Below are 288,358 nucleotides of genomic sequence, written 5' to 3'. Positions count from 1 at the left end.
CTGACTGATACATCATTTTCTACCTTCAAGCAATCATAGGAACATATGCTTTTGTCAGAACATTTTATCTAATTTCTTTCAATTGTAATAATAGATTTTGAGTTCCTGCTTAGTGACAATAGTCAGTCTTTGTTCTTACACAGGATGCTGATTGTTGTAAAAATTTGAAGTACTAAATCTGTGCATGCTAATTTACAAGAACATCAATAGAACAAGGGGTAATGGTTTTAAAAGAAAGGAGGGTAGATTTAGATTAGACATTATGAAGAAGTTCTTTACTATAAGGGTGATGAGACACTGAAAAAGGTTGCCCAGAGAAGCTGTGGGTGCCCCATCCCTGGAGGTGTTCAAGGCCAGGCTGGATGGGGCTTTGGGCAACCTGGTCTAGTGAAAGGTGTCCCTGCCCGTGGCAGGGGGGTGGAATTAGATGATCTTTAAGGTCCTTTCCTATCCAAACCATTCTGTGATTCTATGATCTTGGTAGTATCTGAAACCCACTACAAGCTGGAAATATAGTCTGGAAAATTGAAACTAAGCCCAGATTTTTTACTCCATCTTCTGAAAGATAAAACTGGGAGGGCATTGTACAGAGCAGTTGAGGCCAGTAATTAATTTTATGGAGTTCCTGCTTTTTGCAGAATCTCAGGTGTTGAAAAAAAAAAACAAACCATAATAAAACTATGTAGCCCTAGGAACTGCTTTCATTTAGAGCCTGCTTTATAACAATTCATGTGAAGATAAGGAACAAATTGAAGAGATAGCAGCCAAACACTACACTGTGACCTCACATACAAGAGGCTGTCTGATAAGGCACAACCTTTTCCCAGCTGCCCACAGACTGATCCGCAAACCAGGATACTGAACGGCACTGCCAACATTTCACACCTCACCTCAAATGTGCCCATACAGAAGTACTAACAAGTCTGTGTTAATCTCATGTTCTCCTTTACAGCCTGTGTCCATTCCACACTTTGGGGCTGGCCAAGGAATGAATCCTTCTGTTGAATCTATGAGTGGTTTAATTTATGAGCTTTATGGGCTTTGCTTTCTCACAGGTTGGCCAACATTTCTGACTAGATTGAATAAAGACCCTAAAATTTCTTAAGAGGCAGAGTAAAATGTCTAGTCTTTGCCTTAGTAATTTGATTTTGACTGCGAATTGTTCTGGAAGTTCAGCAATGTACCAATTGAATAATTCAATTTCAAAGGCTTTCACAAATAATACTACTAGCAATTTCTACCTATTGATATGGCAGAGGTGAGAGACAATCACACACTGATAGACATGGAAGCTGCTCTCCCTTTTGAATAAATATAAAGAAGAATTAAACCTTTCCTTGGAGTCTGAATAGTGAAATAATAAGAGCCACTCAAGACACAAGCAATGGGGATAAATGTTTTTTGAGAGTGCAAATTAAGAGGCCTGAGAACAGGGAAAAAACAATACTCAGAAGGGAAAAGAAAGACATTGTCCAAAAAATATTAATGACAAGAAAACCACAAAGATACTGAATAGGCTGATGTTTGAAAAGACCGCTGGGCTTGGCTCTATAAGCAAAGACATTGCCAAACATGCCTGAGGCTGCCAAACTTTTTGTGCCAAAGAAATTCTTGGCTATCATTGATTTCTTCTCTAATGGAAATAATCAAAGGTGAAAAGGGGCAGCAGCAGTCTCTAAGCTTGAAAATCACTACATAAGCCAATCTAATAGACAATTGTTCTGAGAAGCAAGAATGGTTTTACAACACCAAACTCATAGCACCTGTTGCTTCACTTCCCTCAACAAACCTGTGAGACATTGCAAAGGACAAGATCTTAGCCCTGGCACTGAATATGGTACCTCTTGAGCAACCATGCCTGCAAAGCCAGGAAGCAATGTCTAGAGTCCTGCCAGAGCTACACCATACAGCTTCTTAAGAACTGGACAAATGCTGGTAGGGTCTCCTTACCTCAGCACTCTGCAGCTGTGTTAGCTGAAGACCGGTTTTGTGATACCATCACTCATAGGAACCTGAGAGGCAAGCAAGCAAGAAGCTCCACCTCACAGGTCCTGCATCAGAAGCCACAGGAAAGCATGAAGGAAAATCCTGGATATGAACTGAGTCCTGAAGTGAATGAAAACTGCTTTGAATCCCACTTTCTAATCAAGTCAATTTGCTTTCACCTTATTTCTCAAAAAAGAACAAACTCCTGCTGTCTTGCATAAAACTAATGTTTCAGAGAGAATCATCTTCTCAAAAGGACGGCTATTGACATATCCAAGACAGAGTACCACATGAGGAAATGGCAGTCACTGTCTGTATCAAAACTGTGGAAATAATAATGAGCGGAGAGCATCATTAGCAGGTAAATGAGACTAAAGAGCTGGAGTAGTCTCTGACTCCTAGAAGGGAACTGAAGTGAAGCCACCATCCCAAAAGGGACTTAATGTAGATGTCAGCTTTCTTAAGAAGAACATCCAGCTCTCTGTCCCTTGGTCCAAATGTAGTAAAATAATGGTATTGAAGTAGAAGATTCTGTCCTGGCTTTTGAGGAGAGAAGGGGGAAGAAAGACTACAGACAAATTTATGTCATGTTGTTTTAAATGCTCTGGAAGATCAAAGAGGAGGAGAACAGACACTAAAAAGGAGTTGCCCAGCTGAAGAAAGATTTTGCTTTTCTGATTCTTAACGCTTAACCAGAAAATGAAGATATTCTAAACTTGAATATGAGCTCCCAGGCTATGAACAAAGAAAGGTTTGATTATGTGGTATTTAAACTAGACAAAAAACTGCCTTCCTTCCTGTTAATTTATATTAGATTGTATATCTTTCCCCATATACATTAATCTAATAGCTATTAATTAAAAAGCCTCTCAGAACTGATCACAATTTTTTTTCAGGGCTGATCTTTGCATAAATTATTTTTGCAGTTCAGGTAAAACCATTGCAAAAGTGGAATTTTTCTGGAAACTGAAACTGTTGGACTGATATGCTGTTTTTTGACAGCCAAAATCTCTTTTCCTAGTGCAGAGTACTTCTTTATTGTATTTTATTTTTAATGTTCAGTTCAATCTATAGGAGTTCTTTCCGATCTAAGAAACTGTAGGTATTGAAAAAGCAGGAATGTGTATTTTCCTTTTAAAATCTCATGAATCAAAGAAAGTGAGAGACAATGAGATCTAGAGTTCTAAAACAGAATTAATCAAGGCACACAACTTCTCTGAACTACTTCCCTTGTTTAAAAATTGGTCCTAAACATAAACTATTCCTGATGGTCTTGATTCTTATATACCAACCCACATATAAGATAGTATAATTTAATCACTTGACAATATAAGAAACAATGATCAGAGCTCTGTCTGTGTTGAAGTGACTGTTGCAGACCAGTTGTTCTTGGGATAAAGGCTTTCCACCACTCACGTGTGAGGGCAGCCATTAGGATCATAGGTTATGAATGGTTTCACTTCATTTCACCAAAAGACCATTGTCTTGCACTTAGTTGGATCCATTCTTTTAAATTCAGTTATTTCACTGGAATATTTTTTAGTTTTATTTCATATTTGTGGACCTTATTTGAAGAATATATGCTACTAAAATTTCTTAATTTTTCTTAAAAAAAGTATATATTTAAAGTAAAATTGAATTATTTTCATAACAAACTATACATTATAACCTGTTGTTTAGAGTTAATAAGAGATCTATACAGCTGCTGTTGGTGTGGAAGTCCTATGGTTGCCTATGGATTTACGGTACATGAGAAAACTGATGACAATTAGTAATGCCAAAATGAATTTCCAAGCTGTCAAAAAATTATGTTCTTTGTGCAGTCACACAGAGCAGATATACAGGTATTGTCAAACCGAAACCTAAACTATGCCACATAATAAGAAAAACATTGATTTTAATTTCTGATGTACAAGTATGTCCGATACAAATCTATACATATACTGTTGTACTACAAAGAAAGTAAAGTGGCTGTCTTGGAAGATGATTCTTTCTTGTTTGAAAGCCTATTCTTTCCATTCAGTTATCTTTTCTTACAGCTGTGCAAACAAAGTTTTGGGAACATGTGGTATGACTTTCAAAAATAAATACCATTCCATGACTAACCCTAAACAGAAAGCATGTTCACTTGGTAATATAATAGAAAGAGCACTGCTAATCTAACACTCTGCTTCCTGAGGCAGCCAGCCCAGAGTCGAGGTAGCTCACCGAAAAACCTATGTAATTAGCAGACACTTACAGAACAACAAATTAGACTTTGTGGAAAGTCTTTTGTTGATAGCAGTGTCTAAACATTTAAGAGGAATTGAGTTGGAAGATTTACGGGCTCAGTAACCAAATTTTCAATCAGTTCTTATGTATCCAGAGCTCAAATGGACAAAAAGATCACTTTCCACTGAAAATGGGACTCTTGCCCAAAACCTGTGGCAGAAATCCCACATTTCTGTGAGACCTGGATTAGCCCCAGCTTCACTTTAGAAAACAAACACTGGGCTAATGTCTTTTTAGTTACAATTCTGTGAATCAAGAGTAATCCACTGAAATGCAAGTGCTGGCTCCTGGTTCTCACTGCTGCAGAGAACACCAGAGCCCAAGAGTCCATGTACATTCCTCAGTTGCAAGTACAACGAAAAACAGCTGACTGTAAATCAGTGCAGAAATGTTGCTAATTAGACTTAATTAGACTTTTTTTTTTTAATGAAGCTAAACAATTTCAGTTTATCCACCACCATCTGAAATGGCTGTTGATAAGAATTATTTTGGCTTTTATCTATCAATAGGCACTATATAGACAAAGAAATAATTTTTCGTTTTAGAATGTTTTTAGAATTACAGCTAACTATAATTTTCAATGAGATTTGGTATACTTTTTCTCCATGTACTGGTTGTAGACATGTCAAATAGCAAGCTAGCTTTGTCAGAATATAAAGTAATGGAATAAACTGCCTAAGCCAGAATACTTCAGAGTGATAATCTTTCCATGCATTATTTTCAGGTTGGAATATGGGCTTGAATCCTTCTCTTTCTTCCACTTACCACCTTCCACCTTTTAATAATCTATTAAATGACTTAACTATACTAAAATTATGCAACATGTGATTCTTCCTATTTTTTTTTCAGTTAGGAGCTTTTTATTTTAATTGTATAGGGAGTCAGGTAGGAAACTGCAGAAATGTTGGCTGTTAAATGAGCCTATTTTATGCTGGACTCCAACTATGTCACATTGTCATATACTGAAACACCCATATGCACATACTTTATTTCCTTCATTTTTAACAATTTTGCAAATGTTATTATTCCTGCTGCCCAAACTGCAAATTCTTCCAGTCTCTAGGGTTAAGAAAAATAACTACCTCAATCCCATTAAGTACATAACACATAAAGGATCACCTGGGTCACTGAGTGAAGTGGCAACACCTTAAAGGCAACTCTAGTTTTTAGTTGTGTTCATAAATTCTGAGAGAAATTCTTCTCTACTTGGAATAATCTGTTTAAGGCTAAAAAAGTGATCAAGAGGAATGGGATTTTTTTTCTTTCCTTTTTTTTTTTTTCCCCTTGCAGTGAATGAAATCCAGGTGGCAGAGAATGAGATCCACTAATTCTAAAAACGCAAAGGGCATATGGACAGATTTGCAGAAGGTGTTGGGCATGTAAAGTTACAGATAAATTCCTGCTGAGATATTTACTCAAGAGTGTCCAAGCACACTGACAGTTTTATGCCTAATTATATCAAATACATACAAGACACAGCATGTGGCTCTCAGTGACCAGAATCAATACATCAATTTCATTAACTAATCCTTCAATTTCATTAACTACAGTTAATATTTCCCTTGCTTAACTAATTTAAATGCAAAATGTTTTACAAATGTACTTTCTTCTTATGTATACAGCATATCTAATATAACTAATAAACATGTTTAAATGTTGTTTTGCTCCATGGTTTATTAACTCTACTTACCAACAAAATGTATCTTAATACAAATTCTGAGTAAACAGTAATTATCTATTAGATAAGAAAGAAATCATTTAACAGCAAATTAAAAATCAAAATGTGCATTGAGGTATATACCTGCTGAAACGAGCATGCGTCTTTGGAATTAAATAAAGGATATAGGGGCCTCAAACAGGATTTGGGAGTAACCAAAACAGTCAGGACCAGAACTATGAACCGCAGCTGCAGGCTAAGAGGAGCCTTCCTACGTGACTGTAATGCACTGCAGGCATTTCCCCGCTGGGTCACCAGGGACCGGACTGGGTGTAGCCCCGGTTGTGCCCTCTCAGTTCACAACATTGTTATTAAGCAGAATGCAACTGTTTTTACTGTCTGAGCTACTCTACTGATCCACAAAACCAAACCAAAACAAAAAACACCAAACCTCTTTCTCTTAGGAAGATTTTTAAATATAAATTGAAAACATGATTAAAAACTGTACACAGCTTACCTACTTATTACAACCTAAAAGTCTAAACTAAAGTAAATTAAGTCACTCAGTTTAATCATTCTGTTTTGGCTAATACTACACGACATGGCAAAATCCAGTTTTCAGTTTTTCAAAAAAATAAAAATAAGTAGAAATTTAAAGCTTAATATGTCAAGTTAGAAGATTAACAGCTCCAAACTCAAACTCACAAACACTGAAGGTGTTCAAGACTTGTTCAAGACTGTCATCAGTGATGCCTATATTAAGGAAGACACAGGAAGGAACTAGATCCTGGTCTTCCCAGTTCAAACATGTTTCTTCCTACGTAAAAGATAAAAGGTGCACCATACCACTTGATCCATGATAGGAGATGGATTTTAAAATTTAAATTTTAAAGCACAGGAAATATTTTTTTGTTATAAAACCCAAGTTGCTACACTTTCTTCTTCAGGACCATATCTCACTTTTTATACCAGATGGGGTTGCAGTGAGGGCGAGTCCAGGTTTGGTCAAGGATGAGGAATTGTCTGTTTAGAGATTTGTTTTTGTATAAGTTGGGTGGGATATAGAGACTGCAGGAAGACGGAAAGGCAGAAGGATTATCAGACTGTCAGAGCACGCAGCCTTGGAGAAATGGCCTATGTCCCAGCTTCAGCATCTGGTATACATGATGCTGAGCAAGCTGCTTGAGCAATGTTTTGCCTCGCTTTCCCCAGCAGAATTATTGAGCTAACTGGCCAGGGTGCTACAACCAGCAAGCTCAGCACTGTTGCAGCAGAGCTGAGCATTTGTCACTAAGTCAGTTGCAGAAGTACGGAGCAAGAATACTTGGAATAACGAGACTTGGAAATGAAATTTCATAAAAATCACCACAAAGCACTTGTGATTGGTCAGCATTTAGCAACTTCGTATGAAAGTTTGTCAGCCATAAACACAGAATGGTGACGCTACTAGGTTGTATAGAAGTGCTTGAAAATGATTTATTTTCATGTGGACCTGCATGGATGTGTCACAGGGAGGCTTGCTGGTGGCATGTGGGTCTTAGTCTAGTGCCCCGTTGCAGATCTCATTCATGTGAATGCTTCACATTCCTCACTTCTTATCACTTAAGCACCCTGCATTCCTATCACCAATCTGGATTGTTGAAACTCCAGCCCTCCCTAAATGGGAAGTTAGGCAACCTGACACTCACATCTCTTTGGATACAATGCTCAGATACACTAAAAGCATCCTAGAAACACAGAGGAAGAGACGAATAAAAATACACTTGCTGTGCAAGGCTTGGATAATCTGAGTTAAACAAGGCTTGGAGCCATGCTCTTAATGAGAAAGATAAAAAGAAATCTTCACTTACTACCAGTTTACTGAATGAGGCAGGGGACTTAAGAAGACTAAAAGAACAGCATGATTGTGTAATTAAAAAGTGTAACATGCATGCAAACAAATGGCAGGAAAATTGAAGTTGCCTCGGCAACGTTAATTCTGACATTGCCCAACTTATAAGTGCTCGACTTTGCAACCTTAATGTTAACATTTTTTAGACATAATATATAATTAGCCACAGCCAATTAGGGATGCTATGGATCCTGTTGGTAACCCATAATATTTACATTTAAATTTGGAGAAAGATTACTGCTGGCTATACTGTATTATTTAATTATACAGTCAGTTTAGAAATGAAATTATATCTGAAGCATTTGAGAGATTCCCTTGAGCAGAAGTGATGGAACAATTATCACTGCAATTTGGCATGAGGAAACTGCTGTAAGCCTAGAATTTCACCTAATCAGACAATTTGATTAGTGGTCCTTGTGTAGGAGCACTCTGCAGTGCTGATGAGTAATTTCAAAAGTGTACTGTAAGAAAAGTAATCATAATAACTATGCACACTTTCCCTTAGCAAGTTGTGTATCAAATTTATTAAGTTTTAAAAATCAGTTCAGAATAATGTAATTAGTGTAAATTCAGTACCATGATGGAAAAACAAAACAGTAGATTTTAGCTTATGGCAGTCACTATCAATACGAAGCTCTGGATTCTGCTGACAATTCAGTTCATGATACTCAACAACTACAGCTAGGCGATGTCTGACAGCTATGTGCTAAACAGCTGTGACTTTGAAGATACAGAGGTTTCTAAATTAATTCCTGAGAAAAGAGGCGTTAACGGGAAGGATGCCTGATGGTGGCATTGTAACATTATCAGCCCTTGTTGGGACTACTGATCTGTGACCTGTCTTGTGAGCCTGATTTGTGATTTGTCCTGTCTATCTACCGTAAGAAGGAAACTCACTGCTTGCCTGTGGTAATTCAGCTACAGATCTTAGTGCTAGCTCCTGTTTTTTTTTTTTTTTTTTGGAGGGGGGGGGGTGTCTTTGACACAGCCCAGGCCCCCATTTCTCAACTTTATTTTACAATGGAGTCTTTGGCCAGCAGCTTGCAGTCTGTCCATGTTCTTGCCTTGTCTTGCCTTTTGACTATAAGGCTGTCCACTAGTTTTGTACAAGATCAGTGTTTTTTAAGAAACACAATGTTTGTGAAGTCAAAGAATAACAAGAACAGAAAAGAACACTAGACTGTACTTATAGATCATCTTAAAGGTCTACTTAGCCCAGTTTCCAGTCCCCAAGAGGGGCCAGTGATACTCTGGGTCAAAACAGTCATTCCATGTCCCAAAGTGTAAGATGAGGGCATTGACTTAGTCAAACTCCCAAAGTACATGATCAGAGAGAAGCAATACCTTTTTGTTTTAAATGATCTCATGGCTTTTTAATTCATGTATTTCTCTCTATGTCTTTTGAACCTGCAACTATTTCTTACACTTCTTGGCAGTTTGAAGAGTGAGGACCCATAAGTTTTGATTCCCCTCCGCTCTATGAGGTGCCTCAGTAGAAATCTGAGATGTATTACCTGTTGCTACACACTCTGAGGCAGACACCATAGATACCTGAGAAAAAAGATCAACAGTGCTTCCTAGGGGATAGCAAGCACATTTTGAGTGAGTGCTTGATGTGCAATGATGTTAATCATATATTAGGTATCTACTTATTATTTTACCTTAAGATTTATGCTGATTTATAAGCAACACATATAGTAGGATAACTCCCTGGGTAATGTCATAATTCAGATTTCAATGTGGGCACCTAAAATCATTGCGAATGTTTCAGAGCTAACAGTGGAGGCAGCTTTAGGCCCACCAAAGTAAACACATGATAGTCTGGTGTAAAGTGCCCTTTGTAGTTTTTCTTTAATACTTGTTGCACCTTCCCATAATATTGGCCATCATAGAGTGATTAAATTCAATCTTAGAACACATCAGGAAAGAAGGCAAGTGCATTTAAAAGTGCAAGCCTCCTTTTGATTTGCAGGTAGGATAAAAACATGGAAAATACGTATTTTGGTAGCTTATCTCAGGAGGAAGCAAAAAGAAGTAAGGACTACACACTAAATATGCTGATGAAAAATAAGTGGCTTTGAATCTTGGGTACTATTCAGTTATAACAAAACCAAGCAGCAAGAATAAAAAGAAGTAAAAAGCCAAACAGAAATTCTTTTGTTTTCCTACACTTTCATCTACACCACAGTGTAATCCCACAAAAAAAGGGAAGGAAAAAGGGAAGGAAAAAGGGAAGGAAAAAGGGAAGGAAAAAGGGAAGGGAAGGGAAGGGAAGGGAAGGGAAGGGAAGGGAAGGGAAGGGAAGGGAAGGGAAGGGAAGGGAAGGGAAGGGAAGGGAAGGGAAGGGAAGGGAAGGGAAGGGAAGGGAAGGGAAGGGAAGGGAAGGGAAGGGAAGGGAAGGGAAGGGAAGGGAAGGGAAGGGAAGGGAAGGGAAGGGAAGGGAAGGGAAGGGAAGGGAAGGGAAGGGAAGGGAAGGGAAGGGAAGGGAAGGGAAGGGAAGGGAAGGGAAGGGAAGGGAAGGGAAGGGAAGGGAAGGGAAGGGAAGGGAAGGGAAGGGAAGGGAAGGGAAGGGAAGGGAAGGGAAGGGAAGGGAAGGGAAGGGAAGGGAAGGGAAGGGAAGGGAAGGGAAGGGAAGGGAAGGGAAGGGAAGGGAAGGGAAGGGAAGGGAAGGGAAGGGAAGGGAAGGGAAGGGAAGGGAAGGGAAGGGAAGGGAAGGGAAGGGAAGGGAAGGGAAGGGAAGGGAAGGGAAGGGAAGGGAAGGGAAGGGAAGGGAAGGGAAGGGAAGGGAAGGGAAGGGAAGGGAAGGGAAGGGAAGGGAAGGGAAGGGAAGGGAAGGGAAGGGAAGGGAAGGGAAGGGAAGGGAAGGGAAGGGAAGGGAAGGGAAGGGAAGGGAAGGGAAGGGAAGGGAAGGGAAGGGAAGGGAAGGGAAGGGAAGGGAAGGGAAGGGAAGGGAAGGGAAGGGAAGGGAAGGGAAGGGAAGGGAAGGGAAGGGAAGGGAAGGGAAGGGAAGGGAAGGGAAGGGAAGGGAAGGGAAGGGAAGGGAAGGGAAGGGAAGGGAAGGGAAGGGAAGGGAAGGGAAGGGAAGGGAAGGGAAGGGAAGGGAAGGGAAGGGAAGGGAAGGGAAGGGAAGGGAAGGGAAGGGAAGGGAAGGGAAGGGAAGGGAAGGGAAGGGAAGGGAAGGGAAGGGAAGGGAAGGGAAGGGAAGGGAAGGGAAGGAAAGGAAAGGAAAGGAAAGGAAAGGAAAGGAAAGGAAAGGAAAGGAAAGGAAAGGAAAGGAAAGGAAAGGAAAGGAAAGGAAAGGAAAGGAAAGGAAAGGAAAGGAAAGGAAAGGAAAGGAAAGGAAAGGAAAGGAAAGGAAAGGAAAGGGTGTGGGGGGGAACACAGGGGGAACCCTTTGGAATGCATGGAAAGGCAATTTACTTTGGTGTCTAAAGAGTCCTGCTAAACTGTTTTATTATGGTATGAATATATCAGATGGCAGTAACCTAGGTAAAAGCCATAGGGATTGCTCTTTTTGTATAGCATTACAGATTTTTATGAACTTACAACCAGTACTGAGAGATCCAGCCATACTTTTCTTAGCAAACTAATTTCTACTGAGACTTTAATTATTTAGAACCATGAAAGAGGATGAAAGAAAAAAAATCATTTTTCAGGTGAGGAACATAAAGCAGCCTCTACGGTTACCTTTCATTTAAGCTTAGGTAAGACTGCTTACACACCTTATTGTAACAGTAGGCCAAAAGTGAGCACGCTGGGCAGTTAAGAGGCTAGTCATAATCCCTTGATAGTGACCATGCTAAATTTTGTTTTATTTTTAAGAAGAGATCACAGTGACTTTACTGCATGGTCTACTTTTTGTGTGGAAGGGGAATAAAAATGACCTTTTGAAATGTATGGATCCAGCTCATAGGCTGTAAGGCAAGAAGGTAGCAGTGAGGCCATCTGATCCCTGTAACACAAACCAGAGCAGTTCACCTCCCATCTCTTGTGTCAACTCCAGCTTCTGGCTGAAGGAGAACAAACTTCTCCATTCCAAATATTTTTAGTGAATTGTAAACTGGTAGAAAGATATCAAGAAGGAGATCTCTAGAAACTGACAGCAAATTAGGATCCAGTAAATTAACACAAAAAAAAATCTTCTATTTACACTTTATTCTAGGCACATAATTCACAAAAAAAAAAAAAGTTCTAGAACATAAAATCACGGGGTGACTCTCCTCTCTCTCTTTGCTGCAGGCTGGCACTTTGCCTGTGCAGGCTGGACACTGAGGGCACCTCATACCACTTCTGACCTATGTCTGACGGACATTTGTCTTTGGTGTTCATGTGGAGTTGAGCTTGGCACTCCAAAGGCCAAGAGAGAATCACTGACACTAAGGTGCCAGAATAGAAAGATGTGAAGAACAGTGAAGGAGATGACAAGGAACTGAAGGACTCCTCCTGAAAAGAAAGAGGATTTCTCTGGAGTTTATTTCTGCATGCAAGATGTTCCTCGGGAAAATCCTGATGAGTAGAAGGGTCACTGGGTTTGTTCCGTGAACCATACCCAGTGACAGACATGGCAATGCCTTGATGGACACCTTCAGTCTTGTCTTAGAGTACAGGATAAACATCTATCCCCAAAACATTTAATTAAACTCCCCTCCATTCAGAGGAAAGGAACAAAAAGAAAGAACAGGATACACCAACCACAACTGTAATATGGAGTACTGTTGTTTAGACAGATATTTATACTTCCATCATGAATAGCTTTGGAAAAACTGGAAGAAAAAAAAAAAGCAACAAAAAAAGCAACACCAAAAACCCACTGAAATAAAAACCAACACTCTGAATAGTAGTATACAGTCTCTGGGGGCTGAGACTGCAGCTTTTACACACTTAAATAACTTTATGGATGTTGACAGTTTCACTTAACTCAAAAGTGTTGTTCTCTTGTTTGTGTAACAGGCTTGTCGTATGTCCCTACACAGGCTGGTGCACAGGGATGAACAGCAGCCTGCTGCTCCAGAAGCTTATGCTGTTGTGTGAGCAAACTGCAGGGAAACCTGTAAAAAATCAGGATTCCTACCATGGGCTGAGTAAAGGAAATTTTGACAATGTAATACCTACCAGTAGCACTACACGACTTGGGTCCAAACATCATCAATTGTTACTGGTTATGTGTGTTTTCTTTGCCCAAGACATTTCAGATGAGCAGTTAGTGAAATATAATTTAACTCAGCTCTGTTAAACCAAAATTTTGGTTTATATACCAGACATTTGTACAGGTTTAAACAGGTATATTTAAAATATACGTATTGTAAGAGGTACAAAGGATAAAAACAAGAAGTGGTGTAAGCTGTTGTAAGCAGGTAAGACTTCACTGTCTAGACCACGTGTGCCGAGGATCTGGCCTAACAAACAAGTATTTCTGAACACTGACTTTCTGAAGGACTGTGACTAGCAGGGATAGTATAACTAACCCTCTGGTCAACAGTATGATGTTATTTTTTCACCTGCTCCAGAGCTGAAGTACATTATTCCACAACTGCATGTGCATTTCTGTCAGTCTCAGACTGCCTTCTATAGCCTGAAGACTTTTTCTTCATTTCTTAAAATAATGTGAGTTTTTTTTTTTTTTTTTTTTTTTAATTCCAGAGCAACCAAACCAAACCAGCTGTCCTTAGGCAGGAAGCTTATAAGAACAAATAAGCCACTTTTGCTTTTGCCATGCAACAGACTTGCCAAGATCAACCCCAAGAATACTGTCAAATGACCGTCCAACTACATGGAAAACTAGTGTACCTTGCCTTCAGCGTGTTTTACAGGAGGGTGACCCATGCACAGGAGTTGTCCCAAGCTACAAACACAGCCTTTTTAGCAGCAGAGAAGATCCCATGGTGTTTGTCACCAATGCCAAGCCTCCAGGCAGCTGTGGGACTTTCTCATTGGGAAGTGAAATGATTAACCAAATGGTAATTGCAAATGGCTGTTTGGTTAGACTTAAGTGCCTGTGTATCAATGAATTGCCTAACAAGGAATTTGAAGTATATTTATAAAATCATATCCCTTGCTCTCAAATTTACATGTCTCAGAAGAGATATATTTGAATTTCTGTAACGAGTTTCTCAGTGTTTGCTTTGAAGTATTTCTTATACTCAGCTGTTATACACTGTATATACAGGAGAGTCCCCAAAAGATACTTTTAGTTAATTTGACCATGAAAATATTACATTTAAAGGCTGAACCTATGAGAATTTTTGAGCATTGCATGTGTAGTTGCACAGGCTCACATCTGTAAGCATTCCCAGTATTGGACATGGACTTTAGAAAGACACTGCATACTTTGGTTTTCCTAACCAGAAAATAAAAAAGATATATATATAAAAAAAGAAAATACAGAAAAATAAAGAAAATAAAAAGATATAAAATAAAAAAAAAATAAAAAGAGTAAACTTACCAGTTGAGGGACTCCTCAGATTATTTTTGTAACCAACTGCATCATGCTTAATAACCAACTTCCACTTAAAACCTTCTGTGAAGGAGAGGTCTAAAGGAGAACTTGCTTTTGTTGCAAACACCAATAAAATAAGCTTACTAAAACACCTGGAGTTCCATTTGGCTGAACAGCATTGCCATTGAAGCTTCCTCTCTTGTAAATTTTTTTAGCAGTAATGAATATATTAAAAACAAAGAAAAAATACCAACAACCAAAATGTAAAATTAAGCATTGACTCATTTATTCTTCAGGTCATATTGATTTCTTCACTTTTTTTTTTTTTTTTTAAATACACCACTTGTTTTAGTTTTACCAAATATTAAAGGAGTTTTTGCTGGGCTCTTTGTCTTAAGCACAGCCATCAGTTTATAGATTAAGCTGTCCTTTTGTGCAAATTCCTACTTGTCTTTTATAGGCAGTAGAATAATTAAATGAATTTAATTATTTTCCCTAGAATGGGTCAGTAGGTACTGAAATGATGAAAGATTTAATAAAGATATTTCCTTCATTAGGGACTAGTTCTGCATTCCCTGCTAAGAACAGCATTTACAAAAATAATGCTATTCCCACTGTAGTCAATGGGACAGCTCACAAGGGTAAACTGTGCATTGTTTGACCTGATCCTTGCTCATTAATGTCTATAAAAACTCCATTAGACAACATAAGAAAAATAACATATAGAGAGATCAAATAATTTTAGTAATATTACATGCAAACTAATAAAACTCTCTGGCAACACTAGAGCCCTCTGGATCATCACCTCAGTCTTGTTTTCTTAAATGTTATTATCTCTAACTGCAGTGCTAAGCCTACAGCAGTGGATTATCTTTTTTTTTTTTTTGGTAAATAATTAATGGTATAAACATAGGATTTTCTCTGCTGGATAAATTACCTACAGACACATTGTGATTTTTACTATATATTAAAAATATGCTTGAAAATGCCACAGATGAATTATTTCAATTCACTACACACAAAGGTACATTACCTTAGCCCCATGCTGTAGTTTATTTTCCTGATGAACTGACTTGGAAAAATCTTTATGCCATTGCTCATTAGTTCCTTACCAGATAAGTAGGTGAATAGTTGTATTGGTGGGTTTTACCCTTAGGAATACCCAGTTCTTCTTCTTTCCCTTTTACTTTTTTTTTTTTTTCTCTTCAGTCTATACCTTGGTCTCAGTGGATGTTTTGCCTTTACTTCCATCTCTTTACTCAGAACTACCTCCTCCCATCTCTTCAGCACTCCTTATTTTACTGCACTCTTCAGCCAAGACCCTGGTCTGTGCTCCAGGATTCTTTCCATTGATATAAATTCTGGTATTTGGTGTTTATCTGAGGCTCCCTCTATTGACAGCAACCCACCCCAGCTTCTCTGTAGTCAGGACGTGGCTCTTCTACTCCTCCACTGTGCCAGACCACAGAAGTGTGTCCTTTTACTCCTAGAACCAGTTCCTAGCATCCTTAGCAGGGCTGCTACACTGACAACATTTTATAATTATCTCTTGTACCTTCCACTGTGATTTATAATTCATATGAAAGGTTCTCAGTTAAACATCCTGCCCACAGAGGAAGGAAAGAACCCTCAGCGTTGCACCCACTGAAGTCATTAATCTCATCCGCTTCCCCTGATCAAAATTCATACTCTCTAGCCCCACCACAGCATAGGAGACTGAGTGAGTAATAACACAAGCGCTCCTTATTCCCCCTCTTTCTATTTCTCCTATTCCTCACCCAGAGAAGATTGATCTTCCTGCAGTTTCCCAAGCAGTAGCACCTGGGGTCATGGGTCATATGTCTCTGCTGCAGCAGTAGGACAAAACCCAAGGGCTCCCCGTAGCCACCGAATGTCTAATGCCTTCGCAAAAGATCCACCCAAGCTACAAGCCTACAGGATGGGAACACTCCGAACACTTCAGGTGTCAGACATTAAACCTGCTGCAGCAGCTGCCCCCAGCTTGAACAGAAAAGAGGTGGCTGCTTTCTGCAGAAGTGCACTGGCACAGTGCTTGTTTCTGATGGCTTTACTATACGCAGACTCCTATGCAAATATTTAATGTCCCATGATAAATCATATCTAAAAAATGCCGAAGAACCTGACTAACTAGATTAATGGGGTCAGGGGAAATACATCAACAACAGAAAAAAAAAAAGTGAGGGAAGCTATAAAAGAAAAGCAAAAATTGGTGTCTGTTACTACAAAACTTTGATTTTCAGCCATGTCTAAAGAATATTGATGATTAGTGGTTTAGCTGGAAGTTATTTAATGTAAACACCAAAGTGAACGGTTCAGTCTTATTTAGTCTTTACATGATACTTTGAAACTAAGCTGCAGTTTCTACCACATGAGGCATAAAATCAATTAAAGAAGAATGTTTATGCTCCAGCAGACTTGTAACTGCACTGCTTAAAGTTCAGTCGGTTTGTGTTTTAAAATATTTTTGTTAATTTTCCAGTCTGAATCTGGTATTAATTAAAGAAGTTTAAATGTGGTCTCCTTCCAAAACCATATGATCTTCTTGTTTCTTCCTGCTCACAGCGTCCATGCTGGTCTGAATCTTACCCTTTTTCAAACATAACATACATATTTTATTAATATGGCTATTTTCATTGACAAAAATAACAAGGCTCTGCCTATTTGTATTCAGTAATATTATGACCTTCACAAGATCAATCACCGCACAGGAAATGGGCCATCTGTATTGATAAGGCTTGGAACTGAAAGGCTTGTGAAGAGGAAGCTGCTCTGACAGGTTTGCAGGCTATGAATGGGAGAAAGGGATCATTCTCCCATTTGATTGTATCATGCAGTTAAAGAATATGTACCAGGTTGCCTGATGCTAACAAAAACATAAGTTTTTTGTTTTTTTTTTAATCTCATCCCCTCATGAAGCCCTCAGATAGATGTGGGATGCCTGAGTAAAGTGTTTTTTGAAGGGTAGAGAAGACAAAGGATTATACATTCAGAGGTTTGCTTTCTTAGATTTATTATCAAACGAAATTCATTGTTTGATGGCAATTAGCATGACTGCCAGTTTTCATTTCTCACAGAAGATCATGGCAATAAGACACTAAAGGGTACTGTGTACTTGTCTCCAGGTTTGTATTGCCACCATGCTGCCAATAATACACCCAGTGAATTAGAAGGCCAAAAAGCCATGAACACTTAAGACGGCACTGTCGGGTAGTTTAGAGGGAAATACTTCTTTTGGTAGCCAATCCAATTTATGCTGGCTTGACTTGTTTATGGCTTTACAGCCTAAGGCTTCCATTTCAACTTTCAGATTAATCAAACCTGAATTCTAACACAAAATGTTAACAGTGTCCTTATGGGCTTGCATCTCAGCTGGTTCAGCAGATGAACACATGCTCTGTCCAGTGGGAAAACTGCTCTACCTACATTCACAGTGAGGCCTGAATTTGAATCAAAAGTCCAATAAAAAGTTACAAGTGATATTAGGCCCATGATTTTTGTTGTTGTTGTTATTTGTTTGCTTTTAGATTAAAAATATAAATCAAATATTAGTTAAATAGCATATCTGTTCCATAGGGAAATACTTCACACATTGTTATGTAGGAGAATGCCAGGGATGAGCACTAAAAGCAATAACAACAGCCCAGTAGAAGAATACATGATTTTTTCTATTCATTAGGATACAGGGCTCAGCACTTGTGCATGACTTCTGTCCCACATTTGTTTTCTGAGTATAAGAACTATAAACAACCCAAAACCACAGCACCATTCTTCCATGTCTCTCCACCTTGACATTCATGTCCTGTTAATTGTATTATCTTTTTACATACCTGCAAGGGCTCTACATGCTTCAAGGTCTCAAGCTTTTCTTTTTCAAAGTTCTTCTCATGTAGGAAGAGGATAGGCATAGGGTATTCAGTTGTCTTGCCTTGTACCTAACTTAAAAAAATAAGCAACCCTTTTCCCTGACCTTCCCTAGTTAATCCCAAGTCTAATGCTTTTTTAAAAATTTGACTTCTTTAGTTGGGTACAAGAATATGCCATCTCAAACTAAAAACAAACAAACAGAAAAAAATATTTCTTTTCAAGGGATGAACTGGACGGCATTACAAAGACTATTTAATTTACTACATGTAATTTTTATCATGCAAAATCATCTTTTTTTTTTTTTCTTCTTCTCTACCATGACAGAGAGCTTTAATATCAGTTCCCCTTGGTGTTCACCACACGTCTAGTGGCAAAGCAGACCTTAATTCCACAGCATGCAACCCAGGGTTTCTTAGGAAATGACAGGTACCAAGAAATACTAAGATGAAGTGATTTAAATGATAACAACTGCATTGAAATCTGGGGTGCAAAATTTGATGTACTGCATAAGTTGCAAATCATATGATATTAGTACATTTTTTTTGTGAATTTTTGAGTACATTACTTCCAATAACCGTAACACTATGGAATTGCTGGTCAAGAGTCCTGCACTATGTAACACAAGCCTTACATATCAATTAAATAAGTTTTAATGATTTTTTACTTTGAAAAGAATTCATGATCTGCTGTGTAAATAAAGGTGAAACTTTGCTTTTGATCTAGCTTGTGGCATCCATGCCATGGCAGGGGGGTTGGAACTGCATGATCTTTAAGGTCTCTTCCAACCCAAACTGTTCTATGATTCTATGAAAACTTTATGGAATTGCCTGTGATATATATTTTAATGTCTTAATAAATAGAAAGAGATAAAAAACAAACAAATAAATAAAAAGCACCATCAAACCTTACAAACCCTACTACTTTTAAAGTTGTGCAAATAGCACTAGTTGGTTCAGTGGCAGATAACAAATCTGTCCTACAGACTACAGACTTATCTGTAAGCTGCACTCATATGTTCAGCAGAAATCTGAAATACAGGATCTCACAAAAATACTCTCAATGTACAGGAAGTTTCTAATGGGCAACTGGCAAAGCTGTTATGGTAGAAAAACTTGAAAAAGAGCAATATCTGGCGAGTTTGTGAATTTTATCTGACCCCTAATTTCCTGTTTCTTGAAATATTCTGATCTCCTCCAGAGTTTATGAATTATAAATAGCTACAAAGCAGTAATTATATTGTGGTTAAATATTTACGTGGTTTTTTTTAGGAGTTTTGTAGAAAAATCATTACATCAAAATTTAAAAGTGAGTGGTTCCCACAGTGTATGGCTCAAATACAGCCATACTCTGTGACCCAGCTGTGCTCCAGTGTAGCTGGGCTTCAGCAAAGTGAAGTGGGTGGAAAGTCAGAAAATAAAATGACTGAAGTATGAAGAGAGGATGAAATGTATGTAAACCATTAGGGCAACAGAAAGATGAGGTAGGACAGGGAGGCGTGAAAAGTAATTTAAATTTTGACCAGTATTACAGGCTAGCATTTCCTTGATTTCTACGTGGTGTAGTGTAATGATGTGTCAGTTCACGATGAAGATCCTCTTACTGCCTCAATAGCAAGTGACAGCAAATGGTAGACCGAGTGTTGATGTGCCTACCCCTATGGAGATGATGTTCCTACTTATTCATGTTCTTCATCTCCTAGATGCACAAGTACAAGATGTTCTGCTTTGCAGCAGTACAAACCAAACCAAAACAAAAGACTGAAATCAAACTTGTGCATACGGAGTTGCCTGCCATCACATTTCTACCTTCTTCTGTGTTGTAAACAGAGCACTGAATTGGGGAGCAGAAATTCCTGATTTTCAGCTCATGAGACATATCCAACCCACAGTCTTCTTTAGGATGGTGGAAGACTGAAAGTGCCCTGGTAACTTTTAGTTTGATTATAAAACAGAGACGAAAAAGAGAAGAAAACCAGGTATGAAAGAGTGGACTGGGGCAGTCCTTCTTGATACGTTAGGTAGATTAAAAGGGGAGGTATTTTCCCTTCAGAAACAGAAATATCATTTCAAAAAATCCGCTTACATGCTACAAATTATCAGATCTACCCCCACGCCAATTTTTGATTTCCCACTGTGCGAGGATTGCAATTAATAAGTTGGAGGACAATGCCACATTTTTCAGTTGAGTAATCCAACTATTCAGACTTTCTGTTGCCTTTCGGACACTTCAATATATAATTGACCATTTTTCAGAATCATGACGGAAAATATTGGACTTATTTGTAGAACACTGTCAGTGCATTCATTTTGGAGTATATATCAATAATGTTTGCAGGGTGGAAATGAGATGCAGGTCAAGTTAATGAAGCTATTGAATAGGAAAAATTAGAAGCTCTAACAGGCAAAATAATAAAATACAGTATATGCCATGAGGAACCAAGCAGGGAACAGAAGAGTGAGCAAAAGTAATGAGGTGAAGAATAGCTGTGCCTGCTCTTCACCATCTGTGTTACAACATCAGCCCCTAGGACAGGGTTCCCATTGTACAGCAGGCTGCACGAAACTGGAAGAAAAGCTGGAGAAGAATGCCTCCTCACAGATGATCTGAGGCTGTAATTCCACAAATACTGCTGCTTGGATAAGCCACTACTGTTGTACATTTTCACTGGAGTTGGTAAAAAAAAATGTGTGCTGGAAAACAGCATGAAATACTTTACAGAAAGAAGAGCTGGAATCCTCATCAACACATCATCTAGGCTGTGTGACAAGGAAAAGGTTAACATGAACATCCATTTCTTGGCCAGCTATACAACGTGTCTTGGTTACTGCAGCAGTTTCAAAAGGCAGGAAAAGATACTGTACATGCGAGGTTAAGGAACAGCTACAAGTTATATATGAGAAAAAAAAAAGAGGCAGAAAAGTGTGAGCAAGATGTTAACGTATCCCAATAAACAGAAAAGCATTTTGTGCACCATGGTTAGTCAGAGCAAATGCCCCTGGATATTGTCCTCAGAAGTCAGTTTTTCTGGAAAGCACACTCAGATACTCTGTAAATCCCCAAACACAAGCAAACTAATTTAGATGTAGTATGAGGTTTGGCACCAGGGAAAGAAAAACTTTACAGTTTATGGAACTGTCTGACAGTTTCTAGGCAGAAAATAATGGGTTTGGAGAATTTTAATTCTGCGGCAACCACAGCTCAATGTGCTTCCCACCATCTCTGCCCGGTAACAAGATAACTCAGAAACAAATTGGTGTCACTAATGTAACACTCTCCTTGAAAACAGTCTGAATCCAAAATAAAAAGTTTAAGTGCCAGAAAAAAAAAAAAAAAAAAAAAGGTTTTCAACTTCTCAAGAAAGCCTAATTCTGGGACAAAACTTACTTCCTTATACAAAAGTCTGCCTGGACAATCGTTTTCAAAGCTATGTGTGGCAGGCAGCGTGGTTATGGTGCTCTGCAGTAGATTTGGACTCTTGAGTCCAGTTCTTCATCTGGACTCCTGCCTAAGTCTGCTTCTGGCACGAGTGGTTTGCTGGAGAACCAAACCCAGCTGTGTGCCAGCACAAGCCAGAGCACTCCCTTTGTGTGCCATGACTACAAACTTGGATATGCCATGGTAATGCTTTCCTGATGAGCTGTGCACGCTTTGGGCTGATCTCGAGTAGAACTGGAAAGAGCTCAGAAGTCCTGCTTACTTACTAAAGCAGGGATGACCTTCTTGGTAAAAATGCGGATGCAAGTGTTACCATAAAACTGGAGGCAAATGAGCGATCGACAAGCTTCTCAGACTAATAAACTATCTCTCCTCTAATTATACCTGATGTAAAAACCTCGAGACTGTTACTCATAGATTTTACAAGGCAGAATAACAAATGAGCTGTGCACTGAAATTCCTTTGCATAGCAACTTACGAAATCATCGATTTTTATTTAATTTTACCACATTTTATGTTTTCCAAAGTGCTGCATCCTGCAAGCAGGACATGCAGCTCATGACTTGCTAGCTGTAGGAGCTGAACTAACCCCAAATTTGAGTCATGAGTAGGAAACAATTTAATTGTTCTCTGGGGTGAAGAATAGAAAGGAAAAGGCATGTGTTGATTAATTCATTGCAGCACTGATCCACCCTTTCTTTAATTAGGGGTGTGGAGTCAAACAATTCCTCTGCCTCACTTCATATGGAAAACTGAATTTATCTTTGGACTGTTACTATAAAGCCATGGATACTCCCACAGCATCTGAAACAAAGGCTATTGATGCCGGAGAAAAGCCATTCCCTGGTTTCCACAGGCACTGGGTGAGGTTCAACCTTTGTACACTTTTGGACTAAACTAACTGAATAACTGAGGCAAGCTGTGCTGGCCATGGCTGAGGATCACTATTTGAAGGCAGCACGAGTACCAGAGAGTTCATGTCACCAGAACTTTTGACATGCAGAAATTCAGCCCCCCTATTCAAAACTTACCAAAATTCTGCACTTTTTGAACCATAATGAGCAGGAGCCCTTTCCATCCGATAACATTCATATATACAAACCTGTATTCTACATGCTTTTCTAACTGACATTTGCCTGCATTCCTTGTTTGTTAGACCTAACAAGCAGAAATAAAAGACTTCTTGGGTCTTGCAGCTGAAAACAGCTTTTGAACTGAAGTGAATCAGGGTGCCTTTACTGGAATGAATAGACCCTTCAGTTTGAACCAGCCGAGCACCAGCCCCTTCGGGGCTGTTTTTCTGGAAATACTTTACCAGAATTCATTCCCCCAGCAAATACAACAGTAATTGTCCCGGACTGCTTCTGTCGGGACAAGACCAACAGACACTGCCTTTGCACGGAAAACCCTCTGGTCTTTTTACGGTCTGCATCTCTGGCAGACACAACACACACTTTTTCCAGTGAAATGACCTTCTTTCTGCGCTCTGCCAGTTTTCTCCCTTCATTATCTTTTATTTCCCGTCATTTCCCCCTCCTCCCTCTCTCGGCTCTCCAGCTAAGCCTGGCGGTGCGGGGTCGGCGAGCTGCTGGCCCTTGAGGCTGACGCCAACGACGGGATCAGGCTGGGAGGATGCTCGGAGCACGGGGGGAGCAGCACAAGAGCATTCCTCCCGTTTTCCAAAGATGCCAGGCACCCAGGCTCGGGGGGAGGCTGCTCTCATCTCTCGCTGCCACTCCTCGGGTGCCCGGCTCCGGCAGCCTTCCCCCTGCCCCCCGGTGCCCTTCCCTCCCCAGGCAGGGAAACAGCAGGGCTGCCGGGTGCCGGTGCTGCCAGAGGGGAGGACCTCGGCCACCCTCCCGGTGGGACCAACGCCACCCGCCCGGACAGACCGCTCGGGTCTTGGGTCCGGGACCAGCAGCCGAAGCAGAAGGTGAGCTTTGGGACAAGGCAGCCCGGGGACAAGCCACCCCCACAGACCCTCGCAGCAGCACTGAACTTTCCCCCTCCGTGCCGGCGTCTCCCCGGTACTCACCGGTCTCCCCATCCTCTTCTTCCTCTTCCTCCTCCTCCTCCTCCTCCTCCAGATCCAGCAGCACGTCCGCGTTCGCCGCCTGCATCTCGCCCCTGGTGCCCTCTGCCCCCGGCCCCGAGCTCCCCCGGCCCCTGCCCGTGCCCCGGGCGCCGAGCGCGGAGCCCAGGCGGAGCCCGACCGGCGGCGGCGGCGGCCCCGGGCTGCGGGGCGGGGAGGGGCGGGGGGGGGGGGAGGGGGCGGCCCCGGCACCTTCCCGGCAGCCGCCCCGGGGCCGGCGGCGTCCCGGGGCTGCCCCCCCTCGACCCCCGCAGCCCCCTCCCCAAGTGTCCTTTACAGAACAGGGGGCGACCCCCGCGGGGTGGAGGCGGAGGGAGCTGGAAACCTCACCTACCTCGCCAGCAGCATCCCGAGCCACTGCAAGGGGAACGTGGGAAGAGCATGGTGTTAATCGATGTGTTTTTTGACAACCCCTCCCCCTCCCTATTCTTTTTTTGCGTTTGGCTATATCAGACAATTCATGTTCATCAAAGTGTCATAAGCGGGTCAAACGTCATCTTAAAACTAATTAGGAAACGGTTTTATTTTATTATTTCTTTCTTTTTCCTAACAGGATCCAGAGCAAAGGTTTGCCCCAGCTGCCTCTGCTTCCACCCCTATGTTTACTCTTCGAAAATTGTGCCAGGAGTTTAACCCCCTGGGTCTTAAAGGATGTCAGAGTATGCACTCGGTCTTTGAAGAAGTCAGCGTTGCTCGATTCTTCATAAAACGTGAAGCATGCAATAAATAAATAAATAATAATAATCCACATGTTGGCAGGGTTATTCGGAAAAAGTTGCAGAAGTTGGAGAAGGAAAGCTCAAGGACTGAACTAGACAAAATGACAATCTTTCGAGCTTTACAGATGTATTCAGCCCACTTGGCTGTTTTGCAGGTGAGCCGTTGTCCTCATCGCCATCTCAGTCTGCAGGTAGGAAATAGGAGAATTTTGCAATACAGGGCATGCAGAACCGTCACTGTGCAGAAATGCCTCAGGGGCAGAAGTGCTCGCAAAGAGAGGATTTGAAGTGCTCAGCAATATCCCAGCCTGCTCACATGTCCTGGTTCCGGGGGAGAGCAGAGATTTGCTGAAACTGGAAGGCGTCTGGAGGAGTGCCCAGAAGTGAGCAGTGGGAAGAATTGGAAACAATAAAATTGAAGGGGCAAATGTTAGCTGAGAAAGACTGGGAAAATGGATTGAAGGAACAGGAAAGTCTGGCTTAGGAAAAGGAGAAACAAGCAAGATAATCTTCTTAGTCTGCATTAAGTAACCTACAAGCAATCTGTTTGCAATCTCTACTGCTGACACCAAAAAAAAAAAAAAAACCAAACACAAACACCACAGTACCCAGGATGTTTAAAGTGTGCAAACAAGGAGGTGGACCAAAGCCATTTGTCAGATAAACTTGCCTCTCGTCATCAACTGTTGGCAAGTGGCTGTGAGTCAGAGTCACAGCAGGGCCTGGCATTGCAATGAATCTAAGTGCAAGGACCTTTTGACAAAAATGAATGAGAAATTTAACTTAAGTTTTGGAGCAGCTCTGCTTAGTAAAGGCCCTACCGCACCGATCCCTTGAAAAGAGAAGTTGTCTGTAAGGACATCCGTGAATTCTGCAGAACTGTGAATACCTCTCTCAAGCTTCTCAATGCAAGCACCAGTGTCAGCAAACCTGCACTGTCAGCACCACCTGGCCCTGCCTGTTTTTCTCACTGTCTGACAGATAAAAAAAGCATCACGGACATGGACCGGGGCAAGAGGGCAGTCCTAGGAACGGGTGATGCTGCATAGTAAGACACAAGTTTTCTTGTATCCCAGGTTTGAAATACGGCATGGCACAGCAAGTCTGCTTCTGAAAATCTTCAACATGTGCCTCACACATCATCACAACCACTTGTCAAAGCAATTAAAAGGCAAAGTGCTTAAAAATGTGCAGGGTAGAGGAGCATTTCAAAAACAGGCTGCACACAAGATTATTTTTTTAACTGGATCCTACTAAAAACACAAGTAGAGGAGCTACCCTCTCAGTCCTACTCTCACTGCAAAGCATCCCCCAGCAATTACAGAACATAAAGATTTTGCAGGTTTCATTCAGCTCTCAAAACCCGAACTCTGGGTTTCAGAGATGACTTTAAGGCAGAGTATTGCAGTTACTTGACAAGAAAAAGGGAGTACTGTGTCTAAAATTCCCATAAAACTTTATGAAAAAGCATAGCTATTTTTTTTTTCAAATTTTATAACTGATGCAAATATTTCCATGTGTACTTGTGTACTTTTGGCAAAGTACCAATGCTTCAGAAGCTTGGTTTTGATACTCCTGAAAAATAGAGATAAAAAAAAAAAAAGCAAATGAAGAGAAAAACGCAACAGCACCACCCTGCTGCCATCTCTTTGTCAAATGTATAATAGCAGAAGATCTGCTCAGAGAGATGCAGTTATGCAATTTTTAGCTAAAAAAAAAAAAAAAAGTATATTTTTTCAAAAGTTAGCCGAAATGAAAAATTTAGGGTAAAAATTTTTTTCCAGTTCAAGCATGGCTGTTTTCAATTTTATTGAAAAAGAAATAGGAAAACAATAAAAACATTTGAACATTCCTGGTAGTGAGAAACAGCGCAGGAGCCCATGGAGCCAGTGGAAAAATCGCCTCCATGAGCAGGGGTTTCGTGGCAACCAGCAAAACAGAGGTCAGGAAGGGACTTCAAGAGATTGTTTAGTCCGGTGGTGACAACACTTTGGCACAGGCACCAGGTCTATAACTGACATAGATTTGGGCTGGCACCGGGGCCTCTGAGTCACAGTGACAATAAGTTTGGCGCTAAGCACCAGAAATATCCTGTCAGTCACTGGGTTAGTCTGGCCGCCAGCACTGCATCAGGTTTGGATGTATACGAGCAGTCAGTGACAAATACTTGCTGGTCATGTAAGGATCCTGTAATGCCCCAAGGTGAGCTCTTTGCAGGGTATTCTGTCAATAGCCACACAAAATCATTTTCCTGCAGTTGAAGCTTTTTTCTCGTCCTTCTCCGAGCATCCATTGAGAACAGCTGGTTGTTGTCCTCTTAATAACATATTCCAAATGGAAAACTATCACCTTAATTCCCCAGAGCTTTTCTCATCCAGAATACAAAACCCATTTCTTTAAGCCTTTCAACATATATCACTGTATGTGCCTTCCTCTTGGTAAGAAATTAGTGTACAAGTCCCATGTGAGACTCTATGAAAGGAAAAGGTGACATTACTTTACAAAATCTGTAAACATATTGGTTTTACCCACTCACAGTCATTTTCTCAATGATTTCCCTCACTTACACTCCCACTCCTACACACTCACAGGAGCCAAGATGTATGTGTTTAGGTCGTCTGTCCACAGCCACTTATGTGCAACACAGGACAAGGTGGCTGTGGAGTCTCCCACCTTGGAGTCCTTCAAAAGCCACCTGGATGTGGTCCTGGGCAGCCTGCTCTGGGTGTCCCTGCTTGGGCAGAGGCTGGGGCAGGTGGCCTTCAGAGGTCCAGTCTCAACCATTCTGTAGAGGGATGCCAGGTGTCAAGCACTCATCACATCTCTTGGGCAATGACAAACTGATTTTTGGACAGGTCTCTCATAATTCACAAGAGCTAAAGATTAGTATGGCATGATTCTTTTGGATCAGAGTTTTGAGAGTTTTGGTTATTTCCACCTTTAGCTAAGTCTGCCTTCAGGCCATAGCCTGTATACAAAATTCCTCAATTTTACTGCTGTGGACTATGTCCTTCTTTATGAACTTATATATATATATATATACATATATATATTTCCTTACTATCTTAATATTCCTATTACAAGCCTGTATCTTTGTATATCTTTCTTCATCACCTGACCCTTTCCCCAAAGATACACTGCCCAGCAGCAATTGCAGAATTCAACGTAAGAACTCATCCAAAAAAAATGAATACAATTTTTGTATCATTTTGAATGTGATGCTCCTTCTAATATGTCCCAGAGTAACAACTGCTTTTTTTTTGCAGCAGTATCACCTTGTCAACTCATATTTATATTGCACTCTGCCATAAATCTTAGATTAATTTCTGCAGTTCTGTTGTCAGGCTATTTTCCATTTTGTATTTCTGTATTTGATTTGCTCCTGAGAGGGCATTTGTTGCCCTTACTTTTGTTATATTTCCTCCTTTGATCAACTCCTTCTCATTTGTCAAGGTAATATTGAATTCAAATGTCTTTCACCATGCTCGTGAACTGCTGAGGGACAAAATGCATGCTGCTTAAACCACAGTCATTGCAGAATAAAGACCAGGAGCAGCAAAAAAGCATATGGTCAGCAGATTTGCAGGTCTGGTAGGTCAAGTGTACTTAAAAAAACGTGGAGAGAAAGAGTTTTGTGGGAAAGCTCTCAATCATCGAAAGATACTGTATTAAGGCCACTATAACAACTCATATCAGTACAGACAAAATTTAGGAAGAATAGCAGTGGACAAGTATCATTGCATAAGGTACTCTTTAAGGGTATGAAGATCAAAGTGGTCCATCATTGTGGGATTCATTGCAGAACAGAGAACATGGTGGTCTTCCTATTTTGCATTCTTAGGTAGACTGAAAGAAGTAATTATCCCAGAGACCAAACCAAAGTTTATTATTTCATAAGACATTACACTTCTTTAATAACTGCTGGGATATCGTACCCTATAGTGGGTGAATTTTAAAACATTACAGAAACAGTTCGAAACTCAGTAAAAGAAAAGAGGGTGTTTGAAATACAATATTAGATAGCCTGCAAAGCTCCTGTTCTAATGCAGAAATAAATTCAGAGAGAAAAGATACAGAAATAATAAAAAAAATAAAATGTTCATTCACCACAAGAAATTCCCATAGGTGCACCAAGCTTTTCATAAATTTTGCTGCATTAGAAGTCAGTAAAAGAAGGTGTAGAAGAATGTACTTTCAGTTCCCCAAACCACGAGTGTTTCCTGGTCCTGTTAAGTTAGTGCTTGCAATCTGCTCAAGTCTAGAGAGAGAAAAAAAAAAAAAAAAAAAAAGCACTGTGAAGAGTTTTGAGTTCTTTTTGTTTCATCAAGTACTTTTCTTTATTTCAGTATGATTCACAGATAAGGAGAACAATGAAACATTAGGGGAAATTGAAATTACTCAGACCTTGTACAGCTGCAGTATTTTTCTTTCATTTTGGTCGTGTTTCCAATTGTACGTAATCCTGCCAGACTTCTTAATTCTCGCTCTTGCATGCAACCTCCAGTCTGAGATGACAACTTCAGTCTCTCTTGCCCTCTATTGAAGTGAATTGGTAATAACAATTGCCAATAAAATGTGAGTTACAATATGTAAAGGAGGGTATGAATAATTGATCTCAGACTACTGGCGTGTGTAATTACTTTATGTAGAAGTCTCATAAGTGCTGCCAAATCTTCTGCTGGCTCCTACTTATGTGTTCGTTTTACCTTCTTTCAGTATCTGCCCATAGTATAGGATATACACATGGCTATTTTATGGCAAACTTTCAGCCTGATATTTTTAACATGTTTAATACAGAGCTTTTAATTCCTAGGGAAGGTCTGTACTTGGCCTGTGTATATCTTAGAATAATAGACTCAGAGTTCAAGCAGTTTTATTTTTCTAATGTAAATGCCTCAATTCAAATAGTTTAGAATATGTAAAATTCAGGGAGTTAATGGGGTTATTTCATCAGGTGAATTATGAACAATTGCATACAGTCATTTCATTTGTAGTGTACCATAATAGTTTTATGATGTTTTAATTACACTTACAAAAAGCATTTTAGTCCCCTATCTGTCTGGGTATCCTGAATTTACAGGAAATGGCTCTAGCAAATCTTACTCATTCCCCAAGAGAGAGCACGTTCTCAGTTATCCAGTGCAAGCCTTCACTACACCAGAAAAATTCCTATAGGTAGGTGTTGTGGAGGGCAAAGTCACCTGCTCTGGCTCATTAGTTCACGTACAGTATGTTACTGACACAACAACTCTTTTTAAAGCTGGTGTGAGTCCCTCTGCACGGTGCTGCCCTTCACATGGGTGGACTGCTTAGAATGAGCTGAGGCATCTGGGCATCATGCTTGACTGATGGAGGAGGTATGCCCCACGCTTGTGAGACTATAAACAGATACTGTACTTTTGTCCAGATTTGATAGGTGTTAAGGTCAGGAGGAGTTATGACACAGCCAGACTAACTAATACAGGCTGCATCCGCTCTGCTCATCATCACCATCTCCCCTCACTGCGGTGGCTGGTGCATCCACACTGCAGCTGTTGTTCATTTTTGCTGCACTTCCAAGGGCGCAGCAAGCAAGTGCTCCCTACGTGTGCTTTCAGAAGGGCTCTGTGCTTTTTGGTTAAGCAAAGTGCTTTCAGTGGCTGCTACTGCGCATCTCCCCTACTACTTGCAGGCACAGATTTTCCATTACAAGTTGAAGAGAGGGGAAGAAAGAATAATTCTGAAATCAACCCTGCGGTTAGATAAGTGAAGAGTTAATTCCAGAAATACTTCACGGTACTTTTAAGGACAATTTGGTTCTACACTGTGACTGTGAAACGATCTTAAAATAACTTGTCAATAACTGTAGCCTGCAGGGATAGAATAGGACCTTCTGGCTTTAATGAAAAAACTAGCAATCAAGCTTCGTAACTCTTTACTTATAGCTGAAAGCACGAATATAAACACAGAAGTAAACACTTAGCTACTGTTTGATTCATGTTTGTGGTTTTGATACTCAGCAGTTCCTCACAACAGGTGCAGCAGGTGGTCTTTTGTAGAGGGATGCTTCAAACTCCTTCGGCTCTTTTCCAACAGAAGACAAATAATTTCTTTCTGCTATTTCCAGATCTGATTTTTTTTTTTTTGGTGTCTGTATGGGTAGTTCTCCTGCTGAGGTAGGTCTTTATTTATTTGCAATGGTCTCTAATCTAATCTGCAGCAACATCCCTGTTGCTGGATTGTTCTGCTGTAGTTGTGTACATCAGTAGAGTCCACAATCCGTGATGTGAGAGCTTGCTGTGACAGCTGGGCTTTAATGCTTGCACAAGAGCTGGAGGAGCATATGTCTATACACGCATATGAACTCTCCTTCCTCTGTTCTGTGGAAAGAAATGGTCTTGTCACCAGTCCTTCCTCCTTCTTCACTCTCTTGTGACACGTTGCACTTCACTGCATTTCATCTTTATTCCTGAAGGGATTTTGATAGGCAGATAAGGAGACTCCTTATCCTCCTTAAAGAGGTGGAAGGAGGGGGACTGCTTCATGCTGGTTTGGAGCCCCAGGAGGGAATACTGATGTGCTCTGCAAAGTCTCTGTATTGCACTTGAAAGAGAAATTGATACTTTTTCATGTATCAAAATGTAAGGTAGATAAACATTCTTATTTACTACTATAAAGCATTTCAAGTATATATATTTGTATATATATACACACTGTGAGAGACTTCCCTAACTTCAAGGTATGAGTCAGTTTTAAGCAGCTTCTTTTTTTCTTTCCCTGTGTCATTTTGATCTTTTGTTTGTATAAAAAAAAAAAGTAGCTTATGTGAACCTTAAGAAGCTGGTTGGATAAGACTGATGTCCCAGAACCCCAGAATGGCTGGGGCTGGCAGGCCCTCAGGAGCCCACCTACTCCAGCTCCTGCCCAAGCAGGGACACCCAGAGCAGGCTGCCCAGGGCCACGTCCAGGTTTCTGAAGATCTCCAAGGAGGAGACCTCACAGCCTCTCTGGGCAGCCTGTGTCAGGCCGAACAGCCCCAGCTCTCCCAAAGTCTCCTCACAGGAGAAGTGCTCCACTCCTTTCATCACCTTGGTGGCCCTTCACTGGTGTCTCTCCAGTATGTCCACATCTCTCTCAGACTGGAGGCTCCAGAACTGGAGGTGCAGCCTCACCAGCAGAGGGGAAGGATCACCTCCCTACACCTGATGGAGATAGCAGCCCATGGACCTCATGCAGCCCAGGACACCCTCAGCCTTAGCAGCAAGGGCACACTGCTGGCTCATGTTCATATTATTTACCAGACAGATATAGGAGAGGAAACATATCAGGCTTACTAGTTTCTCAAGGAAGCTAGGACCACAGACTTACTTAACCTTCCTTTTTCCTTGTGTTTGACACCTACTATGATTTTAAAGCGAGGAGTTTGGTGTGTTTGTTTCTACAGCTTGTCACTTCAGGCTCCTCGTACAGGCTGCTGTACAGCCAGGAACCTCAATGCTTTTTGGTGCTTAGGATCTGATTTTGTTACAGTTTCCTCCTTTGGCCACTTGCCAGAAAATCACCTAGGAAACCCAAGTACCAGTTACCATGGTCACTTAGAAGAGCATATGTTTCCTCCCATTGCATTGTGTATCAGTAGGAGGAAATCCACAAGCTTTTTACCTGAGTAAGTTCAGTAGGATTTGACTCAGAGAGCTGAATCCTGACCTTATTTCCTCTATGAAATCCCCGGTGAAATCGGTGGAGCTCCAGAGTGTAAACAAGGGCAGGATATAGCTTTACATTAATATGCCCACAACTGAATTGTGAAATGACGGCTTACAAACGTCTTGCCTTTGACATACTACCAACCTGCAGAAACTCAGGAGTGAGCTAAACAAGAATAATGTGAAATCGTGTTCTCCCACAAACTCAGGTAAAATTTCATGAATAAGAAGGCATTCACCTGATGTTTGAGGAGAAAAGCACACCAGACCACAAAAACAGCAGTAGCTGGTCAAACAAAAGGAGTGATTGTGCCGGTATCCTGTATTTAGAAATGGCTCAGGGATCATTGTGGGAAAAGAATAAGAAATAGCACAAGCATTTTTCCTGACTGCCAGGTGCCTGAAATCAGCTAGTCAGGTTCAAGCACTGTGGGATCAAAGGCTAATAATCCAGACGGGGAACTTGGTGACTTCCTCTGAGAAAAAATAGAAACGTTTCTTAGAGTGGTGTGTGAAGCCCTGAAGTTCCTCCTCTTTGTCACCACACACACTGCAGCAGAAGCATCCTCACATCAGGTATTGTATTTGGGCCAGAAGAAATATAGCAAATCCATAAAACTTTTCTGTAGCCTGACCTTTTCCCTTCCATCTCAAAGCTAGTTTCCTTCTGAAAGGTGCTATAACCACCTTGCAGAAACAAGGTGCCTAACCATATTGTCCAGGATACTGATGAACCAGTGGATCACAGAATCACAGAATCATCTAGGTTGGAAGAGACGTCCAAGATCATCTAGTCCAATGATCACAAAACGATCAAGGCCATATTGTGATCCTGCAGAGTACTAGAAAGCCTATTTCACACTTTTCAGCAATTTTCCAGATCTGCAATTTGAAGCCATTGCGATTGCTTGGTGAACAGTAACTATGCTCATTGCAATTGGAAACAAATGCCTCAGAGTAAGAAATCTTCCTCCTCATTTACATTTACATTGACCATCCTCAGAAGTGGATCTGATGCACCAAATCAGTACAACTCCTGCTTCTTCATTTTTACTTCTCTTAACCTTCCACTCTGAAGCAAAATTATTAAACAGTAAATCCAAAGTCAAATACCACAAGAATATTTTTAGTTAAATTTGATGTTTCAGTACTGGGATGTGAGTGGAGACACATCACTGCCAATGCACAGAAGGCTGTGAACAGATTTAAGCTTATTTTGCCCAAGCTATGAGCTGACTAGATGCCAGTCAGTCAGTCCAGGAACTATATAAACATGGTAGCATGCCTGATGTACTGCTATTACTGTCTAAGCCAATGTGCCCTTGCAACCCAAAATATCCCTGCATATTATTTTCCACTTTTTACTGTAGTATGCAGAAATTAAATTGTACAATTGCTGCAGCCCTTTCAAAAGCAGTTTAGATCATTGCATTCAGGTGATAGAATTCAGGTTGTTTGGGGCATGCTTCGTCCACACTGGATAGCCCATTAAATCATGCTAACTCTCACAGTAACACATCTGTGGAAACTGCTGTTCAATGATCAGTCGGTTCCCCATTATGTGATATCCCTACAAGACACCCGGGATGCTTTTACTGTGTTTGTACTGCCATCAGCAACTTTCTTTCTCCTGAAAGCAGATGATGGTGTTCAGCAACTGTAGCTCAAGTGAAGTGCTCACCTCTGCATTGATCAATTTTGTGCATACCCTGCAGAGCAACAGCCTTTTATTGTTAACTAGCAAGAGGAAAAATCAACTTTGCTTACATTAACTTGCAGTTCACTTCAGAAATATCTATCTACACCTTTATGACCTACTTTTTTGGAATTTCACCAGCATACTTTAGTATCGCATAAATTATGAAGTTAATTTCCTAAACTGGTACAGTAAATTCTGTGAAAATACTGCAGCATTGCCTTCACCTTAGTAGGAATGTGGTGCCATGAGGATTGGCTGTGCCTCCAGACCCACCAAGAGTTTGTGTTACTCTTAGTGATCTTTTTTTTGGTGAGTGATATACTCCAAATTTCTGTACTTGCACTGTTTCAGCAGAGACTGATATGGGGCCTGGCTGACTAACCTTTACTTACTTCTTTGCTGGAAGATTACCTTCTTTCTAATTATCCATCCCTAAACTGCAAACATCTGTTTCTCTTAACCTCCTTCCCCCTTAACTGGACTAGACTAATATTAATTCTGTTAAAGTAAATTTCTGGTAAATTTCTTTTTAATACTCCACTATTTTCTGGTGCAGTTATTTAGCCAGGGGAAACTTGGCTTGGCTGTAGGAATGTAGCATGTTAAACTATTTGTCACTCTTTGTAAAATGACTCTGAAAATAATTAAACAACATTAAATGGCTGTGATATTAATTAAGAAGAATTTAGGAGATTCCAAAATGTTGGCTGGCTGCACTTCTTTAGTGGGTTTACCCAGTGAGAATGTACTTTAGTTTACGCCCCATAAAACAGCATCACATGTTACTTTTTCCCCATAAATCTTATCCAATCCACATAATAACTAGTGCTCAGGAATTGAGCCTCATCTAGCTACAAGATAACATTACAGCCCTGTAATGGGAAGCTGTATCAATAAGTGATCCTGGCAGAGTCACTTCAAAGAAGCAGTGTCAGAGCTGAGCCCATGAGAAAATAGGTTAAAACCAGTCCTGAACACCAAAATGTACATGCATGACAGTTTGGCTGCAGCAAAGCACTGAGCAGTTTATTATCTGAGTGGGTCACCCATTCTGTCTAGTGAATGAAGCAAAGGTCCCTTGGAAAAAATAGCATTTTGTAATGTAACTGCAATTTGGGTCATATTGTAGGTTGCAAAGGACTTTTCCAACTTGTAGATCCCTAATCTTACAAATCCCAAGTTTTTTTTTTTTTTTTTTTATGTTTTCAACACCACTCTTTTTGTGTGTGTCATACAAACTGGTTTAGATTATCCATACAGCATTTGCATCATTTACAACAGAGAGGGAAACTTCTATGAAATAATTTCCCTAATTGTTTCCGTGAGTGATAGACCTCGGCCACTGAAATGCCACAGAATATGTTGTAGCTACTTTTATTCTCAGCCACTGAAAATTGATGTCTCGCTCCACACTGGATTCAGTTGCATCTGCATGATGAGTTTTGTGTTTCCAAATGCGACTGGTGATTCTTGAGGAGCCTTATTCATCAATGCACACATATTGCAGCTATCTGTGGATGCAGCACAGTTAACTTCCTTTGCACTTGCCAGTGCATATTTATGCTGTGATTTAGCAGATTCGTACAAATTTCAGAGCTGACAATGGTTGGTAATAGTTCTTAACACGAAGTCAAGCACTGGAGAAGAAAAGCACAGCATTTTAGCCAGGCATGAGGACAGAGGGCTGTCTTGGCAGTGATCTGCCCTTTCAGTTTGCAGCAAGAATCTTCTTCTGAACCTCTACACCTTCTTCAGTTCACCTCAGCACACATAAAATTCATTTTGATTTGGTTTGTTTGGGCTTGGCTTAATTTCATTAACTGGGAGAAGATTTAAGTAAATCTGTTTGTTTTGTACCATTTGTGTTGTAGCAGCTTCTTTTCACTTGGGAACAGACCTACCTGTGCCCACCGGCCAAGCATCTCAGATCCAGGCCAAGCCAGGCTCCAGCATCCTACTCTTCCAGGTGCAGTGAGGTGCCATCCCACTTCCAAACATGCCCCTCTGCTTAGGGCCCTCCACACATTTTTGTTGCTTGTGGCCTTTGACATACACCTCTCCCAGTCCCACAAAGGGCCCTTTGGGGTTGTTTCTGGGGATGATCCTCCTGGTGTGGCCTTCTAGGGATGAAGGAGCAGTGGTGCTCTGTGATATGCTCTGTGATATCAGTGTGCTGCCACACTGACACATTAGACAGAACCACTCTTTAAAATCACAACCAGGCACGTCAAGTTGTGAGCTGAGACTGATGTGCTGATGGGTAGGTCAGTGGTGGAAGGAGCCACGTGTAAGACAAGAGCCTCCTGTGGTGACAAAGTGAACCAACTGAGGTGCTGAGCCACCTCCAGCTACAAGCCCTGAATTCCCAGGCAGGCCGTAACTTCTGCCTTTCAGTAACATGATGTTGTATTTTGGTCAGGTTTTATATTTCCTTCTGTAGAAGAAGAACATTTCTGACTCTATAGTCTGAACTTTCAACTTTGACAATCAGTTCATACAAGAAGTTTTCTCTAGGAACCTTAGACCTTTGTAAAGATCAAATCTCTAAGTCAAAATTTCATTTTGAAAGATGGGTTCAGTGAGGGTTAGGTTGCATTAGCCTAGAGCTTGGACAAAATATCCTTGCAGCTGTAGTTATAACAGCTGTTTTTCATTTGAGACAAAATGTAAGAAACAGTAAAGCTCCTTCATGGAATTAGATAGCTGAAACAAAATCGGCTATTGCCAAGAACAAAGAAATATACACCATTGCAAGGATCCCAGATAAAAGAGAAGGTTTTCTTTGGGCTGATTATAAATGCAGAGGTCTGGGCAGTTTGGTGGAGCTAAGCAGGAAGAGAAGCAGCAAAACTACCACAGGTGTGGTGGTTCCACCCTGCTGGGCAGCTGAGCTCCACCACAACCACTCTCTCACTCCCCCTCCTGAAAGGAATAGGGGGAGAAAATACAATAAAAAAGGGTTCAAAGGCTGAGATGTGTACAGGGAAGTTGCTCACCAATTACTGTCATGGGCAAAACAGACTCAATGCAGGGAGATTAAAGTAATTTGTTGCCTATTACTAACAGACTTGGGCAGTGAGAAACTAAAAACAAACTAAAACCACCTTTCCCCCATCTACTCTCTTCTCCCTCCTCCCCTGAGCCATGCAGGGGAACAGGGAATAGGGGCTGCAGTCAGTCCCTGAATCTTCATCTCCACCGCTCCTTCAGCTCCTTCACGGTCACTCTCTGCCCCTGCTCCGTGCGGGGTCCCTCCCACGGGATGCCATCCTGCCCGAACTGCAGCTCTTCAAGAACTGCTCCCACACGGCTCCGTACCACGGGGTCCATCCCCCAGGAGCAAACTGCTCCAGCACGGGTCCCCCACGGGCGGCAGCTCCCCCCAGACCCCCTGCTCCTGCGTGGGCTCCTCTCCACGGGCTGCAGCTCCGGCCCGGGGCCTGCTCCTGCGGGGGCTCTCCATGGGCCGCAGCCTCCTCCAGGCCACATCCACCTGCTCCACCGGGGGCTCCTCCACGGGCTGCAGCGTGGAGATCTGCTCCGTGTGGGACCCATGGGCTGCAGGGGGACAGCCTGCTCCACCAGGGGCCTCTCCACAGGCCGCAGGGGAACTGCTGCTGTGTGCCTGGAGCACCTCCTGCCCTCCTGCTGCACTGACCTGGGGCTGCAGGGCTGCTTCTCTCACATTTTCTCACTCCTCTCTCCCAGGTGCTGTTGTGCAGCAGTTTTTGTTTGTTTGTTTTTTCTCCATTTCTCCAATCTGCTCTCCCAGAGGCCCAACCAGTGTCGCTCACTGGCTCGGCTCTGGCCAGCAGCACGTCCCTTTTGGAGCCATCTGGAGCTGGCTCTGATCTGACATGGGACAGCTGCTGGGCTCTGCTCACAGAGGCCACCTCTGCAGACACCTCAGTACCAAAACCTTGCCGTGTAAACCCCATATGGCAGCTAAGAGAAACATCAGAAAAGCAAGGAGAAAACCAGACCAAGCACAAGACACATGGCCTTGTAAAAAAAGTCTGTAGCTAAATATCTTTCTGTGAGATCTCTGGTGAAAGAATTTTGAAATTGAGAAGAAAGTGCTTGCCTTTATTTCTTGACTTCTATTTTAGTCCTTGTGTTTTAATAGTCAGAAGAAAGATGCAGTCAGAAAAAAGATGACTTCAACATTAATTTTTCTTCTTGAAGGAAACTTCCATTAAGACCCCAAACACTGAACAGCCGTTTGTATCCAAAAAGGAGAAGCCACTTCAGCAGAAGTTTGCTGTAATTCAAGTGGGTTTGGTGTGGGAAGTGGGCTGAGGCAGTCAGGGTCCTGTCAGGCAGAGGGGAACTCAAACTGTAATCATTGAAATAATTGTAAACATACTGTATCACATACTGTAGCATGGAGCACATAGTATGAATAGGAGAGTAACAAGAATAGCAGATAAATATCATTATAACCTATGCTTGTTTCATACCTCAACTAGAGGTATGACTTAACCTCTCCTTCCCTTCTTTTGCACTGAGTTAGGAGATGTCGAGCGAGCAGTAGCAGCATTTCTCCACAGACCAGAAGGTGCTTAGCCAGCAGGAGCAGAGTGTTTGGGGTAGGTGCTTCCACCTCAGTGAGCCTGGAGGAACCTCCCTTGAACCCTTACTGGGAAGAGCAATGCTGTTTCCAGACTAGCTTTGTCTTATTTATTTATTTATTTGTCTGGTCCTAGAAGGAGCTGTGTTGGGACATGGAAACACAGTGGAAGACCAGTCAGTAGGTCTAACTCAGTCTGAATACTAGACTCTCTTTCTTAGACTGCTGGAGTTCTTTCCTGAACAGCATCTTGGGCTTCCCTGAGGAAAGCCTCTTCCTGCATAATCTGCAAAGCATCCTCATGGCTTCCCCAGATGAGAAAAATCTTCCTTTCCTGTGAGGTCAAAGAGCCAGCATCTGTGGAGCAGCCTTTTGACTGAACTAGTCAAAGTTTAAAGAGACTCCACACACCATGATGTAAAAGAAAGGCAACGGTAGTTGCAGCAGAAGGCCCTCAGGGGGTTGTGCAGACAAAATGAGTCACCAGGGGAAAATTGTATATTAAAGTGAAAGAAGGTAGGAAGCTTACGCCTGGAAGCACAGACTAGCAGCTCCTGTGAAGTTTGTTTGTGCATTCGTTAGCCTGATCCTTGTGGGACTAGTTAGTTCTTTAGTGAATTTCCATTTCCTAGAGCTCTTTGAAACATTCTGTAGTTACATTCATGCCTGGAAATTCAGGATAGGTTTAGTATTTAAAATGTGTTTGTCATTTTTGAAGTACAGAATATAGGAAGAAGGTGCTGAGACCAACAGGTACAGATAGAAAACAAAGCAAAATGATAAATTCCTAAACATATACTTTCATTAAGAATGAATTACCAGATGGTTCTTGTTGCTCTAGTTATGGCCAGTGGTACAATGCACTCAGAAATTCAACAGAGAGCTGCTATTTCTTGTGAATAGAAAGATAATAGCTTAGTACAGGAAAAAAAATCTCAGAATAAATACCATCTTTGCAAAAGAAAAAATTTCTTTCCATTAGCTGCTAATGAAACTAGAAGATGGGTGATAGCTGTAAAGAAAACACATAGTACTCCTTGAAATTTGGCTGTTCTTATTTACATTTTGGAATACTTATGGCCATACAGATGTTACGGGCTTTGAATATCTGGGCATTCAGAAATTGTGTCTTCCTGACTCAGGAGAGCTCACCATCATGCAAGCCAAACTGCTGGGATCTTTTGCGAAGGCTGCAGGAAGGCAGAACTATGCACACAGGCAAACAATGTCTTTTAGCTGCTTTGGGGAGCTCGGGACCCTTCAGTTGTGACAGCCAGCACATATGAACAATATGCAATTTTCTCAATTTCCTGCTGCCACATCAGTCCCCTTCAAAGATGGTCTCGGTGTTCACTCAAGGAGACAATTGTCTACTTGATATTGTGGATATTTGGGTGTTCTAAGGGGTCTGAATGATTCATATCGCTAATTAGAGCTATAAAGGACCCTTTTCCCCAGTCATACCTAGGCTGGCTTTTCATGGAAACATAGGTAATTTATTAATGAGTATTCATTAAGATCTATAAAATGATAGGTGTTGCAGTGGTATAAAAAATGGTATATGTGAAAATAGCACTTGGTATATGTAAGCTGATTCACCCCTGTAATGTCACTCACTATTGTCTGAAGCAAGCTGTTATTTAGAAGTCTAAGCAGATGTTATTTTACTCTCGGGGGAAAGGATGCCATTATGCATTTCAGCTGGAGGGAAAGACCATTATGCTTCAGAACTCTTTTCCAATTCCACAGAGATTAATAATTCCTGATGATTATTTAATTGATCTTGATCTAAGGATTAGAAGGCACTGACAGGCTGAGAAACATTCTCAAGATCAAAGGACAAGTCATTGACAGACCAAGGAACTGCAATGGAAAGAATCCAGACTCTCAGATTGGTAAAGATTATGTTTTATCTGAGGAGCCTATCTGTAAGAATTGATTTTTATGGAGAAAGTAGTTGAATAGTCCAGCACTGAATATTTAGATTCTCTAAAAACAAACAAACAAACATACAAACAGACCCTAACCACACCTCTTCATTAGCTTTGGATAAGTCTTTTCATATGTGTGCATATAAAATTTTCCACAAATAACATTAAGTAAATTATCAGAGACTAATGTGAGGGTAGTATGTCTCTGTAGTACCAGCATTTTTTATACAGGGAAATATTTGCTATTTTCTTAGGGAAATACCTTCAGTTGTTTTATACTGAAGTAGCTCCTGTGTTTCCAGTTATGTTAGGAAAGTTACACCTGCTCAGTATGTACACACATATCTGTAATTTAGAAATAAACTTAAATTGCTATCAAAGGTAACTGAAAAGCCCATCCTAATACAAATAGAGTCTATTTTACTAATAAGATTAATAATATCAAATTGTCATAATCACATTGCAAGAAATGAGTACGTAGTTATTTCATCTGGGCACTTCTGGGTTTCCCAATTCTCTTTTGAAAGAGCCACGGCTAGTACAGCATGATTTTCCCCGCTGTATTTAGCAATACGTAGCTGTCATGCGAGTTCAATTAAACACGCACTCACTCATGCGTGCCCCGTGTAGGCACTAATAGCCACTTAACTAAAGTCACTTTTCGCCATAATTTATAGGCAGCCCTGGGGTAGCTCATTAGCTCGCTCTCACTGCTGTTTGTACACCCACCAGCCTCGCCGGAGACCTGGGGGCTGGCTGCAGCCCCCTTGGCAGCAGGGCTCGGGCCGCTGCAGAGAAGCACGGAGAGGAGCGCTCAGCCTGCTGGTGGCAGCATGGCCTCAGCTACAGAGCACCGCCGGCTCTGCACGGCTGCACTCACCTGCCCCAGAAACCCTCTCAGACCTGCAAAAAAATAATAATTAAAAAAAAAAAAAAAAAAAAGTGGTTGCTATACTGACTGGCTGGCGTTTGGAAATGCTAGTGGACACAGCAGGTTAGGTGATGATTCTCTAGGAAAATAAAAATACGCATGGAATTACTATTTTAAAACTCTGGGGGGGTTTTGGCAATTAAAAAGCAGCAGAAATTTGTTGGCATTTTGATGGAAATTTGACCACATGCAGTGGAAGGAGGAAAGCATTTAGTATGATTTATAACCTCATGTACGCACTCTGTATTTGAATATACTGATATATTTCCCCTTTATGTAAAGTTCCTTTATTAAACAGGATTTAACTCATAACTTACACTGAAGAATGCTCTGATATTTTTCCCCTGTAAAGGACAAACAGACAAGAAAGCACACAAGTGCTGGTCAGATTTTGGCTCCCAATCACTTATTCCAGTGCCCAGTACATCATTTTTCAAAGGAAAGAAAAGCCTTCAAATTGCACAAATGAGCTTGCAGTACAGAAAATTTAGGCTTGCCAAGCCAGCTAGTGGGGTACAACATCGAGCAATAGTGTTATTCAACTCAGGAATATCTGAGAAACAGATTTCTGGAAAATCGTTCCATGAAATAGGAGGTTTTGGTCACAGGCAGTCCTTAGTTGACATCTCTGTACTGGAAGCAGATTTGCAACAAGGAGAAGCTGTCCAGTTGCTGTTTACCGTACTGGGTTTACTACATGGCATGAAGTATCATGAGTTTCTATCCATTCCTCCTGCAGATCACGTACCATATTGAAACTAAAAATAGGCAAAATTTAGCAAAGAGAAAATAAAGAGTGCTTTCCTGAACATTCTGGATAACCTCAAACTTCTTTTCTTGAGATTTATCCTCTTTCCAACCTCAGCCCACCAAATCCTTCCCACCAAAGAGGAAATGGTATTACTTCCTTTTTTTTTTTTTTTTTAAATATATATATATATATTTCCAGCAGCTCTCCTCAGCAAGAGACCTCAGGTGCAGACAGAAAAGCGTCTGCTTCCACCAGCCGTGTGTCAGGGTAGGTGGGTTTTGCAGAGCCAGAGGGAACCTTGAACATGGAGAGTCACCACGTTAATGTCATGAAATGAACTCTTGCTGGAACTTTCTGTTAGCAAGGGACTATGCAAAAACATTTTGGGGGTTTTGTTCATATGTTTGCTTTCAAATACAAAAACTGAGTTTTGACCATGAATCCAGTGTCCTGGATAACATTCTTTGTATAGCCTTTGCAAAGCACCTAAGTAGAAGCAGTTACCTTAATTAACAGAAGAAATAGGGCAGATGTGGGCATATATGGTGCTTTGGAAAAAATCTCCCAAAGTTCTGGGTGCTGAAGTAAAGTAACTGTATTCAAAGTGTTTGCTTTTATATTTCACAGCCTTCCTCCTCTGCTCTCAGCCACACGAAGATCTCTGTTTTCACTGTGGCAGCCTGGTACTTAATCTGACTCACTAGACTGCAAATCCATTTGTAAATAAAAGGAATTCAGACAGCGTGCAAGCATTATGCAGGAGTATCTCAGATGTTTGGTTTTAACTACAAGGGAAATTATGTCTCAAGGGCTATAAAAAAGAAGGAAGTTAGCGGTGCTCACATGTCCTGATGTTATCTCTCAGAATCCAAGCAAGGCTCCCTTCCAGCACAGTACAAAACAGGTTATACGCTGACATGGTTTTGCTTACAGTGTAGAAGAGATCATTCTGCACTTAATTAGATGGAAAAATATTTATTGTTCCATATTTTGCACCTTTACAGTAGGAATAGAAGATACGTTGTGCTGATCGTTCCAGTGTAAAGTTTTTACTTTAGGTCTGTGGCTGGAATTTTATTCTTCACTTTCTCATTGAATTTGCTTTAATTCTGTCTAAACAAGTAACTGTTGGTTGCCCCTACTCTTGGCAGCTTCTGTAGGCAGAGCTCTCGCTAACACTGTTGTACTGAAAAATGTACCATTTTGGAGAAAACACACTCTTCCTGTAACAAATCCAGCTGTTAGAAGAAAGGAATGACATTGGTGACTTAATCAATTACACTGTAACCTTCAACAGATGCAAGCCTTTAGGGGTCACGCTTACTTGTATCTCTGACTATTTTGAGTTGCGTTTCAAGTAAGCTGTGTCAGCCTTACAGGGCCCACTCTTCTCCAACCAGCAGATGCAGACCAGGATTTCAGTGGCAGTTGGGTGACGAGGCTGGCCGCAACCCCAAATGGTTGTTTGCCAGCTGACTTGTCTGTTGGCATTAGTGCACCGCCTTGTGCAAAGGCTATTACTGGAAATGCATTTGCTGAGCTCTGTCATTGCAAAAGAATGTAACAGGATAATGGGTTATCGCCGTATTTTGCTTCTCTCATCTTTTCAGGTAGAGGATTGTACTATATTTGCTGTCAGACTATTGTAAAATGGCATATGTTATTAATCTAAGTGTATTAATATGAGGACCTGCATTAGACACTACATCATTCCCGAGGAAGGCTTCCAACAAAGCTAGAATTCTGTGTGCTTCTGGCTTTTGCATCCATTTTCTGTTCCCTACCTCACCAGAACTGAGATATATCGCCTCGAATAAGATCTGTTCTGGCCCTGTGAGCAGAGTTACAGTGCTTCTTTGACTGCTAGGAGTGAGAAAAAGTTCAGTTAAAAGATGAGTGATGCATGAAATAATACATTCTTGGAATTAATATTTACAATGTAAAGACAAGAGACTTCAAGATCTTAAATATACAGTAATGCATGTTCTCTAAAGCATGCTACTATTGCTCAGTTTGCAACTGAGCATCTCTCTCATTTATTTGAATCAGTGTAAACCCAGGTAAACTATGTTTTTTGGATTTACAGGAAAGGAAGATAGAGCAACATCTAGCTAGGAGACTTTTATTAATAATAGTAGCAGTAGAAATGTTAAAATATATTTCAGAAGTTATACAGGTCCTGAGAGAGAAAAAGCATTATAAAAGTGTATCCCTTGCCTACAAATGGGATGTTCTGCTTCCATTCCACAAGACACTATGTGTGTGTTTATACTCCTGCTCTTCAGAGCCCAGCACAATACAACAGATTTTCAAGATGACTAGTTCTTATTCAAAACTTGCATAGACGAATATGCCAAGCCCTTATATCTATGTAGAAAGATATAGGCTGGAATGAAACTTAGTATAACCTTCAGATTTCTGTATTTTGCAAGGTTATTTTTTTTTCCAAGTATGTTGTATGTTTTACACACACACACACACACACACACACACACACACATGCAGAGAGAGTTCTTATTCCTTATGGGGAGTTTTTATTCCTCACAGAGATGTTGGGAGATGGACAAAACAATCACCAGAGCCACCTCTTTTTGAGTTCATGATTTCTGTATTTTTAGCACAAGTGTCCTGCATGCTAGAGTGATGTACAGTTGAGTATGATCCACTTGAGTATGGATTGCACTTTCTTGATGAGTTAGAGAACCTCAGACACATGGTTTTCTCTGGAAAACACCAACGTCTTTTATTTATGTCTTTTATTCAATGTCTTTTAAATGAACAGCACGAAGTCACATACCATGCTAGCCTGAGGAGCCTCATGATTAAATTAAACTGCATGGTACGAAACATCAATCAGAGATGAAATTGGCTGATCACAGCTCTAACCATCATATTCCAAAGACCACAAAGCCTGAAGATGTTATCTCTTTCTATAACTACTACACCATCTGCACTAGACATCATGAGACATGCAGTCTGATCCAGACTGTCAAAAATGAGAGCACGTGTTCCCAATCAATCAGTGCATCTCAAAGCTGTTACCTGAAATCACATCTGAAAAGTGATCTAGAAAACTTCAGTGATGAGCAGGAAGATCTCTAGGCCTAACTGGTGGAAAAAAAAAAAAAAAACAAACAGAAAAGCCTAACCCTTACTTACCCTTACTTACCTCTTTCTATAGGGCATCCATATTTTGTGCATTTTCTCATATACCACTTGTTCAAGAACTGAGAGAGCAGGTTTCAAGTCTTCCTCTTAGTTTTTGTTAAATAAATTAATGATTCAATGCACACAATGTTTCCCTGACGATTTCACCCAGTGGTCAAAGTAATTTGTGACTTCATAACATTTTATGTATACAGTAATTATTTTGATTTTCATTAAGCTCGATTCATGGTTGGATTGTTTCATTGTAGCTCATTTTCCTAAAGTTAAAATAGTTTCCTTCAGATTTTAATTAATTTTGAATTGCTGGCTTCATAATTTTCAATAAAAAGATTCAAATGCTGCAGAGGTGTTGCTTTCTTTCATGGCTGCAACATATGTGCACCAACTGTGGATGATAGGAAGTAACCTCAGATGATAAACTTGAAAGTCACCGTTCTTGTGTTCTGATGGTTGCTGGGCACTTTGTTCACATTGCAGTGGGAAAAAGGTGCCTACTGTCCTGGCTCTCTGAGTGCTGCCCTTGTTGGCAGATGAAGGAGGTTGGCTTTTTAATTGCCTGAGTCAACTAATTAAAATTAAAAAATGGAACAGAGTCCTAATTCAGGGAATCTGTTCTGAAAATGTTACTTTTATTTCACTCAGTAACAATAAAATTCAAGTTCCTAAGTCATGCAGACATTACCCCAAATTTTATTCCTGCACTTGAACTGCATTTCTGTCCAGCATGGTGGACTAGCAGAGCCTTTCCTTAGCTATAGCTTTGGTGGAAGTGTTCTTGAGGCAACTCACCAGTGGTGCTGGTACTAGAAAGTGCAGCATCACCAAAGTCTGGAAAATTTAATTAGAATACCTGAGTTCAATGAGCTTTCCTCCTCTATTCATGAATACTGAGCTCAAAGATTTAAAACACAAAGGACCAGATTAAAAAAAAATAAGATTAATGGTTGATATTTAAAATACTATTATGTTTTATGATGTTTTAATGATTAACGATTAAATGAAACATTGAATCACTAACTTTCAAAAATAGAGAATGAGCACAGAATACTTCTGTCAGAGGCAGCAAATAGCAATGTCAAGAACATTAACCCTCTTTGGGTGCTCTGGCAATTACCTTGTTTCACCCTCTTACTCTAGCAGTCATGAGATGTCTGTGAACCAATCTGTCTCTTGGCTTTTCATGGCCTCCTCCTCCATGGCACAACCAAGTTTGTCGTCCAGGCATGAGAGACCCAGAAATGTGGACAGTTTCACCCCTTGTCCTTAGAAACACAGCTGCTGTGGTGCAACGCCAGTTTTTGTGTTAGACAGAAAAGTCCCCACCTCAGTCCCCTTGGGAAACAGCCACTGTTTTGTGCCGTTTCTGTTGCCACCTCGGGACATTGGGCCAGCCCCGCTCAGCACCTCTCACCACCTCCCTGGTCACCTCAGGGAAAGCTCAGCAGTGTGTGTGTGTTTCTTCATGAAATCCCTGTGAGAAGAAAAATGCCCCCAGAAGAGGACCCAGGTTCTCCATCAACCCTTATCCTCAGAAGGAAAAAAAAAAAATTCGGTGTTTTAGACAACCTGTTTGAAGTTGCCATGCAGCAGAAATGCAGACAATGCTGCTCAATTATTTTCACTTGCTCACCAGCAGAAGAGACCAACCTGCCCCTCCAGAGTCCTTGGGCAGGTTGGGGCCCCACTTCCTTCCCATCACCTGCAAGCAGCAGGAGCACATGCTGACAAATATGCTGACACTTTGGGAATTTGCATCTGCTTTGCAGTCAAAAGACTTTTTATTTTTATTTTTGTCAAATTAAATATTACTGCCCAATGAAAAACATTTTTTTTTCCAGAAATGCCTTTTTGCCACTTTCAGAAAGCTCACCAAATCACTGTTTATATCTACATTTTACTTCTTCTAACAAGACAAAGCGGAGACAGTAATAAAACATCCTTATCTACAAATAAATTTTAATATAGGGCTATTCAGATATAGTGCTAAGCAGTTCTGGGCTTACAAATGCATGACTATGAAAATAAGTTGAATAAATATTAAATAAACCTCTGAACGGCTTATCCCTGGTGTTCCTAAACATCTCTATTTATCCTTTTGCTTTCATTAGAGCTTTCATTAGAGCATGTTACTTAATTGTTTCATATTAAATGAATGCTAGAGTCAAGAAGGTTCAGGCCCCACATAATTTAGCATGAGTTATCTATTAGCTTCATTAATCAGATTAAAACCTCATTTGCACAAATAAGCATTTCAGGGCCACTAGAAGTGAAAAATCTCACTCACTTTCCAATAAAATGTTGTCAAGAACTGATCTGCCAGTACTGGAATCTCAGCCAGTGAATGCATGAGCTGTGTGCTTCTCATATGCAAATATTCTCTTACTTGATCTGATAGATCAGAGACGTTTCTACAAGTAGGTTTTTCAAGGCCCAAGATTAACGAGAAATCCTGATGAATATTATTGGCTAGATATGATGTTTAACACGCATTAATATAATTAATCATTTAGGGCATGTAGGCAAATTGTGGTGATTACAATACAAGGGTGCATTGCAAAGTTATTTCATACATGGGGGATTTTCAAAGTCTCGCATGATGACATTGATATAGTGCTACTACTGTGTTATCATCTTTGTATATTATTTAAGTGTAACAAATACTTCATTCATGGCCTGCCCTAAACTTTGCATTTGGTGACATTCTTGCTGCTGTGTTAATATCAGGTCTATTAAGCTGGACCTCATGGTCCATTACCCTTTCTTTAGGCCTGACCCCATGAAGTTTAAGGGTCTTGAGCACAGTGTGAAAAAGCAAAGGGTTTCACTCTCACCCAAGGAGCTCATTAGGACTTTATAGAAACACAAAAAATACTCACACAGTACCAACATTTGCACTGAGGGATACTCACCAGACAAACAGCCTGGTGTCAGGAGGTGCTCATTGTTCTCTTTTTCCAGGCCTGCACACCAATTTAGCAGGCTAACTAAAGGGATCGCTCATTTGTAATCCAGCATTTCAGTCTTTGTAGGAAAGATTCATTTGCCAGCATCTTTTAACTTTGCATCCTTGGAATTCCAGTTTCCCTCAGGACAGTATATTTGAGACAAACTGAAACCCACTGGGTAGGATCACACTTACCAAGTGCTATAGCAGCATTAGGAGGCTGTCGTTGTTTGCTGTTTCAGGGCAAGCAAACAGTCATTCACAGGACATTTTTAAAAGGCCGCTCCACAAATCCCTTATTGACCAAGGGCCAGGTTCTGCTCTGTTTACCTGCCTTCATTATGCTCCTTTTCTCCTGGATTTGGGTTGAGTTACTAAAACAGTAAGGCACTAAAAGATGCATAAGGTTGTCAGAGTCTGACCCTAAATGGGGTAAAAATAAAGAACTGCTCTCTGGCCACTAACAAAATAAGTTTGCTCTTCTTGGGCCGAAGTCTGTCTGTCTGTCTACCTGTCTCTACTAAGTGTCAGCGTCTTTGGTAAAGGTCCCATGTACCATTATGGGATGATAACACAGTTCACCACAAGTTTGGGTTCAGTATAATACATCTCTCTGAATAAGACACTGGATTGCTAAGGTTTTTGCAGTATTCAGGATAACTCTGAGCATAACGATGTAGGTAGTGCCTTAACCATGTTTTGAAATGATTTTTCTTGTGTATTCTTTGAAAGCTGGTGCTCATTGCCTTGGGCAGCGGCAGGCAGCTTGCTGGGTGGCAACCTTTAGTATCATTCTCGGAATTTCCACATTTTCTTTAAAGATAGTTATAACAGATTGGCAAACCAAAGGGATCCACATTAGATCAAACCCTAAGGGCTTTTTTTTTTTTTTTTTTTTTTTTTTTTTTAGGGGAAACAAGAAAGTTGTGTAGATAATTTAGTCTGGCAAAGTTTCCTTTTAATATTTCGCAGTAAGGCATCTTTCCATCAGGAGAACCTATTTAGATTCCTGGTGATTTCCCACATTCATGGTGCAAGGTTTTGATCTAAAAAAGGGCAACTGACATTAAGGTAACTACACCTTCATTGTTGGTCAGGTGTGGGAAGCTGAAGTAAGGAAATTATTGTTTGTACAGGGCTAGCATCTAGGCGTGGTATTCCTCCTACACCCTTACGTTGACATACATTATGCTATGAAATCAGTGGAGAAACATGTGATAAGTATTTGTTATTCTGTTTTAATATATCTGCAGCATAGAAGCAGCCCTGCATTACACCCATGTATCTTCACTGTGAGCAAAACTAGTTTTGTTAGTCAGTGTGGAGTTTTCCTGCTCTAAAAAAAACAGTATGTGAGTTAATTTGGCCTGATCAGTGGATGCAATGTAAAATAAATACAAACAAAATAGCATGCTAAGGATATATCATATCCCTTCAGGTCTGTCAAAATGTGTTTGGGTCACCAGCATAATTCAGGAATGCTGTACATTTACTGATATATATGTTCATAGTTAATTCTTGGTTGGTGAACCCTGCCTGGCAAACCAGGTGTGACTTATTCATAGTTATTTTATAACATAGAAAAACCTGCTTGAGAGTAATTGTAAACCAAACTCATGGGATTCTCTAGCCGCAGTTTAGTTACTTTTTAGCTACTATGCCGTCTCTATGCAATCGCCTCCTCTCACAGATGACAGCTCTCAGGATTCCCTAGCTCCAACCCCCAAATTTTTCATCTCAGTTTACATTTGCTAAGCCAAAAGAGCTTCTATAATTTTGAACGGAATTACAGGGGGAAGAAAATTACAGGCCAAAAGAAAAATTATGGGCCTTATTCAAAGGCAATTAAAAGAGTGAAGGGAGATGCTGAGAAGGGTACACTTAGGTGAGGTGACAGAAAAGAGAAGAAACCACCAGTCCTCTGAGTCACACTCAATACAAAGAGGAATTTTTGAAGATGACAGCCACCTATGGATTCACTGTACCTTAGCCAAGCAGAAGGGCCAGGGAACAAAATGCAGATCAGTTAACAGCAATTGCAACACAACCCCAAACAGCAGTGTGTCCAAAATGGCTGATGTGAAGACTCATGTTGTCATTGGAGCACAGAGTTTATGCTGCACAGATTTACACAGCAGATTAATATGGTATTGCTGATATTTGGATTAGAGAAGATGCAGTGCACGTACACAATCTATTTTGGCATCTCTGTGCTTGGGATGCGGAGAAAGAGAGTATGGGGGGGAGCAGCACTTTAAGCAAGCGCTGTCATTTCTGCAGTGAATGTCAGGTTGTGGAGTAGGATTTTGGCCTTTAGCCTTGAAATATATTTAATCAGAGACATGGTCAAACCACTGTAAACAGGAAGGCTCCTCAAGCTACCACATCAATAACCTCAGATTTTCATTTTGTTCTCTCAGAAGTGGTGCAAACAAACTAATGCAGAAACTGTTCTTTCAGCTGCCATTGCTTTTTAATTACAGTACAGAGAAAAAGTTAAGTCAGCAGTTAATTGAACTGAGTCCACTAAAAGTCATTGCTCTTTAGCAGCAAAATTATATGGCTTGAAGGCTTGTTAGATAAAACATAGTATAAAAATACCAGTAGGTCATTGATGATTTTAATGTTTCCTGTATGGATTTATTGGCATTCTTGAAGACGCAGAGGCTGGGCATTAATCTATCAACATTTTTCAGAATAATAGTTTTATATTAGATGAAAACATAACTTGGAATAAGATACATCTTTACCTTGGGTTCTGGTGTATCCTCCAGAATTTCACTCCCAGATATTCAGTCCTTGGTGAGACAAAAGAAGCTGCAACAAATTTGCCAATAATGGTTTTCAAGTCATACAGCACAGGACTTTTACTGCTGTGTTTCCAGGGTCCATGCTCTATCTGAGAGCACTGCTGAACTTCAAAGTTTTCTTCAGACTTACCTGAAATACAAATGAAGGTTTCTAAATGTTAGCACTCTATAGTCACAAAGTACCCAGGGATAAATAAAACTTATACCAATTTTTATATCTACATATACAGCTCTTTCACAATGGAACGTGTATAGCTGATCTCTAGACTTTCCAATTATATTACCACTAGTAATATAAACATTAGATAATATATTAAGTATAATAGTGCAACAGTAATCAGGACAACTAGAACAGACACAAAATAAATTTGGGCTTTCCAGTGTTATGTCTATAAAAATAAACCATATGTACAGAACCAACAAAAGATCATATGTGAAAACAAACAAAATTCCATACAGTGGTAGAAAACATTCAGTAATCAAAGACATGAGATGGGCATTGAAAGCATGATGATGTAAAAGTAGTAGGCCTTCTAAAGTGGTATCAAATGGCAAAAAAAATCATAAAGGTGGGTTTAACTAAAACCAAAGAAAAGGATGATTGCATCAGATCTGAAAAGAAAGAGAGATTTATTGTGTGAGCTGCAAGAGGTTGGGCAGGGGCTCTAACAAGGGCAGATGATGCTAAGATATTAAGAATGTCTCTTCAAGTAGAGTTATGAAAGTATGCTGAAATATGGGCATGGTTTTGATATTTAGGAAAAAACAAAAAACAAAAACAAAGAGGTGACTGGACTTTGAATCAAAACAGAAAATTGCTTTTGTAAGTTAGACACAATAGTAAGAAAAACTCCACATTGTCAGCAGTGGATGAGCTATTGCCTGTAATTGTCAAAGAGAAGATCCTGTTGTGGTGATCATCAGTATTATATTTCAAGTAGTTCGAGAGAATAAAAAATGGCCCTCCAACTGAGGTTGACATGAGGACAGGCAGAAAATCACATATCCATAAACCCTGCAAGTAATCTATTTCATGATCAGCTCTGACCTTTTGAAAATTGCATTCCCAACAAGAATAATAACTTGGAATATTATCATTTTCTACAAAGTGAAATTTCAGGTGAGTGTTGCCTCTGAAACCTGCAGATGATTTTACTGAAGTGTTCCATTTTGATGAGAGTGATTACATTATACATTTATAGCAGATTTTAGCATCAAAACTGAGTGTCTGTAGTAACAAAACATAAGTTTTCAGTTTTGTTAAGGAACTCATAGATAAAAATTATCTTAGCATTTTAAAATGAGTATTTTCCAACCAAAACATTTTGTCAAGAAGTGTTTGACTCACTGTACTGTCTTTAACAATGAAAAGTCAATCATTCTTACATGGTACCATTGAGATGTTTTTTGTTCTTTTGCAGAGGAAAAAAAAATAAAACAACAACAAAAAAACACATTTAAATCATGTGAGCATGTATGGAAGAAAGAATAGACAAAGTAATTGTATACGGGGGTAGGTGCTATGCAGACACCTGGCTAGATTACAATCTACCTTAATTAAGTAATGGATCACATCCTTTTGACTTCTATTTCAATGAGCTGAAAACAGGGGTTAAATAGGGGTTAGTGGGCACGGTGATGTGCTTATAGATGGGCAAAGCAGAAACAGAGTTTGTATGCACAGGACAGACTGACAAACAGTGACAGGTTAAGTAACACACAGTAAACATGCCCTGGCAGTTCTCTTTGTAGCATCAAGATATCTCCTAAATACTTTCTCCCTGTTGGCTCTGAGTCTCAGTTAACTAATTTCTTCCCTAATATGCGCTACCCAGGTATGAATTGCTACATTAAAAAACAGCAACAACAACAAAACCCAACCTACCAATAAAACAAAACAAACAAACAAACAAAAAGCAAACCAAACCGAACCAACCAACCAAAAAAAAACCCAAACCCCCAAAACACAAAACCGCCCACAAACCAACCCACACACACACTAATTCTTTCAGTAATTATTTGGAAAGATAACTGAGAAACGTATGAACAGGCACACACTTGACATCATGGAAATATAAAGGGAAAATTGTGTTTAACTAATGTGATTAACTTCTTCATGGGAAAGACAATGAAAACTGACAGGTGTGAAGTACGAAACATATTAAGTTGACTACAAAGAGGCTTTTTGACTGAGCATCACATAAAAGATTGATATGTAACATCATCAAATGTGGTATTGATGGTGACATTTTACACAGGGGAAAAATGGTTCCTTAAATGAAATAAGAGAGCAGTATTAAGTAGATATAAATTGAGGAAAGTCGTAAGAATTGTAACTAGGTACAGATTTTGTTCCAGTAATATATAAACACTCTTATAAAAGATATGTATTTGTGCAAAGCAGAGAAAAAATGAAAAGGCTGGATTTACTGAAGAGAAAGAAAAGAAATGGTTGAAAATCTTGGAAAAGAGAGATATTTTAAAGTAATGAATCTTACATTGCATTTATTGTCAAATCTTATTCTCCCATTTCTGTGAAAATAATCAGAAAAGTTTTTAAGAGTAATAGCAGAAACTCAAATACATTGCTTGATACTTGTGAAAATTTGGAAAATAAATAGCTTCTTTGTTTGCTGTTTGCTTGGAGAGCAAAATGTAAATGAGTACCTACAGCTTTGTATGCTAATTTGGCATCACATTAAAAGCAGACAATTGAAGAATGCAAAAGACATTGAGGGCAGGTAATAATAAAATATATCTCACATCTGAGGAGCTTCTAATCTGCAGAAAAAACAATTCTTTTCAAGCCAAACTGTAAGGTATTAAAAGAAGAAAACCAGGATTTCTTACATACAATCCTATATTTTTGCCACAGCACAGTTTTCTGCACACAGCTTTGTACCCCATGTTCCTATGAATCTCATTGGTTTTGAAATATTTAAGGCATAACAGTGATTTCTAGTGAAACTTTAAAAGGAACAACACGTGCTTGAAATGAAGTTCCACATCGGGAAAAAGTCACCAATACAAAAAGACAATGAAACTATTCTGATTTCAAAAGAAATATTCCTAAAATAGATGATGATCTTTTAATTAATTATGACTTATGAATTTTCTAAGTCAAATGCCCAAATTGGATAAGATCCAAAGCAAAGACTAGGTAGAATTTTCATTTTTAGATTTGACTTTAAAAAACATGTGTATAACTATGTGGTTAGGATGAAAAATACTGATGCTGGTTCATTAACTACAAAAAAGTTAATTTCCAAAGACACTGAGTACCTCCATGCTGACTACACTCATTCTAGCTATGATTAGTTTTCTAACAGAAATCCTCTGAAATTTTAATCATATGCTTTCAACTAGATCCTTATCAGACACAACCTTTGAAGTATGGACACAGGCCCCATTGTCTACAGATATGACCTACCAGACTTCTTGCCAGCTTTGGAAAATTACAAAACCTGTATCTTCAAGAGCTAAATGCCCTTAACTCTCTGAGTTGTCCCACAGCCCTTGCCCACAGTCATCCCCCATGGCAAAAGTTGCATCCCCGTGCCCCCATGTTGTGTTCTTCTTTGGGAGCCACACGTAGGTTTTGGCTTTGCCTGCATGTCTGGCAGGGCCTGCTTTGTTTGGCAGAATCTAAGTGTGTACAATGGATGGAGAACCTTAAGATTAGATACAATTGCTAGGGCCTCTCTGAGACAAAATACATTCAGTGGCTAAAATGATACACATTTTGATGCTTTAGCCAAGAATATGGTTAGGTAACCTTGGGCCAGCTAGCACAAAACGTAGAAGAGATCCCACAGGAGGATATGAGGACTAACCCATGGGTCACACCTCCTATTCTTCACTGGGCTCAGTTTAAGTGCCATGGATTGTGTTACCTTAAATCAAAAAAAAAAAAAATATTTTGGTGTAGCAAAGAATATCTGCAAAAATAAGTTCCCAAAATCTTTACCCAAAAGGTACTTAAATACAGAAGGACTTGAGGTTTTGTGGATTCCAGTCTTACCCCCAAAGTTAGGGCTGTAGAGGTTCTCCAGGAAGATCTAGAAATAGCCTTTCTTCACCACACTCTCCCAGCTCAGGTAATTCTCTCCCAAGGTTCAATATACATTGCAAAGCCTATTACATGAAATATTCCCAATCATGTTATTAAAAATGGTTTTGATTTTGCACCATAGTTTACATAGACGTGTTGTTAGGACCTTTGTTCCTGAATCATAGAATAGGCTCATTGGATATCTCAGGCTGGGAAGGACCTCACGAGGTCTCTAGTCCAACCTCCAGCTCAGAGCAGGGCCACCCCTGAGCTCAGTCCAGGTTGCTCAGAGCTTCATCCATTTGGGTCTTCAACACCTTCAAGGATGGAGACTGCACAGCCTCTCTTGGCAGCCTCTTCCACTGCCTGTCTCTTCATGGGCAAAAAGTTTTTCCTTATATGCAGTCTGAACCTCTCATTTCAAGCTATAGCCACTGTCTCTTGTTCTCGCACCATGCTGTGTGATGAAGAGCCTAACTCTTGCTAACCTCTACATAGGTGCTGGGGCTGCTTTTGGGTCCCTGACAAAGCTGCCTCTTCTCCAGGCTGACCAAGCCCAGTCCTTCAGCTTCTCCTCACAGGACAAGTGCTCAGCCCCCAGCCAGCCTAGCGCTCTGCTGGGCTCACTCCAGTATATCAACCTTTTGTGCACTGGTGTGCCCCAAACTGGATGCAGTATCTAGTGCTGAGAAATGATGAATAACTCCTTTCCTTGGCACAAAGGCTGTGTTCCTGCTAATACAGCCCAGCAGGCCCCACCGGGAGCTGAGGCCTGTTGGCGGTGCCCCCGGCCTGGGCTGCTGCAGGGGTCTCCCCTGGGACAGCGCCAGGCACTTGTCCTCGCTGAATATCATGATCTTTCTTTGGTTCTTGCAGTTCCCCAGCTTGTCCTTTTGGCCTTTTCTGGAGGATGGGCACAACATTTGCTTTTCTCTAGTTGTTAGGGACCTCCAAGTCTATAGGACCTTTCAAAGACCATAGATAATAGAGTCATGTTTTATACATGAGAATGCAGTTAAAGACAGTTTGCTCCTATTTGCTATAGGAAAACAAAAATGTTTTGACAATATTGGAGAGGTGTCACTTTGTTCAGAGACTCCAAACACAACAGGTGAAATTGTGGCTCCCTGGAAGCCTATGGCAAAGCTCCCGTTGTGTGCAGAGGGAAATGTAATGGCATTTGTAGTTCAGGTAGGACTGGAGGTTTCCTTACCCTGAAGTGTCTTAGCAAAATAATGAAGCTATATTTGTCAGAGTAATCAAAAGCAACTTTTTTTTTTTTTGAGATGTCCCTGTGTCTTCTCTAAGCACAATTCAAAAACCCCTTGACATTAATGGAAAGGCTACGATTTTTAGTGCACATTAGATCAGATATTTAATATGCAAATTTCTGTAATTAATTAACTGTGTCAATTGAGGGAAAAATCAATAATCTGCAGGGAACTTCTAGTTGCTATTCTAAGTTAGGGGGCTAGTACTGCTGTAACTGTGCTTTTTTCTCTGCTATTTTGCATTAATTTAACTGCAAGAACAGATGAATTTTTCAGAAGAGATTAACTTTAAATCGATGCAACTGGTCATTTTTTCTAATTAATCTTAACAAACTATGCAGATTTTACTGCTGCAGGAATGCTTGTGCTAAGCATATTTATTTTACTTTGCTTAAATCCGAGTTATTTTATCTGAAATTGTCTTCCTACCTGACAGTCAAAGAAACTGTGGGTTCCTGTAGGGATTAAGTCAGGAAGCAGTTTTTAACAACAACAAATTGAAACGTTTACACAAGGAAGTGTTGCTTTTATAAGTGATGGGAAACTTCAAATTTGATTACAAGCAACCTTTGGCTTCCTATCTGTTCAACAATAGGCCATGTTGTTAAGGGCAATTTCCATGCACAGCATGTGGGTCCCATTTTTTCATCCTTAGACATGGTTGTTTACTGTTCAGAACTGTTTATGCATTTTAATCAGGCTTATTCAGCAGCCCTTAATAAATCACTACTAACTGAATGTACCAAAACAAGAACTATTACACAGGATTTGTTCCCCCTATGCAGCATTTGCTGCCCTCAGGTTCCACTGGATATAAAAATAAAGCGTAAATGGGTAATTGAGTCAAAAGAATAAGTATTAGACATATGATTTTAGTGCCTTTTGCCGAGCCGTTGCCTGCAGCAACTTCCGTTAGCTACAGGAGCCTGCCTTTAAATTCAGCCCAGGCCAGAATGACTTAACAATTGGAACCTGCCTTCAGCTCATGGCACTGAAAGTCTTTTTGATGGGATGAAGCTGACAGCCCAGTTCCTGCCTGGCAGACGTTCACATGAGACAAGACTGAATTCATATAGATAAGTGCTTGAACATTCAGGTATCTGAGGCTCTGGAAACAACGGAGGAGAGGAGCAGTGTTGGTGAGAAGTTGGTATATACAAGTAAATGTGTCTTTGCTGTTATCTGTATCAGTAACAACCATAAACATTTTTTTCCTATAGTCTGGTGAATAAAAAAATTCCAGAGGAATTTTAATAAACGTTAATGGTTTTCTGTGAGAGCTCTACTTCATTAAAAAATAAAAAAAATAAAAAAATCCAGAAATAAAGCTACTTAATTTTAAATAAAGGAGTATTTAATCTTGAAAGATTTTTCCAATACCACTTTTACTGATTTTTACTGGATTACTCTTCATGTAAAAAACAGGGGAACGTTGTAGATCTATAGATCATGTGCAGGAAAGATGAGATGTGCATGGCATGGTGCCCTGTGCACGTCAAAGAGTTATGTCTGGGAAAAACAAAGTAAAACACAACAACAAAAAGAGTTCATAATGCATAGAGCAGCATTTCCTAGAAACCACTACTGAAATGCAAAATATCTTTCTGGAAATTATTTAGCAAGATCCTTGCCTCACTCTGTCAATTTGCCCCATGGAAGAAAAGGGGAGAAAATAGGATATATTGGAGCTGTATTATCTTTGCCTGCAGAAATGCTGTTTTCCTTTGGGTCAGTGTGCTTGGTCAGGCTGCCCGGTCCCTACGTTGCTCGCAGCAATAAAAGCTCTGTGCAGGCGTCGGCTGCTCTGCAAGACTCCCCCCTTACTCTCCTGCTGGACCATAACCCTTGCATGCAGCTTCGCAGTCCTTTTCTTCTCTCCCCACCCCCCGAATTGTTTGTGAAGCATTTATGCCTGTTTCCCAAGAAGCAGGATATTTGGGGGATTGCTTCAATCTGCTATTGTTTACCTGGATAATGAAAGGTTCCTTTGTGAAGAGAAAAATTGCCACAACACAGCAAAACTCTCATAGCTAAACAGTGAGATTTCCTTCAGAAATTATAAGGCCCAGTTCTCCAAAAGCCCAACTAATATGAACAGTCATCTTGACTTTAGTGGTGCTCAGCTACCATGATCAGTGTGGCACGCAACCTTTCAGCTAGCTGGGTCAGGTAGGCTCGAACCTTTCAAGAATCTGGTGCTGAAATACTGCTATTTTCTTCAGTGACACCTTGGTTAGACTTCCACAAAAGATAGTCCCTGAATTGTGCCGGCAAACTGCTCAATTACTAATATCAAACTGGCAATTGCACCATTCTTCTTTTGAAAATGGATTGCAGTCATTCCACTTGCAGAAAGAGGAAAGATGGATAAATGAATAGCTACACTCAACAACGAATGCTATTGTATTTAATTGTTTATTACTAAGCAAAATGTGGGCAAACCTCCGTTTCTTGTACACCATTTGCAACGCGTGTCCAGCTCAGAGTGTATTGTTCTCTTTGCTCTCAGTTTAGGTATCTTTTCTCTTTTGTTATGCTGGTAACAAGCTTGCTTCTTTCACTGAAATAAAATAAAATAAAATAAATCTCCGTGATGTTATGATGGTGTGTGGTAAACAGAAACTTCCACAGGGAACCAGTCCAGTAGTTGTTATGCAACGGTACCTGAGTGGGCCATTTGCTTGACTAATGGACCACATAATTGTATTGTAAATGTCGGGTTGAGACCTAGCTCTCTGTCAGGATTTTACTTCTTTCACAACTGCAGAAGCTATTTGTGTTTTTCTTCACCTTGAAATTTCATTATGCTACCTAACACTTCAGTTAGGAAGTGCCAGAGTCATCCAAGCCAGCCATTTGGGACCTAACCAAATTGTGAACCTTCACCTCGGAGGTTAAAATGCCTCTGAGTGCACTAACCAATGTCCATGAGCTCCTCTTCACTACGTTACAAAATTAATTAAATAAATAAATAAATAATGTCAACGAAACTCAGTGGGTAAATGTTACACATTAATTCTCTGCCGTTTTGGGGGTAACAATTATTTCTAAAGTTTAAGTAACAAAGTTTTAAAAAAACCACAACACCAAAACATTGCATTTGTTCTTTTCAAAGTAAGAATGAAGAGGATGCAGACCTCTTATGCTATCTTACATTAAGAAACATCTTAATATGATGGTATCTGACTTCTCTTTTAATGGCATTATCTGTCTGCATCTTGTTGTAGAGCCCTTTTAAGCACAGTAGAGAATCAAGTACATCAGTTAAAATACAGGAAGAGAAAACTGTCCATCTGTCCCAGTTACTTTGAAACACTCACCTGTGCTGGAGCAGTGGAGCAGCACACTGTACCCTTCTCTGACCTGAAGATGTTCAAGCATTGGAAACTGGAGCAGCAGTAAAATAGGAAACTGGGGGAACATGGACCATCAGAGAGAATGGGCAGAGGAAGTCTCTTGGCAAGAGTTAAATAAAATGGTGACTTTCTTACCTTCTTTAAACTACTTAAACCCATAAATTTTTAGAAGGACATTTAATAATTTTGTCTTTTGCTAACAATACAGGCTGAAACTATGATCTGTGAGAGGACAACAGAAGTAGCTGGTACTTTTGAGCACTGTGTGGATTTCAGCTGGTTAAACCAATACTGAAAAACATTCCCTAAAACAATTATGCAAGTCTCTAACAGCACCACTTTCCCAAGATGACAAAGGTGCACAATAGAAGCTGTGTGAAATACCCAAGACATTCAGAAAACACCTTGCTCTGCTTTTCATATCATCAGATTTGTGAGGTATCAACACTGCTGTGTGGATAGTAAATCACACCAAGGTATAGAAGATGACGCTGGACAGACTATTGGATAAGCTCTGTATTTCACATCAGCAGAGTTGTAAATTTGATTTATTCTTAGCAACATAAGTCATCTTCCAAAAACCCACTGTAAGTTTCGTATACTGTCTCCTGAATCCTTTGTATCAGACTGGGAGCAGGAGATCCTGCTAATGTTTAATTAAACATGAATCACAATTTCTGTTATGTAAGCTCTCTTTCACATCCTCCACTTTACTCCTGTTATGTCACAGAGGGAAAAAAATATATATATATACAAACCATGAAAATGAAATTTCCAAGTAAAATCCTTTAGGACTGAAGTTTTCCAAGTGTGGTTTCTGCAAGGAGAAGCAAGGTTTCAAAAAGTTTCAGCCACGTCCATGGAGCTAGCTCTTAGCATGTGTTAAAATCGTGCATGGAAGTCCGGGTGCATGCTGCAGTACGAATTTGTGCACATCTGCAACATAACTTGACAGCAATCAGTTCCTTTTCACACTTCAGCATTTCACTTCTGTGTATTTTTTTGCAGCTTGCTGCGATCTAATGCCAAGGCAGATTTGACGGAAATGACTTCAGTCATTTGAAACTGAGCTCTCGAAGCTTTTTATGGAACTGGATTGCAAGAATGCTAATTCCATCTGTGTTTGTTAAGGACAACGGTGATTCCTAAGCACAGCAGAGTTTCCTGGTGAACAGTTAAGTTCAGCTGGGAGTGCTGTGAAATGCTTTAGCTAAATCTAGACTTCTCAAAAGCCTGACTAACCTGGCAAAGTTTATATTGCTTTCAGGATATCAGGACTTAAAAAAAAAAATAAATCAACAAAAACCAGCAGGAGGTAGGAAGAGAAGTAAGCGTCAAGGAGAACTGCTTTCTTGGAAATGAAAATGGCAACACAGGGTGCCCCGAATCTTCTAATGTTGTGGGCTGGGTGCCAGTTTTGCTCCTCCCTCAAAAGGCAGCCGTCTCTTGCAAGCTTTGGGAGGCTTGCAAGTGGCTTGTGTGGGCAGCTAGAGCGGAAGCCTGTATCAAACACGAGCCCACCCAGGATCTCTTCTAGGCTGCCCCTCACTGCTGCACTCAGAGCCAGACAGCAGTGTGGTTTTTCTACTGTTTTCTGTCTCCCAGTGCAAATATTCTAAGACAGATGGAAAAAATAGTGACCTCTGACAGGACCAGAGCGTGCAAATAAAATTTTCCTCCACACCCTGCCCTTTTCTGGGAAGAGATGCCAAAGGTTACCCTGGGCTGCATGTGGGAGAGCTCATCGCAAAGCAGTGCAGGTAACACTCATCCAGCAAAAGTCTGCACAGTACAAGTCACTGCAAAATTTTTAGGTCTAAGATGTGCTTAAGAAGTCAACTTATACCAGGTTAATGCTTCACATTGTGCAGACACTATATTTTGTGCCTGAACTTCATCCTAAATTTGATGGTACAAAAAGCAACAGGTGTAAGCCAGAACAGTTTAGTTTGCTTAGAAATAAACTCAAGGTCAAAACTTAAATCCCTCCTGCGGAGCAGGACCTTTGCCCCTAGTTTGCTGAGTACCTGCACTACATCTGCCACTGCTCTTCTGTGGTTTCTCTAGGCTGGAGCTACCCAGAGTGATTTGCACCCAGGTTGGCATAACATGGCAGTGAGTGGCTTTCCTAGGTCAGGACACTCAGCCTCCCCATATACCATTGTCACTAAAATGTCAAGGGAGTGATTTTTGAGTAGGGAGGGGAAATTCAGAGCATGAACTGGCTGAAAGCCTATAGCAGCTCCGCATGGATGGCACTGCCTAGCCTGTGCTTGGGAAGTTTGGTATTACTTTGCAGAATGCAAATAACAAATTTTTATTTATTTATTTATCTGGGGGTAACATTGTATTAAAGAGCGCATAACAGCACAACCTTTGCACAGTTGTCTACCATGCTCAGGCTAGACAAAACAATACAAGACACCTACTTCAAAGGGTACAGAAAATGCATCTCACTTGGAATAATAATGTAATTAGAAACACACTTTGTTATTTAGAAACACATTATGTTATTCAAAGCACATTATGATGCCTAAGCCCAGGGCTTTTAGCGAGAATGTCAGGATCAGTCCCAAGAAGCAAGTGTATATGCTGGTAGGATTCATGCATTATTCTTCTGGCTTGAATATGCCACTCCAAAGCTTAGGAGCAGGAAAGTAGAGAGGGTATGGCGTTATTTTTGCTGGAAAAGCAAAGTTGGAAATCATCAATAACTGATTTAAAATAGATGTCTCTAAAGTGTCACACACAGAATCCAGTAAAATTACGACTGCATAGAGTTGCCTTTAGCACGGCGAAGCAAAGAGAGCATTAGAAAAGACCTGTATGAAATGACCTCATCTCTGTCTCCTGCAAGCGTGCGTCTGTTTCTGTACCAAGATCCCTGTTCTTGGCTGTATGGAATAAAGTGGCAGCCATACAGTATCTCAGGCTGCCCAAGAGGAACGTTGTTTGTAAGTGTGGAGGCAGACGACTCACACCACGTGAGGTCTTCACGCCTAGAAGCGGCAGGTGTGCTAGAGCTTCTGTGTATCTGAACTGAATCGAATGTAAAGAGCATTTCAATGACTTATTTCACTTCTTAAATCAGTTTTTGATATTTTAACTATGCTGACTGGAGATGCCTTATAGTCAGAAAGAGCACAGTGTGAAATTGCCCCAGTCTAGGTAGGACTTTTTCCCTGTTTGCATGTTTCTTTTGAATTACAAGGCTTTTCAGCTGCTGCTGTCACAGGGTCCTGGAAAGTACATCTTCTGAGATACCTATGCTACTGGTTTCCAACACAGCCTATGCAGTAAAATAAAAGAGCAACCCCATGATCCTTTGAGTACCTTGGAGTAACTTACTGGCATGTGGACCTAAGCCTTGGCAGCTTAAGCCTTCAGCAGCTGTCTCAGCCAAGAAGGTTTTTCTTGTTAAAAATGGCTTGTAGGAAAATTAAATGTATGTAAATCTTGCAAATATTGTAGATGTTGATTGAATCTGGTAAAGTGTAAAATAAGTAAATGAATAAAGAATTGTTTCTTGTTTGGATTTTGTAGTTGACTGCTGCAGCTTATTGACTAGCCATATATTTGGCAGTTTTAGAAGTAAAAAAGTAAGACAAATGTGAACAAGCTAGTAAGAAACTACTGGAAAATTTCAAAAGAAGCACACGACAGCATCCAGTTAAGCAATGAGAAGGTTTACAAGAAAAGAATGAACTAAAGGCAGGTCTCAATTTAACACGAATTGCTACTGGGAAGAAGCTGCAAAGTAAAAATCCCCCAGTCCAAGAATGGAAATGCCATTTGAGAAAAGACAGAGCTGATGTAGAAAAGGAATCATGAGGGAGACTTTGATTTGGTTGCACAGATTTAGTACTTGATATGTTAAATAAACTGTCTGCCTTGGCAGTAAGACTGTACCCTGGGCTGCCAGTGGGGAAGCCTAATGGAGTGCAGTGCATTTCATGTATGTTCATATACCCTTCTTTAAGCTCTGCAACCTAAGAAGTGTATCGTAATGTTTTCCAAACACCCAAAAGCAAACGAGGCTACCCAGTTAAGGCAAACTTTTTTTCTCTTTAAATCTGGATAAGTCTAAAGTAAATTAATAGATTGCCAAAATTCAAATAGTCTAAATAGCTTCCAAGTTTGCAGAACCAAATGAAAAGAAATGGGAATACCATCTCTACTTGCTGTATGTATCCAGGTAACACAGATGCAATGACTTTCAGCTCCCTGGCTCAGGATCTCTTTGTCACACATTTCCAGGCTGCATTCACTAGGGAAAATGATCTGGGTTTAGGGATGCCACTTGTCTTTGCACTCAAATTATTTTGTTCTCCAGATCTGAATGAGGAATGTCTCTTTCCTTGGACTGTTCTCTCCAGCTTTAGACAGGTAACAGGTCTTGGGCCTGACTGTATCTGGTTATCACATGCCCGGAGGATAAACTGAATTTCCTAGCTGCTGCTCAGCAAGGCTACAGAACTGTGTCCCAGGGACAAAGTGCTCAGAGGCTGCCCTGGTATAACGAGTTCATTTGGCCAGTTGTACACTACCATCCTTACTCAAGCTCTCTCAGCTGGTTTTAGCTCTCCCCTGGGAATCTTTTGAAAAACAATCTTTTCTTACCGTCTTGTTTAAAACCTATGTGAGTTCCCTGATCCCATTCACTGCCATGACTGTGGAGCCAGAATTCGAGTGAGAGGTCACTGACAGATGAAGATGGGAGAGACGGAAACTTCTTAAACTCATTGCAATGGGTTGTGATGTGTTGAACCCTGGAACTACAGGCAAAACCTGACATGAATTGTTAACCCATTGTGTGGTAATTGGTCACTCCCTTCCATGAAGCACAGCAGTTGCCAAAATGCTACATATGTTGGGCTTATATTTCACAGAAACGTGAGACTTGCTAATCATACTTTACTGAACCACACAGCTGAAATTAACAAAACAGCACAACAGTAGCCACTTTGGCATGAGAAAGGGCTTTGGAAGAAATCAAACCCCAAGGCTGTCTTCAACAACCATTTTTGGCTTGGTGAATACCTTTTATTCGTGCAGCACAGCTGGATGGACTAACTGCACTTTCCCGAGTATTGAATTATGGTTTTTAGTGTCTCAGGCCCTTGGGAATTCTGTGTGAATTCAGTCAGTGAAAGGAAAGACACAAGAAATCCTTAAGTGTGAATAAATTTATGAGGGGTAAATTAGAGAGGCAGCTACTTGCAATGCTCAAAAGCAGGTGCTCTCCTGGGAGAGTTTTCATCTTTCCCTTAGAAACAAAGTAAATATAGCTTCCTGCATCTTAATATTACAATGATACATATTAGCTTCTGATACACTCTTGGCTCCCTGGGCTACATTCTGTCCTTTTCTATGGCAAGAGACAACTCCAGTCACAAAATGCAAACAGGTAAAATACTTGAATTAATATCTTGAGTTAACAAAAATGAAGACCTTCAGATGATCTGCAAATACAAGTGCTTATACATTGGGAAATCCCTTGAGCTGAGAACATTTACAGAATGGGAGTACGTGAGGGGGAAACTATTAGAGTTTTTTCATCGTCATTTTGTTCTTATTCTTCCTCACACTTACAGCCACTTCTGAAGACAGAAGTTTGGACTGAAAGAGTCCCCACTGTGAAGCAACCTTACCTTCTTTGGTTCATGTGCACCACAGATGCACCTTGGTGCCAGTGGAGAAAGTGCCCAAACTCTGGCAGGACCAAGCTACCCAAGGATGCAAAGGAAAGCTTGGGCTGAGTGCTTAATTCACATCTACCAAGATATTACCTAATACCACAGTAGTTGAACCATCTACCTGCTGTCTCAAGACACTGATGATTCCACTTCTCCAGCTGTTTGTAGCTATAACTACTCATTACAACGTCCAAGGCCACAACTGGGGATTATCCCTACAGTAATAAGGGACACACCTGCTCCAGAGGATTTTGCAGGGAATACTCTTGAGAAGAGACTGGTCAACACCTGTCTGAAATAAAAAGATTTCTCTGCAGAACAAGGAGACACTTCCAGGTGCTTGGGAAGAACATCCAGTTTTAGCTTTCTGTGTATTTTAACTGGAAAATGATACATATCTGCTGTGTTATATGGTTTTTAAGAAAATAAATAAAAAGAATATACCCAAGTAGAAACATAGCCACCACTGCCAAGGAATGTTTATGCCTACAGAAAGCATCACCCCACATCTTAGCGAAAACATGATTAACAGCACCACGCTGATCTTAATCAGATTTATTGAGACAAATGTTAAAAATCCAGTGGGGGCTGGGAGGGGGCGGTTAAAAAAAAAGGCAAGTAAAAATGCCCAGAGGGAGTGAGCTAATGACTATCTTCCTATTACCTCATGAGATCATTAGGTCGGCGTGACCTCGCCGGTCAGCACCACGGCCACCTTCCCCCGCCTGAGGCCGGGGCCCCGCTCCCCTTCCCTCCTCTCAGCACAGGTGTAGCCCGCCCGGCCGTGAGGCGCGGACCCGCCGCCATGTCGGGAGCCCGGGGGCGCCCCTGAAGGGCGCCCCCGGGCTCCCGACATGGCGGCGGGCGGGTAGCAGGGGGCAGCCACCGCTCCGCTCCCCGCCCAGCCCCCGTCCCCGGGGGGCTGCGGGGCGAGGCGGCATTGTTGGCCGCGTCCATCACTCACTCCCCAGCCCGGCTGACATAATGAATGCGCTTGGACACACCTTCCAGCCCGGCGGAGAGGCGCGGCGTGCCTCCAGCCGGCGCTCCGCTCCCCTCAGCCCTCCCGGCCCCCACAGCCCGCAGCCCCGTCCCGGCCCGGTGAGGGGCCGCGGCGGCCGGGCTGGGCTGGGCTGGGGCGGGCAGCCCTCGCTATGCTGCCCAGCGCCCTGTACTGGGACCTGGTGGGCTCCTCGGCTCTCCTCAACCTGCCGGCGGCGCCGGGCTTCGGCAACCTGGGCAAAAGTTTCCTCATCGAGAACTTGCTGCGGGCCGGGGCGCCGCAGAGCCCTGCCCAGCTCCGTCCCCTCCCTGCCAGCCCCGTCCCCCTCAAGCTGTGCCCCGCGGCGGAACAAATCAGCCCCTCGGGGGGTCCCTTCCCGACACGGTGGGCTTTTCAAGTGCTTAACCCCTCGGCGGCGGACGGCGGCCGCCTGCCAGCGCGGGCTCCGGCGGCGGACAGAGGCGGCGTCTTCCCGCCGGCGGCCACAGGTGAGCGCCGGCCCCTGCCCGCGGGCCCCCGGGGAGGCGGCGGGGAGAGCCCCGGGGGCGGCTCCGCGTCCAGAAACCTCACGGGGGGAAGCGGGGAGCGCTGCCCGGAGCCCGGCGGAGGCTCTCGCCTCGCCTCGGGGCTGCCTCCGCCGACGGCGGCTTTACACTTGGCGGGCCTGCGCACCTGCGGGCGTAGTAAGCGAGGCAGGGCGTTGGGCTGCTGAGGAGTGCTTTTAATTGCTGCTAATCACGGTTCTTGCAGGTCTGGTAGCTTCTTGGGAGGCTGAGGCGATTCAGGAGCCTCCCCGCGAGCAGACGCGGTCTTAGAGGCTGCAGGGGCAGGAGAGCCGGAGCTCTCCTCAGCGCGGGTGTCCCCGGAACGGGGAAACAGGGGAAGGGGTGCGAGGTTTTCCTCGAAAACGGGAAATTAAATCAAGAGAAGCAGGCAATTTTCTGTAAGTTTTGACAAGACCAGGAGGGACAATATGCACCCTGCCCTCCCAAAAATAACCAAACCTCAAAAAACCCCAACCAGTCAACCCGCCCCCCCAAACCAAAAAAAAAAATACCTCAATATCTCAGAAAAATACCTTTACAGCTACATAAACGACCTATAATTAGCGATTCGATTCGGTGTAAAAATAAAAGTCAGTGCTTTTTATTAGGTGATGAATCTACATGAAGAATTTGCCACTTCTGCAGGTTTTGCCCATTCTCTGGCAACCCGCTCTGCCCACGGCTTGGCGTGTGGGGACTGTGCTTCTCCACCAGACAGGCCTCCTGTGAGCTGAGTTAGTCGCTTTGAAACATTTTCTACAAAACAAGTTTTATTTCCTAACGTGCTACATATATTTTGTTTGAATAAAAACAGTGTTTTGAAGCATTTTTAGGAATGAGCATTTCTGTCAGTCACAGAACTATCTGAAGTTGAATTAAAAGTTAATTCATAAAATTCAACATTAGACTCACCATGTGTATTTTGCCTTTCTGTTATCATATATCAGCCTTCTGTGGTGTTTTCAGAATTTTCTTGTATGATCATTCAATTTTAAAGGTACTTAAAATGAAAATAAGGCAAACAGGAGCATAGTTATTGAACTAAGGCTTTAAGATGTGAAACCAAAAGGCTCGTTTTAGAACCAGAATTATTAACACTTTTTTTTTTTTTCCAAGTGTAATTTTACTTTAATTAAATCCTACAAGCTGTTCTGCAAAATCCAAAGCATTTTTTCTGGGGGCTATTTGTCATAATGTACTTTAAGGTAAGGCAGGAGAGAGTCAAATCAACGTACATTAGCATTTCTAAATGTTCCAGACCCCAGTGATGTAAGCATATCTTAAGCATTTCAGTTATTTAAGTACGTGATTATATTAGCCAAGTGTAGACCAGGTCAGGATCCAGGATAAATTTAGTCTTTCTGGAATTAGGTGCATATATATATATATTTTAAAGTTCTAGAGAAAATACTGCTTTTCTATGCACAAAGCACACATAAAAGGGGATACAGCATATTTCCCAGCACTCATCACTACAGGTAAACTTTTTCTAAGTATTATAGAAGTTACCAAATGCAGAGTTTTTCAAATGCTTTCTTCCAGAATTAGTTTTCTTTGATCAGTCTACAGTGGTACACATGAACTTAGCAAAACATTGCAAGGTCAGGTCTTCCTAGTGATTTGGGGTCCAATCCTACCTTTCTTGTGATCCCACAACTCCCAGGGAGTTCAAAGGGAACTCTGGGCTAAAGCACCAGGCCCTAACGTTTGGGCAGTGAGAAATGCTAGGTTTCCTCATGCATTATGCACTCAGGAAAAAGTCTCCTGCTAGTGTAGAAGATGCACAACAAAGATGAATCGTTTCTAGCAGGAATATATAGATGCTGATCTGACTTACCGGTCTTAAAGTGATGAGTGCTCTTAGGATTCTGAACTCTCATAAGTACAAGTTAGATCAAAACTGTCCTGCTGAGCCAGATTTTGTGGTTTCTAAGGAGTCTCTTCTCTCCAGCATAGGCATACTCCAGGGGAACTGTTCACACGCTGGACGCTGGCATTTCTGAGTAAGGCTTGCATGGTCAGGCTGTAGTTTCCTGCTTATGCTATGATAGGACAAACGACTTTATCAGAGTTTATTTATTTATTTTATTTTATTTATTTTTAACTAAGGAATTTGTACTAGGCAAGGTTTTCAAATTGATGCTTTTTTGCGAGTATGCACTGATATTTGTAGGTTTTTTGGAGGAATAAATGCATTCCTGTTTAGACTCCCTAAACTACGTAATTTTTTGGAAAATCATGGTCTGAGTCTTTAGTAAGACTGCTGAACATAATAAAGTAAATTTGTTTTTAATCTTTCTGAACTAGCAAGTCTTTACATATTGTGTAGGGACTAAAAATGCTCCAACAAACTAGCTGTGCATAATACAAGGTTTTTAGAAGAAAAAAAAATCTGCAGAAAAGGGTACTGAAAACTATCAAAATTAGCAGGATAAGTAATCCGTATTGCTCATGTGCTCCAAAGTTCTGGTGAGGCCACAAAAGCCTTCAGAAACCAAAGCATCTGAAATCACAACAGGGACCGAACTGAATAAACGGAGCCGTTTCATATTTCCAAAACCGACACGTACCCACAGCACCTATCAAGGAAAGACATGAACAAAGCGCTCCATTTTAGAATACCTTTTAACACTCTGTAAAAATGCTAAAGAATGAAAATCCGGTATTTTTTCTGTCAGTTGGAAAACTCTCGTCCATGTCTGCAGCAGAGATGGGCTGGGGTGGGACTCGATCTGTGATGTCTGGTCATGGCAGCCTTTCCCTTTGTAGCTCTTTAGCCCCAGAGTTTTATCAGCAATTTTCCACACACATTATTTACAGGTTTAAGCTGTTTTAGTTTTATCATCCAAGTGTATATCTGGTTATGTAGTTTGAGTTCTCCTCCAAAATTATCCTAAAGGAAAAATTGAACAAATACACACAAAGTATTACACCATAAGATACATCATCTAAAGAGTGAAAGAACTCTTGAAAAGAAGTATCTTTATGCTCTCTGTAAATATTAAAATCACTTTCCAGCATTGTAATGATACTTACAGATGAAATGTAATCAAATTATGGGTTTTTAAAATTTATAGTATTTTGACTTAAGAGTACAACCACATGAACAAGCATCCAGAATTTAGGAAGCAAAAGCAGAAGGAAGTGGTGTTAGACGTAAAACTTGCGTATCTTCTGCAATGGTGTGTTGGTTTATACCATCTTCGGATTCCTGCAGGCTTTCTTGCACCTTGCTCTCAAGCCCCAGCGTTGGTGCTGGAAGGCTGAACTGGGCCCACCAGCTTCAGCAGATGTGTTAAGCACTACGTTTCTGTCCAACTGAACTGAATTTCTCCTAACCCATGTGCTGTGGGCCTGCTTCTTCCCTTTCAGGATCTTTTTCTTTGATAAAATAGAGGTGAAATCGTGTCTCTGCTTTGTGCTTCTGCCTTCTGCACTGCGGATTTGCAGCCATGACTATATAAACCAAACCAGAATCTGGTTCTGCTTTTTAAGCACTGGACACCTGGAGCGTGTTCTTTCTGGGTAGAAACATTTAAAAATCTCACTGTTGTAAAGCAGCACTTCCCAGTGAAACGTGTTACAGCTATGCAGTTTATACTTACTCTGACCGTGAAAGGGTGAGGGAAGCCTAAGATAAAGCTTCTGAGCAAACTAATGGACTCTAGGTAGGGAAGAGGTCTTCAATTTCTGCTTGCTGATCTTGGATTTAGTCCTTCTCCTTGTGCTCCAATGCTGTCATTACCATCTGAATAAATTAAAAGACTTGGCAGTTTTCTTCAGCATTTTCTGACATAGGAGAATTATCTGGAGGGTGATGAGATGCAGCCTGTTGTAGCACAGACTTTAAAGAGGTCCATTCCACATCTTCCCTCGTGACTCGGTTTCCCCAAGTACTGGTTGGCACCAGGTCAGAGTGGCCTCAGTGAGAAGTACCCAGTTACGTTGCTACCTGAAATTATTTTCTGAAAATCTTTGTTTTTCTCAAGTAATTTGCCTTGGAGGGAAAACAGTAATTGTTTTACGTCCTGAATTTTCTCACTAGTATGTACATGGCAAGAATCCGTCTTTCTGCTTTAATGTTGGTGTTTTGATAGATTAACAGAGAAAAGAAACTGAAAAGCACAATGAAACAAATAAAACAAACATAACAGTGAGATACTTCCATTGCAAAACTTGCTGAAAAATTAATCTTACAGGATTTTTTCCTAAAGCATCAGAACACCAAATAGAATATGGTACTTTACATATAACACAAAAGAAAGGAATTGGAGCAAATATAAACATAAACCGGACTTAGAGTAATAAAGATCCATTCTGTGATATGGATACGGCTTCTGTTTCTCTAACTTTTGAGTACTTTTTTTGAGTACATTTTAATGCCTTTAGCATCGCAACGTGCTGGTGAGATAGGAGAGACCTCTGCTGCTTAGAGGAGGAGCTGGAGCAAAAGGAAACAGCTTGCCTAAGGTAAAACAGAAAACTGAGAGCATTGCAGGGAAGTAAAACCAAGTCTTCCTCTGCTGGCTGACTCTTTAGACCAGCGTCGTTTTTTTCCCACAGTGTGATGACAGTAATTGTTCCCTGGAATGCTTGTTTTAACCAACATACTTTACTTCCAGCTTTTAGTAGAATCTCTAGTGTTTCTTTATGACAACCAGGAGATTTTTTTCCTTTATGTTGGATGTCCCCAGTGAAAAAATGCTTATTAATTACTGATTTAAAGCCAACCGGCTGTCAGACTGTGTCCCTGAGCAGCACATAATGCTCCAACTTTCACTAAAAGTAAAGGCAGAGCTCTGCTCCTTCTAAGTTTGCACTAGCTGTGGGGACTTGCCATCTTCACTTAGTCAACAAGTTGTTGACTAACAGGTCTCAAGATTTCTGTTTTGTTTGGGGCTCCTTTGGGGTGGAGAGATCTATTTGGCATGTTCTTTTATGTCCTGACTGCCAGGAGCATTGAGATTCCTTCATTGTTTTAACAATCAAGTCTCCAACAGGATTGGAGATTGGAGACAGAGAAGTTTCTGTAAGTATCAGAAATCATAAACTGATTTCCCCCAGTGTAGCATCTTTTCCTGCTTTCAGGCAGGCAGTATCAGCACTGGGCAGTGCCATCTCCGCTGGTGGCACAGGGTGCGCTGCCTCTGAGAAAGGAAGAGGCTCCAGAATTTGGTCCTTAGTGAGGTTTAAGCACTGCCAGAAGATCTCAGAGCAGCACTAGGGAGAACAATGTTGGAGGTCTGTAGAAAAGCAATTTGCTGAGGGGAAACTGTGGAATTAATCATGCCTACAGTTAGCAAATTTCTTTCTGTAAAATGCACTTTATGCTGCAGAATGAGGTCTTCTGAAATCTCGTAGCATATTCATGTTTATATAAAACAGATGGAAGTGATAAGGATTAATCTTATCAGGCAAGTTCTCTGCGTGAGTGCAGATTTCAGGCTTCATTGTGCTGTGCTATTTTGCATTCCTAAGTTCCCCATCATTTTGGAAGGCAAATTCCCTGCCTCCGTTGCCCAGCAAAGGTCTTCCACAGAAACTCTTGTTTAATTCAGCTCTGCAAACCAATCCCTACTCTTAATTTTTCTAAGCAATACTTCTGTGGTCAATCATAACCCATAAAAGAATTCAGAATGTAATCTTTTCAAAATGAAAGCAAGTTCAGGTACATAAAGCAATAGGAGGCTGTTTCAAATATCAGATCCATAAACCCAGATCCTTATAAAGTTAGGCACGTAAATATTTTCAGTAACCTAGGCTGTGTTTCTTTGAGGTAAGTCATCATGTTGGAGAAGAAGTGGCCTTCGCTTTGTGCTGAAAAGCTCACAAAAATTTCCTGTGAGAGGCTGCCTTTTTCTGAAGTTACAGCCCATAATTCTGTTGAGGTACTGTGTATGTCTGTTGATGAGTTTATCTCATCTGCATGGATATTGGACAATTTGGTGGTGTTTGCTGAAGGCCCTGCTGCTGGAATCTTGTGACTGTATGAATATCTTGGATTTCAACTTAAAGAAGTATTTCCTTGTACAAATGTAGAAGGACTAAAAAGCTTATGTGTTAAAAAAAAATGCAGAATTCACCACTTGTTATTTTTTCATTCTATCAACATCTGGCCAATCTGGAGACTTTTGGCTGCTTGGAACTGGCAGTAATGCGGCAAGTAAAGACTGGCTCAGGTAGGAATTTTTAGGTACTCAGGGCATACTAGTGAAAGAAATGGTGCATTTTGGCCAATGGTAAGATTTGGAAGTAGGGCTGCAACAAAAAAAAAACAGTGAACTGCCCTATTACAGCGTGTGACCCTAATTTCACCTTGTTTGAGGAAATTATTTCTGAAATATTTTGAAAATCAAAGAAAATAACTATAGTGCCTTTATGGCTGAAATTTATCATTTTTTCCTGCCTCTTTATGGCTACGCAGAGAATTTGTATTCTTTTGACGTTACCCATGAAGGATAGTGAGAATGCCACCTTACTTCAGCTGCTTAAAAAAATAGGTGTCTTGTCTAATCTAGTTGTCTAAATACCTTGTCTAATCCACAGTCAATACAGAGACACCTCCAGAGGATGACACAACTTGCCTTCTTAGGTAGCTATTTTAAGGTGATGAGTCATTATATAGAGCTGATTATCTCTTCTGATTGACTATTCAGGAGACTATTCCAGAGACAAGGAGCTTAGACAGCACGCCAAACTTTTCGACAGAGAAGTGACAGTAATGCCCTTAAAATATTTAACTGAGAGTGAGAAAAGATTTTTTTACAAGAACTGGTATGCAAAATGTGCTGGGGACATGCTAGCACATGGGTTTCTTGAAGCGGAAGGCCAGAGCAGGAGACAAAGCTGGTAAACCCACAGCTTTCCAGATCCCCATCCTTCTTCTCAATAGGTACAAGGTATGGTGGAGGTGGAAGCAGCCTTTCTTGCTGACACCAGGAGAGCCATGTAGTCTTTGGCAAGCGGTGTGGGGTTTGGATGTTGCTTTGGGTTGTCCCAGTGGTGAAGTGTACACCAGAGTCTGACCATGCATTGTCGCCAGCCTGAGGCACCCTAGTTTCCTCAGGCAGAGAAACAAACCAAGCATACATGCACAGCAAGGCGTGCCCTGATGAAAGGACATGCAGATGGTGCCTCTGAAAACCAACAGTGATTCATGTGATCTGAGCTAATCTTCGGTGGGACTCTGACATCCACAACGTTGCTGTAGATGTAAGGAAAAGATAATCATGCTGTTAGCATATTTGAAGCCCTTTTAGATGACATAGCTTTTCTGGAGTAACTATTCTGGTCATTTTTGAAAGCCCCATTGAGACCCATTAAAAAATGCAACCCTGCTTCTCACATCGGCTGCTTGTGCAGGATTTCAAAATATGTTTTTGGAACTACAAAACCATTTCTGTGAATGTTTGCTGGGGTTTTAAAACTGATCTGCGTATGTCACTCTGGTGTGCCCTTTGGGCTGGACCAGGGCATTCATGCTGTTGTTTTACAGGAATGAATGCAAACAAATAGACAGTGATGCTAGGAGAGCAGGAAAGCCAGCTCTGAGGGATGCTGTACCACAAGTTCTTGCAGTCAGTTTTGCCACGTCCTTGTGGTGGTGACCGCCTTTGGTGGGAGATGGCAGCAGCTGTTGCTTCCTTCTCGTGGCCAGGGGCTCCCCACCAGCTGGGAAATGCTTGGGGCTGCACAACTGCTGCTGAAGCACCACACTGAACACAGTAACTGCAGGAGTCTGAGCCGTGGTTCACCCAGAGGCCCGTGGCTTGTGGTTCAGGAGCAGAAATGGTGCCGTGTGGCTCAGCTGGACCACCAGCCTGGTGCAGCCGCTGCTAGATCAGTTGCGGGGAGCTCTTCAAGACATGCAGCTTTCCTGCAGCTGTGCAAGAGCCTAAGTCATTGCCAAGAATGGATGGATGTGGGAAATTGCAGTTGACTTGTACCCACTTCATCCAGGTTTCTCAGATGAAATGAGATTATTTTAACGATATTTTTTATTTTCCTGCCTGGGCATCAATGGGGAGAGCAGTTCACGAGGGCTTAGCAATACCTGGAGAATGTAAGGGCTGTGTTCACACAGCTTGAACTCTGTCTTTATTCCTGTGCTTGCTGTTGCATGTTAGCTGGCTCTCTGAGTAACTCTTTGGAGGTGTTTTTGCTCTTGTCACAAGACTATACAACATTTTAATCAGTTAGCTATAAAAAACACTACAACAACCAACATGTGCAGTGAAGGAGGCCTGTGTAGGTAATACCTGAAGTTTACCGTAGGTTTGCTTTTCCTCAATAACCATTTGTCATCTGCCTCTTGGCTAATGGCCTACGCTATTTCCCAAGTCATTTCACAATGGTAGGATTAGGAAAAGCAAACAATGTCTTTAATAATATGCTATTTTAATAGCATAATTTTAATAATATGCTATTTTAAAATTACATATCCATTTCAACTGGATTGGACTTGGGAACCTTCCTGTCAAAATGCTGAGTAGTTAGAAGGAAAATCTGCCATTATTGCCCATTATTGGCACGGCTTTTGGATGGCAAAGTTTTTGAATTTAGAATATCTTCAGAGTGGGCAGTATGTTTTAAAATGTCAGTGTCTGAACTAATTTCTGAGTTTTAGCACTGGATGATCTCGAATTCCATTTGCATGTTCAGTATCATTTGATTGTCTGTTGGGAAAAGGCTTTGAATTCAGAAAGCTGAAAGTAAATGAACATTATTACCAAAATTTTGCATGCAGCAACAGTGTTAAAAGAACTTCTCTTGTGTGAAAATATAAAAAGAAATTACTGATTTCATTTTAGGTGTTTCATCCTTTTTAATTTATGATCCAATAAATTTTCTTTTTAAGCGTATAGTACAATTTTTGGAGTGCCAAAAGGCACTTATACCATACTCTGATGTTTCATTTTCATGCATCTGTGAAGCTAAACCTGTAAAGTCTCACTCTTGTGAAATGCTTAGTTCCGTACTGTGTCCGTTTTTATGAAATGAGAATGCCAAGCAGCAGAAGAATTAGGTATCTTGGATGTGAATTATTAGGATTTAGCCCATGTTTAGTCCACGTAGCTTGAAGTGAAAGCTACTTTTTTGTTACTGTACACTTCATTCTGACCAATAAATACAGAACTAATATTCTGACATTTCCCAATTTTGAGGCTCGTGTGAACAGCAAAAAATGTTTGCTTTAGATTGCTCAAACAACAAATAGTGGTAGAGTGGCCATGATATATGTGACCAGAAGATGGAAACGTAGGCAATACTCTCCCTATGTGTTAGGGTGAAGCATTAACATTTTTCTCTACACAGGGCTCCCACGGTAGAGTCGAGTATCCCTGTGTTGTGCCAGATTCTTTAGTGATGCAACTCTGCGTAACTCCTACACTTTGCTTTGAGTGCAGCTGCCTCAGTAGACATGATCTGAAGATACAGGTTGATAGACCCGACCTACAATTCACTTGTGCATCAGTGTAGTTGGAGCATATTAAAGAGGTTTAGAAACTAGACATACACATTGGGTTGTATGGTTTAGAGAGACATAATGCTATTGGTAATTCCATAGGATCCAGAATAAACCTATCTTGAGAAACAGTCTCAGGAACCACTTCGTTCAGAGATACCTTCATATAAGGTATCTGCATCTTATTACTTAAACAAACGTTCTCCCTTGGAGGGATATGTGCCATGCATGCAGAAAAAAACAGTTGAGTGAATTAAGCAAAATGGCCAGGAACGACAGAAGGATGATTTCTTTTGACTGCAGCAGATCTTTTCTTGGAGATCTCTCCTGTTTGCATCACTGTGCTGTGCTAGTGCACTAAATCATTGCCAGCAATATTCATGGAAGTGTGTGGCTAGTTTGAGGTTTTCTTAAGCAAAATGTACATTTTAAGTTTTGACACTGATCCATTTCTTGGCCTTTGTGCTTGTAGCTTATTTGTCGAGAAATTTAGTAAATGGAGAAAACCTATCCTTTCCTATTTCTCTATCTTTATGTGCAGGACTATGCTACCTATCTGAAGCAATAGCTTATTCAGTTCTGGTTTATCCAGATATCTTGTGGCTGTATCACACATCATGATGAATGCCAGATTACCAAAAAAGAGCACGGAACTGGAGAGAATTAAGAAACCATAAAAGGGAAAATCAGGGACAGGCCAACATAACAAAAATCATATTACATGAATAAAATGCTCAAGCTGTGATTAAGGTGAATAGGGCATTATAGCAGTCAAGGAATATTTGATACATGTGGAAGGGACGCGAAGAAACTTAGTGTGGTACCTTTTGTGTGGTAAGTTGTATTTTTAGAAGTGAAATTTTAGAAAGAATTTTACCTTACTGTAAGGGAAGCTTGATAATGGCACATAGAATGTGGCTGCCAAGAAAGGGAGGAAAAGCCCTTCCCTTGGGAGTTTCCAAACTGTAGTAGATAAAACATTAGCAGCAGATAAAAATTGTTGTAAAGAACAAGCTCTTGTGTTCAGGAGGATGGCTGAGATTATCTGGTAGGTCTTTTCTTTCTCCATCTCTGTGCTTCTTCAGTTACAGTCAAATCCTTTCCAACTTCTGTACTGCTCCAGCTGCATTGAAGCCCCTTGGATACATAAGACAGATAAAATTTAGCTGCACTTTCTTGGCTCTTTAATGCTCCTTAGGACACAGTGCCATATTTGCTGGTCTCATGTGAAAGAGAAGCTTTAGAATACTAATGCCTGGCATAAATCATTCCTTTTTGTAAATGTTTTGCAAGCATGCACCTCAGATATAGGCAATTAGTTCCTCTTGGAGTATATTTATATTTCATTAGAAACAGCAAAGTGTTGATGATAAGCTGCAGTAATAAAACACCTGTCAAATTAAAGAAATTTTCACCTACCTTGTATGAATTCAGATAAAAAGAGGTACATATTTTCAAAATGTTCAGATTAAGGCTTCTACAGCAATATTTTATTGCTTTGGAAGACAGCAGATCTGAACATCAGAAAACTTACTAAGATGCCCTAGTATGTATTCAGGAATCTCATTTTGTGTCATATTTCTTTTTAATTTCAGTTGGAAAAAAAATTTAAAAATGAACTCTGCTTATATACATTTATTTATATTTCTTCCTGATTATTGATTTCTTATTTTTTTATCTAGGTATGCAATTACTCTTGTAATTAATCTGATTAATTATGGATACTTAGACAAACTACAGTGCAGAGTGTAGAGCTGTTTATTTTCAGCCTAAACCAAGAGAGGAAAGTGACATAGATGCTGATCACGTACAATTCTAGCAAGCATGATGTATCTATTTTCAAAACAACAAAAAAAAATCCACGTTTCATAGTTGACTAATATGAGAGAAATTAAAAAATAATTAAGATGAATGAAAAACCCCATGAGCCTTATAGAAAAAAATGTAAGGAATTATTTGATAATGAAGAATTTTTGAAGATTTGTGATAACTTTTTAAACATAAAGAGACTTCTGATGTATTTGTTCAAAAAATCTATAGAAATGTTACCAAATATTACCTAATTTTATGGGACCATTTAGCAATTTTTATTGTATTAAGCAGCGCCTCCTTTAGCAAGCGGTTTATTTAAACTTAGAGCACTTTCCCAGCAAGATTGAGTTCAACATCAGGATAGCAGAATCAGGTCCTGTAGTCTGTGCCTGGATTGTGTCATTGCATTTTAAATATTTTATTCATAAAGGTTCCTCAGTTATGGAAGTCATTAGTGGTTTGAGTACTAATAACAGCACTTGAGTACAAGCAGAACAGTCAGGATTCATTTTTAGATTTTTTTTTTTTAAGGTATTATGCCTACTAGAGTTATTTGAAGTAACTTTCTCAGATGTATTATACTAATTAATTCGACAATGCATTATTTAAACAACATGTTCAATCCTAATATTTAGAAGAAAAATAATTATAGCAATTACAGAAGTAAATCTCACATCTTCAGAGTTTCATTCTTATAATAAATAAATTGTTTTCCATATTATATTTAAATGATACATATAAACTAGTCTTCTTAAAATTAAAGAGCAATTACTTGGCTTATCATTGTTTGCGTTAGAAATATCACCATCTAGAAAAAAAGGAAAAAGAGCTTGTGGGGCAGGACTTTACACACTGACTTTTTGGAGGACTGTTGTTATGAATTTCACCTAAGCTCAATGGATAATCAATTAGATCTATGCTTTCTCTGCAGCTCTTTCCAAACACTTTTTTCTCCGAGCCCCGCCATTCTACTCAGCATGCTGCGGTGGGTCCTGTCAGCACCCTGCATCCCCCACTGCTTTTCCAAGTAAGTTTTTATGCTTCATCAGTAATGCTTGAGTTATTCTGTAAACCAAAGCAGCAGGATTTAATGTGTTCTGGAAAACTAATTGGTGATGCAATGGCAGCAGCTAATTCCTTAGTAAAATCACAGCAATCCTATTCAGAAGGTTTCCAAAGATTTATCAAACTTAAGTACACTGAGCAATTGTGAGAGATTTCTAATGGCATTGAGACACCCAGACAGCGCTAACCTAGGAAATCTCCTTGTTTTCAGTTTGGTAGAAAAGATTCTTTAAAAATCAGTAACTCTTTTAAAAATCTGTGTCAACAAACGTTTGCAAATAAGAAAAGAAAAAAGCTGAAAGATCATAAAATGGATGCTGCATTTTAATGTCTGTTAGGGATAAATTATGATTCCGGAAGCCCTAGCATTATTTATATAAAACAATCATTCTTGTTGTAGCATTCAAATGCATGCACGTTTAATTTTTTTTTCTTTTTTGAATTATAATGTAAAAATGTGAAGACACATTTTGAAGAGAATTTTGGACAGTATGCACTTTACACCCAGGATTAAGACCTGGAATGCATTTCCATTTAATCCAAATCTAAATTTAACCTTGACTGTGAAGTTTGCACGCCATGGTGTAAGAATATATATTCTGATTGTACATGTTTATGGCTCAGGAACACAAACAGAAGAGGCATTTCCTCGTCCTTCAAAATGGAGAAAAAGCACAAATCCTTTGTCAAATCCAAATGGAAATTAGAGTTCATGAGTGCTCTAGCATATACTTTTTTATCACAGTTGCATTCAAACCCTTCCTGGCTATGTGCATGTGTTTTATGAACGTTTCAGAAGGGCAGTTGCTAAGTTGAATGATTCTTGACAAGTGAGGCAGCAAATGCTGGCAGTTTAATGAGCTGCAAGTTTCTGAGCACCTCTTTAGGGGGCCGACACTTTCCCACAGAGCGTTTTACATGGCCCCGGCTCTCCCACAATGGCTGACAGCACCATGACCAATCACCACTTTCACTTTACTCATCCACACGCGACCTCACCACAATTTTTCACTGTGCAGATGAACTTTAGGAACCATTTCACATTGAAAAGGCCTGGGCAAGGGTCAGTTGCCCTTTTGTATGGCCATAAAGCAATACTCTATGTGCCAGTCTTTTCTCCTGTCTCACATTCCAAGAGATTTTCTGGACACCATTTAAAGCACTTGACTGAAAAATAAAGCAGTGAATGAAACTGACTTTTATAGACTCATTCTAGCTCATCTTCCCATATAACCCTGTCTACCTGAAAAGGGATTTAGTGGATGAGCTGAGTGTATACAGGGACTTGCTGAATACATAGGCCCATTATCAACTGTGGGGATTGTTTATTAACCAGGAGTGATACACTACTATTTTGGAAGTGACCTATTAATTGTCCATTTAACTAGAATGTATTGAGTTCAAATGAAAAAATGGAAACCATGACTAAAGCTTTTACTTGCTCCTTCAAGGTGGTCTCTGCCATGAAGGCAAATGAAGATTGTTCCACAGATTAAGGGGACATTTATCACTATATATTCGGACACAAAGGAAAGCCTTAAAAAAACACACACACACACAAAACAAAAACAAAAATCAAACCAGCAACATAGGAAATGGTAACAGATTTGCATTTATGTCAAAAGAGCACTAAACCTTTTGATGCATGTTCAGTGCAACAGGTTGCAAACTGACTTGCTTCGTTCTGATAGAATTGTTGTAATGAATGAACAACTGCCTATCCCCACATACTAAAAAATCTTTCAACCCACCAACTGAAGTGTAATTTTTGAGTGCAGAGTCAGAATGCATTTTGGAATATGAGGCATTCTTAAAAAAATCATCTAGGCTAGTCAATTGAGGATGAGTATTCATTATCCCAAACACGAGTGGGGATCATCATTTTTGACCCAATGATGACCCAGAGGTTGTTTTCTGCTGCTTATGAGTGTTCTGCTCATGATTAAATTTTGTTCAGTTGGGCTTTTAAAATCAGTCACATACTGTGCCTTAGTCTTCACGGAATCTACTGAATCACTCTTCACTATTACATTAGCCTAATGCAGGTGTTAAGCTGTACCCTACATACTGCCTCTATAGGAATTAATTGGTGCCTCAGTGCTCTGGCAGGAGGTTGTTTCTTTGCTGATTGACTGTTAACAACCAGCCAGGCAAGACAAATTTTAAGGGGTCACATAATCTGGCATCCTGTGTCCCTGGCTGACAACTCCATTGTGGAACTCCGCCTGGGAGTCACGGACCAGCCCTGTTAAGCTTCTTCCCTCACTGGTATCTCTCATTCCGTGGTAAGGATGAGAGAAAGTAGCAGCTCCTCCACCATCAGACTGTAGCTTCCAGTAGACTCGGGAATTGCTGACGATTCATCAGAAACTACTGGGAGGCTCTGGAAAAAGGTACCTGAATTCTGCAAACTCCAGCAAGAAGGACAGAAAACACGACTGAGGAAGAAGGGCTTGTGTTTGCCCCCAGCTTCGTGAGCAGGATCAGATCTTGGTGGGGGGGCACATGGGGGCTATGCACTCCTCAGGGAAATATGAACCCAGCTTGCCCTTTACACAAACCTCCATCGTGACATTTTGACGTTTGTGCTGTAGATAGTTTATTTTGGTTTGCAGGGAGTCTGACTGTGTCACTGTGTGATAAATATCAGGACAGTAATCAGTAGGTTATGATTTTTGTATCAGGTCCCAAATATCATTTTGAAAATTGAAATACATTTGTATCCATTTAAACTTCTTTATACTGTAACATTTTAAATCAAAATAATTACTTTTTGCCACAGGCTATTATAGGGAACAAATATAAAGATGGGTTTTTAAGATGTAGAAAAATTCAAGCAAGGCATGTCTAGTAGAAAATACTAAGTGCAGTGGTGCCTAAACAGTAGTGCTTGACAGTGGCAATGTATTTTGGGGAAAGATCACTGTATATTTGCTCAGCTTCTAATATTCTTCCTCTGCTGGTCGCAGTGGGAGGCAAGATACAGGGGTAATGTGTGTAATGTAATATCAAACCAGTCAAACACACACCACAAAAGTACCTAGTCAACTTTACAAGACAAACATAGACACTCTAATTCCTCATTGTCATACATACACAGTTGTACAATACTCTCGGTGTCCATGTGTTTGTTTCTCCATGAGTGTTTAAAGATACACATGCCCATGTGTATTTATGTATAATAAACCAAAGTTGAAAGGTGGTGTAGCCCCAAGGAACAACTTGTGAAAGCTGCATCTGGATTTGATCAGTATTTTCAAGATCACTGTATCTAGTGAACAAATGTATTTAATTCTGCCCCACTGCCTATACAGTTGACTAAAATAGACTTTTTTCATGAAAGAAGGGTACAATGTTTTAGAAAATATACTTTAGAAGAGAATTTTGCAATTGGCTTTTGACATGGAAATCCTTGTCACAAATTGAACTGCAACACCCCTTTGCAGCTGCTGTAACTCTAAACTGGGACAGCAGTCTTGGTGTGTACGTGGGGAGGTGTCATCAACAGGACAGCTTGTACCTTTAGAGTCCAAATTGCGCATAATACAAACCAAAGCCACCTTTGTGTCTGCCCTCTCACAGAAAGATCATAGGTGTCTTTGGCTTTACAGCCATGGCATGCGTTTCTGAATCAAAGGGCAACTCTTTCCTGGACTGCTTGGAAGTGTTCCGTGCAATTATCACATCTGATGCTTGGTGACAGGCCCTATTCGCCTAGCCTCTGGTACTGCTCCCTGGGTTTGGGAGCATTTGGGGAAGCTGGGACTGCTGGAGGCATACCGAGCCTCACCAGGACCACTCCCACTACACCACATCCTTCTGTGGGAGAGGGAGCATTGCAAAGTACTAGGGATTTGGGCTTTACTGGGCATGAGGAAGGTGAGAGATTTATCCGAATTTGTTTTTTTTCTGTGCTCTTTGTGAGGCCAATGAAAGGACGATGTAAACACTTCTATTTCTCCACTGCAGTTCTGTCCACCAAATTCAAGGCTGTTTTCTAGGGTAGGGTCCCCTCTAGGCATAGATCAAGGGGATATGATGGGATTCATTGAAAAATGCCCTACCAGAACTTGCTATGGGATGGCAAAGGATTAGCAGCCAGGCTGACAGGAATAAGGCCAAGTACTCCCCAAATCCTGCAGTAAAGAAATTGTTGTGGTTTCTAGAATAAGCAAGTGAATGGCCATAGATTTTCTGAGAAATACTTCACTCTGAAAGCCTTTCATTAGTAAACAAAACTTAAGAAAGCCTATTTAGTTTCTTTGAGTCAGTAACACAGACCACTTTTTATCTGGTTCGGCATCTCACAGAAGGAGAAAATAAACTCCTAGGAAAACTTACTGCAGGTTACTCAATAAGGAAAATGTGCAAAGGAAAGCGGAGAAGTTTCTCCCTGACTGTACTTGGATTTTACAGTAGCATGGGCCCTGTGTTAATATTCCTGTATGAACTCATCTGATTTACTTTTTACCATGTCAAAGGGAGACTTTTGACCACTGACAACACCTCTAGATCCAAGTGAGAATTTCACCCTTAATGAACACGACTGAAGCATTACGACACACTTATAACACCAACAAATCAAAAGTGGCACAGTAGTCTGCTAGCATTATAATGAACAGCACTGAATATTTTTCTAATATGTGTTAGATACTGTGTGAAATTCACATCTATTTCCACTAGGAGAGGAAAGTGTCCTGCCTCTTCTGACCCAGGAGTCTAACTCCAAAGCCCGGAGAGGTATATTACGAAGAGCTGTCTTTTCTGAAGACCAGAGGAAAGCTTTGGAGAAAATGTTTCAGAAGCAGAAGTATATCAGTAAAACAGACAGGAAGAAACTGGCCATTAACCTGGGTCTAAAGGAGTCTCAGGTAAGGAATGACAGAACACCCATGACTTTCTGTCCTTTTGAAGAAAAATCTTTAAAATGGCTTTGAAAGAGGAAAATTGAACAGCGTTGGGCCAGCCCCAAGCTCCTTCCCTGAGCAAAGACCTCAGTAAATCAATGGCACTTTTAACCAAAGAATGCTTGACCAAGTTCCTGGTTTATTTCCTGAAGGTGTACAATCAAAAGTTGATTGCTCTGTTTTCACATAAATGAGAGAAACATGACCTCAGCATCATTTCCAACACCCATTTGCTGTTTGACACAGCCTCATCAGGGGCTTTGGAGTAGGGAACTGTGCTCCATCCTGCTGCCAGGTAAAAAAACACAGCATGGAGCCTTCCTTCATTCCTGTGAGCACCCTTTGCACCCACAGATGAACAGCTGGTGACAAAACAGTCAACAGCACTTGCCAATGCTGTCCCAAGAGGGATAGCACCATTCTGTCCCAAGGAGGGGAACCACCCTACAGAAACAAACCTAGCTGTGCAAGAAAAGAGCTCTTCAGAGCTCAGAGAAACTCTAGAAGAAAAAATCTGCAGAGCGGCCTTATAAAAGGCTCCAATTTTACTTACCAATTCACATTTTAAGTTTTTTTTTTTTCTTCACGTGACTGTGCGTTGGTCTACTGTAGGACTTCAGAGTTTAGCTGAAGATTTAACACCTCCTATGAGTTGTTCTAACTAAACAAATATGCTAATGATGGTGCTGAGAGGTGGTAGCCCCATCTAGAATCTCAGGAGCCTGACCTAGCTGCAAATATAGGAAAAAAAAAAAAAAATGCCTGGCTTGAAGAGCACAAAACCTGAAAGAAACTGAAAAAAAAATGTTTGTGAGGGTTTTAGAGCAGAAAATCAGCATTTTAGCCAATGGCAGGTGGGATTCTGAAGATGGTAGAGAGGACATGGGTCTCCAGCATACAGCTGAGAGAAAGTGAGTGACAGTACAATTTTATTTCTTTGCACCCAGCAGGAGTGAAAGTTCTTAAGATACGTATGGCAGAAGCTGTCTGGTGAGCACAAAAGGCTGGGAATGGTGATGGCTTTCATCATTTTTATCTTGGAGGTTTTCAGAACTTGACAAGGCCCCGAACAATTTAATCCAACTTTGCAGTTGGCTTTACTTTGCATGGAACGTTAGATCTTGTGGTTCCTTGCAACCTGAATGACTCCATCTCAAGCACACCAACTATAAACAAAAAAAGAAGCAGAGCATGAACAAAGCTGTAATCTCTGCAGGATAAACAATTTCATTTCAATGAAAATGTGCAATTGCACTCACCAGTGAGCTGCCTAAAAATTTCCTAGTATATAGTCAAATTCCTAATATTACCACTATTTTTGTTGATCTTTTCTTCCATGTTCTTGATATTCAGGAGAGCAGTGGGGAATAAAAAATAACGGAGTGAGACACAGATAACAGCTACCATAGCTACCATTACAGGAAAATTATTTTATGATAATGATAGACCAGATGATACCCATGTCTTTTTTTTTTTTTCTTCTTATAAAAGGAAGAGTAGTTCCCATGAAGGTTAGTTCTTCTGGTTCTGCTGGTTATGCAGCTAAGGTGATGATTCTCAGACCTTTGGAAGTATATCCCCTTCTATATCCTAGAAGAAACTTCATGCAAATATTTAAGAGAAAAAAGAATATAACCTGAATAATCTGCTTGGTTCCCCCCCTACACACACCCATTTCTTCTCTTATTGTAACACTTCCCAGGTGTGTATTTCCTAAGCTTTTCCCAGCATTTCATGAATGCATTTTGAATGCCCAAGCTTTGTGACTCAAAGTTTTTGAAATATAGGTTTTGTCTCAAAAGCACATGGTTCTAGGTAACTCCTGGAGAACTGTAGTTAGACGGACAAAATGTCTTTAAATCCTAACTTCTGTGTCATATAACACACATTTTGAAGCTATATGGCCAAGCTATGTTTGTGAATGGGACGGTCTTAACTCTTGGAGGCTCTTTTAAAAAGGAAGTTTCACATTGCCAGTACTATCACTTAGTTTTATTAATGACAATGCTAATTTACTCTGAGAATCCTTATCAGTCTAGGAAGATGGTGCTATAAGAAATTGCACTGTCCCTAGCTGTCATCTTTCTAGTACAAGCCAAATAATCACCTGCTTGAGGTAGGGAAAGTCACAGAGAGTATTTGGCTCAGCTGTAATAAATAGGAAAGGGAAAAATCCTCAGTTAATGTCAGTCAGTCAGCTTGACTGATCTACTGTAACATCGAATAGGAAAGGAGCATGAAACTAAGGGGATGGAAGGAAAAAAAACTTATAAACGCAATGTTGTTTAATGAAAAGAATGCTAATAAACTCTCATTTACTTGCCAACAGGTGAAAATTTGGTTTCAGAATCGAAGGATGAAGTGGCGAAACTCCAAAGAAAAAGAAGTGCTTTCAAACAGGTGCCTCCAAGAAGGTCTTCAGGAGAACTACCTCTCACAATCCACCATGAATTTTACCTCCCCATGCCCCTCTGTGTGGGAAGTGTCTCAGGAGCAGGCAAGTCCAAGGTGGAAGGAGAAGTCTCCAGGAAATTCTGAAAGACTGGCTAGTACACAACCACCTCCAAGAGCAAATTCATCGCAGAGCCCACTGTATTTGTATCCTGACCAAGACACTGCAAATAAGGCAGTTACATCATCAGCTTAAAATATAGGGGCAGTTTGTAAATCGAGTGGAGAACATGGGCTTCAAATAAGAGGTCTTCTAAGACTAACAATATTTGGACACTGTAAAGCTAACTAGTTTATGCCTCATAAATTTGCTAAAGTCTAACACCATTAAAATGACAAACAACTAATGATTTAAGAAATGCTTTTCAATACTCAGCCTTTTCTTGTGTCTTTTCCAGTCTTTTACTGACCTTAAAAGTGGAATAGGAACTGATGGTAAGTAAAATGAAGTGAAGAGCATGATGCTGAAGTTTGGCTCTGATTTCTACATCTGCACTGTATACAGATATTCATTAAAACACACTGATAGAGAATCTCTTTTATCTCTCACTGCATTCAGACCAAGTAATTTCTTTTGTGTATAACAACCCTGGTTCCTTGAAGATAGTAAGTTGCTTTGGGTTCTTTTTGAAACTGATTAAATGACACAGTAAGTTCATATCAGACAAATGTCTAGTATGTAATTTTTAGTATGTTTCCTCCATCTGTCCTCCCCTATATCAGTATCCAGCTAGTTCTAAATAGCACAGGCACACATCAGCTGGTAACCGTAGTAAAGTATCCAATACTAAAAGACAACCAACCAACCCACACAATAAATGGACTGTGTTTAAAACGATTTGATTTGAATGCATACTGGGAAAAGCAATTCACTAACTCCTTTCTTTTATCCTGTGGATGAAACTTACAGCATTTTCAACTCAATTTCAGTGGCTTTGTCAGACTGTAAGTGCAATCTCTTGTAATCTGTTCTGTATTTCAAAATTGTGATGGCCATATGCAGAATTACAGCCCAAACGGACTAAGCAGCAGTGCTATAACTGGAAAAACTGCCACTAGAGCCTCCCTCAGTGAAGTACCTAAAGAGATGGCATGCTGTAGTAATCTCATTCCTCACTTACTCCTCCTCAAATTCATGCCAAGAGGTACACATAAATATACATATGTATCAAAGACAGGACAGCATTCTGTGTAATACAAGAAGCCTGAAAAAATATCATTAAAACTGCTTTACTTGAAATGATTTTTTTGCTTCATCCACATTAAGGTAATCACCCTCTGAATTCAAGGATTGATTTTTATTCACTTGCAAGGCTTTATAGCTCAAAATGAGAGCAGAAAAGGTTTTTTGTTTGTTTTTGGTTTTTTAATCATACGTTTATGAATGTATTTGTTGAGAATAAAAACTAAAGGTATTTTATCCTACAGGCAGAACATTTTGGAGAACGTTTTGACTTTATAAGGACTATTTCATTTCTGTCAGATTGATACATTTTGTAGCCAAAGGAGATGATTATGATAATCTAGGCTGGCTTTCCTCATCATGCACGCCCTGAACGTCTGTAATTATTCTTGCCTTTGAGCTCCAGAGGTTTTAGAACTGTATTGTATATCTTCCAGAAGAAAAACATACAATTGATATTTAATGTTTTACCTGGGGAGGGTGATCTAGGAGTCCCGTTGTTACGATGGAGTATCTGAGAGGTGACCTTTAGCTACATTTACAGCTAAAAACCTTATGATTGCCGTGACAAAGCTTGTATCATTAAACCACATGCATGATCAGATGAGTTTTGTATCCCACTTTGGGCGTGGCGTGCCCTCCAAGTGCTCAGCTGTGCAGTCCTGGTCTTGCACTATTTTAAAGAAAAAACAAAATTCCAAAAAAATTAGAAATCATCTCACCCTCTACTTCCAAACCCTCATTAACATAAGCTGCCTAGATACTTCCCCTCAGAGGGCACTTGGACCCATTTAGTATGCCATGTGTTATAGGCTTTTCAGTAATGCCAGAAGTTTATTCCTGTCTTGCAATAGAAATCCTAGAAACTCACTCATACTCTGCCTGAAACCTTTAGGGATGGACGGACTGATTGCCTTCTCATGGGGATGAATTTGCCTTCCAATTTTCCTGTGGAAATCATGGTGTCCTGCCCTGTTTGAGTAGTTCACGACAAGTGTTAGTGGGTGAGAGTCTTATGAATGGCATTGACTAGTGTCTGCCTAGAATGACAGGCATGCAGATATTTCCAAACTGACCTCAAATGATCAAGTGGAGGTAGCTGTGCTTCCCATAGTGGGGGAAATTGGTGTGTGGCGGGGGCAATTTGTTTCCCCATCTCACCTTTCAGGGAAACGGAGTCTTCACAGCTGCTCATATTCTCTTCCCACGAATCAATCGAGTGTCAGTGTTAGGACTGACTCTGCCTTATGGACAGGGGAGACAGGATCCAGAGCACTCCCTGTGAAATTCTTTCAGCTGATGATGTTGCAAGCACTGGCTGGGAAGTGCTGTCACAGCTCCAAGGTGATGTGCTAAGCAGATCGCATGTGAAGAACATCTCACTGAGGCAAAGATCAAGCGCAGCTCATGCAGAATTGGTTTCACAGTTGGAATGTCATACGTGTTTTCAATTGAGCAAGTTCTGGTTTCACCATAGCTACTAAAACTTACACCACTTTACGGCCCTCCAGATCTCTAACACCTCCTCCTAGAATTCTTATTCCGCAGCTAGAATAAAGTTTCTATATGCCAGATAAACTATTCCTTACTTGTAAATGCTTATCAAACTGTTCTCAAAACCTAAGAAATACACCTGTGAATTTTGAATTATGCGTAAAAGAGTCTGATTCAGTTATTTGAAGTGGATTTAGCCCATAACATATACCACCTTGACTCCTCTCTTTTTAAGCTGTTTAAAGAATTTCCCTTCAGTCCATCCCACAAAACCTTGATAAATGAGAAATAGGACTCCTTGTGAACACAGGAAATTTGAGAGACTTACAGTGCCAGTCTTCTTGCGTGAAGGACTGAGTAATACGCATATGTTTTCTTCAGATAAACACTATTTCTAAAAGAACAAAGAGAACACCGATTCCACATAAAATCCCCAGTGGGTGTTTGAAGTACTTCATGACAGGCACATTGCAGGGGTGCATGGCACAGAATGCATCTGGCTTGTTATTACAGAGTGATGTAACAGATACCGATGGCATCTCACAGCTAAACCCAGGAACATACCACTTTGACTTCAAAGACAAGACCTGGTGGGTGGCTTTGTGGTATGGTTTTGGGATATCAGGTATTTCCTGTGTTGTGAATATTGTGAAGGACGCTTGTTGGGATCCTAGGGCTTGGTAGAGTTTAGGTACCTCAAATTGTCAACTGCAATAAAAAACAGCTCTTCAGAGGCTCTAAACAATGCAGATAGTTAGGCTGGGCACCTCGATATTTGTTCCGGCAACTTCTCAATGCTCATGTATTATAGAATGCAACAGGGAAAGGGGGAAAGGGCTGAGACTCATTGCTCCCTTGGTTAGCAGAGCAGCAGACTCAGGCGACCTTAGGCCGTGCTGCTGATGTAGGGCTCCTGCTGCACCATGGAGCATCCTGAGGAACAGGAGAGGCTTTTCTCACCCACCTGTTGGAGATTCTCCAGATGGGTCTGAAGGCAGCTCTTGAAAATCTGTTCTTGGGGTCAGGCACTCCAAGGAACTTCTCTGGTACCTCACAAGGAGGTGCCAATTTCCACTTATGGCTCTTGGTCTATTTTTATAAGAGAAATCACAAATGAGTGGCGGATGATGCCAGTCTACCTCAGGCACAGCCGCAATCCCATTTGATTGCATTTGAACTGCTGCTGGATTTTGAAATTGAGAGGCAAGCCCTCCGTGGGCTTCAGATAACTCTGCTAAAAGCTGGATTTGCTGGCCACACCTGTGCCAGCACTTACACTGGGGTTGTACACATTTACTGTATAAAACAGTTTTTGAAAAGTTGTCTTGTTTTTATTGATTCCCTGCCAAACGGGAATTGTGACGGTCTGCTTAGCAGAACAGGACTGCTTTAAGGCACAAAACTGCATTACTACCTTCAGTGTCAGAACAACAATACAGTGGTCAAGTGTCACTCCTCAGCTGCCCTAATACATCACATTTGTTTTATCTGCTGTGATTTACTAGTACTGGGTTTTAAATACCAGTTGCCATCACTGTAGCCACACAGCTCCCCCGATGAATATATGTCCCACAGTCAAAAGCCTGACATAAATTAAGTGCCTTCCCTTGCTTCAGCACCCTCTACCAACAAGACCATTATGATCTTCGCAGACTAGAAAGGAAGACAAACCAATTGAAAGCAAGTTAGCTGTAAAGCCACAACCCAAAGAAAGGCCCGGAGAGAAATTAGGGCCCATTTAACTTCAGAGTTCATTGTGAGCCATGAGAGACCAAAAGGCCCCTGCAGAGACAGGTTCACAGCCTAAGTGGACCAAGTTGCCGTTGACTACGGAAGTCTTCGATGACCGTGCTTCCATGGTATGTGCTTGGAGACTGCCGCTGGGTAAGACAAGCTGAGGTAGGTCAACCTGGTGCTGAGATGCTCCCGGTGTTGCACCTCAGTTATCTGCAGCTCCCATAGCAGCTTGGTTTCCTGGCGATACTGGCTGCAATTGTAAGCAATAAAGCTGGGCATAGTGGATGGGGACAGCACAAGGCTGTTGCCTCATTCGATAGTGAGCCTCCAGCGTTCACCCAAGTATACAAACATCTAGCTTTAGATAAACACCCAACCTTTGAGGAATTCTTCATTCTCCATGTCCTTTTTTTTGTTTGCATGTCAACATTTGAGGGAGGTATGAGGTAGCTGAAAGTTAATGTGTATCATCCACAGAATCACAGAATCGTCTAGGTTGGAAGAGACCTCCAAGATCACCCAATCCAATCTCTGACCTAACACTAACAAGTCCTCCACTAAACCATATCACTAAGCTCCACATCTAAATGTCTTTTAAAGACCTCAAGGGATGGTGACTGAACCACTTCCCTGGGCAGCCCATTCCAATGCCTAACAACCCTTTCAGTAAAGAAGTTCCTCCTAATATCCAACCTAAACCTCCCCTGGCACAACTTTAGCCCATTCCCCCTTGTCCTGTCACCCATTCCCCCTTGTCCTGTCACTAGGCACGTGGGAGAATAGACCAACCCCTACCTCGCTACAGCCTCCTTTAAGGTACCTGTAGAGTGCGATAAGGTCGCCCCTGAGCCTTCTCTTCTCCAGGCTGAACAATCCCAGCTCCCTCAGCCTCTCCTCATAAGACTTGTTCTCCAGACCCCTCACCAGCTTCGTTGCCCTTCTCTGGACTCTCTCGAGCACCTCGATGTCCTTCTTGTAGCGAGGGGCCCAAAACTGAACACAGTACTCGAGGTGCGGCCTCACCAGAGCCGAGTACAGGGGGACAATCACTTCCCTAGCCCTGCTGGTCACACTGTTTCTTATACAAGCCAGGATGCTGTTGGCCTTCTTGGCCACCTGAGCACACGGCTGGCTCATATTCAGCCAACTATCAACCACTACTCCCAGGTCCTTTTCTGCCAGGCAGCTTTCTAACCACTCATCTCCCAGCCTGTAGCGCTGCTTGGGGTTTTTGCGCCCCAGGTGAAGGACCTGGCACTTGGCCTTGTTGAACCTCATACAGCTGGCCTCAGCCCATCGCTCCAGCCTATCCAGATCCTCCTGCAGAGCCTTCCTACCCTCCAGCAGATCAACACACGCACCTAACTTGGTGTTGTCTGCAAACTTACCAGAGAAGACTGATTCTATTTTTTTTTTTTCTGATGTGCTATTGTCATTTTTAGGCTCTGCTTCATTTGTAAAATGTTTTCCACCTGGCAGTAAACTGCAACCACTGGCACATCTCCCAGCTATGGAAGTACCCAGTAGCATGTGCAGTTAATTTTCCTGGTCCTCACCAAATCACCTCACAACTCACACTAGAAACCAAGAAAATGCTTCTTTTTAAAGGGTGTAGTGTGCGCAGCCCTGGGGCTTGGGAATGACACCACTGCACCCCCCTCCAGGAGAGACAGAAGCACCCCATATCCAGAGATAACGCTCCATCTAGGCTCCAAGGTGTGGCCATTCTCTCTGGGGGAAGCAAGGCCAGGTGCCGGGCACCACACCGCCGCCCCCAGCCTCACCCTGCCCTTTGTGCTTCCTTTCCATGCCCTCCCCCAGGCTCCCCCAGGGCCTGCTGCAGGTCTTGTGGGCCTCCTGAAGGTCCGTCAGGAGGACAAATGGTGCCTGGGGAGCAGGACAAGACACTGGAGTACCAGGGCCTTCAGCCTGGGCAGTGGCTTGGAGGGCAGGGAAGGGAGGCCTCGGCCTGAGGCTGCTGGAGGGGTGGGGCCGTCATCCCTCTGGCCTGTCCCTTCCACTCCTTTGGCGGTGTTGCTTCCTTACAGAGCCCTTCCTTTATTCTGGCTATTTGGAGATGTGTTTTGTTTCCAGAACTTCTTCATGTGCTGCTCTTTTGCTATGTGTTTGTGGCATCTTCCTGCCTAAGGAATTGCAGCTAGTAACTTCTGTGGGGCAGGAACCTTGTAACCCACTGCACTTCTAGTGTCCCTGGAACAACAGGGACCAGAAACAAATTGTGAGCACTCACAGCATCTAGCTGAGAAAGTACATTGGTATCTGAGTATCAACAGTGAGTGAAATGCACCTGAAAAGGTTGTATATCTGCTCTGCATAAATGTTCCTTTGAAATGTTTTCCTGTTCTCTGAGTTTCTCAGGACCAAACCCAGCATCAGTATGAAACAATCATCAGCATTTTAATCTCCATTCTTGGCAGCCTGAGCTCCAGCAACTGTCAACAACCATCAAGATCAGAGGAGGCCAGAAAAGAGCATTCAGGGATGAAGTAGTGAGGAATGTTAAAGATAAACCCACATTGATTATAAATGCTTATTCAAATGCCTCATTTAGGATCCAAATGCAGAGAGGTTTTGTTCTAGGAACAGCAGTAAGCAACCTCCCCACTGATAGGAAATTGTGATAGCTGCAAAATTTCTAATAGCTTTCAGATTTTTACTCGCTGTGGAGTATCTAGACGTGTGAGTACCTAGATGTCTTTGTACCAAGGCCTAACAAGCTGACTTTCACTTGTGACCATACGTATGTATAAACTGTGTCAAAGACATGGCTTCACCTACTGCTGGAGTACTCTGTTTTAGCTGGTGTGTTTACCGACATCACACGGGATGCTTTATTTAATATTCCAGCTGCATAGGTTAACAGACTCAAGTAGCTGCCAAAGAATTTCCAAACCACTTTCCTAGTAAAATTACTGTAAATAAATTATATTTTCCCATCTTTGTAAACAACATGCTGAAAACTCCTTGCCAAGAGATCAAAACTCAACAACTGTTTTCTGGCATAATCCTACACTTCAGAATTTTTAAGTAGCATTGTACTTTGTTGGAGTCTCTCTTGAAACAGTGAATAAAGTCAGAGTCGCTCATCATGTTTGCTTCATTAGTACTGGAGAAGCCAGAAGCTTCAGATGATGCCATTCCATGTAAGGAATTGCTGATGATGCCCATCAACTGCATCTGTTTTGGAAACAGGAAAGGAAGTACAAGAAGTAGCTGCATATAAACAAACCTTTAAAATACTAGTGCACAAGTCAAGCCAAGTATCAAGTACGTTGGGCTGTTCTACTCTTGTCTTTTCTTGTATATATCGAAGATAGGTATAAAGCTCCTAACAGAGCAATAACCCTGCCTGTTTATTCCTAACAGTGCCCACACCAAAAGACTAGTCTGAAATGATCTGATATACCAGTAATGCAAGGACTATAAGAGTTAAAGATTCCGAATTGAAGTAGAAACCAATGCTTGGTAATGATTGTTTCCTCTTAAAGGAATGGAGCAAATCAGTCTTTAGACTGATTGAACTAATGAAAAATTACATGCAATAATTCACATCCTAGTCACCAGAATTCGGAATGGAGGTTTAAAATGGTTTTGTGACTGGCATCTAAGCTAACCCATGTCATTGTTGTCTTTAAGAACTTGTCTTGTTGTCTTGCAGAACCAGCCTTAGCAATTGTTCCCTTGGAAAGGAGCTCTCTGCAGCAGACTGCAGTGACAGTTGAACTAGTTAGAATGTGATTCAGAATAACCTGAACACAATAATCTAACTATTTGTGGCGGTCCGCCCACACCTCCTTTACTCTCCTAGAAAAGTAAAGACTCATATTTGAAGTTGTCAGTAGTTCTATTCTTTGTCCTTGTCTCTGACTTTCACATATTGCATATCAATAAAATGCTGATCTACACATTTGAACGTATACAATGTCATCTACACACCTGTCACCACATGAACCAAGTCACATCCTTTGGCTGAAATATTGCAGAATCTATATAACAAAGTCCACCTGTTTCATTAGTATGGCATTTTGTGATCACTCAAGGAACATGAGGCAATGAAGAAGGCTCATGCAATTTGAATAGAAGTCCCTTAAGTCACTTGTGCAACATGCCTGGTATGAACAAAATTTCCATTGGAAACCTTACCTTTTCTGTAACTTTCTCAATCCCAGTCTCCAGCTCATGAACCATCTTGCTGATTTGCTTAGCTTTGCTAAGGCTGTCATCAGGTAATTCTTGATGGTGCTCAATGTGCTGGTTAAAGTGGGAAAGCGGTTCTTTCCAGGCGTGCAAAAGTTTCAGTATCACATAAGTTAGTTCTTCTCTCTTACAATTTGAAACAGTAAAGAATTTCTCTTAGTTTGCAGCAGCTCACCCGAACACAGACAGGCTCACAGTGAAATCTCTGTGGGGTTAAGAGTTATATGTGCAACTCTGTGGTTTTGAAATATTCTGAACATAAGGGGCTACTCTGTCTCTGGTTATTTGCATAGATACATGAAACACAAAAATTCTGTTTGTCTTCTTTTCAGCTTTTTTAGATCCCTGTGCTCTGGAGCACAGCATTAGCAAAATGGTGGCACTCCTGCCCAGGTTACCTGGGACTGAGAACGTTTCAGGAACTCCTGGATGTCTCGAGAGCCCAAAAGGCCTCATCCAGACATTTCAGGTGGCTGGTATGGGAGTGCAGCTATTGCCTCACACCTCACAGGTCACAGCCGTGTCACTTAAAGGTTCACTGCAGACATGCTTCTAAGAAAAGGGTCTGGTGCTCAGGATGGTTGCCTCTCTAACAGGAGCTAGATGGCCGTCTGACCCTTGCAGCCTCAGCTCAGAAGTGAGGTTGAATGCTTCAGGCTTCCTAAACCAGGCAGCGCCTCATTGCCCATTACCCATTATTCAAGGTGAGCTGCTGAACGCCTTAGGGAAGCTCCTCACCTCAGCACAACCAGAGCCAGACGCTGACATTTGTCTCCCTCTGCCTCCTCCTAGAGGCAAAAGTGTCTCCTGCCGCTGTACCCTCGGCTTTCCAGACTTTTTCTGTCTAAGGAAAGTCTTCCTGACTTTCTCTGAACTAAGAATGACGCCTAAAACAGCTTGCTGCTTTCCCCATACCTACCGATTCAGAGATAGCGACTGTGGCATCTTTCTCCAGATCGCTTTTTACACTTTGATTAATCTAATACATATCACTCTCACAGTTTCCTAAGTTTCTATTTCACAGAGCCACAAATAAATCATATATATGTCAAAGGGGTGTCTGCCTGTCAGTCGCTTGTCTCAAGTTCCTCTCTTATGACCCACAAAGATGCGCTCCCGCAGGCAGCCATGTGGCCACACCGCACGGCTCACAGCCCGACCAGGCAGGGAGCGCGGTGACAGGCAGCTGTTTGGGGTCAGCACGGGCCAGACCCTTCAAGACAAGGCGTCGGGGAAGCACCAGGGGCTGCAAACTTCGCTGCTGGTTCCCCACCGGCCCGGGGTGGGGGCGAGCACCCGGCCGCAGCGTGACGGGGGCTCCGACGGGGTGGGCGGGGGGTACGGGGGACCGGCGAGGACACGGGCACAGGGGACCGGGGGGACACGGGCACGGGGCATCGGGGCTGGGGCCAGGCACAGGGGACCGGGGGGCCCCCCTCGGGGCCGCCCCCTCCCGCCCCGCCGCCGCAGCCCGTCCTTACCGGGATTTTTTGGGCGTACTCTTTGCCGTTGGGGGTCAGCATCCCGGCCGTGGGGCACCTCCGTGCGGGCTTCCCCAGCTCGTTGTCACGGGGAGGAAAGCGGTTTTCCTGCGGGGGAGGAAACCCTGAAGAGAGCCCCATACCCTTCCCACCCCCCCAAAACCCGTCCCGGCACCCACCAGCTCGGCGCAGAGCGCCGTGGAGAGGCTGTGGATCCTGCCCGAGTGCCGGATCACCCGGTCGAAGAGGTCTGCCACGGTGAGCCGGAGGCAGCCGCTGTCCCCCGGGGCGCACACGGCCGGCGGGGCCGCCGCCCGGACCAGCAGCCACAGCAGCGCCAGCGCCGCGCCGGGACCTGCGGAGAGCGGGGAGCGTCGGGGTCCCGTCCCGTCCCGTCCCTGCCCCTATCCCTGCTCCTATCCCTGCCCTATCCCTGCCCTATCCCTGCCCTATCCCCGTCCTCACCTGCCTGCCCCGCCGCCCTGGCGAGTGCCATGCCGCTGCTGATCCCCGTGCCCGCCGCCTGGGCGCGGCGCTGCCCCCCGTCCCCTATATAGGGCGGGTGGGGTGTGCGCGGCGGGGGCGGGGGGCTACTGGGGGGCTCCTCCCCTCGCACCGAGCGGCCCCGGCTGCCCACCGAGGGCTGGCACCGACAGCTGCCCGCCCCCCCGGGCTGCCCCCGGCCCTGCAGCACACGGGTGCCGTCGGAAATGGGGGGTCCCGGGCTCCTCACGGCTGACCGGGGACGTGGGGGGACGGGGTCCCGCTGGCGGGATGGGATCCGCACCGTCAGGGCACCGAGGGGGTGAGGTGAGGGCTGAGACAGGGGGGAACTGGCTCCTGTCAGGGGTAACGGAGGGTTCCTGGTGGTGCAAGCATGCCTGCTGCTGCGAGCATGCTTGAGGACAGCCTCATAGTGCCTCATAGGGCTGAGAGGATGAGGGGTAAGCAAAGCACTCGGGTCAGGCTCCCCAAAGATGTGCAAGCCCTACAGACTTATTTGGTGTCTTTTAATTTCTGGCAGTGAGATCCTGAGCAACCCCGTGAGATGTACGAGGAGAGGCAGGGTGCTCATCACCAGGCTGCTGACACCTCAAACTAAGGGCTGCTTCCAGCTGACCAGGAGGGGATCCTGAGCACAGGGGCTCACTGCGGTGTTTTCCAGGTTTCGGCACCCCACCCCTCGGGAATCCAAAGGGATCAGCTTTGGGTCTGGCAGAGCTGGACTCAGGGATTTCCTCTGCCTGCAGGTGAGGGAGGCCAGGGGATGGCCGTGACTGCTGGCTGTTAGAGAGTCTGCTCTGCCCTCCTTGCTGAAGTCAAAGGGAATGGTCTGCTTAGAAATGAGAATACATTTGACATGTAATTATTCTTTTTTACATTTGACATGTAATTTTAGTGCTGAGAACGAAAATGTCAGCAGGCACTGTGAGTAGGGAACCCATTTGCCTGCTTAGGTTCTGTTTCCCGTGTTTCCATCTGCTTAAGGGTTTGGCTCTTTATTAACAAAACAAATTTTTAAGCAGAGTAAAAAGATACTTCCATTTGACCAATGAAAGGTTGAAAAGATGGCACATGAGAAATAATATTCAAACATTTTTCTTACACAGTCTACATTGCATTTATTCATACAGACATCTCAAAGGAAAGTTATTTCTCTCTGAGAGGCACCCACAAATCATATGTCCTTCCAGGGCAAGTCTTGCTGTGATGTGCACTGAGTTAGCATTAGTTGAAAACAATCTTCTGTCTTCTTTGCTGAATATAAACAAATATCAGAAATCTCACTACTGGGCTGGTCCACATTCTCCTCAGCCTCTACCAGCCATACAGTTTAGCCACCCATTCACACCAATATACCTCTGAACCCAACTCAAACTCATATTTCCAAAATTCCCCAAAGTCACTTCTAACGGCTGCTAGCACCATGGATCCATAATAGACATTTTATCCCTCTTTTTCGTGATTTTCTAAAATTAGTTTTTAAAGCAGTTCATTAAAATGTACTTAACAATCAGTAGAGATTGTTCTCATTCTCTTACCTCTGCTTTATCTCTAATGAATAAAACAATGCAGTTAATTTTAGTGGTTAAAGCTGCTGGGCTAGTTCTTAATGGAAATCATTCAAAATGCATTGACAATAGCTCTGAGCTATTTGGTAGCTGATAAAATGCTTCTGGCTTGTGGTCCAGATGAAGGCTTGCAAAGTTAGGATTGGGTAACTATCAAAAAATGAGTAATCGTGCATAAAGCAGGGTCTGAAGAACATTGGTAGTGTGCATGTGGGAAGCACATATATTGATGGTTTCTTTTTATTGGCCAATAGATATTTTCTTTTGGTTTTCATGCCTTGGAGAAATCCTGGCATATGCATATCTTATCCTAGGCAAGATTTCTTAAAATGTTAAGAAAATTTTGGAGTTCTGGAGGAGCTGTGAACTTGCGCTGTGGAAAATATTAATGACCTGCACAACAAAAAATGCAGTACAACTTAGAGGAAAGAATCCATATTAAATTATAGAGTTTCATTAAAGGTTACCGTTTCTAAAATGAATAATATTTTCTTAACCAGTGATATATCAATACTTAGAGAATTTTCATTCCTGGCTTTTCACTGGTATTTTAAGTTTGTGGATGACAACAAACTGGAAGAAGTTACTTGTATTTTGGAATTCAACGTGATATCAAAAATTAGAGAAATGGCCTGTAGAAGGTAGGGTACAGTTCAGGAAAGACAAAACACAGCTACTCCGCTTAGACAGGAACAAGTGAGTGCCCAAACAGAACAAGGCAGCAGTTGCACAGAAGAGGATCATAGCTCATAAGAAATAACAAGCTGAACCTAAGTCTGTAGTATCTTACTGTTGCCTTGTGTTTATTTATTTATTTGTTTTGCAATCTGGAGCATGTGCTTTGAAATGCTGTCTGTGAGACATGCAGAATAATTCTTCTGCCATACCTTGCATTTGTGGGGCCTCAGCTAGAATACTGTGTTCAGTCTCAGACATCACATTTCAAGAAAGATATGAGCCAGATGGAAGGAGCTCAGAGGAGAAAAACAAGAATGATCAAAGGTTGAAAAAACAAACATATCCTACAAGGCAAGACTGAAGGAACTGGGGTTGTTAGCTCTCTAGCAGGGAAAGATGAAGTGAGATATAGTTTTCAGATATACAGAAAGTAGCAGCAAAGAGGAAGACAATCAATTATTCACCACATTCATTATGGCTACAACATATAATGAGATTAAACTGCAGAAAGGGAGATTCAAATTAGAGATTATAAAGAAATTTTTAATGGTTAGGAGAGTTAAGGAGTGGAACAGATTGCTCAGGAACACTGTGGAATCTCCATCACTCTTTAACCTTTCTCACAAACTTTCAAATGATTTTCAGAAAGTCAGCAGTAAGCTCCATGCTGCTGTGGACAGGAGGATCAGTGGGCAACATCTGACCTCTCCCCATTTCTAGCCTGCTGTAGATTTATACTGCAAGACCAACTGGAGCTCATTAGATACTCAAAATCACTCCCAACTTTAAGTCAGGAATGAGTAAAACATGAAATAAAAATGTTTCAACCGAATACTGTCCTCTATTGCTTTTCCCTTTTCCTATAACATAGCAACAGGCACATTTTACAGAATAAGAAGGGGCAAGTCATACTCTTGCACTCTGAAAGTTAATAATTTGAGCTCTTGAACAAAACAATATGGAAATGATGTAACCTGGATCTTAGAAGTGAAACGCAAAAAGAGCTTACTACCTACTAACTACCTACAGAAGCAGTCATCCATTTTCTGAAAGCTGGATCACACATCTATGGTTTTACTAGTTCTGTAAATAAAAAGGTATACTTCTGCAAGTGTATCTAGAATCATGGGAATGATTTCTAAATATACCTGATGCTTTGTGTTTCCAGAAACATTTCCAGATGATATGCAATTTGCTTAAGTGATTGTAAAAATATGCTGAAGACTCTACAAATATGTACCTAAAGTATTGTGTCCATTTCATAGGTAGCACAGCCCTAACCCTCTTGGTCTTTGTCATTAACACTTATGCTTCCCAGTCCAGGTCGTAAAAAGTCACTGGCTTGTTGGATAACAGTCTGTGGAACAGGCTGTAGCATATATAATAAGTGAAGAAGAAACAATTAACTATTACTACTGATAAAAAAACAACTAGTCTTTGGGTTAGAAATAGATGAATCTTCTCATTATATAGGGTCTACAAGGGAACACTGTCTTTTTAAAGTACTGCTACTCCGTTTCTCCTGCTAGCCCTCATACAGACTCCTGCCAGTTACCCTCTTCTTTGCTGTTGGACTGAAGTCTTTCCTGGGAGCCATATGCAACTGATTGAGCATGCATACATACGTCTGCATAGTGTTTACAATCTCGATGAGACCAGTTGCTTTCCTTAAACTCTTCAAAGAAAGTCCACAGAGGTTTCTGTATATTCTGCTACAGTTCTTTGGGATGGGAAAACAGAAGCCTGGAGTCAATGTCATTACTTTGGTCATTAGTGTCCCAAGGCCTAACGATGTTACTGCAAAAGTGAATGGTTGCTACAATATTGGAGTTTGTCTTTTGGAGAACAGAGTCAATTTGCTATTAAGTTTTCCTCACTATCTGCTTTTACCAATTCATGTAGAGTTGTTTCGCTTTTCTGTTCTCACTTTTAATATCTCTTTCATTATCTCTTCACTCTCTGAGAAATTTTTTACTTTCATCAACTAGATTTCTTTCTCTTTTTTGCTCGTTTATGTCCTCTTTCTCAATTTTGATAATCACCGAGCCTGCTTTTATTTATCTCTTTGACTTTTTAAAAGGTCAAAACTCAGAACCAGCTCACCATTGTCATCTTCCTCAAACTGTCACCCTCCTGTCTTGTCTTCTCTTGACTTTCACAACTATATCCTTTACTGGTGTTCCTGCTGAGAGAGCCTTTATGGAACAGACTTCTTGATGATCTTGTCATCATTCATTTGCAAAATACTAAAGGGACTATACTAAACACTCTATGTCCAGAGCATGCAATGAGATTCTCTTACTTTCATTCAGGATAGGGTTTCTCTCCTCTTATTTTAGGCATCTTGCGTTTAGAAGTGAACAATTTCTGATGTTCATAGGGAGGAAAGTGCCCAGCACCAATCTCTGGTGGTGCTTGTTTTTGCCTGTTGATTGTCAGGGGAGCTTAGGGTGATGACTGTAGACTAAGTCAGGGCAGAGGAATCTCATTCTGTGTTTGCAAATGCAGACGAGGAGCTGATGGAGCATGTGCTTGACATATCAAGTGGAGCCGGAGTGCTGCAAAGTAAAAAGGAATATTGCATTTTCAAAGAGATGGACTTATATTTGGAGCAACCTTTTTTGAACATAAAGGTAAAATTATACACAATATTTGTATGTGCATCAAAAAAAATGCATTCTTTGGGTCATGATCAGGAATTATTTAGAGAAAAAAAATCAGGCAAGTCATTACCCTTGGGCTGAGAATTTTACGGAAATAGAGATATCTCCATCATACATTGGAGAAAATCTCAAGATGTCCTAGCACCCAATGAAATCTGTAGTTGACTTAAGCTGAATTCTGTGACCACTGAGTTAGACCACCGTACTGTTATATCTTCATTAACTTTGATGATTTCATTTACTTTTGGTTCATAGTGGTGTCACAGAGACTGGGTTCAGGTCCCGAGACTGTGTTATTTATAATCGTGCACTGTTCAAAATGAACTGTAACTGACAGGTTAGTTGTAGCATACCCATCTGGAAAAAAATATATGCTAAGTCCTTTGTTTTATAAAATCAAATTATTTAGAGAGTTTACTGAAGCAGGAAAAAAAGAGAACAGCATTATTTCATGCAGTTTTTTTTTTTTTGCAAGACTGTCCACTGATTTGAAGTTTAAAGCCTCGTTTAAATTGTGACTTCCCGTCTGCCACTATATTGAAATTATCACTGCAGAAGAGAAGCATGTCAGAGGTACCAAAGCTCCAAGTGTTTTGTGAGTATAGTATGGATATAAGTTAACTGCTCTTCATTTTACGTCTGGCTACAGTCTTACAGCATCGGTGAATGAGGAAAGAGCAGGCTGGTCTAGTGGGAGGTGTCCCTGCCCATGGCAGGGGGATGGAACTGGGTGGTCTTTAAGGTCCCTTCCAACCCAAACCATTCTATGAGTCTATGATTCTAGTGTTGATATTGTCAGGCTGTGTCTTCCCCAATGGCATAATAATATTTTGCAGTATAAAGTATGCGGCAAGATCTCAAACTTTCCTTTCTTATAGCAGTACTCACGAGGAAAATGATATAAATATATGAGCCAAATCTTGTCAACTTCATTGCAATTCCTGCTACTTCCTTTTCATGGCCTCAAATATTACAAATTTGTTACTATAAAATTCTCCTCACTGTGTTTGAAGAACCAAGCATGCTATGGGTTCTTCCTTCATATTCCTAGTACATACAAGAATAATAACCTTTGATGATGCTACTGAATCATATTTTTTTTCACAGGGTTTCTGCTTGGTTCAGTATACTGTATTCAGCTGAATAAGCAGCTATTCAGTTTTGGTTTTCTTTGTTGTTCTTTGTGTGCTCCCATGCCTTATTTACTGCACACTTTTCAAACCCGTTCTGAATACATAATCCTTTTCCTCCTGGATTTTCTTTATCATTGTTGAATTTCTGTCTGTTCACAAACATTCACTCATTTATTGTCACGGCTTATTCCTGTGGTGAGAGCTTGCTGTCATACCCATTTTACAGATAACTGAAGAGGCACAGTGAAATTATTTACACATTTGGATAGTCAGTTTGAAAAGCAAGCAACATAATCAGTTCTTGAGGAATAGCCTCACATCAGATTATGGTAAACTTCTTATATAAGTACTACCTTTACAGAATTCAGATATAAAAATCTTTTGTTCAGGTCCCAGCTCTGCTAATCACAAGATACATTTTCCTACTATAGGAGAAGAAATACCGAGCTGGAATCACTTAACTCTGCTTGGAAGCCTGCAATCAGTTTTCAGACTTTTTAAGCTAAGAAAGTGATGGCAGTGGTAAATTGTCACCCCATTGTGGGAAAAGGATAAAGATACTTGATGACTCTAAGGGCTTAGTAAGACCTGGGAACATTTTCTTTCATCTCAAGTTGTAAAGGGGTGTGTGCTATATCTGGATACACCTGAACTCCATTTCAACCTTGTCTTTTTGGTACTGAGACACAGACACGGGAAATATTCCCTTCACCAGGTATACCTACTATCTGAATACATTCCCCAGTTCCCCCCTGCCTTTTTGTTTTGAGATATCTTATTTGACCTGTTGCATACTTTCTTCCTACCTCTTCTGGCAGTCTTTTACATAGATTTAAATTCTCTTGTTTGTCCCACAACCTGTTTTCATTAACCTCTAATCATCATTCCCCTTCTTGCACCAGACTTCTGCCCCATTCCTATGTCTTATAGTCAGATTTCCCCAGACTGACTGGCTTCTAACTCCAAAATAGTCAGTTTTTCCTTAGTCAGTCCCAGTTAATGGGCAGTGGCAAGCCCTCGCCACCTGCTTAGGTTTAAGCCATTTCTCTACTGCCTGTAACATGAGCACATCTACGGTGTTATCCTAGGTACCTCGAGCCTGAAGCCTCATAGGATGTACCTGAAGGACAAATTCAATCATACTGTATGGACAAATTCCTCCATCTCACAGACTGTGCTTCCCAAGCTGCTCTGTACAGGATTGGTGCATATTCTTTCAGTATCTGAATCAGACTAATCCCTCTTCCAGGGTTTCAGAGCACAGCATGAAAGCAGAGGCTAAGCAGATGAGATGTTTCATATTCAGAATTCAAGTGTCATGGCCAAGATCTACATGGCCCATAGTGGCTTAGAGTTACATTATGTTTGTGTTAGAAGATGCAGCATACCGGTGGGATCTGTTGGAAAGTTTGCAGCTAACATCAATAAGATAAGTTGCATTAAAAAAAAAAAAAAGTGTTTTCCTTTTTCCAAAGGGTTACAACTGGGCCATATGAGGAGGGATAAAACAAAAAACACCTATCCCAGGTACAAAAACATTTGTCAAATCTCTACTTCAGAAGAGGAATGTGAAAGGAGAGTACTGAGAAAATTCTGCAAGGCAAATGTTGTCAGATATTTCTGGAACATAAACAAAATGACCTCCCCCCAACCCCCACTCCTTTCCTTTATTTGGAAACGACCACAGTGATTCAGGCTAAAGTCTTCCAGAAAATCAACAAAACTTCACTAGATCCTGAATATTAATAATTTCAATATATAAACAAACAAACGAACAAACAAGGATTTACAAATTATAAGGAATTTGGGAACAAGAAAGTATGCAGCCTCCTTGTGACTAACTAGATTACAATAAAAATGAACAGAAAAAAAGAAGAAAAGACATTTTTAATATGCAGTTGATCTTTGAAAGCTGTCTGTCCAAGACGTTCTTCAGTCATGACAACTCCTCTGCTTTTCCTTTGTTTAAGGCAGAGTGGCTGAGGATTTTCTCTCTTCCACGAGAGATATTTTCTTATTTAACACCTCTGTGATGCTAGCATGTGAGTGTGGGCAGAGCAGAAACGTGGTTTTGAAAGTACTACTTCTCCAGTTTTCCAATTCATTCATTCCAAGGAGGAGTACAAGTAAGCTAGCAGGATGCTAGTTCCATTACGCCTGCAGAATTATAACTAAGTAGGAAACAGGTTGCCCAGAGCAGCTGTGGATGCCCCATTCCTGGAGGTGTTCAAGGCCAGGCTGGATGGGGCTTTGGGCAGCCTGGTCTAGTGGGAGGTGTCCCTGCACATGGCAGGGGGTTGGAGCTGGGTGGGCTTTGAGGTCCCTTCCAACCCAAACCATTCTGTGATTCTATGATTATACAAACATTTACCCTTTTTTTTTTTTTTTTTTTTTAACTATTCCTCAATGTGAGACTAGCCAGAAGTTTATGCTTGCATATGTGACTGAGACAGTCTTTCCCATTTTCCCCAATAAGTGTCTTTCCTGGACTGGCAATACCCCTAGTATTCCCTGTCATGAAACATACAGGACACCTGTGCTGGACAGTTTATTACTTCCAGCTGTCCTATTCATGATCTCTGCTGAAGAATTTCTGTTTTCTTTCCTCAAAGGCTTTTCTCCTCCCTGCTCACCACATTAGCAGAATACAGGGGCCAGGGGAAGGCAGAGAATTGGACCTTTTTCTTACAGAACATAATCACAGTATTCAACATCCCACATAAGTGTTAGGAGACATTTTTCAATTATTTACTAATGGAAGAAACACTGAATGAAAAAGTGAGACTTATCCAAGGTTGTGCAAAGAGTCTTCCTGGCTAGGAATAAAATCCCTGCCTCTTGGTTCCTGTGCCCTAACCTCAGGAATCCTCCCCTAAACAGACTGATGCTTCTTACTGAAGGATTGCTGGTGCTCATCCTTCTGACGTTTCTGTTGTGATTTGTAAAAGTCCCAAATTACACTCTTGTAACTTTTTAATAAATATTGTATAAAGCAACAAATTATTCAGGAAAAATTGCTCCCTCTTGTTCTCCTAATGTTGTTTTTCTAGAGTTTTTTTTTTTTTTCTTTCCAAATCACTGATTTGTATTCCATTTATATTCACATGCTTATGGGCTTGTTATCCCCTGACTGCAGCCACATGACAGCATAACGATAGTGAGAAAGCCTGCAGGTTTTCTTACCAAAGTGCTGCAAACCATTAAATAGATTGGAAGAAGTGGCTAACCTTCCACTTTCTTATGTAAGATGATGAACATAGATTATTTATAGAGGCTGCTCTCTCTAAATTTGTTTACTGTCACATGGAATGTATGTTTGTCTTTCACGTGTCTCTGTGAAATCTCCTTGGAAAATATCAGCCTACCACCAGATTCTAAGGACTCACTGGTCCTGTTGTGTGTTTCAGTTGACAAGGATGAAAAATGACATACTTATAATAAAACAAATTGGAATGAGTAATTGTGTACGTATATTATATTATCATGCTCATATGTTTACATCGAACGAATGCCAAAGGAAATCATTAAATACCAAGTTACTGTAACGTAAGTTAATGCTTCATTTCAGTGTTTCCCAATTGTCCTTTGCATTTCCAGAAAAGGAGTTGTTTCAAAGAGGAGGACAGAATATCCTTCCAAAGAGGAGAAGCAGTCACACAAGGTAAAAATTGCTTTCCTCTGAATGCCTGATGTAAATGACCTTTGTGTGAAGAAGTACAAATGATTGGGTATGTGGCCCCTTTTCTTCCTTTCCATCAGGACTTGCAGCAACCACCTGAGAGAGAGACGGAGGAGAGAAGAGCTGACAGGTGGTTGTGGCTTGGTGAGGACAGGGTGCAGAGGCTAACCTGATTCTGCTAGGTTGCCCTGGACTGTGCCATGGTGCTACTGTGCCCAGTGTGTCCCTTGCCAAGATCTCCACAGCCCTTGAGAGCTGCCTTTGATGCTGGTTTCTTGCTGCAGCTGAATTTAATGGGGGCAGGAAGCCAACCACTGCTTTTTCTTGAGCACTGGTCACCTTCCAGTGCTCGTCATGCCCCAACAGTGCCACAGCCCTCTGCAGATCAGTGTGCATGGTCCTGTCAGGAGCCAGTGCTAATTCGAGTGACAAGAGTGTAAATCACAGCTGATGGGAAGAGTTCTCACCTAGAAAAAGCCTGCTGATGTCCCTGATTTGTATAACACAATTCCTATTGCCTCTTAGCCCATTTCTGCTGCCAAGCACGAGTTGTTCCACCTGCAAGCAGGCGCCTTAGAGACTGCCAGAAGAAAAGGGAATTGCAGCTCCCAGCATCCCACAGCCAAATGCAACACTGGCACAACGGAGAACTTTTCCTCTCCTGACTTCTGCTTCTGTTCAGGCTGATGTCCCTGATTGCAATGGGAGGACGTGAGCAGAGGCAACATGACAAGGAAATACCTGTTATGGAGCATAATAGTTGTATTTCCGATTAATGCCATGTTGTTATAAGACTCCAAGCCTAACCAATCTTGTGTCCTTGTGTGTTATAGGATCTGATCACTTGGTTCAGCTGCATCCCTTTCTGAGGGGTTCATAACTTTGTCAGAGGTGTATAGGTGTCTGGCTCTTCTATAGCATTTATCCAAGTAACATACAGCTCTTTTCTTATTGGGTGTCTGACAAAGTAGAAAATATGGTACTGAAAGAGGAAAAAAAAGTAGAAAAATGGTCTAGAATAAATTGGCATGGGCTAAGAGGAAATCTGAGAAGGTGAAAGTAAACTATTTTAAAAAACTTAAGGCCAGCTGGGAGGAACTAATGGGCTTTTCTGCAAAAATGCTCTAATTGCTTTTCCCTGCAATGTCAAAGGAAAATCTGAAGCCTGAAAGGAGCGGGGCAAATAAGAAGGAAAAGAATTTTAGGGCTAGCTAACCTGGTGAAAGGAGAAGGATCACCAGGGTGGGGAGCAAAGCTTTCATCATTTCAAGCTCACTGCACAGGCTGGTGTGTCACTCAGCAAGTGAGAAGAGTGAGCAGAGTTTTCCTGAGCTCTGAGATAGGCTGGAGAAAGTTTTGTGTTCCCATCCCTTCTGATTTACATTTCCTTGACAAGTAGACCATTAATAGTATCGATTTTTTTTTAAATGTCAGTTGGAGAATACGTAGGAAGAAAAAAGAGTAAAAAAAAAGGCCCAAGACTGTGCTTTTCCCATACTTGTCCAGTGGATATGTTGTCAGCGTTGTGTAGGTGTTCTTAAGTATGCAGGTATTTCAATTCATGTTTGTACAAAAATGAGCAATCCATCACAAGGTCAGATGGAAAAGTGTATGTGCCATTGAGAAATAAGTTCTAATTGTGTGTCACCAGCTGTCAATGGTTTTTAAGAACTGACAGCTCCTATCAGTGAAACATTGTCCTAGACTTTGTAGTGGATGAACGTGTCAACCCTGGAGGAAATATTACAGGCAGACTCATTAGCAACTGCTCATTTCTTTAAGCTACAGTCAGAACATGTTGTCAGTGAAACTTAATTGCCAAGAGTATATTTGGTTTAGAATTGCTGAACCAAATACCAAGAGACTGCTACAGGGAAGTACGTTGTCACACCACCTCTTATTTAAACAGAACCATTAATCATCTTACTACAAATCCAAAGCTTAGCAAGAACAGCTCTGTTATTTTAAACGTGTATATATATTGAACTATAGCTATTTCATCATTCTTCTCTCTTAATGTGGTATTAATACTTTCCTCTCTATCTCCCACTGTCAGGTCTATCTTGGAAATGTGTAAAATCAGTGTACCAGGCACTGTGTGAGACTAAAGAGCCGTACTCAGCTGTAGTAGCTATATGCTTGAATAGCGGTATAGGTAAGCCTGAAATAATGTAACTAGAACACGATGGTTGCCTGTTTTTTTGTCAGTGGCAGAGTATGTCTTTAGGAGAGAAAAATTGTCAAAAAAAAAAATAAAAAGGATAGAAAGACATCAGCTCTGTAGAATATGAAAGCACATGTGTGACTTATAAATGTATGCTAGTTGGACCGATCAGTCTGACAGCTGTAGGATTACTCAAAGTTACACATGAATACCTTTTAAAATAGAAGCCTGAAATCTTAAGGGGTAGATCAAGATAAGCCCTTCTGCAGCTGGGGAGAATCCAGGCCCAGCATGGTGTTGTGAAAGACCAGCAGGAGCAAGGAGGCTCTGCAGAAGCAGCTCTGATATTTTAGGAAATGACAGCTAAAATTAAATGCTGATGGTTGAGATTTTCCTTTGTATGTGGGATTCTCATTCCCATTCAGAGCTAATATAAAGCTAATAGCTCCAGGCAAGATTTTAAAGTTATTCATTTGAAGTAATGACTATTTCTGATACCAAAGATGTGAAATAATATTAACCTGAATGAGTATTAGTGAGGTCTATACTACCAGTGAATATGTTGATCTGCTATTTTGTCTGTACTGTGTATTGCATATTTTTTAGTGGGGGAGACCAGTGTTTTGGAATCACATTGTCAGGCACAGGTAGTCTGACATTTATTGGATTGAGATAGGGAAGTCAATGAGAGCTGGAGCTGGGATCTTTGAAAATGGTCTCTTTGTTTCTTAGGTAATGTGCAAATATTGTCTGAGAAGTTCAGACCATTGTTTAACAAGTTAATATTTTGTCTTTGCCCATTAGCAAATATTTGACTCATACAACTCAAGTCATTTAAAGTACACTTCAAGCATGAACACATGTGGAACTAATTTTTGACTGGTGTCCTTATCATGATTTTTAGTGATTAGGAGGCATCGAATGAGTCACTTCATAATGCAAGGTTAAATAAAGATGACCTTTACTAGGGTTTAATCTATCATGAGGAGAAGGAGGTCACAGCGTGGGGGGTTTCTCCAATGCTCTGTAAATTCACCTTAATTTTGACTTGCAGCAGTAGCCCCTAGTTACGCAACAGGGAATTTTAGTTTTACACTTAATTAATTTTTAGTCATCCTTTGACGTTGGATGCTGGCCTTACTGTTTTTGTTGTAATCTGTCATATTTGTCAGTTGCATGACAAAGTGAAGTTGATTTGAGTTAAAGGCTAACAAAGGCCAACAAACTCATGCCAGTTATAAACAATAAATCTGAAGACGGTATAGAATTAGTGGCTTATCTTGTTGCAGCTAGATTTTTTCCCCAAAGCAGATATGCTTCATATCTGCTGCCCATGATATGTGTTGCCTTTACTATTAGCTCACTTTTTTATCATTTATTTGATACACTCTAGCATCCTGCATACTGTGCTGATTCCACAGTAAAAACTAACAGCAAAGACATAGAGGGTGCCTGCATTTAGTATTTTCAAATGTCGTTCTGGGGAATATCCTTGTTCCAAATGAAAAATAATCCTCTGATGAAAATTCAGCTTTCAACACTTCCACCCCTTGGTAGAACATGCTTTGTTTGTTCTCAAAACAGTATTGTCAGCACAAGGCTCAAAATATGCATTTTTCCCTTTGGAGCTGGTGTAAGGCTGCTGTGCAGTTGGACCAGGCAGCACTTTTAACTGGTGGCAACCAGCACCACTGACCTCTGTGGGGCTGTGATTCCTTAGAGCTGCTGGTCTTTCAACAGCTCCACTTACACCCCCAAAGTTGGATAATTCTGTCTGGCAGATTAGAATTAGAATTACTTTCTCTGTTTTGCAGATAAATACTCCATAACACTTCTAAAAAGAGAAAATTAAGGAGGAGATCAGTCATCTGAGCAGAGGTGGTTACAGCAGCAGTACTTTTTCCACAGAGTAATAGCTAGATGCTAGATAGCAGCTAAGTAGCAGCCTCCTATTATCCATGCCCAAGTCAGTTCTTACTTCTAGGACAAAAAGTGGTGGCACACCATTTTACACTTAATTTGAAGATCATAAGGACAAGGATGGCAAGATGGAAAGTGACGACAAGGTATTGCTGGTGAATCTGGTCTTAGTATTGAGCAACTTCATGGATGCAGTGGTGCTGAAGTTGATTAAAGGCAGCGTCAGGAAGAACAACAAGAGATACAGAAAACTGTAGTGGGAGTGAGAAGGGGGGATGAAAAAGTATGAACAGCCCTGGGGAATGGTGTGTTTTTCTGTCCTGTGGCACCATTTGGCAAAGGAGGATGCCCTGACATGGAACTGGAGCACAGTCAGTTCTCCTCAGCATGTCCTCTGGGAAGGGAACAGAGGACACATTAATCAATGGAAGCCCAAGGCAGGAAAATGGAGCCATTCCATCAGTTTGTGAGGGTATTTCTGGTCCAGGCTGGAGAAAAGAGTGTTATTAAGAGAGAGAAAATGGAGAAGAAAAGTGCAGGGCTGGTTCACTTACGAACAGTGTGGGTCACAGAGGATGGTACAACTATTAGAGATGGATAGATAACGATTTTTTTTTTTTGCTTGCTGAAGCCAGTAGGCCATCCGTGTTGATGAAAGTTACACATAATACAAGTGTAAAATTAGCTGAACTTACATGGAATTCAACAGCTAAAAGAAAAATATTTTTTTCAGTCTTTCTGGAAGGAATAAATCAAAACCAAACAAATGTGGCAGCTTCCTGGTAGCAAGAAAAGAATAAAATCATAGAATCATAGAATGGTTTGGTTTGTAAGGGACCTTGCAAGATCATCTAATTCCAACACACCTGCCATGGGCAGGCACACCTCCCACCGGACCAGGTTGCCCAAAGCCCCATCCAGCCTGGCCTTGAACACTTCCAGGGATGGGACATCCACAGCTTCTCTGGGAAACCTCATCTAGTACCTCACTGCTCTCTTAGTGAATTTTTTTCCCCTAATATCTGATCTAAATCTACCCTCTTTTAGTTTAAAACCATTACTCCTTGTCCTATCACTACACTCCCTGACAAAGAGTCCCTCCCCAGCTTTCCTGCAGGCCCCTTTAGTTACCAGAAGGCCACTGTAAGGTCTCCCCGGAGCCTTCTCTCTCCAGGCTGAACAACCTCAACTCCCTCAGCCTGTCCTCATAGGTGAGGTGCTCCAGCCCTTTGATCATCCTTGTGGACCTCCTCTTGACTCATTCTAATACTTCCATGTCCTTATTCTGGGGATCCCAGAGATGAACACAGCATTCCAGGTGGGGTCTCATGAGAGCAGAGCAGAGGGGGAGAATCACCTCAGCCCTGCTGGCCAAGCTGCTTTTGATGCAGCCCAGGACACGGTTGGCTTTCTGGGCTGCAAGCTTACATTGCCAGCTCATGTTGAGCTTCTCATCCACTAACACCCCGAGGTCCTTCTCATCTGGGCTGCTTGCAATTCATTCTCCACCCAGCCTGTATTTGTATTTGGGATTGCCCAGGCCCAGATGCAGGAACTTGCTCTTGGCCTTGTTGAACCTCATGAGGTTCGCACAGGCCCACCTCTCAAGCTTGTAAAGGTCCTTCTGGATGGCGTCCCTTCCCTCCAATGTGTTGACTGCACCACACAGCTTGGTGTCATTGGCAAGCATGCTGAGGGTGTACTCAGTCCCACAGTCCATGTTACCAACAAAGATTTTAAACAGTGCCGGCCCCAGTATTGATGCCTGAGGACCACCACTTGTCACTGGTCTCCACCTGGACATCAAGACATTGACTGCAACTCTTTGAGTGTGACCATCCAGCCAATTCCTTACCCACCAAGTGGTCCATCCATCAAATCCACGTCTCTTCAATTTAGAGACAAGGATATCATGTGGGACGGTGTCAAATGCTTTGCACAAGCCCAGGTAGATGACATCAATTGCTTTTTCCCTGTCTACCTATGCTGTAATCCCATAGGGACAGCCTCCAGATTTCTCAGGCACAATCTGCCCTTAGTGAAGCCATGCTGGCTGTCAACAATCATCTCCTTATTTTCTATGTGCCTTAGTATAGGGGGAGGATCTGCTCCATGATCTTGCCAGGCACAGAGGTGAGACTGACTGGCCTGTAGTTCCCTGGGTCTTCCTTTTTTCCCTTTTTAAAAATGGGGGTTGTTTCCCTTCTTCCAGTTAGTGGGAATGTCACCGGACTGCCATGACTTTTCAAATATGATGGACAGTGGTTTGGCAATGACATCCCCCAGTTCCCTCAGGACCCACAGATGTATCTCATCAGGTCATGTGGACTTGTGCACCTTTAGGTTCCTTAGTTGGTCTCAAACCTGATCTTCTCCTACAGTGGGCAGTTCATCATTCTCACAGTCCCTGTCTTTGCGTTCTGGGACTCGGGCAATGTGGCTGGAGCTCTTGCAGGTAAAGACTGAGGTACAAAAGTCATTGAGTACCTCAGCCTTCTCCATATCCTGGGTGAGCAGGTCTTCCATTTACTTCCACAGAGGACCTAAAATTTCCCAAGTCTTCCTTTTATCACCAGTGTACCTATAGAAGCCTTTCTTGTTTCCCTTGACGTCTCTGGCCAAATTTAATTCTAATAGGGCTTTAGCTTTCCTAACCTGATCCCTGGGCACTCGGATGATTTCTCTGTATTCCTCCCAGGCTATCTGTACTTGCTTCTATGTGGTTTCTAGGCATGGATCTTAGGATTCATCTGGCCAAATCCAACAACCTTTCAGACAATGGGCCCTCAACTGAGTTTAAATATGCTGAGCCTTCCTGATATCTGGAGAAGACACTGTAGTTTAATGTTTGTATATATTTATTTCCACAGAAATGGAAAAGGCACACCTGTGAAGAATTACGTCAAAATAAACAATTTATTGACAAAAGAGTTTAGTGTTTATTCAATTAGGAAAAAATATTTAAAATTATATTTGCATTCGTAAATCAATTACTAAATAAAATATTTTGCAGCTTCTTAAAAACTTCACAAAACTGTACCGTTTCTTGACATATCAATCCTATAATATGTCATTCACTGTTGAATGGTAGGCTTTGGGGGTCTATCTTTTCTAACAGTTTGTAATAACCCAGAATGCCTTAAAATGCCTTAAAATATTAGTATAAGCTGTAAATTGTGTGAAACATTTTAGAGGAAAAATTTTGTAAATAAGTCAGTGCTCATATTTTACTTCAGCAAAATGGCAAAAGAAATAACATTTTGATATCTAGCTCTGCATTGTGGTCACAGGCAACATCTGTGTTTGCAATCAAGGAGCAAAATGTCAGCACTCTGCTTTTTATTCAGATATCAATGCAGGGGTCCTAGTCAGGGCTCTTTGGAAATGTGACCTACATGTCTAGGATGTTAGTGATAATACATTTTTAAAGACAGAAAAGTAAAGAGGAAATTGAGATTCAGGCATAGCTATAGCAGTTAAAATGGCTATTGGGAAAGGGTCATGGCTTCATGCATTGCTTCATTGCAAATTTACGCTTCCTGCCTGGAAAGACATATGTGGATAGTTAACTGAGGATTAGTAAAAGTACAATATAACCCAAAATGAAAAAAAATACTCAACCTCCCAAGCAAACCCTTGTTTCATTAATGTTGAGACTTTTTTGTTTGCTGAGGTGAAGACTGAAGATCTTTGCATTTCATTCCTCATGTTGCTGCTTCTTCAGATGGAAAGGGAAGGGAAGGGAAGGGAAGGGAAGGGAAGGGAAGGGAAGGGAAGGGAAGGGAAGGGAAGGGAAGGGAAGGGAAGGGAAGGGAAGGGAAGGGAAGGGAAGGGAAGGGAAGGGAAGGGAAGGGAAGGGAAGGGAAGGGAAGGGAAGGGAAGGGAAGGGAAGGGAAGGGAAGGGAAGGGAAGGGAAGGGAAGGGAAGGGAAGGGAAGGGAAGGGAAGGGAAGGGAAGGGAAGGGAAGGGAAGGGAAGGGAAGGGAAGGGAAGGGAAGGGAAGGGAAGGGAAGGGAAGGGAAGGGAAGGGAAGGGAAGGGAAGGGAAGGGAAGGCTTTTTTTTTTTTTGATCCAGAAAAATGAGAGCAGAACTTTTTCCCCCCAAATTCCCCATCTTAAGAAGTTCTTTCACCTGTAAGTAGTTGGGAAACCCTTCGTGAAAATGTAATGGAAAGTGACAGAATTATTACCTTGTGCCTCTTTTTAGAAATCCTGCAGTATAAGATAGGTACGCCTTAAATCAACTCATCTGTTTAATTCTTAAGACGTTTTATTTCAATTCCCTAATAACTACAAGAGGTAGCCTGCTGGCAATTTTAAGTGGACTTTCTGCCACACGATGGCACTACAAGCCTGTAGATATTAGCAAGGGATGCTGGCAAACTATTTTTCTAGTTCGAACCTTTCAGAATATCCGCATAAAACAAGGCTTTGAAGAGACTGTTTCCAACATCTGTTGGAGTCAGGAGAAAAGAGCATAAGAGTTGTTTTAACTGCTGTTCTTCACAGCTGTAGTGAAAATAATTCCCTACATACCTGAACAAGTACAATTACTTTTTAATTATTGGGCACATTAAGCCAGTTCTGTTTAATAGATTTGCACAATAAAAAGGGATTTTGAGTTGACACACTATGTATGCATCCCAGAATGCTACAATATATAAAAGTCTTATTATAGGAGATTTCTTTTGGGTGTACCTAAATGCAATCTTCCACTGCCTGGAAGAAGGCTGAATCTTATAGTGTGCCTAAGAGCTTTGTGGAAACAAGAACCACTTTCTAGCTTGAAGTCTGGCACTTCATTAGCTTCCCCAACCTCCCTCCCTTAGTGTAAAATTAACTGCAAGAACATTACTGGGTTTTATTTTTCTTTTCTCAATGGTCCAGAAGTTTCCATCTGTTTACCACCTGGGGTAAATTCAGTGAAATAGTGAGGAATCCCAGCTCCAAGAAATTCCAGTTCAGAGGATGAATCAAAGATGACAAGGTAAGAAAGTAGGGTGAGCCAAGGACCACAGTTCATTCCTCCAAGAGCTTCTTTTATCATGTTGTGGTAACCTATATGATTTGGAAAGCTCCGTGGATGAGTTTTCTATTCTTTTTTATACATTCAGAGGCACTCAAAGATGGTTTGAAAAGGTTAACAAAAAACCAGTTATGTTGTTAAGGATTTCAAATACAATACCTGCCATCAGTATATAATCAGCACATAATAAAGGCAATTAGGGAGACAAAAATTTGTCTAATTAAGTATAATAGGATATGCCAAAATGTCTCATTTTCATATTTTGCATTGACTTGCAAAAGCTGCTTTAGGTAGGGTGTGGTTAAAGTCTGGGCTTGGCACTCAGGAGGAGCGGAGTGCAGTTGTGCTCACTGCCGTGCTTCTGCATGACCTTGGAGTCAAGGAGATGCAGAGAAGAACAGGGAGAACAGATTTTCCTTCAGTGTCTCTGTCCTCATCTCTGAAAGCAGAATTATAATTCACTCCTACTTTCTCATATGGATATCCCACCTATTTTGAACATAAATGCTTTAAATGAGGGACTGCTTCTACTTCTGTACTATTACAAAATTTACTTGGTAAAAATGTTTCTTCCAGCTACTCCTGTGATACTGTTAACACTGCAATTAAATGCACTACTATTGTAACAATAAACTTGGGTGTGAGTGTGCAATCTTGTGCTAGACAAGATATTTTTTCATGGATTAATTTTACTAGTGCAGTGTTATACACTATCCTTGTTTAGGTGCTTGTTAATTTGGGCATTTTTCCCCCTTAGAAAACTTCAGCTAACCATTTTGCTCTAACAACACCACACTTCTCTGGCAATATAAAGTGTTATAAACAGGTTTTTTTGTATAGCTGAATTACTATCAACAGTTAGGACAGGTGTAATGGGGTTAATAGGAGCTGCTATGACATGCACATCAAAGACTACAGTCTAGCACATGCTCTGTAATTGATAAAGCAGCTCAGAATCCAGCGAGGGTCTGGAAGGATGAGGGTTATGGAAGGGGGACAAGCTGAGTTGGTCAGTGAGTTGCTGGCTCACCACCTCTGCCTTAAAGAAACTGCCAATTTTGGGTTTATTTGTAAGTAGAAACTAAACATTCTGACTTTTTCTTAATAGTCACCTTGTCTTCCTGGTTTGTACTGTGTGAGGAAGACCATGAATGCATGAGACCAAGTTGGAAAGAGCTGAGTTAGTGTCAAAAACACCTACACTTGTTAATGAAGCATGAAATAAAACTATATGTTGTAGCAAAAGAAAATTAGTGCTTGACCATGAAAGTTTCTATTGCATAACTTGGAATTACGGCTTTAGTTACTGTGAATCCAATATAGTATATCACTTTTATAATTACATTGCTTCAGTAATCTAACTTTTTAGTGTATCTGGTGTCATAGACAGGGCCTGTAGCACTACATACCACTAAGCCTGCCCAATTTTAAAAAGAACACTAACTAATTTTTATGATTAAGCTAAAGTCTGTTTTGTTTGAAATCCCACATACTGAAATTATAGCCTCTAAGTAAAATTATTCTAACAGTTTCAGCTAAAATAGTCCAGCCATTCATTAAGAAAGAGATCTGCTTTGCCTAGCAGTGTAGGGAAGGAGACCGAAGGCTGAAGAGGAAGCTGGAAGTTGCTGGGTGAGGAAATAGTGAAACTTTTAGATGACTCTAATGTGAAGACTGAGACTTGGCAGGAAGAGACAGACTGGAACAGAACTGAAGGGAGGAACGGACTCTTCTGGAAAGAGAATTTGAAATGAGATAGGAAACTTGAGATGTGGAAAAACAATTCCTTCTGAAAAACAAAACAAACAAACAAACAAACAAAAACTAAAACGATTACAGCAAATAGGAAATAGACTGTGACAAAGAATCCTGGGAGCAAATTAGAAAGTGCTATAGAAAGAGCAAAAACTTTTACATTTGGTAGTGATGGGCTGGAGAAGAAATCAAACTAGGATAAGGATAGGAAACAACCACTCAGAAGCAAGTTTGGAGGAAATGGTCAATGAAGGTCACGTACCCCTAACCCATACCACATACCTCTATATTTTAAAGGGAACCTTAATATTAACAGCAAACATCTCTGCAAACATCTTAAGTCTACTTGTACACGTCTCCTGAAACTTGCAACTAGTATTCTAATGTACAGACTTTTGTTGCATGATTGATATATTATTATCAATATACACTCCCCCCCCCCCCATTTATTTTTTAATACAAGAACATAAATATTGGACTCCAAAGGAGCGGTATCTCAGGTTAGAGAGGGAATTCTTAGAGAAGGAAGAAATCCTTACACACAGATGCTGTCAAATGCCTGATTTCCTGCACACTCTAAATCTTTCTTGAACAGCAATTATTAATTTCCATCTTTGCTTTAATTATCGTATGAGAATTCATGCAAACTGATCTTCACATGCATCCTGCGAGATGGGGGGGGGGGGGGGGCAGGGGCAATGGGTCCTCACAGCATATACAAAGTTGATAAGCATAAAAGCTTAAAGACGAAAATACCCACTGGATCTGAGATGTTTAAGAACTGGCTTTCAGAGCAGAAGCTCTTTTTATAGCACTCCTACTTACAACAATCTCCACTCCACAATCTGCCTTATGTTTTGTCTGGGGCATCAAAAGTCCCCCATGGCCCTATTTTTTTGTCTATCTCACTTCACAAAACACAGTGCAGCCCCTACCAGAACTGGAAACATTGCTCTATGGTGAGCCCACATGTCCTCATGCCTGACAGAAAAGGGAAAAATTGTTCCCAAGCCCTTGGAGTCTGACCCAAAGGTCACTCATATCATTTCCTTCCAACATCTTCATAGCTCTCTCTGCATCTTCTTCACTCTTTACGAGTTATCTGACTTCTCTATTCCTGAAGTATTAGCAGCTACAGGTCACTCCAAGACAGTGTTACCTGTGTGTTCTCCCCACCTCCTGACTGTTCCTTCTACATGGTATGTAGGATGCACAGAGCAGTGCAAGTGAGGTGTGAACAGCCTCACTATGCTTGGCAGAACCTCATGACCCCCAACCAGCGCCAAGTTCCTTGTCAAACACTTGAATCACCATCTAGGCATCCAAAAGACACCTCTCCTAAGATTACTCAATGATTTTCTCAGCAATACACAGTTATATATATTACGTGCAGAGGATTGGGTCTGAGCAGGTATAAAGAACTGTCATATCCAGAAAACTTACTGAGCTTTGAAAATATCTGCTTATTGTGCATGAAAACACCCACAGAGAAGAGCATTTGATTTAAATTATGTGCATTTGTTTTCCCTAATGACTTTTCTTCTCTTATGCTTCTAATAAATATTCACCAAGCAATAATGACAAGTTCACCAGGGCCCAGACCACCCCCATGCATGTGATGCTATTACCCTTGAAAATCAGGGGCTTTTGTCTTCTCATTTACCAGCCAGACCATGCTGTAAGCTGGTATGAACCCACGAAGCACAAACCCACTCTGGGCTCTGTGTCACCAGAGCCATGCACATTAGGGGGTGCCTGAAAACTCTTGTACCATTTTGTTTATTGTCAATCTCTGTTTTCAAAATGATAACTCCTATAGCCCTAAACCTGCATTAAACAAGATTATTATGACTGGAGGCTGAAAATTCATGCTCAGTGACCTGAGTCAGGTTGTTATTACTTCTTTCAGCTGTGAGTGCCTTCTGTGCTAGCAGAACTTTTTACCGGGGTACTATGATATAAATATGCAGAGACAGTGAGTAAATATTTCTGAAATTACAAGAATGTTTTATTGTGTGCCCAGTCATAAAATGGCTCCAGCAATTAATGACTGTGTTTGCATTATTTGGACAGATTTTGCAGGAAATGGATAATTCTTGCTTTAATATTTCTTTGCATTGTTTTTGATTAGGTCCAGGAAGGTCATTAATTCAGCTTAGCCAATTAAATTCAGAGGAATGGCATCTTTACTCCCCGAAAGAGAGTAATTACATTGCTGCAGCACTGGCTGTGGGCTCCCCTGCTAATAAAAGTCCAGAAAATGCAGTCACAAAGTCCTTGTTGATTATACAATACTTAGGAATCTAGCAAATTATGCACACAGCTTTTTTTAAAGGAGGGGGAGTTGTAAAGAGCAGGGTGTTCACCAGCATAAAGCTAATGGAGAAACACATATTGACTTCTGTTTTGCTTTGGCTGATGTCTGTTAAGAAAGAAAGAAAGAAAGAAAAAGAAAGAAAGAAAGAAAGAAAGAAAGAAAGAAAGAAAGAAAGAAAGAAAGAAAGAAAGAAAGAAAGAAAGGAAGGAAGGAAGGAAGGAAGGAAGGAAGGAAGGAAGGAAGGAAGGAAGGAAGGAAGGAAGGAAGGAAGAGCAAACAAATACAACGACAAAAAAACTAAACATTAAAAATAACAAAATCTACAGACTTGCCCCTTGCATCAGTGCAGCATGAGCAAAACTAGGCTCAGGGTTAACCATCGGAATGACTTCAGGCAAAAGCTGAAAGCCAGAGAAAACACAAGTGACCATTTCATTTATTATTTCTGCACAACTTCACTGTTTCTTTTGTTTGACTGCTCTCTTTCCCCTTCTTTTCTCAGGATAAACTGGGAAATCCACCAAAAACAAACAACCAAAAAAATAGAAATGATCACAGAAAGAAAAGGCAGCTACAAGAATACAAATCAATCAATGTAAATACACCAGAAGGAAAAGAATTCAAAGAGCATATTAGAAATTATGACATGGATTCAGTGACAATGTGATTTATTATTTAGAGCTTTTCACCATTGCAGATTAGAGTCCTTAACTGAATGAATTGCAAGTGTTTGGGTTCAGTATATATTACCAGTTCTGTGGGAAAGGAGATCATCTGAAAATCAGTTTAGTTAGTTCACAGCTGATATTTTCAGTGGTATAAAAATAACCAGTGTGGAGGAAGAGAGCACGGAGAGTGGCAAAAAGCAGGGACTCGGGGGTGTGAGCCTGAAGGGCTGGTGGAGAAGCTGCTCGCTCTGCTGCAGCAACCTCTTTCCAAGGTGAACATATGCTATGCAGCCTCCAGAAAAGCAAACAGTTTGTGGGAGGTGGTTTTTAAGTCAGATTAAAAGAAACTTTAACCAACTTCGCCCATCAGCGGTATGGTGCACAACCTTCCCATTGCATTGGTCTGTGTACTTAAAGGACCCTCAGTGAATCACTGCCTAGGGCTAAGAGAAGCTGCAGGCTCTGAATGAGGCTTTAGTAGGTTGGGTTAGATGGAAATGAAGTCTCCAGATGACCTGTCTTTAAAGTGCAATGTGGATATACCAGAGTTATACTCAGGATTCATCTTTCTTAAATTCTTTACTGGGCTATGTAGCTACTGATGCTCTCTGTTTAGCCAGGTTAGTGTTGCCTTGAGTTCATCTAAATGTCCTACCATCTCATCTTTGTCATAATGTGGATACACTCTTTGTCAGTTACGATTTCTGTTTTATTTTTAAGAGGATTTCTTTGGGAAAGTAGAGCTTTTGGAAATCATCACTATCTAGCAAGAGAAATCTAGTTTCACTTTATCTTCTCTCGCGCTTCAAGGGACTTTAATCCTTCAGTTTGCCTTAAAAGCTTTGGAGATTTCATGGTAAAAAGACAGAGAGAATGGTTTCAAAAAAGTAACTGGGTTGCAGAAGTGACCGTCCAGATTATGGGGCTAAACCAGAATTCAAGAGACAGAAGAGAAGTTGATACTTTGAAATGAAAAGGTATTATACTGCTTACTGATCTTAGTTTAAGGAAATAACACTTCCTGAGACAACAGCGTACTTGATAAAAGCTGCATTTAAGCCCTTTAAAATTACTAAGTCTTTGAGAATAGACCTATGTATCTCTGGCAAGTGCAGATATCACTGCATAAGGCAAAGCTGGTGGTAAAGCTTGGATCTAATTTCTAACATTTTAAATGTTGTGAAACACGTGCTCTGCCTGGTGATGAGTTGGTCCCCTTCCACATCTGAGCTGGTTGTCTAGACTTCCTTTTGAGAGACAAATGATATTAATATCATATTCTATCATATTATTAATCTCACCCCAAAGATGACATCTAAAGTGGGTCAGCTGAATCAATCCCTAGAAGTGGAAGCAAGCACTTGTATTACAGGTGTCTCAAGTGAGGTGAAATGAATCTTACCTATCTGTCTTTCTTTCCTGGACTGTATGGTAGAAGACTGAGGAGATTTTTTTCAAGAAGAACTCAATTCCTACTTTATTTCTAATTTCTGTAGTTCTGTTGGACAATAGTACAGTTTCATGTACTGTCTCTTTGAGATCATTGTCTGTCTAAGCAGTAGGATCTTAATTCTTTAGAGTGTTCAGATCTCAGATGTTCTTGAAATATTTTCTTCAAGAAGCACGAAACAGTTTATCTTGAACAACTTCTCATTGAATTCTTAATGGTGGTCCATATTAACAAGTCTATTCACACTATCAGCTTTTCTGTGACAAGAGAAAACTGAAGAAAATTAGATGTTCTCTTCCAAAAGAAGATAAAGTGCAGACAATCAGTCCAGTCAAGTGCAGACAGAGGGGCTATGTCTTGTCACCAGATCTTGAGTCCTGGGATGAAGGATATATGTACTGTAGTAGGTCATGCTGATGGTGAAGTAGGGTGGTTACAGCCCCTCCGAACTTTCCCTTCTCCTCATCCAATAAATCCATACCTGCTTTACTCTTATCAATAGGAATTCAAGCTGTATGAGAGCTGATATCAACATACAATATACTATTCATCAATTACGGTGGGAGAAATATTCCTTCCTTCTGGGGAAGAATAACTTCTGTCATCCACTTATCTTTATATGCAACCTATTCACCCCATATTCATACAAAAGAAGTACCAGCCAACCTATTTAAAGTTCCAAGATGTGTCATTGAGGCACTCTGCTACCTATCACCCCACTGAATGCAGTGATTACAATCCGATATGAAATATTATAAATTTACACAGGATAAGGTTGCACAAAAATACTAACATTACCCACAGATTTTTAATCAGTTTGGTGTCATTTTCCAAGGCACATACTTACTCTCTTTTCTCACATGCCGCAGTTGTATGACTCAGAAATCTAAGCAGGTAGAAAGTGGACACAAACAGTGGATAATTGTATAGACACTTATCTGTCAGATGGAAGATCTAAGATGCAAAACTCTGGACATTCAGGAGATAGTGATGTGGTTTTCTCAGTATTTTTAGAAACAAGTGTACAGTGTGTGTAGAATATATGGTTGAAGATGAAACAAAACTCTGTCTTCCTGAAGAAAATAGAAATCACGTAGAATGTTAACTAAATTGTTCTTGCTTTTTTTTTTGCTTTTTTTTTTCTCTTCTTCTGTGAAGGAAAAAAGAACTTTTTTCATGCTCTCCTAAAAATAAAAGATTGATGAAAACGATGCATGACATGCACATCAGGAAAATGCACCCTGACATTTTTGCACAGAATATGTATTGCATGTTGACAGATTTTTGCTATAAAACTGACAGTTTTGGTGCAAGCTGTTCTTACTGTGACTATAGGGAATAGATAGCAAAAGGAAAAAGTATAATTTACACTGTGCACACATGAAATGAACCTGACAGACTACAAGGTGGCTCAGTTGTTCCATGTAAAGGTGCCATAAGGTATCTAAAACTAGTTTCCTTGCCCTTTGTGGCACAACATCCATAAACGTTGTGCTTGTAATCTGGTGTACTGATTACAGAACAGTCATGGGTCTCCTTACAGATTTTCACAGGTATTTAAAAAGTACTGATGTGAATCAGTGAGTTGAAGTTCTTGTGAGATTACATTTTTTCCCCCAAACATTTATAGTGCAAGGCCAAATTTCCTTTAAAAATTTACACGAAACAAGACTGCTTATGTATGAAAGGAATAACAAAGTTGACCGTGGTGTGCCTGCACAGTTCTAAAGACTTTTTACAAGAAATAAAAATGGTAGCAGTTCTTGTAGCAAATTAAACACTTAGCTGCACAGAATGTATGTATATTAATTTTAAATGAGTACACCCCCAAAAATCTTTCTTGTTGTATAAGGGTTATCATCAAAGCTATAATGTATTCAAACTCAATACAAAATGTCATTTTACTAATAAATTCCTTATGCAATGAAATTTGAAAAAAAAAAGGAAAGATCTTTAAAAAGCAATGATTAAATATGTAAATGAAATCCTTACAGACCTTTTTTTTTTTTTAGAGAAATATACCTTTTAGAAACTTCTCTGTAGAGAAATCTTACTTCTTTCTCATCTTATTTTTCTTCTCCGCCTCTTCTATTTTTAATGATGGATTGCTGTACAGTAGGCTGAACACTACACAGTTTCAGTCTTCCCTATTTAGATTAATCTAGGGAGAACATTAGATTTCTAATCTTGGGCAGTATCACTGCTACTCTCCCATTGCTTGAGGGCTTACCTCCTGTCACCTCAAGCTAAATCCTTCTCATTTATTCACATGAACCATTAACTTTCCTGAGACTCCCAAAATAAATAAGACTAGCAGGATATGGCTCCATATTTATTTCAGTGACACCTTTCTTCACTGTAAGTGCTACGCAGAATGACACTAGGGTTCTGCTCTTCACACCCACTAGTTTCTAGGAGAGCAACTTGATTTTTGTCTTCTTACAGTATGAGCTGTTTAGTAAAGTCGTAAGAAATGAGTGAGTTAGGCATAGCCTCTAAACCTGATTCAGTTTTGAGGTATTCTTGTTCTCCTTGGCACTGGATTACCAGTTCTGCTCAGTACCCACTGAGGCTCACTTTTTTTGACTTTTATGTGCCTGTTCTAGTGGTTTGGCTCTTCTGTAGATGTCTCTCAATGGTTCATGTTTGGAAAGACGACACCTGTAGAGCTAGTCTGATGAAATACTGAGATCAAGGCTAAAGTTTTAAAGCTCACCTTGGAGGTGAATGAATACGATCCTTCCATTGAGAAATGGCTGCACACCAGCTAGTATCAAAGACCCAAACAACAGCTGGAGTTCACCTGCATCCTTTGCTGCTCATCTTGCCTGAGTGCAGGAAATAGGTCCTGGAACTATACAGGAGAAAGCTGGGATTAGAGTAAATAAATAAATAAGTAAATACATGCACCTGTAACAGCTTGTGATAATCAATACCTCAACATCTGGGGTCTTTTTATTGTAAGCTAACATTTCTCTGGACCCTGAACTGTATATGTCTTCTTCTAATCCAGTGGTCTTCTTGCACCTAGGTGGCCCAGCAGGTCACTGGCCCAACATGCTATTGTGACCAGCATTGCAGAAAGAAGTGAAGTGCCTGTCATTACATCTGGCCATCTTTCACTTTCCAAATTTAAAGACCCTAGGTCCAAATAGGAAAGGTAGCTACTGCATGATGGAAGGCAAAAATCGGGCAGAAAGAAACTCTGGGCCAAGGAGTGGCAGAGTCCTGGCATCTCATCAGTTTGCTTTGTGTAATACCGAAGCAGTGGTTGTCCACTTTATTTCAACAGCCCATATGGTGTCTGCCTTCCCCTCCTCTATGAAAGGAACACAGTGCATACTGAGCCTCCTCGGGCTCTCTCTCCCTCCCCGTCTCACCCTGCTGGAGCCACAGTGCCAGGTCTCCCACATTGCTGCCGCCTCTGCACCTCCCTCGCCATCAGAAACAGCTTGGGCAGAGGAGGGAGGAGGTGGGGAGGTCAGCAGCTGGCCAAGTGTGTACAAGAAGAGATTTACATTGGGCAAATGCATCCCCTGACTTTTGTCTTTCCTTTACACATCTAGTCAATGTGTAGTGCTGCATCTAGTTAAAGAGGCAGAAGCAGTGCCAGAAAAGCTGCTGCTGCCTGTCCCCATCTCCACATTCAGTGTCAGGATGCCTCACTGCCAAGGAGCCCCTGTGCCAGGGAGGCTGCTTCTAGCTTCCTACAAGCAACAGCAGTGGGAATGCAAATCCTCTCTATCTCCGTCTATTCTCTCAGTCTATCCCTCTCCCACAGGAGATGGTACGATTTGGGGCAGCTGAATCTTCAGATCTGCCATCTGCTTCCCATAGAGCTGCAAGAAATGTATGAAAGAGACTACTGCTGGTCAAAACCACAGATGACAGATGAGTACAAGACAGAAATATGCTGAGCCATCCAAAAGAAGACAAGTTTCTCGCCTAAAAACAGAATGCAATAATGATCCCGAAGAAAGCAAGGCCATATAGTAAGCTGTTCAGAAATGATATTCTGAATGATATTGAATTGTGGGTAATTCTGAGGGGAGAGTTAGATCATTCTATGCTTTTCTGAGCTCACTCATTACAGTAATTTCACCTTGGCTACCTTCTCTAAGAGGACTAGAGGTCCTCCATGGTTGCTTTCCCATACCATGACACACGGAGAGCAGAGCTATCGTGTCTCATTGGCTAGTATCCAAAAGCATCTTCAATGTGCTACTGATTTGTTGCAGAGCAATCTATCATGAATGCAAGCCAGAAGGAGGGAGGAAGAAGTAGGAGTGGAAGGGAGGGAAAGAAGTGATGCTTATTGTCATGGAAACATTTCCCCACTGTATTGTGGGCCAGCACTTATAGGCTTGGATTACAAAACAGCAGGAAAGACCCAAAGAATCCATCAGCAGTGGTACATGTGACCCAGCGTGTAGTGGACAGGATATTTGCAGTTTAGCTACCATTGTGCAGCTACTTGTACATCGCAATCAATAAACTACTTCAGCCCAGTACTCCAAGACACTTGCAGTAACCTGGATACTCCACTACTGATGAAGACAAATGTAGGATATCTGCAGACAGCAAAATCTGCCGTGGGGCTGTTCTGCATTCTAATAGTTGATTCTAAGTAATACATTTTCTGACCTTGAGCTCTGTATTTATTTTTGAAGAAGCTTGAGAATCAGTTTCAAATTATTGGAGGGATAGTTGTAATCTCCATTTTCTTCCAAGTGCGTTGCTTTCAATTCCCATCTGTCCTTTCAGACATCTTCTCTATTAAATGGTCACAGAAGATGAATAACGGTGCGAATTCTTCAAAATTGCATTACATGTTATTCTGCTCCTTGTTAATGTCCTGTGTTGTTTTATTTACGATAACCTTGTGAACAGTAAGATGAAATGGCATCCACATGGTCTCCACATCTAGCTGAAAAACTACACAAATGTATTATTAACATCCAGGGATGGGAAAAACAGCATAAAAAAGCAAGGAAGAAAGGAGAGAAAGTACTTTCCAAAATTCAGTCAGAAATTAAATGAAGGCTGTTACTGCTATGTGTTTGGATGAGCTCCTTCTTAGTTGCCAAGGTTTTAAATTGTGTAGTTCATTTAATTGTCAGAAGTTCACATGCGCCTCTTGTAACACCTACCGTATGCTAATGTGTCTTTTTCTAATGGATTTTACACAGAGTTACTTAATATACTCAAAAATGAACACTGTGATTTTTCATTGCCTTTACTGGCTCCAAATATAGTGTATCACAGAGAGTTTTGAGATCAAGGGAGGAAAGGTTTTTTTCTTCTACTGTGCAGTTGCTTTGTGGATTGGACCATTGGAGCAGGATGACAAGGTTCTCGTCGCTTATCCAAAGTATCTTAACAGTATGGTAAACATTCCCTACTTATGGACCACATAGTAGGTGATTAAACAATTTTCTACATCATTGCATGTGTAATAAGTCTATTGCAGATGAACCTATGTTCTATACCACTTTTCTGGCTGCTAGAGAAGGAGGCTTTCAGGTTATGAAATCTGCTTCACCTTATGGTTCCTGGTGGCCCTGGCAGCAGGACATGTGCAGTTTTAATGCAAGAACTGTAACTCTTCAAGTCTGTTTTGTGCGTGGGTTCCCCCTTCCTTTCCCACAGCACACAGGCATCAGGCTGGCGCAGCCTCCACTTCTCTCTGCATTTAGCACTGTATTGCCACCAGACTCAGGGCTCCAAAACCATGGCTCCAAAACTCTTGACATCCCTTACATAGGCATTAAAAAATAAAAATCATTTCAGGTATCTCTTCATTTTCTTTTGAGCTTCAGAGTGTTTAGGTGCATCTGAGTCACATTTTTCAGCTTTTATCTATGAACATGAATGACGAACATGTTTCTTTTTTCCTTTTAATTTTTCCTTAATGAAAGCCGGTAGTCTCACGCAGTTGCTTGCTGCTCGCTGTGTCCTTCAGAAAAACAGCAAACATCCCAAGACTCAAAGTAAAATACAAGTGCTGCTGAGATAGCCGTGAAAATTTCTCCGCTTTTTAGGCTTTTATGGGGAAATTGCTTAATCATGAAGGGCAAGAAAAGGTGTTAGCAAGTCATGCAGGGCTTTATGGTGGGAATAAGAGGTACAGGAACAGAAGCTTTCTGATGAACAGAAGGCATAAAGTAGAAAATATGTTTCTGTCAGAGCCATCTGTTGTGGATCTCCCCAGGCTCAGCTGTGGATACGGGTGGAGATCTTTGTGAGCTGATGGAAGAATTATGTGTTGGTAGAGTTCACAGGAGTTTTAAACTTGTATATATAGATCGGAAAGTTATGCTACCAGCAATTGCAAAATCCTGGTATTCGTGGATGTGGAGATCTGCATTTTCTGCTTTAGGGTCTCTACATCATCCAGAGATGATCCTGCTTTCCATGCAGATCCTAACAGAGTTACAGAGGAAACTGGCTGACAAAAATCATCTTAGATCAGGGGATTAAAATCAATTAAAGTGGGTCTGTAACTGAGGCTTTAGATTCATTATGGCCATTTGGGTATGTGCATGAAGCAAGGCTCGATGGAGTGAGGAGCTCAAGAAATTTAAGGTGAAGGAGGCTTGGATATAAGTCAGAATGTATTTGTCTATGTATTCCAGGTGCAAGGGGAAAATGGTAGGAAAGGTATCTTGACCCACTTGGCAAAAAATAAACACTCTACAGAAAGTGTTAAACACTCACAGAAAGAGTGAGAAGAAACCTGCTACTAACGGGAAAGGAACTGACCGTTAAGAGATCTGTGTCTTTAAGGTCATAAAATTCAGAGATAAACAAAATATGTTCAAAAGCCTCACTGAGCTGCACCACATGAGGAAAGCCAAAATAAATAGCAGGAGATACTGTATCTTCCGAAATAAAATGAGAATAGGAAGACATGAAGACAACTGCTGACTGACAGATGGAAATGGAAGGTTAACCCAGGTATGGCCAAACGAGTCCAGTTCCCTGCATCTTAGGACTGTAGGGTAGCGAATGTAGCTCTCAAATAGCCCTTCCACCCAGCACTGCTTGGCAGCTCAAAAGGCCTCATCCAGTTTCTTGCTGTCTTTAGTGAAAACCTGCTTCATCGCCCACTCAGCAATCCGTGAAAGTGGGTCCCAGCCTGGGCAGCCAGCGAGTCACACTTCCCCGCTCCCAAACCATGAGCTAGGCCTTAAGCAAACAAAAATTTCATTGTAGGACTTAAACGTATTGAGAGGGGAGACCTGAGCAACCTGCCACCAGCAGGGCAGATGCTTCAGGTGATTTACTGGCCGTGACCCCGACCACACCTCCCCCACTGCTGGGTGTCCATGAGGTGAGCAGTGTTTGCTGGCTGCAGGCTGGTGCACGAAATGGGGTGATGAGGGGCCTGCCTGGGGAATTGCTGTTTTCCTGCTCTGTAGAGACCAGTGCAGCTGCAGTGGGTGCAGGAGACGGGCCCTGTGTGTTGCTCCTGTTCCTTATTTTAGAGACGAGCGTTTCTCTTTTTGCTGCTCGGCAATCCTGCCCTCTCTGCCCTCTGTCCTCACCCTGCTCCTGGCACAGGCTGGCCTTTCACTCCTGCCTTTCACGGGCACCCTCCGCCAGTGGGCCAGCATTCAGTTGTTTTGGAAGAGCTGCAAGGACAGCCAGGATCCGCATGGAGCCCTTGCCAGTGCAGGGAGATTTTCTGAACGCTCTTTCCCTTCATCAAGAATCTCTCAACATCTTTGAAAGAAATGCCTCCAACGCTACTGAACATGTGTGCTTGTTAAACCTATTTAAGGTGTAGTGGGAAAAAAGTAGGACTTGGTCCACCAGTGATGTCCCAAGCATTACTGCTCTCTATCCTGACACCTCACTTGCTCAGTAGCTCTTCTCCTCCCCAGAAGGTGCTAGCACAGTACTTGTCCTCTGCTGGCACCTCTCCTCCTCCATCCTCAGGGAGAAATATGCTGTCTCATACCGTGAGCAAAAGTAAAAAGAAAAAAAAAAAAAAAAGTGGAGAAGAGATATGTAGGTAATCACAGCTCGGTTGCATTTGGTTCTATATGAACCATAGAAAAGATTTTAGGGAATAAATAAGGATGAAAAAGGAAATATGTGATTTTAAATTAGGAAAAAGCAAAAACGTGGGATGGAATCTATGCAGATTTAAGGAAAGTGTTGAGACGGGGTGTGCCTTACAGGAAATAATGTTTCAGCAAAAGATGACAGGGGATTAATTCTGATATTGTAGAGCAGAGGAGGTTGCTGGATTACACGAGCAGGGTAACAGCTGTGGTCCTGGTGTGGGCAGCCATGGGCCCAGGCTGGCTGGGTGCTTCCCTTACTGACCTTGGTGCAAGAGCTAGATGTGCGTGTACAATATCTGGGAATGACACAAAGCTGGTACATACGTACTGCTAATACAGACCAAGGAAGGCCTGATTATTATGCAGGAAAAATCAGATGACCTTGTGGAACAGCAGAATAGAAACAGCATGAAATTTAATAATCCAAAGTGCAAAATCATGCCCTTGAAGACTAATCACCGGAACTTTGGCTATAGGAAGGGAGTTCATGAACTGGAGGAAGGAGGGATGAATTAACTGACAATAGGATGGCCATGCCTCCTACCCTCCCTCCCCACCCCCTGCTGTATGTCTGAGCAAACAGTGGAGACGTTCCCACATGGACCTAGTGGGAATCTGCAGCACAGACAGGAATTCGTAGCAAGGTGAAGGGTCTGGGGCTCAGACCATATGCATATCTGCTCACCTGTGTTCAAAGGACACTTAAATCACAAATGCAGAGAAAGGCAAGCGTGTACAGTTGGGAAAGGTCGGACAGGGCAGCAGTGATTACTGTTTCCATGCCGTGTGCCCTTTGCTCCCCTCCCTCCCCGCAAGCTTCCCTGCACTCAGAGGATTTGCTGCTCTGCATTTACATTGCCCTTATTGAGGTAATCCTGTCCTCGAAGGGATATTCCAGTCACCTGAACAGGAGAGGGGTGAATTCCCTTTTCCACGGATGTATAACTTCATTATGGGGGAAGGGGAAATGTTTACCTTCCTTTGATTCATCAGAGGTTGGCTGCAATAAGACAGTAAGGACAAGCATGTAGAGCCTCTCGCAGTCCTGAGACATCAGCCTGTGCCCATCAGCTGGGTCCTTTTCACCTGCTCAGGGCTGAACTGACCCACGGGGCTGAGCAGGAGTGCTGGAGATGCCAGCAGCAGAGCTGGAGATGCCAGCAGCATCCATGTCATGGAGCTGGGTCCCCACAAGGGTACCATCCAGCTGCTGTTCTCTCACAGCCCTGTCGCTGAGGTCTCTCTCTGTTGGGCTTTGCTGAGCTAACCCTCATTTACATCCACACGAGGAAAAAAAGGCCATCCAGCTCAGTGTGATCTTTTTGGTGCACCCCTGGCCTCACATGCACTCCAGGCTTGCATTTTCCTCCTCTTCCTTCTTCCTTTCGTGTATTTGGGACCTGTTTGTGGTCAGAAGAAGGAAGTCAAATGCTTCAGTGGGTTGGCCAACGTGAATTTTCAGCCAAACCCCTTCCATCAGCACTGTAGTCTGTGAAAAAAAAAAAAAATAAATGTCTTGCAATAAGGACAGGCTGTTCATTTTCCTCTGCGCACAGTTTGGCTCGCCCCGTGTAAGCAGAGGCTATCTTTAGAGTGTTGTCGATCTTTTTTATGAAGAAATATAAAAGCTCCCGCAGCAGGAGTCCTCTGGCTCTGAGACTGGGTGAAGGAATGGGGCTGTGACAGACTGCCTAGCTGGCCCCGCTGCTCAGAGCCATCTGCTTGCCAAGATTTCTCAGATATTAGGAGAGAGGCAGACACTGCCCTTCACAGCGGTGGTATGTCACCATGTGAATCCAGCACTGCTTGGAGATTATGAAGGATTCAGATAAAATGAAGCTCTGACGATTTAAATAGATGAACAGAAGACACTTTGTGCTTTCTGCTATTTTAAAATAATACATCTCCTTGTAAATAAGCACCAAAATGTAGAAACTCTCCTCTCACAAATGCAAACCAGAAGGGTTCTTCCATAACTCGTTCAGAGCCCATTAACGAGCATAAGCAGTTTAAGCAGTTTGTTTTATAGCCTTATCTCTGCAGTTGCTTATGCCGAACATCATTTCCTTTCCTGTTGCTAGCTTTGCAACAAGTCCCAAGAGTTATTTACAGACACCTTCATTTTATCTAATTTAACAGCTTTCTGCTGTCAGCAGTTTTGCCATCTCATTGTATTCCCTCTATTCCTGGTCATTAATAAATGGATGGAGCCAGAGAAAGAGTGAAATTAATCCTAGCGGTGATCCTCCGGTACAGTCCCCAGGGCATCACACCCTTGCCACCTTTCCGTCGCAATCATCTGCCATTCATCCCCATCCTTTTCTCTCCCTTTAACCCGTAACAAATAATTTATCTCCTACCCCTGGGTTACTGAGTTTCCTTAAAAGCCTCATGTGAATGATGTTATCAAACGCCTCTGTAAACATATATAGCCTGTTTCTCTTTTATTCAATGTTTTGTTAACTCTTTGTAACATTTGAACCAGTTAGGAAAGCTTGGTTCATTCTCTCTTATATCAATTTATCTGTGCTGACTTGCAATTTATTCATCCTGATTTTTTTTCTCTCTCCCTCCTACATATCACTTGTAGATGTTTTATAACTATCTTAAAAGATTTTCTCAACTATTTTCCCCATTAATGAATTGAGATTTTCTAGTTTTCAGTTCCTGGGGTCAGCCTTAAGAGCTATTTTAAAGATTGCTACAGTGCTGGCTGTTTTCCAGCTATCCATCAGAGAGGCTGTTTTAATGATGAATTACTTATCGCTAATGATAAATTATGGTAGGCTGGAATTGTGCTTCATTCTTAGGATTTCCTCAGAACCTCTGATGAATTCCATTTGGTACCATGAATTATTGGAACATATATTTCTAGAGTTGTTACACCAGTGGTATTTTTAATATTTTTCATCCAATAGTGCTTTAACATTGTTACATGTAATTTCAGAGTAAAGATTCACCCCCATCTCCTCTTTCTGACACTCAAATAAATCATTTACCTTCACTGCAATCTTTTCTCACCCTGTGGTTTCTTCCTTTACACTTAGCAGCCTAGTAAACCCATAATACTCAGCTTCCTGTATGTATCATTTCTTATTATTTGTGGTTGTGTTTGACTGTTGTGTACTTTCTGAGCTTCCTCTTACTGTGTGAGCTGTATCTTGCCTGCCAAATGTTCCATTTGATTTGCGTTGCTTTAAATAAGTATCCATTCCTGAAAGACACTTTGAGGAACAAAATTAATTCTTGAACTTTACCATTTAATTATCCTGTGCCTTCCATTCTTTCTTTGTTCTGAACTATGGAGATCTGCTAAAGCACAGGTTATAAATAGTTTCCATCCTAAGGTTATAGATCATTTTTTTCCCTATTTTTTTTTTTTTCTGGAAGAAAAATTCAGCTTTAAATGCTAATATCTTGCATATACCTTGAATTACTAAGCCAGAATGTGATTCTATTTATCCGTACGTGCAATTCTACCAGCTACAAGGGAAATGCTCATGTAAATAGGGGTATCGTAATTATTCTCATCTTAATTATTGTGTTTGGAACCACCCTTTCTGAACCAAATGTTGTCACTAACCTAGTGAACACTATGAGACATATTATTTCTTCATGCTTAATCATTTTGATCCACAGGTATGTGGAGTGATTACAGTGCTGAATTTGTTTCTCCACGACCGAAAATTCATGTGGTAGCAGGGTTGTTCCAGTCAGTTCCTCCTACACAACTGGATTTCCTATCAGCGGTTTAAGTGGCACACTCTAACTGCTACCTTTTCCACGAAAAATAATGATCATTATTGCATGTCTCTTGGTATTTTCTTCCAAGAAAAGCTACTTATTCACAGTCACTTCATTTCTTCCCAAGTTGGTACTGTTTTCTCAACCATCACTAACCCTACCCTCCTGTATCTCTGTGCCTTTCTGTTACTTAAACACCTGTGATTTAGCATGCCTGGCTTCTGAATCCTCCTCCCCATCCAAGAAGAAACCACCAACATAATTAGATATTTATTTCTCAGTATTGCACTGTTAGAATTTAAAGTCAAGATGGTAAGGAATTCCCAGCTTCTACCTTTGTTTTTCCATCAAAGGTTAGGTACTGAAGCCATTGAGAGTCACCTGTCCCCATTAAGAGTCCCATAGCCAAGCAGGTATGTTAAAATATGGGATCTCTGGCTTCACATGTGCTTGAATAAGAAATGAATAGAACTACAAGTGACGTTCATGAGAAATGTCTAGTGCTCAGACTTTTGAAAAACAGACCACTTAGATTAGGACTAATCAAGCATTTTATGGTGAAATAATCTTCTGCTAGAAATAACTCAAGAGTTGGGTGCTCACTAGCAATAGAGATAAACCAGAACGTAACATGCTGTAATCAGATGAAGCAGGCACTCAACCCTGGTCCTCCTAGTTCTAAGTGCAGTTTTGTTATTAGGGAGACAAAGAGTGGGATTTAAAACAAGTCAGCATTTGTCTGTAAATGCTAATTTTCAAGAAATATGAGCCCAAATCTTCCTCTTCCTTTTGTTTGTTCAAAAAAAGAAAAAAGGCAATAATGAAGCTTATTTAGTATCATGTCCAGTAGTAATTTAGCTGTATTAATTAATGGAGATTTTTTAATTTTGTGACTTAAAAAAAAAAAAAGCTAAAATCATACACATTTTAAAATGTATCATATACATTTACACTCTAGAATTGCTGATCAAATGTCTTACCAGCCAGCTGGTTCTAGCTATTTGGATTTGGGTGCTTGGATTTTTTATCCTTTTTTTTTTTTCTTTTTTTTTTTTTTTTCCCGTATCTGTAGGACTAACCCAAGGAAGCATGTGCATACCTTGTTTACGATGATGCAAGACAGGAGCTCTCCCTTCCTCTACAGGAAGAGCTGGTGAGACTGACTCTGGGCATATATAGACCGTAGAGTGGGCAGGGTTTGGAAATGCCCAGACTTTGCCATGCCTTGGGTCCAAATGCCATCCAGCACACCCCAACACCACAATATCTGGGCTACCAAGTCTGTACAAACCTCCCAGTAGGGAAAGCTAATACTGCTTAGGTATCTGCACCAAAGCCTAGCTGGGCCCCTCACCACCCAGACCTATCCCTTTCCTCTACATTTTTCACTCCAGGCAGTAGAAACCCAAGGTCATTTAAGAATTGGAGTTCAAGATGTGTTAGTGCTGCCACACAATGCTACACTACTTAAAGGCCTTCTTAATTATCTGATAGACTGAGAGAATCATCGAAGCTATTCCAGTTTTCCCAATAAATATGCCTTTGGGTATGAAGACTGTACAGATGAGCTTTGAAAATCTATTATTTGTCAGGCAGTGTAAGAAATCCTGTGATACTTTCTCTCCTGATACTGCAGAAGTAATTAGACTATACTAGAAACTGTTACACATGTACCTTTGAGGTCGTAAGCACGTTTTAAACATTTTCCCTCTCTCTCTGCAATGCAAGAACTGGCTTTGTTCTGCGGATTTGAATGGGTATATGACAGGTATTAATGTTCTGTCCCCACTCATGGCACACCAGACATTTGAAATTGTCTGTGTTGGATTTGGGGGATATGTTGATACAGCAGCTTGCATGTGTTAGGAAGGCCGAGCCCTGCACCACAGGTGTCTGCCATTCCTCCTGGGGGAGCAGGGGCTGGGGCTGGGGTCTGGGTCCTCAGCAGCATCTGCTGTCAAGTGAAGCTTTGTTTTGATTTGATGCTCAGCTATCCGATTTCATTTTCCCCTTATTTTCTACAGGAGGGAGTCTTCTACTGCCAGAAATCCTCTCTCCACTCCGGTACTTGCAGATGGATTTACCACGTTATGTTACGTTGTGGAAGGAGAAAAAAAAAAACTGCACCGAGCCTCCTTTACTGACTCTCACTCCAGCCAGTGCCTGGCTCCAGCGAGGACTGTGCAGATTTTTCCTGTACTGCAAAAATGGAACATAGCAAATTAAGGTCTTTGCATGCCAGCTTTGCTATCATAAACACTTGTGGTGGATACACTGATCCATTTTTAATAGGGGGTAATATTTCAGATGGCAAGAGGATCAAAGCACAGAGTACACTTAGGTCAAAGTAATTTAACTCTAGTCTTGCCTAATTGTTATTGTGACCCAGACTGGCAGAACTGAGATAATTAAAGCCTGATCATGAACTATCCTCTTATCCTCATTACGTTGTGTGGTTCCACACACCAAATACCATGCCAGAACTCCTAGCTGACATTTTCTCTGAAAAGACATTTTTAGGCATCATAATGTGTGAAGGCTGCCAGCAGGGCAGTCTATCACTTCTACCTCAGATCAAAAGGATGTGCACCCTGTTGGAGGAAAAAAATAAAGCTAGTATAAGAAACAAAGCTCTAGCAAGGAAGGTTAATGTGTGCACCTTGCAACTCTGAAGATCAAGGTTCAAAACTTGGAAAAAGAGAATGCAGTTCGCACTTACAGCCTTTCTTTCTTGCCCCTGAATCAAACAAGAATCTTTGGGAAAACTTCTGAAAAATACTTTCATCTCTTCCCCTCATAAATGCAATTAGCCTCCGTTTCTCTTCCTGGGCTCAGATGCACACAGCCTTAGCTCTAACCTTATAATTGCCACCACTCTTTCCATGTGCTGCTTTTCCACTTCTGACTGCACCATTCGCATTGCCAATGCTGAAATGTCAGGTGCAAGGCATGAAATATCCTTGAGTGAAGATGGCATAAAAGAACGGGAAGAGATGAAACTTCAAGAGATGTAAAGTGTGTTCCTTAAATAGCGAGATCCTTTGTTTCACAGCTCTATTTTCTGATGGTAAGCAATTTTTGAAATTACAAGCAGGGCAATATCAAGTTGGTATGAAACATTCATGACTGTAACTAAAATCAGTGATGTATCTTCGGCTGATGCGTGTTTGAGAAGATTGCCAGGGCTTTTTAACGGGGCTCATGCTGTCGTGGTCGAGCATGCAGCTTACTCGGTTTGACAGTCTCTTCTGGGCCTCAGCCAAGTGCTGTATTTAAATCCCAAGTTCTCCACGGCTTCCCTGGTCAGAAACACACGGTGCATTTTTGAGATGGGAAACCAGCATTGCGCAGGACGTGAACACAGACACCACTTCTGAGCTGGTGGAGGCTGTGAGACTGGCAAATTGCAAAAAGAAGATGAGCAAAGGGGTGTACGTGCATACACATTTGTGTCTGAGGAAGGGAGAAGGAGGGAGAGCGTGTGCACAAGAGAAAGCTGCTAAAGGGCAGAGAGCATTTGGGGAATTGGAAAGAAAAGACTATGCAAGGAAGGAGCTCTGAGGAGGCTGAGAAAGCAGCAGAAGTAATTTTCCTGATTTATAGGTACAAACACGTAGATGTCTGTATATGTTGGAGGGAGAGAGTGCCACAGGAGAAGTTCACAGGTCAGGAGGCTGGCAAGAAAAAAAATCAAATAAACACCTGAGGTCTATTGAAGAACAGCACCCGACGTTTGCTCCTCTCTGCTGAAGCCCCCATTTAGGAAACAAGTGCAAATGAGTTTGGTGGTCTCACCTTGGTCCCACCTGGCATTTTAGACACCACAAAACAACTGCACAGATTTAACATGCAATAACTTTCATAGAAGGAAAATCTGGATCGTAATGATGTAACAGTACAAGTCCCCATTGAAGGGTGTCAAGAGGAACTGCTGCAGAGTAATTTGCCTGTTTTCCCTGTCTGTAACTAATAAAAGCCCTCATCCCCAGCAATATCAAATTTACTCCAATTTAAAAGCTGCTTCTCTATGACAACAGGCTATTTCTCCTTGTTCCACTTCAAAAAGTATTAATTATGTAACATCATGTTTTACAAATATTTTTCTGTATAAATGCTGCATTAAAGTACTATAAAAGTACTATAACGTCAAGTAAACAACTGTGTGTTTTGCAGTATAAGGAAGTTTGTTTTCTATACTCTGAGTAAGAAGTTGCATCAGTGTTGTGTAAGTAGGTCAGTGACAATTCCTTATGTATTTCTTAAATTCACATGGACTCTCCAGGTTCCGGCATAGGAATGCAGGGCTAAAACTACTGTGAATAAAATATTCATGTTTTTCTTTAAAAATAAATAGACCCAGATAAGCTGCAATAAGAGAGGTAATGCTTTCCCATGGCAGGAATGTCATCGGCATGCTTTAAGAGCTTTACTTCCTTCAGTTTATTAGCATATAATTAATATTAGTATAATTAATACGAGATTCCCTTTGCAATGAAATCATTCATGAATTTGGGACTTGCAACACATGCCTTAACTTTCCGTTTGTCATGAAAATTGTTGTGAATATCAGTCATTAGCCAGAAGACCTACTTGGTTTTTAGGATCTGATAGGGGTTTTGGTGGGGAGGGGTCAAGACCGTGACATCCATTTCACACAAAAATCTTGCTGCAATTGAAACATTTATGCCCAGAAGACCATCTGTAAGCCAACTGTATTACAGAGCATCACTTGTATTACACGGTGTGCCCCCACATGCATTGCTGAAGCACAGTAGGGAGGAAGGAAGGAAGGAAGGAAGGAAGGAAGGAAGGAAGGAAGGAAGGAAGGAAGGAAGGAAGGAAGGAAGGAAGGAAGGAAGGAAGGAAGGAAGGAAGGAAGGAAGGAAGGAAGGAAGGAAGGAAGGAAGGAAGGAAGGAAGGAAGGAAGGAAGGAAGGAAGATACATCAAAGACATCTAGGTTCTGGAGAGCCTTGATACCTGCTGAGAACCTTACATGTTGATATCTGGAATGGGCTGCTTTACTCAGAGACCTGCCTTAATATAGAAAGCTCTGGATTATTGTGTTTTCACCACGACATTGTTCTTATAGATATGTATATGCTCTACCATTTTCTTAGGTGTGTTACCCTTTGCTATGCATGGGATAGATTATGGTGAGCCTCTGTGTGATGCATATTTAGATCTCTTGGCCAAAAGACATGGTTTTCATCAAAGGGAAGAGCATTCTGGCCAACTCAAGGAGTAAAAGAAATGTGTATATATATATATATATATTTAGTGTTTCCATAATATCCAGATTTAGGAAGCGACAGGCCCATAAAGACTGTAAAACTGTACATTTCTAGAGTGATCAGAAAATGATTCCCTGGGTAGAAACATGCATTAGGTTTAGCAAAATATTTGAATGATCTAATAATCAATATCATGTTCCTCCTGTTGGTAGAAAGTCTCTTTCTGCTGTTAACTGAGTTCTTGGTTAGCTGAATTATGTCACTGCTGACATCCCACATAGAAACACACCTCTGTGTGTGTCTATAACATCTGCCCTGGGCTCCACGTAGAGAACAGGGAACAGACAAAGCAGGTTGGATGGCGATTTGAGTGATTTTTCATGTATGTGACACAACGATGAGTGGCCACTCCCCGGGGATCTCTTGAGAGAGAAATGGGTTATCGCAGGGGCGGGCTCCACCTGATTTACACTCTTATGCCTCTGTAGCAGCCCCAGCTGATGGAAATTGTCAGTGGCTGCCTGAGTACACAAGAATTAAATGTAGGTGTTTGCCCCTCTTGTTTTCTTCACTTCCATGTTTGACTCAACTGCCTGTGAGGTTCATTATGCACCATTATTGCTCTCGATTTTGAATCTCTTTCTTAAATTAATTGCTTCTGGTTCAGTTATCTGTAACCAATGTGATTGAAATAGCATGGAAACAATCACTGGCATGTGGTCGTTGTCCATTAACTCCCACAGCAAAACCCCTCTTCCCTCAGCCTCCTCTGACAGCTAGGGGTTTACATGAGTTCAGGGGCATGGTGTGACTTTACCAAGGGGCCAGAGACAATGAGTTGGTGCAGCAGAGGGGTTTGCCTGGCCAGGATGGGACCAGGACATCACCACCTCCTCTACTGTCACCACCACCTGGAGGGGAAGCCTGGAGCTCTCCAAGGGTGGCACGGGAGAGAGGACACACCGGAGCTGTGCCCAATGCCTGGGCTGTGGGCTTGGCTTGAGGGATGGAGATCATTGTTCTGCTTTCATCTCTAGATGGTCCTCTCTTTTATTTATTTATTTATTTATTTATTTATTTATTTATTTATTATTCTAGGAAAGAAGGTGTTTGCTTTTTGTGTTGCTTAGGATCTGAGTTGGTTAGTCTGGCCTGGAAAGGAGATTCACCATCACCTCCCATGGTGATGAAAAGAAAAAAAAGAATATGGAGGAAAAAAACTCTCTTCCTTTTAGTCCTTGGAATTATTATTCGGAAAGATTTGTAAGGATCATTTCTAAAGATTTTATTATTTGTAAAGACCCTAAGAGATGAGTTTGGGGGGAGGCCAACAGACGCTACAGGAAATCACATATAAATCAGGGCCTTACCGGCGTGCATGCAAAGCTGGCAAAAATTTAAAAAAAAAAAAAATTCGATTCCTTGTCCTGCAGAACGCGACCAACGGGCAGCAGGGCGTTAGCATGGAGCATCAGGAGTCCTTAGGAAAGGGAAGGTAAGCCCGAGGCTGCCCTCGGCCCCCGCTACACCCAGTGAGGCGCAGAAACGCCACTTGCCGGGGGAGGGGGAGCTCTCGGCTGGCAGGGAGGTGGTGCAAAGCCGTCCTTCAGGACGGGCCGGCCGGCACCCCAGCGCTCAAAGTCCCGATTTCTCCCCGTTTCGCCCCCGACTTTATTTTCCCAGGATTAGGCCCGGCTTTCTCCCGTCTCGGGATGACTCCGGCGGGAGGGGAGGGGGGCGACAACAAAGCAGGGGGTACATAGGGGAACCCAGAGGGCTGCCTGTCGCCCCCCTGCAGCCCGGGGGCTCCGGGGCCCCGGCGGCTCCCTGCGGGCGAGGCGGCGCCGCCCCCGGCCCGGCCCGGCCCGGCGGTGGGCGGTGGGCGGTGGGCGGTGGGCGGTGGGCGGCTCCCGCGGCCTCGCCATAAACCGGCGGCCCCTCCCGCCGGCCTCCGTGCTCCCGCTGGACGGCGGGGAGCGGAGCGGTGCTCCCGGGCTGGGAGGAGGGGGGGGTCGCCGGGAGGAGGTTGCTGCAGGAGCAGCGGGGGCATCCTCAGCCGGGAGGGAAGGGGAGGCTGCGGGGCACGGCCGGAGGCTGCCCCCCCCTCCCCCGGCCCGGTGGTCGTAAGCCCACCGGAGGAGAGGAGAAGGGAGGGGGGCTGCGCTGCCCGGCCCGGCCCGGCCCCCCCGCCACCGCCTTTGTGTGCTCCGGCCGGCCGCCGTGATGCGCGCTGCGGGGCGGCGGGGGGTCCGCTCCTCCCGGTGAGAGGCGGGGAGGCAGCCAGCCTCTGCCCCCCTCCCCGGAGCCTTTTTTATTATTATTATTATTATTTTTTCCTTTTTGGAAAGGGGGGGGTGGGCTATGGACTGAGCGCTGCGCTGTGCCATGGAGTCCGGCAGCGGCTTCGGCACGCTCTGCCTTCTGCTCTGCCTGGGGCCAGGTAAGGTGCGGGGATCCGGGGGGGGGGGTACGAGGGGGTGCGGAAAGTTGCGGTGGGTTTAACGGCACTTTCGTGGGGCAGTTGCAGGCTTTGGCGTGGACCCCTCGCTGCAGATCGACGTGCTGGCCGAGCTGCGGCTGCCGGGCTCGGCGGCGGGCGTGCGGCAGGTGCCGGGGCTGCACAACGGGAGCAAAGCCTTCCTCTTCCCAGGTACGGCCCCGAGCGGCTCCCCCAGCACCCCCTCCTCTTCCTCCTTCCCCCACATCCCGCTTTTCCTCCCTTCGATTTTTTTTTTTAAATCCTTCGTCTGGTAGACGCTTAATGAAAGTACAGCAGGACCGGGGCTGGCAGATGGCTGCTTGTGCGAGCCGTGGGGTGCGGCGATGAATAACGGCACCACCCACTCCCCGGCTCCACTTGGGAACCGCCGAACATGCCCCCGGTCCTGCCAAGGAAACGCTCGCTCAAAGTTTCCCGTGGATCCGGCAGAATGCTGCAGCCGGAGTGCCCCAGAGGAGCGAGGCAGATGGCGAAAACCACCGCTTTTTACTGGGGAAAGTGGCCTTTGTGAGCTCCGGTGCCATGCCCGCTGCGAGAAACAAAGGCTGAGTTTGGGTTTTTCAGAGTACCTGTGATATTTTTCTAATCAAAGTTAAAAAAAAAAAAGTCTTGTTCTACTTCTCAAAAAAACAGACACATTTATTTCAATATACTTAGACTTCCTAATATTGTGAGTCACACAGATCTATAAAATAATTCTGAAGGGACAGCTGAATTTCTTGGCACAGGTTACATCGCCTACACTTCCTCATCTTCAGAGTGTTTTCTGAGTTATGCTTTAATAATGTACCGATACCTTAAATGAAGTTGGAGTCCTGAATGTCTTCAGGAAAAATCTCATCTTCGTCTAAAAAAAAAAAAGCCTAAAAATAGCCTTTAAAAGCACATGGAAGATGATGAAATGCTCTTTAGAAACCTGACTAGAGAAGAGCAAGGGAATATAGCTCAACATCTGGTGGAGCAAGAGGAAATCTCTGCAGCAGCCTGTAGTTTTCAGATAGAGGGACTTGGTGGTTGAAACTCCTGGCATGACAAGAAGCTGCTCTGCTCTGAAATAATTCCTGGTGCAACAGGCACGAGGCTGATTCCCATGCAGAGGAGTTATAACTTAAGGGAGATGAGATCTGGAAAGGGAAGTTTTTTCATGGTTGCTTTAATGAGATAATTTATTAGAAGCTAATAGTTGCCAGGGGCTTTTTTTGAGGTGATCTCTGTAGCGGTGTCCTTCCCTGGTACAGCCAGCGTGTGTCACTATGGACGTTAGTGTGGAGACGTGCACGTATGCGCTCAGAAACACTGACACATGCTGCTTTTATTAAATGTCACGGGTGGGCTTGCAGCTTCAGAACAGCCTTCTGTGAGAGGGTGATCGTGGGGAACGGCAACACGTTTGTATGGCTGCGTGATTCCTAGTAAAATAGCTGGATGCTTAAGATACGGTGGTGCTCAGAGATGAGGCCCCTCTGTGTTACAATGCAGGGTGATGGTGAGGAGTGAAACCTCTCTATGACTTCAGTCTTACAAGCATTAGAGGCTTGTAAGAGTAACTGTATTTATTGTGTATTTCCCCCAGTGTTGGGACAAAAAAATTGCTGGGTTACTAAAGAGTCTTTTTCAAGTTATCCCTTTTTTTTCTTGGTAACTGTGAATATGCAGTTGCCAAGTAGGCTGCTAATTTAGTTGTAATAAAAGCAGAGAAAAGTTTTTAATTTTTCACACCAACCTTGTATTTCGTTTAAAGGAATCAGGGGAATAAAATAAGCAGGAACACTTGGGTCTATGTAGTGGCTACCTCGGCATCCTTCAGTGCCCTGAAGGATTGAATATACTTTTCCTGTTACTACACAAAACTCCTGATTTTCTTAGAGGAAATGGAGTCCTTAGTGGGCAGACAGTGTCATTTTCTAACTTGCTTTTAGAAATACAGACACTGCTCTACTCAATCAGCCACTGGTCCATGTAGTCATTTTTGTTCTGCTCTTAGCGCTAACACCATGGGAGATTGCTGCAGGGCATGCCTCTTAATGTATGTATTTGCAGTGTGTGAATTTGATATACATATTCTTATTGGCTTCAGATTTGGTTTTTGCCTGTGTTTTTCCTTGCTTATACAAAACCTGTAGTCCTAAGCCCAAATAATTTTGGAGAAAGGAAACACATGACTTTAAATCTATGAACTTACTCTCAAAGCTCTAACTTCTGTTCCTTTTCCCTTTGGTTTCTTCAGAAGATGAATAGTCTATTGCGTGACATACATTTGTCATTTTAGTGTGTTGCCTTTTTGATAGACTGGTGTAAAGTGCCTTTCTTTATACATGTTTAAAACATAAAAAGCCCAAACATTGTTCTTTATTTTAGAAAGAAATTATGAAAGTGGCAGGTTGAACTGTGAACAGGCATATGGGGATTATATGGTGGAGAAATTGTACATGTAGCTGAAGCAGAATGGTCTCTCTTCTTCTGTCTATAGGTGAAAAGACAGTGTTGACTGCTTTATTGAATGTAGCATCGATTTGCCATGCAAGGGGGTTTTATCATCTAATCGGCTATCCTGATAAATTCTCCTTTCCATGAGATTTTTAAAGGAATTTATATCTCTAGATCATATAACACAGTATACAGCTGCCATGTATTCTGTTTTATTCTGTTACTATCCATTCAAGAGCATTTAGATTCCTCCTTAACAGTTACTGATTTAGAAATAATTCAAACCATTTGCAATTTGTGTTCACTTGGACTTCCCTTTCGTGTATCAGTCTGATCTGTTGCTATACGCACCCTATAGAAAGTGTAAGACTTGTGAAACAGAACTCTTCCCACTGGCTTCATCAGGATTAAATGCATAGTCATGATTTTTAAACCTTTTTAGGTTCCTGATGTTGCTTGGTTGTAGTGCTTTGGTAGCACCTGAATGCCAATGCAATCTGTCCCTGTATAGCTGCAGGGACTTATTTTTCTGTAGGAAAGTGATTTACAAAGTAGTTGTAAAATGTTCCAGCGTAGCTCGTGGGAAGATGGAATTATGAATAGAAAACAGGAGGAAGTCTTCAGAAAAAATGTTAGTGTTGCTATATATGAACATCTGCCAGCACTTCTAGCCAACAGCAGATATTATGGTGTCAAAATATGTTGAGAGGAAAATTATTTCTTTTTTGGTCAGAGCACAGAAGTCAGAGATCTACACCACAAACTTCTCTGTTGGTGCCTGTTTATGTATTACAGTTAAGTTTTCAATACCTTAGTTTTCCCTTTGCAAAATGGGGATGATATTTAAGGTAAAGCCCAAAGCAAATGAGTGGATTGAAGTATAATTTGTTTGAAGAAGGTTTTGAATTCCTTTTGGAGAAATCCTAATTATCATTTTTATAATCTTATTTGTAAATGACATCAATACAATTTGAGGTGATAAGTGGGGATTGAGGTAAACGTTGCCATTTTCCTATGCAAATATGAAAATCATATGGCTGCAAGAGCACTTGAGTATGTGAACACTTGATAAGGCAGACAGAGGTATCACCAACAGAGGCTGGATAGTGTTGAGACTTTTGCGTATGTCAGACATGTCTGACCTCAGTAGGTTTCCTGAGTGTAGGCTGCACTTCAGGCACATGTAAGACCCAATGAAGCCAGGCATCTCAACTAGCAATAGAAAATGATATTTTCGGATGTGAGAATCTAAAGGCTGCCAGAGTAACTTTGTCTCCTGGCAGTCCTCTAAGCAGAGACTTTGCCACCTTCCCCCCTCCCTTAGGCTCTGTATTGTTATTATATTTCATATAATATTTTGATAGTGTTTCTGGGTCCCACCTGAACTGTTGTAATTCAGTGTTACACATCAGACTATCATTGTCCAATGCACTAATGGAGACATCTTTCAGCCACCTCCAGCAGTAGTGGAGAGTGGTGGAAGGTACATAGTAAATCAAGTGAAAAGAGGCACAAAAAATGAAAATGAGAGCAAAGTGATGTGTAAGGAAAGTATATATCTATCAAAAGGTGTATGTGTTCCTCAAAGAGGAGAATAAAGGGTGGTCAGAACACTGCAGTTGGGTGGTTACAGACAGGAACGTTTATTTAAGGAAAACATAAAAACGGCATGACTGTCAAAAATGTGGCAGCTTGTATATCTGAATACATAACTTGGAATTCCCTTGGAATGAGTTTTCTCTTTACTGGTTAGGATACGTAACTTATAATATGTTTATAAGCAATATTCAGCTACTCTTGATGAGGAGGAACAGTTCTTGAGGCAGTGTATTGTAGGTTGTGGGGGGGGGTGGGGGGGAGGAATATACTTTAAAAGACCAAAGAAATGACTTTAATGTCTGTGTGATGCAATGAAAAGGACTTGGTGCTACTGTTTTCTGAACTGGGTCTTGCTGGCACAGAATGTGTGTGGGGAGGAGGGGGAGAAAACCCTAAAATACATCTCTTGCTGTAAATAATTCATTGCTTAATGCTGTGTGATTGGATCATTAGCCCATTATTTAAAAATGCAAGCAAAACAATATAAAATATAACTACATACACACATCTCATCTATCTGGAAAGTACTATGTTCTTTGGCCTGTGATATCTCTGAATGTTACTAAATAAAGCAGCTAAAACTAAAGCTTTAAAACTAGCTGTGAGTAAACTTTCTCTTGTTACAGAAATAAGATTTAGGTTAGCTATGCACTTCACACATGCTTTTTTCCTTGCCACCTGCCACTGGAACCATGGACAGATGCTCTCTTCTAGTTCCAGCTGAGCCTGCTGAAAATATTACTGTTTCCAGCTGCTTGTCACTGTCCAGGAGCTAGAGGTTACTGTCCCCACAACTCTTCCAATGCAAGAGATCATACGAGCATCCCCTAATCTGCTGATGGCAAAGTTGGCCAGTTTCAGGAGCTAACTGGGCTGACTGCAGTAACATGGATTAGAGATTCCTGTTTAAAAATAAATAAAACCTTTCTCCAGCTGTCTTAGAGACCCGAATCTGATCTAAGAGGAGCAGGAATGGAGCTGGGGGAGGGAATGCTAATGTTGCCAACTGGCAGGGCTGACTGCAGAGCGAATACCTGTCTGCAGCTTTTTTGTCTTGGAGCAATCTGGTTTCTCTTTCAGTCATCAAATCCTTGAAGTGTGGGACCTTCCAGCACGAAAATCATCTCTAGATAACTAAAATTCCCAGAATGTTTCAAAGAGACAAAGAAAGCCTCTTACCCTTTAGTTTGGAGAGATTGAAATCATTTTTGTTTTAGCAAGTACTGGACTTTCTTTCAGTGATAGAAATGTCTAGTGTAAGCAAGTATTCTAGGACAACTTGGTAGCCGCAGATGTGTCTGGATTTTGGCATAGCTGGAACAAATGGGTGGGCTTTCCCACCACTGTCCTCTTTCTCCTTCCACCTTTTGCATGTGACTGAGACACCTCTGCCCCTTTTTTTTCTGCTGTACAAGCAGTGACTATTGCAGTATGGCACTGCCCCTGTGACCCGTGTTGCTGTGGAGCTGGGATTGGTGCTTGAGGAGAGCCCTGAAGAGCAAGGCTGAAGAGTGGGGACTGCTGCTGCAAGGCACCCTCTTGCCCCAGAAGTAAGAGCAGAATGCTCAATAGCCTCCTCCTTTCAGCAGTATTAACAAGAGGAAGAGGTGTTTGGGAAGCATTTGCTGCTGGAAGAGCCTGCCCAAAAAAAAGGAGGAGGCAGTATGTGAAAATCCTGCATGCAATATCCATCCTAAACCATGCTGAGTTACTACGCATGGAGAATCATAGAGTCATTTAGGTTGGAAAAGACCTTCCGGATCATCAGCTCCAACCATCAACCTGATCTACCGAGTCCCATCACTAAAACATGTCTCCTAGTGCCACGCTTAGGCAGAACTGTCATGTACTTAGCCACTGCATAGCCACACCCTTTCTTTACTCCTGAGTAATCATAAATATACCCACTATCACTGTGCACTGGATACTGCTGGGCTGACTTATCTGTAAAGCAGAAGGTGGGAGAGCTATGGGAAGAGCAAAACTTCAGTGGGGTTGACTTGTGATTGGTGCTTGTAATAATAGACCCATAGAATCATAGAATATCCCGAGTTGGAAGGGACCCACAAGGATCATTGAGGCCAACTCCTGGCACCGCACAGGTCTACCCAAATTTCAGACCATGTGACTAAGTGCACAGTGCAAACGCTTCTTAAACTCCGACAGGCTTGGTGCCGTGACTACTTCCCTAGGGAGCCTGTTCCAGTGTGTGACCACCCTCTCAGTGAAGAACCTCTTCCTGATGTCTAACTTAAACCTCCCCTGCCTCAGCTTGGCACCATTCCTTCACGTCCTATCACTGGTGACTGAAGAGAATAGATCGGTGCCTTCCCTTCCACTCCTTCTCATGAGGAAGCTGTAGACTGTGATGAGGTCTCCCCTCAGCCTCCTCTTTTCCAGGCCGAACAGGCGAAGTGACCTCATCCGCTCCTCATACGTCTTTGCCTCTAGGCATCTTCGTCGCCCTCCTCTGGACACTCTCTAAGAGTTCAATGTCCTTTTTGTACTGTGGTGCCCAGAACTGCACACAGTACTTGAGGTGAGGCCGCACCAACGCAGAGTAGAGCGGGACAATCACTTCCCTCGACCGACTAGCAATGCCGTGCTTGATGCACCCCAGGATACGGTTGGCCCTTCTGGCTGCCAGGGCACACTGCTGGCTCATATTCAGCTTGCTATCAACCACAACCCCCAGTTCTTTCTCTGCTGGGTTGCTCTCCAGTGTCTTGTAGTCCAGTCTGTACGTATAGCCAGGGTTGCCATACGTACAGACTGGGTGATGAGACACTGAAGAGCAGCATAGACTGGAGTGGAGAAATGGGTTGTGAATGGAGACCTGATATACTCCACATTCAGGTTTCTGGAGCGGAGCTTGCAATCCCTATACATAGTCAGTAGTGCATAGCTGATACAAAATTTTGTTAAGAAATGACAGAAAACAGCCTGTAGCACTCGGGCTGTAACTGTTTTAATGCTGAAAGTTTTAAGTAAATAATGTCACTGAGAATGTATACTGGGCATAAAAAGTGTTGTAAAGGTCTGAGTGTAGAGCAGTAAAGCTACTTTAACTATGGCTCTAAAAATGATGTCATTGTTCATTGCAAGAAAAGATATTCTATATAAAACTTTTTTTTTTTTTTTTCCCTTTATGATTTGTTTTTCTACAGGGGGCTTTTTGGGGAGAGGGAAATGAAATAGGTGAAATTAGATATTCCTTCCACAGCCTTTTTTTTTTTTTTAATGTATTCATCTTGTGCTATGTGTCTTGGTATGGACTTTGGGCAGAATTTGGTCTGGTAACTTCTGAAGAGCATAGATTCTGGAAGAAGCTACGGCTTGGGAAGAGAAACATGTGCTGAAATAGGCACCATGTCTTGCCTGCTCAGATCCCATGGGGAGACGGTGCCAGACAGCATGATTTGCATGGGCTTAATGGGACAGCTAAAGCCTCCCACCTCTGCTACTTCAACCTTTGCAAGTAGATGAGTCCCTGCATTTATTCATCTGTGAGGGTTTGACTCCAGCTGGGGGAATGCCCTATTTTGCCATGTTTTCTGGTGCTTTTCACAGACAGGTTACTTCTAATATCTGCAACCATTTGAGGTCTTTGGGGCTCCGATTCCTATTTGGACACTGTTGATTGTCTAAAACTTTGTATTTTCTATGACAGTCTGGTTGCTCAGGTTAATTCAAATTACCCCACTCTGTTTAGACATTCAGTATTGCTCAGAACAATTCATGCTGATCAATAACAAGTAGAACTGCACGTGCATGTTCCTACATCTACGGTCAGGCCTCTTCTAATATAACGTAAGAACAAACCCCTTGTTGAAGCTAGTGCCATCTTAGGGCACTGAGTGTTTGAAAGCCGAAGATGAGCCTGGTGTGCAGCTCTGGGGCATATATGGAAGGAAAAAGAGGGCATCCTTGTGCTGCAGTGGGGCAGAGCCTTCTCCTCCCAGAGAAGGGGAGGATGGTCGGAGGAGTGGAGGCTGAGGGGAGCCTCCTCCATGGCTATGTCCCCATCAGCAGTCCATTGGGAGCAGCCAAGCCCTCAACAGGCAGCCCCTCCTGCAGTGCAGCGGGGTGCAGTGGTCTCAGCCGGTGACAGAGGTGACACTGACAGCACAATGGCATCTGTCTTGCATGTGGCAGAGAACCCAGCACCTTGAAGCACCTGTGTCATGAGAGCAGGGGCAGAGGCCTACAGGCAGCTGTCGAGGACATCTTTCCATACTGCTGGAGGAGGATTGTGTTAGCAAGGGGCAGCGATGTGGGAGAATGAGGTCTTGCTGCCCTTACGTAACTACCTTGCTGTGACAGTTCTGTTGTCATGAAGTAGCTAGGTTAAAGTTATTTTTATTTTTTTTTGCCCCACTGCAGCACAGGTCATTCTCTAGTGAGGTTTTGGAGAGGAGAGCAGCATTTCCTATACACTCCTTCATGTTGATCAATCTCATAGTCTGTTTCCTCCTCTCATTTTGACACAACCAGACTGTTCCCTTATAAGATCTGGGAATTAGGTTCCCTACAGTCCACCTATGGCTTGCGTTCACCTAGTCTGTGCTCTCCAGTGCATCTGGGTGCAGCCTTGAAAAAATACCTCCGCGAATGGTTAACTTCCCTGCTTCTAGTGCATCTTCAGGGAGGCACGCAGCTGAGCTCGTAAGTTATTTAAAACCAGAGGATGAGAGCAGGAGATTATATATAGCTGTCATGGGAAGCCGTGCTTCCATGTAGTTACTCTTCAGTTCCCCATATTGTGTCTTGTTTGGCTGCACGCCAAGGTGCATATCCACAAAGCAGCTATGTTCTCCCACCTTAACTTCTAAGGCAGAGCAGAGTGTGGGGGGAAAGAATTAGGGGGTGAAAAATTATTTTTCACTGCTTTTTTTTTTTTTTTTCTTCTCTCCATCTGTTTTGGCTGAAACTCTCTACGTTTTGTCTCGGTGTTTAAGAAATACTGATTTATCCATTTCTGTGTTACCCAAAAGATTTATTCTTGGGAAAATCTGGGAAGAAATGTAATAAGAAAGGGTACTACCGTATTTATTTATTTATTTTCCTGGTTGTGCATTGTTTAACATGATAAATACTTCTTATGAATGTTTATTCAGTTATTTCAGGTAGCTGGCACTGGACTTAAAAAACTTAATTTTGCTGCAAAAATATTTTTATGATCCCATTCAGGGTGATTCCCCCTCCCCCCTTTTTTTAAAGCCATGTTTAGGTGGAAAAAAGAATGCTGTAGCCATTTTCAACATGCAAGAATTTAACAGCATTTTTTTTTCATTATTTATGATAAGTCATTTTTTGTTTATTTTTCTCTTCTTGGTGCATACTTTTTGTATGTGTTATCCTGATGACTTCAGGGAGAAATAAGAGCTTAGAAAACTGACTTTTGTGTTGTGCTGTCTTGGGAGATGCCATTCACATCTCTGTGTGCCGCTGGAAGGTGCTAAAGCAGTGGGCATGGTATAAAAGGATGAGATGACTGAAAGAGAATTCTGAAGACAGTGTTCAAAAGGGTTTCAGCTGATTAACATATTTGCAGCAGCAACAACATTGCTACGATAGGCTGTAATGTTTCCAAAGGAACCATTACAATCAATATTGCTAGTGATCCATAACTGAGAACTCTTTTAGTGGAATTTAAGTGGCAATTTCCTTCTCTAAAAACATAGAGGGAGTATAATAAGAAAAAGACCTCCACTTTTAGAGTTGTTCTCTTTGTTAGAGGAACATTTAGACAGTTTCATCAGCACAAATGCTTGTGTAAGGATAATTAGAGGATGGTAATGTCCATGTTGTTTATTCTTTGAAAAGAGTCACTGGGAAGAGATGCACTAGCCTTGACCCCATGGCTGGAAGTCTAGCAGTCTCTAAAGTCTAGTAGTCTATAAACACAGCTGAATAATGATCCAGAAAGGTTCCAAAGGAACTTTTGTGGTTTGGAGGTCAATAATCTGTGCTTTAATACCTCCCTAAACATGCATTCCCGTATTGGGCCATGGCTGTTCCAAAGATACTCAGAAAATTTCCTGTCACACTGGTTCATTCCCTTAAGCTTGAAACTGTCCCTAGCTTTGTTCAGCACCCATTCAAGGTGGGATAAACTTGAGGAAAATCTGTTAGCATTTCAAATGTAAGGAAAGCATGGGAGCTCACTTTTTTTTTTTTTTTTTTTTTTTTAAACAGAGATTGTCTGGTGTATTGCATTCATTCTGGGTTTCTCCATTTCAGAAAAATATCAATGAATTGCAGGGAGTGAAGAGAAGAACAGCAAACCCGATTATACAGTAAAAAGGACTAGCTTAGAAAGAAAGATTTTGAAAGAACTGAAAATGTACAGCTTGTCCAAGCAATGACAGAAGTGTTTTATGATAAGTGTCTGCTATTAGAAAATTCCCAGAGGTTTAGAATGAAGGACTTATTTAGTATTCAAAGAGGTCAAGGAAAGAGTAATTAGCTATGTTGTAGTAATTTTGTTACTTCCAGTTCATATGCCAAGGGCAGAGTGGATTACCCTGTAAATTTTTCCGAACTCTGGAAATCTGGGATGTTGATGGACAGATTTTAAGACACAACAGGGTATCCAATGCCTAATACTCATTAAAATCAAGCTGGTGCCTTTGATTTCTCCCTAAAACTTTATTTTGGTGCACTTGAGTATATTTTAATGTTACTTGGATGAAACAAGCCAACAAGAGTGAGGAAATCAGCATTTGGAAGTGTTTGTGATTTTAACTCATCCAAGCTTATAAACTGTGGATGTGGGTAAAACATGTACCTGATTCACTGGGGCTAGCATATCCATAGGATTCCATTAATACCTGATTTAAAAGGAAATTTATTGCAGGAGTTCAGATGAACTCTGAGCCTCCTCAGCTTCTTTGGGACCTCTGGGAACTGTAGCTTGAGTCCCTCATGTACTTTCTGCTGCCTGCCATGCTCATAGATGAGCTGTGTGTATGGTATTCCTTGGTATCCACAGTTCCGAATCTTTCTAAGCTTTTCTTCACCTGGCATCAAAACAGTTATTAGGTTAGTAGTGACTTTTCTGAGAATGCCAGTAAGGTTGGTGGCTTGGGTGCCTTTCTCCTCTCTTCATCTGTGTCCCCCTTGCCCACTGGCACTTCCCCCTTATTTCTGCTGGAACCTGAATTCCCCTTATGTTTCAGTCTCCTGCCTTCTCTTCCCATCTACTGCTGTTTGCTCAGGCCACTACCAGAGGCCTGGGGCTAGCAACAGTGTTGTTAGATACATCTGGCATGCTTGAGATAATTTTTTTTCCACTGGTGGCCTCCCTCCCCCTGCCTTGCATGCCTTGCTGGCTTTGTTACTGGGACGAAGGTCTGGGTTTTTGGATTTCCCCAAGTTGCTGACTGTTGACCGTTCTTCTGTGTCAGAAGTCGGTCTTTCATGTAGATCACATCATTGTGTTCATCTGGGAATAAAGATTGATCTCACATTAATTCTTTCTTAAGCTTACCATTGCCTTGTATGAAAATAATTCAGCCTTGACACTTAGATGTTTGGTGAGCCAAAGGCAATGAATCCTAAAGTGACTACAAAAGCAATTACACCCCAGAAAGTCAGAGGTTAGGGAAAGCTAGGATGAGCACTCCCAGCTGTTGCAAGGAGGGAGAAACCATTAGATTCTTAATACAGAAAAAAGCTAAATCCTCCAGCGCATCTGCACATGCTTGGTGTTGGGCTAGATAATCTCAAGAGGTCCCTTCCAACCTAAAGGGCCCTGTGACATGTAGGCTGCACGTGGTGGGTCCTCAGGAGCAGCACAGAGGTCACAGAAAAGGAGCTTTTGAGAGGGGGTGAGCAGGCCAGAGGCCATGAGTAGGCCTTGCTGACACTGGCACAAGCGAGAGCCAAGGGAGGAGAGCTGGGAGGTGTTGTGCAGGAAGATGTACAAGCGCCCAGCACGATCCTAATCCACAGGTGCCCTAGAAGGTGCTGGTCTCTTACAGTCTGTCAGTGCGTGACCCAGTTCCCTGCTGGGATATGATACATTTGAGGAGCCTGAATTGTGTCATAGCTTCTGGGAGGAGGGTAGGTCACGTAATCCAGCTTGATCTACATCCAGCGTAATCTGCTTCTGCGGTTTGTTATTGCTGCTGGTTTGTACTTTATTGGTTTTAATTGATTTGACTTTGTTTACCTTCCTTCATCTACTTTTTCATTTGGAAAAGGCTAACCAGCCTGCTTCCTCCTCCTGTCCCTTCCCCCATGATATCACCTGCATAACTTTTAAAATTCTGCCTGTGCTATATGACTAGGGAGTGGAAATAAATCCAGTCTTTCAGCAGTTTTTGTGTGTATCATGCCTTTATTACAGCACCAGTAGGGCTGGAAGACGATACATTATTTTTCTTGTGCTCTTCAGTATGTGTCCCAGTGTTAACAGCATTGTGTGGTGTGATATTTTTGTTTGTTGTTGGGTCAGTTTGACACACTGTGCTCATATGACATTATGCAGCCAAGCATAACCAGGTGCATATGCCACAGATGGCAGCAGCAAGGAAAACAAGACAGGCTTCATTTTCTCCACAGGTTTCAAGGTATTCTCAAACCTTCTAGAAAACCGCATTGTGCCTAAAGGGGCGTGAGTGTGTTCATGTATATATACATGTATATTTATAAAGCTATACTAACTGCAGTCTTTAAAATGTAGCTGGAACCTGTTAAATGAACCAGACAGAAATCCCACTTTACACTACTTCTGTGTTCTTCAAACATAATAGGTTTTATAGTGGTATTGGACCTGAAAAACCTAAACAACATCATTAAAAGTATTACCTACAAGGGAGCAAATACAAAGAGTCTTAAAGAATTTAAAGACAAATTGATAATAGTGGTGGAATATAGACTAGGGAAAACTAGTAATCAAAAAGCTATTGCATCTTATGGTTGATAACCCAGAAACTGTAAGTCACCAGAAAACATTACAATAATAAACACCTGGGGCAGAACATACCGTGCAACACACATTTTATTTTTCCTACGAGTAGAATTTCCATGATGAGCAGAAGTCATCTTTCATCTTTGTCACTTCGTTATCATGTAATAGGTCCCCACTGAATAGCACCTCTTGGTGATAGCACCTTGCATGATGACATAGTTACACTGAAGGAGATAGTATTGCTTGTGAGCAGGGAATAGTGGTTTTCTGTATCATATATGCATTTAAAAAATCCTGATAATGCTTTTCTATGTTGCTTCCCCCTGTGTTGATGCACACATTACTTATATTCCTTTCAGAAGTGCACATTCACATATTCTTTGGCAGTTTGGTGGGAATTGTTTTAGTATCAATCTAGCATGGTAGGATCTGTATAGTTTTTTTAAGCAATTCAGTTGTTTCAGTGTACTGCTAAGAATACAGATTTATTATCTGGAGCTCTATACATTTAAATTCAGGTTTTCCTACAGTTAGGTTTCTCATCCATTGCAAAAGGTTTGAAAAATATGCTGTTGAAGATTCTGTCTAGAACTTTTACTGTATTTATTTACCTATTTACATTTTGCCTACTGAGTCTCCAAGTCATGAAACCCTCAGACATGGACCCTACGTATTTCTGGAAGAGTGCACCTGACTTGCAGCTGTGCTACTTTGCCTTATAGCAAATTGCTTGGACTTGTAACCTGGGTGAAAATTCCTTTTTTTTTTTCTTTTTTTTTTTTTTTTTCCAAAGGGACCATAGCCAAAGGGAGGGTGAGAGACATCTAATTGTACTAACATTGTGATCTGGTAAATTAAGCCCGAGATCAAAAGAGAACTTTGATATGTTGTCCTGCTGCTCAAATGGATTTTTGTAGTGGTGTAAATTTAGCCACTGGATCTCTCTGCATTTATTTCATTGTGTTGAAAGGATCTGCTAACCAAGCAAAGGTGCTGTGGTTGTCTGCAGTGTGCTACTGGCACACAGAGATTCACTGCCATTGAAGCATTTCCCTGGTTATTATCAATGTGGGGAATCATCCTTGCAGCTGCACTGTTAATGTGACAACTTCACAGAAGCGGCTGGATTTTGCTCGTGTAGTAGGTGGCTGGGTGGAAGGAAAGATCCACCTTCCCCATTCCGTGCAGTGTGATCCGGTTGTGTATGTGTGTGCCATGAAGAATCGTTTCATAGCCCAAATCCCAAGATTATCTCAGGGGTTTGGCCATGTTTGAAAGAGCTTGATTGTATTTCAGCGGGTAGCACCTGAACAACTGTTTTGTGTATGCACAAGGATGCACAAGGAGGCTGTTTTAGCAGGGGAAGTCAGTCAGGCTGTGGGAAGGTAAACTCAGCATTACAGAAAGATTCAGCTTCATTTGACTTTCCTTGTCTTCTGTGTCTGGAAGTGGCTAGTACGTAAGTTCAGAGGCTTAATTCCAAGTATAATCACTCTCAAACTAACATTGAATAATCTCTTCTACGAAATGGTCCTGGACAGAAGCAGATTTTTGGTGATATTATTGTTAATTTACAATGAATGCATGATATATTGCAGCCATAGTTTGCCCCAGACAGTCTTGTATTTGCAAACTCTTTCCTAAAGAGACATCCAAGTCAGTGCCTGGAGCTAGCAAGAATGATTGAGGGCTTTTGCCAGCCAGTTGTCCCATTCTATCATATCTGGTGGAGGGTTTTCTCCTATATGAAATATGTTCTGTTTTCATTGCATTTTGCAAATGCATTTGTATTTGTATTTTGTGTATTGTATTTGTTGATTTTTATTGCTCTTTAGCTTAAAAAAAACAAAACCAAAACCAAACAAGCTTAACAAACCAAGCAAAAATTGCCTTGGGACTTTGACCATGGAGAACAAAACATTACAAACAAAGCTCTTTGAATGAAATCATGATTACTTATGTAAATGCACAAACAACTCCCAATTACACAAGCTCCGTAATGGTTTGGTTATTTCAGATCAGAAACATTGCAGCTGCATTCAGGCATACATGCCCAGACTCTCAGTACTTTTTTCCGCATCTTCTCCTGCAGTGGATTTATGTTCTCAGCTGTGCTGAAAGGGCTTTAAATACACAAGTATGTAGCTTGTAGGTGGGTCAGAGTTTTGACCAGAAGTAATGTGTTTAATATTTTTTGAGGCTATCAGTATGAACAGTGAGTATAATTGGGAGAAAAACAAGTGTGCTCAGAAACAGGCCCTTCTAAGTCTCTTGTGTCACTCCATCGTGACTTGTGGGACTTTGCATATGTAACATAGGTCTGCTTGTGTGAAGCTGGAGGAAAGCCCTTGCTGGGTGGCTCACCAAAACTGTGGCTGACATTCAGAATAGAAACAACTGCAAAGCAAAGGCAGTGGAAACCTCTCCAAATGCTGCAAGAACAAACTGTGACTTTTCTCCCCTTGTTTTTATTTGAAGTAATGATTTGGCTTCAAGTGAGTTTTTGTGTCAATTGTTTAGTTTAAGTGCATTTTTTGCTCCTCTGTTTCTCCTTCCCATCCATTGCAGTTCTTCCTACCTCTATCTGTGTTGAGCCATCTCTGTAATGGAGACGAGAAGGAAGACACGTAGATGGTGATCAACTGTGGTGGTGCCTTAACTGCACAGGCAGATGCAGTCTGTGTGGCATCCCAAAATCATTCCCTGAAAGATCCCTGATCATTCAGCCTGGGATATTTACTGGAGTCCTTGCTCCCTCCCGGTTCATGAGTTTTTGTGCTGTTGAGAGTAGGTAGCACCCAGTTTATAGGGAGCACCAAGGTGCTTAAAGGTCTCTATATATTTACCTGGTTGGATCCTGACATACAATTAGACCATAGTCATAGTGTTCACCCAGACCTGACAATCTGGCAGTGCCATGCACCTCCTTTGGGAATGGCCCCAGTGGGAGTCTTACGGGGTCAGTGCTCACCCCCTGTCTTTTAGTCTTTCAAAGCTGGGACAGGACTGCAGCACCTCCTCCCAAACTCCCGCAGAGCTCCTCCCTAGGGCTTGGCAGAAACCAAATCAGGTTCATGTGGTTTTGGAAGACTGCAGCTGCGCCTGTTTTGCTATTCTCTCTGAAATGCTTGGGAACCTATCAGGAGGCAGGAATGAACAAGCTTGTAGGAAAATTGTGTTGTTCTTAAGGGTCTTTTCCAATGTAAATGACTCTATGACTCTATGAAAAGTAGCTCAAAATGTTTTATCAGTTCAAATAAAGAATCAGGTATGTATTAAAAAAACAAAACAAAACAAAAAAAAACCCACAAAACTAACCCAATCAACATTCCCACTGAAACCATAACATCGTATTGTGGGGTTTTGGTCTAATAAACATTGCTTTACTTCTTTCTATCTTCAGTTTTCATTACAGTCATTGTTACAGGAATGCAGCTCATGAATTTGAATGCCCTGTGCTCCACTTAAAACCTGCTGTACCCTTTCAACCTTGTAAAGATTCTGCTTTGGGACCAGCTTCACATTCTGCCTCGTTTTCTGAGAGTAACTTAGTCTGCATCGGTTACTTAAATAAAGAACTGTGTAAAGTAAACAATCTGAGATATTGTTGCCCTTTGTAGACTTTGTGAAATCCCTAGTTAAGTGAAAGATTAGCCCAAAAATGTAATAAGGAGAAGTGACACAATGTGAATTTATGCTTGTGACACTGATCCGAACTAGTATAGGAAAATGAAACAAAATTGAGCTAGCTTTATTATATTTTGATAGTGTTTTTAGCCTGCAGCACTTCTCCATTTTCTCACAAACCACTAGAATTAAATTTGGGTAGTTCAGCAAACCTACAGTTAGATGCAGAATTGATTTATAGATGCAGCTATTAAAAGCTGATTATGTGCACATGAAGCAAACTGTGGAGCTCCATTAATTAGAAAGCCTCCTTCAAAGGCTCTTCTGCAGGAGTTTGTTTTATAATTCAGTTCATCCTGTATGTTTAGTTTTAGATGCACTTCAGAAACTGAAGAGCCCACCCTATGCTAAGACAAGTTATCCATTCCATTTAATAACGGTTTGTTTTTAATGTGGGCTGGAAAACATCTGTAATGGATGGCTGGTCCTAAACCATATTTGAATGTAGACTTTTTACTATGCAATCTGTTACACTGCTGGAGGTCTGTGTGGAAGTCTTTCTGCTTACCTCCAGTAACTTGTTCCTGGTTGCTTCCAATACCTCTTTTAGGTAGTAGGGGGAAGTTGGTTAGTTATAGCTGGATCAGTTGCCCAGTCTGGTTCCCCATGCATTTGCATGAATGCAGTTGTCACCACAGGGGCGAGGAGAAGTAATTAAAGGCTTCCACCTCTTTCTGCTGTGTCAGTTTAGACTGGTGGTAGTGCCTTTAGGCTATGGAGTGAGTACTGTTGAAAGTTAGACTTACTGTCTTGGATATACTGTAGTAATTAACATAGGATGGTTTGGTTTGTAAGGGACCTTGAAGATCATCTAATTCCAACCCCCCCTGCCATGGGCAGGCACACCTCCCACCAGACCAGGTTGCCCAAAGCCCCATCCAGCCTGGCCTTGAACGCTTCCAGGGATGGGGCAGTCATCTCGTGAGCATGACTGAAATGACAGTGTATAAGCTTAACACCTCCAGGAGTGAATGGCTCCAGTGTTTGCAAAAGCTGTGAGTACAGATTGTCTGTGAGAGGGAAAATGTGTCCTCCTAGATGAGACTGCTGTTGCAAATGCTGAGCAGAGGCAGTCACTAAGCTTCTTTGATTGGCAGAGTTCCTTCAGGTCCTGTGGTCAGTGGTTTCCTTCACTGAGCATTCAGACTGCTTTGCAATGCTAGATCTTACAGGATTTGTTTTTCTGTGCCTGTGGCCAGCTGATCACCTCACAACTAGCTGTTCCAGATGAAGACCAACCACCTCCTACTGCTTGTCTGCATCCTTCCTAGGACTGTAAACTCTCCTCAATTACTGTGTGCAAACTTAGCCGAATTAGCTCTAATTAATTCTCAGGTGATCAGTTCTGCTGACTTTGTAAATCATTATTATTGCCTACCATGGTATGTGCATGTTGCATATTAATTCTCCCTTCCCCCAGCCTTCTTCCCCAGTTTATTGCGTTGTTTTCAGTAGTTTTGCTAAATCACGTCTCACATCAGCTCTACATGTTACCGAATGAGCATTATTATTCCATCTAAAGGCATTTTCATGCTATAACCTTTAAATTTACCAATGAATTCAATGTGTTATGCTTTGAGATTGGATTTTTGTTTCTTTCATTTCACTCACTCTTCTAGAAATTAAAAATAGAGTGTTAATGCTATGGATTTGTGAGTTGTTCTGGTGTAGTCAATCCAAACATATGCAATATTCTAGGAATGCAAAAATGATACAAAAGTAACATGGCTAGAGACAAATTTCTCATTCAAACTAATAGTTTTTGCCATTATTTTTTTTTTTGCAGTCTAATATCAAAAGATTTAGGATGTTGGTTTTGTGTATTAAAAGTGCTCACAGTATGAGGTTTTTATGTAACTCTTGAGAAACCACAAACTATTAACCGAGATATACCAGTTTGATTTTCCAAGCTATTATGGAAGAAGTCCAGTTCCAGTAAAGTATTTTCCTTCAGTCTTAAAATGATTTCCAGAAGCCAAATGTCAAGAACAATCCTGAATCAGTATTTATTGAGCACAGCTGGTGATCTATCAAGCAACTACTGCTAGTGTTCAAAGGTAATTGGAATGAGGGATTTGCACTGTTGTGTTAGTGTAAAAAGATGGATCAAGGACCTTTCACTGGTCTTTTTTTTAAGAAATCCACCTGGTGCTTGCACTGAGCGAAGGGTGCTGTACTTCATCAGAGTAGGAATAATTCAAAAAGCTGTGTAGCTCTTTGGTACAGTAAGTATGAACTATTTGCAATACCAAGACTGAATGGCCATGTGTTTTGGCAATTTAATACTGTATCAGGTAATGTGGCAATAATCTTAATACATAGGCTTTCAGCATGATCTAATCAAGTCCAGATGCTTTTATTTTTTTATTTTTTTGAGAAGGTAGTCTAAGGTCACGATGAAAGTATAGTGTGCCCAGATATTGTTTTATAGAAATAAAAGAATGGAAAACTCTTGTCCAGCCTAATGATAGGGTAATGATTCACAGGGGTGACATGAGTAGGCATCAAAAAAGATTCCTCTCTTGCCTGTGTAGAGGCAGCTCTTCTTTTCCCATGTCTGTCTCAGCGTAGTAATGAGGGGCGGGGAGGCTGTGGACTGCTCCACGTGGCTGCTAGGGTTTGTTTCCTTGCTATATCACAGGCTGTCTGTAGCAAAGTGTTTGCATTCCCAGTAATTCCAATTAGAATAAATTGTGTGTGTGGGAGGGAGATAATCATTTATGTGTGAATGGAACTGGCCTTGTGTAATGGTACCTCTATTATACATATACTTTCTTTCATCTGTTGCTACTGAGAATATAATTTGGATTTGGTGGAAATTAATATTTCTTTCTAATTTAAAGGTTATGGATTTTATTTTTGTTAAACAAGCATAGTCCTGTGGACCACTTCCAGCATACAGCATTCAAGACTTGCACTGGTAGGGTGTGATAGAAGTCAAAACTAGGAATGATGCATATGGATAAACCAGAGTGTAACTGGGGCGGAGAGGCACTTTAGCATCTTCTAGGATTCAGAACTGCACAGGGAAAATCCAGATTCTGCTATTTCACGCAGTTCTGATGTGACTTTGTCTTGACTTTTTCCTCTAGCCTTCTTCCTCTTCCCTCCTCTTCCTTTGTCCCTGTCTTCCCATCAAACTCATATACCTCCTACTGCAATGGAAAACCATAAATGTTGTGTGTCCAACTCCAATACACAAGCATGGAAACTGATTGTATCTAATCAGTACTGTATTGTCTCTATAGATTCCTGTGTGCTGACTTTCTAAATTTGAGTACGACTTATATGACCTGACACAAAAGCTGCTGAATGAAGGCCCTGTGCAGCTTCTTCACTGTCACGTGCATATGGCTGGGTACTTTATCAGCTCTAACTGATAGGGAGGTGATGATGTAGAAATCATCTTCATAACCCTTTTCCTCCACCCTTCCCGTTCCTCTTAGTAATGCTTGCAATGTTGTAGGTGAAGGGGAATCAGCCTGAATTAATGTGGCTGAAAAAATACTGGGTTTTCATGGGGTATACTCTATAGGCTTGGTTTCAGTCATCTTCTGAAATTGAGCAAAATATCTCCAGCAAGGAACTTTAAAAGAAATATGAGGCTGTTAGAGGGACAAGAGCATTGTTACAGTGCAGTAAGAGTGATTAAGATGTAAGCAAGAAGGTTTCACACATTCCAGTGGTCCCAGCTTTGGGTTTTGTTCTGCCGCTGTTATTTACTTTAAATTGCACTGCTCATCCTGACAGAGACTTCTGAGACTACAAGCCCTTCAGGCAGGTGAGCTCTGCTCCTCAGGGCAGAGCCTCTTGCTTATGCGCACAAACACATAAATATAGTTTTATTATACCTGGTCACATCTTCTGTCATTAGTCAAAATGAGATTATTCTAGTTCGAGTGTAAACATGTAACATGTTTGTGGGCCCCAAACCAGACTGTGTAAATGCTCTAATGATAATGAACCTGCAAAAGAAAAGGATATTGTCTGGGCTTTTGAAGATGAGAAACCCAGCTCCCCTGGTTGCCAACTTGGATAGAGGATGTGCTTTATACCGAAGAATTTGGCTCTGTAGGCTTCTATGTGGGTTTAATATTTTCATTTTCATGTATTCTTCTGTATCTTGATAGGAAAGCTGCTGATAAGAGCTGCAGTGCACGAGGAGCTTGTGATCGTGATATGTTCGTTCTGTGTCCTTCCTCTGCTCTGCCCGCTGGGAATAGATTGTTTATATTGCTGGAAATAGTTAATGCAGTTAAACTATCTTCCAGCATGCAAACCTATGTCATTCCACTCTGTTAGTGTCCCTTGGCTAAAAATGAATGCTTTGATGTAATTCTATTTGAGTTGCTTTATGATTTATTAAGAGTTCCATTAAAATACCATGGATGTCTGCTTCAGTGAGAGAGTTATGCAATCCGCAGTAGAAAAGATAGGAAGTTTCAAAGATCTTTTTTTTTTTTTTTTTTTAATTCCCCTTTGTGAAGAAAAATGAGTCAAATTCAGCTCACTGTACAGGAGTCTGGTTAGGACTTTTGGGTCGTGCAGATTGTTATATTTCTTAAACACATTAAAATATTTTTGTTTCACAAAGCACATTAAAATGTTTGCTGTTAATACACAGTAGTATTTTTGTAGTTACCCCTTGCAATGTAAACCACTTTCTTGGAACAGCAGTGTAAACTGGAGCTCATCTTCAGTGCTGCCAACAGAAAATCAGCATTTCTGCTGCAGTTAGCTCTTCTGCTGTTTCTGTCCCTGAATTAGTGCCCCTGACTTAGAGCAGGATGTTTAAATTGTAATGACAAGAAGCTTGTGAATTGATTTAGTTTTTGCACAGTTGATTACACACTCTAATGAATTGATTTTATGCATTAAAAACATATATTAAGGTTTTTTTTCCTAGTATAATATATTATGAAAAACCTTGGGAATTGTTTTTCTAGCATTTTAACATCTTATTTTGTAAATTATCTCTCCAGGGGGCTTAAGGTTGAGCCTTTTTATTTTCTATGTGTGTGTTCGCATAGAATTATGTGAATTCAACAGAAGCATTGCTTCAGTCTTCAGATCATGTGTGGGCTTTTAAAAGAAAATCTTTTTTGTGTATGTGCAATTACTCTAACAACTGTTCTTGACATCCTGTACAAGAAGCAGCAGCAACGTGCTGCACAACTGGAGTATATAATGATTAATTAGAAAGACTATATTTTGAAAAATGGTGAGGTTTTAAGTTCATTTGTAACTATTACTTAAAACTGAGTAGATTGTCCCTAATGAGAAACTTTTTTTTTTAAATTAAAAAAATAATACTTGTGCATAGCTATTAAGCATAACATTTTTGTAGAAGTCATAAAAAAGAAGCTCAGGTCACGCTTCACAGATTAGCCTCATATCCAGTGTTATCTGTATGTGCTTGTTTCCTAATGAGTCCATATTTTGGATGAGATATTAAGGTACCATCTGGCCATCCATACAGAGAGTAAATGTCATGACCCTCACTTAAAAAAACAAACAAACAAACAAACAAACAAAATGAATCCCCCCACCCAGAACAGAATGAGTGTCCTAGAAAACATGTTTCTTTTGTTGCAATGGCTCTCACTTCATGTAACAGTGTTTTAAACACTTTTATCCCCGTTTTTGCCTCTCTGTTCATTGTGCTACTCAGATGTAGTTCGTTATTTTGTAAACTCTTTGATTTGAATTTGTAAAGTAAAGTAATATTTTATACTGAGTGTTTTTCTGCATTTTCTTTTAGATACTTCAAGAACTGTAAAGGCGTCTCCAGAAACAGCTGAAAACTTTTTTCAGAAGTTGAGAAATAAATATGAATTCACAATCCTGGTGACCTTAAAACAAGCCCATTTAAATTCAGGGGTTATTCTCTCTATTCATCATTTAGATCACAGGTAAGTACCACTACCTGTATGCCATCTAATTAAAGTATATGTATTCATGCAGTCAAAAATTGAACATAAATTATGGCAATACTGTTGTGTAACAGGTCATCTGCAAATATATATGTGGTGTATGGGTAGGCATATTGTGAGGATGCGTAAAATTTCACAAGTCCAAATCTGTCAAGGGATAGTGAAGCAGCTGTCACTCTTCAAATGTCTCTTGCCACTAAGGGCATGAAAAGCCATTTCTCTCTTGCTGGTCACAGCTGAGCATCTGGTCCTTACAGTTGGTGTGAAGCTGTCACATCTGTAGAGCCACACTGATTTGCAAAGCCTGGCCTTATACATTTGCTGCTTCACCAGTTAGTTTTTAACACTGTGGGCAGTTAAAAAAAATAGAGAAAAAGATCCTCCAGTTATTGGCTTACACCTACAACGAACGGCAGAGCACTTAACTCAGAACGCTGTCAGCCTTAAATAACTAAAGTAAATGACACTGAGCATTTGAGGATTGTTTCTTTGAGAGGATAACAACTGCTAGAGGAATAAGATATTCTTTATATTTCTGAGTAATGGCTAATAAAAATAACCTCCCTATGACTCTGTGACAGAGTAAAAAGGAGTTTTAAAATGTGTGCTTTCTAAGCAGTCATCAGTACCAACAACAGACATCTGCTTTAGGTTCAGAGTTCTTATTTTTTTTTCCTGTGTATAATCCCACTAATTCTTTCTTGTCAGTCTCACTGCAATGTACAAAAAAATAAGGTAAAGATGGATGTTCAAGCAAAGCAAAATACCTGTTGCTTTTACAAAAGTGTGCAAGTTTTCATTATCAGGTGTGGCATCAATTATTTTGTGCTGGAAGGTGGTCCAGTTGTATTTTATTTCCCAGAGGCCCCACTTTCTGCAATTCACCTGTTTAAAAAAAGAGGGGGAGGGAGAGTGGAAGAAATAAAAAGGAAAATATTCCTAAGGGTCATTATGCGAAGCTTATAAAAGCATCTTTACCATTGCAAGGGGGTGTTTGAATGCCTCTTGCACGACGTTTTTTGAAGTTATATCAAAACGCCAAATGGCTTCTCTGTTGTTACCTATGTCTCATCTGTAAGAGTGAGCAATGGGCAGAACTGGGCAGCTGTGAATATTGAGTTTCTAATTCAGATTGTACCACCATAGGTGGAAATCATCCCAGATGGACAAGTTTATTCTGGCACAAATGAGGAAACCAGTCTGTAGGGCCAGCTGTGCCCTAACTAAGCTTGTTTCTACATTTATAGGAAGAGCGTGGGCTGGTTGTGCTGCTGATAGGACCAACACAACTAGAGTTGAAATTTCAAAATGAGAGATGAAACTTTTATGTGTCAAAACACCTGCAGAGGTGGGAAAAGATTTCGCCAATGTGAAACTCTAGATGAGTTTGGAAAAGCGAGTAACAATTGTCCTTCTGAGAGAAGGCAAGAGACTTTTAGCTGTGACTGGTACTCGGTGTTGTTGATAAGTTATGGACTCAGATTGCCACCCAGAAAATGCATGCTGCTGCGAGGAAAATTCTTGCCTTTTATTTGTTGTAGTTTATGGGCCCCAAACTGGTGACTGATGGCTCTGTGTGCCTGGACAGGGATAAAAGACAGTGCACGTGTTACATCACTCAGATTTCTTTCTATGATATCAACAAAAGGGGACTTCTCTTCTGCCATCCTTCTTCCGTAGTGTGCTCCAGGACTAGTAAGAAATTGCTTCTGGTGTTAAACCAGATCTCAAGTGCAACAAGGGAAGATTTCAGTTCACCGTGTACTGGATGAGTGCTTTTTGGTCTGTGTTCTGGGACAGACAAAGGCCAGTCCTCAGTGACTGCAGGCAAGCTGCCCTGCTCCTGCTAAAGGAGCTGCAGAGGTGAGCAAAGAGAAGTGAAACTCTCAGAGTTTGGGAAAGAGAATAACTATGACCTGTCGGAAAGGAAGCAATGATTGATATAAAACCTTTCCTGCCCTCAGGAATGGCATGAAGAAAGAGAAGATTGAAAAAATGTGTAGTGTATAACTGAGCCAAACTTGACGTTCACTTGGAGGGTGGCCAATTGGGAGAAAACTGTGCTACTTCACGAACACAAAGATTGATAACACAAAGTGATAGTTAGGTACAAAAAAATGTGTGATGAACTTTTATCAAGGGGTTGAAGAAGAATTTGAGGTATTGTTTGGGAAAATTAGTCCTTTAAGTGAGTAAGAGTGGACAAATAGACCCACCACTGCTCTTATGGGAATAAGAACACATTAAATTGCTTCTATCCATCCATAGCAAAGAAAAGGTTAAAGCTGTGCTGACATGTAGGTCATATGGCCACAAAATATAATGCTTCTTATGTGATTTGCATCTTGTTCAAACATGTCATCTACTTATACCCATATAAAATATGGTTATAAAAGGCTAACAAGCAGGACTCTGGAAATCTAATTATTTTATACTGTATCTATTATAATAATAATACGTATTATTATTTATAATTTTTATTTTATAAAAATTTTATATTTTATATATTTTATATATTATTTTATTTATATTTTATATAAATATACATATTTTTGGGATGGGTGATTAGATCTTTTTATGATATATTGACAACAAACTTTTTCATGAAATTTCTCTCAAACCTTCAATACTTTCCGGTTTTGTTGTTACATTTCTGTCTTCTCCTTCTGTTTATTTGCATCTCAGGACTTCAAATGTCTAAGTGCAATGAAGGGCAAAAAGTTTGCATTTTTCAAGGTTTCTGGCTGAAATAAGGTTTGCACTATGTGTGTAGATATTTTAACTGCATATGCATTGCTGGGCATTTTTGAGGCCCTTTTGCTCTTAACCATGCAAACGTTTAGTACCCTGATTCTAATGTTGTTACATCATCATGAAAAGTGATGATATTAGTTCATGTCTTGCTGAAAAAAAATCTCTTGTCACCACTGTAGCCAGTGTGCCTTCTCTATCTTGTTGCATCTTAAGTGATACTTAGTGCTTGTATACAGAATGTCTACAGGGATGTATGCTTTATGTTTGTTTTTGGGGTCTCCTTGCAAGCCTTTGGATAAAAGCCTTTTAGATTATTTAGGCCAGTAGAATCACTCATCAGGTCAACTTTGTGTGAAGTAGATAAATAAAAAATCTATATGTGAATATTTCATCACTTTCTTTGGGAGAATATTAGGTAATCTAGTGAAAAAGAAACTTGAATTTCTTTTAAAAAATGCTAGGCCTAATCTGACCCTATTGCAATCAGGGAAAACCTTTGCATCCAGCAGATGTAATATTAGTCTCAACGAGAGTATGACCAGAAAGAACTTGTGGCTATTAAATCAGATGTGCCCTTAAGCTTTTAATAAACACTTTCCAATCTGGTCTGTATCCTACATCTATAGGATGTACAGAATATGTATTGTCTGTGTGTCATAATAGTGTTTGCTTCATTTAATTGTACTGACCTGGGGGTTGGCTTAGTTTGGTGTCAATAATACTGGAATTAGGCTAGCATCTCTGAGTCTCCTGAAGTATCTCTTATGGCTTTCATTTTATTTTATGATGAATGACAATGAAGATAGGAGAATGTAAGAGTTGAAAGAAACCACTTATATGCTTTACATTAGCTAACTGCTTCTTCAGTGCCAGATTTCCATCTCGCATATTGCCCATATCTGACCAGGGACTTGTCTGTAACAATCCTTTAATTTTTAGACAAGTTCTTCTGAGCTCTTTCTGTCACAAGAGTCACTGTAGTTGCAAGGAGAAGTAGCAACACAAAACTGCTGCTCCACGCCATTGCACCAGCTTTAGCCTTGTGTAGTTCCTCTAAAGTCAAAAAAAGTTTTACTGATATTGAACTGCTGCGTTTTGGGACAGTCATATCTGGCTATATTCTTAATTTACAAGAGTCAGTGCTAGCTCTTGCTTTTCTGCCACGAGGGAATGGTGGTGAGAAAGGTTGGAGGCAACAATAACTGGTGGATATAATCAGTTATCACACAAGTAGGTCTTCTTACGTTTTATTTTGCACAGGTTTCGTAACACCTAATAGTTCTAATTTCTAGGGTAAAAGAAAATCAAAATATTTGCTTGAAACTTGGAAAAAAAGTATGTTCATTTAATGTTCAGTGGCTTGGGAAATATTTTACATGCTTTTGAAAATAGAGTAAAAACTCATCGTCTGTTTGCATGGGCCTAGGCGCTTCAGTGCACATATGGTAATTTACAGTAATTGAGGACAAATTACAGTTGCAAATTAAAGTTACTTTTTAGATTCCATAATTTTCTTTAAAGTAACATGCCTGAGATAGTTTACCTGATTCAGTCTGTATTGCCTAGCTTTCTGGGTGTTTTGGTTGCTTTTTGCTGGTTCCCTTTTGAAGAACATAAAAAATGAGTGCTTCCACTGAATTACGGTCACGCAGCTACTTAAGGCTTTGAGTCTCAAGAAGTGGATAGGATCACCCTCCTGAAGCTTTCCCTCTAACTTCATGTGGTGAATGCTGCCCCTGGGGTATCAGATAGATGCAGAATTTCTCTATATAAATCTGAGGCTTGGGTGTTTGGTTGAGGCCAGACTGTTGCTGTCACCAGAAAAAGTAGTTCTCTAAAGGATTTTCTACAGATACAGTCATCTTGTTCTACTCCATTAAGTGGCCTTTTTTTTTTTCTTTTCCTAGTTGAATATCAAAGCTGTCTTTCTCCTTTTGTTATCATTATGCTCTCTCTAATATTTAATGCATTCAAATCTTTCTAAACTGGTCTCAGAGTGAAAGAATCTGAAATTTTATCTTAACTATTCATTTTTAATTTCCTCACATTCTTCTTCAGAAATAGCTTTTTTTTTTTTTTTTTCTCCCACTGTTCACAGCAAGTGAAGAGTTCTGTTGGTGGTATTTTTTGGGTGCAGCTCAGAAATGATAGTTTCAAGAGAATTTGTATGGTGTTAGTGAATCCAAATGTGGTGGTTTTACCCAGCTGGGCAGCTGAGATCCACCATAACCATTCTCTCACTCAAAGGGAAAGGGGGAGAAAATATGATGAAAAGGGCTCCTCCAAGGGCTGCAGCATGGTGATCCGCTCCGCCGTGGGACCCATGGGCTGCAGGGGGACAGCCTGCTCCACCAGGGACCTCTCCACAGGCCACAGGGAAACTTCTGCTTCGTGCCTGGAGCACCTCCTGCTGCACTGACCTTGGGGGCTGCAGGGCTGGTTCTCACCCCTTTCTCTCCCAGCTGCTGTTGTGCAGCAGTTTTTGTTTTCTCCCTTTCTTAAATCTGCTCTCACAGATGCACAAACAACATCGCTTATGGGTTCGGCTCTGGCCAGCGGCGGGTCACTTTGGAGCTGGCTGAAACTGGCCCTTATCTAACATGGGGCAGCTGCTGGATTCTTCTCACAGAGGCCAACCCTGCAGCCCCCCGCTCCCAAAATCTTGCCATGTAAACCCAATATACCAAATTGCACATCTGTGGTTGTTCAGATGAGTTTCAAGCAGCTAAAGACATATTTCTGGGCACGTTTGTGTATGGCATATATCTGAAAGACAGAAAGCTTGAATGTTCACTTGACTTGAGAAGATCACCTTGAATACATAGAGTGCCCTGCCTAAATGGATTGTACTTAACAATAACAGGGTAAATATTTTGAATGCTGTTAATGAAGTGATGTCTGAAGTCTGAGTGTAAGTTCTGTTAAACACTGATTGCTGTGTGCTTGCTCTCAGCCTTCCCTTTAAGCTCTATTAGCCTCCTCACTTTGCTTCTGAATTCACCTCAGCTTCTTCTTGATGAAAGAATCAGCAGAGAGATAACTTTAATCTGTGACAGGGCTTTAATATATGTTAGACCTCCCTATTCCATCGTATATTTTCATTTAATTGGCAACAGTGGAGCTTTTTCCTCCCTTCATGGTTAGATGCCTTTACACAACTGATGTTTTATCCAAATCTCTTGAGGTACTGCATATTAGGGCCCCTAAAGGATTCAATCATTGGATTGGACTTTAATCATTATTTCCTTCAGTTAATGTTTTTGTAACCTGAAACAAAGCACCAAAATCAGTAGAATATTGTGGACAGGCATTTCCTAAACTTAATTGTATTTCTCTACTATTTTATTCAATTTCTGCCTTATATAGCATTTATTTTCACAGCTATTGGTGTCTTGTGATTATCTGCCATCAAATGTGCTGCACTGTACAGTAGTGTTAGACCTCTTTCAGTACCTAGGAGAAAATTATCTGTGACAATTTCTCTCTGTTATGGATTTACAAGGAGGTAGGTTGCCAGAGGTGAACTCCTGACACATGAATTTTGCTGCATCATTTGACCATTTTACTAGAATAGTGGAACTGTATGTTCCCTGCTTTTGATGTACGAGTGTCTGTATTTCTGGATCGCAGTATTAAGTCTCTTCTTTCTGACATCAGAAAATTTGCTGTAAACACATTACACTGAGTAAAACTTTCGATGTTTACCACTTAAACCAGTACTGTAGAGTTACATAGGTTTTGTTTAGGGGTGCTTTGTCCTTCCCCATCAATAACTTGCAGAGTAGACATTAAGTAAGACATTAGGTAACATGAAATTCAGTTTCAAACATTAAAGCTGTGTGTGGCTATTTCTTGCACCAAAAGAAGTACTATTTTATTTCTGCTTTTTAAACTCTGTGCTGACATACTAGTTTTTGCTGGAAGCATGAAAGGTTGTAATATTCTTTTTTTTTTATTTTTTTTGGTTGTAAATCTTAGTTGCTGTTTCTTACTATTCTGATAATAATTACAAACCCTTTCAAATCTGTTAATAACAATCAATATCTTTTGAATTGACTTCTTCTAGTGATGTAAAACTTCTCTAGTGTCAGTCTTCTTTTCTTTTGATGAAGTTTTCATGTTTCATCAAAGGTGTCAGAAGAAGGTATTTCTTTTGTTCATTCTATATTATAGTGCTCAAGAAGATTCTGAGAGGTAAGCGATTCCTTATGTAGCTAGTGAGAGTTTGGCCAGACTCTTTTCTCTACCCCAAAGAGGTAGATTCCATGTTTCTTTTTGTTTGGGAGATTAACTTCTATCCTTGAGTGGATGGCTGGATGGAAGTATCTGTAAAGCAGTTGTTTTGTGTTATACTGAGTTTTAATTTCTGTACAAAATTGGGAAAGGCCTGTTTCTTTAAGTGTTGGTTTCAAGGGATGTTACTGATTTGATTGATGCCTTGTCACTATTATCTGTTTTTTTTTCTTTTTTCTTTTTTTTTCTTCAGTACAGCTTATACTTTCTGTCAAAAAAAAAAATAATAAGGAAAAAGTAGTGATTAGGTTGTGAATTCTTCTAAGTAGTGAATGCACCCACCTTAAAACACACCTTCCTGTAACTTTTATCACATCAAGTGAGGTCAGCCTGTCTGCTGATGTAAATCGTTACAGTGCCAACAAATCCAGTTTGATTTGGTGAGAACTTGTTACAAAATGCTCATATGAGCCCGGATCCTGTAGTTTGAATTCAGATTAGTGACAGATCTACTTGAATAAGATACAAAAGATATGTCTCTGGCTATGACACTGAAAACACCACTGAAACAGTTGAAATGTGAGTTTTGACAGGTATCATCATACTTCTGCTGTTGTTTGAAAGAGTTTCTATTAACAAATAAATAACAAAGAAATCTGTATTCTGTCAGCGTAGGAAAGGGGAGGAGTTAGGCTGAAACTGGCTTTTTCTTTTATTAATATGTATCGGAAAGTTGTTTATTGTTTTTGCGGTCTTCTCACTGTCCATGGAGAAAGGGAGTGACAGGGATGGTTTGTTCCATTTTGATCTGAGAAAGTTTCTTCCCTCCTTGGTTTCTGGTAGGAAAGGGAGCTTCAGAAAGGCAAGGTTAACGTTAAAGAGGCTGTGATAGTGAGAACAGAATGGGAAGTAATATATTGGTAAGTGGGATAATCGAGGTAGATGGGAGGAATGAGAGCAATTACTCAAAGCCAAGAATTCTGTTTAAAAAAGTAGTTCCTATTTTGACATTTGCTTTGATTCATATTCGCAGCTCAAACTGTGACAGTACAGACAACGTGCTGTAACACCAGCTCTTAATTTTTGCAATGCCAAGCCAGCAGTTTGTGGTAGAATAGCTCCTCTCAGTCCTTTGGGGAGCTCGGTGTGACCTCAAGCCCCTGCTTCTAGCTTCTGCTTAGTTCTGCAAGTGCTGCAGGGACCCTCCTGAGGAGCCTTGGCTTGTCATCAGCATTAGAGTGTCCGTGATATTTTGCCCCTGTGACGACTTCTTGGATCATAGCACTAATCTGAGCAGAAGCTATGCAGACCTTTTAAGTGGTGAAGGCAAGATTTTTCCTCCCTTCTTTAGGGGCATAGCGAGTTTGACGTTTGGGAGTGGGCAGAAATACTTCTCAGATGAGAGACAAGTTCTTACCTTCAAAGCCAGCAAAGGCTTCCGTATCACAGTAGCCCCACTGAAGTCGGGTAAGCGGCTGCAGTGTGCTGATAGAAACAAGATCTCATTGACATGTATTTAGGTAGGTGCAGGCACTGAGGCAGCAGGGGTGAAAAGGGCTTGAGCAGCCTCACCTGCATTTATTTCCCAGCCTTCTCCTCCTCCACATCATGACACTGAAACTCACTCTTCTAGCTGCTACCTTGTGCTGTGACTTCTTTCTGTCCAGAGAAGAGCTGTCAGTAGCCAGGAGTGTTTGTGCAGATGAGAGTGCATGAATGCTGTCTCTGACCTTCCAGTCTTTGGTCTCCTGGCTGTTTTCACATGTAACCTCTCAATGTTGAGGGTGTTCCTCAATGCACATCCCAGCATGGGGCTCGGTCTCCCCTACATTTGAGGAATGCCTCTCCCTGCTACCCAGCTGTTCCCAATAGCTGTCCAGCACAGCAATGTAGTACCCAGGACCTATGCCCCCAGGGCATGGGGCTGTTATGACCCTAGTGCAGCACCCAGCACTGGCTGCTGGAACACTGGCCTGATGTTGTCCATTCTGTGTAACTGTTGGTATCCTACTTGGCATGCTTTTGTCTTCTGCAGTTACCACCTTTAGAGACAGTGCCATGGTTTGTGGAATAGTATTGGCCAGGGACTATTTCCAAATGACAAAATAGAAAAAAAAAACACTATTTCAAGCAAAAAATAGGAGAGTGCCCATCTGGATGCATGTTGTGTTAGAACACCACTGTTAATATTTGTCTTCAGGGCCAAGTCTTCAGGCTTTGCTGGCTCTATTTATTAGTATAGGTGTAGGGCTTGAGATCAATTTACTAAGGTTAGGTTGTTGTACCTGACTTATTCTTTTTGGCTGATGAATAGAATGAAATAGCCTTACCAGGTCAAACTGGGAGACTGGTTTTAATGTCCAGCTGTTTGTGTGCTCCATTTGGATATGGGAAGTAACCTCTTCTGGTTTGGGCCTGTCTTCACGTGGGATCTCTGCTTTCAAATGTGTAATAATTGTGGCATTGTAGAGCATTTCAGGAATTTTTCCAGAGAGCCTGAGACTAGCTCTCTCTTGTAACAAGGATTTAAACCTGGACCCCACAAGCCTTTCTGCTAAAACATTTGTAACAAAATATTTGGTTTTAATGGATCAAAATTTTTGAATAAAAATATCTGATAACAGAAAATTCTTGTCCAGCTGTCAAAATGTATTCAGCGAATGAAAGGTACAGAAACTACATTGGTGTCTTTCCTGCTTGCTGTGCACTTGCATTAAGTGCTGCAAAATTATCCAGAAAAGTGAAGACCAGTTTTTTACTTATTGTTCTTTGGCTAAACTGCCAGTTTTGCCTTGTGACTAGGTAGAGCTCTAGATAGGGAGAAGGGCAAAGTCAGTAAGGCCAAACAGTGATATAAGTGAGAGATGGGGAGTATGTTTTACAGCTCTAGCGTGGGCGCCACTTGGTATTTACAGTTCATCTGAGGATATTTTGGTGCGATATTGTTCTAAGGGATGCATCAAGCAGTAAAAACTCCTAGTTAATATTTCAGAGCACTTGGAAGTATTAACTTCCAACTAGAAAAATGTGTTGCATGCTCCTAAATGCCCATTTACCACACCATGGAAAATAACAAATAATGCGTTGCTGAATGTGGTGGCTGTTTAGTACGGATTACTTTTACAGCTTCATAATCTACACCCAGCAGAATTACTTAGTGCTGTTGTAAGCATAGTTTGCAGTTTATTGGATCTACTGAGTAGGATCTTTTTTTTTGTTTGTGTAATTATACATAACTGACAAGCCAGAACATTTGTATCAAAGATCTTAAAATAATGATTTTCATAATTTTGGAAATAAGTATTTTATTTATTTTTTTATTTTATTTTATTTTATTTTATGTACATATTCCTCTTTAATTTTATTAGTTTTCCTTTTCTTCTTAGTGTAAATCAAAAAGCCATGAAAAATTTTTAACACTACACCTGTAACTGTGAATATTAAAAGTTGTAAAATAAAAACAAACCAAAAAAAACCCACAAGAAACAAAAAAAAAAAAAACCACAACAAAATACCCCCTAATACCTGTAATAAATTCGTAAACAACAGACATGATAGCCTTTAGCTTCCAAGATATTTGTCTACAATGCTCTGAACCGAAGTTGATTTTTATTAGTTGCCTGGAGTAAGAGTGGGCAGCTGCAGTGTGCGTGTGCTGTGTGAGCCAGGATGCCAAATGAGGGAGTGAGCCATCAAAGACCTGGAGCTACCAACATTGCCCATCAGCTGGAAGGGCCATTCCTCCCTCTTCTCGAGGACAGCTACTACGTATCCCGTACACCCCGTTGTTTCACCTCCTAAATCTCCAGGTTTTGGCTGCACAGCCTGACTTGTACTTCCTCAGTTTGCCCCGGTGCTGCTGGGCCACAGACTACAGCCCACACAGGCTCGTGCAGACCCCGTGCCCTTCACCGGGGTGGTCTGGGGCGTCTCTGTGCTCAAGAAGATCTGCTCACGAGCTGTGGTGTTGGGATCTGCACACAGCAGTTACGATAGATCAGTGCAGGGCAGCCAAGAAAGCATCACTGTTTTCTTTCTCAGCTTTCTCTGGGGTATTTGAGATAAATTTCTTCCTCTTATGAAAATAAGCTCAACCTTAGTCAGTACATAAGGGATTGCTGTCTGGCAGGTTTCCACGCAGACTGGCTGGTCCTACTCTGTTCCTGGCTGGTGCCTTTGAAATGATTGTGCATGCACAGAGCGATGTGCAGAGTTGTAACAACCTTTTTCGGGTTACCATTTTCTTATTTGTATGTCAAACATAGTAACCCTAAGCACGTATCATCCCCCTGCTAAATTAAATCCATTTGACCTGAAGTGTGTGTGGTTTTGGGGGGGGTTAACATCAAATAGGCTGGTATTGATTAAACAACCACAGAGATCGTGGGCATTAGTGAAGGGAGAAGCATGTTCTCCTGCTGTACAGTGTTTATCACTGTGGTTTATTTTTTCACTCGGAGAGCTGTTTGCCTTTCCCAACGTGGAAGGACACCTTGGAGCTGTTGGGAGAAGCAGAAGCAACATTAGTATGGTGAAGTTTTTGGCTGATGCTCTCCCTGAGATAAGTGGGCTGGGCTGGGCTGGTGTAGGCAAGGAACCAGTGATTCAGCTGATGGGGTTCCCCTAAATCTTTTCCGTAATGAGGTTCTTAGGAAAAGCCTGCAGTATAATGCAGTTATTGTTTCCTTGGGGAGTAAGTCCTTTAGGAAACAAGGCTGCGTTCTAACTTGTGAAGTCTGCTAAACAGAGCCAGATCTGTTTAAGACCCAGCAGTTAAACAAATACAGAAAAGTGGAATATCAAGCACAATATTTTGCAAAATAAATAAATAAATAAAATAGTGAAGTGAAAATGATTAACATTCAGTTCCCTGTGTTTCTGTGTCATGGTGTTAGTTCAAGCTGAAGGGAATATTGTTTCGGCTGTCATTGCATTTGCTTTTCTAATTGTGTTTTCCTGCTGCTTCTACAGATTATTAGTAACCATAAATTATAATTCTCCTAATGGCTATTATTTTCTTTTTCATTTTGATGCACATTTTATCTAACAATCATCAAGCCTTCATAAGGTAGAGGTATTTGTTACAGTTTACCAAATGGAAGAACAAAAGAGATTGCCTGTGGATCTCAAAACAGTGAGTTGATCACAGAATTTTTGCACAGCTTTGTACAGGAAGTTTTCCTTGCTGTTGCAGTAGCATAGGAGGTCAACATCATCTCTCAGCAATTCTTTCTCAGTTCCTGAAATTTTACAGCAATTGTCTGTTTTATTGGGAAATTCGTGTTTCCTTCTCAGGGATCTCATCATCTTGCCTCTGTAAGGGGCAACACAAATGTTCATTTTATACCTTTTGTACTGAGTGTATCTCTGCTTTGTTTCCTTCCTGCCTGCATCTCTGTGTGTTGGGATCACTCAGCCACTGACTCAGAAGAGAGTAGGAGTTAGCTGTTGGCTGTACCAGGAGATAACGTTTCAACATGTTCATGCCTTTTTTGTTTCCAAATTATTATCTCCAACTGGGTGGAGACATTTAAAATTGTTTGGAGGAGTCCAGTTCCATAATGTTCCCCTTCTTTGTTAGGTTGAGATTGACCTTATTGTTATCCTTGAAGCTTGAGTCAGGAAGGAGGTTGTAAAGTTGACTGATGCCCTGCCACTGTTTCCCAATTTTTTTTTTTCCATCCAGACTTTCAATTAGTTTATACTTCTTGTAAATACGAAAGTTTTGGGGGGGGGCATGAGGGGGTAAATGTTTGCAGATTATAAAATTTGCTGCTGACTTTAGTTAAGTGCTATGCTAATATTGGGGGAGAAGTTAAAATTGCCCTTTGCCAGTTTTGCGAAAGAATAATTGTTTTTGTGCTGTTGCTAGGCATATTTCACTGGGAAACATCCTGAAGGAAGGAGAGATGTGCAGTGAGCCCAACCTCCTGCTAGGGATGATGATTATACAAGATGGTTTTGGTTTGGTCTCCTCATATCCTCTTTTGAGAACTAAAATCATCTTGTCTGTTCTTTTACATGGATGGCCAGTTAAAAGAAACTACACTGTAATCCATATGCACACACAGATTAACAAACCATTGCCATGCTGTCTGCAGATGTAGCAGCAAAAATATGCAAAAATTAATTGCCCATTCTCCTCGTTTTTTTGAATCTTACTACGTATGGTTATTTTTGTTACTCTTTAGCTATTGGTTGCATATACATATTAGATAATCTTCATTTCTGTTTTTCTTTTTTCCTCTTGTTTTAAAAGTATGTTAGGGGAGGACTGTAAAATGAGAAAGTTAGTACTTAGAAGAGAAATGATTTGTCAAACTTCTTCCCAGAAGAGGTCCAATATATAAGAAATAGGCCTGACTACTTAGCGAGTTTGCTTATGTAGTGCTCTTTAAATAGATCTGCAGCAGTCCCAGCAGCAAAGCAAGTGTTCACAATCTGCAAATCTGGCATATGAGACAATTTGGGGAAACGCAATGCTGTTTTTTTTTACTCTGTGCATACATATACTTACATATATATACATACATACATAATAAAAATACATACATATTTAACAATGTGCACATATCAATTTTTAAGAGTTAGCACTTCTTGTCTCTAAATTTCTTTTGAGAAATTACATTATGAAGAATGAAGAGATGTTAACAATGTATCCAAAAGCAAACAAAGCAGTGTCCTGTCTCAGTTCTTGCTTACTTCTCTGGTTGGTAATGGCTAATAATGTCCTATCACAGAACTTGGTGGTGTTTTTTGTGTATTCATGTCTTCAGGGTATCCTTACCGTGCTTTCAGGATATAATGCAGTTACTCAGAATAGGATAATTATACTTCCAATCAGGTCATGCTATGTAAAGTAGCATTGCTAGAAGAAAAAATATTTAGCTTGGCATCTTTCTACTTACATGAAAGATGGAACCTGCTATTATGTATTATTGAGAAGGAGGATTCAGTGCGAACCCGTACAATGTCTCCTTTCATCTATCTCTTCTCTGTCTTTCTCCCTCTTTTAAATACTTTCTGAATGATAATGAGAAGTTATGGGATGTAAAATGTTGTTGTGCTGCTAAGAATGGTTCATGACGCAATGATGCATTTATGGTACAGGTACCTGGAACTGGAAAGCAGTGGTCATCGAAATGAAATCAGGTTGCATTATCGCTCAGGCAGTCATCGCTCCCACACAGAAGTATTCCCATACATCCTGGCAGATGATAAGTGGCACAGGCTTTCCTTAGCAATCAGTGCTTCTCACTTGATTTTACATGTGGACTGCAATAAGTAAGTAAAGCATGTTGTTTTGTAAGTTGTCACTTCTGGAACATTCAAGCTTCAGTAAATGAAATGATAACAACTTGGGACATATTTTTTTTTTTTCTGTTTCAGAATTTATGAAAGAGTTGTGGAGAAGCCCTTCATGGACTTACCTTTGGGTACAACATTTTGGCTAGGACAGAGGAATAATGCACATGGTTATTTTAAGGTATGCATTCCCTGAAAGGAAAAAAAAGAGAACTTAGATAAAAATGGATGCAGTTTCCTCTTCCTTGAAGCAGATAAAATAGAGTAAATACTCTGTGATATGAATAGTATTTCAGGTGAGACTTGTGATCCAGTTCAGTTGAGGTTAATTGACTTACTGACATACAGGCATGCAGGTGGGATATGATAGTATGTTTGCCATGCTGCTTCTCTAGGAGGGCTTGAGTGGTACACAAAAAGGTGTACCTTGCAGACCAGAGATGAGAAGGAGTTTTACCTGGGGGTGGTCACGTGCTGGAAAGACCCAGCCGAAATAAAACTGCATTGATCAAATTGTCATCAGGTTTGTCAGTTTGTTAGAGTAGGTTAAAAACAAGTTTCTGTACAGTATGAATTCATACTGTGCCCAGTTCTGGGTTTCCCAGTACAAGAGAGACATGGAGCTACTGGAGAGAGTCCAGCGAAGGGCCAGAAAGATGATGAAGAGACTGGAGCATCTCTCCTGTGAAGAGAGGGTGAGAGAGCTGGGACTGTTCAGCCTGGAGAAGAGGAGGCTTAGGGAGGGACCTCATCAAAGTGTACAAACATCTGATGGTTGGAGGGAGGAGATGAAGATGAAGGATCCAGACATTTCTCAGTAGTGCCCAATGACAGGCCAAGAAGCAATGGACAAAAATTGGAAAACCTGAAATTCCATCTGAACATAAGAAAACACTTTTAACATGAAGGTGGTCAGAGTGAGTCCACGATGGAGATATTCAAAAGTTGCTTGCACATGTTCCTGGGCAACCTGCTATAGGTGACCCTGCGTGAGCAGGGGTGTTGGAGTAGGTTATCTCAAGACGTTCTTCCTGACCTCAGCCATTCTGTGGTTCTGCAGTCTTAACACAATTTTTAGTGCCATGGTGTGTTGTAAAACAGTTTAAGACAGTGAAAGGTAAATGGCCAAGAGAAACAGAATTCCAGGAAATAAATATTCATGTTATTGTCTGTTTCATAACTAAATGAGTATTTTTTGTCAGAGAACACTAAGGTCTAGGGAACTCCAATCTCTTTATGATTTAGGTTTCACCACAATATTCTCTAAGTTCAGAAATAAGTGCGATGACAATCATTAATGAAGAGAATGCCTTTTCCCTCAGAGGAAAAATACTTGATCATGTTTTTTTGCTTACTCTTTCTCCATTTTTCTATATACATATATATATGTACACATATTAATATATATGTATATATCAAGCACCTGGTGTATAGCAAGATTGAAGAAGTGAATGCTATGTTTCCACTGGAGTGTAAATTTTGATTCCTCTGTGTCCATTAGGTAGCATTCATTGGTCACAGACATTTTCTGTCATTTGGCCTTAGTCCTCTTGGAAACTGCTTTAGCAAATGATGGCATCCTTGTGGAATACTGCAGTCCCATTTCCCTCCCTGTTGGCATCTTTTTACTTGAGCTGCAAAGTGGAATTGATAATGTTGGTCACAGACCTAATCACTTTGTTAAATATGGCCTGCTAAATTTTTTTTTTTTTCCCCAGCATAAAACACTCTGACTACTGTTGTCACAGCAAGTTCTGTAGTTTTGTGCTAAAATAAGTTTTTGGGTGTTGTAATACCGTTTGCTGTACTTAAATGCTAAACTATGTCTCTGTTTAGTGTAAGATATGGAGATCTGATGGGGCACTCATGTTTGAAAACTGAAGCATGACTTTGTTTTTATTTTTCTATTCAATATGTGTTTCTTTTTCTTCCAAAACACAAGAAGATACCTGCTAAACAAGCAGCAAGATTATATTTCTGGTTTAAAAAAATCAGCAACAGTTGAATCCAAGAATAAAATCATAAAATATTAACACGTTGCCTAAACTGATCTCAGACACACTTCATTTATTCTATGTATTTATTATTAATATATATATACATAAATATTCCTTTTGTTTATTTGTACCTTCTCACTTCTTGACTTGATTATATTCTTTTTGCTAACTCATTGTGACCATGAAGAAGCTCATTTGGTGTAGAAAAATAAATACTCCAGTAGTGGACTGTATTTTTTGTTTGTTCATTTGTTACTTTTCAAAAATGATAAAATGAACCAAGTTACATGGAAAAATTTGTCTCAGTTACAAAGACAAACCAGTTTGGCAGAAATACAGAAACTGATAGCTGTTAAAAGAACATTGATTTAGCCAAAAATATACTGTGTGAAGTAATTTCTCCAGCACAGTAAAGTACAAATGGTTGAACTACATCTGCAAATGTGACATTGTTGTACAGAAGACACATCACTCTAGAGGATGAGTACTTTCAGTGGTTTTTAGTGTTTTGGAGAGCCTATGTTTTTAGATAACTGTGTGTGACAACTTCCACTCATCTGATTTTCTGACATCCACTTGTTTAGTTGTTTCTGAAAATCAGGCTGCTTTGAATGGGTCTTAAATGAGTTGTCCAGAAGGATCAAAGTACCCAAAATTATTAGCCACTCATTGAAATTTTCTTTGGCTATATCTGATTTTGGACCTAATACTGCTCCACTGAAACAATGTATCTGTAGGCATACTCACACTGGGGTATATTTGTACCCATTTCATTTTAAGGTCTTAGGTCTGAGAGCGCAATTCTGGCCATCTAATTTCTGGTATGTAAAGTCTCTGACACCTAATATCCAGAAGTACTTTAATTTGAACCAGCAGCTTCTTTTGGAGCCTGTGAATAGCCTCTCATGTACAGTCAGGAACTCCTGATTTGGCAGCCCAGGCAGGTGAGGTGTCACAGCTCCTGGTTGTTACACTGGGGAGATGAGAAATAACCCGAATTCCTGTCAAGTGGCAGAGTCCAGCTCACAGCACAGCTCATGTGTGGTGAATAAAGCTCCCCAAATAGTTGGAGGGGATTTACTGTTGATTAATAGCTAAGTGATTTGAATACTTGCCCATGTGTTCAGTGAAAGATATGTTTTAAGCTCTTTACAACCTGAAAGGGTTGGACCCTGCAATTCTTCCTTCTCATGAAAATGCTGTAACTTGGGTTGACATGAATTTGAACTTGATGACGCTGAGGAAGGAAGGGAGGAGAACTGAATATTGTGAGCTTTTCAGTGTTCTCTTCAAAGAGGTCTTTGCTCCTGATTCCAGAACACTTGCTGAGGGAGGTCCTGACGTGGAGACCTGTCTCAGGCATACCCACCTATTTTTCATCTATTAACTAATCACTGCAGCTCTTTGCACAGGATGGGGGAGCATCCAATTGTCATAGATAGTAGCTTTGTTGTTAAGGGAGGAGGGTAGTCATGACACTTACCTTCTCAGTTACTCTTCAGTGACACCTGCTCTTCTCCATAGGTCACGTAGGTTTCTAAAGCACGCTGATTCATTCACTTGAGGTCAAAATTCTCTTGCTTGGACTTTGTGACATCTGTAGTGAATGCCCTGTGTACACAGATGAAATGTGGCCTTTTGCATTTAGTTTGCATTATATTATTTGTGACTTGAAACATTCACTTCATAAACATGCTGAAGCATGTTGAAATTATTCTGCTTTTACTTCTAAGAAGGAATTTTGGACATGCAGGGAGGGAATCATAGATGAAAGGGACATCTGGAGCGTATATGATAGGATGGCTATTTGGCCTTTGCTTTTGGAAAGCAGCAAAGTGGCTGCTAATTATATCTTAATGACTAAGGATGCATGTAAATTCTGCCTGTAAGCATGTGATTTCTTCTGGGTAAAATGGGGCCTTTCCAGATGGCATATTTGAATTTCATGCTAAGCTTCCCGTTCTCCCAAATTCCTTGCCAACATGTTACTCTGCAGCTGTGTAACAGATATGTAGATTCTTGGCACTCTGCATGTTCATGAATAGATCCACATCAAAATCATAAAAGGTTTGCATGAATGTGTTTTTCCTGACTCGTTTCTTTAATCTGCACTTCTTTTTGACAGTCATAGCTTAGTGAAAAATTTGAGTTTTATTTAAGAGAGTTTCAAAATAACCAAAAGTACAACTGTTTTTCAAATTATTTTTAAAGGTCATTTTCAAGCTTTTCTGCAATGGCTAACTAAAAATAACAATGAATTCAAAACAACCAAACTCTTGCCACATAATTACATCTTGACATTTAATATTATGTCTTTAAAAAAAGAATCACTATGCCTGTACATGTACATCTATCTATTTTGCTTTCTCTTTATTCTTCTATCACTGCATTGGGTCCAGAAAAGAAGCTATGTATTCATAAATATTGTTTTTATCAGGCACTTTTTTCTGTGTGGGCTTTAATGTTTAACATGGTAAATGGAAAATATAATTTTGACAGGTAAAAATAATACATCCTTTCATTTTTTTCTCTCCACTTACACATAGGGCATAATGCAAGATGTGCAATTACTTGTCATGCCTCAAGGATTTATTTCTCAATGCCCAGATCTTAATCGCAGTAAGTCTCTTAATTCTTATACCATAAAATGAAAGGTGTGCTCTGTACCTACTTTCTGTCCTGCAAGCTTTCTTAAATCCTTGAGTTTCAGTATATTGGTTGTCAACTTTGACGTGATCGAACCAATTGTAAATGAATGGTTTTGTTACTAGTATACATATCTTGTTATTCTAGCATGCCCAACTTGTAATGACTTCCATGGACTTGTGCAGAAAATTATGGAACTGCAAGACATCTTAGCCAAAACATCAGCAAAGGTAATACTTACTAGAAGGCATGGCATGGGAGAACTGAGGACTCTAAAGCTTTAATTGCTGTTTTCTTTAGATTATTTGTGCATCTGTGTGGATGTGTACGTGGGTGTGTGCAGAACATCCATACATGTTATGGTTATATATGTTTGCATTTGTATATCTGTGCCTACTATCTATGCATACAAATTCACAGTTCAGAGAGCTTTCTTGGTTTTTAATATTTTTATAGAATAATATATTGTAATAGTAAACAGAATCCGAATCCCTGAACAAGGAAAAGATTCATACATATTCAGGCTCTATCTATCAGGCTAACAAGTCAATAAAACTGGTCTGAAATAGGTTACTGTGCTTATATTGCTTATTGCAGCAAGATTTATTGGTCCAAGACTTTTCTAAACCTGAACTGATGGAGTGCTCAGACAAAATCTTTGCAAAATAGGAAACGGAGAACCTTAAGCAGTATTTTCTTCTTGATATTATTTATGTATTTTTTTTTTACAGAAGATAACACTAAAAACATTCACATCTTCCAGTGAACAAAGACTAGTCTTCTGTTTTTAAATGTCAGGTCTTTAGATGTCTGCAGGAATGCTGTTACCTGGCTAATTTGATGCACAAATGATAAAAACGGGTTAGTTGAAATGGAGAATCAATTACTAATGTTGGTTTTGAGCTTTACATCAAATCTGACCTCTTTACTCAGATCCGGGTCTTTTGCGCGTAGCCTACTATCTGCAGATGTATGTAGAGTAAGATTCTGGGTCACTTCACGCATATAAAGATCAGGAGCCACACTCATCTATTCACTTTCTGTCATGACCTATTCACTTTGTCATGATGCCCCCGATGTTATAATCAAAAGATGAAATGCATTGTTTCTTGCTTCTTTATTTCCATCTCTGAATGACTGGTGGTTTAATCATTTAGTTTTTGACAATAGTCATTATCTTTGAATCATTTTTCATGCATGCTTGACAGTAAGGGGGACAGTTTCAATCATGTTTATGCTAACATAGTGATCACTTATAAATTTCAAACTTTTTGTGAACTGTAAATACAGTTGTCCCAAGCTGAGCAGAGGATGAACAAGTTGGATCAGTGCTACTGTGAAAGGACCTGCACAATAAAAGGCATGACGTACAGAGAGTTTGAATCCTGGACGGATGGTTGTAAGAACTGCACTTGCATGGTATGGCTACAGTTTGAGCGGAGACCCAGGAACCCTGGTGTTTCCTCTGATTGTGGGTTTATTGGGGAAAAATATTAAGGGATGTTTATAAATGTGTGCTAAGTAGTAGCAAAAAAGTGCGAAAAAAATAATGTTCTAAATCTAAGCGATAGTATTAATAAATGCATTTTCCTATTATTGCAGCAGTGGTAGCATGTGTAGCTCTCCTGGATTTCATGCCAGTATAGGCAGATGCTATGCAATACACTTAGCTATCACATTATTCCCCTGCACTGAGTTGCAAACAGTTTCTCTGGATAATTAATTACCTGTTTTTATCACTATAAACACAGCCTTTTTCTTAGCAAATGATTTAATAGATCCCTTGAGTCTGATTCCCTTTAGTTGCCTTTGGTTACATCTCCAAAAGCAATAAAGAGTAAAATGTCAGGGTCATATGCATGCTTTATTATATCACAAACAATAAAAGAATTTAAATGAATGGAAGATTCCCAAAGGTATCAGAACTCCAAAACTGAATGCAAGTATCCTTTCAAGCACCAAATCATTGCATCTTTGTTATTGTCCAGTCATTTAAAACTCATGAATTCCATTTGGACTCATTAAATGCCTAATCCAAAGGCCATTAGTAACTGATGGAAAGGCTGTTGTCTGTACTGCACCTTAGATTGATTTGCTGCTGTCTATAATTTGCTAAATGGTTCTACTTAAGCTTAATATGACTTTGATCTTTATATTTCTAGAGTGATATTAATTTTGTTTTTAAGATTTTGTGGTTGAAGAAAAGAAGGTTTAGTCCATACTATCAGACCTGGCTGATAGCTATCTATAATGTTTTGAATTTATTGTTACGTGCATTACATATTTTTTTTCACAGTTTTTTCTTGCAGCTATGGCATTATTACCTTTTAGAAATGTATTGTCTCTCATATAAAAATCAGAAGGTAGAGTATTGTTCTGTGAGGTTGTTATTTCACATTATTATGTCAATTTGCTTCTGATTGGCAGAATGTTTTACATCCAAATAGATTTGCCTCTAAAAAAATTGATCATTGTCATCTCAAAGAATGCATCATACATGTCTAAAAGGTTGTATGCATTATAATCTGAAGGTATAGTTTCTGTTCTTATAGTTGTTAAAAGAACCATGCTAAAATGGCTTTTTGGGTGTTGTCAGAGAATTCATTGCATTTAAAAGTAGATTTTAAGTTCTTGTGTATGAGAACATCTCTGTTCTTGCTAAATATAACTACCAGTTAAGCACCTTTTATTCTTCTAGAATGGTACTGTGCAGTGTGAAGCTTTGATATGCCCCCTCTCTGATTGCCCGATTAATTCTGCCCTGGCATATGTGGATGGCAAGTGCTGCAAAGAATGTCAATGTAAGTTTTACTCTGGGGCTTCCTTTAATGAATATTATGAAATCTGGAAAGAAAATGAACTTTTCTGTAAACATGTCATTGAAATAACTGGTCAGGGAATGAAGTACTTGGGTAGAGGAATAGGGGAATTTAGACTTCCCTGAAATATTTTGGGAAACTGATAACCAGAAATTTTTCATTCTTCAGTTGTGAATATTTTATTTTAGTTATGCCATTTTTTTTTTCTTCTGAAAACACAGATATTTCCTATCAATGTTTTTTAAAAAAATCTTAAAACTTTCTGCTGACTTTCTATTGTTTATCTTTTAGACCAAACTGCTAGAAATTGAAGAATTACCTCACATTTGTTTAGACCAGTGTTTCTAACGCTATCTCAAAAAGGCTGTACTTTCAACTGTATGTTGTAGTACCAGAAATGGAGATTCAGATTTACGATTCTTGTTCTTTAATTAAGGGAAGAGAAAACTTGCACTAGACTCCAGAGACCAGAAAAAAAAAACAGTCACCTAGAAAGGTTCTTTTACAAAAGGTCAGACAGAATTATACAGGAAACTGGATACAGGTAATTTAATATTGTCATTTAATACAGGTGATTAGCTTTTGGTTTTATAGCATTTTGGCCTTGCTGCAAATAAGGTTAAAGAAGGGGAAATTTAGGTTAATCAGTATCTAGATGGATTGTATATATTATTTCACATTGATTATGTATTGTATCAAATATGTGATGGCTGTGGTGGAATCCATTCTTGAAATTGAGCATAATATGCATACATTTCTTTATTATATAAATGTTGAGATTTTTCTGTGTAGTTTCATCACTCTTCTGCAGTATAAAACTTCTTAGAGAGTATAGAGATACATGTAACTGCTTGAAATGCCACGTTTTAAGATAAAATTCAGGAAGGTGTTTTGTAATCCACTGATCTTGCTCCCACAGGAGTTTATTAATATTTAATTGCGTTAGAAGTTACACAAACCATCCCATTTTATGAAACCTTATTAACTTACTCAAGTAGATTAATTCTAATTGAGGGGAAATGAGAATTCAAATACATTTTTTTTTTTTTAGTCAACTACACAACATTTGTGCATATTAGTTGGCTCAGGGAATTGGTAATTCAGGGATGAGAGATGAGTGGAGTTCAAACCTCTGTTTGAATCTGTGACCATGCTGGCAGAGTTTGAAAACCTGATCTTCTGAAGTATGTTTTTGTAATGCACTGCTTGCAAATTTAGTTGGGAATTCTCCATCCAAATGTTAACAGGGAAGCACTCACATCTCAAGAGTTCTTATGAATTTGTTATTTTTATTGGGAGTCTTTGTGAAGGTCAAGAAATGTGAATGGGCATGCGGACACTGAACTTGTCATACAGCATTAATGCACCTGCCTGCAGTTAAGGTACAGCTCTGGTACAGCACACTGTGAAGTTTACTCTGGTATCACCTTTTTGATGTTCTTAATGTTATCAAAGCTTTTTAGCTTCCAGTGCTGTTAATCTGATGCCAGTACATAATTGATAATGAACACACCACATATAACTCTTGACAAGCTACAAAAAGAATTACAAATTTATTTTGAAAACTTGTCTATTTTGTCTATTTTCATCTATTTCAAAACTATTTTCACCTAGTTTATTTAAAGCGCCTTAAAAAAACACACACAAACAACCAAAACCAAAACAAACAAATTGACAAATAAACAAAAAGAAATCAAAACCCCACAATATTTTAAGTGGACAATTCCTGAGAACCAAAGGACTGATGGTGTAGACTGGAGTCCCATTGACAAGATAGCTAAATTCCACTGAAAGTGTGAAGAGTGGAAGTTAGATGCAGTGGTGGCTGTAGGACCCTCATTTATTCTCCAGGCCCGTTTGGTGGAAATGTCAAGTACTCACTGAGTTAGTGGTGTTCCAGCTATATCCTGCCTTTTTGGTGTCTTCAGATCAAGGTCTGAGCTGATCGTGGTCAGTGTGCTCAGTGACCACAGCTCTTGCTCAGTGGTTCAAAGTTGAGTTCCTCCATTTAGGTAGTTTCTGAAAATAACTTTTTTGTTCTCTTGTTCTCAATTCTTAGAACAGTATCAGGGGATGTAGCATCTGTCTAGGTGATGACATCTGACCAAACACAGATGGCTTATAATTGGGAGAGCAGCTAATTAGGGTTTCTTGTTCAACGAGCCACTGTCCTTACTATTGGACAATCAATCATAAATGCTGAGAAAATTTGAGGCCCATACCCATGTCTTTCACTGAGTTTTAGTATTTTTTGTGAGATGCAACATGTATGGCTATTTCTTCCTGCTATTTGTGGTACATCACACCAGATGATGGACTGTTTCTGCCAGCCTCTTGGGAGGGTTAAACTGCCCAGGCAGTGGTAGCTGTGGCAGCCTTAGTGTTGCGTCTCAGGGCTGAGTTCTCTCCATCCTTCTTTCTTTCTTCTGCTGGTGTGATAACAAAGCCAGAAAAAATTAAAAGAGTGGGGTTTGATGTAATGACAGCTGGCATAAAGAGTAAAAATAGACAGTGCTTAAGACATTCACAGTGACGAGCAAGCAGGCTTCACAGCTTTTTTGTTTTGTTTTGAGTAATTCAGAATGGATTCATTCAGCATGGCTTTAGACACATAGAATTTGGGATTGTAGTCTGAAGTGGCTTTACATATGTTACTACATGAATCAGGGCACAGTCCTGTGGCCCTGGGGCTAGGTGCCACTTGTGGCTCGCAAATACATGGTCAAGCTCTCTTGCCCTTCCCCTGAAACAGTGTCTGCCTCCAGATGGCTGACTGGGAATGATTCCTGATCAGTCCTGTCCCCCAAACCATGCCTGGCATTGCATCAAAGATTGCTGGCTGGTACAGGCCAAGGGGCTGCCATGAGTTGTGCTAACACTTGAACTGTGTGGAGGATTACGCACCAGTGTTTGAGCCTGTAGGCACTTACTGTTTCATGTACCTCTCATGTTTCATTTACTACTATGGGCATCATCATCAGTTAGGCTCTCTCAATAGCCAGTGACAGGGACTGGCACATCCAGAGGGTGCTTGGTGCTCAGAGGTGGCTGGAGTAGATGAGATGAATTGCCTTGTGGAGGTGCATGTTTCTTCCCACAGGAGGCCTTATACACAGGGAGGCCAGGCAAATAGATTAGATACCAAACTTTCAGGTAGCTAGAACTGTGAGATTAATCTTTCCATGAGTTACTTCAATGAGTATCAGCTGTGTCGCATAGGAATGGAAAGTGCTGAATTTTTAAGCCTGGTGCTGACATTAAGCAGTTAAGCTAAGAGACTGGTGAGAGACAGTCACACTGCCAAGCACTAGGAAATGAATTTCAGCCCAGCTCAGCATTTAAGAATTGGGCAGTGCAGTGATGTTGTGCCTTGTTTGATGACATTTTCAACACTTCAAGAATTTCAGCACAACTGACCGCATTTTTTTTTTTCTTAAATATTTAGTTCAGGGAAGAACGGGTATTATGGAATGTGGTAGAAAAATAATTATAGCTTTGACTTTGATTCTTCTTATATGCTAAAGCATAATAAAACCAGACATGTACCTTCTGACCAAACCGCATATCTTTGCTTGAGAACACTCAGACAGCTTGTTCTGTTTTGTCCTGCATGAAGGTCAATGCTGGTACCAATAGAAATGACAGTGCGTGTGAGTTATCACATTATTTTCTGTTGTCCTTAATGGACTAAAAGCAGCTACAACCTTCCCAGGCACATGAATTGGCCAATGTGCTGGGTATATGTTTCAGCTACAGACAAGCTATTCAACAGAGAATTTGGTCAAGCTGCCAAAGCATGCCTCTTAGATCAATGGGAGCTTCCTATGGAGAATTGTTTGGAGTTGGAAAGCAGAGGCCACTTTCTTTTCTATTCCAAGTGCAATTTTAAACCTATCTGAGAAGGTATGTGCAAGAGATGATTATATTCTTTTTTTTCCTCTGCAGAGAAAAATGCATTGTGTGGTGATATGTGCTGATACAAAACAGGGAGAAATTAAGCTCCTCTACTGACTCTATGAAGTATTGCTTTAGCCCATGGACTTGGCTTAAAATGTACAAGGACAAGTTCATTTATCTTAAGTGAATCGTGAAAGGACTGACAATGTCTTAGTAGCTGAGACAATTGGTACTTGGTCAGCAAATCTTTTTATGGTAACTTTCTTATTAGTTAGTGTATTAACACTAAGGCATCGCTTCCAATAACTGTTATATATGTATTTTTTTAATGAAGTCAGTGTATTTTTAACAAACTAGCTGACTTCCTTCTTCTTAAGCCCAGAAGTGATCTTTGTACCACTGTCTGGCACAGTAATAATTCCCATCACCGAAGACTGATCTCCAGGAAGAAAATAGGTCTATTCTTATCACCGTCCTTCTCAGGACATTGCAGACACTTATAGATCTAATCCCAAACTATTTAAATCTATCGCAACAGGTTTTAATGGGGGCTAAAGTCTAAGCCATTATATTAAATCTACAGGCTGTGATTTTCCATGTGCTTGTTTTTTTCTGAAACTGGACATTTCATGTTTTTTGGTGCATTGTAGCAAAATCTGCACTCTAGCACAAGTATTTTAAGCAGATGTAAGAAGCATAGAACTGTGTCAGGTCAGCTGCCATTTCTGTTGCTAGCAAGCATGGAGAGAGCACATATGAGGTTATTGTGACTCAGAAAGGGGTTTTGAATAAAATGATTAAAATACAAATATGCAAATGTTAGTTTTTATAAAATGAATGGGTTTCTGATGCACTGATCTCTTTTGCTAGCTTACAGAAACTTTTAATTTTATAGTCACAATTAAGGGGATTTCCCCTTTTTCTCTTCATGGTGCTTTGATTTTTCTCTGCAAATCTATACACTCTTTTGCAAGCTCCAGCATGCCTGGCCTACTAACACAGAGAAGGGACTGTAAAATTCCAGCTGGTTCTCATATGCAGAGCAATTGACCATCAGCAATGGCGAAAAATTTGTACCTAGAAAATTAAGGGGTGTTGATTAAGCTTCTTTGCAAATTCATTAATATTTGTTCAGGTAGGTTGAAGTATTATGTACTTAATACTTAGCTGTGCTGCTTACTAAGTTTAATCTTTTCACAAAATTGGCTCCTTTTTTCAGGGCTGAAGGAGTGGCGCCACCTTGCTTTAGCTGCCAGTGGCAGCTCAGCACACCAGTCTCAGACTCTGCCTCCCACATGCCGGAGGACATCCTCTAGCATTTAATGTGGCACAGAGAAGAGGCTGTGGCTCGATGTGGTTGAATGACATGATTAGTGTGCACTCGTGTGCTGAATTACTTCTATGCCTATTGAACAGGTCATCTCATCCTTGCAGGAAATCAGAGGAAAGGGTAGTCTGGAAAACAAAGCCCAGCTCCAGCAGGCCAGCTGGGGCAAGGCAAGTGTGTCAGTGCTGCAGGGGACCAGGGGACCTCAGGGGGACAGAACAGGCATTTATAGAGGAGGAAACAAGAAGGAGCTTTCTTAGTTCATGCAAAAGAGCCTGTGTAGGCTTAAGTCTTTTTCTTCAACAGTGAAGCAATGGTTATTCATTTACCATTTTTTTAAAATGCGTGTTTTAAAATATAAAGGTGAAGACATTCTCACTAATGCAAAGGATTAGTTGCTCTTTGATGATAAATATTTCTGTGGCTTTTTAAAGATACAAATGCAAGTAGAGCAGAAATTCTGTTATTCCAAGATGATTTTTTTTTTTTAAATATGTGAAAAATCAAATAAATTAGACTACTTTCAGAACACTACTAAAAGATGTCTGGAAGATAGCTGGCACTGGATTATTTCCTAGAACCATGGCATTTATTATAACCTCTTGTAGTCAGCATGTAGAATGTCTGAGTGTTATTTAACACTGTAGTGGAATAGTGTCTCTTCAGCCTCTGTTTTCTGGATTTTCTATGCTGAAATGGTTTCCATCAACTTTTTTTTTTTTTTCCCCTCAGGTCTTTGAATACATACAAAGATAGTATCACATTATAATGACAGATAAAAAGCATCATATAGAAGCTTGTACTACAGAGATGAACCACAGTGTACTTTACTGCTTGTTTACCATTTTATTACTTTAGCAACTCCATGTCTGAAAAATAAAGGTGTTATTATTAATTATTTAGAAAAAGCACAAACTATTTTTGAGGGGAAAAAATGTGTCCTTGCACTCATGTAGGTCAATAAAATCAGTGGAGCTATTTTAGGTTTACAAAGGTATTATGGAAGAGCATAATTGGTGAATGTATCATCTGTGAATCCAGCATACTATCAGAGCTATAAAGCTCAGAACCTCACAGAGTGGTAGAGGTTGGAAGGGATCTTCTGAGATCACCTGGTCCATCTCCCCTCCTCAAGCCAGGTTGCCTAGAGCAGGAAATCCAGGGCCATGTTCAGTTGGGTTTGAGTACTTCCAGAGATAGACCCCACAACCTCTCCAGAAAACCTGTGTCAGTGCTCATTCACCCTCACAGTAATAATAATAAAAAAAAAAAAAATTAAAAAAAAAAGTATTTTCTTCTGTTCAGGTGGGATTTAATGTGTTTTACTTTGTTGCCATTGCCTCCTGTCCTGTCAATGGGCACTGCTGAGTCTGACTCCTTCTTCATTCCTTCCCATCAAGCATTTACACACATTGAGAAGATATCCTCAGAGCCTTCTCTTCTCCAGGAAGTTTAACATCTCAGGAAGTTTAACACTCCAAAAATGTTTTGGGTGCTTTTCTTGTGCTGAACTTAAAGCCAGCTGAAGAAAATGGAAACACTCCACTTGGCTTTGGTAGGCAAGACCAGTCTCTAATGGTGTGACAGGACCCTTGACTCTAGCTGCTCAGTCTCTGCTATATCTTTCATGGTTAAGCTACAGTAATTTTCAAACTACACATATACCATAGCAATATCTTTGGTTTACATCAGCTAAATTTCCAATGCTATAATTGTTATGAGCTTTTTGGGCAGAGCTTGTAAGCTGGACAATATGCCTACATCAGAAGGGAAACTCTTTCTTTTTTTTTTCTATTTTCACTCGCAGTTCCCTTCTGAAAAGGAAGCTCACTCCCAGTGTGTTCATTGTACTGTGTAAATTAAAATACAGATTGCAGTAGTTAGACTTCTCAAAGTATTTTATGTTGACATTTCCTTTCCTCCTTCCCTATGTCCTTTGAGTTGCATTGTTCTGTGCTAGCTGAGGAGAATTAGGGGATCCAGTGCATTGTGCCTCAGTCAGACTTTTAGTGCACCAAAGTGCAGCTCCTTCCTAGGCTGGTTGCTTTTTAACTATTCTGGACCCCGTGCATTATGAAACTCAACTGGAAGACTATAGCTCTGGAGGCAAGGTATCAATGTCTGAGGAGAATTCCAGTTAATGGTAATGTAACTCTGTTTTGGTCCTGCTGTGTGCATGAGGAAGGAATTATAAAGTGTTTAAAAAAATCCTTATACATTAAAATACATTACACTGTATGTATAGCAATCTATACTAAAGGAGAAATTGGAAACATAATATTGGTAATTTTATCAGTAGAGAATTAGTAATATTTTTTTACATTGGAAATTTTGCTGTAGGTCATCTGCTTTCTCCTACTCTGCTTACAACCTATTTTGTCTTGGCTGTCAGGGAAAGGAACCTATTCTTTTCCATTTCTTTTTTATTATATTCTTACCAGGGAATTCACAAAATATAAAAACCCTTCAGTGTATTGTTACTTTATTTTACTTCCAGTGCAAATAATACATTAACATATGTTAGATATGAATATTTTGGTTTTCAGACAGCTGGAAGTGGACAGATGTTCCAGTCTTATAATATGTCACTACCCAACTTCAATAATGCTGATTTCACCAGAATTTGCTTAGTCGGGTGTTATAAAATAAATAAACACAAAATCTGGTTCTATTTATAATTAAAAAAATCACCTAAGTTATGTGGGTGTTCATGTGGCTATACATTGATTTCAGTATGTTTGTTCTTAACAGTAGTAAGCTAACGTCATTGCATCATTAGATGCATATATTTATATATGTCCCATAATCAGGAGCCCATTGCCAAATCAGAAGCTTGTAGCTGATGCTCTGGGTTCTGCCTGGAGCTTTTGCTCTACAAATGTCTGTAGTACTAGTAACAATGATCTTTAATGGGCATGTTTTCTGAATTTGGCAGAATTTGGCTTTTGTCAAAAACCTCCAAACTGCAAATTTAGGAAGAAGTCACAGAAAAGTAGCACGTAGGAGTCAGAGAGCACTTCATGGAGTCGGCTAGAGCCGACTCCTCCCCCCCCCCCCCCCAAACAAACAAATTAAAAAAAGATTTAGGACTTGTTGAGATGTGCATTTTTGCGAAGACCAGTTTGCACTGGGCATGCTTGTATTAATAACAAGTTTGCCATATTGTCAAGGGGCATCTAGGTGAAAATTTGGCCTAGAGAAGACACTGCTAGGAGCCATGGGAGTGTAAAAGAAGGAGCATGTACAGTTTTCTGGCAGCGCTTCGGTCACGTGAAATTAAGAAAATGGGAAGGTTGTGGAGGCTGAAAATCAATAAATAAAATTTGGAAAATAAAAACCCCCACAAAACCCTCAATAATGTGATCTTGATTCCCTGGCAGTCTAAGGAAGGGATAGTAAAATATGAATGACATTGATTCAGTGAGGTTAATATAAAATGATGTATACTGTTACCCTTTATTTTTCTCTTTATAAAGATAACAATTTAAACCAGTGGCTTTCAGTCTTTCTGACTGTAGAAATCTGAACATCTTTCAGTGGAAACGTGTAGTGAATTTATCCTTCTATTGTTTGGTTTACCTTTCTTAGCCATCACTTGCAGGTATCTGAATTGTGGTGTAGAGACCTCCAGGCTGTTATTGATCACCGTTTCTACATTTGTCAGGTCATAAAATATTTTCTGCTTCAAATAATGGCAACTTTCGCTCATGTTAGACACAACTTCAAAACTGAAATCTATGGTGTAACTGTCCTTTCTCATGCTCTCCTCATCTGTTCCTTTCAAAACAGTCTTTGCAATCCTCTTTTTTAGAAGAATTTCTGCAGTATGCTTTCTTCACTGGGCCCAGGGCTGTATCTACAGTACTTGGCATGTTTTGTATCACTGTTCTTGCTAATATAGAGAGTGTTTTTACTATTTTTTTGGTAGTATATTTCCATTAAAATGAAAGCTCTTCCTGTTTGTTTAGGAAGGTAGTTGACCAGCCTAAGTCTTTCTGTGTGAAGCAGTTTTGAATTGTCATAAGGTATCATGGTAGAGAACAGCATTTTTATCTTGCTCATTTCTGATGTCCAGTTGTGTTAGAATGGTAAAGTGACATAATTTTTTGATGTGGTAAATTGGGGCAGAAAACACTTGGTTTCAATTATCAGATTCATTTTTTGCTATCCTGAAAGCAAACAAGACGGTGTTCTGAACTCTTCTGGAAAATGGGCACACACCTTTTATTTCTAGTAGGTGAAATCTTCAAATACTTTGGAGGTAGGAAGGATAAACTGGCATAATTCTCCTTTATCAGTACTTTAACAAAGAGCTAAAAATTCAGGTACTGTTTCCTTACGCTGTCTCATTAGTTTATATTCACATTCACTAAAATGCAGTGTCCTCTATAGGTCAATTTTGAAGTCTTGAGAAAAGGGTGTTTGTTTTGTAGATGTTTCCATCTTACTATATCCAGAAGCTTAGTAGGTCCTCAAGGTTCCAAAATGAGAAATCACCTGTGATTAGAGGATAGAAAAGGTAACAGTCATGCAAATGGATGTTGCAAAATTCTCAAAGATGTTGTTTAACAGTAGTAGAATATTACTTCAAAGTACTTAAATCTTTTTCAAATCTTTTGCAGCTTTGTGTGTATAGAGTTGGTGGTATGGCACAAGCACATATAACCACATACTCGTTTTGCATTTTATTGTTGCAGAGTTGCTCTGAAAAAATGTGGAAATAAATAAGTACATTTTAAAAATAGAAATTTAAAATAGACATAGAAATAAATAAAAGAATCATGTCCTCGTTTTCATGCATCAATTCAACCATCTTTCCAATTCACCCATTTCACACATTTGCATCTTCGCTCCTATATCCATTGTGACATCTTGAACTCCATGAAAACTCAATGTAAGGAACAGGTTGATTTCTTACAGTGTGAACAAACAAATTAAAAATCCTTATCTTGGCTTCTGTTGTTCTCTGAAAACTAGTCTGTATGTGCCTTGCAACACTCTTTCATCATCTGGAAACCTATTTATCAGTATATTTACCAGCTGCTGTTTAAAGCAAGTCCCAATCATTCCTTCCTTCTTGCTGACAACTGATTATAGAAAGCAAGAGTCCTGTCCTTCATTCTTTCCAATAAAATTCCATGTTTTGAAGTCTAACCACTTTTAAACATATGTGGACAAATCTTAAGTTCTGTTAAATACAATCCTAAGGAAGTCACTGAAATAAAATATTTTGTGGAACATAAGAAGCTCTCTCCCTTGGAGGATGACAGCTTGATTTTTTTTTCTTTTTTGTCAGAAGCTTGAAGGTCATGTTTCAAAACAAACTGGATTTGGCCTTTTAGAGGGCAGTTCTTAGCAGACCATCTACTTGTAAGTAGATGCAGTAAGCAAGTTTATTTAAGTAGTTGTACTTGATATTGTACTGAGATTGCATTGATTATTTGTATTAAAGTATCTTTAAAATCCTTCTGTATGATGAGCCATTAGTCTAGCTACTGTACACACAAAAGACAATCCACTGTTTGGCAGAATTTGAAAACTGAAGTTTAAAAGAAGAGATGAAACACTAGATATTGAAACACAGATGTGGGAAAAACAGTGGAAAAATAGAAGAAATTACTCATTCTCCTGTCAGACTTCTCTCTCAGGTGTCTCTGTGCCTTTCTCGTTAGACATTCATGAGCTCTGACATGGAGCTCTTGTGACTATGGACAGTGTCTTGTTTTCATATTTGGGATTATGTCCTGCAGGAAATGCACATACTGAGTTACTGGTTCAAGATATGAAGGCAAAATTGTTTGTTTGTTAATTTTCCCTCTCAAGATATTTGTTCCCATTGGTTTAGCTACTAGAACAATTAAAACTTAGAGGGAAGAGAATGGAGAAGCTAATTTGACTTCTTGATATAATTCAATATTGTAATAAGGTTATCTTGTATCTTGAAAATACATTACCAACATTATTATATGCTCTTCACATTTTCTATGAAATACTGAAGTATTCCCCATATATTGAGCTGATGTGATCACAGACAGTGGGATATGAAGGTAAATTCATTTTCTAAGTCTTGATAAAGTTCCCTTTGACAAAACTGTATTGTTCCATAGGAAAGATAGCACTTGTTTTTGCTAGGATACCACCCCAAATTTCTTATATGTCAAGTTTGATCATCATAATTCCACTGTTCCTGTTTAATTCAACCAGATATCTGAACTAGATCTCTGCAGCTAATAAAAATAAAAATTAATCTTTGCTAATAATCTGTTGATAACAAATTCAAGAATTGTTCAATACAAACAGATATTTTTCTCTCGGGTTTTCAAGAATGTGAAAAAATGAAAAATACTGAGAAAAAAATCCATAAAGTTCATAAAGTATGTTCTCTTATTGTTATTTGACCCATTCCAGTAATTTCTGAGATTCTTGGTAATGAAAACAATGAACTTATTCATTTAAAGATTAACCTATTTATTTTCTGTGCCATTGAAGCTGCAGAACCTTTTGCAGATTTGATGATAATAGACTACAATTAAAAATGAAATATTTTCTTAAACTGTTCTTTTTGACTCTTACTTTCCATAGAAAGGCAGTGGCAGACAAAGAAAAAGGAAAAAACATAACAACATGAGTTGGCTGACATGTCATTGAGATGGAAGTATAGCGGCTCTCCTAGAAGCTGACATGCTCTGTTGCCCCATATAGACAAAAATAGGTGGTTGCACAAGCGTGTAAATTCTGAGTCTAATGTCTGGAAAGGTCCGCCTGAGGCAATAGGAGTGTTAATACACATATGTTTTTTTTTTTTCCTTTCCCCTTTCTGTTGGTGGAATCAGCCACTCTGAGGCTTTCACTGATGAACTTCTAAACTAAAAAGGAATAGTAACATTACCAGTTTCTGTGAACACCAGTTTACTGTTTTCCAGTAACTGGGTCAGAGCATCAACAGCTGCACTGTGGAAAAATTAGCTATGACACAGCAGAATCTGTAAGCATCTGCTCCAGCTGCTTTTACATTTTTAAATATTTCAAGTCATGAACTGACTTTTGATGTGAAGTACCCTATTGCTTGGGAATGCACAATGGGAAATAGTAACTTCTAGCAGCCTTCAGAAGCAGGGGCATGAGGTGCCCCTAGGTGTACATAGGTTTATATTTAAAATTATGTTTTGAAGATTTCCAACTCTATTGGTAGCACCTGATTTTTTTTAGATTAGTTTTTGATTAAATGCTATTTGATAATGAATGTTGAGAGAGAGTATATAACAGATTTGGAAAGCTGATTTGCATAAATAAATTTAATCAAGATTTCCAAAAATGTGTTTACCTTGCTATCTTTTTAAAAAACCTTTTGCCAAACTAATGCTAAGGACTTAGCTTAGGAACATTAAGTAGAGTTCTCTGGGGTGTTTGTGATTATGCCAACTAATCCTGTAATTTCAGCTCAACTGAGGGAGGAAGGATGATAGGTCTCAGAAGAGGTCTGGGAGGATGGGCAGGTTCCTTATGCAGGAATGAAAATAGGTAAAGGAGGAGGTGGGAGTGTGAAATTCTGCTCAGTTCCTTCATGGACCTAGTTCCTTCTATACAGGTGCTTTGAAAGAACTGAGATCTAACAACAGATATAGATATGGTACTCCATCTGTGCACTAATTCACTCCTGGGAACTTATAAACACATTAGACTGGCCTGTGCAATTGTGAAAATAAGGCATACTTGTCTCTTACTGTAATATCCAACTTAACAAAGAGCTGCCATTTGGAGGGGAAGTGAAAGTGCTTGGATTTGGGAGGAAAGTAAACATAGTAAAATAGGCAAAGCTAATGGAACTAGATGAAGTCAGGTCATGGGATGTTGTGCCTTGTCCACAGAGGCATGTGCAGCAAATTCATGGTGCAGAATTGTATGAGTGAAGTGTCTGCAGAAGTTGTCTGGGCAAAGGAGAGTCTGGCTGGGAATGGGGGCATCTGTAGTGTTCCTGGTAGTCACTCAGATAAGGATGTAGTCTGTGGGTGATTGAATAACGTTGGGGCAAGCTTTTGATCCAAAACAAAAACAGAAAATCTTTGGAAGTAACTGTACATTTTTGAAGCAGAAGTTCTTTGTAACCTCAATGGCTTGAGTGCATGGAAATGTCACTTAAAGTTCTTTTCCCAGAATCACAGAATGGTTTAGGTTGGAAGGGTCTTTTGAAGTTCATCTGGTCCAAACCTCACAAGATTTACAATTTCTTGGTAAACTGAGTAGTTTTGCTGTTTTCATAGGCTTTTTTTTTTTTTCTTTAAGTGCTTTTAAATGAAACAAATTGTAAAATCTCTGAAAGTGTTGCCCTTCAGAGAAACTTGCCTTTTACTGTGTATGCTAACATCATCTGTGGCCTTAAGGCCATCACCCCAGCAAAGATACTTAAAGAATTACATATCATTGGCACACTCTACTTTTCCATGGTAAATCTGGGAAAAAAATGTGGGTAGTATCCCAATGAATAGCATGCTTAATTCCTCTCTCTTCCCCTCTGTTTGAATTCCCTGTGAAACCAGGTAACAGTTGCCCCATATAAGCACTGTTGCAGGAGTAGCTGCCCTCCTTATGTTCATTGGTGGGCTGAACTTAAAACATGGAAATGGAGAACACAACCTGCTTTTTATAATGTTAAATTAATGCTGATGGTGGCAACTATTTACCTCTCATAGATTTATAACAGTGACTAGAACATATGGAGGCCCTCATCAGATCCTTACTGTTTTCAGAAATTCTCAACATAGTCCTAATCAATTCACCAGACTTTATCTTACATATGGATCCTTGTGACTTGAGGCTTTCTGATGGTTGTACTTGTGAGTTTAAGCATGTGATGAAGTAGAGGGTGTTTTAGGGAGGTGTCTGCTTATTTTTCTGCACTGCACCGTTTTCCTACAAGCACAGTTCTTCAGAAAAGCACCTTTTATAGTTAGCCTCTAGCAATACCCACTGAGAGAAGGTGGAACCGAAGCAGAAACTTCCCCGTCATTAGTCACTGTCAGGACTTGATGCAATATCTACTTGAACCTTTAACTAAGACACAATTATGTAACTACTTTTAAGAACAGCTGACAAAAGGAGTCCATCAAAAGATGTCTAATCCCACTTTAAAGAGGATTAAGTGGGCATGCAGTGTTTGCATTGGAATTCTTTTGGTCTTGCAGACTGTTGTGCTATTTATAAACCTTTAATGTAATTGTAATACAATAGTCATATAATATAATTAATAGGAACTTTAATTGCTTTTTGTCTCTTGACACCCTCTAGCACTTTTGTCTTGGCATTTGATTTTATTGCTTGACATTTTGCTGAGAAAGTTGTTTTGAGTACTGGGTGGCCAACACAGTTAATTTGGCAAACGGATGGACATTATGATTGCATTAATCATGTCCAAGTTTTCAAAATCCTATATTTAGGGTCCAAAATATTCCAGTTCTATTTAACAAACAGAATATGGTTCATTGATCTAAAGCCAAAGTTGTGGATGTCTATCAGTATAAATATTTTGGCTGCCATATTTAACCAAGTTAATGTTGCTGTATCGGTAGCAATAATGCCTTTATTGAGAGAAGCTGACATCAAACACAGTGTCCAGATTCCCTGTGTATAGATACATTCTCTAAAATAGTCTAAATGAGTAAATTTTTTTCCCTGCAGATGTGAACAGAGTATCTAATTTTATATTAATTATTATTTGTTAAAATGCTAATAGCATTGTGGATGCTGAGTAGAGGAAAGAGGAAGGCAAACCTAGGGTCAGTAAATATGAGGACACTGCAGCTGGTCTCTCTGAATGTGTGATTATAACATACATTTCCAAGTATTTTGATCCCGCAGCCTAAAATTGAAGAGTATTGCTTATAGTACCCAATGCACTTACAGTATTAGTAGTAAGTAAAGCATCTTCCCTATTGCTTTTCTTTTTGTTCTCAATGCAATAGAGGCATTCAGTGTTTCTGGCTAACAAGAAATAAGATACGGATAGTAATCAATTTTTTATAATTAGGAAATTTCATATCAGATTATATTTTTTTTAGGAGGAAGCTGAAGGATATACATGTATCTTTTCAACAGTGATCGATTAAAAAAAAAGAAAAGGCAATATTTTCTCCAGCTTGAAATTTAGAATCACTTTGAATTGTTGAGGGGGATGGCATGAAATGAAACAAATCATATCACTGACTGCAGTTGCAGAGGAACTTGTGCTATCCAGGAAATAAACAACAACAACAAAAAAGTAACACCTGAATCCCTGCAAAAATAAATGAGAAAGGGGTGAGAACATGCCTCATAATGGCACAGGAGTAGAGAGAGAAAATTGTGGCAGGTGACCATTACCTCTATGTGCATTTCTAAGGATAAAACCACACAGAGGTTTGCAAAGTAGGATTAATGGTACTAAAACAATGTCTCAGCCTTGATCTCTGAACAGTGGAGAATGTAATCAAGGAGATTCCAAGGAGGATGCTGGAAAATAATTAAATGAATGAGATTTTATTTATATGCTGTTGTTTTGTTTGTTTGTTTGTTTCACAAACCAACCTATGTGAACAAAGTTGCAGAAACATAGAATTTGTTACCAGACTTAAGGTGTACATTCATAACAACTGACACATTTCACCAAACTTCAAGTCATATCTGCTACTCGATAGACGGTTATGAATACAAGAAAATAAAGTAGTTTGAGGAGTTCATCAATGTTCTAAACCTTTACTTGGTGATAAGTCTGAATCAAAATGAGATGAGCACAGGGAACCGTACGGGCATTCCTCAGAGGAAGGCATGAACAATCTAGATATCAAAGATGATACACACATAAGTGAGAAAATGTAAAAAATTCCATGCTGTGAAATCAGTCAACAGAAGGTGAGAATTAGCTGGGTTGTGGATTTTGTGTAGACGTTTTAAGGACACATAAATGCAGAGGGAAAGTCTCATATGGAGGCCAATGGGAAGAAAAAAGGATGGTGAAAGAGAAGTGGTGGCTTGACAGAGTGCTGGTAATTCACAGAGTGAACACAACAGCCACTGGGCTCCTGAAAGATGCTTTTTGCTGGATGAATATGAAGAAGATGCTGTGTTAGCACAGTCTGTTAAATGCTACTACAGGGAATAGTTGTATTATTATTACTACATCTGCACAAATTAGTCATGGATATATAAGCAGACCTTCCTAATAATTTTTAGAGCCTGTACTGATATCTACTGTTGTAATATTTGATCACCTTATGTATACCAGTAGATCAAGAGTAGTCAGACTTCCTAGTAGGTTTTGTAGACTTCCTGTTTCAACTTCTTAGAAAATAAAGCTTTGAATAATATACATTGTTTTAGGTACGTTTTAGGAGGATGTTTTAGGGGGATATGGAAGTTTGATGGCAGGAGGAAATGGTTTATGTGATCCGACTGTAGAGAAATCCTACATAGGCAATAACTATCAAGTTGTGAAACAACTAATCATCAGGTAATTTCTTGACTGTGACTCAATCTGTTGGATGAAAGGAATTAGGAAGAAACATGTTATGTTTCCCCAGAGAGATACCAATCACAAACTAATCACAGTATCTTGGGAAGCATCTAGCCAAGCAGAAATTAAATCTTCACTGGACTTTCCAATTACACTGTTCTAGTCCAGATGTTCATGTTGTTGAAATATCTTTATTTTTGAAGGAAAATAAAGACATGGAGCACCAGCATTGCGGGATATGTACTGGCTGTGTCAATTGCTGGCAGGAGGCTGGAAAAGAAAGGTGTTCTGGATATAGGTCCTGCTGTCTTAGCAGAAAAGCAGGGGATAAGAAGATTAGTACCTTTATTTTACTAGAAATCTTTCCAAGTGTGCTCTGTTGACAACCTTAATATAAAGTTCCTAGAAATGTTCAAGTAGCTTGACAAAAATCTGCTCTTTGCTATCTGTCAGGATGTCTCCTCTGTGGCCAGCAGAAGAAAAGAGGACTGGGAAAGAGAAGCATTTATGGAGGGCTTGGAGAAGACAAGACAGTGTGCACTGGCAAACTTAGACCATCACTAAAACCACTGGTATTTGTCGTGTTAAACATTGAGCCAGTGCTGGTGTAGATGAACTGTCCATGTGTTTTTTGTCAGCTTATTTGATCTAGATTAGCACTCGTGAAAAGAGAAGAAATAAGTGCTAGTGCTCTGAATAAGAGCTTCTGGGTTTGACCTTGTTCTTTCAGATTCTTAATGGCAGGAACTGTCTAATGGTGGTGGAATCCTTCAGGTTTTACAGAACACAAGTAGGAAATAAATAATTGAAGTAAAGTTGATTTTGATGACTTCAAGAAGAAATGTTCCTTTTGACTGTAGTCTTAGAGAGCAGCAGTCCATAAGAAGACGTTGATTTTTTTCTCATCTTAAACATAGTTTGGTCACTTTGTATAGGCAGGTTGCTGATACCTGGAGGATCTATAGCCTTGCTGAAAAAGCCACAGCAAATTCCAATAGTTGGAAGTTTTGTCTAAGGAAATTCAATTAATTAGGTGTAATTTTCTAGCTGCTTGGTGGTCAGGAGTTATGGTGGCATACCAAGGAGTGGGTGTGGGGACGTTAGCATTGCTTGGACTTTCTGGGACCCATACAAACATGTGCCTTGAAACATACACACTGCAATGACTTTCAAGCCTTTGAGAAACACTCTTCCACTTGTGTGTGAGACTCAAGAGAGTCTGTCTGGGCAGAGCAATCTCTCACAGCCCTAGAATTTGTGAGTCTCTCTGTTCATCATCTTTTTTTTTTGTTTGTTTGTTTTTCAAGGCTTTATGGAAAATAGTTGTTTTTCTTGCTTTCAGCATGTGTTTGTAATACTGTAGTGCTATGTTATGATAATTTGACATTCGGAGGCTCCAGAGGGCTGTTGGTGGAATGAAGAAATGACTTCCTGATGTTGCAGTAGGCTGGACGTGTTCAGGCAGTTTTTCTATGTACTTTATTTTCTAAGTTTCTCTGAAGAACCAGAGGTTTGCCCTGTTGATAAAGTGATGGGATTCAGTGGACTGTGATTTGAGGTAGTATGGATACTTCCTTTTTTTAAAAAAAAGATGCCTAGGTGGTCTCATTAATATGCTAAGAGTATTCTGGCTTCAGGAGAGAGTTTTCTTCCATGATAGAATGACTGTGATCTTGATGTCTTTTGTCTTTACTACGAATAGGCATAGGCTGCCTGTTGGAAATGTAAGGATGTGTTATCAGTCCATTGCCATTGTCTGGTCCTCAGGCATTGCAATACTTTGTTTTTTCTTGTCACATGTAGTTGTTCTTGAAAGCCTGAAAAGTGTGGGGCAAGGGAAAGGGCTTAATATATGAGTATTTTAGCTTAGTGTCATGGCCTGTAATATATAGGAGGTCAATATATATATGACTGGATGATTGCTTTCTCCTGTCTGGATTCAAGATCTGCTAGTCCCCAGTAAAGATTTATGTGGTTTTTTTTTTCATGTATTCCTTCCTTCTAGAGGAGCTTGAGTAGTGTTTTTTTTTTTTTTTTTTTCCCTTCTTAGTAGAGGAAAGAGGCATTGTATCATTGTATTGAGCTTTCTAAACTCTTTGTGACCTCTCTTTGTGGATGCTGTGCAAACCTTCTCATTCGGTTAGCCCTTTATTACGGACCTTTATTAAGTCTGACTGCAAACTCTGCCATTCATGAGATTTGGGGTGTTGAGCTTACTGTGATATTAATCCTTGAAAGGCTTATTTCACACAAGATACTTTATTTTATACAAGATATTAAAACTAATATTTTGAAATTTGGAAGGAAAAAAAAGCAAACACATTTTTTTTGTTGCTGTGTCTATCACTTCTTTTTCAGTATCAGTTCCAAATGAACAGTTAGCAAATTATGCTTCAAACAGGTAATCCAGAACTTTAAAGCAGTAACCTACTCCTGTTATTTCATGAGTATGCTTACCTGATGAGCCTTGACTGTGTCCTAAGCAGTAGAGACAGACATAGGATTTTCTGTACCTAGCAGTTGTATTACTTAGCCTTTACAGTTTGCATAAAGTAATTGCAGTAATAGACCCTTTTTTAAAAAACAGGGAGGTTGTTTGCTTTGAGGGCATTTAGCCAACCCTTAAATACCAAATAGGAACTTTGATGAGAAGTGTGATGTGAGCTGTGTCAGCATGCTACTGCAAATCCTAGTATTGCTGGGGTGTAGGAGTAGCAGGTAGCCAGGTACAGCAAAAAACTGCCCTGGGTAGGTTTGACCACTGGAGGTTTGATCCTACTTCTACCAAAAAAAAAAAATAAAAATCATTGAAGGTCTATTCCTGTGCAATAAAATTTAAATACACTAATATAGAGTAGCAGTAATGGTAAATAGCTGGAATAATCAAGTTACAAATACTTAAGTTTGAAAGATCTGTCTGGGGTGGGGATACATCAAAAAGCTGCAATAAAAAATAGTAAATACGTTGCTTCAGTGATTGCCCTTTCTTACACAACATTCCTCTTCAAGACACTGGTTATCTGTTAATGTCACTCGCACTGTTCTCACATCTCTATTCTCCTTTTCACCTCTGAGCTTTTCATAGGGCTGCTTAGCATGGCTTCCCCCTGCTGCATTGCTTCTGGTCCCAGCTGTGTTTCTGTGCTTCATTCCTGCCATGGCAGGCAGCCACATCTTCCTTGTCATGACCTGAGATGCATCTCTTCTGCCCTCTCAGCTGCTATCAGTACTCCATCATCAACTTCACCATCCTTCACCTTCTATTTATACACACTTTTTTGGTTCTTTCATCTTTTTCTCTTCTGATTTTTTCCCCTGTTATATCCAGACTCCTGCAGGTGGGTTTAGAATATTCTTGCAGCTGACTCAATTTTTAAATTTTAAAATGCAGTTATCTCTAAAACAGTGTGTGAGTTCTATGAACAGAGTACTAATACTTTTTTAGAAAATCATTGTGGTATTTTTTTTTTCTCCTGAAGCGGTGTGCATATTTGAAGGCAGAACCTACTTTGAAGGACAAAGAGAAACTGTGTATTCAAGCTCAGGGGACTGTGTTCTGTTTGAGTGCAAGGTAAGAATATTGTTGATGGAAAAAAAAAATTCTTGCATGTTAGAAATATCAAAGTCCCACTGAATGAAGCTGTTGAAATATAGGTCTACGTTAGGAAATGGCAACTGAAAAGGCATCTAAGGCATCCTGTGTTTGTTTTGTCTTACTGAGTTCCGCATAATATTTTGCAAATATATTTGCTTTGCATAGCTGCAGCCTTGATTACACAGCTTAACAATTGAGCTGCATTCCTTCCTCCTTACATATCCTCAGCATCATCAGTAACATACCGCACCAGGCTACATTATGTTTCCATTTACATGCATGCAATGCTATTGTTCATATTTGTAAGCCCAGGTACAAGTGACGCACAAACATGATGAGATCATAATTTGGACTCCAGAATAATTTTTAGTGGAAAAGATGAATAAAAAAGAAGGAAAGGAGGGGGGCACATCAGATGTCTGGTTATCTTTCTAGTGTTTGAAATTGGGAAGGGCTGTTGTTTTATTTGTAAGCAGAACGTGCCCGATACTGCTGGTCTCATCCTGCTGCATGAACAGAGATGCTCTTCAGGCCACAAATGCACTTTAAGGGCAAAATGTACCCCAGGGCATGGCTGCAGATTGAGAGTTACCCAGATGGCTGCGGTGGACCCTGGTTTGCCTGCCAGGCTGAAGGGGTGGTGTGGAAATACCTTCGGTGCAGACCTGAGAAACTAAGTGTGTATTTCCAGGGCAGAGGAACAGGGGGAAATCTCCTTCTGTGAACCTGCAGCTGCAGCACAGGTTTGGGAATTTAACAGCCATGCTTAACACTGTACGAACTCTGCAGGACTGCAGGAAATCCAGGCTGCTAGACTCAGTAACTGGCATGAGATCCTTTCTGGCTATGAAGGTCAGAAGTGTATGGCAGGTTTCGCATTGGCTTCAGAACCAGTGCTCTGCTCTCATGCCTGCTTAAAATCTCCTCCTTTGGCCCCCTGGAGCCTCTTGTGCCCTGCTTGCCTCCTGGAGGGAGGGGGCTCTGAGCTCGCTATGGGACTGCTTTCTGGAAATTTCAGAACATTTTCATGCAGTTGTGAAAAAGTGTGTTTTACAAAGTAAAACTAGTGGACCTCATCTTTCTCTCGTTGTTTTTCATCTGTTTGAACTTAATTCCCTGAGTAGGTACTTTGAAATCCATTGCAAAAGGAAAGGAGAAGATAGCCCAAAATAATTTTGGAAACCGATGGTTCAGTTATATGGTTTTCAGGCCTGTGTACTTGTATTTTCAACATGGCAGCTAACTGGGACATTAATTCTGTGATTAACTCACAGCCGTCAAAACTTACCTGATGTTGCCTTGTGTTTCTTGCAGCTGGCAGGTGCTCGGGGAACAAAATGCCTCTGTTACCCATGCTAGTCTGCATTTTGTTGATGATACTTGTTTGCAAGTGGTCTGACTGCTTGTCCTGGTAGAAATATTAAGCAGCAACTTTGACTCAAATTCTCCTTTCAAAGGTCTGAAGTACATATTGTTTCTGATGAGCAGCCTTGTGAATGATTTTTCAGAGCAGAAAGTCCCCATACTGTAAATTGTGTGAGTCAGCCAGGAATTCATAGGTTGGCCCTATTTTAATACCACCAGAGTTCTCCTAAAGGGATATAATTAATAACTCAAGAGAGACTTGATAGGAATGGCACTAACACAGATTTCATTCTTGAAGACTTATGGTGAAGTTAACAAGGCAATGCAGAAAATTTCTTCTTTCAAGTTACACATAATTTTAAACATTATAAATGACAGTTGTGTCTGCTATAGGTATGCTCTTTTCTGTTTAAATATTACAAAACAAGTGAAAGAAACATTCTCTTCCAAATTAGAGTCTGCAAAAGAATAAAATGTAATCCAGACTACTCTGATATTATTTCTATCAAAGGTTATTTTCTTCATTTTGAAGGATTGTTGTTTTTTGTTTGTTCTGGTGTACAGTATGCGTCAGTGGCTGGTTTGATTTAGTGAGTTTTCAGGTTCTGTGCCAAGAATGTTTAATGTAAAATCTGGGTGGCAATTTTGATTTCAACTTTGTATTTTGTGTCAAAGATGATATAAAATCAAATTCTAAACCTGTAATAATAATACATGTAATAGCTTATGCATGATTTTAGGCACTTTTCTTGCATGTAGAAATACTGGGTCCTGAGTTCAGTGAGTTCATATTTTAACCAGATTGCTGATTTTATGGCAGATGCCTCTGAGGAACATGTTGTTTGCTGTGATTTCTGTCTTTGCCATGAGAGGACCAGAGCACTTCAGAACACATTATTTAGGGTCTGAGGGAGCCTGAAGGTGGTATTTCTGTGGTAGCCTGATTGCCAAGGTAGGCATTTCACTGTGGTCATACTACAGTGACTGTGTGTGACCTGCACTAATGCCTGAAGAGATCCAGATACCATCCTTGTCATTAGACACTTCCAGATGCTGATCCACATCTAACTGGGAAGCACTTTGTTCCTAATAGTGAATCAGTGCCTGTTTCCTTCTGTGTTACTACTACACTGTTGAGATCAAAGATGTTCAAGTTTGGTTTTAGTTGCTGGATAAATAGAAAGCTTCCTTAGAGTATTCACAAGGAGGACCCTTGATTCTGGAATCTGTAGTCTCAGTTTTTGAGAAATAATTGTTACTCTTGCAGGCATGGTTTTAGGAGAAACTTTTGAGGCAAGTAGCTTGACAGATAAGGTCTGTTTCCACATTTCTGGTTGCTTGGAAAGGTTTTCACATAGGGTAGTTCCTGATGCTTTTATTGTGCTGTGCTGTCCTTTCAAATAGTTTTCGAAGGTACCTGGAATTTGGCATACGCATTTTTTGTTTGTACATTATAATGCTAGAATCCAACTAAAGTTATCGTTTATCTTTATTTCTTCTCCCACAATATTAACTGATTGCCTCAATTTGACAGGACCACAAAATGCAGCGTATTCCAAAAGACACTTGTATGACTTTAAACTGTCCAGAATCTCAGCAGATCCCCTTGTCTCACAGTTGCTGCAAAATCTGTAAAGGTAAGATAATAGTAGGTTCTATATAAGCTCAGTGTAGTTTTGTGTTCTTATAGATTACATGATTTGTTTGTGATCTTGTTGAGTAGGGCACTCCTGCACATTATAATCACAGCAGATTTTGTGAAGCTGAATGGATAACATCTGCATCATGACATCTGAAAATTATTTGTAAAATGTCTAATATTTTAAATCCTGTGAAAGATGCTTACTGGCTCTTCTGTGTTTCATTCTAGCCAAAAGTCGGTGAAAAGTCAAAGAAACCATATGCGTAGTGACTTTCTATCCTTCACGCAATCTAGTGTCAAAACAAAATGAGATTGAAAAAATGTCTGTGTTCCCCAGCATCCTTCTGAGGTGCTTTGAGTTGTCTGTTTTGGAGAACAGTGTGTGCTGTGCAATTGTTCTGAGACTGGCATGCATTGCTTACATGTTTGGGGTTGTAGAGAAAATAATTCTGTGCTTCTAGTGCCAAGGAGAGCTAGAAAGTTCTAATGTATGTCAGATTAGTGCTTTCTGAACGTTTTCAATCCTGCCTGAAGCATGCTAGCATAGTCCCTTATGAGCTATAGATTTTGTTCTTTAAACAGGAAGCTGCTGCATGCTATTATTCAGCAGCATTATACAGCTGACACGTGAGTGTTAAGAATCTTAAGGAAAACAAACAAAGAGAAAACAAACAAACAAACAAAAACCATCATCCACTTCCTTGATAAGATTTACCTTCTTAGTTATGTAATGACAAAGTCTGATACAAACCCATCCAGGCCAGGAAATCGCCAGATAAGACTATTGCTTTGTCATTAACTCAGGCTTCAACAAGGAAGGCAACAAAAGGGCAAAGAGTATATATCACCATGGCCAGAGGTTGCTCTTGACGCACACACTTTTGCTGTCATCAATGAGTACTGAAGAGCCTCTAACGCTAGTAAAAGTGTAGAGCTTTTTGCTTCTCCATGTCCTGTTAGATAACAGCATTATGGTAGTTATGATAAATTATAATTATAATATGTAAGTAAAATTAGTACAAAATTAGTAAAATTATAATATATTAGTCAAATCTCTTTATCCGTAGCAGAAAAGACAGAAGGGAAGTCATCTGCCTCTGATATCACAGTAGGTCTGTGATGTTTGCATCATGATGATCATGTCACTGGGTTGAAGTACTAAAACCTTCTGCCATTACGTGCTCTTCTTTCTGTTGTCCTTTTTTGCTTCATTTCTGTTGATTCACACTGTTTGTGAACTGCCGAAGTGCAAAACACATCTTTGATCTGACCTCCAGGCAGATTCTGCCATTTGCATTTCTGACTTACTCATATAATTTAGGCATAGAAGCAATTCTACATCAAAATATGAAGCAGAAGCCAGATGGAGTGATGATAAAAATAATCCCTACTGCTAATAAATATGTTTGTTATATCACAGCAGGCTAGTGTTGCAGCAAAACTCCAGCTTGCTTTCTGGAGTTGTTGTTGTCACAGAAATCCTGGTCCCCTGAGCCTGAACTATGTTGTCCACTTCTCCTATGGGGGATTTTGAAACAAGAAAATAGTTATTGGCAAAGAGCAGTGAAGTATAGTTGCTTGACCAATTCAGATGTTTCAGTTACAGAGGAAAACTAATCAAATTAAATTACTGAGAAAATAATGAAGGGGACAAACTTCACACCTTAAGAGACAGACATAGAAGTTTGGAAGCTTCAAGTCAGTTACTGCAACCAGATTGGATTCCATATAATAAAGGCTGAGTTAATGATGTTCAGCAACATTCGATTTCATGAGAACATACTCAAGGTGTAAAAAAAAAAAAAAAGAAAAAAAGAAAAAAGTAACTATTGAGTTGAAAGGCTCACTCTAAATCTTTTAGTTTGGAAAAGAACTTCAGAATCTGAAAAATTCATAATTAAGGTGCAATAGAAAGCAGTCACACTCAGGAAAAATGGAAAGGCAAAAATAGGAATACAAGAAAATAAGAAAGGCTAAAAGGTGAGAATTTAAAAATAAGTTTCTCTGAAATGGAAAGGCAGAGGCAATCAGGGAAGAGTGTTCAGTCAGTAGAGCTTGAAAGGAAAAGATAAGGGGAAGAAAAAAGCAAAACAAGTTAATGTTAATCAAAGACTTCTAGTTAAATGGGGAAAGATTGTAAATACACTTGGGAATAAAAAGTGGTAGAAAAAAAAGGGATCGGGCTAATCCCATTAGTTAATAAACTACCGAATGTCTAAACTACTGAGCTCTTTTACAAATGTCTGACCAGAAAAAAAAATATATATATATATATAATTAAGAGGTATCCTGTAAAAGTACTTAACAATGACAAGGAGACTGTAAGGGGATTTAAGCAAGCCATCTACCCCCTACCCAGCTGCCTTCAGATCAATGCCACAACCTGCAATTGAATCGAAGACCTAGAGACAGTCTGTTCTTGTGGCCTTTACTACTCCTTTCATCTGCTGCATGCTTGGTGCAATTTATTTTTCTCATGAACAATAGAAAGGTATTCTTTGACCTAACTGAAAAAAAGATAGGCCTGTCTTTGACAGGGATGTTTTATAATCCCTGGATTCTTTTTAACCCTCAATCACATTTGTTTCTGAACAGGCCACGACTTTTGCACCGAAGGACACAACTGCATGGAGCATTCTGTCTGCCGAAACCTGGATGACAGAGCTGTCTGTAGCTGCCGAGATGGCTTCAGAGCCCTTCGAGAGGACAATGCCTACTGTGAAGGTAACACCTTGTAAAGATGCTTAGCTCCACTGTATTATTTACTGCGGAAGGAATGTATTAATTCATGAGTTGTCAAAGTCATGTGCCTATTAAATGGAATGAATTAGATATGCAGCATACTAATCAGCTAAAATAATTCTCTCTCCAATTAAGGTTTTTTTTTTTCTTTCTTTTTTTTTTTTTTTTTAAATCTGATCAGTGTAGAAGTTGCAGGCTGCTATGGCTGAGGTCTGGAATTAGAAGCATACTTCCATAGGAAAGTTTTCCTTTATTTTCATGATATCCAGATACTCAGGCAACCTAAAAGTCAACAATCTAAATAGCATTTCAGTATGATAGTTTCTCTTTTCACCACTGTCTGTTCCTATTCTCTCAACCCAGGAAGTACGTAAATACAATACACTAGCTATTAGTATTAATTAGATACTAGCTAATCATATTGAGTGAAGATTTATAATTTGAGTGACTCTTCTGGTATCAGGGAGCAACAAGCTACTTAATAAGAGACGCTCCTAAGATTAGTAGTTTTAAATTCTCAGGTAATCCTGTGAAAGAAAAGCCATCCCCACTGCAGCAGCAAAAGCCAAAGTCTCCTCTGCACAATCTGCTTTTATGCTAACTGTTGCTCTTTCTTGTGAAAGCCCTGATTCTGCAAGCACAAAACACCGGTATCACATACATAATACCGGTGTGCTATCAAGTCGTTCTTACAGTAAAGCCTAAGTGTTGCCAGAAGCATGGCCTTTGACTAATGAGCAGTTTGGTTCAGATTTAGCCAGCTGAACTGAAAATTAAGTATATGTGAGTAGAGTCTAAGGTTCTCTGTAGTCCCACCTAATACCTGGATTTCTCTCTGGTGATGTTCAATTAAGTGGGATGGATTGAGGCATTTTAAGACAGTTTCTTTGGCTGAACTCTGCAAAAGTTAATGCCTGCAGCTTACTTGAATTAGTAGCTGCATTGACCTTGGTGGTAATGCTCATCTGTAAATTTAGATGTGAGAACTCCTGACTGTTTTCAGGAAATGAGTGTGCGATTAATTAAGCTTCACATACATCTCTGCTTAATGTTTATGGTAAGCCATTTGATGGAAATCTGTTATAAGAATTAGAACTAAGTCATACAGAAAAAAATCCCTTGCCCCTCATCCTGTCCCAGAAGGCATCTGACATCAGGACCAGTTGTATAGCTTGGTCTGTGTTGCAGCATCAGCCACTTTTTGCCACACAGTCCTTGGAGACTACGCAGAGGCTTAGACTGCAGAACTGCATTTCAGGGAGATTTCATCAGCCACTACCATTTTGAGGGAGTTGTTGAAATTGTGGAATTAGAGTGAAATCATGCGCTTTAAGAAGTTTTTTTGTTTTGTTTTGTTTTCTCCCCTGCAGCTGTATTCTTACTCTGCTGACTGGAAAGCAGAAAAACAAGTTATGCTCTTAGTGATCTCCACATCACTCAAATTAGAGTCTGTTGCTATGAGTAGAACTTGCCAGGCATGTAATAAGTTAAAAATAGGAAGCTTCTTGATTTCACTGTTGGTGAAATGTTTAGATGAAGACAGAGTAGTTTATCATATGCAAGGTTGGTGCATCCATATTATAAGAGGATTTACCAGTCTGTGCAATACCTGAATTAAGCATGATGATTTTTTGAGATCACTTAGCTCAAGTGCTTCCATGTGGGCATATGACATTGTTTCTGTGTGGAAACTATCAATCTACTTCTGCACTCTCAAAAAAATTGCAAAAGTGAATAGAAGGTTGGGTCGTGTTATTTACATTAAAATAATCATTGTATTACTATGTATGGATGCAGACAATGACCTCCTGAAAATGTGTCTGATTTAGGACCTGATCCAGTAACACTCACATTGAAGATAGTAAGTCCCATTAGGAAGATGTACCCATGTGAGCAAAGCTTATGAGACTGGGTCCCTGTCAGGTGAAGTTCTTGTAGGCAAGGATGAAGCTCAGTCAGCAGTCAGAACAGCATGGCTGTGCTGCCTGTTATGTGCCATGGCTGCAGCACCACACTTGAACTATGCACCTTTTGCATGTGGTTTGAGAACTGCTCTTGGCTGGCCATCTCTGGCTGAGTGTGGAGGTCATATGCTGACAGAGGGGAAATAAGGTCACAGATTTGAACCTTGGGATTGTTTGTGTGGAAGTGGGGAGCAGGGGACGAAGGAAACTGAAATACCTGTGTTTTATTCAGAGATGTGCTTTTACTATTGCATCCCTTTTTCCAGCCCAAATACCTCTTTGGATACTGAGTTTTTTCTTCTGCAAGGAAGCTCTGTCTTAATATTAAGCAATGTAGTAACAAAGGGCACATTAGCAATAATGTAATACCAAGTCTTTTCAGAGTCCTGTCCCTCATCCTGAATGGCTCAAATGGTCCCAAGCTTTCTTTCTCAGCACAGACCCATTCCTCACAGTGATATTATTGTGGCTTTAATTACTAACAATACAAAGTAAAGAAACGTCAAGCTAACACAAAGCTTTTCAGAGAGGGCATTTTGTAATGGCTATAGCCTATGGATATGATAGCAGTTTCTATGTTCTCACTTAACAAGCAAAATATACTGCAGAATTGGATGTCATTTATTCTGCATTAGAGCCAAACTTCACCAATCCTGATTCATTCCTGAGCACTGTAAAATTCAAAGAATAAACAGAAATAATAATGCTCCCATTGGTAGAATTTTTCCTTAAGGTAAAAGAACAGAAATAAAAATATTCAAAGCTGGTTTCAGTATGGGTCTTGAAAAGCTGCATAAATTTCATCTGAATGATGGAAGACTTTGGCTTCTGTCCTGGAAAGAACTGATGCTTTTCCAAAGCTATGTGATGTCTCTAGATACTGTTATGGTAGACACCTTTCTGTTTTATAGAAATAATATTTGTTAATATTTATGTCACATTTAACTTTCCTTTGGAGGACTGTTAAAAGCAGTACTTTTAAGACTTGGGATTTCTTCATTTACCCACCCTAAGCCTTATTCCAAGTACTCTGAAATCTACTTTCTGCCTCAGGCTGTTAAGCAGTTTGAGATACTTTACAGATAGGTTGGGTATGGATTATGCTGTGTTGTTCAGATGTAGGCACTTTTCAATATAGCATCCTTGGCATATAGCCTGCTTAACATCAACATTTTACAAAACCAGATATTCTGATGAAGTATAATTAGTTATTCCCAAAGCAACCCCTGCAGTCCTCTGAAACTGACAATCACCCTCCAGGATATATTTCAAAGAGTGTTCAGTGCCCATTACATTTGTGGTGGTGGATTTCTGATGAAGTTTTTAAGGATAAAGTTTGTGACTTTTGGCTATCAGGATACACTGATGCATCTAGAAGAGTGAAATGCACCCAGATGGCAAGACTAGGCATCTGCTGAAATAAGATGGTTTGAAAATAGTCTGCTGGTACGCTCAAGTAAGACAGGAGAATGCAGTGGTCTTTTGTAAGCACCGTGAGTGAACATGATCTGAGAAAAACAGGTTATTTTATTATTTATCCAGAGGATTTTGCCTGATGCGGAGGCCATTTTACATCACGTCTTGGGTCTGGCTGGGATGGAGTTAATTTTCTTCATTACAGCCCTTAGGGTGCTGTGTTTTAGGTTTGTTACTAAAACACTGTTGATAACACACCAATGTTTTGGCTGTTGCTGAATAGTGCCTTCTTTATATCTCACTTCCCACACAGCGAGTAGGCTGCAATGGGCAAAAGGGTGGGAGGGGACACAGCCGGGACAGCTGACCCCAACTGACCAAAGGGTTGTTCCATACCATATAATGTCATGCTTGGCAATAAAAGCTGGGGAGTAGTCTTTCTAAGGTGGCTATTGTTTGGAGATTGATTCTGCTCACGGCAAGTGGTAAGTTATTGCCTTTTCATGACTTCTTTTTTCCCTTCTTTTTTTCCTTCACTTATTAAAATTATGTTTTATTGGTTTTGCTCTTCTGATTCTCTCCACCAGACTGCTAAAGGAGGGGGAATGAGTGGCTGGTAGATTCTTGATTGCTGACCTGGGCCAACCCTCCACACATCCCAAATCCACGATATGGTTGTGTGGGCCATAACATTTATTTTCTGATATTTGGGAATTTAGTTGTTCTAGTTGCGCAGTATGCAACATAGCTAACTTATCCTAACAGTATTTGGAAGCATTGAATATTACTAAACATAACTTTGTGAACCATTTTCCATTTTTCTTCTAATTTACCTCTTTTCCTCAATAACTCTCCTAGTTTCTCTTCTGTTGCCATGTTTGCCCCAGTTTCAAGTGCAGCAGCTGAAATGAGACCAAAGACTGAGTGACTTTGTTTACGTTTGAGCATTACTTGAGTTTCACTGATGATTTTCCCTCTAGGGAAGATGGTATTCAGTGTAGAGATCTGCATTTGAATAAGCTGTCTGGATTTGAATAATCCTCGGATGAAGGAAGTAAGCAGTCTTAGAGGATGAACCCTCTCTTTCTAGAGTAGATGTCCAAAGTAGTTTGGAAGCAACACTTGGTTGGACGTCATCAGGTTTCTCTTAGTTTATAGTTGTATGTTCTCATTCTGCTTGAAAAGATTTACTAATGGAAGCATACATTTATCCACGTTTGTGTAAAAATGCTAGTATATTATTCAAACAAACAAACAAACCCCCAAACCACAAAGAAACACCAAAAATACATTAAAAAAAAAAACACAACACAACAATGTAACAACAAAAACGTTGCACTTCATCACTTACGTAATAGGCAGATTACTGTTTCTTGTTGTTTTTATCTACCGGCTAACCAGACCACAAAAATAAAGTAGTTTTCAGATTGAGCCTGATTTCTACAGATTGCAGTTAAGAGAAGAAATCTTACAAAAATGAGAAGTAATAATCAAATTACAATAAAATATACCTGGTATCATATTGGCTAACTGCAGTAATCAATGACACATTTGCTCCTTAAGGAGTGTAATATTGAGAAGAATATAAGTAAATCAGATAAAGACATCTGAAATTGAGATAACCCCCCGAGTATTTAAATATATTATTTTAAATCTTGTGATTAACTAATACTCTGCTATTTGCTAGTCTTGCTGTCTCTACAGGATGCACGATACTCTTTGGGTGAGAGTCCTACTTAGGAGCTCTGCAGTACTGTCAGTTTTGTTAAAGTGAGAAGATTTCCTGAGCTTCTCTCTTCTTACGTAAATTCTTTTTTGTAAGTGAGCTGCAGCAATAGTATCACATATAGTTAAGAAATAAAGATTCCTATCTGCATTAACTGTCTGTGTTTGAACTACTACCTTGTCATTTTGGGTTGTGTTGGAAAACTAATAAAGCAGATAGAAAAGCTTTCATTCCAGGGAAGCAGAATGTTATTTTCAAATCTCCATTAAAAAGTAATTAAACTTAATTATATTACACATTAAATATTAAATACTAATATTAAACAGTTAATATATTATTAATTATTAATATATTTTTCTTAGCAAAAGTAGAAAATGTCTTATTTCCATCATTATGCTACTGAGAAGTCTACATCTGAAGAATATTCAGGCCACTTCTAATGTGTCAGTATGGCTTAGGGTGGGCTGAGTCCTTCTTGTCTGCCATGGCTCTTATGCAGGAAGATAATAAAATATATTCCTAACTTAACATGTACCAGAAGTATGCCTGACACCAGTACATAAACTGTGGTACTTACTTGGGTACAGGTTGTACCACTGCCTGTAACAGTGGAATAGTTTGTACATTTACAGATTACAGGTTGTGATTCAGTGTTATTTGATTTTATGTACTTCTATGGGAAGGATGTTCAGACCGATTCTATCATCCACCCATAACCAGAACTGATAGTGATGTTTTTAGCATAAAAAAAATAATAAAAAAATAAATAAATCATATAAAGAGAGACTCATGGAAACTCTATTAAATTCTTTGCACTACCAGTGCTTGCTAAGGACAGGCTTTTCTCTTACTTTGGACAACCATTTTCTACCTGCAATAAAAGCATATGTTGCATTTTGTTTTTAAAAGAGAAATTAAGGTTAATGTTTTTATACAAAATGCTTAAATCTGCAATCTAAGCAAAAGAGAAAAGAAACTAAAGCCTTAATCTAGTTCTTGTTTACTTTTATCTCCAGTTTCCATTAGTATCTGGGAGATGACCACTGGAAGAGATGCTGCTTCTGTGCTGAAGACTACCCAAAGCTGTCGCTTACCTAACTTTTCAAACCTTAGTCTAAATGTGCAATATGTCTTCGAATCCATAGAGGCTGGATCCCCAAGAGCTGTAACAAATGCACAGAAATGCTAGGCATTAAACCAAAGTGATTTTAAAATAGAGTCTTTCATAAAGCATGCAGAGCAATAACAGCCACAGTGATTATATGTGCCATGATACTCTAACTTATGAGGCATCATTTGAGAGAGATGAGTTTTGATATCTCCACTTATTTCCATAGAACAGGCAGTATTTTACTGAATAGCTTGTGAGAATATGTTACACACTTTAGATCCAACCCAAATCCCAAATGCAGTCTAACCCACACACATGGTCCCTTACCACAGATAGTATCCTATATGCCTGCGTCTATCTTCCGACAAGGAGTTTTAAAGTATACACGTGTGGCACAAGCTGATATATATTTGTAGTTTCTGTATAAAATTTTTATCACTTTTCTTTCTTATTCTCATTTTTAAATAGAGGAAAACAAAAACATTAACTGTGGCAAATATTGTTAAAATCTTGAAATTCACGGTTGAAAATGATGAGATACTGTCATACTTTCAGCAAAAAAGAAAAGTTTATTTTGCAATTCAAATTTAAAACCTATTTCAAACCCAGTGTACTGCTGAAGGGGGGAATGGATCACGAACTGTAGTTTCACTAAGTTGTTCTGATTTTTGGAATTCACTAATTAATCATATACAACATCTTTTTTATTCTCAGTGTGCAGCTACATCAGACTAGTTATTTGGTGCCTAAGGAGAGCCCCCTGGGATGCTTTCATGCCTGACAGAGAGCTATATATAATTACTTGTTTTATCATGTATACACTACCATATGAATTAATTATAAGATATTAAATAGTAAGAAGATGCAGTTTGCCAAGTAAAACATTACATGATGGCAGACAGTATTTGTTTTCAAAAATTTCATGTGATTTATATTTTCAAACTGCATAATGTCTGTGGAGTCCAGCAATGTTTTCATGAGGCTGAGATAAAGATTTCATTTTCTTCCAAGAGTCTCACTTGCACCGGTAGCTCTTGAACAATATCTCCTACTGCATGTTTAGCAAGGACAGTTTTATCTCAACAGTCTGTCTTCCCTTCCAAAAACTAGGTCAAATTGAAACAAAAACAACTCTATGTACTGTTGAAAATGGTATTTCTGAAATGCTGTAATGTTGTATTTTGTCCTTCCAAAGCTATCTAGAGCTTCTGTCAAACAATCTAGACCTAGAGTGACTTTATTTTAAGCATGTTTTCTGTCCTAATAGCCCAATCAGGTTGCAGGAGATGGGCAGAGAAATCGTGAACTTAAGCAAAGATCAGAAATGTAAAATAATGTGACAGGAGAAACACCGAGATATGTACGATGTGTGGAAGTGTTATGTAAGCAGTTTAATTGTGGGCAAGGAAAGAACACAGCTTATATGAGGATCCAATAACTGGAATTTATTTTTAGACTAATTGATGTTTTAGCAGTCTAGTCAAGCTATAACAACCTCTTATTAGTTCAATTACAACAGTGCTAACACTTATAATCCAACTCACTCGATTTCTCTTAAAGTCCATTAATAATTCAATAAAAATCAATAGACACAAGTAGCTGCCCATTTCCTCTAATGTTAAGCTCTTACCCTCCCTATGCATTGTTACAGTGAGTTAGCAGCAGCCCAGGCTCTTTGCTGGGAGCACCATATGTGGAAGGTGGTTTTTTTTTTTTGTAGTTTTTTTATTTTTTAATCTGTTTGAACCCAATACATGGGCTATGTTCTTGCAGTTGATTCACAAGGTTAATTATATTGTGATTCCTTAGGTTTTAGTGCTTCTCTCTTTTGGGGGGAGAAGAGATGAACAACTCTAGGGAAAAAAAAATAAGGAAAAACAAACAAGCAAATGGAAAAAGAGCCAGCAGAGGTAGACAGCATACATGTGACCACTGAATAATTCTGCTGTTGGAGCTAGTCTTCTGTTGTCTATTGGTACCACCAAAGTGATCAGGTACAGGTCTATGTCTATGAGGAGAAGAATCAAAGGTGATCTTCAGGGGGTATGAGTGATGACGACTATAGTGGTGCAGTAATCTGGGATAAATAATGTGGGAGATTGAGAGAAAATGCACGATTTAACTGAAGTGGAATATATCAGTTGGAAAATCTGCTGCACTGGATTTGCAAAGCAAAGCAAGACAGAAGCACAGCAATTGGTTTGACCCACTGGAGAAGCAGTGGTGGTTAAACCACAGGTTTGCCTGCTGATGGAGAGCCTAGGAAGAGTGGTGGAACGAGGTGGAGCAAAGGCTGTGCCAGAGCCCTAAGGTGTTTTGTCCTCTTGGACAGCAGCTGAGAAAGGGTATAACAAGAGGAGCACAGCGTTGTGAAAAACAAAGTATGCAGGGTATACAGAAACCACATTGTAGCTGAGAGTGAAAGGAGCCTCGAGAGAATAGGAGCTTTGAAGTACAGCTGGGGAAAGTGGTAGAGACCCTACTAAGAACATTTTTATTGTAGCAATGGACTGGGGATTTTTAAACTTAAGCAAATTGGAAGGAAGTATTTGAGGATGAGTCAGTACGTTTGGTGGTGAAAGGAAGAAAAACACTTTCACAGGTGGGTGAGCTGGGGGGAGCTTGCTTTAAACCTATAGAAGAAGAGTCTATCCTTTCTCTTTTAAGCTGGTGAGGAATGGGCTGCAGATAGGGTGAGAGACAACATGAGCAAAGTCTGGAGACAGGACCATAGTTACTCAGACAGGTAGAAGGTGGGTGAGGGGGGAAAGCAGCAGGGAAAGCTTGATGCCAGAGACAGAAGGTAGGAAAAGGAACACTGTCAGTGGAAGGAAGGCAAAGAGAAAGAAAAACGACAGAACTTTTTGTCCTTTGTGGCCATGAGAAGGTTGCAGGGCAGATAGTGTTGATTTTGAATCCACCTATTTTCCCTGGTAGCAGTTGCTGTGGTTGGTCTCTGTTCGTTCTCCTCTTTTGTCCTTCCTTAATAAGCAATGATCTTCTGATGCCCTTTTCCTAAGTCAGGGACCAGATGAGAAAGTCTTAACCTTTCCCAGCTCACTATTTCTTTGAAAGTTAGGTCAGTAGTGATAAAAATAAATAAATAAATAAGTAAAAATAATAATATTAAAAAAACGTCTGAAGGCTCTTTGCAGTGGGTGCTGTTACTGGCATCCATCCTTGGGATTCTCAGCAGAGAGGCCTGAGACTCACAGGAGTGGTGGGTGGGTAAATAATGCTCTCACACTTAGCAGTGGAGACTTCATGTTGGCATGGAATTTTGCTGATGAATTTGTGTGGGAGAGGTGGAAAAACATTGCCCTGTTCTGAAGGTAAATGTGGAGCTTCATATTTATGGGCTGTCAAAATGGAACCTTTCATTAACAAAAAAAAGTATTGTATTCTTTTTTTTCTTTTCTTAATTGTAAGTGTAATCTACTCTGCTCTTGTGTTAAGAGTACTTTATGATGCATTTATGAAAGTTTTTTTTTTAGAAATACAACTCTTAATGCTCCTGTTTGCTCTCCTCCTAGATACTTAATATTATCCATTGCAAAAATCCTGCAAGAGCATCTCTCTGTCAACCATATGCCTCTGTAAGTGTGACCAGGGAGATCATTTATGCCAGATAACCATTGAGTTTTAAAGAAAATGGCTGGAGGCAAGACGCTATCTATAAAGTATCCTCGCTTCTGGAAGCAGCCTTCTCTCTTTACTTTCCAGCCCAGATTTACTGACTTAGCACCAGCCTCATTTGTTCTGGCAGGCTTTTGTGGTGGATAAGGGCAATGATGGATAGCGAGGCCTAAGGAGAGACTTTGTTTGTTAGCTTTGGTCAGCAATGATATATATATTACAGGTCAAGTTCTCTTCTTATTAACGGGGCTGTAAAACATAACTGGGAATTTCATTATGGGGAAGCAAACTCATTCGGGTACAAGTGTGAGGGAGATGGGGAAACTTTTCCTGGGTTATATATTTTTGTATAAATTTTGTTAGAGCTCTTGAAGGGATAAAGAAAGGCACTTTCTTCAGTTTTGATGTTTTTGCAACTATAAATAAATCATTGAAGTGCAGATTCCAAATACTTCTGCACTAACCAATTTTCCCAGAGATTCCTCTTTTATCTGCTCCACCGGGAATCGAGCAGATTGATGATCTCCATGACTACATTGTTGTCAGTACATCCCAGCTGGTGGCTCAGTATCACATCACAGACTTAAAGCACACAGGTCTTTATTGTTGGATGTTTAGAACCAGTGGAGTGGTGCATTCATCCTATTGAGCTGACTGACTTCAGGATCTTATTGACTAAACAGTGAGACATTAATGCGCATTAATATGCTAACAAGGCTTTTTGGCAAGGGAAAATTAAGATAAATGTTGTAGGCTTTCATAGATATGGAAATACATCAGGTTTACTGTTGTATTAGTGCATTTGTGTCTAAAGGTGAATAAAAGACTAAAGCAGCGTTTCAACCAGTAAGCAGGATGAAAAGACTTTTATTTTGGTAGTTTTAAAAGAGAACAGCTGCTGAGCTTTTTCCCTTTTTGCCCCAGTCAGTCTTTCTTGATCTGTATACCTTAACCTAATGTATACGAAGCTTGCATATGGTGGGCGAAAGGGGGTATGGAATTACATGGTATTTTTTTTTTTTTTTAGTGTGGTCACTCTCTTTGCAACTAGTGATTTGGTTGACACTTTATCCCTTTTTTATCAATTATCTTAGTGTAATTTAGTGCTAAAGTTGCAAACGGTTTGTAAAAGCAACATTTATCAGATACGTGACTTGATGTGAATCAATGGAGTTAACACTTGCTTAGGGTCTTTTGGTGCCAATGTAAAATAGTAACGTAATAGCAGAAATAATAATCACATTTTGTTTGCATTCTGCATAGGCATTCTGGAGGGTTGGGTGGGAAAGAATTTTGCTTTCTGGTGAGCTTTTAAAATCAGTTTGAGAAAGAAATCAAGTTTGTTCAAATCAAACACTTCAGTCCAAAGTTAACCTGGTCATTTTGTTGTTCTTGTAACAATTGAATGAACAAGGTTTTGAAATAAAGGCAATTATAAATAAAACATTTTGCAAAACTTCAATATGTGTGATGTTGGCAAAATGAAAGCTTTCATTTACAACACTTCCAAATTAGGAGGTTTGAACCATTAGCATTTTTGGTCTCCTGTGGCTTTTTACCTGCCAAAGCAATCATTAATATAGTTCATAGAAAATCCTATTTAATGTTTTTGAGGCTTTGGATCTTTAAGTAGAATTTTCTGAGGGTGCCAAAGCTGGCTCATAGGCAGTCTGTTGACTCCAAGAACATAAGGCCCCTAATTACTCAAAGACTGATGTTATTACTTAAACATAAATCAACACCATTAATTTAATATGGAGTTGGGAACTAGGATAGGAAAGACACAAGTTGCATCTTTTGTAGGGGCAGCCAAGATGTATGTTGTAGCTGCTGCCTGGTTTTGTGCTTCTGCAGAACATCTGTACTTCCAGAGGTTTTGTCCCATTTCCCACTTTCTGTGCAAAAGAGACGCTTTTGTGGTAGTCTTGTGATACCCTCACTTTTTTCTTTTTCTTTTTGTACTTTCTTTGGTGATTTGCATAAAATACATTGCCTTAGTACACTCACTGCGCTCACCGTAAATATGCATTTATTTTTGTATTTATGTATGTATATATAAATGACAAGTGCTTTTCCAAAGCATTACCCATATATATATATAGGTACGATTCTTCCATGCCTGCAGAGCTTACAGGGAAAGGAAGGGAAGGAAAACAGCTGAAGTTTATTAGCCGTGAAACTCTTGGAAACAGAATTTGTGAAAAATAGGCTGTGCTCACCCCACTGATCATTTGCAGTTGATAACTTAGTGTTTTTTAAAAACTGGTTTCTAACAAACTTGGGGGGAAAATAGATTCTTTCTTTTCCAAAACTGAATCAAACTGGAAAATGACTGCAGAATCACTAATAGTCAATGTATCACATCATTTTGTACTGAAATTTTCTTGTGGAAATATAAAGGGGAAAACAGTCAATGAGTTGGAAAGTACCTGTTAATTTAAAGAAGCTGGAAAGAGGAGGAAGAACTGGGAGGTAGGCATATGATCTAAACTGGAGTAAAGTACAGGAGTTAATATAGTTGACATTTAAGAAGTCAACCCCAATTTGAGTTTATATATCCAATCTATTGTTTTGAACTATCATCAAACTCTGGAACACAGCACTGTTCTCCATCTGGAGATTTTATTTTCAACTCAGAAAGCTGTAAACATCATTGAAAACAGAGAACAAATCAAAATTGATGAGCAGGAAAAAAGAAAAAAAAACAGTCAACAATCCACTCCTTTGATTTTTAACATACTTTTCTAGCAAGGTTCAGTGGCACATAGCATGACAATATACTAGATGTACAGAGCGTCTCAGTAATACAGTCTTTATCATTACTATTACGGGAACAGCATGCTACTAATCACTTCCAAATTAATATAGCCTTTCTTCTTTACCACATATTAACAGTGTGCAGAAGTTGTTTTGTTATTTGTAGTGCTTTCTTGGTCTTACCATTTAAATATAGCCTGCTACAAGAAACAGGCCTAATTTTGCAACCAAAGTGAGTACCAAAACCAATCGTTTTTTAAAGTCCATGCCTACAGTGATTTATGTCTGGAGTTTGCTCTGTGACTTAATACTGCAGTAGGTATTCCACCCCAACAAGTATTTTATCAAGTTACAATTTTTTTTCTTTTAGAGCAGGTCTTTGTATAAACCGGAATCTTTCAGGTTCCTTTCAGATACAGTGTGTGTATCTGTGGATATATATATGCACAGACACACACACACACATATATATTTATATATAAAAAATGTAATGTATATATGCACACACACACGTATATATTTATATATAAAAATATACAAAAAAGTTACTGATTGGCTGCTTTGTGGTTATGACATATACTTCGAATAAGCTCTGGTGTTTTTTCAGAACTTACTGTGCTCTTTACAGCTCCTTCCCAGAGAACAGCACCTGTTAGATCAAAGGCATATGGTATGCATGCAGTAGTGTGCTCATATACTGGTGACTGCAGTGACTGTAATGATACAATGATGGATGACATTGCAATAGTGAGGCAGTTGGTCTGCTGTTTAGTCCCCTGGTTATTTTGTTGTTGTTCTTTAAATAGTAGGAATAACAGCATAGGCACTTCAAAAGGATTTAGGAAAGATCTAAGCCACTGTAATCTTCTTTGTAACTCCACTAACAGCTGCTCACAGAAAGCTCATGCTGCTCCTGTTGCTTGAACACTTCAAGCAGTTGTTTGAAAGGAGAAAGCCAAAAACTTTCCAAAATGCATAGCTGTTCAAGAAACTGTTTAGTCTAATCCACTATTGCCAGAAGTGGATAGTGGTGTATGGAGGTATTCTGAGGAACACGTCTGAATTTGACTCATCGTCCTCTTTGTCTTGTTCACAGATATTGATGAGTGTGCTGAAGGACAGCACTACTGTCGGGAGAACACCATGTGCGTAAATACACCAGGATCCTTTATGTGCATCTGCAAAACAGGATATATACGCATTGATGATTATTCTTGTACAGGTAAGAGAGGTATATTTGTGAAAGGAAATAACAGGATAATAGCATTGAGGAGCACTGACATGATTCTTCTAAAGTTAATCTTTGTTAGGTTCACAAAATGTCTACATGAAACCTAAACAGAATAAACACTAAAATAATTAGAAGGATACAGTGCAGTAAAGCTGCTATATTTTTACAGATCTTGTACAAGTTCCGTTGTTTGCCTGACATTGTAAAGCAGAATGGATTGTCTTGTAGGTCTGCATGAGCCTGCATGCTGAAAAGGTGAGGGGAGGAGACTGAAGGGAAAAACAAGAGACCAAGAGACCAAAAGCCGTGCTATGGGGTTCTCGGTTTCCATGTGGCATACCAGTACAACTCCACTTGGAGTCTAATGACACTTCTACAAACTTCTGATGGAGTTAAATTTGCTATTAGATGTGGGTGTTCCCTTGTTTTGAATGCCCTGGCATCAGGGAGATTCCCCAACTGAATGCTGTGTGTTCAGAGGGCAAGGGCTCAGCCGGCTTTGTGTTGCTGGACCACAGTGTCTGTCTTACCTCCGCATCCTCCCTTCCTCTTCTGCTGGCACTGGGAGCTCCAGTGGGAATGCTGGGTTCACAGTGGCTTTCTCTTGTTCTAGCCTCCTTTTATTGCAAGGTACTTTAGGGTTATGGAATGAAAATGGAACATTTAAAATAGTCTTCCGTATCAGAACCAGTCTGACTGCAATTGTTCCTGGGAGGGATGTTTTCTTCCTACTAGACAGATAAAGCAAATATGATTCAAAGATGTGGCACGTTCTCTCAGTGAAGAAAAATGTGTGTGAACAAAATAGTACTGCTATTTTGTGTGCACAGGGGAATGCATCATCTCTTTTTATAAAAGGTTATATTTGTTCAGTAAAACTTTCTTGGAGCTCATGTTTTTTAACTAACACCAACATCATCTATAAGTGTATGAGACTATTCAGAATGATGGAGCCAGCAGTGTGAAATTCATTTTTTATTTTATTTAATACAGTCCTTTCTGTCTTGTCATTATTGGCATCAGTGATATGGCTTGGCACAGAAACAGCTTCCTCATAATCTAGTGTAATTGGCTTGCCCAAGCATGCGCAGCACTTAGGGACATAGATTTGAAATCATATATGTGTTATTTTTGTGCATACGGTGCTACCTGTACTTGGCATTGCTCTTACGTACACCGGTAAGCATTATTTTTACCTCAGTAAGCCCTGTTCTTGAATGACCAAGGTATAGGCTGCTTGCAGCAGGTCTTTCGTGAAGCAGACAGTGTGTTTCTGGTCATTCTCTCATGTTTTCCACACTCTCAATTGAGTTTCACTACCTGCTGAGTGTAAACATTGAGATTATTTTAGGACTGAGTTTAACTAAATCACCGTGATATTTTTTCCACTTTTTTTCCCCTAATTTGCTATTCTCATTGAACTCGACAAATGGTGAACCATCATAAACAACTTCACAGGGGCATATGGTACCTATAAATACAGTAAAGGTCTTTCTCAATGCTCTGCATGCGGTATTCCTCTTGTTTGCTGGAATGTGCTGTTGTGAAATTCAGTCTAGTCCAAAAACTCTGGACAATCCAACTGGCAAAACTTGTTAGAAATCCATTACAGATCTGCCATTCCAAAAGTAGTTTGGCTCTACATTTGTAAATAATAGTTTCTACTGGAATCAGCCTGATGGATGACAAGATGAATGATTTCTCTTTCACCTTTTCCCTGACAGTACAGGGAAAAGCTAATGCAAAAGGAAGTGAAGTAGTAGGTGAAATAGTTTGTAAAATTTCAAATCTTAAGGCTCTCTAAGCCAGATGAAGCTTAAGTTGTGCAGTGACTTTGTGTATGTCTGAGCAATGCCACTTGCTGTGACGTGGAAACTGGAGTTTTCCTGGAGTGGATTTTGGATACTGAGAGGCAATCATGAGAATGCAATGACTGCTGAGTGGCAGAATTTCCACTAATGGCAACCTAACATAGTTAAGTCTATATGTCAAAAGAAATGTGTTTTCTTCTGGTTCCACAATTATGGCGAGCACCTCCAGTGGAGGTGTTGGTCACTTAGTGAATTAGGTAGAGTTGTAAGACTTGCATGGCATATCCACCAAACGACTAGAGAGTGGAAGGTCAATTGTTTTAAAAAAGTTAGTGAAAACCAGGAGACTTTTAAAGTCATTTGGCTTGATCAGTAAATGGCATTCTGTGCTTGTTTGAGTCTATATGAGTGACACTGAGAGCATTTACATTACAGCACTGTATTAAAGCAAATGGCAAGTGTATGTATTTGCACGAGATCTCTATAGTTTTTCCACCCCTCAGCATATTCTTTTCTCTTTAATGGTTTTGCCACCTATTACTGCCCCGATTTATGAGACTTTCATATGCATCCATTTGCCCAGATATAAATCCAAGGTGAAGTGAACAAAAGTAATGAAGGTATGCTGCTGTGTCTTTGACGTGGAATCTGTAAAAGTCTTAAACTACTAGTTTGCTTAAAATTGTCTTTCCTGAAGACACTTTCTGTGTTATGAGAACCAGCAAAAGCTCTGTATAGCAAAAACACTGAGTGCATTTACAGGACACTGCATGGTAATAAATCAGTGCAAAATAATAATGGGAAGGAGCTTATGGTGATAATGGTAGTATTTTGCTGTCCTACAGACAAAAACTTTGGTCTGGGCAGTCATGTTTGGATATAACTGACTTTTCATAACCAGTGTTTTCTCTTGCAACATATTGTGGTATTTTAAAGCAAGTACTTTAAAGAAAAACTCGTTATACTTTACTTTTTTTTTTCCACTTGTTTGTTTGTTTTCATTTATAATTTAAGTGGAGCCATAATATCATCCAACTAAACAAATGACATTTAGGACTTGAGAAAGAAAAGCATTTTCCAAATAGGTTTTGTTTAGAGAACCAATGTTATGGATCTCAACCTGTGTTCCAGGCAACCTCACACTTGCTCTATTTAGGTCCATCAATTTAATCTGCTTATCATGATTGTACAAAGCAGCTAGTAGAAACCTTTGCACTCTGAGAATCCAGATACCTCCTTGTCTGTGTCCAGCACACCTCACTGTGCATCGTGAGCTCATGTCCCATTCACTGCAGCTAGTAATTATTTTGGTGAAGCTTCATTTTTTTGACATGGTGAAGCTAGTTCTTGAAGTTAAGGGCATAAACCAAGCCTTTTTATCTGGCAGAAAATCAGAACAGTAAGGAGAAAAACAATCATGATAGACCAAAGAGACAGAGGTCTGCAAATTAAGGGGATATTTTGCAACGTTTTGTGAAGAACACCCTATTCAGCTTGGCATATCTGTGAAAATTGGGCTGTGCACTATCCCTAAGAGATTTTTTCTAGGTTTTCCGTATTTATTTTTTATTCTAATAATCAGGTTATTGTAGAAGCTGCACTAAATAACTGATGTATTCCATAGTTGATACAAAAACCTGATGTTTACATCTGGCAAAAAAAAGTGGGAAAGATGTCTGTAAAGGAATGGTATTTCAAAACAAATTCAAACACTAATATGCAAAATATCTTCATTTTCATACCATCAGGTAGTCTCTGTTTTATATAATTCATGCAGAAGGTGGGTATTGTAGGATATAACTTCTGCATTGCTCCTTCCTCTTTTCCTTGAGATAGCTGAAAGCATCAGCTTTGATAGCATCAGCTATCAACTGCTGTGGAAGGGTATTATAAGGACGTGTGTTGTCAGCTACTTGTGAGAACCATAAAGCAGATACCTCACAGACATCTCCTGTTTGCAAAGGCAATCCTGAGTATCTTAGGGACACCTTGGTACTGCAAGCATACTACAAAAACTACCAAGAGCCCATGCTCCAGGACTGAGGTTGGTGTGGTTGGACAGTATGCAGTTCTGTTCAAATGTAACAGTGCTCGTGTACAAAGGGTCTGATACACTTCGGCTTTTGCCAATGTGTGCAACTAAATTTAGTCATTCAGACGTCTTTTGTCTTCCACAGAATTTGAAGTTTTTTGCAAGTATCTATTTGCCTTATTGGAAATTCTGGGTTTAACTTCTTGACTGAAAAATTGACGAAACTGAAGAAGAGGCAGATTTTTAATCCAGTTCAGGAATAACAAGAATAAGGCAAACAAAAGACATCTGGCTTTGTGTGTTACTAAATGTTAAAATTTTGAAATATATTTCAGGTCACACTGTTCCTTGTAATGCTGTGTAATCAAATCCAGTTGCGGAACTGTAGCTGTGCATGAAATAGCTGACTTGCTGCAAGCTGGACCAAAAAATATGCTAGCACATCCTTGGGAACGTTACTAAGTAGGAAGAAAATGTTCTGCAGCTCGGCATTAATATGTCATTGTTTGCACAGGGTATCTGAAGCATAGAAAGGAGATGTTGAAAAATTATAAATGAACCTTGATTAGGCAGGTTATGATGTGAATGATGCCCATGCAGTTTGCTAGCAGACTAAGGTAGTGTCTTATTGTTTCATTCTGATACACACATGCACATATGTAATTTGCCAGTCATTGATCAAAATAGAAGAGAGACATAAAATCAGTGGCATTTAAGGATTTTTCTCCTGCATGAGACATTTGAAAAGAAATCTGCAGTATCTACCTCTGACAGAACTCTGCACAAAAGACTGATTTAGACAGCAAATAGCTATTTCCAAAGCAGCTCTAGTCTCTTTCTTCATGGCATGTTTATTGCAAGTTTTACAATAGATCTGAATTACATTTTGATTTTCACAACAAAGGATGTAATGAAGACATCAATTTCAGATTTTGTTATTTGTATTCATCTTGGAAGCAAATTTTGCAGGGTTAGATTGAGTTAGTCACAACCATATTTACACAGAAATCTGTTGTTCATGACTGATTTTATGGTCAGAAATCAATCATAGCTATGAGAAGGGGAGATGAGTCCTAAGCTGCACCCATATGCCAAATGGGCGCACAAACTGCAAATTAAAGGCATAAAGATATGCCCCAGGCTACCATGCTTTCCTTACTTTCATATTGCCTCATTCCCCATCCACTTTGCTTCACAGGAACTGAAGTGTTATGGTGTTGCACTGGGGAAAGGCAGGCAGAAAATGGCATGACTCTCTGCTGGGATAGCTTGTATGTGTAGCAGTATGTGGCACCATCACTGTTGTAGATGATTAAATCTAAATACTTTCATATTTTTCTGGAATAGTAATACTTACATCCTTACTCTGTCTGGGATTACAAAAAGTGACAGGCTGTTTTCTTGGCTGGAAAAAAAGAAAGTTTTCTTTCTAGAAATAAGGATGTAGCCATTGTCACCAGCAGTGTTTCACGTTGCAGTATAATCTGCACCTGGTAGCAGTGCTCTGAGCAGCATAATATATAACCTTCCTTGCACTTATTTATTTATTTATTTATTTATTTATTTATTAATAGAATAGGGAGAAGTTAAGAAATGAGAGATGAAAGCTCTCTCTTTTTCACACTTTGTTTCTAAGAGTGAGGAGTTCATGCTGTCTACATGGGATGATTAATCATATTTTGTCCCAACAGAGGTCTTTAGTTTCTTAAAGAAACTCAAGTGTCTTGGGACCACTCCCCCCAAATAACACATCAAAATGGAGCAGAAGAAAGAACACTCTGTGGGATTTAGTGCAGCATCCTCCTTAGATCATATTGAGGCAGAGAAAGATGCATGCCATGGCCCAGAGAAGGGATTTTCCAAGCCCAAGACAATTTTTAAGGCCCCATTTCTGTTCAGTTGCATGGGCCACCTACTCTCATTTTTTCTCCCTCCACTTTCCAGCCAGCATGAAAAGGGAAAGTGACTCCAGTGGAAGGGGTGCAGCTGGGGGCTGCCCTCCAAGAGAAGCCCCTCGAGGGCTGTCCTGTGCCTTGAGCTTAGAGCTACCAGTGAGGGAGGCATTAGGGCTCCCTGTGGATTTCAGGCCAGAGACATGAAGATCATAAAACTGTATCTTCAATAAATATCTCTGTTCATGTGGTCTAGGTAAGGTGATAAATGTCAGAGGGTTTACTAGAAGCAATGGACATGTATTGGACTTACTGGACTTTAACTGGGTTGTATCCAGCTGGACCTTGCTAGCTGAGCCTCCCCCTCTGGCATATTTAAGTCATTTATGTCTCTCAGAGATTTTTCTAATATTTTTCTCAAACTGTTGTCAATGCATTCAGCAGCATTAATATTTTTTTTCTTCATAGTAGCCTCTCTCAGTAAAATGAAATTTAATAATTGCATAAATTGCCAGGAAGCATGGTGGTAGCAAGTTGAGTGACACCTGAAATGTTAATTCTTAGGAATACTGGCAGCACAAATCTGTTGCAAATTGGAAGAAATTCCAAGAACAGCATTAAAATAATTAAGGGTCTGAGGAGATTGACTTGACATATGGGAAAGATTTAAGGAGAAAGCTACACATTTAGCTGCATAATGATGTTGCATGTGCAAAAAGTAGGAATTCTGGTAACATTAATGCTAACAAATGATTACTTGAGGGATGTCAATAATGAAGGGGAAAGTGGGGGGGAAGGGCCTGCACCACTGTGCATCATTTTTCCACATTAGTTGTTACATCTCACCCACGTACTCTGCTCTTTAATGATATTGTAGGATGTCTTTGAAGCAAAGACACCAGGTCATAATGTATAGACAAGGGACTGTCGCATTTAGCCTGCTCAGTGCTCATGCATCTAATACTATCTCACCTTTCTCTGTGCTATTTTTCCCCATGCAGCCATTACTGTTTCATCACTCCAGTTTTCTGACTGGCCACACCATTGTGATTTATTTTATACTTGCTTTGCCTGCAGTAATAAAACCTGTGCCTTCCCCTAAGCCCTCCTGTTTGGATCCATTTTTGTAGATAGCTGTGTCTTATGAAAACCAGCTTATTTGCCTGGCTTACAGTCAATGCCAGTGGATAGTCTTTTGAAGTTGTAGAGAAGTTAATATTTTATGTCACTATGAATGTTTTTGACGCATAGTTGTGTTTCATTAGTAAGGTTGGTAAGGAGACATAGTCTTTACTACTCCCAGAGATTAACGCTGCCTGCTTTGGAGAGGGAGAGATTTTCTGTAGGTTACACAGCAGCTCTGGTGATGTCCCCACTTAGCAAAGATACCTGTTGGTTTGGTATTTTGCTAGGCAGTGATACATGGTGGGGTTTTTGAGCGTGTGTATGTGTGTGTCAAAGAGTTTTTTCAAGAAACATCTAAGGAATTCTCCTGTCTCCATGCTCTGGGTCAGGAGATGCCGAGCTAATGATGCTCTCCAGCAAGTGGGAGGTGTTTTCTTTTAGAACTGCCAAACTTCTTCCACAGCTTCTGAACACAAAGTATTAAAGATATAGTTATAGTCCTCAGCAGAAATGGGAGTTACCTTTAGAGGCTTCTCTTCTGCCCTTCTTTTGAAGTCTCTGTATTAGTTTTGTACTTCTCATACAAAATGTGTTTTATATGTGCAAATGCCCAGTTTTCAATATCCTTTCAGGCAGGAAATAAAGACTGTTTTTTTTGGTATAGTATAAAGACAAAGGTTGTGTCTTGCCTCCTTTTTTTGCATTAATGTTTTGTTTACAATGTAAGTCTTCTGAAAACGCTTATGAGAAAATGGAGACAGGGTCTTTACAATGCTAATCGTGCCCATCATTATCACTTGAGCGCAGATGCTCCCTCTGTTAAAACCAACAGGGACCTGTGATTTGGTTGAAATAACTCAGGTCTAACATTGTTTATCATTCAGATTCCTAAATTATTAGAGGTTTGCCTGGCTGCTCATTTTCTGCTTCTTGCAAGATACAGCTTGTTCTGAGGGTGAAATACAGTCATGTGCTATTTTTATTTATTTATTTTTTTACTTTGGTACTCTGACACACTTCAGATGAAAGATTCCTCTTGGAATCTAGAAACTGAAGCTCATGAACTTGCATCTGCCTCCATCAATTGCTTGGGACATCAACAGGGAGAGAAATCACACCTTTTCCTGTATTGTACAGCAGAAGTGATGCAGGGATACTTGAGAAAATGTTTTGTTGGACTGCCAAAACTTTTCTTCCAGATATTCAGGAAAATGTCCACAAGGGATTCTGTTGTGTGGCTGGAAATGGATTTGTAACAGTACATGTTGGTAGGAGATAGACTCCAGTTAGTTGTGAAGCGTGGGTATTTTACAATATCATGTATTTTTAGTTATTTTTGTTCTAGCTGTACATTTTCGTAACCACAAATCAGTTCTGGGAGGCTGAAAGGAATGCCTCTCCTTAGTTACAATGAAAAATAAAATCTAGTTTACATATGAGGAATGTGGGCTATGTTTTAACACCTGCAACCCCTTCTTCTAAGATTGGTATAATTGCCTGGGATGAATGCAACTATAAGACTGATGTAATCCAGACTTGAATTAAATCATCCAGCTTCTGTGTTTAAAGCTGCACACTCATCTCTCGTTAATTAACAGTATAAAATTGACCTACTTTTTCAGACACACAAGAGCATCCACAAGTCATTGCAGAGATAATGAGAGCTGATAGTGCTTATTACATTGGTAAACGAGGCCACATTTTAATAAGCGACTAAATACGGCTACAAGATGCAACTTTATTCAGCACTGCTGTGTACACTTCACCTTTCACTGCTGCAAAGAAGCTTCAGAAAAAATCTGTGATCTCAGATTAGTAATATAGCATATCAGCTTTTTTATTTGGAAATATAGTAATATAAGGCATTATGAAATTAAAAGCTAATTTCTTCCTGTTTTTTCCCTTGACTCATTTTGATAAGAACAGCAATATTTCAAGTTTTCCTCAAGTTCTCCAGCACTACAGCTGAGCTTGTTGACTCTACTTAAGTCAAGGCTAAGAATAATCTTACAGTACAATGCAAGGGATAGAGCAATAATACTGACAGAGGCTTGTTATAGCATCAATGTAGTGACGTTCAGTGGCTTGAGTAAGGAAACGTTTTAGTCAGCAAACCACCAGAGAAAATGTGATTAGGAGCTCTGGATTTATAATGATGTGGGCAAGATGAACCATCTGTCTCTTCTATCTCTAATTTTGGTGATTCTCCCACCACACACACCTATCTCCCAATTGTATGAATAAAAGATGTATGAACACACATCCATTATCAAACAGGGTAATCCAAAACCCACTGCAGTGATGGTGTCTAGCTATACTGTCATGGTTGCTGTTAGTAATAAACACCCTGGCAGTTAGCTTGTAAGCACAAGGCAGTTCCAACTCAAAACCCATTTGAATCTGATTTCCTTTACTTGGCACAGTTTACATGCTGCTTTATAAGATGTCAGCCTACAATCCTCAGCCTCTCAATCCTCTTTCAGGATAAATTCACTCTTGTGTTGTACAATATCTTCTTTCTAGCTGTAAGATAACTCACAAAGCTAATAGAGGAATGATCATTCAGACAGAGCTTGTTGCTATGCTACTGCATTACTTGGATAACAACACAAGTAATTTTTATATATCTGCTGTATCATATACAAAGGAACTCACGCTTTATTTGGATTGGATCAAGTTATCGTTGACAACTTAGTTTAGAGGCTGTTTTAATCTGGAACCAGACTTTTTTTTTTAAAGAAGTTTTTTTTTTTTTTTTTTTTTAAGAGGAGAGTCCCATTTCCTCCTTGGTTACTGATCCAGTTCATAACAACTGTTAATCTGGCTGTGCAATTACAGCAGGATTGATTTCTTCGCTGATCAAAACCGAACACATTTTAAGGGGTCTTTGGTAGAATACAGTGTGGGTTAATAAAAAGCAAATGTTTTCACTTGACAAATACATGAATGTGTGATTTTCAGTATTGGATGATTAATTCTTTTACAAAAAATATCCATCTTTCTATGGATGATCACAGACTGTGAAAGATAGACTGCAAAGATAAGGGAACATGGTAGGTAGCCTTGAGGATAATTTCCCTGAAGTTGCAAAGATCTTTCTGTCTCAGGAGATGGGAATCTGCTGCTGTCTCGTTGAGTGAGCCATAAGTCAAGGAAGTTGGATAGCTCGTATCTATCATGTCTGAGCCAGCTGGTGATCATCTCATGCTGGGAGAGCATGTTCTCAGAGGAACTCTAGCCAAAGTCAGTCAGAGATGGAAGCTCCTGTATGAAGCAAGACAGCTTTTAAAAAGGAACAGCGGAGTTATTTAAGGTTATGTGGTCATGCTATATTGATGTCAGCATTTTTCTACAAATTCACAATAAAAGTCAAAGACACTGTGGCCATGATATAAATTACCCCACGTTTTGAGGGTATTAGACATATCTGGCAGTATATGACTACTGCCAGACCTGGTGGTCTGTTGGCTTTCTATTGTTGAAAAGTATTTCTGATCTTAAGGTAACAGAGTTGTTAGAAAAGGCAGGGGGGTAATTGTCTGTCAAGACTTATAAAAGGAGACATAACATTTTTTAATTTTTAATATTGTATCTGAAAGTTTATTTCTTTTGATTGAATATGGAAGCTTCCTATGTGGAGAGGAAGGAATCCCTGGATTATTTCTGTTCAGATAACCTGTGAGCATGGAAACTTTTAATTCTTTATAATTTAATTTCCACTGCATGCTAAATGGCATGTCCAGTAGTCAGCAACTCCAACTTATGTGTCCTATATTATTTCATGAAATCTTTCGAAGATCAGCCTGCTGTATGCTAAATGGCAAACCATTTCCTTAACCCATGTTTTATACTATCAGTCAACACTGAAAGTCACTGTGACTTAGTATTTGTCATCATCTATTACAAATCCTGCTTAGGTTTGTCACTGGGATAATTTTTTACCAATGATACTCACTTTTATCAGTCTCTTGGACTCATGATTTTTGACTTAAAAGAACAGATCTACTTTGCTGCATCAAACTTCTTCAAATTAGAAGTTCACTGCTACAGCCAAAAGAATTCAGAAGTAGCCTTTCTGGTTCTCTCAGCTATGTGCTTGAGTAGAAACCTACGTGGTACAAACTTCTCAACCACAGCACGAGCTGTGTACTTGCTAGTCCTTCTTTGCAATCAGAATTATGCTGAAATCAACTCTGAAATGTCTTGGTGCACAAAGTAAACATGTTGGGTTTATTCACTTCACTGACTCATCTGGTGTCAGTGTTCTTCTGTGTAATCCCAAAGAAAGGCTTATATTTTTAGTTCTGCATATTACTTTTGGTGCACACAGAAATTTGCATCCAGACGGTGGCTGTTCCTGCACGAAGGCGTACCGTGAAAGCTAATTTGGTGCTTTTTCTGCTCTTCTTTTTCTGTCTAAGCTTGTTTCAGTTCCAGACTTTGCTCTGTGTTTGCCAGTCGACCCAAATGAGCAGAGAAGAGAGGTGATGGCAGGACCTCTCCACAGCAGTCAGAAAGAGTAGGCCAACAAGAAGGAACAAATACTACCTACTAAGAAAATACATTGGGACCTATCCTCAGGGTTTTGCTCTGGCACTGCCCTGAAGAAGAATGGCCAAATCATTAAAATTAATTTGAAAAGCCATGTTAATACAAAAGGGAGCATCACTGTTTATGCTGTGCTCCTGTACAACATAATACTAAGGTTCTTGGGTGAAATTTCACTTTTGTTAATGTAGATCCATATTGTGAGGCACTGTTTTTAAAATAATGCGTCTCTAAAAGGTTCTTGATATTATTTCAGGGGCCATTCTCAATATACAGAACTGTTCTTTCTTATCATGTCTTTTTTTTTTTTTTTTTTAATACTAGTGGTTTTGAGGCATCTTTAAGTTTGAACTAGAAAACTTAAACCAGAAATTATTTAAGAAATGTTAACCGACTTTCCTGAAGTCAGTGCCCTATACAATTTATATAGTTGGATGTGCAAAAATTGTTGCCATCCCCCATCAAATCAGTAAAAAAAATTGAAAATCTTGATGTCTCTCTTGAGAACTGAGAGCTCTGTCAACAAGCTTAGTGATAAAATAGGAATCTGTCCAACCTGGAGATTTTGTAGGTGTAGATTTTTTTTTTTTTTCTGACAAACTTCCAAACCATCTTAAAAAGCCTGCTTGTTTCCTACTGTCCTTGTATGCCATTATTTTTATACATCATCATAATATACTTTGGAAAAACAAAAGAGGAAATTGTATCTATTTCATATTTTCAAAGTGTACAGTATTCCAGGGAAACACTTGCAGTCAGCTAGTTTGATAAGCCTGTAACTCACAGTGCTTTAAGTAAAAAGTCGCCAATGTCTTCTGCAGGTATTCCTTAAAATCATGATGGGAAGGTGGGAAGGCAATGAGAATTAAGTATCTTAATATTTTATTCTTTTTTCTTTTTTTTTTTTTTTTAATTTAAACTCATGTTTTGCTTTGGGATTGAGAATTTTGTGAAAATCTCAATGTACTTACTTATTGGCATTTTATTCCTTTGTTTTGTTTATTTGTTTCAGCATGTTTCCCTTCCAACATATTAATAAAAAAAATGACCATTTGATTTAAATGGGAAACAATATTTCATTATGCATGCTTATTTTCAAATGCAAAATGGTGTTAAAGTGGTGGACTGCCTAACCGTGCAATAAATGATGAATTTATAGTATCCCAAATATCTGTCTTGGCAGATATTGGAACTAATTTGTAAATACCTACTAAGTTAATGTCCAAGTCACATGGAAATGGAGATTTGGACTGGACTGACAAAGATAAGCAGCTCTGAGTCACATAGACCAATCATCAGGGAAAATATATTGTCAGCAATGGTAATTACAGCAAGTAATTGTGTCATTTACCGTGTTACAGACCACTAAATATGATGACTTTGGAACATATCAGCTGTCACACAGTGTTAACTTTGATGTTCGGGGTTTGGAAAACTATTGAATCTTTCAGTGTTGGTGCATTAAAAAAAAAAAAAAGGTTTCACACTTTTCAGAGTGGGCATAAAATGGTCAGTTCTTTTCAGAAGAGGACTGATTTCTGAAAGGGTGCGATGTCCATCAAGAAGGATACCTTTTGAATATTTTTCGGTGTTTTGCATAAGTTTGGAGTGTATACATGCTCGGTAAGAACAGTTGAGTACTTTGTTCCTAGTTCTTTGAAGGTGGAAATAGATGTAAAATTCAATTTAACTTCTGTATACATTATTTTAATGTTTAGGAAGTAAGTAGAGAATGTGGTTGATTTTTTTCTGCACATATATTCCAGTCTGCTATGAGTAGCCAAGGTGTACTATTAGCTTAGTGCACCTTTCAGGGAGTGGGTTTCACATTAGTTTGAAGTCCTCTGAAGTTGCTCACAGAATCTCAACTTTAATTCTAACTTGTTCAAATGGGAAATATGTAAAGGAGGTAGGATGACAAAGGTGAGTTCATCCTGGGATGACTGTAGTATTAGGAAAATGGAATATCATGTCAAGGCTTGCTTTTTTCCTTAACTCTGTGGTTTGATTCTTAATTCGTATTTTGGATACTTTAGACCTAAACAGCAATGAAGATTTATTGTCATCTCGTTTCTGCTTATTAGAGCAATTAATGGTTTTCTTAAATATGATAGCAGATTTGATGGCAGAATTTTTCAGATACATAAATTTTGTTAACATGTGCCTATGCAAATATTTATCAATATATAAAAAAATACAGAAATAATTATCTGTAAGGCTGGTTGGCACTAGCAACCAATTTGTTTCCAGGGAAAGCAACTTAGGTGCAGTGGTTGTGATGATGCATTTGTTATGCTGTTTTGGTGTACCTCTGTAAACTACCAAGAAGGATCTGCCTTAGGGAAAATCAGGAGCATCACTAGAGACAGTGTTAAGGCTGACCTGAGAGCAAAGCATCAGTATCATTCTGCTTTACCACTGTTATAGCACATTTTTTTCCCTGTTTTCAAGTAGAGAACCCTTTCCTCAATTAGGTGAGCAACACTGAAGGAAGGTCTACTCTCCCCATTGAGAGCCACAAACACTACAGTTACCTTATCAAAAATAGCACTGTCCTGCTTGACATCCAGTGAGTCATCCGAGTGCTTGTGCCACGGTACCTCCAGGGAAATAAGGTGAAGTATCTCATGCATTAAGAAATCTCTCTACTGTATAAGAGGAAAGGAAAACAAAAAAAAAAAGTTTTTTTCCCTAATATTTATGGTTAGATAAGTTGCTCCAGATTCCTGAGGGGAAAAAAAAAAAAAAAGATCAGGAGCAAAGCAACAGCAGCAATTCATCCACCACTGTAGTGTGTTCCATTTTCTTCACCTCACGAGCACTGTCCATGATAATAGCTATATTGTAACTGTAATTTACCTAGGAGCCCCCTGGAAAATCAGTTGACAAATTCTGGTAATGGTGATGTCCCAAAAAGAGTAGAAAAGAGACATCAGATGTCTCCAGAGAGTTCGTACTAAAGTTTTAGTTTATCAGACCAACTTTGGACAGTACTTGATTGGTTTTAGACACCTTTCTTCTGTCCCATGGTATATCCATCCCTCTGTTATCTCCATGCTGAAAAAAACCTGTTTTGTTCAGAGGTGTTTTTGTGGAGCCCTCTGACTGTGTAGATGGATTGTTAACCAGAGTAATCTAAGAAGAGGTAGCAAGTTATCAGTTTCAGCAGCAGTCTGAGAGCTACTTCCCGCTTTCTTTGTATAGCAGAAATATGTATAGGATGGAGGCCAAGTATCCAATACAAGTATCTGTTGCTTGTGGCAGACTTGTATAACATTCTTTACTTTTAGTAAGGAAACAGTAAATTAAAAGAGTTGGCATTAGGAGAAGTAAAATAAACATTTTTCACTTGGCTGAGTAGGATATTTACAGCTCCAGTCTGGCTGTTCTACTAGCAATAAAATGGGGAGCACTCCTGTAGATGCAGAATTCGCTATCGTTGTCACTTTTGACAATATAACAGAAGATTTTGAAAGCATGTTTATCATAAGTACCTGGGAGGTTTAGTGCACAATACAAGTTGGAATTTAAACAAAACCACCTAGGACCAAATAACACATCTTGCTAGATCTAAATAAATAAATAAACGGAGAAAATCTAGATGATGAAATATCTTTTAAAACATAGGAACCTTATTTTGAATGTCAATGACAAGAGACAATATATTAAGAGATCAGTTTGAATTAAGGCAAAGAAGAAGTCTCTGACAAGGTCACAGACCTTATGTCTAGACTGAAATCTCTTAAAGTGGGATTTTCAGTTACTCTGCATTTGCATTACAGTCCTACAGTTGAAATCAGTGGGAGTAACAGATTTTCCTTTAGGGGAAACAGGCCTATGCTAAGTGCTTTAGAAAATCCTTCCCTTAAAATTTTCTGTTCAAGGAAGAATACAGAAAATGGCAGACATGGAGGAAACTGGAAATAAAGCTTACTTTACTTTAGCTGTCATACTAAATATTCTTCAATATATTTCCTCTGCCTGACTGGTTGAAAAGTGTAAAAACTTATAGGATGTTATGTGAAGTAATACTGATTAATTGTACAATAGAACCCTCCATGAGAATGTATTTTGCAAAAATATATCTCGTTCCATGAAACTGGAAATCATGATTATGATACACATTCTGAGGTTGAAGAAACATAAGTGGGTTTAAAAATGTTTAAACAATTTGTTCAAGAGCTATGGAGAAAGTAATGGTAGTCCTGCCTGAAAATATGTATTTTAGCCATCAACTTACCTATTGTGGCTGGGACTGAGAATATCTTTGTCTTCCCTGTGTTCAAGGAGATCTTAGCACTGATTTTGTGATGAACAGATATCACAGGAAGGAAGGACTGGTCAACATTCAAGCTGTGTGTCGGGCTTTTCAAGTTAAATTCTGGGGGAAATGTATACCCTTCTTAAAGCCATAAAATATATTATTGGACTTACAGAGTTTGGACTTACAGCATTTATTGTTATTGGAGTTAAAACATTTCTTCAGTCTAGGAGGAATACCCAGAACAGGAATAACCAAAAACTAAAGAAAAGAGATTTTATTCAAAGAAAAATTTCATAATATTCTGTAAAGAAGAAAGTCTTAAAGTCCAAGTGAGAGGATAAAAACAAACAAACAAACAAACAAAAAAAACATATATGCCTCTTGCAGGATTTGGTATGTGAAATAGTTTTGCTAGATGAGTCTGTTGTGAAATAATATGTAAAATTGAATTTTGTCTTAAAATCTGTTTTCAAAAAAACTAGTGTTTACTAGGATTAGAACGTCCCATATTTTTGGAAGTTATATTTGCATGTAAATATGCAGTATTTCTCTCTCTTTTTTTTTTTTTTTTAGAATATCAGGGTAGCTAAATATATAATAAATTATTCACACAGTCACAGGATTGTGCAAAACAAATTCAGCAACACAGTATAGTTTAGCTAACCCTTTCAGTTGTGATAAACTGCCAGAATAATCATCAGTATTTGGGAGTTTGATGCAGAACTGTTTTTAGGTAAATCAGTGTCCCACAGTTCCGGTTATTAAACTGGAATAGGACAGGTCTGACTTCACTTAAACTGAATGAATTCAAGCTGCACATGTGCAACACCAAAATGCCAGCTTCATCCCTGCCTATCTCCAGTCTCCTCAGAGCTGCAGCCACCTCAGAGCTTTCTCCAAAGCACTCCTAACCTCACAGAGTGTGGAGCAAGGAGTGTGGGTCCATGTTTTTGCCTTCTCTTCTTCAAGCGTCTTGTAGCTACTTTTAATCCTTAGCCAATAACTGCCAATAATATAGTTCCCCTTTATAGTATAAATAAGTCCTGCAGCTTTCTTGTAATGGATAAGAAAAGGAACAGTGGATTTTGGCTGTATCCCCAATTGGACTTTCTTCCTAAGATTTTGTTGTAGTTTCTTTCTTTCCCTTTTTTATCATCTTAACACCAAATATAGAATAAGTGAATAAGCTAATATATAAAAGAGAGAAGTAGACATCTGGATGAGATGATGGCAGCTGTTCTCCCTGAAGAACAACAATGGACTAAGTAATTACAGACAGAAACAGCATTTCAGAAAGCAGGATTGTCTCTAAACAGACCTTGAAAATAGAACATGCACATCCCAGATCTATTTTTATTATAAACATAATTGAAGGGGGAAAAATAGGAAAATTCTGGACATAGATTTATAAAAATAGTTGTTTTCTTTCTGAAGAAAGAATTAGAAAATGAGGACCAAGAACAGGATGGAAATATGGGAGTGGATGAAGGTGAAAATCAATCAATTAGCAAGATTAGCAATGAATAGACTATTGTAGGGCAACCTGGATTTTCATATCCCTAGATTCAGCTTTGAACAGAGGACAGCTGCTGGTGGTCATTAATTAATGATTAATGACTTCAGTGTTAACTAAGGGTATAGAGTTTGATGGTAACCATGAGTGATTAAAGCACGGATTCCACTTTGCATTTGAATTAGGGAGTACCTATAGAAAAATGAACTGGGGAATATTTGAATTGGGTAGTATCAATACAAAAATGTAACTTAAATATAGAGAAATGATAGCATAGTCATCAATAATTTTACAGCATTTGCTCCTTGAAAATAGTGTGCATATACTGAGACAAGTAACCCTGCTAATTAGAGTTTAAACTATCTAATACGGACTCTTTAAAGAAATTAACCATCTGTCATTTCTCTAATGATCGTAATGGAATAAGTCTTCCAAACTGCCTATATAATTAATACTAATTTTTGTCTTGTACATGAACTGTATGAGGAAAAGAAGCTTGTAATTAAGATAAACTGTAAGTGGGCATTTAAATGTGTTAAGTATTGATAATTCAAGTAATGCTTATCTCTTGTCACTGTTACTGCCACATCAAATTGTCAGCTGGTCACTATGGTTCTATCTATGGATTTATACTGAATTAATGGGAGTGAGATAGGTGACAAAAAGTCATTAGAGTTCAAGAATTCAGAACTTTTATGCACTTCTGTGGCTCAAAAGTGATCTCTTACTTTCCAATATTAGTAATGAATGGTTTGGGAAAACTGACAGCGTAATATTCTTTACCCATAAGTATGTGATGCAGCTCAGTCATAATTCCTTTTTGCTGTTGTGTTGGATTCTGTTTGTTCTTTTTTTTTTTTCTTAGATGTTTGCAGAATTTGGATGCACAAGATAAACATTGCAAAGTTGGCAAAGGCTTGCAGTACACAAGTGTGAAATGCTATATAGATCTTCTGTTTATTTTTAATAATGAAATACACAATAGGAAGGATAGGGGCTGATGTTGCACAACACTAGGAAAATGAGAGGAGGAGGAGGTAGGTGACACACCTCATAGACAGCATGTTAACTTTTACTGAGTTCCGCAAAAATCTCTGCACAGGTAATAAAATTAGTAAAACGGATCCCCCCAGCTGCCATTGCTGTGTTGTACATCGTAAGGTCTAGTGGGTCTGTACTATCTCCTGAGAATGCTGTTATTCACCCTAGATAATCTTATAAAGTTTTTGTCCAGCAAACCACATAGTATTGTGAAATAAACCACATCACCTTTACTTTCTGTGCGTGTATGTATGTACGTGTGTGTGTGTGTAATGTGTTTGATGCACAGTCAAATGCACATAATTGAATTAATTACATTGTTAAATAATTTTTGCAACTCTAAGTCATCTGTGTCATAATGAACATTCTATGTTTTTTAATGAAGCTTTCATATGCACTTACTGTTGCTATTATTATTACTGTGGAGCAATAACAAATTATGGAGCTGGAAAATATTTTGTATCTAGAAAGACCTCATTTTAGACATAATTTAGTCAATATAAATATTGCATTTAAAACTTCAGTTGATTCTCAGAGCAGAAATTTTATGAATTTTAGCATGTTTGAGCATAGATTCCTAGCCAGTGCAAAATGGATTTTGGATATATTAGATAAAATAGCTTTATAAATAATCACTGAAACCAGTGCTTTTGGTCTTTATTGAATGTTTATGTAAATTTAGGTGTGTTGATCATTAAAATATCTCTGGAAAAGTAATTTTTATTTCCTTTCCTCTGCAATACTGTTATACTGTCCTGTCCCCATCATCATTATGGTGTGCACTGAAATAAGTATGGGACATTTGTTAAATGTGTTTCACATCATTTCCAAAGATACTTGAAATAAATGGCCTCAATGCTTCTTCTTAGAGCATAAGAAATATATCTGGGCAATACTGGCATCTCTAAATAATGCAAATAATGTTTCTATATATTTTTGAACTTTAAAAAGTGGAAGAATCCATATTCACAGTTCTCTTTAAATGATTATTTTAGGAATTGCTTTCTGGCTTCTTTGTAATGCACAGTTCTATCTTCTTCTACAGTTCATGGATTGCTATTTGAGATTGCTGAACTCAGTCTCCTCAATGTCCTCTCTATTTAAGATAACTTCCTGTACTAAGCATGAATTAATAAAGAATTATCAACAGAGCACCACCCTTTTTATTACAATCAAGTATTTCTACCTTTAATAAAGCTGAAGAGTCATACTTTGTTATTAATAGAGAATTCTGGCAAAAGCTGTTTCTGATGGCCTCATCAAAATTGCTGTGGATAGTGTGGCACGTATTAGAAGAGTGAATGTCTTAAAGAGCTCTATGTGCAGGAATTTTTCCTCTGTATTTTAACCATTTGTAATCAGTCCATATCAGAGCCAATCATGCAGTGCAGCCTGATTGCTCTGTGAGGTGCCACTCAATATATATTAAGCAAATATGAAGAAGTATGGAAGGAATATGAAATACTATGTTTAAATGGTTTAAACTGTGTTATCGAACCCAAGCCAACAAATCTGGGTGGAAGGTGGAACATCCTGATTCTTTTTTGCTGATTTTTTTCTATTCCTATAATTTTAAAATGTCTGTTCCTTTAATAGAACCACAAATTTTCCTGTTACTCTGGGAGATTTTCCCCCTAACTAGTAACATGTAATCTTCAATCCAAAAATCATTTATCAGGGCCATGATTTTTTTTTTTTTGTCTGTGTGTGTGTAATTTATAGTATTTTGTTTAAAAGAAAAACATACCTCAAGTTTGAACACGTAACCAAAACTGTATCAAAAGAGCCTGCACTTCTATTTCCGTGGCTGTGCTGGACCCTCCTCCTGAAATGTCAGCAGACATCCTCCACGAGCTTTCTTACGGGAGGATATGAAACACTGGAGTTTCTTACAGCAAAAGTAGGAAACCAAGCACGTTATCTTTGAATCCAAGCTTTCTGATTTAGCTGATGGACCATTAATTTTATTGGTATTGTATGCTTTAAGCAAGTCCATCTTAAAAGACTCAGTAGGTTTTCTTAGCCCAGACAGTAAATGTTTGGAAGGTGCATTTAAGGATGAGAGTCTTCTTTTTCCTACAAAGGCCATACATCTGTGCAAATGGTCTTTAAGCCCCCAGTACTACAAGATGGAGTTATCCATATCTGTACTGGAACACTGACAGAAATTTCACTTGGCAGGGCAGCCACAGCGCTTCCCCTGCCTGTGGGTCTCTTGTGGGCTTTCAGAAATGTGCTGGGCAGGCCCTTAGAGCCGCTCCTCTTGGTGTCAGTCTGCCCCCAGCTGCTTTTCTCTAATAAGCTCTTACCCATAGTAAAGAGCTGTTGTGCATGCTGGGGATGCTGCTGCATCCCCAAGGCATGGGGTGGATGGTAGCACTTTCTCATTGAGCATGATATTTAATTTGCCAAGCGCAGTGATTTGAGCTGAGTTTACCAGCGTGATGTATCGCTGTATGTACCCTGCCTCCTGAGATACCAAGATAATGGCTTTGCAAGATATTTTGGCCTGCTGAGTGCATAATGTTTCTCAGATTTCCATATTTTCCTGTTGTATGCTATATAAAACCTTTACAAATGAGAAAATGATATATATTTATATATATACATGTTATTAAATAGCACACCATATTTAAGTAATATCATAATATTAACACAAACTTAGAAAGCCAGACTATTATTACGGTATAGAAAACACTTTTAACCTTATTTGTATGGTCAAGACATCCCTTTCTTTTATTTTGTGGCCTGATCTAGCATACATACTGCTTCAGCCAGCATGAGAGATTTCACTGTGGTAGGAGTCTGGAGTCAAATATTGTAACTGGATTTGAGGTGCCGGATCATTTGGTGAACAATAACAGTTTTAGTTATTCATGCTGAGAGCAAAGTAATTAAATCTCATGCTTCAGGGCAGAGGCCTGCAGCCTGTGGTTGGCTGCATCCAGTAAGGGACTCGGCCTGGAGAGTGCCAGGGCCTCCATGCTGAGGGCTGATGAGAGTGTTGGTGATGGTATGAGACGTGCAAGACCCTGTCTAGAAGAGGGAGAACAGGTTAGTTTAATAAAACAAAACAAACAAAGAAATGAAAACAAAACAAAAAAAAACAACAAACAACAACAACAACGACAACAAAAACAACACAAGAAACCTGTGCAGTGTTTAAAATTGTAAATTTACATTTTGGTGATTTTTCCCTCTTTTAAACAACAGGTACTCACCATTGCTAGAAGACAATTTATATCTAGTCGTAGGCTAGGGATGTGCCATTCTGCCAGTTTTATACTCCTGTGGTTTATGGCCAGTATTGAAATAGCAAGTTGAACTCTTCCATAGTGATTTGCAAATGTTAACAAATTAATTTTCTTGACAACCCTGTGGGGTGTGTGCAGACTTCAGCTTTTATTTATAAAGGGGAAGATTCAGAGCAGTGTAACAGCCAAGACTAGGGAAGAAAGAGCATCCAATTCCAGATTTAAGACCTGTGTCAGACAGCCAGAACTGCCATAAGCTGCACTAATAAAATTTGCTAAAGCCTGTACAGAATGACGGCTATGAAAACCTCACATGCAGGTTGGTCCATGTGTGCTGACTCAAGTTACGTACCTTTATGTTCCCCAAACAGCCAGTTTTCCTGAAAAGAAAATTTCAGGGAGTCTGAAATTATTTATGCTTAGATGAATAGTATTAATTTAAAAAAAAAAATGGAATAAATATTTTCAGAAGATGAAAACATTTCATTTTGATGCCTACAGACTAAGATACTGCATTTTGAATATACTAGAGCATTTCACGTGACATATGGAAATGACATTTTAGAGCATCTCATGTTGAAATTGCATTTTCCATTTTTTTTAAATCACAAACTAAGACATTAAAACGTTCACCAGTTAAAATGCTTGCACAATACTTTTTGTTTGTTTCAGGCTAAACAGTACATTTCAAGTTTACACAAAAATCAATTGTCCATAGTTTTAATTTATTCCCCCAAAGGAATATCTCCCCAGCATGTCACCAGACTGAGGATTTCTATCTCAGAGCACACCGTGACCAAAGTGCCTTACTCTAAGGAGCAGTCAGACCTTTGTTCCCAGGTTACTTAGCTCATCCAAAATAAAGAGCTTTGTATGCACTGAAGTGAAAGAAAACAAGGGCTACATTTTGAAGTCCAGCTTTCTGCTAACCATATTTTTTACAGCTTGGAGCACGTGACTCACACCATTAGTCAGCTTTCTGCAGGAAACCGTATGATTCCTGCATAGGATAAGCCTACATGAATAAATTATACAGTAGAACTAGCATATGGATTTTCAGTATGTTAGCCATCTCTTTGGCAAATATTTACAAGAATCCTGTAGCCCACATGGAAAGTGTAATGATGATTGCTCTCCATTAATGACAGTGGAGTTATGCTCCAACACAGTCCTTGCGTAGTTGCCTGTCCTAAAACCGAGTACTCTGCTTATCCCATTGTTACGTGTGCATATTGCTGTGTCATCACTAACTACTACAATGTTAATCTCTTACCAGAAAGCTTTTATTTTGTTGTGGTGTGAAGTTTCAAGAGTATCCTGTTCTTGTTTCACTTTTCAGAGCATGATGAATGTATAACAAACCAGCACAACTGCGATGAAAATGCTCTCTGTTTCAACACTGTGGGTGGGCACAACTGTGTCTGCAAGCTGGGTTACACGGGAAATGGTACTGTGTGTAAAGGTAAGCTGCTGAAAACCTGGGGGTTCAGCATGCCTTGAACTGGGTGAGGTGCTTTGTCGTGGCTAATGCATATCTCTTTGTATACCTTGAAGAAGACAGCCAAAATGGTAGGCTGGGCATTGAGACCTACATTGTCCACACCTGATATATTGCTTGGATGAAGTGGAAGTTATTTGGTATGCTGTGTCTTTTTATTGCAAATGAGAAAAGTGGTAGGCATATTTGCACAAACCCTTTGCTGCAAATGAAGTGGTGCCCTGTTTTCTAGCATTCTCAGGCCCTGGTAAACATTAGAAGTCATATTACTGCTTTTAGGAAAATGGACCCAAATCCTTGGGAGTCCTCAGACTCCTAGCACAGGATGTAGAGGATGCCTGACAAGAAAGGTAGTGCAGTTGTAGGTGAACTGGCAAGACACGAGAGGTGGTCTAACTGCAGCAACAGCATGCCCAGCATTCCTTGAAATTGCACTCAATCCACTTGATGTGTTAGGTGTCCGACTCAAAGGGGCCTCAGTTGATGTTGATATCGATGCAGAGATACATTGTGCTGCTGCGTTATCATGGCTAAACAACCCTTTTATGATCTTAGCACTAGTTTTTCCTTCACCTGAGTCACAGCATGACTCTTCTAAATATTCCTCACATAAATGAGCAGTTTGTAAAACACCTTAGCATAGGCCACATCCAGGGAAACACATGGGCAGAGAGAGAGATGTCAGCGAATACCCCCTTTTATGCTGTGTTCCCTCCTCTGGGGAATGGGAAAAGGAAGTTGGCTGGGGAAAGTTCAAACCCACAGCCACTGCTCAGCCTGTGCAGCTCATAGGTGAAGGTGTGTCAGCTTACAAAAAGGTGGCAAAGACAAGATGGATAACCCTATTTCGGCACTGAATGCAGATCTAACATTTCAGGGGATACCTGTCCCCACTGTAGAAGTGCATCCCTCACCTCCTTTTTGATATTAAAAGTATGGTATGCAGTACTCAGAAGGCTCAGAGCCTATGTATCCCATTCTCTGCAACCCTGACTTGGATGCTAAGTTGTGTCCTTCAGAGGGAGCTGGTTGTGCTTCTTGTCTCTGGGGGTTTGGCAGCTTTTCATGTGCTGTGCTTGCTGTTCTGGGTTGTCTTGCACAAGGAGGCTTAGATGTCTCACTCAGTGCTGGGGGTCTCACACCATGAGTCTGGTGCCGCAGAACTGAGACCTGGAAAGCTCAAATTCATGACACCTACAGCTGCTCTCAGATGTGGCTTAAGGCCTCATCCCATGGCTGGTCACAGATGCAAGGTGAGCAGTGTGCCCAGATTTCCACAGTTTGGAGTGCTTAGTGGTAACTCTCATCGACCTACCCTCACCTCCAGTGTTCTGTAGGTTCTTGTGACCAGAGCATCGCTCATTCTGTATTGCAGATACAACCAGAGCAATTAAACAGCTGCTGTGGCTTGCATCAGAACTAGCTGCATTTCTCTGCAAGCAGAGGAGATTCTTTAATGCATGCACATATTTATAACTATATCTGGAGAAAGCTGAAATGCCTTAATACATGAGCACAGCTTCTCAGATTGCAGTGTGCCAACAAACAAATCCAGGGATTGACTTCAAACTGTAAATGGTAAATGTTTTTGAGTTCTTCAGAATCTCTTGAGAGAAATTGCTATTTTTATTGTTTCAATCTAGTCTCTGAATCAACGAAGAGGGTAGCCAGCTGATTTAGAGCTCATTTGTGCCTGTTGTGCTCAGGCATTCATTTGGGAAGCATAGAAGAACAGCACTGCCTTACGAGGTCTGTTCCAAGGGAAGATGCTGCCCTTCACTGCTTTCCAGTGCATGGGAAGAAGTACATATGTGGGCTGTTGTCTTCAGATGATTTACACTAATCTCGTTCTGTAGCTTGTCAGCCCATCTGGCCAGTGAGGCAGGGGGGCTATAAACCATCCCTTAGTGACCTCTGTCCTTAGGAGAAAGCAGCCTCTGTGCTGAGTGCTGCAGGGACTGCATTTTGTCTGTCTGCCAGAGCCCTGTGGACACCTGCATTGATACTGAGCGTAGCTTTGTTAATTTCTGTGCTTTTATTATTTCAGCATTTTGCAAAGATGGGTGCAGGAATGGAGGAGCCTGTATTGCTTCCAATGTGTGTGCCTGCCCACAAGGCTTCACTGGCCCCAGCTGTGAAACTGGTAAGATGATAATTGAATTTATGGTGAAGGTAATCCAAGAAGGATGCTTGAGGTAATCCAAGAATAAAGGAGAGTTTTAACTGTGTGCCCTAAAAGTGGAAGCTGCTGCTCAAAAGTTACTCACTTTTCCTACATGCCTCCCAAGTGAACTCATTACAGCAGTTCTAATTAGAAACACATGGACTGGAAAAATGAGAACATGAATTAAGATGTCTTGGGTTTTGATGTTTCATAATTAATAAGAATATTATAGACTCGCTTTTCACCTTAAATGATCTTTGGTATCTCTTATAAATGGCAGATAATATGTCATCTAGATTTAAGTCCCAATAACTGATTACTCCTCTGCTGTAAATGTGTCCCTCATTTGCTAGCCCACCTTCCCTTGCAACCTTATTTGAAGACTTTGATTAACTCAGCATTCTTTACTCCATGTAAGGCAGATTTCCTGCTGCTTTTATCTCCTCTCGCAGGCATTCCTTTCTCTTCTTGCTGTCCCTGAGGATGGCTGTACAAATAAAGCCTTGTTTTAGAGCTTTATTTTTTAAATCTTGGATCTAGTCAAATTACAGCAGGAGGCACTTTGCCCAGCAGAGTAGTGTTAATACTTAGTATCTCGAGTCCCTGTAAATAATTTCTCAAAGTTCAAATGAATAGTTTCAGCACCTTTATTTATTGCTGCAGAATTTTAAAATGCATTCTAACAGTACGTGCCCTCAGGAGGTAAAGAGAGAAAGCTCGCTTAGATTAATTGGCTTCAGTATGCCTAATAAAAGGGCAGTCTGCCACCTATGATTGACTATTGTTGCCATTCTATATTGCCTTCAATAAATCTTCCAAGCAGAGGAAAGGAGGTCATTTGAGCAAGTATTGCTTTCATCTGACTTGTAAACATGTCCAGTTTAATGAAAAACACAGACTGATCTGAATTCTGTATTATCTGGTCCATTTGAGAGGTGAGAAATGAGATTGTTTTCGTTCTGCTGTAGCTGGACATATATTACCACAGAGCGCAAGAGGGGTGCTGCTTGTTGATCTATTTCTAGAAAAATGTCAAAATGGCAAGATTTCAGGTATTCCTCACTCTTTCACAGACTGGAAATAATTTGGTGCAGGATGTCAAGGTCTCTTCAATGTAAATTTTGTGTTTCTTTTGGAACAGTTTATGATCTAAGATAATGCTGAAGTATTAAAACAGTTACTTTGTTTTAGTAATATTTGTCTCACGTGCTCCTTGCAGCATTCTACTGTTATCAGCTAAACATAATGTGTATCATTTCAAGGCCCATATTCATCTTTTCTAGCTTTTTATATCTATCTGAAATGTGTAGAATAGAAGCATCTTTGTTTTAGTCTGTATAGGCAAAATGAGCAGCCACTGTCAAAGGGTGATCTTCCTTGTCTAAATTGTCGCCTGGAAGTCCTGTCTCTGTTTTCTTCTTTTGAGGAGAGCCCAGGTACACTCTGTTCCCAAATCATAAAGTTCAGATATAGGCCTAGAGTTAGCTTCAGTGCATTCAGGCTCAATTGCCCTGCCAGGGCAGCCAGACTGCTGGCCTTCCTGCCCTTCAGAAACCTCACAGGAGGGCAGGCAGCAGAGCCGAATGCCTTTGGAAGCGTCGTACCATATGTTCTGAACATCTGATCTCAGTATTTAACATAAGATTAGTATGTTAGTCTTGACCCAATACATGAGATCTAGTGATACTGTTGCTATGATTTGGAGGCAGTTTGGCAGCGCCAAACCAGTTTTGTAGGTCAATTTTACATGGAGAAGCCCCACTCCGCTGGTGGAGGACCACCAGACATCATATTCGTTCTTACTGGTGAAATGAATCATGTCAGTGGTCAGCCAAAGGGTACAAGCCTGGTCACCTTATTTAGATATTAATGTCCAGGAGTGGGATTATAGTCAAACTGCATGTGGCTTTGAAACACACATAGTCTGAAATACCTTCAGTGTGACAAATGAAAGAGATGCCCTGTTCATTCTGAGACTACGTTTAGAAGCATGCAGCCATAAGGGAAAACCTGAGCTTCAGACAGCACTTACTTACTCCCAGTGAATGTGGCAGAGTTTCATGAAGGTAGTTCTTGTTAAGCTTGAAGTGATCAAGACATTCACACTACAAATAATTTATGCTGGAAGCTTCCCTTTTTGAACAGTTACTTTATCTCCAAAAGTGTTATAAATTTTTTTCAGGCAGACATCTTTAGTTGCAGTCACATACAAGTAGACTGCATAAATGATAAGATGCCATATCTATTTTTAAATCACATACTACTTATTTCTGTTTATGCCACACATATTTAAAAACTGCTTATTGAAGATTATTGGTATTTTTCACTTAAAACATGTAGTGTTATAAAAACTGATATCAGCTGCTGAACCTATGAAACAATAGGATATCGAATCCACACCGCAGCAATAACCTAGAAAATACAATCACCAATTCTTACTTCATCCTTCTGTAAAAGATTGATTAGTAGCTGTTTAAATCATTTCTCAGAACTGTGGCGAGGATGAGGTTGGAAGGGGCCTCTGCAGATGACCATGTCCAACCCACTTGCTCAAAGCAGGGTCAAATGTGAGTTTTTCCTAGCTTTGTCCAGTTGGATATTAAGTATCTTCAGGGTTGGAGATTCCACAGCCTCTCTGGGCAACCAATTCCAGTGTTCAGTCACCCTCACAATAAATAAATAAATAAAATAAAATAAAATAAAAGTTTTATTTTCATTATGCTTAAATGTGATTTCCTGTATTACAATTTAGGCCCACCCTCCCCAAGTCGTTTCCCTGCACATAACTGAGAAGTGTCTGGCTCCCCTACCACCATGAGGTATTGATAAGATCTCCCTCAGACTTTTTTTCTCCAGGCTGACTATCCTAGTTCTATCAGCCTCTCCTCGTATGACAGATGCTCTGCTCCCTAAATAATCTTCAAGACCCTTCACTGGATTTTCTCCAGCATGTCCATGTCTCTTTTGTACTGGGGAGCTCAGCACTGGACCCAGCTCTCCAGATATGACCTTGACAGCATGAAATAATGGAGAAGGATCACCCCCTTGACCTGCTGGCAATGCTCTTCTTAACACAGCCAAGGAGGCCTTTGGTCTTTTCCACAAGGGCACATTACTGGCTCATGTTCATCTTGGTTGGGTGCCTCACCCTTTTCCATGTCTGTTCCAAACACCAGCTCTGCACATATATTGTCGCTATATTCTTCTCAAAGCCTGAGAGGGATGATGCTGTCCTTGCTCAGGTCTTGCCTATGGGGCCAGACTTGTGTGTCATAGGACAGGCCATTGACCCAGAACAGGGAGAAACCACACCTGAAATGGCTGGGATTGCTGGTATCTAGAGCATTCCCTTAAGTCTTTAATGAGGCTCTCTACCATTTATCAAAGACCTGGCCTGCTCCCTTGGTGCCCTTGTTGTTGGCTGGGGAGTTACACTATTCCACCGTTCATCTGTCAAAGCTGCAGTTGGGAACGGCTTGTAATAAGAGATCAGACCCTTTTGCACCAGTTTGGATGAATAGCTGATGAACTGGCTATAGCTGTAGGCATGGAAGCTAAAAGGTGCAAGCTGGAAATTCAATCAGGCCCAGAGGGATGAGACTCACAGCTCCTCTGAGCCTTCCAAAGGAGTGGAGAGGAGCAGGGGCAGTGACTGGGCACCAGTGAGTAGGAAGCAGACAGCCTCCTTCTGATGGGAGAGGTCAGAAATTTTCTGATAAAATTATCCTGAAACTGAAACGTGGTCTTAGGGCAAGCCCATTCACCCGGGACACCAAGCAGCAACACTACCAGTTTGGGTAGATTAGTAACCAGAAGCTTGTTTGTCTTTAGAGGCATAGCTGTAATTCTTTTCACCTGTCAGCTGCCACAGAAAGGGTATGTCAGATTCCTAAACACAATGCAGCTTTGGCAAAGAGAAGCAAAGCTTTCTGTAACTAGGTGTTGGGCATTGAATTTCATAGAGATTTTTGCTTCTGAGCGGGTGCTTCTGGGGTGTCAGTAGTAACTGCTGTTCCCTCAGTAACGTAAGAATGAGGATCAGCTAGTACTGTTAGATATTATTTTCATGAGATGAGGTATTCACTGTGAAGTGCCTTGAAGTTAACAGAGCTGTTGCAAGGCTTTAGAATTTTCCCTGCAAGCCTTTTAGATTAATCGTGGCCTATGCCCTGTTGAAATGGATCAGTGGGACAAGGAAGCAGATGTAAGAATCATGTGCAGATACACTGACCTCCAGCACTTCTTTTTTTTAAAGTGGTAATAGAACATAAAAATGAGACCTGGGAAAACTCCTGTTTCTCTTCCCAAAGGAAATAGGTTGAGGCATAATTAATGTTAGGGGTGCATTTGTTGGCTTGTATATGTGTTAAAAGATTTTCAAGTCCTACAAGGCACAGCAGTAGTTAACCTGGTAGAGCACTGTCTTCTGCAGCTGATACCACCAAAGGAATCTGAAAATATTTGTGCCAGTTAAACGTCTTCAAAATACCTGACAACGCTGTCTTGTTTGATTGCAAAATTATGAATTCTTCAGTAGACATTTTTAAATGCTGTCTTAAACTGTGTTTGAAAACCGCTTTATTTCAGAAAGTTATAGGATAACTTTGTTAGGTTGCCTTGATGTTATGGTAACTCCCCTTTAATTTGATGATAGAGCTTTAACAGTGGGTTTGTTCTCCTACTATATATGCATATATGCTAGTCCATGTGTATAAGATTACTGCATTCTTGCTGTTTGTCAGCTTCTCGTTTGAGTTCCCACACTCATTTTGTACTTTGAGTATTCCCCTGGACCGCTTTTATTTATGCAGGAGATCTAATAGCAGAGTTTCACTACTATAGTAGTGTTTTGATGTATTTTTTGTAACAAGTTGGTTGGAAGTATATGGCTTCTTTATGGATGATTGGCTGTAACTTTCATTTCCTGATAAGAAACTTTTTCTTTGGATATCAAAGGAATCGTATCTTAGAGGTCTTTTCCAACCTAAATGATTCTATGATATCCACCTGCTATTAAACAACCATGGCAAACTGCTGAAAATAAACTGTCACACAAAGCTGTTGTGTTTAAAAGGATCTGTTGAGAAAAAGTTTAACCTACAGACTCTACATTTATTCAGCCCTATATTATTACTGATACTAACCCTGTATTTTTACTGACAGTGTAGTTAAATGTGTAAGTGGATTTATGAAAAAAATGGTCAGCATGATATGTGAGCTCACCATCTTTTTTCAGGTCTCTTACCAGAGATGGCCAGATATAAGGAAAAATATATTATTTGGCTCTTCTCTGTATTGTTTTCCCTATATGGAAAGCTCAAAAAATACAAAAAGTGTCATTAATACTTCATGGAGAAATAAAAAGACTGATGTAGTAAAAGTATTCTTGACTTTATCCTTAACATTTGTAGTTCGAAATACTAAAATACGACAGACAAGTGATTTGGCAAAACAGTTGTTACAGATCAGATCTCTCTAGAGTTTTGTGCCACTTTCTGCATAAGCTAAATAATTAGCATGTGTGACTGTTGCTCTTTTCAACAAATCCAAATGAATTTGTTCATGTGCATTGGCCATAATAATAGCAGGCTTCAGATTACTGAATACTATTATTATTCCTGTTCCAAAGGAAGCTTGAGAAATTCTTTTAATTCTGATACCCTAGTTGTTGGGAAAATAGTTTTACTGGTATTGGAATAGAAGGCATTGTCAAAGCAACCAGAAAAGTTGTTAACGTTACTGACTTTGAAAAAAAAAGGGGGGGGGGGGGGAAGGGAAGGGAAGGAATAGTTTTTTAGTACTTTCAACATCATAAGATAATTGTTTCCATTTAAGCCCTTCATCAGTGGTGTTCAGCTAAACCAACTACAATAAGCTTGTGGCCAGGTAGGCTCTGAAGCTAAGACTGTGACACAAATGGCATTTGAAACCCACAGAGCATTGAACCAATTCTAAAAGAACTGGAATTACTTTTGGCACAACTCTTAAAAATTCTTAGCCCCAGTCTACCAGAAACTGACTGTAACCTCTGAAGTACCACACTCAAAACTTTCACAACTAAGGAATCTGCCTTTCACTCAGTTTTGTTTTTAAAATGAAAATTTAAATGACTGAGAGTAGGATTGGAGTTCACAACAAGAATGTTAAAAAGCTCAAATTTATAGTGCAAGTGTGCAAGGTTCTGCATAAACCTAAAGTAATAAGTGTGCCTTTAAATAGATCGTAGTCTAGCCAGAGAAAGATGATGGTTTGCAAAAGAGGGGAGCAAGGTAAAAGTGGTGAGTGAATTTGAAGACAGTGCAGAAGTGGACTGTCCAGAGTGAGAGCTGTAGCGAGAGGTGATGCCTTCCCCATTTCATTGGTTTTCACATCCCGCCTGGCTTGCTTGCCTGGTGTCCAGAGAATTTAGGCTTCCATTTTTGGGAAGGCTGCCAGGTTTAAGACCATATCTTAGAAGATGCTTTCAGCGGGCAGTGCTTTAGTAACATTAAAGTGCTGACTTTGACTCACAGAAATAGGAAAATGTTGAGTTAATCTACTGAACCTGGATAAAACTTTTTTAAAGCAAATAGCAATTAAGCCTGACTTGTAATGTAAAACATTTTAAGAGATCCCACAGGGCAGTGAATGGGGAATTCATCATTTTCTGAAAGTCAGGACTTTTAGAGTCACTGAATTCTATCATTTCAAGTTAAGTCATTTTCGAAGTTCATAAGCTATTTAAAATTGTTCTTTTGATGCAAGCCAAAACAATAAATAAATAAATAAATAAAAACTACCCAAGACAAAATGCAAAGAATCCAAATTGTGGCTTGCTAGCAGATGAGATCCAGCTTGCATGCTGGGCTGCATGCTGCTATTGGTACCACAGCTGTGCTGAGGAGGTGGTGGCAGGTCCCCACGTAGCCCAGACCCTTCCCTTGCTATGGGAGGAGGTGAATGAGGAGGGATGCTCCAGCTGATGTGCCCCCCGCATCGCTGGACTTAGCAGTGTGCATTCCCTAGCCCTGGGCAGCCACTGCTATTTCTCATCCTTGAGTTACCTGTTGTGTTCCCCATTTTCTTGGTACATCTGCTGGCATCCTGCCCTATGGAAATTAGGGCATGTGGCATATTGAGTTGGGAAATTTGGTCTTTCTAGCCATAGCTCAAATGTAGCTCAAATGAGATTCTCAGTATCCTCTTTAAACTGGTTTAACTTAGGCTTGCAACAGCAAATATCTAATTGTACTTTCTATTTGCAGGAGCTGACTCTGAGGTAAAAACTCTTCTGAATTACTGTATGCACCTGCATTTAATTAATATTTTCTGTAGTTTCCATTTCAGCAGAAAGAGACAGGACCCAGCTGCTAAAAATAATGAAATGATTTTGCTGAGGATGCTGAAATATCTTCCTTTATAACTTGCATCTTTATTACGTAAGGTCATTACCCAGCTTACACAGGCTGGGTAATGAGTGGTATGCCTCACAGTCTTGGTCTTCTCAAAGATGGTTTATTTGCATGTGAATTACTGATTGCACAGGCAAGAATAATGTTCTCTGAGCTATCCTTGGTTTATCAAGGTAATGCATATAACTAGTGTGTTCAGTGGTGCTAGACCTTACACTATATTATTCCATTTTAAATGCCCACTTACTGTAGGAAAAGCAGATAATAAAATGATGGGCTAGCTTATGGGAAGCATCCGATATCATCAAATTCTGTATCATTTTTAAACATAACAGCTAATTCTACATTAAAAAAGAAAAAAAAGTTACAATGATGATTTCCAATACCTTGATACAGAAGCCTAATACTGAATTTTGGATATCCTTTATATTTTGAAGTCCTGTCACTGAACTACAATTATGCAATGTGAAAAAAGAATCTTCATATATAATCTTTGGTGACACGAAAATAAGTTAGCAGGAAATGGCTAGGAGTTATTTTCTTACAAAGGCATACTGGTATTTCAGTCATCTCATTTCTACTTTTCTTGTAGTTGCAATTTTTTTTAATGTTTTCAAAATATGAGATGACCTTTGAGATTTGAACAAGCACTAGCAGGGAGTAGGGCTAAAATCGCCACAGTAAGTTGCGTGGTTAGCTTAAGGTAATTTTCCTATTGCCTAGGGTGAAAGCTATTAAACTTTACCTCCTGAACTTCTGTAGGCAAATAGTGCCTAAGGGCAATGATTCAAATACTGAGCTATGCCCCCATGAACCATGTAATCCAGTATGTTGGGGGTGACCCCAAGTCTTTTCAGTACTTGGAAAGTACATTGATTCATTTTCTTTTTTCTTTTGTCTTGCTTCAGTTTCAAATAAGCAGTTTGTGAAAACAGTAATTCTATGAATTTGAACCTCCATGTTGCTTACTTGCATTGTTTTGTTAATATAGTTTTCTGATGTACTGGTTAGAGCATAATATATTGATCTACTTCTGACTGGTGATTAACAGTGAGAAATATCCTCAGTAATACAGGGTGACTGTTCCAGACAGACAGGCCTAATGTGTTCTCTGTCAAATCTGAAATTCCTAGAAAGTCTTTGAAAAATTCTCCTTTGGCTGTTCTGGAGAAGAGAATGCAAAGTTAACTTTTGGCTCCTATATTTTTTCCCTACACTCCTGTGATACCCTTTACATAACATCATGAGGGTAGGACCTATCATCTTTACGGCATCTCTTCTGGTCATGAGCTCTGTTCATATGATGCCTCTAGTGAAACAAAGAAAGAAGGCAAATGATGGCCTTGATAGTTGACTGGCCAGGAGATGGAGGTGGTTCTGTGCTGACAGATTCAAGGTGTATGGGTATTACTGAAAAGCTGGTACTGAAAGTCCCCTAGAATTCTGCTGATGTAATGGTTTATTTTCCTTAGTTGTGGTTTACAGTAATGATCTGAAGGTATTTTATTAAAAGTATAGAAAGTTATATTTTTGAACCATTTTTAAGCGATTCAAAATGAATGACTATTTTGTCTTATTTTTCTGCCCTGCTCCTCATCTCTTTTGGTTTCTAGGCTAACCTAATAAAAATAACTCTTTTCTTAACCGATCTCCTTTCTCACACTTTCATCTCATAAAAACTGGGCCTTGTATTCAACTGACACAAATTGATGTAGTTCTTTTGACATACACTGTTATGTGCTTTTAATGAACCACATGTCTGGTCTTTCATCTTTGCATATGAGCCAGTTTCTCTTGTTTATTTCTATGAAATAACAACAATAGCAGGTTGTGTTGAGTCATTCTGAAATGTCTATTTGGGCTTATCCAAAACTGACTCTGTGCCATTAATGGTCAAGACCATTCAACCATGGTAGCTCTGATCAAGACTAAGAAAAAAAAGGGCTGTGAAACATGTTATTGAATTGCTTATGCTTTAATACATTTCTGAAGTCAGGCCTTGGGTTAGCAAGAATCCCATTAAGTTAGAGTGTAGCTGAAGGAACTATAACATAAAATATGTTCATAGCATTATTCATAAATCATCTGCCTTCCCTACAACTAATTAGTATTTTAGGTGAATAGGTGCCCAGTCCAACATGCATAAAAATAAACCAAGTTGCTACTGATGCTTGTACCTTTATGAGGCAGCGGATGTACCATGATTTAATAAAATTTGAGATAGGGATAATTTCAAAAAAAAAAAAGGTTATACCCACATAAGGATCTCAAGTGTGATGCACTTTTCTAATCTAGTTAGATGTGTTCATGAAAAATATGTTGACTTTGCCTAACTTAAAGTCATGCAAAGCATTTGATATATTACATCTTAAGGAACACTGAGCACTAAAGAGGCAAATACTGCAATCTCTGCTTTTTTAATTGGGCATCAGTTGCTCTTATAAACATAGGCAGACTGACAAGAGCAAACACTGGCAGAACTAAGTAGAGGCAAAGGCATTAACTCTTTTCTAACTGTACCTCTCTTCTGTTTGGCATCTTCTTTAGTATTGAAGTCCAGTGGAAGTAGGAGAGAGAGCACCATGTAGAATGCATGATGCAGCAGCAGCTTTGCTCGCAGGGCTTGTAGGTGGCAAAGGGCATGTCCCTCACTCCCTCTAAAACAAACATACTGAAATGAAGAGGTGAAGGTTGAAGGAAGGGGGTAAAATTCATCCAGGCACAAGATGAAAGCTCACAGACATTTACATCCTGTAAGAGGAAGATCCCAAATTTGTTAGGAATCTTTATCAGTTGGCAAGTCAATAAAGTGTAAACTCTATGCAAAGTCTGAGTAATAATCTGGTAGATAATAGGTTATAAATGCATGTTGTCTGGGCTACTATCACATCTCTGACCCCTTTGACTTGTCAGAGATTTCTCTAATGATTCATATAAAGAATGTAAATTGGCTAAAGTTTCCATTTTCACCCCTGACCCAAAAGAATTCAGAAGATTCCTTTTCTGAGAGAACAAGAAATGCTTGAACAGAGTTTCTGCTGAGACTCTTCTTGAAGAAACTCTGCATGCTTTTTTTTTTTTTTTTTTTTCCCCCCTCAGGGAAAAAAATTAACGGATTTGCAGGATTTTATTCTTAAAAAAAGTAATAAATCTCAGGCATGTAATGTTTACAGCCTAAGAGTAACTTCAGATTCAGAAAGGACTGTCCCTCGGAAGAGAAATCATACTGCATGTTTCATAATACCAATAAAAATCTGTTAAAGGATTAATGAGCGTCAGTTTAATTATTACTATAATTAATAATTCCATCAAAATTCAGCTACCCATGTGCCAATAAAAGCCAAGTCTTCAAATTTATTGTTACAAGGAAGTTCAAAACAAAAAAAGGAAACATGATTGGCAGTCTCAGAAACTGTAGTAGAGAGGTGTTCAGCTAACCCCTGGAGAATGAGCCTTCCTGCAAGGAATGCTCTATTTTAACAATGCTCCAAGTGCTAATTCAGGCTACAGAAAAACAGACATATGCAGCCAGCAGATGGGTTACAAACAAGGGATATATGGTACTGATGAGCTGTATGTAAGAAATTCTGAAATTCAATGTGCTGGTGTAAAAAATAGCTTCCTGCTCTTCGTCCCTCTTTAAATATCTCTTCTGAACATATATAGTGATGTAAAGTTAGCTGCCATGGTACCAGTGCTGTGTTCAGTCACTCCTTCAAATATGCAGAAAAATTAAAGATCCTTAGAGTTCAGCAAAACTGTATGTGGGAATATTATATTATTACAAACAAAACAAAACAACAACAACCAAAAACAAACAAAACAAACAAAAACCAAGAACATTTGTGGTCTACATGGTGAGCTCTGTTTTAAAAAATTGCAAGACAAATTACCATCAGTGAGTGCTCCTGTGACTTCTATGATATGTCTATGGTACTCAGTAAAGTAGGTGAGGGAGTAAGGGCAGGGGATGCAGCTTTTGTCTCTACAGCTCAGTGCTCCTCCTCTCACCTCCCCCCAGAACAAGTTGGCCTCTTTGGTAGCTCCTGTTCCCCAAACCATGCAAGAATCATAACAGAATCAGCGCTGTTACTTAAAACTTTTCACACAGAGCTCTTTATGTACAAGAAAAAAAGTAGAGTGCTGGTATAGGCACTTTCTCCTCATTTTACAGATGTGGAAATTAAGATGTGGGGAAAACTGAGTAGGTGACAAGGTTTGTAAAAGAAGGCAGTGGCAAAAATCCAAAGACATAGCTGATTTTATTTCTGCTCCTCTGCTCAGATATGTCAGTATCTGATGGAAGACATGGTGGTTTTTATATTGTATTTTTCAAAAGGGGAAGCAAAGCGAATTCGTAAAACCTGAGAAAATACTTTTCCTTTGACTTTCAACAAGGACATATTCTAAAACTGCTAGCTCATTAAATTGCAGAAGAAGGTTTAAAAGTTGTCTGTGAGAATAAACAAATGAGATCTGTAGCAAGCCAACAGGAAAGCCAAGGTTCTGCAAATGAAATGCTTTTTGCTTTGCTGCAGTGTCTGGAAGGGAGGTCACCCTAATCCCAGTTATCACCTGAATGTTTCTCACATATGACAAATCAGCTCAGAAATGAGCAGTGAGACAATGGCTAGTGACTGTAGAAGCTTGGAAAGTTTTGCTTTGCTTCACATTTTTCCCTAGATTTATTCACACAGTACATCTTTGAAAGAAATTAAACAAAAATACCCAACATTGAGTTTGGTGAGTATTCTGGATTTAGGCATGAAACCTTCTTACCTCACCCTTTCTGTTTTGTAGTTTAATGTGCTTTGCTGCTTTTTCCTTCTGTCTTTTTCTTCCTTCATTTTCCTTGCCTGACATGCTTTCTTGGGTGTGTATTATTTCTTTCTTCCCTCAGAGTCCTTGTCAGTTTTAAATAGCAAAAGACAATTATTATCTGCTGAAGAGCCAGCTAGTACTTATCTTCATATTTTCTTTACCTTCTTGAAACACTACAATCCTATATGTAGCAGCTTAAAAAAAAAAAAAAAAGAGAGAGAGAGAGAGAGTGAGAAACCAGGAAAGGAGAGTGCTACAAAAGAGATTTGAGGAGACGGGAAGTTTTGTTCTTTATTAAAAACATCGAAATGCATCCACTACTTAGCTATTACTTGCTACGGGAAAGAATCTCCGTTACAAAACATGAAAACTAAAATTTCAGTTAGGTTCTTAAAAGACAGTGCGCTATAAATAGAATGTGAATAGTGCAGCTGGGCAGCACTATAATAGAATTTCCTTCTGTTATACAAGGGAAATAAGGATGACCTTCATAACTCACTGTAGGGTCTCTCTTTTATGAATTATGAGACATTCAACTATTAGTGGAATTAAAATCTATAACACTGCCAATCATTGCACCATATCCCTGTGGAGCCCTTCCTCTTACTGTCAGCATGAGGGAGTGTGCAATCTCTGCAGATATATGCCAATGATATGTTTACAGCCCAAGCAAAGAATATAGTTTTTTTTTCTTTTTTTCTTTTTTTTTTCTCTCCTTCTGTGATTCAGCAGTTGTGTACAGTCACTATATGATTTGACACTTCAAGAGTGGCACTGTAAATTTGTGGTCATAGAATCCCAGAATGGTTTGGGTTGGAAGGGACCTCAAAGCCCACCCAGTTCCATCCCCCTGCCATGGGCAGGGACACCTCCCACCAGACCAGGTTGCTCAAATCCCCATCCAGCCTGACCTTGAACACTTCCGGGTCAGGGGTATGTGGTATACATAAGAGAGTCATGGTGACAAGTTCCTGGTAAGATGTAAGTAAGAATGTTTTCAAATTATGCACTCTTCTAAAGGATAGAAGACTTAAAGAGAAGACCAAGCTCAGATCAGGGTGTCAGTTCATACCCTAGCCAAAACTGAGTTGTTCTGTGAGTTGTTTTTTTTTTTTTTCCTGAAATAACCTCTGAACTGAATCATTGGAAATTTATTGTAATTTGTACCAGAACTGAAATGAAATAGCTTTTTGCAAAGTTGAAACCAAACGTAGCTGAGAATATGCTGGTAGAATCCGTGGTTCAAACGTAGAAGTTTTTCTTACAACCCGCAGTTATGACTGAGTTTATTCCTCACCTGAGAAAACTCAAGATCTTCAATCAGTGCATTATGCAAGCAAAGCCTTCCTTCCCACTCATTAGGAAAAGAGATAACATCTGGACAATCTAAATCTTCTTCTTCTTCCTTTTCTTTTCTTTTTTCTTTTCTTTTCTTCTCTTTTCTTCTCTTTTCTTTTCTTTTCTTTTCTTTTCTTTTCTTTTCTTTTCTTTTCTTTTCTTTTCTTTTCTTTTCTTTTCTTTTCTTTTCTTTTCTTTTCTTTTCTTTTCTTTTCTTTTCTTTTCTTTTCTTTTCTTTCTTTTCTTTTCTTTTCTTCTATTTTATTTTATTTTATTTTATTTTATTTAATTTTTCAGATGTAATGAACTAGCATTTTTGTTTAGGACTCCACTGCTGTTATCCAGCAACTGACATGCTTAGGGAGTATTACTACCATGTTAGTCCTGTTCCTAACATGTGCAAATGGAGCTACATCACTTCCAAACACCAGTATGCATCTAAAGTGGTTTTGTCAGTGTATTTCAAGGTACAGAAGTGCTTCTTCTATCTTAAAAGACAATAATTATTTTTTTCAAGATAGGGCTAACAGGGAAATGGAAATGTGTATTACAGTGAAGATGAGGTGCTGTCCTGAGAATTATGGGCAAAGTGAAAGCAAAACCACATCTTTGTCAGTGTCTAAGAGAAACCCAGTACCTCTCAATTAGTTTAACTTTCTAATGGGGATTGGCTCAATCAGTTTCACAGAATCTCATTGAAAAATATATTCCTCTTTTTTCTTTTTATTTATTTTTTGCTGTTCATGCGTGTACCTAGTTCATCATGGCTAATTAGGTGTTCTGAATTATCATCTTCAATTGTTACAAATGTCACATCTTTAGATGATATTGGGTGCATAATGAAGAACTGTCATAGTTCCAGTTATCTGTGGGGTCTGTGATTGATCAATTCTTGACAACAAAGAATTGTTAACAGGGCTGCATGGTGAAGCAGTCAGTGGAAAATTCCCTTTCATAATGTTTCTATCTAATTTTGGAGCACCGCCACTGCCACACATGAAATAACAACACAATTGAATTTCTTTTTGCTGGCATTTAGCAGGACCTATGGGGGTGTGCAGAAATCAATGGGGGATCAGGAGTCTGGAAAATTACATACTTGAAGAATTAATGAACTATAATTCCGTATTACATCCTCAATCACATTTTGCTTCCTTTTCATTAATGGAACTAAATTAGTTTTCTATGGACAGGGTACTTTAAAAAATGCAATCATGCTCTTGATGGGATTTAAAAAAAAAATTAAAAACCTGTTTCAACGACAGTTATTTTTTCATGCAACATGACAGTTGGAAATTTAGAGGGAAGAACATGTATGCAGCATTGACTCAATCTGTTGAAGCAATTTTTAATGTGACGATTATAACTCCAACTCTAGTTTTCAGCCCTTTGAGGCAGATCATGGTGTTAAGGTGACTCAGACAGAATTTCTGCAAGAGTCTGGGTGAAGTAGAGACATAAAGAAGAGTAGCGACTTCAAAGGCATCCAAAATGCATTTCTTCCTGCACTGGCCTAAATCATTATACAGAGGAGCAGGAAGAGGAAAGACCGTAGTCTTCACTGTTCTTTGAAGGCTTTAGCCGAGATAACTGATGTTTCTAATACTATATCAAGACCTTTTACTCATGGAATTATGCTATTCTAAGATAAAATTGTAGGTGACTCTACTCTTTGCTATGCCCCACAGGCCAGCAGTAGTCTGGCTCTTCATGATTTAAACTTGTAACTGAATAAAATATTGGGATGCTAATACAGTTAAAGTCAAGAATATTCCATAGTTTAATGGAAGCTTTGATGTGAGAGCCCGTACAATGGAAAGCATGTCCTGATATTCATGCTATAATATCTTATCTTTAAAGAGTTGCTGGAAGTTGAAAAAAATCAGAGTGAGCTTGTAAGCAAAATCAGGCTCTAGAACATCCATTAATGAAGGAAAGAGTTCCTTTGGGAACCAGCAGTAGTATTAGAAGAAAGGGTCTGATCAGACTTTACAGAACATATTTAATAGGCATTCTAAAATAACTGCTTTTCTGACATAACTGGTATCTTCTTCGACTACTTATTATAGCAGTCTAGGCTTCGTTCTCACTTAAAAAAAAATCTTCTGTCTGATATACAGATACATGCACTGCATGCAGTGTATGGGAATGTAGCGGGATGGAAATCCCAAAAGCTGATATTTTAGCAAGATAGCTCCAGTATATTGAACTAGTTTCAAGCTCTTATATTTCTCCACTGGGACCTGGTTTTTGCATAAGATCTCAAATCAAAGATCTGATTGAACAACAGGGTCTTCTCAAGTATTATCATATTAGAAATCTGCTATAACATGAAAACCAACACAAGCACTTCTCTTCTTAAATATGGGACTCTAAAACTTGCTGTAGAGATGATGAATCCTTTCACAGCTACTGAGTTTTGACAGCAGATACATTATGCAGTACAGTGAACTTTTATTTTGTCTTACTCAGTAAGGCCTTTTCCCCATTGCATACGTATTTACTATAATCAGATATCCCAGACATCCTAATGCTACCGGGCATTCTGTTATCTGAGCATAAGTCTGAATAGCTGGGACATGCTCTTTTATACTCTTTCATACACCCTTGAAAATGCATTGACAAATGCATAGACATATCAAAGTCTGACTGTTCCAAATGTACTCAGGAAAAACAAAACAAAACAAACAACAACAATAACAAAAGAAGAAAAAAAAAAAAACAAAAAACATTGAAGACTTCTCTTTTTAAACAGCTTAATAGTACCCTAAACAACTTATTTGGTGATCTGTTTCTGACATGATTTTTCTTTCAGTGTATGCATTTTATTTATACTTTTTGTGGGGATAGGATGTGGGTGGCTCTGGAGGTTAGCATTAGGCTGGAAAGGCTGTTGCATTTGAAATGAGATCTCATGTTAGCCTAAGTCAGTAGTGATTGAATATTATGAAAGTTGCTGGCTGCTCATTAATCTTTATAAATATATCCAGTGATAATAACCCAATTAGCACTGGGACAGATTACTGCAATTGGGAGTCTACCAACCGGCAGTCTTAGCTGAGTGCCATGTGCTATACTGTCCCAGAAAAACTTCCAAGATGGAAATAATTAATTTATACATATTCACAGCCTCCAATCTGTGGTGTTTCCTTCATGACAGGAAGAGGCTGCTGAGGCTTTGGTTTGCATTGACCTGTATAAAGAAGTTTATGAAAGATAGAATTTTTGGACTAAACTGTGCTCTATGTCTCTAACTCTGTGCTTGATGGTGGCATGCAGACTGTTCTGAGCGGAGGATTTGGTGATTAATATTTCAGTCTTGAAGCAAGTAATACAAAATGGTATAGCCATACCCCACCTCCCATCACACATGGCTCTTTGTTGAGTGCAGCTTGACCACATTAGAGAGCTTGGTCCTATTGCTGGATGAAAGAGTACTGCTATCGTTCAAATTGGCAATTTTATACCACTTTCAATCTTCAAAGCTCTTATTATACAGAAATTCTCTAATAATATTCATCAGACTGCTAGCTTTTCTTTTTTTTCTTACTGTACCAGTGGATAATTTGCTAATGATCTTATTTTACTCTTCAGAGAGCAGGGTTTTCTCAGTCTCCCCAAGAGCAAGGGTGTAATAGCTGAAACTGTTGCTACAGTTCAGGAAATGAGTGATTATGAGGTATAAAGAAGGTGATTTGGAAGAACATTTTTTTCATGTCAAGGAGAGCTAGGTATACACAGTACTTATTTCAAAATGACAGACACTATTTTTCAAAGTGGGGCTTCAGTTTGAAGGGAAAAAAAAAAAAAAGAGCTGTTTTCTTTTTTTCCCCATTGAAAGTTGGGTGACAAAATATTGACAAAACCTGGCTGACTGATTTCAGTTTCAGAAAAACGTACAGGATACTGAATATTTGAAAACCAAATCATGTGCAACATAAGTGTGTAATAATCAGTTACCCTGTTTTGTGGCAGTATGGTACATACAGTATTGCTGTGAGTACATTCGTGAACTACATCAGAGAGATTCCCCATATTCCTGATGTTTTCTGGGCTCAATCAGTCTCATACGTGTGTCTTCTCCAGACAGTGTTTCAAGAGCTGAACCCACAAATCTGCTGCCTTACAAGTGCCGTGGGGTGGGAAAACGGCCAGAACAGTGCTGCCGTGTAGCTGCTCTCCGGGCTGGGGTGAAGGTTTCTTGGGAAACTGTCTTGGTGTTACTGTCTGTTCCAAATCTGGTTCATCACATGAGTGGGGTGGCAGATTTGGTATGTGCAACTGTGCAACCTGTTTGAAAAGGAAAAGAGAGAAATAGAGAAAATACTGCCTCTGTGATAGTCAGTGGGAGTTCTTCCATAAATACAGGGCTTGGATTAGACCATTTGCTCTAGATCATCACACAAATGAGACTCTATTTTATAGCTAGTTGAAGAAGGGAACTTGCAAACTCAAAATAAGATGTCTATTTTGTCTATCTGCTTACAAATGTCACCACCTGCTACTGGAAAAATGACATCCTTCCTCTCCTTGTACTTAATTTTTTTTCTTCAGAAGTGAAAATATAAAGTCCTTTCAGTAACTTCTTTCTATAGAACAGTATTTCATTTTTTATGCCTTTCTAGTACAGCATCAAACAGAACTTCATTAGTGCTGTTAATGTTCCGTATAGCCCACTGATATACCATAGCCACTGGCCAAGCAAAACTTCAATCAGATTTTTTTTCCTGTTGTCAGCTCACACCTCTGACTGAGCAGCTGCAAGATGATTCATCGGAGAACATTTCACCATAGGACAGAGAAAAATTATTTCTGGCTGATTTTTCCATACTAATAAGATCATTTCAGTTGTAGAGACTTTTGCAGCACGTCCTGAGCCATGCTATGCCCATTTGAAAATAGAAATCCTTTTATCCAAATGTCAAGAAAATTTTCCATGAAATCATTTATTTGGCTCTGCAAAATATGTCTCTGCTGCGATTTCTTAACAGAATTGTGACTTTAACAGAGTTTTGTCCCATTACAGAGAAAGTCTGCTAGAATTAATAATGAATGTTAGTTGAGAGATTTAGCACAAAATGTTGTGCATAAGGAACATTTATGTTCTGAAACCCACCAACACATGCTGTATAATATCATTTGCCTACAAAGTTGGTGTGAGAATTTTTTATTTATTTATTATTTACTCTATTTGCTGCAAAATCATGTAAGGAATAATGGATTTTTCACTGTCCATGCAGCAATGGTTCCAATGGAATGATTTCAGGCAAACAAGCTGTCAAGAATATGACATTTCTTAAGGACCAACAGTGTGCTTCCATCAATGCTTTTTATGGTAGGCACTCCTATATAACTCCACTCAACTTTGCATGCCACCATAACAAATCAGAAGAGTGTGTTTCTTTGTTTATTGGCATCTGTAAAAGCTTTTCATCTCAAGCACTATTTCTTGTGATACGGGTTTGTCAGCTAGTTTGCAAATAAATACAAAAAAACTGCTTTTGTTGTCAGTTTACCAATACTGACATGACATTCAAGGCTTGTTTTTCCTGAATAATCAGTAAGTGAGTTCAGTAGAATGCATTCAGCCTGCGCCTGCAATACTGTGCACGTAATTATAAAACTTACAGATTCACAAATAAATTGTCCTGAAGAGAGGAACACAGGCCTTCTTTAATTAATATCTGTTCCTATGACCTATATAGCACTCTTTCCTCTACCTCATCACCAATAAATAAATTCCATTTTCCAAAAGAAGACGTATGCTATCTGGTTTCTTAATGCATGTTATTAAGTAGCATTAAGAAGCAATCACATGCTTCATTGATTCTCTGGGGCCTGTGGCTCTGACCACCCCCAGCAAGTTATCTTGTACTGAGCAGATGATCCCAAACCTATAGGATGATAACATAGGTTCTGTCCAGGCAGGTAAGCTGTCTCCCAGACTGAATGTACCCCAATGGTAAGGGATCTTCTAGATTGCAGTCCTCCTTTCTTTTCCTTTCCCTTTTCTTAAGCAATCTGTGGGTATGTGAACAAATACCTATAGATAAGGTACAGACTGCAAACCAACCTTTTCTCACTACAGCAACATAATTTCCATCAGTCTTCCTCTGATCTCTCAAACACTTCTGAAGTCCCACTGGCTCCTGGCTGCTCACAAGAAAAAGGCCAGAGTTTATACTGATTTAGAGAGAGACACACTGAGCAGCTGAAGGTTGCAAAGGTTTGGCATTTCTCAGTCCTGCAGCAGGAGTAGTTACATGATTATACTGCACGTCACAGTGGAGTTGAAAATTCTGTGTTTTAAACCAATTGAGACTTAGGACTTAATTTGTGGTACACAAAACTAAGAAGGACTGTGGGCAGTATTTTGACATATGTCACGTATAGCTCAGTGGTCACATCACATCTCTCCTCTGTAGTCACATCCCAGAGGATACTAGATCAACTGCTGAGGTACTTCTGAGGGTTTGAGTCTTAATTCAAATTGTTTTTTCAGTTCTCAGATTCCTGGCTGAATTCCTACCTTGGCCAGCATGGCAAGTACATTGAGGGTTTGTTCAGTATTCAAAGGCATGGGGTTATTTTAGAGCTTTTTGTTTCTGAAGGAAGTTTGTGTGTGTATTTTGTCTCCCTCTGTGCCTGTTTCATGGGCACCTCTCAGTCAACTTGCTGTTCCATTAGGTATGCTACCCTTCATATAAAACAATGATAACGTGATAAATCTGATAATGAAGGACCCATTTTTATCTCTGTCTGACTACATGCTCCTGAAGTTCCCTACCTGTTAACAGAACTCATATTCTGGGACCTATTCATTAATATAGCCTACTGCTTAACTGAAGGCACTAGAAATGAAAATGTGGCAAAGTTCTCTACTTTGCTAAATCCGTGAGTTCAGGTATCTGCAGGACATGCCTTCGTGGATACTGGATCTAGTGAGTGTGTCAGGAAATTCATTCTACCGTGGGTTGTTACTGTAATGTTTAGTTACTAGAAGTGTTTGTTTAAAGAAATGAGCATCCCAAAGAAATTATCAGGAGAAGGCATTGTATTTCATCTTTAGGATCTAAGCTTTGGTTTGGAATCCCAGCTGCTCTTTTTTGATAGTGAGAGAAGAGATCACAGTCAGTTATGCTGAGAGTCAGCAGCATAATGATGTAAGTCAGCAGGAACTCCACGAGACAGGGAAGTCCTACTGACCTAACATCAGTGTTACCAAGGACCACAGCAAACATTTAATGTTTTGATATGGCACCAGAAAAAAAAAAGAAAAAAAAAAGCTTTATCAGGCAGCTTATAACCAAAGGGTTAACATCTTATTTGAAGTGGGATCCAATTCCTTCCTTCATACTGTGGGCAATTTACACAGAAGACAGACTACCTAGCACGTACTGTGAAGAAATGAGTTGCTAATATGTAAACAGTAAACTGAGATCAGCAAAACTCCAGTTAGCAGGGCCAATAGTGTTAGCCAAGAACTTTTATGGAAATTATTTAAAATTTTACAATAAATAAGTAAAAATTCAAGTGGCAATAATCAGAATACTTCTGTGAAACCCAGAAATAACAGAGACATTGTTTTTCCGTCAGATGAATGCATTAATTTCTTCTGTGTGAATTTTCTCTCCTTTTTTGTTGTTCTTTTGAACCAGACATTGACGAATGCTCAGATGGCTTTGTTCAGTGCGACAGCCGAGCTAACTGCATTAACCTGCCTGGGTGGTACCACTGTGAGTGCAGAGATGGCTACCATGACAATGGGATGTTTTCACCAAGTGGGGAATCCTGTGAAGGTCAGTATCTAAGAAGGGTCGGGTAGTGTTATGGCTTGCATTACAGTGGTGTCTAGTATCTCAAGCTGTTGCAGACAAGTATTGTCTCGGGCACTGTTATCAACGAAAGTTAAACCTTGGCCAAAGAAATCATTGTCTAAATAAGCATCGTAAGCAAAAGGCAAAAGAAAATAAAGTATGAATATTTCTAATTTCTATGTGGAGCATTAGTGGCTATTTCTATGACTTGCTAAGATAATATGCAGTCAGGCACTGTGCTTAAGAGTCTCACTGGCCTGACATCTGCTTCTGTGCATTAGTGATTTCCCACAGGCTGATAGTAAGCACTGTAATCTGTCACTCCACAGTAATCTGTTTATATGTCAGATTCTTTATGTGTATAAATGAGCCTCAATCCAGACCCCAGTTTTTCCACTTCATTCCTCTTACACTGAAATAACCTGTGATGAAAATATTTCCTGTTGCAAAGAATGATTTTGCAGCCCTAACACTGTTACCCACACTCCCTGCTTTCTCCGTGCTGTCTCTGAATGCTTAAATATTCAGTGCTCACACAGTGTAAGCTTTCCCATCTTACTGTTTAAACTCACATTGGTGGGCTGCATTAGTCCCAAAGGGAAAGAATTGAATTAATTTCACTAAGGCAGACACACAGACAGTTCTCCAGGAGTGAGAATGACCTTTTCGGTATCCCCATCATCAATACTTTATTTCAACACATTTTCACCACAGCTGAAAGCCTGTATTCCCAGGAGGAATCAGTGATTTGAATCAGCCACTGCTTTCATAAGTTCAGCTTTCTTTGTCAAGAACTAACTAAATGTCAGTGTTAGCTGGCCAGGTGTTAGGACAGGAAGGTGCAAAGACTTCTGAAGAAGTTGTGATGATGACAGTGAAAAGGTGTGATGCTTCTGATTGCAACGTCACCCTTCTGTCACTCATGGCACAGGTACCCTGGCCAGGCATTTATGGAAATGTTCTCAATACCCCAGGTTTTATCTTCAACATCAATACAGTATTTGTCTTGTGGGCTGAACCTTCAGGTTTGGCATGTGCCTTGTCAAGAAATCTGAGATGTAAAATGTAACTAAAGGTATGATGCTTTTAACAGTACCTCTGTTGTTAAGATGTATGCAAACAAGCAATGATTAAGCAACAATTTGTAAGGAAAAGAAAAACCAAGGAAAAAGAAATATGGAGACTGCCACATGTATGCAAAAGTATCAGTTATTAGCATGCTTTGGCATTTTCTACAAAGTTTCAGCAGCACATATTAAACATAGGCAGAATATAACATAATTAGAATTAATTCACAGATGCCAGGAAAACATCTTCATTGCTGATAACTTTAGTCACAATCAGTGGGAACACTTTCCATTTGATCAATTGCAGCTCCAAATTTTGTAATATTTGGAGATAGGGAGGAAAACTGGATATTTTATTAGTCTCACTGCATCACTTTTTATAGTATTGAAGCCTGTGACATTGCCTCTCAAACAGAAAGACAGTTTGGAAAGTTGAACTTTCAGCAGCAGAGTACAGCAGTGCAAAAACAATTGGTTTCTCCCTTGTCAGATCTTTCCACTGTGAGAGTTACCCCTACTGGGTTTAAAGGCAGTCTGGCCATTTCTTATGTCACTTCTTCAGTATCCCCTGTGTTAGAGGTGATTAGATTGAGCTGTTGGTGGATGGCCTTTCAGGCACTCACTGTAACAACACCGAAGTAATGGGAAATGCAGCTGTAGGGCTTCAACCTCTTACTAGCACTTGCTGCTTTTCCCTTGGAAATAGAATTATGTTGTTCATCATCTTATTTCCAGAAAAGTGGTGAAAGATCAGCTACTTAGTCTTTGAGAATTGCATGGGTTTGGGAAGTCTTAAATTTTATATATATATATATATATGTAAATAGAGAATTCAGCATAGTATATTACCTGGTACCTTCCTCTTCAACCCCTCACAGCTTTTCTTTAGAGTTTCTTTACTGAGTCATGTTGGTGCTCTGGCAGTTGTCTCAAGAACCATTTCATAAAAGAGATCTTGGCTGAGATAGTAGATACCACAGCCTCAAGCTTCATTGCATTCAAAAACTGAAACCACTGAAGACAAAATCCTCAAATAAGAACATTCAGGCCCAGTTAACATTTACTCTGCAGTTCTGTGTAAGATCCTAATTCCTTTGAATTTGTCCCCTGCAATGTCTAAAAGCTTTCAAGATCAGTTGAAGAGAGAGGCTGTATTGGTTTGTATGAGAAGTAGTGGCGGTTATATCTCATTGGCTCTTGGACATTTTGCATACTCCCATGTCAGAAGAGTAGCTCACCTAATTAATGAACTCCCATTGGACTTGCCAAGAGTATCTGGCAGGTACCAGCTGTTGTTGATACAGAATATAAGAGAGAATATCTTCACTCTCCACGGGTATCAGATTCTTTAAATGAGACAGGTGCAAATGAACAGGTTGGAAAGCATCAATCCAGAATGCCCCAGCCAATTCAAAAAGCATGTCTTTGGTTGCGAGAGTTTACCTGTATATTAACTTACACTTTACAAGTTCTGTTTTGAAATGTCTTGTAACATTCTTTAGTACCACTGCTGTCCTGCTTCAAGAAGTAGAATCACTTCCTTCCCTGTGTGATAGCACAGGCTGCCTGACAACACAGAGGGCTAGGGCTCCCTGTGATTTTTTTTCCCCACTACCGAGAATAATGAGGCTACAAGGATGCTCTCTGTTCTTAACCAATGAACAAAGTCCAAACTGGTCAATTCTGTACATAAGTGTCTGAATCTGGAAGGCAGATGAATTGCTGACTGTCAAGATGAATTCATCTCACAGTACATCCAGTGTATTAACTAATACATGAGTTTTCTTGTAGTTGAAAAACCACTGTCAGTTTGGAGTGCACACTCAGGTTTTTCTACAGGGCTTGTCATGTTTAACAGAAGCTTTGTTATTGATAGCACTTAAGGAGGCAGGAAATAAAGAATCATTAATCTTCAGCAGATAATCTTACTAGCGCTCACAAAGATCCATGGAAATCCTTTCATCTTTATTCATGGTCACAGAAGGTCAACAATTAAAACTATGAATTGACTTTTTATCCTTCTAAAACGGAGCTATAGGCATTAAGGCTTCATTTTTAAATTTAGGAATGCAACTTAAACGACACTGGAGAGAAGGCAGATCTGGAGACACATTAGTATTTAAATATTCTGAAGTGTGGGCAGAGTAAAAAATCGGCAGAGTTTCTGATGTTTTATTAGAGGATTAATAAAAGAGAAGCACAGACTGTACATTTTATGAGACAGTGACTTGAACATGTTTACTGTATCAGGTAGCAACATTTCTATGAAGCTGGTTTTACTGGCATCTGAAGTCTCAGCTCTTCATCTTCCACATCTGCTAAGCACTCTGACAGCTGGCTTGCATGAAGTCACAAATAAATTATTCATAATTCACTTGCTCTTTGAAGAATGGTTACATCAGTTAATAGATTTATTTGGGATAGACAAGAGGAGAAACCAGACTTTCTGCTCAGAAGAGCTTGGGCTCCAATCAAATATACTCCTTCCTGTTTTGCCTTAAGCAAAAAGTATCCAGGTATCCTTGTACTGCTACTCTGCTGAGGAGGTTGTCAAAGCTAAGGTAATTGAGAATCTTCAGTTGTTTCAGAGAAAAGAAACTATCCGCCATCCCAAACCATCTTTCAACAAGATATTTATCAATAACTGAGGTGTTCATCTTTTCTTTACATGAATGACACTAACTGATACGAGAGATTCTGTTAGGAAGCCATGCCTGGGGGAGACTTTTTTTGGCTTTATGTGAATATCATGCATGTAAATCTAGATAACTCATCAGAGGAGGGAAAGTTACAGCTTTCCATCAGTTACACCAGAGCATGTCTCTTAGCCCTTTGTCACTACCTAGCAAGGATTTTTTTTTCTAATAGTGCCTTCACAAATTCATGTTCCTTGTGAGTGTATTGCAAATTTTCTCATCTGTTGTTATCAATAACATTTTTGTTGTTTTTGTTCAAAAGAGTATTGGGCTGTCACTTTTTGACTCTGACATAGTAGCTCCAAAATCACTTTCCATAATAGATCTAAAAGATGAGTTTGACTTTTGAATGTGTACTTTTCCATGTGCCTTACAATTGAATTTCATCTGCCATATTATTGCTTACTCAGTCAATATCATTAAATACTTCTATATTTCACTGTCAATTTTTGTTTTTAATACTTGGTTAACAACAACCGTTTTTGTCTTATAGTTTATCCAGTGCTCCAGATGACTTTAAAGCAGAACATGAGCAGCACATGTTCTGGCACATATTTCTGGGGAACTTTACTGGTACATCTCTCCATTGTGACAACTTGACCATTTATTGTTGCTTTTTATTACTTACTAATTAACCCACTATAAATCTGTGAGTGGATGACCCCTTTTATTCCAAGGCAGATAGTTCCTTTAATAGTGTGTGTTATGCAAAAGAGCTCATCAAAAGTTTTCAAATGAAAGTAGTGCATTATATCAACTGTATCCCACTTTGAAGTCTTTCTTAATTAGTATGGTAAATGTTTATTCTGAATCTATAATATAATGTCTTTAAACAATCTTCTTTCTATCTGAAAACATTTCATTAAGATTTAATTCATCTTCAATCATCATTTGAATATAACACACACCCTTTGAAACTAAGTACTACCACAAAGAATTTTTGCAGCCTTTTAAATTACTTTAAGCATGTTGAACTTGCATACATTGTAGTCACCATGTGTCATCAATACGGAGTAACTGTTCAGCAGTGACATCTTGAATCAGAGGCTGCACACTGCTCACGGCCAAGTCAAATGTTGCTTTCTCTCTGTGGGAGTCTTTGACTGTCTGTTCCAAGCAACAGTCAGGAAATCTGTTAAATACAATCTTGGCTCACAACCTGGTGGGGCAAATGAAATTCCTGGTTTTATAGTTTTCTGCCCTTGCATTCTCTCAAATATTATGAATGTAGTTTAGTCGTTCCAGGTGCTGCCACCACTATGTATAGCTTTAGTCCAGTATTTCTCCTGTTTAGGCATGAAATTACTTGTGATACAGTTAACTCCTAGTTCTCTTTAATGTCTGTCACTACTGCTCCATCCATGGTACTCCTTTGTCATTGCAATATTAAGTTGTACTCAGGGAAAATGAGAAAAGGAAAATCCTTAAAAGTGTGCCAGATCAAAGCTGCTGCAAATTAGATAAATAAGAACAGGTCCTCAATTGAGCATGAGATAGCTAGTTATATTTTGGTTTTGTTTTCTTTTCTGAGGCAAACCTCCAAGTCTTTCGAGATTTAATGTTCTAATGTTGTAGTAAACAAGCTGCTGGATTCCTAAGCAGTGTGTTGTAAATAGCCTGAAGTGAATTGATATGCTTTTTTGTTGTTGTTGTTGTTTTTAAAGAAAAATATAACATGGGAAAGATAATAGCATACTCTGTAGCTGGATATAGTGGAAAATAAACACCCTGTGTCCTCTCCCTACCCTGTTTCAGACACACAAGATGCAGGGGCCAGTACCCTGTCCATATGGCTGTAGAATTTTGAAAGCTAGTTATGGCTGTAAACAAGATGTCAGTAACATCATTCACCATCCATTGTCAATCCAGAGAAAAAAAAAAAAAGCTGAACAAAGTTTTGCTTGGTGTGGATGGTTTGTATGCAAGTCTTTTGCAGATAATGACTGAAGTTTGATGTGGATAAATAATCCAGATGAGAATTTCATGCATGCAAGCTTATGTTTCTCTTGATGTGTTGTAAACACATTGCTGTTTATGATTAGGTTAGAATCAAAACCTAAACAGCTTCTGCTTTGACTTGGGATATTTAAATTGCCTTATCCAGAACATTTATTTTCATGAATCAAACAACTGAAAAACAAGGTTGGGATTTTTTTGTAAGTGCTCAATGTTGGATAAGCTCTGCTTAATATCAGAGTCAATGACAAAAGCTCAATTATTTTCAGTAACAGTGCACTAACCATTACCGTGTCGAAAAACAAATCCCAGAAGCTTTTTCCTCATAGGCAGATTGTGAAAGGCATTTGCACTTATAGTGCCAAATGCAGACTTAGTGTTTATAGGGTTACTGTTTGTTGTTTAAAGAAAACTGTTTTTATTTACACGACAGCTGAACTTTGCCCAAGTATCTCATTAAATATGTCTGCTTTCAGTTAAGTGACCAGGTTATTGAAAAGTGATATTATTCATTTATGACACTTGCTATGACAAAGCTTTGTACATAAGAGTGTTTTAAACAAATGAACACAAGTGTCTAGGAGTCATTTATTAAAAATGGCTTCAATGATAAAGAGAATCCTGCTGTTAATCATTATATTTAAATAGGATTTGTGTTTGTTCTCTTCACTGAATAACTTAAGAACAATTAGGTTGCGTATGTGGAGTTCTTAATTTTCAGTTCCCAGATCACATTACTGCCAGTATGGATTTAAGAGAAAAGCGAGGAAGGAGAGTGCAGCTCTTCCATCCCTCTGCTCTGCCCAGATCAGTATTACTCAGACAATTCCTGTTAGCTAGTTGTCTAAAAACCTTCAAGGCTGGAGCCTGCACACCCTCTGCACAGCTCTCTGTTCCACTGATTAGGTATCCTTACTGTTAGGATGGGTTTCGCTGTCTGAGGTGCCTGTGACATATCAACTGTTCAGGTCCATGCAAACAGCCACACTCAGGTTAGGTTCATGATCTCAGTTGCCTTCTGCCCTATTGCAACAATGGCCAACAATGCTTCAGAAGATAGTGAGGTAGAAGATGTGGAGAACTGAGATGATTTGCCCATTCTGGATTATCTGATTCTTTTTTTTTTTTCCTCTTAACAACATTCTGTGGCAATGAGTGTCATAGTTTGTTTATATATTGCATGGAAAAAATATTTCCTTTTATGAGACTTGAATTTGTTGTCTTCCTGTTTCATCTACTGTCCCCTTTCTTGTTTGTTAGGCAAGTGTGGTGAACAAAAGCTCTCAATATGTCTTCTCTGGAGTATTCATTATTTTTTGGTTATGTCTTTCTTGCTGATATTCTTTCAGAGAAGAACAATCCATTACTTTTCAGTTCTTCTGAAATGAGATTTTCCTCATCTTTCTAAGAAGCCCTAGTAATTTCGCAATACATTTTTCTGAGATGGACCCACCATTATTGCACAGTGTATTTGAAGGAAACCCACAATGCTGCTTATTTATACAATGGAATTCTAATAATTTCCCTACTGTTTTTCATACCAATTCATATTCATGTTAGCAACTTGTTTACTTTTGTTTGACTGGAGCCGCACATGGAATTGAAATAATTGAGTTATTTTGCTTTAAACTGAATGTGCTTAAGGTGAATTGGAGGTTTCATTTCCATTCTTGAATCCAAAGCTGAGTGTTTTATTAAGATTTTATGCTGATATTGAGAGATATGTGCTGAATATGATCATATTGCTTATTTTATTTTGTACTTGTATCTTGTACTTTTATCTTGTACTGATCTGCTGGACAGTTAAATGGCACAATACTACTTTTTAATGAACTCTAATTAAGAGCTTCAGCCAGACTTGTGAATTGTATATAGACTGGAACTCACTGTATTGATATTTACAATTGCCATAAATCTAGCCTTTGATCTTGTAGTTTTTTCCACATTATATCATATCTAGCTGTTTACTTCTTTACTTTTCAAAGCTAACTTTTTTTTTCAGATAACTTTTCTCCAGATGAGCAGCTGAAAAAGATAAATAAAGAATATTCAAGTATAAAGGACTTTGTGCTAGCAGTTTGCCTTTGCAAAACAATTGTGTATGTGTACATTGATGAAGTAGGCCTCTAAAAGTACTCTTGAATTCTTTGCAACATGACTATTTTTAAGTCATTGACCTTTATTTACTGAAGGCATTAATTTTTTCTTTATTTTCTGTGCTGGGTACAAAGGCTGTAGATGTTGCTGCAACTTGAATAATTAAATATTCTAGTTTGTACACTCTAAGAAATGATGCGATGCTTATTTAAATGACCTTACAGGTCAGACATCACCTTTCACATTAACTTTTTGGCAAGTGAACTCAAATGCTCTAGACAAAGCCAGCAAAAGTTTTCGAAAACAACTTTCTGCAGCTTTACTGGTTTAATTGAAAACGTCTTCTGAATGGTTCCTACAAACTATTGCCCTTCAGGGAGTCACGTATTATTTTTATTCTTATGTTTCCTGTGATTGCTTTATTCTAACTACCTCGCTCAATAGTATTAGTTCAGGAAGATGTATAAGAAAACTCCAAATATGATGTTTCTAAAGCTGATGTGACTTGAAAAATATTTTTGTGAACTTGTATGTTATTTTTCCCTGTTCTGGTGAAGTGCAAATTAATTTTCAGCTGAAGGCTTTAATGGCCACGAATCATTTATATTGGCTGCCACAAGAACATTTTTGTTAATTGAATGTGGTCTAAAAGTATTACATGGCATGTTTTTTGCAGACATTGATGAATGTGGAACTGGAAGGCATAGCTGTGCCAATGACACTGTTTGCTTTAACTTGGACGGTGGGTATGACTGTCGATGTCCGCATGGCAAGAACTGCACAGGAGACTGTATCCATGAAGACAAAATCAAACACAATGGTCAGATTTGGGTGCTGGAGAATGACAGATGCTCTGTCTGCTCATGCCAGGTCAGTAGAAATAAAACTATCTGCTGCAGCAAAGATTTTGGTAGGGATGAAGGGAAGAACACTGTGATTCAAGTAAAATTCCTGTTTTGGCTGCCTTTTCATCTGTGTATGTGGTGCTACACAAAAATGGCATTTTGTAGGGTTTTGGGGAGAGCTGCTCTTTCCAACCTTTACAAGCAGAACTTCCACTTGAGGTTTATTATATACTCCTGGAAGAAAGGGAAGAGTACCACTTGGTTAGCAGAGATGCCATCTATGTTTTCTGGGTGGGAGTAATGGCATTTTCACACAAAGAAACTGCCTAGGCAGATACTGGTGTTGGTGACTAAGGCCAGTATCTCTAGCAGATGGCTATAAATAGAGGTAGATTCTGTCTCTGCAGAGTAATTCAGCTTAGCTTTCTCAAATGCTTGTTGTGGGAAGCCTGGTCCCAAGCTAAACACTGATGACAAGTAAAGAACTAATACACTACTGACAATGTCCTGAGCATTTCAGAAGCTCAAGTTGCATTGGCATGAGTTTAATTTCATACTAGCTAACATCGTCTTTATGTGAATAGTTGCAAAAGAGAGCTGGAAGTTTAGCAGAGGACTCAAGTAGCATCCATATGAGAATGACAAAACTTAGTGCAATCCATTAAAATTTGACCCTTAGTAATGACACCATTGAGTTTCATCAACTTAGGTAAAGACAAAAATTTATGGTGGTTACTAAGTGTGTATTGTAGTTTCTGCCTCATTGAATTGCATTTTGACAAAGTTATGGTGTCATGGAAAACTCACAAGCTGGCAGTGGCTTAGCATCATGCCAACAAATCAAATTTTGGTACAAGAACTGTAGGAGTCATGCAGATTTCTGCCATTACTCTATGTCTGTCTTCCAACAACAGAATGGATATGTGATGTGCCGGCGAATGGTCTGTGACTGTGAAAATCCCACTGTTGACCTATTTTGCTGTCCTGAATGTGACCCAAGGCTCAGCAGCCAATGTTTACATCAGAGTGGGGAGCTTTCCTACAACAGTGGTGACTCCTGGATACAGAACTGTCAGCAGTGTCGCTGTTTGGTAAGGCTCCTGATTACTGCAGAATAGACAAGAGGAAAAAAAGGATATGAGATGTTCTGATCTGTGAATAGTTCATTTTCATGTATTAGCATCCATTTAGTTCCCTCTGGAGTATGTGTATAATCAAAATCTGGTTTTCATGGATATTTGTCAGTATTATCAAGTCTCAGTCAAAAATGCATTTGGACACAATAGACATAATAGAAATTATTTAATCACAAAAATTGTTTTAGCAAAGAGTGGAGGTCATTTGGATGTGACACCTACATAGTAACACTCATGTGATCACTCATTCAGGGACCAATGAGGCTGTATAAGGATATGTATTTATGTAAATATGTATTCATTATCACAGTTGATAATTTCAAGAAGGTTGATAGACTGAAATGTGTTTATTCACTCAGACATTTCCAGTAACAGAAAATTTAATAAGACTTGATGCATTCTTCAAAATAGTGAAATGAGGTCTGAACAAAAATCTTTTAAAGCTTGTTATCTTTTTCCTGGGCAGGTATTTCAGAGTCTTAGGAAACCTGTGCTGCATAAGGGTGCTCAGGAAGTTTCCATGACAGAAACAATCCCAAGATAAAAGCAACTAGCTTTTATCACAGGTTATCTCCAAATGTAAAGTGTAGTCCATCTAGCAGCTTTCCCTTGTCAGGGTGTCATGAATTACAGCCAGAAAGCAATTTCTTTAGACACTGTTTTCCGTGTTGCTACTGCTAAAATTCAATGAAATAGATTCCCAGGTGTTTCATTAAAAGTCTTAAAAACAAAACAAAGCAAAACAAACTACAGTTTAGGATCTCAATAGATGTCTCTTCTTTATTCAAGATGCTACTTCCATAACTGAAGCCTGCTTTCTTTCTGTTGTCACAGAGATTTTTTAGGTGACAACTTATTGTCTACTCCTTGTACTGTCTGTCGCTACAAAAAATAAATTGAAATATCAAGATCAGTAACTGGTTTTAAGATTGCTTTCATTGTTACCATCATGCAATTCAAAAAGAGAGGAAAATTGACCCAGATAAGAATTTTGTAGAAGTGTAACTTCACAATAATTTCTGCAACAAGAGGTGTAAAATTTGAGCTATGGCAAAACGCTGGGCATTTTTTTCAGCTTTTGCTCTGGTATTGAACTCATAATTCTCAAAACATTAAATACAGTTTTTGTGACTACACTTCTTTCCTTGGGCCACATGCCATTATCTTCACACACACACAAATACACACCCTCTGGAGCAGAGGTAGACCTGTTCCAAAGCAAATGTGCATTAGTGACTTCAGTGAACTGTTCCCTTTGACTAATAGATCTGCAACTTTGGCCTTTGACCAGAACTGAATAGCCCCAACTTCTAGGGACTGAAGCGAATAATCAGGCATCTTTAGATTTGTGTAGAGGAGTACACTAACTTCTCCTACCAATTTTCTGGCCCAACAATAGTCTATCTTTTGGCCTTTTCATACCGTGACTGTACCAAACCCATCATGTGATATGCAGAAAGAGTGGTTAAGTTTGGAAGCCAGGTAATGTGATCATAACATACAAAATAGATGGTAAGTGTTTGGAGGTCCTTGCAGTGAAAATGCTGTGATGTTCTTGCTAAATTGGGCTGACTGACACCCTTAATTAAGCTAATGCATTTGTAACCATGGAAAAGATAAACTCTAGTCCACCCTACTGGGAGTTATACAGCAAAACAGCAATCTGAATAGAAGTAAGAACTAGAGAAACAGAGATTTCAAAGCAGTTTTGTAGTGTAGACCTGTTACGGCTTCTGTCATTCACAGAAGTAGAGCTTCACAAGAACAGATCCATATTCTGTGTTTCACAAAGTTCATGGAGAAGTTTCAGCAGCAGCTTGGTGCAGAGTATATTGAAAGACATTAAATCTAACGCACTTTTTCAGTAGCAAGCAGAAGAAAGCAACCAACTTGCTGCATCTCCCACTGGCAATGAATGCTAGTGTTCTCTGCGCTGACTTCTGAGTAGGGCCAGGTGGAAAAACTTAGCCAGCTAAGAAACATAATGCTGAGTCAGAGAAATGGGCAGTGAAACAAAACAATAGCTAACAATCTTCTCTTCTTCTTGTAATGTTTTTGAACAGCAAGGTGAAGTTGACTGTTGGCCCTTGCCATGCCCAGAAGTGGACTGCGAATTCAGTGTCCTCCCCGAGAATGAGTGCTGCCCACGCTGTGTCGCTGACCCCTGCCAGGCGGACACCATTCGCAACGACATCACTAAAACCTGCCTGGATGAAACCAATGTCGTTCGCTTCACTGGGTCTTCTTGGATTAAGCATGGCACAGAGTGCACACTCTGCCAGTGCAAGGTAAAGAGCTTCAAAATTAAGCAGAGATGCCTCTTACTCAGCTTGTTTCGTGGCAAATAAATATTAATGCATTGAGCCTGGTCAGTGGCTAGGTGATGTCAGCACTTGTTTTAAAGCAGTGGAGATTACAGTATAAGTGCTCAGTTTTGGTATCTTCACTCTAGCATGTGCTAGAATGATGGTTTAATGGGCTAGCAGGTCAGACGTAGGACAACAGCCTATGCTGCAGTGTGTTGCGAACAAGTTAAGGGGCTTGGCTTTTCCACTATAACACCTCGGTCCAAGTTTGATTGCAGTTCTTATGGTATAGCTCCATGCTATCTTGGAAATATATACAGTAACAAATAGGTATGTAAGGCTAGACTTCACACAAGAAATGTGTTCTGTGTGATACTATAGAGTTATAACTGATTGATTTGTTCTTTGAGAATAATAATTGCTTTGACAATAATGGGACTAGTTACCTCATTATGTGGCTTTTTTTTTGCTTTAAAATTAAATGTAGGATCAACATGGCATAGAGAACATTTTATAGTTTTTGTAGTCAAAGAAAATCATTGTCTGAGGAGAAAAACTTTATGGCTATGGGCTTATGTGAATTCTTATATCTCTTTTTAAAGATGTGAGAGAAAAGGAGGTTAAAATAAGTTTTTCCATTCAAAATAAGCCCTGTGAGGTGAATTGTACCTATACTGAAGAAAGACAGTGATCCCACAGTAGCCAAAAAGAGAGAGACAGGAGGACTCATCCAGATATCTTTAATTTTTACTGAAATTCACAGTTGATTTTGGTCTTTATCCTGTGTATTTCCCAAGGAAGAAACTTCCCAAACTCTAGAACGTGGTACCATTAACTACTTGGAAAAGTGCACATAAAAATAAACTAACTTCAACATCTCTTCCTGGGAAAGTTGGGGAGTAACTGATTGTTGAGCAGGAGCTGACAACCGACAGCTTCTTCCACCACTTTTCTGACATAATTCTGTGTGCAACAACAGTTGCTGTTGTCGAGGCATAGTTCTTTTACTATGGAACTGTTACGTGCCAAGTAGCCACGAGCACTTGTCTTAATGTTAGAACAGGTCAGTGGTTAGGAGGAAACACTGATCTGACAGAGTGGCTAGTGGTTTGAAAGCCTGACGCTGCTCAAAGGATGCTGAAACAGGCACAAACCATTATTAGCGGGGCCCGCAACTGGTGGCATACACCAACTGCAATGCTAGGAGATATTTTTGGAGAAAAGAAATTAAAAAAAAAAAAAGAAAAAGAAAAAGAAAAGAAAAGAAAAGAAAAGAGTAAGAGAGGCTATAAGGAATCACAGTCCCAATACCAGCCAGTTTGGGCTTGGGCGGGTTGCTGAGGATTCTGTGCCTCATTTTCCCAATCTGTAAAACAAATCATTTTATGTGTTTCTTCTCTAAAACACAGCTGAGATTCAGTGATGGGAAATGCTTTCTCATTGTTGTAGCACTAATCAATGGCAATGCGGAAGCGATCAATTCTGCTGATGGCCAGCAGTGTGCTGCTTCCATCTGCCCTTTTCTCTTGAGGCTCAGCAAAGACTCGATCTTAAGCATGAACTAATTTCTATTCAGTGTAAGCAGACATATAAAGTAATAAAATCTATTGCTGTATTATATATATATAAAAGACTTAAACAGATACACTGCCAAACCCATAGATTTAAAACAGCTCAGGTGAGAATCTGTCTGACAATGAAGATATAGCACTTTGGCCTTCAGCAAGCAAAATCTTATTCAATTCACTTTCCAGAGCAGTTTTCTTTTTGAAATAAACTATCTGTTCATATTGGCAGCATTTTTGTATTGTAGTTCTGCGTGCAAGCAGCCTGCTCCTGCAGATCAGGTTAATGCTATGCCCAATTTGTATAGTTCTCGCATTCACCCTGTGTCACCCCACTCTTTCCTTGCAGAGCATCACATGGAAGGTCAAAGCTCGAGGCTAAGCCTCTCTAACCAAGCTATAGCAAAATAGGTTTACACAAATCCTCTAAGAATTCAGAAAGCGGGCGTCAGCTGAAGCTGACTTAGCCACAAAACCATGTCAAATCACAAGTAAAGGTGAACAGTAAGATTGTCTAACCTTCTGTAACAGAAGGAGTGAAGGACAATGTTTGAATGATTCAGACCTTGGTCTTTAATTAGTGCTGGCAGTTTAGTCAATTAAATGTATTTGGAGTAATTTGAAAATAATATATAAATTTTATTTGCCTTATAAGACTCAGGCTGAAGAAAAGAAGTAGCCAAAATGTAGAAAACATTTTCTTCATAATTTAATCATGTCCAAAAGTAATCTGTTCCCTTAATTGCTAATATTTTCAGAAAAAATGTCTCAACTATCAGGAAAAACTTTATGGATTAACATTTGCTGGTGTTGCAGCCAGGATGTATTAACTTGAAGCATTCAATGCTAAATAAAACCCAGATTCTCTTCTGTGTAATCTAAATAAAACTCCCAAGTGCCCTGTCTTGTTCAACAGCTTTGTGTATTTGGGCAAATGCCCTATACCTTTATGTCAGGAGTATTCCAGTGATCCCAGCTCCTTTCAGTCTGACTGTTGTAGCTATTTGGATATAGACCAAAGAAAAACAAGCAATTAGAAGAATCATCATAGCCCATACCCTTAGGCAACTGAAGGCCACAATGACAATTTCATGAATGCTATCAAAATTTGTACATATGTATTTTACAGATCTATCTACACCTTAAAATCTGATGTAAGTTTTTAAATGGTTCAGCTTGTTAAATTGACCGAGCTTATAAAAAAAATGCTAATTGTTTCAATTCTCTTTGTTCTTCCTTCCTTTAGAACGGCCATGTCTGTTGCTCAGTGGATCCACAGTGCCTTCAGGAACTGTGACACCAACAACCATCTCTCACAAAGCAGTTTCTGGTTAAAGAATTTTCCTTCACAAAAAAAAAAAAAAGATCTTTAGACCAAAAATTGTACAAAATTTAAACTAAAATTGGATTGTTTTTGTCCATCTAAAGTGCAGAAATGTGATTCGGTTACCTGAATCAGAGTGAAATTTATGGGACTCAAGACAAGCTCAGATGTGTAAACCTTTGTATGAGGTCAGGCCCAAATGTTCTGGCTATTTGTCTGTCTGACATCATTATGCAGAATATTAGGTTAGTGTAAAGTGACACATTGTAATGCTGTACGTAGCGATGTCAAGATCCGAACACAGCTAGGAGCTCTTACAGGGTCTTCCAAAGCTTTGAGAGTCCAGCACTTGACCAGATGCAGAGATTTTTACCTAATCATTATTGGTTCTGCACAAATGTGTTTGATTGCTCACTGCAGAATATAGCAGACATAAAAGGGTGAAGCCTTCAGGAATAAAGAACATAGCAGCTAAGATGTGATATGTACAGTATATGCGCTGAAAAAAAAAAAAAAGATACAAGCTATTGTAAAAACAAAACAAACAAACAAACAAAAAAAAACACAAAAAAAAACACACAAAAAACCCTAAAAACAAAAATTGTGATGCACAGGCATGGCTTCTTAATGTTTTCTGATGGGAAAAGTCATCAATATTTTCTTGTTTTACTGCACTTACTATTATTTCTTGATTGAATTTGTTCAGTATAAGCTCGTTATTGTGCAAATTTAAATAAATATTTCTCTTACCTTAAGTTTCTGTTTGTGCCATTTTTTCTTTTCAGGGGTGTCATTTTTTCATGTGTGTTATTCCTCCTCCTTTGTCGGCATGCCTGGGCAGCTGGGCAATGCAGGTAGAGAGGAGCTCCTCTCTAGTTCCTCTGCGTGTGGGAGCTTCTGCCCAGCACAACCTTTTACCTGTAATTTCTTATCTTTGTTATTAACTTCATGCATGCGAGCCATTACAAGGGATTGAA

The 288,358-nt window shown here is 39.9% G+C and overlaps 4 protein-coding genes and 1 long non-coding RNA gene across 10 annotated transcripts in view; 3 read left to right on the top strand and 2 right to left on the bottom strand.

Moving 5' to 3' along the window:
- Nucleotides 1–24,051, bottom strand: part of ANO6 (anoctamin 6) — a 78,012-nt gene extending 53,961 nt beyond the window's left edge. For 5 of the 6 annotated variants that reach the window (XR_013945130.1, XR_013945131.1, XR_013945132.1 and 2 more), the window contains exon 1: nt 23,597–23,888. Coding sequence is in view for 2 of the 6 variants with exons in the window: in XM_080576678.1 (XP_080432804.1) it covers nt 23,597–23,681 (85 nt within the window). In the remaining 4 variants the exon portion in view is untranslated. Of the gene's footprint in view, nt 1–23,596; nt 23,889–23,987 lie in introns of those variants that run through there. The other variant, XM_080576679.1, reaches the window with a different exon arrangement.
- Nucleotides 10,886–24,963, top strand: LOC308188071. The gene is made up of 2 exons (XR_013945143.1): nt 10,886–23,494; nt 24,207–24,963. It is a non-coding gene; the product is annotated as an uncharacterized lncRNA (long non-coding RNA).
- A 41,194-nt stretch (nt 24,964–66,157) lies between these two features.
- Nucleotides 66,158–92,905, top strand: DBX2 (developing brain homeobox 2). The gene is made up of 4 exons (XM_080600899.1): nt 66,158–66,726; nt 78,993–79,088; nt 83,810–83,997; nt 86,363–92,905. The coding sequence occupies exons 1-4, from the start codon at nt 66,390–66,392 to the stop codon at nt 86,678–86,680; spliced, it is 939 nt and encodes a 312-aa protein (XP_080457025.1). The 5' UTR covers nt 66,158–66,389; the 3' UTR covers nt 86,681–92,905.
- A 923-nt stretch (nt 92,906–93,828) lies between these two features.
- LOC308198465 (prolactin-like) lies at nt 93,829–97,542 on the bottom strand. Its single transcript, XM_080600868.1, has 5 exons — nt 97,063–97,542; nt 96,777–96,952; nt 96,598–96,705; nt 95,063–95,242; nt 93,829–94,096 (listed from the first exon to the last, which is right to left on the bottom strand). The coding sequence occupies exons 1-5, from the start codon at nt 97,520–97,522 to the stop codon at nt 93,902–93,904; spliced, it is 1,119 nt and encodes a 372-aa protein (XP_080456994.1). The 5' UTR covers nt 97,523–97,542; the 3' UTR covers nt 93,829–93,901.
- A 43,552-nt stretch (nt 97,543–141,094) lies between these two features.
- NELL2 (neural EGFL like 2) lies at nt 141,095–288,136 on the top strand. Its single transcript, XM_080576681.1, has 20 exons — nt 141,095–141,609; nt 141,691–141,819; nt 164,061–164,211; nt 178,330–178,503; nt 178,609–178,705; nt 183,068–183,140; nt 183,315–183,397; nt 184,458–184,586; nt 185,866–185,968; nt 206,175–206,266; nt 209,190–209,292; nt 211,893–212,021; nt 225,746–225,871; nt 248,700–248,822; nt 250,906–251,001; nt 272,231–272,371; nt 280,882–281,075; nt 281,965–282,141; nt 284,250–284,474; nt 287,304–288,136. The coding sequence occupies exons 1-20, from the start codon at nt 141,555–141,557 to the stop codon at nt 287,352–287,354; spliced, it is 2,451 nt and encodes an 816-aa protein (XP_080432807.1). The 5' UTR covers nt 141,095–141,554; the 3' UTR covers nt 287,355–288,136.
- The last annotated feature ends 222 nt before the right edge of the window (nt 288,137–288,358 follow it).

This window comes from Anser brachyrhynchus (assembly GCF_964034855.1).
Source record: "Anser brachyrhynchus genome assembly, chromosome: 1".
In the NCBI taxonomy this organism is placed as follows: domain Eukaryota; kingdom Metazoa; phylum Chordata; class Aves; order Anseriformes; family Anatidae; genus Anser; species Anser brachyrhynchus.
The sequence above is the reverse complement of the archived record's forward strand: the minus strand, read 5'-3'. Positions and strand labels throughout refer to the sequence as shown.

Bases quoted from the DNA above. Each gene is read 5' to 3' on its own strand.
- DBX2 (XM_080600899.1), top strand. From the start codon at position 66,390: ATGCTGCCCAGCGCCCTGTACTGGGACCTGGTGGGCTCCTCGGCTCTC. The intron at 66,727-78,992 runs GTGAGCGCCGGC...CTTTCTCTGCAG, and splicing joins CTTCCCGCCGGCGGCCACAG to CTCTTTCCAAACACTTTTTT. The intron at 79,089-83,809 runs GTAAGTTTTTAT...TATTTCCACTAG, and splicing joins ATCCCCCACTGCTTTTCCAA to GAGAGGAAAGTGTCCTGCCT.
- LOC308198465 (XM_080600868.1), bottom strand. From the start codon at position 97,522: ATGAGGCACTATGAGGCTGTCCTCAAGCATGCTCGCAGCAGCAGGCAT. The intron at 96,953-97,062 runs GTGAGGACGGGG...CGCTCTCCGCAG, and splicing joins CAGGGCGGCGGGGCAGGCAG to GTCCCGGCGCGGCGCTGGCG. The intron at 96,706-96,776 runs GTGGGTGCCGGG...CCTCCCCCGCAG, and splicing joins CGGCGCTCTGCGCCGAGCTG to GAAAACCGCTTTCCTCCCCG.
- NELL2 (XM_080576681.1), top strand. From the start codon at position 141,555: ATGGAGTCCGGCAGCGGCTTCGGCACGCTCTGCCTTCTGCTCTGCCTG. The intron at 164,212-178,329 runs GTAAGTACCACT...TTTATGGTACAG, and splicing joins ATTCATCATTTAGATCACAG to GTACCTGGAACTGGAAAGCA. The intron at 178,504-178,608 runs GTAAGTAAAGCA...TTTCTGTTTCAG, and splicing joins TTACATGTGGACTGCAATAA to AATTTATGAAAGAGTTGTGG.